Source organism: Pipra filicauda, unplaced genomic scaffold (genome assembly GCF_003945595.2).
Source record: "Pipra filicauda isolate LSUMZ 115617 unplaced genomic scaffold, ASM394559v2 scaffold22_size4397567_pilon, whole genome shotgun sequence".
Lineage (NCBI taxonomy): Eukaryota > Metazoa > Chordata > Aves > Passeriformes > Pipridae > Pipra > Pipra filicauda.
Window position 1 is genome coordinate 2,001,600 of NW_024104343.1, and position 288,358 is coordinate 2,289,957.

At 36.5% G+C, this 288,358-nt stretch overlaps 1 protein-coding gene and 2 long non-coding RNA genes across 15 annotated transcripts; 2 read left to right on the top strand and 1 right to left on the bottom strand.

Annotated features, from left to right (window-relative positions):
* Nucleotides 1-35,927: 35,927 nt before the first annotated feature.
* Nucleotides 35,928-128,442, bottom strand: PCDH17 (protocadherin 17). Of its 10 annotated transcripts, XM_027740494.2 has the most exons (9): nt 127,896-128,442; nt 127,625-127,778; nt 123,150-126,675; nt 99,704-99,762; nt 99,373-99,545; nt 62,889-62,972; nt 49,070-49,144; nt 45,480-45,527; nt 40,702-40,789 (listed from the first exon to the last, which is right to left on the bottom strand). In XM_027740494.2, coding segments are annotated over exons 3-9 (3,057 nt in total). In that variant the 5' UTR covers nt 125,766-126,675; nt 127,625-127,778; nt 127,896-128,442; the 3' UTR covers nt 40,702-40,787. The 10 variants fall into 10 exon arrangements, with proteins under 10 accessions (XP_027596292.1, XP_027596288.1, XP_027596291.1 ...); XM_027740491.2 differs by lacking the exon at nt 45,480-45,527 and having other exon boundaries at nt 35,928-40,789; nt 99,373-99,542; nt 127,896-128,441; XM_027740487.2 differs by lacking the exon at nt 45,480-45,527 and having other exon boundaries at nt 35,928-40,789; nt 127,896-128,440.
* A 311-nt stretch (nt 128,443-128,753) lies between these two features.
* LOC113989185 lies at nt 128,754-197,853 on the top strand. Of its 4 annotated transcripts, XR_005563605.1 has the most exons (6): nt 128,754-128,838; nt 128,928-129,396; nt 156,283-156,385; nt 159,270-159,529; nt 178,815-178,916; nt 196,863-197,853. It is a non-coding gene; the product is annotated as an uncharacterized LOC113989185 (long non-coding RNA). The 4 variants fall into 4 exon arrangements; XR_003541164.2 differs by lacking the exon at nt 128,754-128,838 and having other exon boundaries at nt 128,860-129,396; XR_005563606.1 differs by lacking the exon at nt 128,754-128,838 and having other exon boundaries at nt 128,860-129,396; nt 197,665-197,853.
* A 4,287-nt stretch (nt 197,854-202,140) lies between these two features.
* On the top strand, nt 202,141-209,587 carry LOC120323301. Its single transcript, XR_005563628.1, has 3 exons — nt 202,141-203,270; nt 203,962-208,266; nt 208,344-209,587. It is a non-coding gene; the product is annotated as an uncharacterized LOC120323301 (long non-coding RNA).
* The last annotated feature ends 78,771 nt before the right edge of the window (nt 209,588-288,358 follow it).

Genomic DNA, 288,358 nt, shown 5'->3' on the forward strand with positions numbered 1-288,358 from the left:
GAACTGACTGTGCCTGGGTAATTTATAGATGTAGTTTGGTGTGACCTTAATACCAACAGAGAACTAGAATATGCAATCTAATTTAATTTTGAATCTTGTACAGACTTCACTGTAGACAAAGAAGTGTAGTATTTAGCTGGCAAATGAAGCCTAAACCTGTGGAAAATCAAGTCGGTGAATTTCTTAATGACATTTTCCACTTCCCCAGTGACCTTTATCTGATGGTCTAAAAGCACTTTACAAAAACATAACATTTCTTACAACCAAAATTAGTTGGAAGATTATGTTATTTTGTTTCTTTCCCTGTGGAAAATGTTGACTTCTCCCTGAAAAATGAAAAACTTAAAAAACTCCTGAATAAAAACTTTTGACTTGAAATAAAAACTCCAGGTTCAAAGATGATGGAGATTTTTGGTGAAGTCATATCTGCAATCCCTCATTCTCCTGTTCTCTTGTATGAACTGTGTTTGGTATTAAAACTGTATCTTTTGTTGGGCTCCAGGTTCTCCACTTCCTCAGAATAAAGCTCTAGGAGGCTCTCAGACACCTCTGACTATGCTGCATAAGGACAAAAGTGATAAATAATGTGTGGAGCCACTATTTCATACTTAGAACCACTTTTCACTTTCTCATAAGCACAACTTCCAAATAGTTATTTAAGTTATCAAAAAAATTCCTCATAGTTTTATAATTTGATACCAATGGTGGTGGTCAACAGGATTATAGTGACTCACTCTAAATACCTACAGAGAATGCTTGAGAAAAGTGAGACAGTTTCATAAAATGTGCTATGTATGTTTTTTGGCCGATGATTATAGCACTTCATCCTGCGTCTCTGAGAGAATGAGGTGCACTGAATACCACAAACTATCATTTTATGTGACAGAGGTCTGCCAGCCCAATCTCTCACTTTTACCACTATGCCACTTACTTATAGTCTGGCTTATGTCTAGCCCACAGTACTTTTTTTCAAGATCATTGCAACTCAGCAGTGAAGATAGACATTGCCTCCTGTACACTTATCAGATCTTGCTGTTTCCACCACGCACATTTTAAGATTGCTGGTGTGTCTTGTGTAATCATATTAAATAAAAAAAACCAGGAAAAATAACACTGGAGGTGGAAAACACTGATGAATAAATTATAGACTAGAAAAGAATGGGACTGTTTCAGTTGGAAGGGACCTACAACAATCATCAAGTCCAACTGATTGACCAGTTCAGGGCTGATCAAAAGTTAAAGCATGTTATTAAGGGCATTATCCAAATGCCTCTTAAACACTGACTGGCTTGGGACACTGGCCACCTCTCTAGGAAGTTTGTTCCAGTGTTTGACCACCTTTTTGGTAAAGAAATGCTTGCTGATGTCCAGTCTAAACCTCTCCTGATGCAGCTTTGAACCATTTCCATGTATCCTATCATTGGATCCCAAGGAGAAATGATCAGCACCTCTATATCCACTGTCCCTCCTCAGGAAACTGTAGAGAGCAATGAGGTCTATCCTCAGCCTTCTTTTCTCCAAACTAGACAAGCCCAAAATCTTCAGCTCCTCCTCACAGGACATTCTTTCCAGTCTTTCCACCAGTTTTGTTACCCTGCTCTGAGTGCATTCATTCATATCCTTCTTAGACTGTGAGGCCCGGAACTGCATCCAGTACTCAAACTGTGGGCTCTGACATTACTGGAATTATCTAGCTTCTGAAAGGGAAATTTGAAGGATTCAGCACAAAAGTTATTCAAAGACCACAAAGAGGCTCATGCAAGGTATTAAAAGAATGAGCGTAACTGAAGAAATGACATAACACAGTAGAAAACACTGAGATCTGCTAGGAATAGCAAAGATGTGAAATGAAAGGAAAATTGCAGCAGAGGTTAAGATAAATAACAAAGTTTTCTTTTTTTTCAAGAACATATTGAACAAGAGGTCGTTGGAAGAATTCTAAGAGCCAGCCCAGGTAATTCACTGACTGAAGAGACAGACATAACTAAAGTACAATCAAATGAATTCTTTGCCTCTGTTCACACAGAAGGTTTGGGGATGGATGTCAGAAACGACACAAATTTCCCAGGAGAGCAAGAAAAAATGTCGAAGGAGGTAAGATTCAGCCAGAACAAGTGATCAATGAATTAGAACATCTGAAGCATAACAGATCTCCAAGACCTGGAAATATACCCTAGATATTTCTAAAGAGAGTTGCAAAATAATGGGAGAAACACTTCCAGATGGAGCTGAAACCTTTTTGAAAACAAGGACAGCATGACTAGACTATATGAACAAATACAATTTGTACTAAATAAGGACAAAACCTGCTTCATTCTGCTCCAGCGAGTGTGGAAAGTGCAATCACAGCTAAATCAGCATGGTATTCCCACAGCATAAACCCTGTGAAATCACTGTGGAAAGGAAGTTACTCAGAATACAAAAAACATTTGATTTTTTTTTAGGGTTTTTTGTTTCTTTGTTGTTAGGAGGAGTTATACATTCCAAGTCAGTAAGATTTACTGTGCATAGGATTCATCTGAACAAAGATAGATTTCTTTACCTGCGCTGGTTTCTTACTGCTCAGTAAACCTGTGCTAATCAGACTGTGCTTTAGCTGTAACTATCTCTTCAATCAGTAAATTACATCTTAGCTTGCTGCTATGCCTGAAATATTCTACCTTACAGTTAGTGGAAAAAAAAGCAGGCACTTTTAGAGATTGAGTCCAGTCAGCCTGAAGCAGAAAGCTAAAATTGGCCAGTTAAAGCACACCTGAAGTGCGTGTCTAGTTCTCTTATTCATCACTGAACAAATTTGTGGATAGTAGCTCACATGTCCATATTCATGTTGTAGATGTCTGCAAGTGGGTAAGGTGATTCCTACTGCAAAAGTGGGTAAGGTGGTTCCTACTGCCAAAGTTTTGAACCTATGAAGTGTTTCAAGGGCAAAAGTTATTTCAGCCGAAAGCTTTTCCCTTATTCTTAGATCTTGTTGATGTGGTTCCTCACCCAATTCTATCTAGACTGTGAAAAATCAAAAATTTCATACTTAAAGTGATAGTAGTATGCAAGAAAATATTTTTCTAGGGAAGTAAGTTTTCATCATAGATCAGAACTCTTAGAAAGGGAATGAATGACTATGTTTATTCTAGCCATTTTGTGCCTATCTGGTAGTATATCTGGGTGCTGGCCGTTATCATCTATGGTACTACATTTTAGAACATTCTTCAGCATTAGTTTGGTCTTCTTAATCTAGCACTTCTTCTGAACAATTCACAATTTATTTACTTTTAATGTTTATGAATGCCCCTGAACTCATTTTATGACTACAGATAGTCAGAAAAATCAGACTACAGGCTACATTATGAAAAATTACACTTAAGCAAACAATGACAATATAATTTCATTTTGATAGAGACATGGTGAAGACTGTGTTTGGTTCTTATTTTATTTGAACCAGCTCGAGCAGTGTTTTTGGAATGCAACAATGAGAACATACCTTTTTATTTATGCAGCACAAGCTGGTGTCTGCTGTGCTTGCAAACTCCAAAAGGGTCACTGTTATTGGGTCACTCCAAAGGGCATATTCAATGACAAGAAGAAAGGCAAAATCCAGATTGTAGTGGACAAAGTTGGGAGAGTGAAGACAAAGCAGTGGGAGCTGGCAGACAATGTCTCTTTTTTTGTCCCCTCCTGCAGTTTTCTTTCTTACATTTTCTGAGCTGTGTATTCACCTTGGTGGCTCTTCACTTCAGCCACTCTATAAAAAGGTTCTCCATTGTTCATGTTCTTTATGGAAGTGAGTGGAAAAGGATTTCCATGCTTCATAGCTCACCCTGCATCACTTCTGTGTGTGCCCCAAACAAAGATCAACGTACCACAGAATCTGCATAATGATGTCTTCTTTGACAGTAGGTTAAGGAGAAAAGGCAAGCTTTCCATGTCTCAGAGGAGCAGCCTGAGTGCAGCACACCAGAAGTATGGAAACAACTGCAAGTCGATTATGTATTTTTTATGTACACACAAAAAAATATACTAATTAGATTTTACCTGATGTGCCACCAAAAGAAAGAGAAAAAACCTCTGAGACAAACAAACAAACAAAAAATTGCAATCATGTTTTTCATAAATCATATACTCCCATTCTCTATTATTTCAAAAGTTTAAGAAAACAAAACTCTAGTTTTTACTTTTGTGAAAGCTGCTCTCTTCCTTTTCCATATTTTAACCTTTTTCTCTGGCAGATTCACAATTAGAAGGGAAAGGAAACAGATATATCGAGAAAATTAGTGGTTTTGTTCAATATCTTTTTTCAAAAATACAGATAAAGGATAAGATTTCACTCTATACTGTCACAATAAAATGCTACAAAAAGCTTAGAAACATATTTGATATCCATATTGATAAGAAGGGTACTACAGCCAAGAATTGTATCTCCATAGAATCCTGAAAGTACTATTTCCCCGTAGTTGCTAGAATTTACCTAAGGGAAAAAAAAAAGGTTTTTTGAGTTGCCTTCAAATAGAAGCTGAAAGGTTAATACTTACCCTAAATATAGTCAGCCTTGTAAGGCAGAAAAATAATGCAATAAACAAGAGTTTAAAATACTCATATTCCTTCAAGATCATTGTTAAAGTACTTGCAACACCAATCATCCATCATCTCTCTCAAGTATATCTGAGTTTCATGCAGCATGGGGCTACAGAACTGTGTCATGAAACCCAAACAGCTCCTGGCTTCTCTACATGAACACTGGGGACACAAAGGGACTTATCATAAACAGAAATTTTTCATTTTGCTAAAATTTGGCATCTTACCCGTCTTCTCTGATAGACTGGATGTCGTTTCCTGCTGAGTTAGGAACCAGTCATCATCCTTTGCATGTGTAGGCAAGTTTTATGGATTCTACTACTGCTGAGAGTTCAAATAAATGCAATTGAAAGCCTTACTCGTCATCCTTTTCCCTCCACCTCTCTTTATGAAGCAAAATTATTCTGAGTGAAATCAGATCTTCACCTAAGTCAATAACAAAAATCCTCGTTGACATCACAGAGGTGTGATTTTGCCCTTTGACAATATGAAACTGCGTGAAAATCTCTTGACATTTCTACCATTCATCTCTTCTTATTTAAAAATAGATAATAATAAACATTTCTTAGCATCGACTTAGAGAATTATTTCATGTCACCTATTGCAGGATTTAGTTGACAGCACTAGAGTGTCGATCTTTTTCTAGCTGTTGCAGCTATTCGCAATTTTGAGTACTGGAAATCAAAGAGGAAATGTTTTTCGTAAATGTAATAAATAAAGGTAATGGTGCAAAGCTGTGAAGGTGTGCTAACATTAGTCTTGAGGAATGCACACCAGCAAAAAACCACTTGAAAAATCAATAGAAAGGTCTGACCTGTCTTCAGACATCTAAGTGAGCAACACTTTTGAGGGAAAGAACATAATTTGGAAAAGTCACTGTGATGATCCTGTGGCTCTTTCAAGTAGGGATATAAAATAATATACTTTATTTTGATCAGATTTTTCAAAATCCAAAGGCCTTTTCCTGTGTTCTACTGCTTGCAGAGTCATGTTTAAGCACTTACAGCAAATGCCTGATGGATTTTGCAGTCAGAGTCTGCCATCAGTTCATATATTTTTAGCAAAGTACACTGGTGATAGCAAGCTGTGCATAAACTATTACAAATTAATTTGTTGTTCTCTGCTAGTGACTCTGCTGGCTGTTGCCTCACAATATTAATTTTGGGGTTTTGTTCTGGCTTTAACTGTAACAATAATGCGAGAAGTTTAGACAGCAATTTAGCCTAATATAATAACCAATTTTATTTGGTTTTTTTATCATTTTGCTTCTAATTGATTTTCCATTGTCCCCCAAATTTACACATTTGTTATAGCATTAAAACATGAATGCTTATGATACTGGGACTGATGCTACACCACTGAGCAATCAGGTGAAGTGAAACAACGCACAGTGAGTATTGGCTTGAGTGCAAAAATGTTATGCAATGTTAAGCAAGTTCAGAACCTCTTAATTATGCATCTCTAGCCGTTTATGGAAGAAAAAAATATTTTAAAAGTGGTTTAGATATCTAATTTCCTAAGAAATCAAGTGGAATGAAAAGATGGTTAGTGTTGAAATTCCTTTAACTCTTTGTGCAGACACTTTTAAGAAAAATCAGTGAACAAGAGGACCATAAAAGGTCAGTAAAAATATTTTCATTATGCCTTATCTCCCGGTTCATTTATCTTGGTTTTTTCCATCTCCTGTTTTTCTTCCCATTTCTCTCATAACGTGTCTTAAAATCTTAAACATCTTCTCTCTAAGTATTTATTAGGGATCCTACCAAATAGCTTCCTGTAGGATTTGAGGGTACAGAATCTTTAAATTATTTTCTTCCACAGCATTCTGTTAAGGAAGAAAGACATATTTACACTTCACATGTGGAAAACTAAAGCATTGAGAAGCTAATGAATAGACCAAAAATACATTTCAGGCATCTAAATTCAAATAGACATGTAATTTAGAAATCATAATCCCCAAATTGTTATCCCTAAGACTCCCATCAGGCATATCTTAGAAATTCCCATATTTCAATGATTCTTTGTTTTGTGACCTTAAAAAAAAAATCTTCATAGGTAACACACGTACTTTAGACATTTAAACTCAACATTTTTGAGCAACACATCACCTAGACATTAAATAAAGCTATTTAGAGACACCAGCCATTCTTTTCCTTTGATTCCATGGGGAATTTGATCTTACAGGCACTCTCAGATCAAGACAAATGTGCATATTAAAATTCTAGCATAGAGGACAGAACTTGAAAACAAACATAGTTGAAAGACCAAAAGATTAATTTTAACAGTGGGAATTTGGATCCTTTAAATTTTTGATGCCTAATTCAAGAAGAGTTATCCAAACCCTACCAAAGTGACTGCAGTCAGATAGAGTGCAATCTTTCTAGTCTCTTCTTTGTCTAATATGGTGCTACAGGAAAATAACCAACAGATAAGCCATCCCACCTTTTAAAAGGACCTGATCACTTGGCACGGCTCTGACAAGGTGGTCTGTCTGTACTGGAGGTGCTCAGTCCAGGTTGCCCTTCTGCACACAGATGCCTACTGCTGTCTTTCAAAAAAGGTCCTTAATCTTGAACCCCAGTCACACACACATCTCTCAGATGAAAAAAGATGTAGGATTTCAGTCATTCCATTCTTTCAGTGTCTCCCAGGTGTACCTCATTCATACCACTCCTTGGCATGTTAGGTATTATGCCTTTCGTTCTTATAAATGTAACCATCTAAACACTACAGCAATTATGTGGGTGAAAATGAGTTCATGCTGTACTTAGCATTTGAAGCTCTGTAGATGAGGAACAAAGATATGGTCAGTTTTTTATGGGGTTTGTTAGTTGTTTGGGTTTTTTTCAGAGCTGACTTTTAGATTTTATTTTTTGACCTTATTAGTTCATCTAGTTAATGAATAAATAAAAACAAATTATGAAGTGTTCAGTTAGGCTCATGAGGTTTAAACACTTGTATTTGCCAGGATTTTTGTCAGTTAGAACAAAGTGCATCTCAATATATTTCTCGTTAAATTTTTTAACTGTAGTTTTAATTAGCTCATGTTAACTTTCATTACTTTAAGAGAATATGCCATAAGGTAGGGGTAAGGGCAGGTGGAGGGGGCAACATAATAGTGGAAGATCGATGATATAAATGGAATTTCAGAGAACTTTTTCCTCACTGAGGTAGCATCAATGTATTATTTTTCCTCTTTTTTTTTTTTCTCTCTCTAAGGTGATCATAAAATCTCATATGCTATAATACAGAAATTCTCACTTTGGAAATTATCCCTTCAGAATATGAACACGCTGTTCTGAAAAGTTTGGGGTTTTTTTCCCTGGTACTATTAATTTACAATTACATGGGTAATAATAATGTTTCCTTAATTTTTTCTTCCATGCTTTATATATTTCAACAGCCTTTTTGAGTTAATAAGGCTGCACACTTACACCTCATAAAATCTGAATCAGTGCTAGAGTATGTGCTTTTTGCTTTGCTGAATTTTTTCCTGCTGGTTTGGCAAAAAACCAGTTTGAGGCCTAGCTGCAGATAAAAGAAATAATTTTTTAGCCACTACATCTCAACCAGTTCATAATAACTGGTTGGGGTGAGAAAAGTTCAAGCCAAAAGCTGTTGATTTCCCTAGAGTCCATCAAAATGATAGATGCAGTGGTAGAAGATCACAGCTGACTGGGTTTAGTCCTCTCATCACTAGCTGCAGATGGCATGTAATTTAGGGATGCCCATTTGGTAAAATTTACCAGTTTCTCTTGAGATCACACATACGGGTTTGCATTTAAAAACCAATTGTATCAGGAATAGCATTTCAAACAACAGATGTAAGTATTGACAGTGAAAGGATGCCCAAAAATAAAGACTATATTCACACCAGAGAATGGAAGGAACTTGTGTTATGCTTTACAGAACTCCCTTTGACATTTTAACTTTAAAAAAAAAGAACAGAAAATGACCATGAAAATCAATGAATGCAACACTTGGCAAACTTCCTAAATTAGATATGAGATGCTGTCTTTATAGTTTATGACCTTCAAGCATTTGATGTAATATTTTTTCCCCAACTTCATATTTCAAAGCCACACTCTCAAATCCTCACACAACAAAGAACTGGCTTCGAAAGAATTATGAGTTGGGCTGATCTCTTTGCTTGATTTGAGCTCTAGATTTAGCTAAAAGGAATCACGTAACCAGATTGTTTGCTATAATATTTCCTTCATTCAGAGCAGATATTTTTTGCAGTGTTTAGACTTCAACCAAATGACTGGTGCAGAATTTCAGAGAGTTGCATGACTAAAATAAAATAAATTAATAATTAATCCTGCAAAGTTATCTTATCAATAAAACAGCTGTCAGGGTAAATCATAATACTGGCCTGAGGCAGTTAAAGAAACAATTCTGTCCACAGTAAAAGTCAACAAAAAAAATCTCAATTTATATAACACAGCATCAAAATCACTTTCACAAGTAACTCGATTTCCATTTTTCTGTTTAAGTGTAGTTATAGACACTTCTGGATAAGAAGCTGTGCCTTCAACAATGTAGGCTGTTAAGTCTCTCAACTCTAACACTACATATGAGAAGATAACATAAGTAAGAGGTTAGATGTGAACTAATACCTTTCACAGTGATTAGTTCTTCACTGGACACACTGTATATATTCTTTTTTTTAGAGTCTCCTGAATTAAATAACCTGGGCTACAACGAGATATCAGTAAGCAGCAGTTTGGATTTTTTCTGTTTACAAGTCACACAGCAAAAAAAAAAAAAAAAAAAAGATTTGGTCTAGTTTTATTTGTGATGTAGAAAGATGGGAAATGAATGTTCTGCTACAGATTCAGTGAATGTGAAATTTGGTTTTACAAAGGAGAAGAGAAAATTATCCCAGTGATGACATATTTATAACAACATTATGAAAAGAACCATGAAGAACCAAGAAAAGACAGCAATACAACCTTCAATATTCTATGATATGTAGGCAAATCAGTCGCTGTCATCCACTTCTGGTATGTTGTTATGTATATTTCTATCTAAAGAATTTTCATGTTAGCCTATTGCATGGACAAACTCTGAAAAGTTTTGAGTATGCTAAGTCCAGTAAGTAGTCTCCATGTGCCTGGGAAGAGAGAGTAGCACTCATTTGGCAAAAAAAGTAATGTGTAAAAATCTAAGGACATAAAAAAATATTATTCATTACTTTTATTGCTTTTTTTCAAACCAAAGCAAAGATAATTGTTTAGAAGAGATTATGGCTCAAGTGTCAAAAGCATATGGTCTTCTTAATCTAATGTAAAAGAGATTCTGAGGACCATTGCAGATACTACAATATAATCTGTACAATCAAGTTAAAAAAGATAATGATCTGAGAGAACAATAAAATTAATTTAATCTTTGGTTGTAGTTAGCTTTTTCTGTTGACATTAAATAAATAAGATTAGATCATATTATCTTTGGTTTTTGTTGGTTTTTTGGCCAGATCTGCAGATGGCAAGTGCTGGAGGAGAGAACACAACCAATCTTCAGAGCCTGAGGCTGGATTGCTTAAGTGACTCTCACATTGAAATAAAGCCAAGTGTTTAAGGCTATGCATAAGTCAGGGATGAGAAAGACAAATAGTGATAGTGACATACATTGCAGTCATTCAAAACTGTTAATAAATAAAGACTGCAGGTTTGAATTTACACATAAAATAGCATTTAATGAATTCTAGAACTTTGTAATATAGACACCCTCATAATAGTTAATCCATACTATTATTGTTTTTTAATAAGTTGCTTGGGATCTTTTGCAAAATATCAAAGGAATTGATGTGCTGGTGAACTTCTGAGCCTTTGCTCATGAGGAATGATATAAACAGAGAAAACAAATTCATGGTCTTGAAGGCACCAAGCAGTCTGGGAGTACCTCATAGGTCACAACAAATGGGGCATACCACAGACAGAGAAGGAGGATTCCTAGACTTTAGAATCTTGCTGAAAATGCCTTTTAAGACTTGTAAGAAATGTATTCAGTTATGTCTTGAAATACATAATTTCCATGTTGGAAAGGGAGGTAATGCAAACCAATATTGGAGGGAGACCTTGCAGGGTAATTGGAGAAGTTGAAGGGAAAGGAAGACAAAGAACAGTGAAAGCCTCTGTCAGTGTCCCTCACTACATTGAGGTCAACATGAAAACTAGATTTGCCTATCTATATCCAGGATGTTTTGGGTGTACTGCTGTTTGTGAAGAGAATAGCTTGAGCTTTTATTTTTTAAAAGAACTAGGACTCCTTTCCTTGTCTACTACAGTTGTACCCGTGACTTCACCTTCGGTTTTGTCCTATGCTCTCAACTGACCATATACAAATGGGAACCTAAGTACTTAAAGTGGAATGTCAGAAAAGTTTAGATACTAAAAATGCAATCACAGTTCAGCTTATATCTGATTTCAGAGTTGACCCAATATCTGTAGATTCTCCGCTGTTAGATGATAAACTCTCCTATTTGTCTAGGGACAGGTTCAACCTGCCTATCTCAACATGAATATTAGGCACCTAATCACCTTAGGTACCCTCTTTATAAGTTGGTGATACATAGATACCCACAGAAAACAAAAGAGACTCCTAAGTTTTAGATTCTCTATGTTAAAGCAGATCAGTTTTATTGAGGCTGGAAAATTCATCACGCCTCATAGCTGGTGTTCAGATGTTAGATATCTTTCCTATTATGTTCCAAAAGTGGTTCGATTCAGAAGATTGCTACAGAGCATGTGTAGCACATCCCATTAGAACTGGGTTCATCTCAAAAGGTAAAGTCAGAGTTTCACTCAGTTTATAATGGGCTAGATAGTAGTATACGTCCTTTCCCTAAAAAACAAGTCAAGTGAGCTAAAATTCTTTCTGGGCTGGTAGCTTTCTATCACAACTCTGTTTTGGTCCACCCCAAGTCCTTAACTAATGGGATATAGTCTATCTGAAATATTGGTACAGACATTCTTACTGTTGGTACTGATCAGGAAGAAATTGAAGATTCATTGGCACCGACAGTATTTATTATATGTCACTTACACTTACACCACCTCTTTTCATATAATTTTTTTTCAGTGTGAGTCACCAGTAATATGAGGCTGCTTAGCATCTTTTCATTGATTAGATCAATATCAACATCTAGACTGTTGTAGCTGTCTCTGTTAAACTAGGTGAAAGATGTTTTAAAGAGAAAAAAAAGAACAACTTGGAAAATTATAGATAGTAGGTGTAGCACAAATTATTTTTAATATTTAAGATAGACTAAGGGAGATAAAACTGACAGAACTGCTTAAGAAATAGAAACTGTGAGGATTAAAAAAATGCCAGCACATTAACAGAGAGGTGCTCCAAGGTTTTACATTAAACTCCATGTTTTTTAATACATTTTATTAATGATCTGAAAGAGAAGATTGTGCAGTGAGGGAGGAAGATGACACAAAGTTGTCAATCAAGATCAGAAGGTACTGAGAAAAACATTAACAAAGGAAAACCACTTGCTTTTTTATGCTTTCTGGAGTCCAGTTTTATGCTTTCTGGAGTCCAGTTTTATGCTTTCTGGAGTCACAGAAGATAATTGTTTCAAAATTATCTAAATCAATAGTCTTTTGAAGTTGATTCACTCCTAAAGCATAAGAAAACATCATGGAAAGGGTTGGGGAGGCAGTGGCTATACTGGTGGAAATAGGAAGAATGTGCTGCAGCACATTCTCTATGGCTTGGGATCTATTTGTGTGTCCCAGCTGGAACTCAGGAACTCTTGAGACCTGGGCACTGCTGTAAATAAGTCAATGAAATACTTGGATCAGTACTTGGAGGAATAATGTGATAATCATAAATATGGTAAAAGCTACGAAGTATTTCCATAAATCAGTAGTGTGGTCTTAACTCAAGAGTGCTGTGCAAATTGGCACCTATCAAAAAGATTATTTTGGAATTAAAGCATGTAGAAGAAAGGCAGAAATAACTAGAAATCAGAAAAAAAAACCTAAAAAAAAAAGTAAGTTTGGCAGAGGGAGGACAAAACCCAAAACCAGCAGAGAATTATCTTCCATACTAAATTTGTGTCATGGGTGCACTGATAGCTTTTAATGGCCTGGAGCAATCTCATCTGGCTGCTCCAATGGTACTTTACCCACAGGCCCAGGTGCCAAATTCCGGCACAGACTTGGGCCTCCAGACACTGCCTGGGCTGCATGACAGGTGTTCCCTTCTCCAGCCCTGCCACCTGGATGGACCTCACCCTATACTGTAGGTAGCTTGTCTCATGGATGGATCCCTTGGACATGCTCTGCAGTTTGTCACAGACCCTGCCTCTGTTGTTGTGTCTTGCTGCCCCTGATGGGACCCTGTGGATGTATTCTGGACCTGATGTATTGTTTGCCACATTGGGAGCTGATGATGGATTTTGTTATCAGCCTCCAGCTCTGCCCACTGTGCTCAGGTAGTGAGAGCACTACCACCTCTTGGGTCACCTCTAGCTCACTGCTGTAGTGACTTCAGGAAGCAGCCTGCTGCTGCCATTCCTTGTTCAGCTGGAAAGTGCATTTTTAGATGCTTATCTTTAAAACTGAAAAATTAGCCTGAGCCCTTGCTTTTTTTTTTTTCTACAAAATACCCTTATTCACCTTAGTCCTGCTATGGAAAATGTCCGGAACTGCCACTGTCTTGGTTGACTGAAGAATCTAGGTTCACCTAAACCCATTTGTTCTGCTGTGCTTCACCTGCAAAATAACACCCTAGTAACACAGGCTGGCAGAGGTGAAGACTTGGTTGGTTAGTATTTGAGACTCTAGAGAAGAAAGAGTCCCTGGTAAAATGAATAACAGTGTTCAGAGCAGTCTGAAAAGTGTGCACTAAACAAGGCTTTTCATCATGCATTTTGAATAATGAGAATAGTAAATGAACATCCTCCCCAGCTTTGTATTAAGTGAATGACACATTTGATTATGCCAGTGAAGACAGTGTCACAGGATGAGTTGCAGTTTCTGTAAGTGGTAGATACAGCTTATGCCTTAGCTTTGGGTGTTTAGTGATTCAGTTCTCCTGAAATGAGTGTTTTATAAAAGAATAAATTGAGTGACCCTGAGAACATCCAGGGAAAGATTCTTTCCATTTATGTTTAGACATCTAAATATAAAATTGAATTAAAGCAACCTCATTACTAACATTTTTAACTTTGTATGGTTTGATTTTTTCATCCTTTATGATTATCTTTCAGGTACAATTTTTTTCTAAAACATATGAAGACAAACCATTATCTGCTAACATGCTAAATTCTATTCGATAAAGTAAAACAGATTTCTTCTTACTATTATTGCACAGTAAGGAAGAATCCCAGCCATTGCTAATATCCATCACGTAACTCATTATATACTCTTTCCTTTTCTGGCTTCATGTACTTATCTCTTGATAAAATGTAACACTTTTGTAAATATGATCCTCAATGGTTGTTTTTTTCTGAATTGCTTACATTTATAGCAAAACATTAAGGTCCTGTGAGGAGTTACAGTGCAAAAAACAATTCAAATCTTGTTTCCTCCTGGCTTTTTCTTTTACTTTCAGGCTAGTTTATGTGTCTGACACTCTACAACTTGCTTATTTTGCAACCTCATTGCATCTTTCCCAGCTGTCTCTGTGGAAATCTTAATTGCATATTTTAAGGTTAAGTTCCATCTTTTAAAAGCTGCATCTTTGAATGCCCATTAACGTGCAGAGTGGGCAATGAATCTATTTGGGTATCACTCTAGTCATCATCAGACTGTCAGGATTCAAATACTCACCTTAGTTTTGCTATGCTGACTACAGTACATTCACTTTTTGACTGAAATTCGTTGGGAAAAACAGCAACAAGGCATTATGAACAACAAGATATTTGTTTTAATTCATAGAAAAAGCCAAAGCATTTTCTTTTTTATTCCTTCAAAAATATCTCGGTTATATTCAATTCTTTCTGAGTGTGTGAATTAGTTTAGCTTAGGCAAAAACTCAGATGTGGTTTGGGCAAAAACCTGTCTCAAAATGGGGTGTAAATAATACTGAATAAGTCATATTTTCTGTCACAGTCACCTAAAATCGCACCAAACCCAACACCTCAAAACTAACCTACTCACCAGAGGGATATCTTCAGATTCAGACTGCAGGATCACCAGTCTAGTAGGCTAAAACACATCCTTCGTATTATTTCAGACACTTTCAAGTTAAAAAAAATTATATATATATATATATATAATATATATTTATATTTATATATATGCAAAAGTGAATCGATGCTTGTATTTTAACATGACAGTGAGCCAAATGCTATGTTGTAAGGATATGGCAAATCATATGTAGAAGGCACTAGTCCTTAACAGTTCGGACACAAGTCACTGTACTTGATGCTGAAAGCCAGGGATCATTCCCTTGAAGAGTGTAGATGTGTAGCTACTGCTGACTTAAAATCATCTGCACCAAGCTGATAGAAATCACCCTAAGTAAGATTTAATGCATTATGCTAAATTAAAAAAAGACAGAAACATTCATTGTGCTTGACTTAAGACAGAACAATGCTTGAGTTTTATATATATTGAAGTATGCATTATAAAAATAAATCTCTATATATTTATTAAATGAAGTCAGTATCTCACACAAACCATCACAAAAGTTTAGATAATTTTCATTCAAGCAATTTACATGGACACTGTGTGAGAGTACATGGTTTATTAGATTATTTTTCTTTAAAGAAATTCAAATGTTCAGAATAAATCCACCTCAAGTGGGAGATGATTAAATACAGTACTGAATTCAGTCTATAAGGTGGCATTTGTGAAAATCCTTCAGGTCTCCCAAGAGCATTAGAGTGTCCAGAGCAGAAAACAACAGTGGACTCATTAAGAGACTCAATAATGCAGCTTGCAGCTCCTAGAGATTTTGCTGTTTCAGAGTTTTTCCCAGGGTCTTGTGGGTAACCTGAAATATAGTTTACCTCTTCAAGACTTGTGGCTGTTCAGGAAAAAATAAATGTCCCACAGAGATGAAAATTTTAAAATGAAATAGTCACCTATATTTCCTCTAAAAGAAATGATGGTCAGATTTCTTGTGAACCCATGTCCATCATCACTAATGAACAGACACTCATTACACATGCACTAATGAGCAATAATTTTAGCAGATAGATCAAAGATTTCCATGAGTTAGAGGTGGAGAATACATTCCCTCAAATCTCCCGAATAGAACCCCTTTAATGAGTTTTGTCATGGCTGATCAAGGCAAGGAGAAACATATGCTTTCAATATGCAGTCTACAACTTCCTCCTGAGGAGAAGAAGAAGGGCTAACACTAATCTCTTTTCTGTGGTGACCAGTGACAGGACCTGAAGTTGTGTCAGGGAAGGTTTAGGTTGGATATTAGAAAAACATTCTTCACCCAGAGGGTGGTTGGGCAATGGAACAGCCTCCCCAGGGAAGTGGTCATAGCACCAAGCCTGACAGAGTTCAAGAGTCTGGATGATACTCTCGGGCACATGGTGTGACTCTTGGGGGCAGTCCTGTGAAGGGCCAGGGTTTGGACTTCAGTGATCTTTGTGGGTCCCTTCCAACTCAGCATATTCTGTAATTATATGATTCTGTAAAGTTGCTTAAGAAGAATTACCTGACTGACAGCATGATTACTGCAAGTGGCATTAGACATAAGACTACTGACAAGTTGAAATAGAGAATAGTATCTTGAAAGAATATAGTACAATCCATAACAAACATGTTTTTTAAACTCTAAAGCTGTTTATTCTATAAATCGTGTGCTTTCAGGTTTCTGCGAAGCATCTTGTCCTCATGATCCCCTTACTTCTAATCAGCCTGGATTCGAAAATGCTGTGTTCTTGGAATTCCAGCATAGGGTATCCTCTAACATATTACTTCAAACATTTTGAATTAATACCTGCCCCCATTCATAGACACAGACTGATTAGCAATGCTGTGGGATCCAAAGGACATCACACAGGTTCTAGAGGAGACCTGAGGCTGAGTGATTTACGTACCATGTGACAAGTCTACTCTGGAAAGAGATAGCTAGCTATGAAAACTATGAATGTGAGCCAATCTGTGCTCAAGGTGCAGGACTGGCCTTAATCCTATTTAACAGTATAGGCATAGGCTGTACCATCTGGGTTTGGAAAATACACACAAGTGCATTTAGAGAGAAACAAGTTTTCTGTAATATTGTAAGATGGCAATAGCTTCAAATGGAATCCTCTAGCTGCTGTGTGATGCTATGCCCCACCATATCATGAAAGATTATTACTTTTTAAGGTTAATTTTTAAGGCCACAGAATGTAAAAAAAAAAAAAAAACAAAACAAAAAAAACAAAACCAAAAAAAACACAAAACCAAACCAACCAACCAAACAAACAAAAACAAACCACAAAATTCCTAAACATTCTCTTTGGTAGCTCTGTGTTTATATACTCTTTGAACAGCTTTAAACTCTTGGTGATAAGAGGTGTTCAAAACCAAAATTATACTAACAGCACAGTACTGTAAAAAGCATAGCAACTGCAAAAAAAAAAAAAAAAAAAGGATCCCTAAGGATTGGTTTAAATAATGAAGTATTTTTGTTGCATAAGCAAACATAGTAGCCAAATATTTATGAACTGAGTAAATGAGTCCATCCAGAATCTTTGCTTAAAACCAAACAAAGTTTTTGTTCAAGAAGCCTTCCATGTAGCACTCTGGTTATATGATATAATCTCTGAACCTCCTGACATTCTGAATCAGAGCATGGCATTCTATTCTGATATGTCCAGTGCCAAATTTTCACTAGAAGCTGCAATAGTTCCGTGGAGTTATGGACTAAGCTGCTTATTAAATCGGTTTCCTCTTGCCTGTCGTAATTTGGAAATAGCAGCATGTTCCAAGGTATGAGGATATCATAGATTCATCAATGCTGAGGCTGGAAAACATTATTTTAAAGCATTTGTGTGACCTTCTGCCTGTTGCAGAAAATTTTTCTCTAATTTCTCTCATCATCATGGCTAGGCTTCATGAACGAAGATTTGGGAAAGGCTCTATCCACATTTGTTACAAGCACGCTGGTGGTTAATGAGGCCAATACGAGATAGACATGTCCGATTGCAAAAGGCACAGTAGAAAGACTCCTTAGGTGGTATATTCTGCAAGGCACGATTCTTTCTGCGTTGTCTTTTCTCCTTGAGTGATCCTGCGTGTGTTCTCAAAGGAAGCAGCAGTGATATAGATGGTGTGTCTCCAGGTCTCCCAATTGGAGGCCAGAGTAGACCAGTTATGTTGATCAATATGGCCAAGGCTGAGATGTTGTTTCAGGGAGTCCTTGTATCTCCTCTTTGGGGCTCCTCTCTTGTGGCAGCCAGTGGCAAGTTCACCATAAAGCAGGATCTTAGGGAGGCGGTGGTCCTTCTAATTTCTCTATCAAGTCAATAAATAGCATAACCAAATGGCCAGGTTTTTGTATTTCTAGTCCTATTTAGTAGAAAGGAAACATTTCTTTATCTACATAAATGAGTTGAATTGTTGGATTTGACTATAGTTTCTTTCTACTATTTTTATTTTTAATGAACACTGATTGCTATGGTTGAATAATCCTGTCACTATTATTTTAAATTGTAAATTTAATATTTTAATATTGTCTGCTTAATGTTCATGGAATGTTCCCACTGACTGAACATTAAGAACAAAAATTTTCAAAAGTGACTGATTGTTTTGCAAGCCTAGAAGGTATTTATTTATGGAAATCCATGTTATTTACATTTCTGCACAGAAAATTTCCAGAAGCTAATCCATCTTCCCAAAATTATATTTCAAAGGCCATAATTCTGCAATCTGTAATACCATCTGTCAGAAATTAAGATTCCTTCCTGAAAGAAGGTGAAAACATCCTATATGGATCTAAGACTTGTGTCAGAAGTCTGAAAAGAAAGGCCCAAAGCCACTCTGTTTCTGACAAAACGAACGTTGAAAAATTGCTCTTCATTTGCTGACAGGATATGTTCTGAAAGTGTTACACAAAACGAAAGAGCACCTTGTGTTGTTGGGTAATAAATTTATTTTGTTCACAGTCCATTTCTTTCTGTAGTAAAATGCTAAAAAAATAAGTGTTCAGTTCATCCCATGTGGCATGTTGGGCTCCATATAGTTCCTTACAAAGGATGGATTTGCAACAGGACCAAATATCCTGTACAAACTTCTGATATGCATATTTAGTGACATTCTAGATCTAGTAATAGCCTGTAAATTATTTAATACGCAAGAAAGGGACTAAAGAAAGGAAGGAGTGGACACTTTATTTCATAGCAGCTTCTTCCTTTTATGGCCAAAGAGAAATACACGAGAGGATGAAAGAAAAGGAAGAAAAAATAGATAAAGCATCTGAAAGTTTGATAAAAAGTTCCTGAAGGTTTTTCATAGCTTTTGTCAGAAGAAGAGAGAAATTTGATGCTAGTGAATGAGGCAGACAGCAGTTGTCAAATTCCTAAGCATCTGAACCCCTTCTTCGGGTTCTAGATGGGAATGTAATTGCAAGACTAAAGAGGACCTTCTACATAATTAATAGAAATAACACATTTGCAAAATATGTTACTCTCTCCTTCTTTTTTCTTTAAAAAAAAAGAAAGAACTTATTCCCTGGGAAAAAAAAAAAAAAGTCTGTCATTTTGGAGCATCTTTTTCTCATAATGTTAGCACATCATTTTGACAGTTTATTAAAGTTTCAAGAAGTAGTCATGCAGATTAGCTTAAATGTCTTATTTTTCCTTACCACCATATTCCTGTTAAAATTGACCAAATCATTACATTCATTCATCATCATTTGGCTTTAAGGTTCCAGGATGCCAAAAATAGTAAACACTTGTGGAATCTACAATAATTGAGAGTAACAATAAATTACATTTTAAGTGCTCATCAAGGTGAGAACAAGGCACTTCATGACTCTTCGTGCATCCTTGTTAGGAATATTGCCAAGCTAGAAAAATGCACAGGTTCATATAGAAGTTGCTTGCTCTAACCTTCCTATGAATGCATTTTTGCTATACAAACCCAGTGATTTTTTCAGAAATACCTCACTGATTTTTTTTTTTTTTTAAAAAAAAGGAAAGCAAAAGTAGTTTACCTTGTATGGAGATTTGTGCTAAAACCTCTAATATATACTGCTTTTGTATTTCAATTTGATAATTTAAATGGTAGTGTGGATACTTGCTACATTTTCTTTAGGGATTAGACAGCATGAAATGTTACATTTACTTGCGGTTTCCTACAAGAAAAGTTCCCTCTGTAAGGCACAGCATCAATTTCTTAACATTGAATATTGCAAATAAAGCAACTGTTGTTTAATTTGTCAACATACGCCTATGCTATAGAGCTAGTAGAAACAACATCGTGGAACAACTGTCCGCTTTAGAAGTTTTACTTTCTTTCCAGTTCTGCCCTTATGCCATACATTTCAAGGAGCTGAAAAAGTTTGCCTTTGGCTCTAACAGGACACATTAGCAAGATGTAGTTTTCGGAGTATCCTTTAGCTGGAATGGCATCCCCTGGTCTTAAAAACTTTAGTTACCATTCCATTTATAAAATCTACTTGATCTCCTCTTGTCATAATAAAGATATCAATTTCGTCATACAGTAAATTAATTGCCTGTTGCTCCTTTGTGTGTTAGCTTTGCTAGTATTCCACTATGCCTGGAACCAGATAATTTTGGCTAGTAAAGTCTCAAGAGATCAAAGGTGCATCTTACCTGTCTATTTCTATAACAACCAAGATGGGAAGGATTTGATCACTCATACTTGATCACTCACTCCAGGAAATGACAGGAGACCTAAGGCAGGATGGGGCCTCAGCTTTGCTTTCCCACGTTCACCCCTTCATCCACTTCCCATGGGTCTGGCCAGAATCCAGTACCTCAGGCAGCACTGCCCACAGCAGCTTGTCTTCCCCACAGGCCCCCTGGGCATCTGGGGGTTCAGATCAGTCTCCTGAGAGTGAGAGGATCCAACTGCCACTGCCCTTCATCTTTTTTGAAGCCCCTAGAGGCCATGAACGGCCTCCAGTTCCTTCTTTAGTGTCCACTGAACATTAAGAGTGAAAGGGAGACGATATACTGTTTCTAGAACCTCTTGTTCTTATAGAAAGTATCTGTTTTTTTTGTCTTCTGATGGTTCATCTCTCTATGTATTCTGCTGTAGGTGGCTCCAAAGCAGTACAGCTAAGTGGGCTAAGAAGCAGATGGTAATGATTACTGAAAGACATTATATAGGAAGCATCCAGAGAAAGCACGTGCATTAGAATACAATGATTTGTAAAAAATGTTTATGGAACTCTGTGTTACACTGAATGCAAATTGCACTTCTAAGATTCACAGGTCCTTGTTGAGTGTGGTCATATATTATCGAGTGCCTTAGATAAACCTTGGGAAAGCATAATAGACACTGAGATCCACTTTGAGATATTCTGAGTGGAAATTGCTTCCCTTTTTATTCTCTCAGCAAAGAAGATAAATGGCTTTAGAAAAATTTTTGAAAGGTTTTGTCCTATAAAGATAAAAATCCAAGGCCTCCCACATATCTTGTTTCTTGTCTTTGCAGTTGACATGGTTTGGTAAATTTTTAAGTTGGCTGAATTCTGAAACTATTGAAACTAGTCAGGCAGAAATGTTACCACAATATGTTTCTGGGAAAGGAAATTTGGTATTAGCTCTTCCTGAACCCTCCCATCATTCTTCCTATTGTCTAAAAAAACTGATGGATTTCATACTGTGAGAAAAAACTGACAGAGAAAAAGGTAACCATGAGACAATGCTACAAGACAACTGAGATAGTTTTGGATGCTCACGCATATTTAACTAAATCTACAGGTTTCTAGATATTAACTGCATTCAGCAAGACCTCTTAGTAGAAACCAGAGTGTATGCTCAGAGTTCTGATTTAGCAAAGACACTTTTGGTGTCCTGAAAAATTCAATTGAGAAAAAAAAATAAATTCAGACATGCTAAGCATGTACTTGGTCTACTGAATAAATCTTTGAAAGCGATGACAATGTAGAACAGAACTAGGTTTGTTTAGTCATTTCATGTTTAGAATAAATCTTTGTCTAATTTTTGTCTGAGTTTGATTTTGGTGAGGAATTGCAAAGATCAGGAAGTTTCTTCTGTCAGTTATTCTCTCTCTTTCTTTGTTGACAATGAGACTTAAATGCTGTTGTGCCCACTTGTGGTGGTTTGACCATGGCTGGATGCCGGATACTCAACAAAGCCACTCTATCACTTCTCTCCTTAACTGGACAGGGGAGAGAAAACAACGAAAAGTTCTTGGATCAAGATAAGGACAGGGAGAGATCAATCACTGATTACCATCATGGGCAAAACAGATCCGACTTCAAGAAATTAATCGAATTTTTTACCAGTCAGAATCAGAGTAAGATAATGAGAAGTAAAAGAGGGCTTAAAAACACCCTCCCAGGCTTAACCGTATTCCTGATTCTCTACCTTCTTCTCCCAGGTGTCACAGGGAGATGGGGAATGGAGATTACAGTCAGTTCCATTACGTGCTCTTTCTGCCCCTGGTTCGTCCTAAGGCAGAGAATTCCTTCCCCTGTTCCTATGTGAGGTCCCTCCCATGGGACACAGTCCTCCACAAACTTCTTCAGTGTGAATTCTTCCCATAGACTACAGTTCTTCACAAACTTTCCACTGTGTGCACTTCTTCAGGAACAGGCTACTCCATCACGTTGTCCCCATGGAGTCATAGCCTTCTTTCGGGGATCCACATGCTCCAGCATGGGTCCTCCACGAGCTGCAGGTGGATCTCTGCTCTCCCATAGATCTCCATGGGCTGCAGTGAAATCGCAGCTCCGGCACCTGGAACATCTCCTCCCCCTCCTTCTTCACTGACCTTGTCTCACTCACATATTCTCACTCCTCTCTTCTGTGGCTGCAATTACTTCTGCACAGTAACTTTTCTTCTCCTTTTTTTTTTCCTTCTTAAATATGTTGTCACAGAGGCATTACTACCATTTCTGATAGGTTCAGCCTTGGCCAGCTGTGGGTCCATCCTTGAGCTGGGTGGCATTGGCTCTCTTGGACATGGGGGAAGCCTCTGGCAGCTTCTCACAGAAGCCATCTCTGTTGCCCCCTCACTACCAAAACCTTGCCACACACCCCCAATACACCAGTTTACATCTCTAGGTTTTTGAAAATTAAATCTGTGACAAAGATTATTATAAAGATGCAGAACAGCAGAAATAAATCCAGTAACTGTTTATTTGTTGTGATGGGAGACAAACTGCTATAAATTTGTACCAACATTTCCCATAGATTAATAGAAGAGGGAAGACAGAACCAAAGGTTGTTAACAATTCTGTCAAATAGGATGTTTCCAGATAGTGATTTTGCTGACAGCTAAGTAGAAACTATATTACCCCTTTGAGGCTTTGGATGCACCTGAAATAGATCCTAAGAGTAATCTCTCCCAGCGAAGCACCAGGTTCCATGGGGCTGACAGGGCAACACATGACCAAACATCTCACTGCCTGCACTGAATGTAAAACTTATGGTGATCCCCAAGCCATAACTATAACCTACTCTTATAACACATCTCTAGCCTCAAGTCCTAGCTCTTACTCAGAAGTTTTACTCGACTCACTTTAACAACACACACGTTTCAACCAGCTCATCTTTTTTATGCACAGGGAATGTCACAGAACCACAGAAATATTGGTTGAAGGGGACCTCAGGTGACCATCTAGTCTAACCCACTCCTTCCTGCGGGGTTATCACCAATATAGATTTTTTTATGCACACTTTACTGTTGAAAAGTCCACGTTGAGTATTCCTGATTACTCTTCTTGTCTTTCACTTACTTGGATGTTGATTCCAAAAGCATATATTTCTTGATCTTCACAGAAACTGAGACCAGCCAACAGTTTCTTTGAGTCTATGATTAACTCCCGAGCTATCTTTAAGCTTTCTTAAAAAATCACCTTGCTCTCCTTGACATCCTTCTTCATGGCAGCTACCCAGAGAGTTCCCAAGCAACATACCGAATTAGAAGAAATATGCAGCTGTAGAGTCCAGAATCCAAAATTTGCTGCTTCTCTTTCCATTTCAGACCCAGGCCCTTAACTTAATCATCTTGGAAACACTGCAACTCAAGCTACACTCGAAGACTGCCAGCAGGTCTTCCCTGTTTATGAGTAGAGCACTACCCCTGGTTGTTCCCGCCAACACTTGCATTAGGAGATATGGTAGTACAGTTACACCATTCTTGGAGACCTTTAACTTTTCTCCAAGGATATGACATCTTTCCCTGGCTAATATAATTACATTGCATGTAATAAAAATGCATGGTTAATGGAAGACAAAATTTTGCATGGTTATAAACTACTGTTATTCTCTATCTATTACCAGAGTTCGAAGAGATACATTTCATGTCCAAATACAAGGAAACTTTTTACCTACCAATTACATCTCACACAGGGTAGTATGTGCATTACAGCTTTTTTTTTTCTTCTGTGTGTGTGTGTGCTTTGTAATATTGTGTAAATAATTTTCATTCATGTAGTACCAGCACAAATATTAATTATAATGAAACTACCTGCATGAGCAGAATCAGTAATTTTCCTGAAAATCTTCAACTTTTTCCTGAAGATATGAAATCTTTCTTTGGCTAATATAATAATTCAAATTAAAATCTGGTCCAAAACCCCACATAAATAAATACAGTTATCTCTGAGAACTGCCATTGAGCCATTAATAATCAATGTCATGTTTCTTTTTACTTTCAATCCAAAAAGAAGCAGCTCAAGGCAAGACAAGTTCTCCATTCTTCCCCAAACCAGTATGAAAGTAGAAATGTAGCTTTGAACAACCCCACTTGAAGCAGCAGTTACAGTTTCTTCTACCTCTGGCAGACAGGTAATAGATGTTCAGAGTATGGAATACCACAGCTGAAAGAACATTTGGAATGAGTCCACATAAACTTAGAACAAAATTTTCAATTTATCTTAGTATAAGAAGGGAGAGAATGAGGGCTCCTGCCATAAGCTATGAAAAGGCAGAGACCTTATCAGGTCAAATAATTTTGACTAATATTGACTAGTTTAAAGTTGACATAGAAGAAAAGGACAGTAACATCTGGTAAACAGTCTAGTTTACTTAGTAGATCTCTCTGTTTTCCTTGGAGATGTCCCAAGAACTGGATAGGGTGAGCTCCACTTAGTTGATCGGATCTGGCACAACTACATAGTGCAGTAAATTAGTTCTTATGTACACTGAAAATTCAAGCTGTAGCTAGTCTGTAAATCTCTCATGTTCATATAAAGTTTAAAAATTCTCAGTGTTTTTCATGAAAGAAGTTATAGCGCCTTAAAGTAAGCAATCTTCTATTTTATTTGCCTTAGGAATGGTAGGAAAGTTATAAGAATGTAACTTGTGAGAAAAATTCATTTGGATTAGTAATGTGGACAAAACCAAATTGTTTTGTTATGTGGAAGTGCTGATTATAATCCAGCCTTTCTATTTGCTTAAGATAAGGGCATTTTAAATACTTATCTAGATTTTACAAGTATTTCTTCAATACTCAAACATAAGCAGAAAGCATTTACAGGGAAATAAATAATATCTAGATACTGTTTCCATATTTGTAATTTAATGAACTGTCCAAAATGTGATTACAGATGCACATGAGAATGAAAAGCTTTTAATTAGCTAACCTTATAGTAGTATAGAATATGTCCTTTGTTATAAGGGAATGCATCTATGAAAAAGATTTGGGTCAGAATGTAGTTTAGCTGAATCTGTGCAGCTCAATTTTAAATCTTTTACTTTCAAAGGCTTCTTCTCCTTGTGCGTATGTGTGTGTGTGTTCCTAGATTCTAAATTTTAATTTCCACATTCCATTAAAAGATAGGCACCTTTTTCATAATTTTCTTATTTGCCAGTTTCCTTACTTAGAAAGCCAGAAGAGAGCATATTCCCTAATATTATTTAAAACAACTCAAAAACCTTGGTTCCTATAGGGACTCTACTATCACACTCATTCGTGTTCTTCTGTGAGTGTCAGGTGCTAGTTTTGGTATGCAACGTGAAGTAGAAATCAGGCATAATCAAATGGCTTTTATACAGCTTTTTGGGTGCAACACAATTATAAATGATCCTGAATATTATACACAGAGAGGTCAATTAATTATCTTAAATCAAGAGTAGTAGTTACAGTGATACACTAAATATTTATCTAAAATTTTATTAAAACAATATTCTTCCTTCTAGAAAATTTGACTCAAAAAAATCCATAGTTTAAGCAACTATCTGAATCATATAACAAGACTCAATTATACCAGGTGGTATTGACTGATATATTTGGTAATGTAATAAAGATGCCAACCCTGACAAAATTTGTTAGTTTAAAAATAGAGCAAAATGCCATACTAATTGCAAAGCTAATGAAAAATATTGCTTACAGAATGATGAGACCCATCAAGTAGATTTATAGTATACGACATTTTTAAGATCCCAAATATTTCAATGAGATTCGAAGGCTTATGCAAGGGGCAATATGACTATTGTCTATGCAGTATAATAAACCTAAGAAAAAGAACAGGGGTGAGCTCTGGCATTCAGACACACATGGTAGATGGCTAGAAACTTTTTGAATAGTAAAACTCTTAAACAAAGCAGTCTGTTTGTTCAGCTTATGCAGTCACTGTCATGGCTGGACCACCACCTGGATGTTTTGCAAGCTCCACAATTCAGAGATACTGCTTGGGGGGATTAAAGATTGTGAATCGGATTCACTGAACCCAAATCCCAGCAGAAGTTTGGCAGAGGATTGAGTCAGTTCCTGGGATGCCAGCATTAATGGCTGAGGGCCAGCCACTAATCTCAGATGCATGGCACGTGTCGCCTCCTATCTCGATTAAGCCATGTCTGTGGCTTCCACACAAAACACATAACAGCAGATTTTCTAAGGCATATGCTGCTTCCAGTGCCATACGTTTTAGTTTAAAAATCTGGTCCATAAGGTATGAGTATTTCTTTTCTTTCCCTTCAGTTTTTTGATGAAGAAATAAAAACAAATGAAAAAGAAAACAAAAATTTGTTAATAGGACTCACCCTGTTTTACCCCTCTGGCTTTTTCTTCATCTTCTATTCCTCTCCTTCAAAGGGATTAAATTAGCACCACACTAAGGATGCAAAAAAATTAAAGTAATAATAGAAGCAGCACAGGAAGATTATTTTACTTCATTTTTTCTTCGGTATATGTGAGACATGACAGGATTTGATAAACTCACAAGTATTTACTCTTTAAGTTAATTCTGCAGTGTTGTAAAACATGCAAACTGCAGGCTAGAGAGAAATAAGAGACTCAGCATAGCAAAACTCGATTAGAAAGTTTGATTTGATTATCTGTTCCTTATTTGCATCACACTGCTCTTTTACTCTGAGCTACCTGACTGGAATATTTTCACTTCAATCTGAATGTGGAAACCAAAGCTATCGGCAGAATAACAAGCTGCAGGAAGCACAGCATTTTATGCTGGAACATTCCAGCACTCTAATTGCTGCTTTGAAAATCATACTCCAAACATTTTCTCGCTTCATTTCATTTCTTGGTTTCAATGGAAAATGTCCAGAAACAATGCAGTTGAGCTTGAAGATGAGAAATAGGAGTGGCTGAAAGGTACCGTATGAGTGGATTGATGCAGTGCCTTAACGTACTGGCCTTGAACTGTACGAACCTGATAGTGAGTTCAGCCAGATTAAGGAGAGTGAGAATCAATCAGTTTCAGATGGCTCTGAAAGGTACAATAAAAGGGAAGATGGTTGTCTATTAATTGTTTAAGACCTACACAGAAGACTCTCTTTTGTACTAATAATTAAAAAGACTCAACTAGAATGATTAGCTTGAAAAACAAGGAAGAAAACCACCTGACCCTTCTGTTCTTAGAAGAAAACCCATTAGCAAAATGGTTGATTTTGTGCTTTTTTTGTTTTTGTTTTTGTTTTTTTTCCCTCAGCATGTATTTTTCCTTTTGATCTCATTCTCTATATTACATGAAATATCCCAAAGTATTTTCATCAATTGGATACTTAGCCCAAACTGGGGAGGGTTAAGTGTAAGGCTCATTAAAAAAAGTCCTGTCATATTAAATTTTACTTTTGAATAAGCTATTTTTAACCTTTCACATAATGGTGTGACAGACACCAGAAAACAAGCTTCTCTTGGTTATTTTTTAAATAAAAGAAAGAATCTATGTAGGTTACATGTCATTTTTTAAAACCATGTCCCTGTTTCACTGGTGTATAGCCACCAAAAAAAGGAAGCAAAAATTGAAAGACAAACAACACCACTCTGCTTCTGAGGTGATGTAACAAAGAATGCTCTTTACTGTCACTGTCCTGACTTTACAGAAGCCTCTCTCTTACATACTGGAATAATATATAATGTAGATGAGATTGGTAGGGCCAGAAACCTTAATTTATTTATTGTATGAGTGTAGTGCCAGCCACCTCCTGTTTTCATTATACCAATCTAATGCCAGCCATTTCCTGTTTTCATTAGACCATTGTAATGCTAGACTCCTACTGTTCTCATTAGTGCAGGACTGTGTAATGGCAACCACCTCATGTTTTCATTATAACAAAACTGTATGGTGCCAGCTGCCACTTATTTTACTTTACAGAATAGCATTTGAATGTAGTCCATATTTTTTTTAAGAGAATATATACAGAGGTGTCAAGGACCCTAGAAGTGTAAGGCCCCTAATAAAATGGTGGGAAACACCCTTCCTGATTATTTTGTTGCTGAAAGAATGGCAAAGTTTATACAGCATTTACAGAGAAGAGGTTAAACTGTTTTGGAACATGGTTAAATTCTAGGAACTGCATCTAGTCTTCCTGAAGAAGATGAAAAGGTGGTTGTAATAGTTCAAGGTCTGTATTAGACTTAAAGGGAAATTCAAGTTCAATTCCTGGCTCCAGTACACATTACCTGTGCAGACCATAACCTATAAATTCTCAGTCATATAACTCTTATTGTGTTTGTTTGGAGATAATAAAATTTTCTCTGTCCAAAATATTGTTTTTGTTTTGTTATGTTTTGCTTTGCTTTGCTTCTGTAATACCTTTCCAATATGAAATATTTCACTGCTTATCAGTGGTGCTTAAAAAGAAGCTGTGACTCCTTCTCTAGGGTCTTCAAATAAAGTTGTAATGATATTAAATAGTGTGAAGAACTACCTGATAACACAAAAGTCTTCCATTGAGAGATCTTAAAAATAAAGTTTGAAAGCTGAAAGGATTCTGGTACAGTTAAGGTGTAACATTGCAAAAGATTATGGCTATTTTTACTTTTGTAGTAGGTATCAGAATAAAAAATCCTCAGATTTTAAAAGAAATAGAGGTATAGGATGTTGTAAAAATATTTTTCCTAAAAAGTTTACTAGTTTTGACTAAAAAGTAAAATTTCATTTAGATGCTCAGGTTTCTACTCATATTGAACATTATAGATCTGAAAAAAAATCCCAAAACAAAACCCAAAACATCCCATTGTCATTACTCTGGAAAGGCTATAGATCTTCTATGTGGATGTCCTGTAATATCGCTGCAAAAACATACCTGGTTTACACAGGGGTACTACAGCCTCGGTTCTATAATGAATGAATGAGCTGCGTATTAGTCATGAGGCAGAGCTACCACATCTACTAGTACACATACATCTGGTGCCTCTATTTTGAAGCCTTGGGAGCTTGAAGTGCTTGCAATCCGAACCAGAAAAAGCACCACAGTGAAGGCCCTTATTCTGTACCTGACCAAAATTATCAGTTCTGCACAGTGACTTTGGTTTTAATTATTTGTGTGATGCCAGCTTGTCATGTTTTATCAGTTGTATGTTTTAATGATTTATAGTTTCACTGTAGCTTGGAAGAAGAAAAAAGCTCTGTAGACAGGTACCATGAAAATAAAATTTTACTGTTATAATAAATGCTGGTTGTGGTGGGTTGACCTTGGCTGGACTCCAGGTGGCCACCGAGCTGTTCTGTCCATCCCCTCCTCAGCAGGACAAGAGAGGGAGAAAATTAGATAAAAAAAATCCCCATGGGTCAAGATAAGGGCAGTTTAATTAAGCAAAAGCAAAGACCATGTGCAGAAGCAAAGGAAAACAAAAGATTTATTTTCTACTTTCCATCAGCAGGTGACGTCCAGTAGTCCCTTCCTGGGAAGCAGGACTTCAGTGCATGTAGCAGTTGATCCAGAAGGCAAACGTCATAAATAATGAATACTTCCCCTCCTGCCTCCTTTTTCTCAGCTTTTATATCTGAGCTGTCATATGGTATGGACTATTCCTTTGATCAGCTGTCCTGGCTATGTCCCCTCCCAAGGTCTTGTCTACCCCCAGCCTACAGTGGGAGTTGGGAGAGAGGGCAGAATGTTGGAGAGTACTGGCACTATGCCAGCACTCCTCAGCAGGATCAAAACACTAGTGTGTTACCAACACCTTTCCAGCTCCCAATGCAAACCATATCACTGTGAGGGCTGCTGTGGGGAAAACTAACTCCATCTCAGCCAGATCAAGTACACCGCTACTTACACTGGAAAAAACAGCTCTTCAAAAGTGCTTTTGTTCTATGCTTCCAGTCTTGATGGAAAAGTTGTGGTTTCAAGAAAAGGAAAGCGTACTTTGTCATTCTCAGATTGCTGTATTATTAACATCACTGAATAGAGTAATTGACAGATGTGTATAAGTTTTGTTAAAATGATTAAAAGCTCTGGAAATCATAACCTGTCAGTGTTCCCTGGGAAACAAAGACCTTTCCATCTGTTAAGGGACTCTGTAAATGAATGTAATGAGTCACCTTTATAATGACAGCTGTCACCCATAGGATTTGAGCCTCGAAGGAAGGGCAAAAATATAATGAAATATATATAAAATGTCAATAAAAAAATATCCTAAATTTGTTATTATTTTGATCATCTCATGCTGGACAGGGTGTGACACCTTGTAATTTGTCTGTGATCTCTAGTGTCTGGATTAGGTACAAGTCAATAGGAAGATAGTTATGTTTAGTGATGTTACAGCTTGATAAAGGACTATATGCCTGCATATGTCTTTGCACATTCTTTGGCAGAGTCTTTGCAATGAGTAAAATTTTACACAGATAGTGGCATGTGATAGCAGCATATTTGAGAATTACTTCTGAGTTGTGGAAACCCAGTAAAACAGAAATCAAGTGATGAAACTGAGGAAGATGAGGGGAGTTGATGCACTTTTAGTTCACCTGCAAAGATGTTACACTGTACAGGTACCCTTCCCTTCAATATTTAAATTGTTTTAGTAAAGGTGATTTGTCACTTTTTTCTTGTACCACTGTTTCCCCTTTCTGATACATTTTCTGAACTAAGGCAGGTGGAGTCATAACATTTTCTCTGACATAAAATGCAAATTCCACTATGCAAATGGACCACTAAGAACTGAATTAGATTAAGCAGTGGTGGTAAATCAGCAATTATACTGCCTTTTTTTTTAATAGCAAGATTCTAGCAGAAATAAAATCCAATGTTAGACACTACCAGAAGAGAAAGCCTAGGGTTGCTGATGTGCTTTACTGAATTTAGTATATATCTTACCACCACTCAGATGCAGTCTTTAAAACTAAGGATGCTGAGCAAAGTGCTTTGAGTCAGCTGGTAGCACAGTATATTAATTACAGTTCATAATAACTTCCATTTTTACATAATTTCCACGTAGTTGTACATGTTATGCCAAATAAATTCCTCAGTCTGGACTGGTGATTGTGATTAATATTTATGCTGCTGTTAAAAATGAGCATGTGTTTAGCTTTACCGATGCTGAAGATTTTCTGGATTATTTATACAATGAAACAAAATAATAATTAAAGAAATTCCCAAACTGAGCAAACAGGTGGTTCTTCAAATACAGTTCTGATTTTTATCTGGCTTCAAAAAAGCATTCTGTGCTAACAAACTCATGCATTGAACAAGGACTGGTCTTCCTCCAGACCACCCTTCAAGGCTTGGAAATGTCAACTAGCATTTAGTAGTATGCCTTATAAACACTCAGGATGAAGGAAATAAAGCGGATGAGGAGAGTTGGCATCCACTTACAAGAAGCTGCGGAATTCAAGATTTGGCAGCTGCACCTGGTGGCTCCTTGCAGTTGATGTTGTCATTACCCATAGAAGCTTGAAATTGTTCCAGGCAGTAGGTGATGTGAACATCACCCTTAGACTACAGTTATCGGCAGAGCTGTCTCAGGTTTACAGGCTTGATCCCAGAATAAGCTTGGCAAATCTCCATGAAAGCTTTTTGAACAAGAGTGCTTGATTCAGACGTCCTTCAATTGTTTCTACTTCTCCTACTGTTGCAGTAATATGATGGGTCCCTGACATTTCACCTCAGATAAAGGGATAAGAATTAATAGGAACTGGAAGTCTGCCTGAAGCATAGTCTTCCTTTTCCTTCTCTATCTTGATATCTACCTCCACCACATTAACTTTTGCAATTGCAGTGGTTTTATGATTTAGCAGTCCCTAGAAGGTTATTAATAAGAGCAGAAGTATGAATCTTTTAAAAAAGGTGATCAATTTGGAAGTAAAGGACTGAATGTGCTTGCTATCAGTATACAGGCTTTACCTGGGTTTCTAAACTTCCATTCCTCTCTCCTATTTTAGTCCACTGGAAAAGGTGTATTTAGAAAAGTATAGTGGTGGATTTATAGTCATCAACAGTGTTACTCAACTGAGTTTTGAAGGGAAAAATATCCGCAAGCAAGACTATATTTGCTATTTTTCCTGTTTATTTTTCTGGGGGGATTCTGGAGACCTCTTTTCAAAAACTGTTGCTTTTTCAAAAGGTAGATGTTCTTTTCCTTTGAAAGGTGTTCTTACTTCGACACGTACAAAAAGATGTACTAAAAAAATCCACTTGCTATCCATACTGGATCCATAAAAAGTCACCTAAACAGACTCTGCTAAGGTAGTCTTGGAGTACTGAGTGGCAGTGAGCTGGTACATACCAGGGAGCTTGGTTCACTTACTTACACTGGCTCACGGAAGTGCATAAGTTACTATGGACACATAATTACCAACCTCTGGAGTCTCTTCTAGAAAATACCATGAAAGAAACACAGAGTCTGAACAGTACCCTTATTCTGAAGCTTTCCACTACTGCTACAGACCTTAAACTGAGGCAAACCTCTAATGCTTTTAAGACGTTTATCTTGTGGTAAAAGATAAAGGCTTATTAACAGTTGCTAATCTCTGTTCTAAATCTCTTATAATACAATGATACTGTAATGTTAAAATAGTTTCACATGTATTCTTTTCTGCTGTATTTACTATATTCACTTGGTGTTATACAATTCCTTATTAAATGATATAGCAGTGCTTATATTAATCTTGTTCTCAATTTAGAATGAAGCACAAGGGAATAGAAAATCATTCCCATAGGCAATATGGCTTGAAGCATGAAAACTCAAAGGGTATTCAGAGTAAGTACAATTTCTCATCTGGTCTAAGACAGTCCCTAAACATATACTCATAATAAAATATCATTACTATGAACCATATTATAGTTAGAGGATATTAAATGTATTAGTTATCCAGAATACACGTATCAGATTATTTTTTCTCATAATTTCAGTACAAAAAATCCAAAAAGAAATAATATTCACTAAAGACGAAATAGCTATATGTTTAGTTACCAAGAAAACATTCTTATTTAGAGTTGTCCAGCTTATTAAGTATGGCACTCCTCTTAACAGGATCTTCCACTGAACTCACAATAGTGAATGAAAAATTTGTTCGTAAAAAGATAAAGATTTTAATTGGAAAATAAAAATATTGCTAAAATAAAATATTATTTTAGCAGCACTAATCAAATTTTAAACCAAAGAGTTGTAAGAAATAAATGGAGGTCTCACCTACAAATATTATGATTAATATTTTTTATTATATGGTATGAAATGTGAAATATCTTTGAAGACAGAGAGGTAATCTGGTCTAAATTTAATGAGAAAAATTTTCAATGTAAACAATTTTAAATGGATATATGAAAAGGAAGGAGTGATGACTAATAAAAGAGACACTTGCAGAAATCATTATAGTAAACATCATAATAATCAATGCCTGATGTAAAAGGCTTAAAAAATATATGCATGGAACGTTTTCCTATAGAAAGTAATAACAGAAATAGATAAATGTCATTTTCTGATGGTCAGACAGATATGGTGTTCCCATTTCAATGTTCATGCCAGCCTAGTGATCCATTTTTTATCACTCTCAAATCAAACCACTCAAAAGTGTTCTGTATGTGATTGCAGTTAAAAAGATGGAAAATGTGCAGTTATTACAAAATGTAATTTCAAATTTGTTAAGGAGTATTTCTTCTTCAAACATAATGAAAATATGTTTTCTATACTACACTAGCAATCAATCGATTTCCAGAGGCAACTTCAAGGTTGCTTTTAACTTGGAAAATTTGAGGATTACTGGCTGACTGTTCCCCTAGTTCTCTGGCAGTAGTTCAGTAGGTGCACTATAATAAAATTTCCATAGAGTTAGTGTTCAAAGTATTAAATAAAATATATTTTCAGAAATGGAATTTTAATTATTCCATTCCTCAGTAGGTAAAAATCTGAATCTGTTGTCCAGTAGTATCTGTTTCAAGCTGCGCCTACACCATTAACTCTCACCAAGATAAATGTCATAATGTTTACAGACATTTTGGAGTCTCGTCCAAGTAAAAGGTATTATCTCCAGCCTAAAGAACCTAAAGGGGGCAACCATACCAGAACAATATTTTTATTTTAAAAATAACAAAGGGCCCCAAATAGTATATATTTAGGAAACCAACAAACCAACCAACCAACCTACCAAAATCTTTAAAAAAGAGAGAAAAATGTTTCCCCAAAATTCGAACTTAATGTTTTTTGAGCCAGGCATTACCAGGAACCATCGACAATAAATAAATCAAGATACTGTACTATTTTCCCTGAATCATAACATATCCATTATTGAATATACATCTCAGAAAATTCTTAGATGACTCATTAATTCCCTGATCCATTTCTTCATGCACTACTGAAACTAAGGTGACCTTTCACAAATCAAGCTATGCATACAGCAGACAGTTGTCCTTTCTACTGGAGAAATTTCATTTTTAGGGAAACATTACTAACTGAAGAAATAAGCTTTCAGCTGCTTTCATGTCTTAGACTCAATAAAGGATAAAGATAGGGTATTTATCCCATGAGTGAACACCCTGAAGCAGTTATACGTGGTTGGCTTAAAGGAGATCTAAGAATCTCTGTTTGACAGACTGGCTACTTTCCAAATGGGAAATCAATGACACTGTATTCTGGGTAAAGAAAAGCCAGGATGGTTTATGACTTGTTCTACATATACTGTAGATCCAGCCAAGCTTTGAATTACACAAAGCTGAAGACATTAAGAGTAACATCCCATGTCCAGTGAGCCCATCGGCAGCATAAGGTACCTTCAGGAGTCTGCACAGAGAGTGGCTTCCTAGATTTTGGAATTCAGTCTGTAGAAAGATAAATATATGAAACCAGAAAAAGGGAAGAAAACCATGGTGGGTTTCTGTGCCTTAGGATGGCCAGCTAATGAGATGCAGGCTGGTTTTGTTTCTTACTTGTAGAAAAAATGCAATGTAGAAAAAAGGTAATTCTGTCCACAGGACAAGAACATATCTTTATAATATCTGTAGTATTCTGAACAAGCTAAAATTCTATTTAGCTGTCAAAAGTAATGCCTGTATACTTAATTATTGATAACAAACAAACAAACAAACAAACCAAAATAAAAAACAAAAACCAAAAACAAGAAAAAATGAAACAAAAATAAACAAACAAAAGACAAACCAACTCTTCCTAAAAAAAAACCCTAAAAAATCTGGTGTACAGGTTTTACACAATTTGGTATGTCATTGCTATAATCACATAGGAACAGAGACAGAGAAGGCCATACACTCTAAGGATTAATCATAATGTTCAAACATAAAAAAACCCAATCAAACAAAAGAGGTTAATGAAAGTGTTAAATTATAACAAAAAAACTGGGAAAAAAAATAGGACTTAGTAATATTTTTCCCAGCAATTTGTCATGTTATTTACAGCAACATGAATAAAATTGCTCAGAGTCTTAAAAAAGACATTTGAAAAAAAAAAAACCACAATCAAACTCCAACCCTTTGCATTCTTCAGGGTTTTTTTCTCCATTTGTATACTTAAGCAGTGTTTTGATCTCCTCTGCTGGTCTGACAGTCTTTGAGAACTTATACCTTGATTTATAATGTTCTTGGTGAACTCACACCAGTGTACTAAAACAAAATATCCTTTATTCAGCTCCATGTTTCTATGAGCAAATAACAGCCTGTAGGGATTCAGTGCATCAGCTGCTTAAAAGATAAACCTACCCAGCTTGATGAAAACTCTTCACCCCTTTCCTGTTGAGAGAAAACAGTTACACATTTCTAATAAATGAAGCAGGAACTGTCATTTTTTTGGCAAACTGATAACTAGCTGTAACAGCCGCATTGCCACAAGTTGCTTTTCCAAAGTAATTACCATCAGGCTCCCTGTGGTATGCAGTGTTTAACACATTTCTTCTGTGTTAATGAATGCAAAAGCAGGCAACACCACTATTAGTAATTGCTTTTTATTCGTAGTCCTCATTTTCCAGATAGGTCACATTAAACACAGCCATTAAACAATAGCGGTTGAGAAAATCCATACAATGTATGCTGCTTTTGTTTGGGGGTTTTTGTGTCATTCACCAGTCATTGGTGCAACTTTGAGCCATATGGGGAGACAGGGGCTGATAAATGAGAATGCCAACCTGTATCACAATTGGGCCAGAGAAGTCAAAACCTTAATCGGATTTCATTCAATTACACTTCAAATCAACAAATCTTGATAGCCAAAACTCCCATTTAAATTAATGCAATAATAATCACTACTTGATGTAAAAAGAAAGTAATTAAACAATAATGAGCATGTGCATGTTATGCTAGGCTTCAGACTCCTACTTGACCTCAGCAATTGCCCTTTCATTTGTCAGCAAGCAGCATGAAAACTTGTTTGAATGATGCATCTTGCTCCACTATGAGCAACGTTTGACTTCTAGGGTAACTTGGACTGGCAAATGTCTATTTTTAAGTGGCAAATCACAGTTCAGGAGAATCTCCTGATAAATATGCCAATTAAAAAAAAAAAAAGAAAAAAAGCTCTGATTTTGAGTTCTGATTTGATTGGCCAATTGTATAAGGAACTCCCAGTTTCTGGCTTTTGTTAATTAGAAAAAGATATAGAATGCCTTATTCGTTATTCACAGTGTACAGTACAAATTTATTAGTTGCTTAACTTGCCTCCCTTAACTCCAACATTCTCTTTATAATGATGTGGCGGATATTTTCTCCTAATCTTATAAAGCATATATGTAAGAAATGAGCGAAATAACTCCAAAATTTTATCTTTCATTGCTGCCTCTTTCTCCAGTGGTGATACTAGAGATACCATGGAGAAAAAACACTTTTTAAATTCTTTTGTGTGCAGTATGTCCTTCACACACAATCATGTTAATTTTGACTGAACCAGCAAAACTCACATTGTATAAGCTTTACTGGTTTATTGGTTCATTATGCATCCATTCTAAATTGTGAAATAGAGTTTTTAACCTGGGATATCCTTACTGGAAGCAGTATGCCAGAGTTCTACAACATGAGGCAGTCATAAGCCAAATTAAATAAAAGCAAGGTTTCCTAAACTCTTCTATAAAGCTGTGAGTCATGAATTCTGAATTACCTCAGACTGGTAAATAAATAATCACTACTAAATACAGATAATGTGTTAAACAGCTAAAGCTAGTAAATCACTAGTGACAGAGAGCCTTAAGGTAAATTCCTCTTACATTGGCACAGCCCTTTCTCAGAATGTTGTGGGTTTATGTCTTCAGAAACATACATGAATTGTACAATTGGTTATTCAGTGTTAAAATCATTTATAAAATACACAAATCTCCATCACTTGACTGCATTTACATATTGGCTTAGATTTTGCTGAATAATGGATCTCACCGGCAGAGCTAAAGATTTGGTGCACAGACACTGAAGTGATGGGCACCACGAAAATACGTATAAAAGATCAATCAAACAATAAGAAATCCTCTCCACAATGGAATTTCAAGCTATCAAGCTATCAAGCAAAACCAATCTCAGGTCTCCTGGCCAAAAAAATAAAATTATATAACACAGACAACACCACATTTTAGATACATAAATTGTCCAAAACATGGAGAGTAGCTTGATAAGACATGTACAAGATCCTTTTCTTACATGTAATAGTGGATTTTTTTTTAATAGGAGGAGCTAAAAGCAAACGGTCAGAACGGTTGTCTCCCAAAGACAATTCGTTGTAGGACTAACTAGCTAAGAATCACCATTTAAATGCAATCCCAAAACCAAAATAGGCTGTTGGGTCAACTTTCTTTCTTGAACGGATACAGACTATGGCTTATGGTATTTTAGAGTGACAATCTGTTTTATAAGTGTTTTTATAGTACAGATTAAACTTAATAAACCCAATACCTAACTTTTTAACAATGTGCCATAGTGGTATTTTCAACGGACTATCTGAAGTATATATCCTGAGCTAGTAATTTTATTCTTCTGCTTCTTCTTGTTCTGTGCAAGTTCATTTTGAATGTGTGTTGTTTTTTAAGTTATACCTGAAAGTAATTTTGAATTTTTCAAATGCAATAAAAACACTCTTAGAAAAAAAATAATAAAAAGTAGAAACTATATACCAAGTTATCTGAAAATACTATTCAAGTGAAAATCAAACTAAAACCACCCCCCAAAATAACCAGTGTTTATCTAGAACTGCAGTAAGCAATTGCATATTCTGAAGAATCAGATGAAATACTCCTTATGCCATATTGGTACTGAAACATTTTTCAGTTCTATGAATATTATACCAAAACTTTGGAAATGGTGTCATCTCTGAAGAAGTCAATCAAATATCCTACATTAAACAGGCTGGCTGTATGTGTTTGAAAAAAAAAAAAAACTCAAGGAGGTTCCAGCTGTTGGCTCGAGTGTAATTTTTGTTATTACACGAGTTTGCAATAGAAGCTTCTACAAGGACTTGCACATAACCATGACTGATGGATGTATTTGTAGGCTGTTCAGTTAGCTCCATCAGCTCACTCAAACACATTTTGAACAGATTATGTACTGCAGTACTTCGTAGACCATACATTAAACAAGAGACTTTGCTCTGAGGCGCTGCTTCCCATATTCCATGGGGAAAAGGAAGCAGGAAAAAACAAAACTCATAGAGTTCGACAGCTACCGAGGCAACACTTGCCATTTACAATATAAGCCCAAATATTTTTGCAACACAACTATATATTAATTTAATAAAATACACAATATAGCTCTTATACACTCAACAATTTGGCTCATATGCACTGAATCTGCAATAAATCAATAAAAATATGTCATTTGATGTAAACACACTGAATTTTCTTACATTTGCACATTTAAATGACCATGTGATTTTTGTGGATGTCTAAGACATTTTCACCCTCCTGAGCTATTTTAGTGTCCACAAATGAATAAAAAAGTGTTAATAATGTTAATTTCTTTTCTGTATTACCCTTAAGGTAACTCTATTTTTTCTCAAACTTTATTTTACTTCCTTTTTTTTTTAAACTTATCACTAACTATTTATAGCTTTGTTGGACACTAAAAAGCTAAATAGATATTAATTTTTTTTCTTTTTTATCAAGTGAGTTAGCTTATGTGTGTGCAGGACAAGATGGACTATATCATTTTACACTTAACCTTAATATGATATGAAGTGTTTCATTAATGATTAGGATATGTTTCCTTGAATAATGTTCTGGAATGGTTCTTTCTGGTTTATTGTTCTTTTTTTTCTTTCCCATATTTGTGGCAGATAACTTTGTACATAAATATTTACCACAAATGAATGTTAATGTTTGATGTCACTTGGACTACTACAATAACTCTTTATAGGACTTTTAATAGAAGCCTGTGGTGACTGCTGGAAATCCACCACAGATCAGCATTATTCAACCCTTTTTTTCTTGGGGTTTATACGTAAACAGTAAAGTCAGCATCAGCTATTTGAGGACAGTCTTAAAGTATCACACATATTTCCACTCCATCTTTCTCACACCTTCCTATCAGATTGTCAAAATGGCACTGTCTTTCCTTCTTTCATTTTATTCTTGGTGTACTTGACTCTGTCCTAATGAAAGTTTGGTCAAAATGAAACCAGTGTTATCTGTCAAAAAGAAAGAGCAGTGAAAAGAACATACTTGTGGGCACTTCAGATGTTCACTCAAAGCCTTAAAGCAGCATCGGTCTTCCTTCATTCCTGTTAATTCTGTTACAAGCAGGGGATTTATTTATTTATTTACTTTTAATCAGCAGAAGAAGAACCAAACTGTCAGCCTGTCCATTTTCCCCCTCACTTTCTGATGGCCACAGGGTCACTTCCCCGACAGTCCTGCAAGAGCTTGTCTATTTCTCTCACAACTTCCTCGGCATCCACCGACTCCCTGCCTAGATCCCGGGCTGAACGGTCTAACTGCTCCAGAACAGAGTCCATCTCACTCGAGTCTCGGCTCACTCGGGAATGTACATCTGCAAAGGCCCTAGCCATCTGATCTGATGCAATGAAGGAAGTGTCTTTTGACTGTTTACTGGGCGATAGATACTGACTGTCAGTTGACAAGTACTGGCTGCTGGGTTCAGCCAAGGCTCCTGATTTCACTTCACAACCATCCAGTGGTCCTTTTGTTGAGGTGCAAGGCTCAATGCATGTCTTGGTTGGGCTGCTCGATGCTGAGGGAACCTCCTGAAGCAGAGGACTCAGGGCACGTTTGGCTTTTAAGTAAGGTTTAACATTGGCAATGAGAATAGTGTGCTCTCTCTTGTCTTTCCCAAATGTACAAAAAGTCTTTTTCCCAGTGGGATTCACAGTTTCGTATGTCTCAGTCTCAACATTAGCTTCAACTGTGGGTACAAAGAGATTTGTGCGATAATCTGCATTCTCAGCCTGACTGGCTGCAGGAAATTGTGGCATCCAACACCTGTCAGAATGACCAAGCACTCTGCATTCATCTGTGCAGTTAACACATTCTTCTTGCTCTGCAAAACAAAGGAGAAAGAGAAAAAACCCTAATTATAAGTGAATTTATTTAGTCTAATGGATAGGCTATAATAAACACATGATGGTCTTCATATCTGGTTTCTTAATTGTGGAGAAAAAGAAGAAGATATAATTAAATATTTCAGAAGGTTTGCATAAACGTGTTAGTTGAGACAATAGATTTATTTAACTCTGTTCTCTACATATTAAAGCATTCACACAGCCCAATGGAAATATAAAGGGGTCATTACAGAATCATTCTCAGTGGAATTGAGATTCATGTGTAAACTAATCTGCTGTAGAAATCTGTTAGGCTTTGTTCTGTAAAACTCATCCTGGAAAAGAGTGAACAGTACTTAAGGAACTCAAAAGGAATTATAAGGATTAATTTTTCAAATCAAATAACTGCAATGAGTGCCTTTCTGGAAATACAAACACTTCATAAAAATCAGCAAGCTGGTTTTTCATTCTTGTCACCTCCATTTCATTTATAATTGTTATGTTGTGTGACAGTCACAAAATAAAAAGGTTTTCTTAAAACCCTACTTTTCCTGCTGAGAACAGAGAACTAGAATTTCCCATCAGTATGCATTAAATATAAGCCTGTCAAAAAGTGCATATTGCAATTTTATTAGACATGAGTATGGATCATGTAATCAGTTTTTCCCTTTTTTGTTTTGGTGCAAGTAAGTGAAAACGGATTTGCTCAATACATACAATTTGGAAGAATGACAAATTGTGACACACTATTTGAACTGATAATGTTTTCAGATGGGATTTCTACATTCTATTTCTTTCAATGTATATAGCTAAATGAGATTTCTTTGCTTCAGTTTTAGAACATAAATTTTGATACTGACTGCTCTACAATTCAAAGAAAACTTTCTGCTTTAAAAACCTTAGCTCATCTGTCGTTTACATTAATAGATTATGTTTGGGCCAACATTTACTATTTTACAATTGTACTCATGACTCCAACCAAATATCGGGGATAAGAAAAACAATAAATAGAATAAATCCTTTTATCATCTCTACGTTTCAGTTTACTACACATTGATCTTTAGCTATGAAGTATTTTTCTTTCACATAATGGGCCGAGGGGTTCAATATTGATTTTATTTGAGGAATTTCGTATTTAAAAAATGCCTGGAATTCCAATTAGACAAAAACCTGTTAGTACACCTTTAAATGTAAAGATGAAGCAAACATACAGAGACATGCACAACAAGTCTTCAGAAAAGCAGAACAAACATGTTGATGCAAACATAGGAAAAATTTAAGCAATCATCATCTTTCTAAATTAGAAAATGAATTCCTACTAATCTTATATCACCACTAGATTAATGGATGATTGCACTGTCGAAACATGACACAAAAGAAACACCAAAGCTTATCTACAAGAATCCAATAGTGTAAACAGTTTTGACTCTTCACCTTTCTAAAAATATATGAGTAAATATGATTTAAACTTAAATAAAATTGTGTTATGTCACAATGATCAGTTAAATTAGAATGAGGTAATTTACTCAGAAATGATACTTGTTAATGATACAGTTCTGTGAAAAAGTGTCATACTATATACATGCTCCCTTCCTAGAAGACTTTAAAAGCTAAGTATGGTGCAAGCCCTAAAAGATATTAAAAGCAAGAGAGAATGAGGTACAGGGACAGCAGAACGGAGTGACTGTTGAGGAAAAGAATGTGACATAAAGGCTTTAAATGTAAAATTCACAGAGGTGAGTTAGCCTCACCTGTGTACCTGGTAAGATCATGGAACAGATCTTCCTAGAAGATATATCAAAACATATGGGAGACAGGGAGTGTCATTAGAGATGGACAACATGGCTTCACCATTTTGCCTGACTAATACAGGGGTCTTCTATGATGGAGTGATTCCATCAGTGGACAAGGCCTTTGATGTGGTCCTGCATAATATTCTTGCTGTTAAATTGCAGATAGATTGATTTGATGATGGACTATCAGATCGATAAGGAACTGTCTGGATTGTCACATGCAAAGAGTTTCAGTCAATGGCTGAAATGTTCTAGTGGAAACCAGAAATGAATGGTGTCCCTCCAGGGTCTACATTGGGACCAACATTATTTAGTATCTGCATCATTGAGACAGTGGGATTGAGTACGCCCACAGATCACAACAATCTGTGTAGTGCATCTGATTCGCTAGAGGGAAGGGATGTCCTCCAAAGGGACCTTGACAGGCTTGAAAGGTGAGGGCCATGTGAACCTCATGAAATTCAACAAGGCTAAGTGCAAGGTCCAACACCTAGGTTGGAGAGTTTACCAGTATCAATACAGACTGGGAGTTGGACAGATTGAGAACAGCTGTGGAGAAGAACTTGGGGGTACTGGTGGATGAAAAATTAAACATGAGTCAGCAGTGTGTGCTCAAAGCCCAGAAAGCCAGTCGTGTCCTGGGCTCCATAAACTGAAAGAAAGCAGATTTAGACTGTACATATATGAGGTAGAAACTCTTTGATATAAGGGTAGTGAGAAACTGAAACAGATTTCCCAGAGAAATTGTGGATGCCCCATTACTGGAAGATTTCAAAGTTGTGTTGGATGGGACTGTGAGCAACCTGATCTTGTGACAGATATTCCTGTCATGGTAGGTCTTTCAAGATCCCTTCAGACCCCAAACCATTCTATGGCTCTTTAAAAGTAATCTGCACACTGATTTTAGTAAACATTAAAAAATAGAACTATCATGATGAAAAACAAGAGTAAAAGACACCCCCAACGTTGGGACAGTAACACAGTGACAGAACTAAAAAGAATTTAAGGAAGAAATTTAAGTTTGTTGTGCTTCATTTTACTTCACTTGACTGTGATGGTATGCATAATCATGGACATATGCCACACAACATGTGTGGCAATTGCTTAATGAAATGGTAGCCATACAAATAAAGGACATAGCTATATACCTCATTCTACCCATTAGTTCACCTCCATTAAAATTCTCTGTATCTAGTTTTCTGGAACTTCTATAGCATCAAAAAGCTGCAGCTTAAAACAGGTGAGTAAAACTGCTATTCTCTCTGAAAAAAAACCCCAAACAATAAAACCAAAACACAACCAAAAATCAAACCAAACAGAAAAAATCCAAAACAAACAAACAAATCCCTCAAAAAAAAAAGGGCAGCAAACCTATAAAACTTCACAGAACAAACCAAATCAATATATTTTAAAAAACACATGGGGCAAGAGCATTGGAGGGGAAAGTTCTTAGCTGTAGCATGGCAATAGTTAATATTAGCCAAGTTTGATAACACTTTATCACAGAAATCCAGCAGAAATAAACAAACAGTGCTCCAAGTCAAACTGTTCCAATGTTAATTGAGAACTTTAGATTTTTCAGATGTTTGCTATTAAATAGTTTTTTTATTTTTCTCATCCTCCTAATCCTTCAGAGAAGATTTGTGGCAAGCTCAGCCTCTAGTTTTAAAAGTGGACTTATATAGTAAGGAGAAATAATAGATATTTTCTTTAGGATTTTCTCTAGATATATCTCAAAATATTTTTCTCATATATGGAATTCATGACAATGCTGAGTAAAAGTTTTCTGGCACTTTCAAACCTAAACAACTAATCAGCTTTCCAACTATTATTTTGTAAATTTAACTCTCCTCTGTATAGATATCTGTAAACAATTTTGTTGCTTTTTAACAAGAGGTGAAAATAAACCTTACTGCATGTAAGCTACCATAAAATGTTCACAACTGTACAATCAATGGACCAGCACTTCTCTCTGCTCTTCTCTTTTCAATTATTCCAGCAAAGCAAGCTCCTTCTTTGCTCCTTTCTTTTTCTCAGGAAAAAACAAAAACAAAACCAAAACAAAAAAAAAAAAACAAAAACAAAACAAACAAACAAACAAACAAACAAAACCAATGGTATAAAGTTCCTATAAAATTTTCTAACCATGATGAATGTGTCACGATCTCACACTGTACTGGGAGACCCCCACTGAACACTGCTGGGAAGATTCAATACATCGCAGTCTATTTTATTTCACCAAAAAAGTCCACTGTAAAAGGGAAATACTTACTGTCTTTCGGGTAGTAGTTCTATGTCATATTATCTTACAATACATCAAAGAAATGTTCATATATATTTATATACAATTCTCTTCTATCTACATTTACAACATATATATGCATATGAAATACAGAACTGGGAAATTCGATTTTGAAAATGACTTTTTTCTAAAACTCAACTGAACTGTATTTCTTCAAAAAAATTAAAATTTTTTCCCTAAACTTAGATTGAAATGAGCAAACTTCAGATAAAAGGTAAAGATCAGAGAAGTTCTCAGTCACTGGAAATAAGTTTATTATACTAGGTATTCAGTACTGTGCCAAAAACTATACTTTGAGATTTTCAAGACTCATTAGGTTAACTTGTTGCAATCAAGTTATGTTTGAAGATTTATATTTTTAGCTCTTTCACATATACATACACTGGTATGAGGAGAAGCCTTACCCAGTGTTTACATTATTCATTACTGCCAAGAAAAATGCAAAGTTTGCTGGCTATCTCTAAGTAAAAGAGATGTATATGTATATCATGTAGCATATATATGTTGTATATATATATTGCATGCCATATCTTCTTTCCTCTTCTCATTTCCTGCATTTGTTAAAGCAGTTTTTATACTTGCATTTCTACTCACAGTATCGACTAACTTTCCATTTCTGCTCCCTGGGCATCATAGAAGTGACTGAATTAAATATGAAGCCAAAAAAGAAGAAAAAAGAAATACTGAATGACCTTGAATTGAAAACCACCTGCATTGCATGAGCATTGGAGCTCTAGTCCTGAAAATCTGTGTCTTTTCACTTCATGCTTTTATGTCACATCATAGGAAATGGATTTTGAGTATTGATTATCATACATTATAAGTTGCTTGTCTAACCATTAGCCTGTAATTTTGACTGCTACAGCTAGCAGACAGTGAAGAAAATCAAACAGGGACTTTTTTACGAGTAGCAGAAACTACAACACAAAAACTATCACCACCAAGGGCCAAATTAGTGCATATGAGAAAATAGAATCAATTTAAAGGTAAATATATAAATATATGTATGTAAAATAGGTCATATGCTGTGCTGTACAGCAGGATGTGCCAGTAGAGTGATATGTGTCATTGGTCTTTATCTCTGTACTTGTCTCTCTCCTGTTGAAAATAAACCCTTAACAGTGCATGTGTGTACAATAAACAGAAGCAGTCTAGAGGTTTTCCTAACTCTCTAGAGTTTTAAGGGTAAACAGTCAGAAGTGCTTTATGCACTTAGGGGAGAGCATACACTAAAATAGAATTGCTAAATTATCAGCCACAGAAAGAAAAGGAAACAAGCTATCTGTAAACAACAGTCGCTTAGATGGGAAATGTATTCCGGATAGAAATTTAGAGATGGTATAGGATGAAAGTTATATTAGCAACATACAAAATGCAATGCAAGATATGTATTTTTGGTGCAAGATAAAACATATCTTACATATTTTATTCTATAGGAGATGTATTTAACATCTGCCTTCCATAGCAAGCTAAAAGAAATAGATACTTTTAGTGTGATATCTATAATTTCCTATGATTTCCTTATAAATATTGTGAACAGAATTAATTATGGCTACTGATTTCATTTGTACTATAAAATTCATTGATTAATACTTTAGATAGCTGGTTCCTTTCAATTACTAAAATGGAGATATCTTATTTTGATTCATTAATTTTATGAAATTTGCATAATGATAACAGAGAAGAAACTCAAGAATTATTATTTTTTTAAACAGTGACTCAGTGTGGCCAAATCAAGTCAATAAACAAAATATTTGCTCTAATTTAACCGGACCCCAATTATTTAAATTACACATACGCACAAAGCAGAAAAACAAATGAAAAGTAAACATCACCATGCAAACATTTTCAAGTAATATTTAATGTCTTATGCTTATAAGATGAAGAACACTATACTCTGTATCAAAGTACTCCACATAGCTTAATAGTAAATGTCCAGACTTCTTTATATGGAAAATCATATATATGCATATAAATATATGTATATGCACATATAAGTATATATTTTTATATATATTTATGTAAATAAATGTATCTACCTATATTTAAAATCTGATTTCCCTTATACACAAGTCTGGATATATACCCAGATGTAGACCTAGATCCACACCTAGTCCTATACCATCATATTACTCACAAAAACTGTAAATTATTTTATCAAATTGTATTTGAAGTTACACAAGACAGAATTAGGACCATTACTTTTTATAAGATCTGATCAGGTCATTCAAGTCCATTCTTTTCTAAATGTTTTACTCACAAAATGTAGTTTTTTATTACCATATGTTCATTGGTAAAGGCTAAATAAGAATACGGTTAGATAACTACGTGAATAACACTGACTATTTAAAAATGTCAGTAACTTTTGTTACTTTTTATTGTGCTGGGAAAGCTTGTCTTTCAGATATCTTACGTACTCCTTTTTGTTCTTTCAACAGGTGACATCTAGCTTTTACCATTGCATAAACACCTTTTTCTAACTGATTTTTTTTTCTTTCTTTCTATATAAATATGGAAGCTAAAAAATAAACATTAATTGTCAGGGATGGTTTGTTGGCTGACCCAGTTGACTGGAACAACTATTAACTAAAAAGTCCAAACAAAAATCCACCGCAGGAGCCATTTCAAAATGTATGCTGCCCTTTTTTTTGAAGGCATGTTGTTTCACACTCTTGAAATGCTCTATTCTTCAGTGCATTACAGAGTTAATAGCAATGCACGTCTTTGATGACCCTTGTTTCACGTTACAAGGAAAAGGATCTCCCTATGAATGTATGCATAGAGTTCACACTGACTTGTCTAAGAGATAAATTCCTTTCACCCTTGATGTTGAGAATTTGTGTTCACTACTGAAAATATTTCCATTTAGAATTCATTCTGTACTGAAACAAGGTGAAAAATTCTCTGTAGCTTTTATTTCTCTAGTCTAACCAACACAGTATTCTTGACTGTAAGGGTGGTGAGGCGCTGGAACAAGCTGCCCAGAGAAGCTGTGGATGCCCCATCCCTGGAAGTGTTCAAGACCAGGTCAGATGGGGCTTTGAATAACCTAGTCTAGTGGAAGGTGTCCCTGTCCACAGCAGAGAGGATGGAACTAGATGATCTTTAAGGTCCCATCTGACCCAAATCATTCTATGACAAAAAATAAATAAGGACAACCAGTACTTGCTTTAGACTAATAAAATAATATTATATTTTATATTTTTAATATCTTGAATAGATATGAAAGATCTGTATCTTTGGTACATATGTGTAAGCAGATGGACAATAAATGCCAAATAATATCTAACAGAGAATGCAATTAACTCTGCTTTTCAGAACTTCAGTAATTCCTGAAATATGACCAAAAAACCTCCCAGAATTTATATGAAATGATGGCTTACTTTTTTGTTTGTTTGTTTGTTTGTTTGTTTTTATTTGAAATGGGCAATTGTCTTTACTAAAGAACTGAAATTACTATAAGGAGATATTTATTACAGGAGAAAAATAATAGGTACTTTGACATGTCCCTAACACTGGGTCTATATGACACTTCTACTGAGAAGAATCAGCTAAAGTACTGCTTCTGTGATTGGATTTCTGTTTAATTACAATTGATTTTGACAGAAATGAGTAGAGGTAAACAAATAGTTCTATACACATTCTTGCTGTTATTAAACAGAATTGTCTCCAATCTGAGTATTTATATTGGCTTGTCTGTTTAAAGGATTCTTTCAGACAGGCAATGCAATTATGTAGCTCAGGTTAGCGAAATGACTGGCAGTAAAATAAGAGTGGACTGCCGCATTTTTAAACCTCTTGGATCTCATGGGCTCTTCCTAATAATATAAATACAAGTTTCTGAGGTCTATAATCCTTACTCAGTTTCCCTGGTTTTGGTTGTTGGGGGTTTGTTTGCTTGGTTTTGTTTGCTTGCTTTCTGAATGCAGGATAAAGGCAATATATTTTTTATATTGACATGGTATAAAACACTTCAAAAACCATAAAAATATGATGGCCTATGGATTTAATTCTTGTTCTCATTTGTCCAAAATGACAAATATTGGAGGAATATTTCAGGATTACATGGAGCACATAGAATATTTAATATAGTTCTTACAGAAGTATGCTTTAATTTCACGTTTATAATTCAACGGCAATCACATATTTTTATTTAAAGACAATGTAAGAGAAAGATGTGTTACCTGAAAATTTTCCATCCTCACAGCGGGCTGGTCCACAGATCCCAACAATGGGTCTTTGGCCTCTGCCTTGCTGTTCTGGAGGCAAATCAAACCTGTGAGTCACAGACATGGATAGGCTCTGCTTCCAAAATTCACAACAATGACGAAACTTCCACAGCAAAAAAACAGCTTTCATCTGTGGCCCAGACACAGTTCACAGCCCTTGAAATTTCTCACTGTGCTTCTCAAAGGTACAAACACTTAAGTTTATAGTTGGCAGTGAACTGGAAATATCTGATCAGTAAAAAGGATGCTTCATTTACTCCTATCAGATGAGAAAGAGGAGAATGGATACCCAGAAGTTGGTTTCCAATGTTTGCCTATAAGTTGACTGGCCCTGACTCTAATTTGCTGTAAAAAGACCATTTGACATCATGAAAAGATATTTTCGTCTCTTCCCCATTCCACTATAAAAAACTCTTCCTGGCCTAGGGCTGCAGTGAGCAAATACAGAAAGGCTAGCTGTGCCAGCCCTGCCCTTAGCTGAGAAGCTAGGGGGAAACTTCAGTAATATGACAAATTCATAGTTTTAAACTGTAAATCTTTGTTGTAGATCCCCAAAGCTTTTTCCTGAGAATTAAGGAAAACAAAACTGCAGTAATTAACAGATGAGAAAAGGTTTTATACATTTTTAGTGTAACACTTTCATACTCTTGATCAAGGTAGTGCCACAGATTTTTCAATGGGATTGTTTCAGCACTAGAATCTAAAAATGCAATGACTCTTAAATCTGAAATCTAACCAAATTTGTGTAACCATTTGCATAATTTGCATGATATTCACATTTTTTTAATAACTATTGTGAGCTACTCATAATTATAGTATCAATAATTTCCATATCTAATTTGCAATATTTAGTAAATACTACATATTTTACTGCATCAATGTTTAGGAATATAGTCATTAACCAGGACCACTGTGAGGCATCCTATACAAATATTAACAGATTGTATAGTTAGAGACAAAAGTTATCAAGTGATTATGACAAACAAAAGCAATGAATGGGAAGAAAAGACAACATTACTGAAAATATAATCACACTGTTGACATTTCCTGAAAATACCAATATAAAAACTCCATAATTTAAAGAAGCTATCCCCATCTGTCACACCATCAAGTCACCAATGATTATCTATATATTACACCACTGAACCTTCCTCACCGGTTGCCAATTATCTCAGTATATATACAAATCTTTAATTAGAAGGCACTAAGCTTTTTGCTTTGTAAGCCTGCCTCAAATTTGGATATGACAACTTTTTTATAGACATTGACTGAGGAGGGTGCCACTGAGGAGAGAGTCATGGCAAGCTTCTGAAGAAGTCTATTTCTATGTCCTTTTGATGGCTGTGTTTACATCCTGACTATAGGTGGGCTCTGTTGAGTGGACAGAATCTGTCGGTTTCTGTGTAGGAGCCTAATTTTGACCAAAGCAGAATCAATGCAGTAAAGCTTTTCAAATGCTATCTGTTTTCCTTTGCAAAGTCTCATAAAAATAATTACAAAGGCTATATAGATATTGAACCATTCAAAATCTGGCCACTTTGGTAAAAGACAGTCTTTTCCTCCACTTTCCTCTTAGTATGCCTGGATTTACATTCAAAATATCCTCTAACAGCCATAATGAGACCAGGCCTGTTTTATACAGAGAGATGGAAAAGCCTACTGGGTATCATTCTCTGCTTCAAAAGGTTGATGTCATCAGTGGGTCATATGTTTTAGACTTCATGAGAGGTACAATGCATCTGACAGAACAGAGAGAAGAACACTTTTCATGATGCTGCTGCTCAGAAAATCCCTGAAGTTGCTCAGACATCTCAAGGAACTCTCACTTGGACATATGGATGCAGAAAAATATTCTTAGAAAAAAAGAAATTATTTAAGAGTTTAATCTAGAATCTAAGTAACATATTCATTATTGTATGATTAGATGGTTCCCTGGACTATTGTTTAACAGATTGCTGGTGTTGTGTTTTATTGTCACCTTTGAAAGAGATTTGCAGAATGGGATTACCCTTATGCCAATTTATGAAGAATCCCCATTCGCTTAGCAATTTGAATTTGATAATGCTATCCTACTTAAATTTCTGCCTGGATAGTGCTCCAATTAGATCAATCAGAAAGGTTAATTAAGGACACCTTTTTCAAATCTGACTTTCTAAATACAACTAGTTTGGCAAAGGGAATTATACATGTAAACAGATTCAACACCATATTTTCAGATTCTCCATGAACAGTAAACTAATTTTTGAAAGACACTTACTGAAAACGTCTTCAGAATATTCATATCTTCCTTTCCTTAGATCCTTCATTAAGAACTATAAGTTCCAGACCACTTTCTTATATTTCAAGGATTGAGGAGATTATAGATATTAACAATCCTAATACAGAACAATCTTTCCTGCTAGTTACATTTATGTGCAGCAGTTGAGCTGCTCAGCTGAGACTCCCTCTTTTACTTGTCATCTTTTCATTTGTTATAGCGTCAACTTTTGAATGGATGTCAGAGTACTTTGATGTGACAAAAGATATCTTTAAGAAAAATTATCAATTTCCAAAGATGTCGTCATTACGTGTTCTTTGTTTTCACTAATATCTTCACTTTTTAAGCCTGCTAACTGTTAAGAAGTTATTTTTCTGGTGTGTAGCAACCACTAATCTGAGTCATGTTCTTATAAAAAGTGTATTTTTGTCTTGGAGATAGACTTAAAGGCTAATTACCAACAGCACCAAGTAAGATGTAGTCAGGGTAATTTCTGTTAGCTGTGCCCTCATCTTATTTATCTGAACACCCTCCAGAGGAAATCAGCATTGAGGCATTAGATAAGTTAAACACTGTTTGGGTGAAACAAGTAAGAGATGCAGATGCTTCCTTTAAAGCTGCTGAAGGATTCAGAATACGTCAGTCAGTATCAATCTATTGACATTCTTTAAGAAAATCTTAAATCTGTAGAGGTGATGAAAATACTACACCCCTAGAAATGGTGAAGACCTGTTATAAAATGCAGTGAAACCTATTCTAGATACGCATCATTATTAGCTTTCTCAGGGTATTTAAAACAACCTTTTCATTTACTGGAATTTATCACTATAATATTTACTTGATTTAGAGTTCCATGTATGCTTTCCACCATGACTTGATTTTAATGTGTCACCCTCCTCCCAGGCTTTTTGTTCTGTTGGATAAAAAATGGTAAGAAACCTGTACAGTTATTATTGGCTTGAATTCTGAGTATCACAGATAATGGAAAGCAGAGAAATTTGAGCCCCAATATCTACTGCATGGTTCTTCAAAAACAGCCTCTGGGTTTCCAAATAAAAATGTAGCTTTGCTTTGTTTTTCTTTAAGAAAAACAATGGCTTTAATTCCTAAAGAGACAAAAATAAAGCACCCTATCTGAAAGCAGGGCTCAGCCTGACCTTGAATTATATTAGGAATTATATTATAAAAGGAATTATATTATATAAGGAAATAAGGCAAGCAAAAATTGTCTTACAGGAAAAAAAAATAAACTTTTTTTTTTTGTGTCCACCTGTTACACAGGTGCCTGTGCACAGGCGCAGTATCTCACCTCAGTACCGCATCTCAGGGATCTAAGAAACAGTCTAGCAGAGCTCTAAACTTATTTATAAGCTCTCAAGTGACTCTCTGCAGTTCCAGCTGAAGATGGATACAAGGCAGCTAATTTGCTACCACCAAGGGAAAATGTTATAACATAAAAACATTCCCTCCCTTAGCTTCAAAACTGTTGAGCGCCTAGGGAGCCTGAGTATTTGTAGAGCTGATACTATGCATATGCTTCCTCTGTAACTGTTACATGCTTACATCTGGCATCTGTCTCTGTGTTAAACAGACTTAATCGTCCCTAGTATTACCTAGGCAAAATCCCTCTAACCTAGATCGTTAATGCAAATGAAATAAATGAAAGGATATATATGATTTTTTTGGTAGCATTATTTTTGCATTATTGGCAAGTATGCAATGAGCTCTGTACTGTGGTTATGATCAAAATATTTTATCTCTGCCTTCTGAGTAACTTTAGATAGAGATTATGCTTTTCTCCTAGCATGACATTTGACAGTTTGTACAGCTTTGTAATAAAATTGAGTTGTTTTAGCTGGAATTCTTTTTTCCATTTATTCTCCTTTTATTTTGTCTTTCTTGATTGTTGGTTCCCCCTCTTTTATCCACATCACACTTCAGAGTATTTAATCATTTGCTAGACATAGCTGATCTGACTCTGAAGAGTTGTAATTTCTTTTTTTTGTTATTGTTATTAGGGGGACTCTGCATGTTAGTACATTACTCAGCTCACTGCTGCCAGCAAAGTTAAGACTCAGGAAAAGCACTTGATTTCAGATTTTAGTATATTTTTAAAACATCAAAGAGCATGGAAAATCTTATTCTTTGGTTAGATAGAACATGCAGAACAGTAATACTCTAAAAGATAGAGATAGCTGTATAGAACTAATACTAAATTGAAGGCCTTTAAAAGTTGTTTTAACATTTAGGGTAATGTTCATCTCAAAGTCCCCCCAAAAAGTATAAAATCAATGATTTTAATTGGGAAAACACGTAGAAATGAGTTCTTTCTCTAAAATCAGACAAAAAAAAGTTGCTGGTTTGACATCTGACATTATTCATGATAGCAAAGATAAAATATCCTCGAGGTGCTTCTTTTACTAAGAGTTGTTTCTCTGAGCAAGACTATAGCAAGCACAATCTTTCCTAAGGCATCTGTCCCTGCCTAAGTCTACTTAGGATTCAGAGTAAAGCTATTCCTACAGCTGAGATCTTCTCAAGAGCCTGACTTCCTCCTACTATGCACATTAAATCCGAGTGAGCAGGAAGTCAGGCCACAGGATTTTCACCCCTCCTATTAAAGATTTATTATTATCATGCAACAGGGAAGCAAACCAGAGAGAACTTCCATATAATCTCCTGTTTAAGGGAGAGTTCTTGTCAATCAAGGGACTAAATAAAAGCCCACAGGATGTAGATTCATATGCTGAATACTAGTTTCATGAGATACCTAGTAGCAGCTATGAGACAAAGAATAATTTCATTCAACAATGAATGTAGATGGGGTTGAGGTATGTAACTTGGCATCATGATTCCCCTTTTCCACAATGTGCTCTTAATGCACATTGTCCTTTCAGTGGTAGGAAAATTTTGCCTTTCCAAACTAATAATTAAGTGATTACATGCACATATAACTTCTGGGATATCCACAGAATATTCATTCAGTATCTGGTCAGATCAAATTTCATGGTATTTTTCCACTGAGCTATTTTCTGGTGAAAGCAAACAACTTTCCTTTTCCCATAAGCCTATACTATCATGTTTATACTAAGTTACTACTTTCTTTTACAGAATTAAAACTTGTGACAAAGTGCTGCATTTTGAATACCCGAAGGATTGGGATCTAATATTCTTCAGTGAGGAAAATTGTAACTGATCCACACCCTTCTTGCAGCTGCAGCTTTGATCTCATCTAAGTTCATGTCAGAACCATAGCAGGGAGTGGCTTTGCTAACGTATGCATGCTTCCACCATTACAAAAGCAGGATGTGTGACATCATGTGCAGTAGCATTCTATTTTATTTTTATTCCAGAAATTTAGGAAGAGAAGTCCAGAACAGCTGATGAACTCCATTTTGTCTAGAAAGTGAGTTGGCACGTTGCCAACTTGACCAGCCATCCTGTCTTCTGCAGGAATTTGGGGGCAGAGACAGATGACAGCCAACAGTCTTTTTGCCAACTCTTCTGTCCAGCCATACCTTGCTTTTGCAGCCCAGGCTCTATTGGCTCACAGATCTAGTGAACCCTAAACAGAACAGAGTATTGGACACATTGCAAATTTATTGATATAGAGTGGCATACTTGGAGTTCCCACCAGTCACTGATTCCATTCTCAGAGACAATTCTGATCTCAAAATTCTTATTTAAAAGGTGAGTAGGACTGAGCTCTTCCATTCATTAAATCTGTTGCTTTCAAAATCAACAGAAATATTCCTTTTTTAAATAAATTCTCATTTAAAATTTGGCATCTGATTTTTGATTCAACAATGTTTAATTGGTATTTCTCAGAGAGTCAGACTATGATGGTAAACAACTGTTAACAACTGTCAACAACTTTGTTCATAAAACATCAGTCACAGTCCTCTGAGAAGCTGACACACTTATTTATCAGGTTTTTTTTTTCTTTAAACATAATCAAGCAGAAAACCAAAGTAAATCCTGTAGAGTGCATATGCATTATCAAATGATCTTGTGATATTTTACCACAGCTACATTTAGCCACTGCAGCCTACTGGTCTACGTGATATACAAATAAATTCAGTTCCAGCTTGATGTTACAAACTGTCTCCAACATTTTCATCTGCAGTTCATTGTACCTGTCTAACTTCAAGAGGTATTTCAGAGCCATTACTGGACAGAGTAGTAAGGCTAATATTCACAACATATAGTGGGATACAACACATATCAGGGCAGATATTTTCAGGTTTAGACCACAGTTTTTTTGATAGCTAAGGGCTATTAAAAGGAAAATAATCATATTAAAAAGAATAAAATACAAAACTAGTAATTCTTTATTGGGACAGTTCTTTATTAGGTTAACCACTCTATATAAAAAGAAGTTCTTATGTAAGTATGATTTTCAAGACAAAAAAAACCAAAAGAAATCACATATTAAATCTAAATGTTTATGTAAACAATCTTCCCTAAAGTTTCCTATGACTAATTCATTAGAAATTAATTTGTCTGCAATCTTTCTTTGAAAAAATCATATTTAAAGTAATATATTTATTTTGCTTACTGTGAGAATCTGCCTTATAAAACAATCAGCAAATGTTGTTCTGGAATATAATTGCCTATTAAATTTCAAAGAGGAAATCAAAGCGGGATAAAAATGCAGAATAAAATATTTCATACAGAGAAAGATATGTGTATTTCAGTCACATTTTGTATTTTCTAGCTTTGGAGAGTAAAATGCAGCATTTTTATAAGCTTTCAGTGTCCCACTTAGCCCGCTCTAACTATGATGACAGCATGCATCTTTGATGACATGGACGAATACATCTAGAATTCAAGGCTTTCTTCTAGCAAAACTGTAATCTAGTACAGAAGGTCAATGACAATCTGCCTTTTAAAGTCACCTCTTTTTGAGTAGTAAGCAGCTTTTTCTTGTTAGGCTTTTTCTCTCTGCTTTGCTATCTGATTTCTACAGGGACATGCATCTATTTACCGCACTGAATCCCGTTGTTCATCTTTCACATCTAATGTATTTTTTGTTCATTTCCTAGAAGTAGAAAAACAAAACTGGCTTTATTGTTAGCATTCTCCAAAGACACACTCAATGAAGATCTAGCTAATCCTCTCCTACTTATTATTCAACAGTGTCTGCCAATAGGATTTGGGAATCCCAAAAGACAATGTTTAAAGGGAAGGGTTAAAGACAGCTTGTGTAATGACATTCTCTATCCTGGGATAATTCATCATATTCAAGAAGTATGTTCCATGGAGGGACCTAAGACTGCCAATTAAAATAAATTAAGCTGGATGGACAGGCATCTGAGTGAATGAGATTGCTGTCACTATCTGAAGTAACTTTATTACGGTGAGAAGCTATGTTGGTATAGACAGTTCTTTTAATCTGTTCCAAAGGCCTACATATTTCTTGCAGAAAGCTGTGTTGGGGAGGTATCACCTCTAGAGCTAAGCTCCTTGGGAAGAAATGATATTAGGGAAACCTGCTGGGGTACTTGATTTAACATTAAAGTGAATTTATCAGCTACTCCCAAATTTTTGAGAGACTAATTGAATTATCAAAGGCTGCAATGGGGAATATAAAGCCTTCTGAGAACAGATTTTTAATATAGATAAAATCCTTAAATCATTCCATGTGATTATCTTAAAATGTAGAAATAGTCCTGTGGTTAAAATGCACCTGAATTTAAGATTTTTTTTCCTATCTAAACACTCTCTCTACCCACTAAAATGATAGGAAATTTTATGTGTTTTGGACAGGAAAAAAGAAAAAAATATTTTAAAACATCTATTATGTGTCCTCTTTCAATGTCTTCAGGTCTGCTGGGTGCTCACTAGGGTAAATTTTATCACATTTGTTGCTCAACTAAATTCTAATCTTTCACTTTTTAAAGACTTTCAGAAAGCATATGACTTTCCTCATTTTCAGTGAGACCACACAAGATTAAAATCAAAGATGAATGCATCATCTGCATGAACTTGGACATACAATAGTGACAGAAAAGCTAGTATTAACCTAGACAGAAATTTCATCCGTGAAAATTCAACCTTTCCCAAAATTTTGCAAGATAATTATTTGACAATTTACTTTTATTTTTTAATTATGTCTCTTTGTTGTACCTGTTGGTGTGGAATTGTAGAACAGATCTTGGCAAAAGAGACTATTGGATTGGGAGTATGTGAGTCAGGCAAAATCACAGGACAAAGGCAATTTATTGTATTTCACTGACATTTTGTAAGAGAACACTTTAATATACGTACATAAACATTAATGTTCATGAGGATATTGTTGAATCTATATTATATAGACAAAGGCGTGTTTAAAATACATTGTCATATGCTTGTCGACAAATGTATGACAAGTAATTATCCTATTAACAATTATAAAAAAATTATAAAAATAATTATAAAAATAGAAAAAAAAGTTAAAATGGAAAGTATGAAAGTAAAGCTTGCAAGACTTGCACAGCAGAACAAAAGATACAAGACTAGCTTTGCCCCTGTAAACCTCCTATGCTGCAATCAAGTGCAGTGACAACAAGCTGGAGGTGTTCACTGCATGAAGAGGTGAAAAGAGGTGATTGTGTGAATACAATTCTATATCCATAATGCATTCATCCCAGAGTGCAAGGACATATGTTAAAATGCTTTCCTCTTACCAAGCAGCTTTAGAGGTATTTGACTAAAAGCAGGTAAAGAATCACAAATAGAAAATAATTTAACAAGATACTGTAAGGCATCAGAAAGGACATAATATGTTATAATCTTGTTCTATGATAGAAGTATGTCCTGTCCCATGAATACAACTGGTGATAATTGTGAGTAATTAATAATTATACCAAGAACCAACAGCTTATCTGTTATACAAAAAGCAAAAATCTGTAGCATTCTCAACACATGCTGTGTTGTTTGGATTGTCCCTTGTCTTATGGAGACCTCCTAGAGGCATGCAGAATTGCTTAGTAAAGTGGATCTGGGAGCAGATCAGGAGAAGCTGAGGTACTATTAGTTGTTTCTAATTTATTCCTCTAAATACAATTTTTCCCTTTTTATGAGAAGGGAAAAAAAAAAAAAAGACAACTACCCCCTTAATAAATTCGTGTATATTCTTTTGGTATTTTCAAATCAGATGTCTTGCCAGCCTTCCAAGGTCCTCAGAACTCAGTTTTCTTGTACCTGATTTTTGGAGTGTCATTTCACTGACAATTACACTTTTTGACTTTCCACTTATCACCAAAGGAAAACTAAACTTTTTCAAAACTTTGAATATTTTTGCTCATTCACTGGCCTTCCATTAAGGCCAGGTTGGATGGGCCTCTAAACAACCTGATATAGTGAAAGGTGTACCTTGCCATGTCAGGGGAGAGGGAAATACATGATCTTTAAGGTCCCTTTCAACTCAAGCTATGCTATGATTCCCTGATTCTATGATCTTTGTTTCCACTAATATTGCTATTCATGACAGTTTTATCCTCCTTTAGCTACTCAAAGGATCTGTTAGTTTTCCTGTGCTTAGTTCTGTTCACTAGACTTGTTTCTGTTGCATTGTCTAAAAAGATAACATGGTTACAATAACACATAGTGGCATGAGCAACAGAAGTAATCAGAGCTTCTTTTCTGAAATATTTTGTGTTATTATTGACTAAAATGTCTTGGAAGGCACAGTCTACTTGAAGCTTTCTAAGTAACTGAGGCACTGTTAATGACTCTCTTCAGTCAAGAGTCTTCAGTGTCTAATAATCTGTGACATCAGTTTTTAACTTGTATTGAACACATATAGCCTATTAGAGCTGTCTATATCCATAAGATTTGTGGAAACTTACTTTTGAGTCCTGCATCCTTGGATAAATTCTGGTTTAGAAGTTATGGGTAATCAGGGAAACAGGCAGACACTTCATGGAATTATTTCTAAAAAAACCTGAAAATTTACCTGGAAAATCAAGTTCTTCTTTCCATAACTGTTGTTGAAAGACTGATCTTCTTACATCGTATTCTTTTTTTGTTGAATATATGGGAGGCACTTAGGAGATCAATAATGCTACCATAAACTAGTTGTTGGCTAAGTTTTTCAAATATCTCTTTCTGACCAAAGCAATGTAAAATATGTTTAAATGACTACTTATTGAGAAGCAGCTTATCCTCATCAAAAAATTTGCGAATATGACCAGGTTGATTCTGACACTGAAATAGCTCAAGACACTTCCACTCAACGTACAGTACTGCTCTGTGTTGTTTACACAGACAGGTACATACATTTACACCTCACCAAGGAATGTAAGAGGGACACAGCCCCAAACTCTGATACTTGCATGCCTCCAAGGAAGGTGTCCATATGCGAGATAGGTGTCTAACTTCCCATTATAGCATATGGAGTCCTACTGAAGAGAGTCAACATCATGTGCATGCTTATGGAGACATTTATAGTTGATCTGAATGTCTTTGCTAATTAGGTGTATGAATATGGATCAAAATTGCATTCCAAATGTCTAAATATAAATGTAGGTTACCATCTTTTGGCAGAAATAGTTGAAAATAATGGTTCCCTCCCCTAAACATAGTCTTCTATAATAAGACATTTCACAAAGAATTCTGTTAGTGATTATGAACAGAGCTGCAGAAATGGCATCTAATTGATTTCTTTTTGTTACTGTGTTAGGGAAAGTCCTATTTTGATTAATCACTCTTGCTACAAAAATATGCTATTTCTTTCACAGCAGCTTTCAAGAAAGTAGTTTTGAAATTTCTTGGAAGACACGCTCCAGCTTGTTGTGCCCAGCTGTGTTACATCACACAACAACACATTCACACATGATTAATGAAAACCACATCATCCTACACCAGTCAAGAAGAAACTAATTTAACTTGCTTAAAAAATTCCTACCCCTTCCATAAGAAAAAAAGATCTCCTAGTGCTACTTTAAAAAATTGAGCAGAGTAGTTTCTGTACTCCTGTACTTGAAGCAAAGGACAAGAAGGAAGTTTCAAGAGATTACAGGACAAAAATTAACCACAAGAGGCCAATGTATTTCTATCAGATCAAAACATAAATATTAGGGCAGGAGAAAAAGCCAAAAACTGAGGAAATACTACTTCTGAGAACTGTTTATCTAAAGAACAATTGCAAGTTTAGTCTTTCTATCCTCCAGCATGAACTCTATTATAAACCTCCAGCCAACAATAAATATCACTTATTTGGATACAGTTTTAATTAAGTAGCATCCAAGATAACTTCACACAAGGAAAGGAAGTTTTTTAATGCAACTTTTCAGGTCAACAATCTTTACACCTAGCAAGCCTAAGCATGTCATTTTCTACATCAGTAGAAAAAAAGTCCCCTTTTAAAATGGAACATTTATCAATAGGTTATTCTGAAGAATTCAAAGCACAAGCAAAAATTTAAAAGTACTTATATAACATGTGTTGGCAAGCATGCAGTAAAGGGAATGTCTCATAAATACCTGCTCTGCCTAAAGCGAATCCTATTAAAACCAAAATAAAATCAAAAAACAATATGTGATCATAAAAATCTTACAGTCCACTCTATAAAACATTTTCTTTCCCTCACTAAGTCACACATCCCTTCATGCTTACCTTGTTCCAGTGACATTGTTTAAGCTCACCATGTTTTTGTTTTTGTTTTATTGCCCTGCTTTTAAAAAAACAATATTAAGCAAAACTGAGTGAAAAAATGTTACTTGCCCAGTGAACTTTGGATAGAGTGCATTTCAGCAGATTTTTAACTTGAAGAGTGTTTTACCAGTATTGGTTTTGTCACAAATAGATAGCAAAATTACACAGCTGTAATCAGTTCCATAATTTGAAATAAAGAATTAATTCTTTTTTGTGGGAAAAAAAGAAACGTGGTGAATTCTAAAAGATGTGCAAAACTGACTCTAGCTAAGGCCTAACTGAAGCTGTTCCACACGTCCAGAGTTTTAGTCAAAAGGACGTGAGTTCAAATGAACACAGCAGGACTTTTTATCCTATGCACATCTAGAGGAACTCATTTTAGAAATATATATGTATGTCTATGGTGTCAAACGAGAAATGCCTTCTGAAAATATATTTGCTTTAATGATATATAAACTGTTGATAAATATGTTAAAAGAAATATATAATTTAATAGTTACTTTTATTTTTTTTTTATTCTTTCATTTTTTGTTTCTCATCTTGATTTTCTCTTTGTTCATGTTTCTCTTCCTCTGTTCTTTCTGCAAAATATATAATGCTCTATCAATACTCTTTTGACAGGTGGTGTGTGGTTTCCAGAAGCTGACACAATTTTACTTTTTCATTGAAAAAAATAATATCCAGAACTAAAAATAAGGCACAGAATTAATATCCAAATCTGAACGAAACCTGAATGGTTATCACCTTTCATTATTTTGAGTATCCTAATGAGTTTTGCATTTTTCCCTCATGAAGTACAGATTTAGTAAACTCATAATTGTATACTGACTGCATTTACATGACACCAGGTGAGACATGGACTCAGGCACATGCACTCACACAAGCAAAAAGCAAGGATACTCTTTCAAGCTTTAAAGTTTTGGTCAGGTATAGAATTTCTCCCAACACGAACAGGAAGGTTATAAATTAAAAACGTTTTCATTCTCAGCTGAAGTTTGTGCCTTGCAGTAAAGTAGGTAATAAAAAGACAAAGTATTTCATGCTTTAGCAAAAACGGTCTTTTCAATAAATTTACACGAGGTAGTAATGAGCTATATTGTGCAGTGTTTAATCTGCTCTAAAAAAAGTGGGAAGTCATTCTTCTACACAGCTCTCAAGTATTAAGTCCGTACATCTCTTATGTTGACAGCTGAGCTTCAGGCTATAAAATAGAAGAACCTGTTCTACATCTACTATTTAAAACAAGAGCAGAAAACCTAAACCTCCATCAATCTGCTGCCTTCATTTTATGGCTTATCTGTGGCAAAAATGAATAATAAGAAAGATATTTTCTGATTCTACAGACAGATCCATCAACCCACTGGTACCTGTAAACCATGCTTTCCTGTAGAGATTGGAGGTAATCGTGTAACTGGAGTTTTAAACATACTATAGCAGTGAGCTACTGCTACTCACCTGCAATTACACTAGGGATGTGTAATAAGAATGTATTTAGAAAATGTGCATGCACACAGCACATACCCAAAGTAAAACAGGTTCACACAGTCTTTTTTATACATCTATACCTCTTCCAAATGGCATGCTTTCTTTTAAAAACTATCAGGACAAAAGCATAGAATAAGCCAGTGATATAATTTTGAACAGTATTTTTCGTAGGAAATTTATGTCCAAATCTCTTGAATACAAGATTAATACAAATATGCAGTTTCTTTGTCAAATTACTTTCAAGGTCTTCAACATATAGCGTTCTATCAAGTTCGGCTACGTGAGTTTTTAAGCTGTGACTTTTCAAAAAAGAAACTCGACACATTTTTATAATCTCACATGTAAATTTTGGATCAAAATAGAAGACAGCTAACAGATGAAGTATTTGCTCACCTGAAAGAAGCAGATCAACAGACTGAAGTCTACTTGTGATGGTATGTAGGGTGAGGATAGCAAAGGAAAGCAAAGTCGGGAATGCTTGAAAAATAAAATATTTTTAGTTAACAAGAAGAAAATTAAAACTTTGGAGAAAGGATTCATTTCACATCTGAATCCCTCTTCCAAAATGGCCTCTGATTTTGTCTTAATCCTGTGAATAGCCATGTCTCAAAAAGGATGGTAGTTGCATTAAAGCATACAATACTTTTAACTAAGGGCCACTGCAGAGTGTATTCAGGAATAACTCTCTCTCAGGTAAATAATCTACTCAGGGTAAAATGGACTGTACAGTGTAGCAGTGTGCGAATGATTTAGCGTAGTGACTACATGTAGTTTCAGCTCCCTTTTTCTGATAGCTCTATCCAGACAGCAATTTCATAATGCATTCAAACTCAGTGCCAGAAAATATCAACTCAGTGGAGGAAAAAAAGCAAGAGATATTCTCTAAAAATTATAGTTCAATTTGCTTTAAAGCATGACACAAGTGTGAGAAACACAGAAAAACATACAAGTATAGTTTGGTCGCATTTATTCCAGAAAGATTGAGAAAAATGTATCTTATATGGATTATTTGGATATTTGCAACAGATGAAAATAACAGCTAATTACATAAGCTATCAACAACTTCCCAGGAAAAGAGCTTATAGGGTTTCTGACCTGATATCATATTCATTTAATCTAATTTATGAAACTGCTTGAGGAAATATTCAGCTGCTTTCTTGAAAGATCGACTTGGGGATTATTGGAGCTGTATAATTGTTCAACTGATCAGACTTAAAAAGAAGCATTTTGTTTTACATTAATCTTCCAGAAATGGGCAAAGAATTTGAGAAATATATTGTTGTCTAAAAGTCTTGCCAAAAATGTCTAGCTGAGAGCAACCACAATTACTTTTTTTTTAAAAAGTGTCTCATTTTCTTATTTTCAATCTTTATTCAACATCTGTTTCCCCCCTCCTCTGCAACATAATTGTGCAGAAATCCAGCATAAGACAGGTTGAGCGGTTAATAACAGGCAGCTTAAACATCTTTTTCCCATTGATGTACTGCAGATGTTTCTTCCTTTTTCTTTTTTTTTTTTCCTTTAGCTTCTCATTTAATTTGTATACATTTCTATCCTGATCTTAAAGTGTGGTCTCATAACATATGGAAGCACCTAAAAATAAATCTAGAAAAAGCACGTGTTCATAAGGCTCTTATTGGATGTGTAGCACATTTAACAGGAGAGTACAGTTTGTCCAGATAATGTTGAAGGAATTTGACTGAGATAGGTAGTGTCTCCCAACTCTCACTCAAGAAAGACTTCCAGACCTTTTAAAGATATTCTATATAAAGGTTGATAGTCTTTCATTATATGCCTATCTTTTCTTTTTCCAGAAGAAAATTTGCTTTTTATTTGACATAAACTTATCTCAAAAGTAGTTGTGGCTTCATGATAAATACTCCTCATTTTACAAACATTTTATTTCAGTAATAGCACTTGACATTTAGCCTAAAAAAGATGGAAAAATGTTGTACTGACAGATGTTCAAAAGGTCCACTAAAATATAAGAGTTTCTCCATGCAGAAACAGGTACAAGATGCTGTTGTCCCCTGAATTTCCAAAGGATACTCTAATTAAGATAAATAGAGGATTCTACTTCATCTGGGGAAAAAAATCTTTAAAGAAGTTGGGATTAACTGTGGAAAAAGTACTAAAAGTCTAGCAAATCTTCAGTTCAGGCAAACACACACACCAAGAAGATACAAATTACAAAAGACAATACTATGCAAAAATAGAATGGTTTTCATTTTATGTGATGCATGTAAACGTACAAAGCACAGTCAGTGTAACTGAATGTACAACCTATTGTAATTAGAGGATTCTATCTTCAAGTTCACATAAATACCTTAAATGGAATTATTCGTTGAATGTTGAATGAGTTTATATAAGACTTCACAGAATCACAGAATATTCTCAGTTGGAAGGGACCCACAAGGATCACTGAGTCCAACTCTTAAGTGAATGGTCCATGCAGGGGGTTGAACCTATGTTAGTGGGTTAGTGTTATTAGCTCAAAGTTTTAACCTATTGAACCAGTTTAAGGGTCATGAATCCTAGCAAGACCAATAAGAATGAATGTTTTCTCCACAGGTTTAATAATGTTTAACTCTTGCTTGCAAAGTGAGGACTGGATAACAGGTTTTTATTTTTTTTCATAGTGTCACTGATTTAGTTCTACATTCTTGGTATTTCAGAAAACTATCGTATATTTTCCATTTTTTTCTGGCATTTTTGTGTATAAAATGTTGATTTTAACATTTTTTCAGCCTACCTGGTGCACGAATTTTTAACTTTATTTGCACTTACATATTTTTTATACTATATATAATATGGATGAGATACTACCCTTTATTAATGAGATGCTTTACAATCTGATGGCTCCTGCTGGAACGAAAGTATCTGCTTTCATTTATCTCACAATAGGTGATAAATAGTTAAAAAGTAGCACAGAAGACACATGTAAATTCCTAGTTTATCTATAAAACATATTCTTTAAGGGGGTCACAAAACTGCAACTTCTAAGCTGCCAGGTTTAAATAAAAGAGAAATTCTGCCATTGCTTGATGTCATAGCTAGTAAAGTAAGCTTGACAAAGATGAATAAAAGAATATTTTTAACTAAATATGAATTTTAAAGAAATCTGAAACATTAGTATCTTTTCTTTGGGCAAAATTACATGTAGGATAGTTACAGATTATGAGATTATTTGATTTTCCTTTATTTCTCTGAAAGATGACTAGTTTCCCTCCCAGGCAGAAGTTTAAAAATCATTTTCAAATTAAAAAAAAAAACAAACAAACCAAACCCAGAAAAAATACGCAACCGAAACCAAACTCTAATTTCAAATCCCCTTTTGGCATAAGGTAAGAAAAAACACTTGATATTTTTAAATAGCTATCAAATGCTAGAAGCTGCTTTAATAATGAAAGATTGCACAGATAGCTTTTGTAATGTCCCCAGACAAGTTAGCCATAAATATGTGCATACAAACCAGAAAAATCCTTTTGTAATGGAAAATATTACTTTGCAAAAAAATATTATTTCCATAAGGGAGTTCTTCGGCATATGCTTTGTCTATCTTTATAGTTGCACTTCTAAATTATCAAAGTTGCAGAAAACTCTTGTTGTTACACATCATCCTCACCTGCTGCCAGCAAAGGAATGAAAGCAGAATAGGCAGTTTGGAAGTAGGCAAGAAAAGCTAAAGAATGTGAGAAGAAACTGAGACACCTTGCATCTGATATATCCCTAAATTACCCTGGAAATCTGTTTAGAACTACCTGCCAGGTCATGTGTTGACACTTACGGTGCACCCATGTGTGCCTAGAAAACTGGGATTCTTGGAATTAATCCATCCAGACTGAAATTTAGTGAAGTTTATTAGATTATAGGGGTGGGGGGAAAGAAAAGAAAAAAGTAAAACATATAACAGCATCTTCAATACAAACACAAAAACATCTTTAATATAGGATTGTGCTATGGTTTATAGTAGAGTTTTTCTGTACACCATCATCATACCTGAATGGAGCCTACAAGAAAGATGGAGTCAGATTATTTACAAGAGCATGTAGTGACAGGACGAGGGGGAATGGTTTTAAACTGAGAGTAGGTTTATATTAGATATTAGGAAGAAAATCTTACTGCGAGGGTGGTGAGGCACTGAAACAGGTTACTCAGGGAATTTGTGAATGCCCCATCCCTGGAAGTGCTCTCAGAAGAAAGTAATGTCCTCCTATCTTTATGGAGGGAATTTTTCCTCATGTAAAAATATATTATTTACAAAGCTGACAAGCTCCAATTCTGGGTTCCTGATATTTCATTTATATTCTTTTCTATTTTCAATATAGTTGCTATTCTACTATGATAATTGTCTTCTGCCTCATGAGCCCTGATTTTTCTTACCTCCAGATTTCATCAGTTTAGAGTTCTCTGACATTCTTGTCAAAGTTCTCAGGAAAAAAGTTTTGTCTGGTATCTGCTGCTTGAACTTGTAGTTTTGTAAATGTCAGTTCTGTGCAACTCTACATCAATGATCTTAATATTATGAAGCATGCATTTATCTACAGAACAAACTCTTCAGGTATGATGATTTAAAATAATAGTGCCTCTTTACAAATCTTTTAATAAAGAATAGAAAAAGGAGTTAATTGATACCTTGTTTAGAATGGAATTGCACAAGCTATATGTGCACCAAAAGTCTCAAACTTCAGTATAGCTATTCACAAAAAAAAGAGGTTCAGACTTAAGAAAATGGTGATCAAAAAATCTGAATTATGTCCTTTGCAGTTCAGGAGGGCAAGCAATGTTCACTGGAAGGTGGCTAGTACCAATCTTAACTCTAGTAGACAGTCAAATAAGTCATCTTTACTTTCTTTGCAAAACCAATATTTTCATAAATGCTAAGAGATTCACCAGCTATACCAAACTGACATTAACTACCCAATCATGTAGATCCTGAATAAGCCCAGGAAATTGTAAATTAATAAAAAAAACAAAAAAAACCAACTAAACCCTAAGTAAGTTTAATGTTCTTGAAAACTCAGTCTGGACTTGGGTGATGGCATCAAGTTGGCAGTACACTGACAGTTGATCTAAAGAGAAAGATACGACATTAATTATTCTTACACTCCTCTATTTCTCTATTGTTAAATACTGTCTACCATGAGATCTGCCTAGCTTGCTTGATCTAGGGAGAACGTCCTATACCTCTATGTCAGAAATAAGCAATAATAGAACCTATCCTCCACAACTAAGAGCCACACTCGTGGTGAACAAGATAATGATCAGTGTACCTTCAAGTCCTATCTAAATATCATGATTAGATCATATATCATATGTATTAGATGATATAATTCACATGATATGGACTAAAAAGCTAACAGTTTGCATGTAGCCAACAGTTTCCTTCTCTTTAACTCAGGAAAATTATGCTACCTTCAACAGGGAGATACTTGGAAAACATCAGCTTATGAAGGAATGTTTCCTAGTTCAGCAGAGCAAATGGTCCTAAAAGACTCACAAAGGTATTGTGATGCACTCACTATACCCTAGCCTCCTGGGCTGAAATTCTAAAGAATAAAATAATCTGTGTTCTGGGAGGGCTATGTTGCTTAGACATGTAAATTAAGAAGTTGGTCTTTTTATGCTCTCTACTTACTCTGTGGAAAAAAAAAAAAAGAGAGACTCCTACAGAGGGAATTTCAGTTTAAATTCTTAACATAGAGATTCAAATACTTTTGGAGTAAGTTCTCTCTCTTTTTTGACTGCCAAAAATCAGGAAGAAGAATCGTTAACCTTGTGAACTTCAACATGGTCAAGTGCAAAGTCCTGAACGTGGGTTGGGCAATACCCAATATCAATACAGATTGGGAGATACATGGATTGAGAGCATCCCTGCTGAGAAGGACCTTGGGTTTCTGGTAAATGAAAAGGTGGACATGATCCATCAATGTGTGCTTGCAGCCCGGAAAGCCAGCTGCATCCTGGGCTATACCAAAGGCAGCATGGCCAGCAGGTCAAAGGAGGTAATTCTGCCCCACTACCATACTCTCATATGACTCCACCTGATGTGCTACATCCAGTTCTGGAATACTTAGCACAAGAAAGACTTGGACCTGTTAGAGACAGTTTAGAGCCAAGCCACAAAAAACATCAGAGGGCTGGAGCACCTCTCCTGTGAGGACAGGCTGAGAGAGTTAGAGAATCACAGAATATGCTGAGTTGGAAGGAACCCATAAGGATCATTGAGTCCAACTCTTACCCCTGCACAGGACCATCCCCAAGATTCACACCATGTGCCTGAGAGCATTGTCCAAATGCTTCTTGAAGTCTGTCAGGATTGGTGCTGTGATCACTTCCCTGGGGAGCCTGTTCCAGTGCCCAACCACACTCTGGATGAAGAAACTTTTTCTAATATCCAACCTAAACCTCCCCTGATACAATTTCAGGCCATTACCTCAGGTCCTGTCACTGGTCACTGGAGAGAAGATACCAGTGTCTGCCCCCTCTTTTCCTCTTACAAGGAAGTTGTAGACTGTGATGGGGTCTCCCCTCACTCTCCTCTTCTCTTCTCCAGGATGAACACACCAAGTGACCTCAGCTGCTCCTCATATGACTTCCCCTCAAGTCCCTTCACCATGTTCATTGCCCTCCTTTGAACACTCTCTAGCAGCTTAATATCTTTCCTATGTTTTGGTGCCCAAAACCGCACACAATATTCAACGTGAGGCCGCACCAGTGCAGAGCAGTGGGACAATCCCCTCCCTCAACTGGCTGGTGATGCTTTGCCTGATGCCCCCCAGGACACAGTTGGCCCTCCTGGTTGCCAGGGCACTGCTGACTTGCATTCAACTTGCCATTGACCAGGACCCCCAGGTCCCTTTTCCATGGCACTGCTTTACAGTATCTCATTACCCAGTCTGTATGTACATCCAGGGTTGTCTCATTCCAGGTGTAGAATCCATCACTTTCCATTCTTGAACTTCACATGGTTGGTGATTGCCCAGTCCTCTAATTTGTTGAGGTTTCTCAACAAATTCCCTCTTCAAGGGAGTCAACAGCTCCTCTGAGTCTGGCATCATCTGCAAACTTGCTTAGTATCCCTTCCAGTCCTTTGCCCAAGTCATTTATGAAGATGTTGAAGAGCACAGGACCTAAGATAGAACCCTACAGAACCCCACTAGTGACAGGTCACCAGTTTGATGTTTCCCCATTCACTATTAATCTCTGTGCTCAGCATGTGAGCCAATTGCTCACCTACTTGATGATGTGTTTATCCAGCTGCGGGCTGGACATTTTGTCCAGAAGGATCCTGGGAGAGACAGTATTGAAAGCTTTAATGAAATCCAAAAGGATTACATCAACTGATTTCCCTTGATCAGCTAGGTGGGTTACTTTGTCATAAAAGGAAATCAGGTTTGATAAGCAGGACTTCCCTCTTATGCAGCCATGCTGGCTGTGACCAATGGCAGAGTTGTGTTTCAGGTGTTTTTCAATACTTCCCAGAATAATCTTCTCCATAACTTTACCAGACACATTTGCCAGCTTCCAATGAGCTGTGACCTCTCCAGATTCCCAAGACCACTCAACAATCATCAAGAGAGTTGTTGCAATGACATAAGGCAGCTCTTTAAGGATTCTAGGATGAATTCCATCAGGTCCCACAGATTTGTAGGGATCTACCTGGAGCAACAGATCCCACACAATTTCAGGGTTGACTGAAAGCTGATCATTCTTGCAGTCATGGTCCTCTCAGTTCAGGGCACTGAGACTCCCTTGGTCCATCATCCGTGTGGAAGACAGAGGTAAAGAAAGTGTTAAACACCTCTGTCTTGTCTCTGTCCCTGTTTGTGAGGTGACCATCCTCATCCTGTAATGGACCAATGATATTTCTATACTACCTCTTGCCATTAGTATATTTGAAAAAACATTTTAATTGTCCCCCACATTTCTGGCCAGCTTCAATTCCGGCTGAACGTTGGCCACTCAAATTTTCTCCCTACAGTGGCAAGCAGTATCTCTGTATTTTTCCCACGTCACTTGACCTTGCTTCCATGAGGCATACACCTTTCTTTTTTGCCTTATTTCCAAGAGAAGATCCCTGCTTAGCCAAGCCAGCCTTCTGTCTTGTCTGCTTGACTTCTGACATTTGGGAATTGCCTGCTCCTGTACCCTTAGGAGGTGATGTTTGAAAAGTGACCCTCACTCATGGACCCTAGTGCATGTAAAAACATTTTCCCAGCAGACCTTATTCACTAAATCTTTGAGCAGCCCTAAGTCTTCTCATGTCCACAGGTGAGGTTTTGCTGGCACTTTTCCTCCTTTCAACTCTTGATTTTAAACTCGATCACTTCACGGTTGTTGTGGCTGAAATGGCTACCAATCTCCGCTTTGCTCATGAGATCCACTCTATTGACAAGCAGCAGATCAAGGAGAGTGTCTTTCCAAGTTGTGTCCCTTAGGACCTGTTCCATAAAGTTGTCATTCAGGATTTTTAGGAATCTTCTGGCCAGGTTGAACCAACTGTGTGATGCTCCCAGTTAATTTCTGGCAAGTTGAAGTCCCCCATAAGGACAAGGGTAGTTGACTTGGAAGCGTCCCCTAGTTCGTCAAAGAATAACTTGTTGGCATCATTGTCCTGGTTGGGAGGTTTACAAGACTCCTACAATGATATCCACATTATTTGCTTGTCTTTTGATTCTTATCCAGAGGCTGGGATCGTTCAGCCTGAAGAAGAGAATGTTCCAAGGAGACTATATAGAAGCATATCAGTATATTTACAGGTGTTTATAAGATTTAGGAAGACTTTTTATTAGGGCCTTTAGTGGCAGAACAAGGGGCAATGGTTTTAAACTGAAAGAAGGTATGTTTAGATTAGACATAAAGAAGAATTTTTTTACAATGAGGATGTTGAATTCTGCTTTTGTTAGAGAGGTTGGACTAGATGATCTATAAATGTCCCTTCCTATTCAAAACATTCTATGACTCAATGGCTACATAATTCATGTGTTCTAACTTTTGTGTTCTTTATTAGTATGAAGTTGTCACAAACAGCTACCTATAAGCAATATTTTTTGTTTCTGCTGGTTGACTACAAGAGTGTCTCAACTAAGGAGAAAGTGATATGCCCTTGTTCCAGTCTTCACTTCTGTACATGATATTCCACAGTTCAACCAGAACTAGAGATTTTAACTAGAATGGGAGTCCTTTGGGACATAGACTGCCAAAAATGCGTTAATTTAAAGCTGATGCACTCAGCTATTTTCTCCTTCTAGAGAGAAAATGAGATATCTTAAGCCAAGAGCTTAATACACCACTGGGAGGTACTCAGATACTACTGTGATGAGTATCAACAGAATGAACAAAAATATCTAATACATAATAAAAGCAATGTCGGAAAGGGCTGACTTCCAGAGAACTAACTGCTTTTTTCAAGATAGCTTGGCCGTATATATGCAAGGTGTGCAAATATACATATAATCCTTTTTTTCCTACTACGCAGTCATTATAGCAATCCTTTTTGCTCTATGTCCATTTGACAAGCGTGATTTTTTTCAGAAACAGATACATACCTTTCACTTCCAAATTGAAAATATGGCTGAAAGGCCTGGATGATTTTAAGTTACTACCTTTTGCCAGAACAAACAAGAATATTAATCATGAGCATGAAATAACTAACATGAACAAAACTAGCAAAAAACCATTCTGCTGGATGGCAGCACATTAGAATGAACACAGCATAAAGATTATTATATAAAAGATAACAAGTGAGGTGGATCACAGAGTACAGTTACTATTACACTTTTTTCCTGTTTGACTCTTTTTTTGAAGAGCAAATTTAAGAAGTAATCTGGAAAAAAAACCCTGAAACATTAAAAGATGGTTAGGGCAGGAAGGATTTGAGGCCATTAACCTTGACAGAGCTTTCTTTGCCCTAAGCAATCTTTGTGCTTTCATAACATGAGCCACCGATGTTCATTTAGAGACTGAGATGAAAATACAACTGCATTTCACTCATGGACTAGTACTCATGTTTTGCTAAATGTACCCACTTAGTCACTGACATAGACTCGCTTTCCTGGTGAACCTTAAGAGAAAGTGCAATTACTTAAATGTAAAAACTCTATATAATTTTTTTTTTTTTGCTCATGTATTCCAGCAATTTAGGCTGTGTCCAGGAAGATCATATAGCGCCTCCAAAAGTATTGCCCTAATCTATACAGAACTGCCAAGAATTTGCAAGCTTAGGCTTCTCTAAAAAGAAAATGCTTTGCTGTAAACAAGGACAATACAGTATAAAAATACTTACTAAAATAAAAAATAAGATTAGAAGCAATATTCCTGATCAGAGGGGAGTGTTGTGGTTTAACCCCAGATGGCAACTAAGCATCATCCAGCTCCACTCAGTCACTCCCCACCACCAGAGGGATGAGGGAGAGAATTGGAAAAAAACGTGATGCATAACACAATTGCTCACCACACGATGATCACTGCCCAGCCAGTTCCCAGGTAGTGACCTCTGGTCAGCTTTCCCCACAGTTTATGCTGAGCATGATGCCACATGGTATGGAATATCCCTTTGGCAAGTCTGAGTCACCTATCCTGGCTGTGTCTCCTTCCAGCTTCTTGCACCCCTCCAGCATTCTTGCTGACAGGGCAAGAGAAGATGAAAAGTCCTTGATTTAGTGTAAGCACTACTTAGCAACAACTAAAAACATCAGTGTGTTATTGACATTATTCTCATACTAAATTCAAAACACAGTACTGTACCAGCTACTAGGAAGATAATGAACTCTGTCCAAGATGAAACCAGGACAGGGAGTCAAACTAATGGAATTAGTTTAGCTGAAAAAAAGAATAAGAAAGGGAAAACTGTGCAAGGAAAAGTGATGAAAAGATTAAAAAGACATGCCTTATGCAAAATAAGAAAAAAGGTGATCAAAACATAAAATGCTAATTATAAGATCAGAGATAAAGAAACATACCGTAATTAAAAGGTAATAAGAGGAAATATCAAGTAGCAAGGTAAAAAATAGTATGTGACTACCAGGGATGATTTAAAATACTAAATAAGAAAGATTGAAAAGGTGATATTTTAAGAAAAATTATGCAACACCAATACATACGAAAAAGAGGGAAAGATAAAATATAATGATTGAATCAAAGGAGTGTATTAGAAGTCACATGAGTGCTATTAATAATTATAATAATGATGATGAAGATGATTGTACAGATTTAAAAAAAGAAGTTGGGAACTAAGAACTGTTATGATCAAAATTAAGTAAAAATCACAAAAAGAACAATTTGATCCACTTGAAAATACCACTAATATCTTGCAATCTGACTAAATACATACTTCCTAATGCATATTTTAGTGCCCATCGACAGCAGATAAAGTATTACACAGAAATGCATGCATAATAATAACACAAGCCTAAACCATTCAGCTGTATCACAAATAATAATTATCTGGGACACTAAAAGATCATGGTAAGAGCTAATCTAATAAGTCTTCCATTATCCTTTAATACTTTAAAACTGTGCCGTGAGCTAAACAGTTGTCAAAATTGAGTTCTGTTTACACCGAGCCGAGTATCAGCGAAACAGAAATCACTGCTGAGCTCTAATTACAAAAACAAATTGTTCTCTCTGTAATCGAGCTGAAAAGGTTAGTCTGCTTCTCCTCCTGCCCCCCAACAGACTTTATGCTTATTGGAGGCAAAAAGGCAGATGAAAGCTCATATGTCATTTGTCGAGCAGATAGGAATTGTATGAGAGGGGCACAATACAAAGACCCCACCAGATAACGCTGATTAGCTACTGCCTTGCAGGGATGAGGTCACAGAGAGCCCAGCGACTACTATATACCAGATATTGTATTTCATTTTAACTCAGCTAATGGCATACTCCCTTCTTTCCAAAGTGCAGCAGCTAAAGTGTGGTCTACCAGATAAGTGCAGTCCATGACTATCCTCCTTCTGAAGAGAGGTACAGATGGCAGAGGTTATCCAGAGAGGCACAGGGAATCTGTTTGCTGCTCAAAATCACTTGAACTTCCATCTTCCATAGTGTACATGTAAGAACTGCAGTTCACCTTGTTCATCTTGTGCAAATATGAGCTAGAGTAAGTATTTGTGGAAACTTGACTGCATATGAATTCAGGGACTATACTATGAGCAAGCCTGCATCAGAAGACTGAGTTCATATTTCATATTGTGAAGTACTGCCCATATGAATGTCCAACACCAATGGAAATAGAAGAGCTCACTATTTACCATGTCCTCTAAGCTTTTATTAATTCCTACTGGGGAAAGATAGGGTTGTATTTGTCTTGCTGCAGTAAAGTCTTACATTGATAGTCACTTTGATGTCCAGCTCCCCACTTTCCAGCCCTCTTGACAATAATTTCCTCTATGACAATCACAGATTAGCTAGTGTCTGACACCAAGAGAGATGTTCATGTCTGAATATAAAATGCTGTTTGCATACTAAAAGCCATGGTTGCCTGTATCATCACTTCTTTACAGATAAGTAATTTATTTCTTGAAAGAAACTCTATTACAATGCAACTAAATATAACACTGCTCCTCAGCAGGTATCGCTGTGGTGAAAATAGCCCTTCACAGTTAGATGGTAAAAATTTGTTTTACACAGGACAGTCTCTGCTTATTCACTCTCAGAGAAAATATATTTTGCATCATCACTTACGTTGTTTTCCTTATCTGGCACAATAGCTACAATCTATATTTCTCAGCTCTGTGCCTCAGGGACCGAAACTAGCAAAGTAGAAGGAAAGCACATATGCTAATAAAAATGCAGTACCAACCCATCTCATGAACAGAAACAGAGTCATCTTTGATTTCCAACATGCTCAGAGCCCTTTCCAAGACAGCTGCTAAATTATTACTTTAAAACACTGAAAGCCAGCATAAGAAAAGCTCTTATTTTATGAATAACTGCTCTGCTACCTAATACACACAGCTTTGTTCAGGTAAGACTACTGATTCATTATAGCTAGTACAGAGTTTTGCATCTAGAACTCAAAGAAAAGGTTACTGAGAAACTTTATTACAATGGCAAAGCATACTGTTCCTTTGAATGATGAATTACTAAAAAGAAAACAAAAACTGAAAAAAGGCAATTAAACCTACTTAATTCCAACATTCTGCAAAACTCACCAGATCTAAAAATCTAAGGCTCATTTAAAGCAAATGGAGTGGGTCATTAACAGCTTATTGAAGATGTCAATCAAATGGAGATGTGGGAAGAATTTAAACACTTGTAAGTACTGGCAGTCCTCATGCTGATTTTTTTCTTTTTGTTCTATTAAGGGGAAAATTTCAGTCTTCCATCCCTATTGGAACCAGAAATTCCTCCCAGTGTAGATTTCTATTTATAAATCTTTCATAAAATATCCCTTCTAATACTAGAGATTTTAAGGAACTTCATGCCTTTGGAATGGAATATCTAACTTCTTTATCTAGGTTACTTAAATAAAAATAATTTTGAAGTTTGCTACAGAAATCTGTACTATTTTCTAAGCCCAGAATGACTAAACTATACATTTGCTTGGGTATTTACTCACAAAACAGAACTTGTAATCTGATTAGGTCTGTAATACAAAAACAAAACAGCATATAATGAATAAGAGTGGAATTTTTAAGCTCTTATCTGTAAATAAGTTTTATAATTAGGATATGGTCTTTTAAAACAAATTAATATGAATGCATTCAGCTTAAAGGTTTTATATCTCATCCTTTTCCCCATGATAGTTTACATCTTGCTGTAATTCTGGCTTGGTAACTTGAAAATCTAACCTACTGCTTAAACTTGAAGGCCTACATTTTTTTTCATACTCAGAACGAGTATTCATTCATGCTCATTCATTCATTCATTTCAAGTAGCTTACATGAAAAACCTAAAGGCAAAATTGCAGGTATTGAAAATAGTTGGAGGCTATCTTTCAACATCTTGCCTATATGTATGTAGTAGAAACTCTTATTCAAACTATGGAATTATTTAAAAACATATATGAAAACCTTTTATCTTTTTTTTCCTGCTGCAGCATCTGTGAAAACACATATAAAAAACTCTGTGTCAAGATGTGCCTAGTTTCAGAAAACTGTATAAACTGCAACAGACTGAAGTGACTGCCCATTTCTTAATTTGTTCAAAAACATTTTTATTCAAATGTGTAAAAAAACATGGCATTTTCCATCTTTTCATTTTGCCTTAAGCAGCTTTGCAGTGTGGATTTGCTAGCCCTTTTGGGCTAGCAAACATCCCTAGAGAAGACCTAGTTCTGACAGAAGCAAGGTTCTTCTTTCTTTAGGCTGTGATTCCACAATACGTAAAACTAAGCCAGATCATTCCTGCCTGGTATCCACTCTGTGTTTCTACCCTGTTTCAATGTTATGGTGAGTAGTACCTAAAAGAACATAAAAAACAACCCACATAATTTTCTGTGAGTTCACCTTCGTGAACTGGCTTGCTGAAGGATCAGAAGTCCTCTCTGTTTTAAAATTCCCATCTGGAGAAACACAAGCGTACCATATTAATAGAACTGGGACTATTTAACTGATTTAAACCAGTTAAAATTGTGAAAGTAACTTTCTAATGTTGGAGAGACTGTGATAGACCCCATGCTTGCTCATCTGAAGCTAATACTTATGGACAGTCACTCGTATTTTTCTCTCTTCTTTTAATGCTAAAAGTTTCCTTCTTGTTTTGAACACATTAATGCCTTCCTACGAATTGTCCTTCCAGGCAACAGCTGCTTCTATCACCAAAGAAAACCAGTCACAGAAGAGATTTCTAGGTTGTGAACTTACAGTGGGGACAAGAGCCTGCCCATGCAACCTGGGACCATAAGTTACATGCTTGCCACAAGCATTACAAAGACTGTGTAAGTGGAGCTGCAATGAGCCACAAACTGATGGAGCCCAGCCTTACATGTCCTTCTGAAGAATGTTGTCAAAAAAGTGTCACAAAATCTAAAAGGTAAAGAATAGGAATAGCTGATTCAACGTCAGCCAGAAGAAGGAGGATGTGATGATAGATGAAAAAAGAACATTCTGAATATCCGTATGTTAGGAATGTCTTCTGTTACATTTAATTATATACTGTATGTTTACTTAAGTAGTACAAAGTCTCAAGACCTCATTAAACATACAGAGAAAGGAACTGGAATTCCTTGGTTTTACCTCAACAAGTATTGTCCTTTTTTTTTAACATCAGATTGGATAGCAACCATCAATGTGATAATCTTGTCTTGCTCAGACTGTTGTACTTAGCATCACGTAGAAATCAGTCAGGGATACAATCATAATGGGCATAGAACAAGAAAATTAATTGTTTGAAAGGACAAGCTACCTCAACCTGTCATATAAAAAAATCATATTTTCCATTTGTTCTCAATTTATTTTCAATGCCAGTTCAAGAACCTGGCCACAATATTTAAGGTTCTGATGAGCAGGATGTATCCGAGAATGATTCTCTGTTCACTGCACAATGAGACAGCTGTGTTCCTCTAGGTCACTCTTATGAGTGTGAAGTTTCAAAGATTAGAAATAAAATGTTCTCAGCTGATGGCTGCCATTTGATGGAAAAGACATGCCACAAGAAAGAAACAGGGGCTCCAGTCAGATTCTCCTACACTGAGCAAGTAATCAAAGAATAATAATGAAAGTAAATAAAGTCAGAAGTTTAAATAAAGTAAATAAAAGCTGTCACATCTGTAAGCTGAGGTTTGGAAAGTCAAGCCTCCCATTAACACCTCCATCGTTACATCAAACTTGCATGGTATGGATCTACTGGAATCCACATTGCCTCTTTCTCCCCAGCCTACATATCTAATTCCCAGTCTTCTAATGGACATCAGGGTGCAATGAGATAAAAATGAATCCAACAGAGTTGTGGGGTCCCATGCAGAATATTGTCCCACTAAACAGTTCAGCACAAGCAAGTCTTACAGTTTGTCACATAGATATCTAATTGATTGAGGTTTTTGATTCCCACAGGTTGTGATGAGAGAGCTGGAAATGTGATTAATATGTAGTTAAGATCTGAATCCTATGGACTTCAGCATACTGTACTTAATAAAATGTATGTCCTGTATCTTTCTTTGTCTTTTCATAAGAAATATGACTTCAGGATTTTTTACATCCTCACACTTTTTACAAGGAAACAGGATTCTTTTTGTTTCCCTTCGTACAACACTACTGTCAATTTTTATTTATTATTTGCCCAAACTCACCCTCCTTGTACACTATCCCTACAAAGTAGCTGGAAGAGTTACTTTGGAATCAAACCCGTTTTTGCTGAATAGAACACATGGCAAGATATGCTTGAAGAGTTACACAGCTGGCAGTCACCGCTGAGAATAAAGCATATAATTCTGGCTCTCAGCATGCATCAGGGTGAAATTCAAGCTCAGTTGAACAGTTGCAGGTATCCTTGTCTACCTTTGAGCTGTTCAACCTGACAGAGCAGTGTACCACAGCTTTTCGTTCAGACCTGTTTTGTTCTTTACAATGAGGAAATCCTGAATACAGCACTGATGGCATCACTCGTTTGAATCAGCAAGCAAGCTATTAACGAGACATAGCTAGGCCAAATATTCCACAAGTTCAGGTGTTACTGTAACCTCTTTTTAAAACTGAAATGGAAAGAAGTTATCTTTTCCTAAGGTTCCAGATGAAGGAATTTTAAATAAATACATATTGTAATTGGATGAGATTCTGAGAAAAAAAATGTTAAACCTCTTAGATAAACTGAAAGACTCCTATTCTTGTCTGAGAACATGTGAGTGACACTCTGTGGAGCTCAAAAGGTTGATTCTTTTTCTATGGATTCTTTGGCTGGATCTGGGTTAATAACTGTAAAAGTGCCACAGCAGAAAAGTGTCTACTTCATATAACTGCTCTACCTATAATGTTCATGCAGCTGGAATGATGCAGAGCACACCTTTGGCCTGGGCCAGCTCGCATTCTGCCCATCTGTTTCAGACATGATTCAGAAGTCAGCATAGTCAGGATTCATGGCTGTGTGATCCTTCTGCTTAGCATAATGCTCTTCTTGGATTTTACCTAGAACTTTTGCAAAAATTCTGTGTGAAAAGGAACCCTGGTGTTTACAAAAGCGGGTGACTTTTCTGTGCTGCAGGGTAAAGGAGACTTCAAGTGTGTCTGTGGCCAGACCATGGAGCTCAATTTCAGGGTCAGAGAGCCCTTGACATCAGAGTGCCTGTGGTTTATTTGCACAAAGTAAGGCTAAGAGGGTATTGGTATTACCTGATAGGATCTGAGCAATGGTGAATAAAGGATCCATTACCAACATGTTTCTTTCTGTGTTAACCAGACCCAGCCATGAAGCTGCAGCAAACCCCAAGAAGCTACAGTAGCCTAGTCAGCAGGCACTACAACCCAAACAGATCCCACCACAGTCCATAAAGGAACATTGGACTCAGGGTGGAAAAGCAACTTAAGGTCTTGCTTTGATGAAAGACCTCCAAAGCACAATGGTGAACACCGGAGCCTGTAAAAGCACATGTGCTTCTGTCTAAGGTTACACTGAAACACTTTGAAAAATTAATCCTTATCAATTAAACAGGCAAACTTGAAGACTTGCTCAATTGCATTAAACCACTAAGTGGATATTCTTATATTCTTCTTGTTGTACTCTTATTCTTTTCATTAATTTTTTCTTATTCTTAGTCAGGTCTAAAATGCCCCTGATTCTCCTTACCCTTATTCAATTTGGCACTGATTTAAGTTCAGCCAAAGTGACTGTACTTTAAGCCCAAATAAATATATAAATAATTAGATTAAAAGCTATATGACTAATTCACCTGTAATGTTAATTTGGACAAATTTTTACAGCTGCCTCAGAGTAGAAAAAACATTCAGATTTTTTCTGGATTGAGATAAAATGGTAATAATAATGGATGTTTGCATTCCTGAGTGGAATTCTGCAACAATAAGTTGTGAAAGACCTCTAGAAGCATTTTTCCAAGGGTGAGGAAAGTCAAAATGACAAAAAAAATAAGGAACAAGCCTAAAATAGGCATTGACAAATTGCATAAAAAATGAACAATACAAATATTATTAAAATATTGTTTTTTATATGTGATATTACTAATATACCAAGCAAAAATGGACATGGCCAGTACATGTTCTTAAACATGTTATTCTTGTTTGCCAAAACTCCCAGGAAGTGTGAGAATAAAAATCAGAAGGAGCTGAAAATAGGAAATTGCTGGCAGTCATTGGAGACTACCAATATAATGTACAGGGATTTTCCAGTAAAAAGGAAGCACAACATTGAATTTTTACTTGAACATTAGTTACAGGTATAATTGTCAAGTCTCTGTCATAAAAATTCAATATGAATAGGCAGACTTGAGTCAATTGAATCACAAGCAAAAGATAAAATTCAAGATGAAAATGAGACAGCTAAGGATCTCTCTATAATTGATTTGGAATAAATGTGTCTTCTTCTTTTTTTCTTGTCTTTCTGTCATGGTCTAAGAAAGAACAGAAAATGACGTCACATTTCTGCAGTATTTTCGCATTTCTGCAGAGTTTCTGTTTCTGCTTTCTGAATTTTAGACACTTTTTGAGGTTGAAAATTGACTTAGATAAGGAGGGTATTTTTTAATTAGTAACCAAGAAAAAGTTTGTAACGAATGGAATACATCCAAGAAGAGTAAGCATCATGCAAGTCAGCACAAAAAAAAAGGCTGATGACATTTGAATTGGCTATGAGAATGTTTTTTAAATGAAAGACAAGTCACAGGTAAGAAAAGCACATAATCTCAGACAACTTGTCCGCTAGACTGAAGTCACAAACTGTAAACTGGAAAAGGAAAAAAAAAAAGGCTAGAGTAAAACTTAAACCATATTTGGAGAGGGAATAGCAAAGAAAAACTTTAACAAATAAAATCCAAATTGAACAGGACACATAAAAATTGGTAGCCAGACCAAACCCAAGTATTTCCTTGATTCTATACTTTTTTTTAATTCAAAAAAACAAGAACGCCAGCAGCTGTTTCTAAGTGAGGAATGTGATATAACAGATACCTCACAAGGGCAATACAAAGAAAATACCCAGCAGAAACCAATGTAATTATAATTCCAAGAAACAAATTATATAGGAATGATGAAGTACACTGCACTTACAACAACTAGCCAAACAGTTCACAAGAGGATAAATAGCATTTACTTGATTTAATTTTTAGCATTCAACAGGCCAGGTGGAAAAAGTAATTATCTATAAGCTCCACCGTAATGCTGGCCATGAAGCTCTCAAATTTGATATATCTATAGAAAAGAGAAAGAGAAAAAGGGGGTAAAAAAGGCTACAGTAACATTTAACTTAAAAAATCAGAACTACCTGAACATGGCAAAGCTTTTTGAAAGGAAATTGAAAAGGACAACTAAAAGACTAAATGCTTGCAGATAGCATGACAGGCTGCCTAAAGGTGCTATATTAGGAGTTCAGAGAAACTGTATACCACTTATCAAAAACGCTTTTAAAGGACAGAAAAATAACCATCATGGTGAAACAGCAGACTAAAAGAGGCCATTAGAAGTAAAAAGATACTCCTAAAAAAAAAAAGGTGGAAATTGTGAGCAAATTAGGATGAGAAAAATGCATAAATTCAAACAAATAAAATGTTACCATACTGTAGGGAAGTATGAAAAATGTTTGGAAGACTATTTGTTCATGACATAGAAAATAATGAGAATTTCTACCAAGAAAATCAGAAAAAATTAAAGCCTGCCAGAGGATCAGTGGATCAGTGAGGCTAATAGAGACTCAGCATATAATACAGTGCTGAAAGAAGATAAGGTCACAAGTACCCCCCACTCCCCATCAAAAAAAAAAAGTTTGAAAAGAAGGAGCCTGGGGAGATTCCTGCAGTGCAGATATTTTGGGGATAGAAATGAGTCATGAAAATTGCCGGCAACTAAAAGATTAATTGACAAAATTCTAGAGAAAATGGGTAAAATGACTCCTAATGAATCAGCACATCATATAGAACCCAATATAAAATTGGAGCATTGTAACACTATCACTTAAATTATCTTTGGTATCAAACGAATGTGAGCAGTAAAATCTGAGAGTATGAAGAGTTGCAGATAGATGTCATGCTATGGAATGACTACAATAAAACAGTACATGAGATTCAGACTCAACAAACGCAGGTAATGTACATGATGGAAAACAGTAACAACTCTCAATACACAATCAAGTGACTCTAAAACAGATCTCTATATTAGTCTGGATAGTCAGATGAAGACATCAGCTCATAGTTCATAAAGACAGCAGTCAGAATAAGAAGATATCTTGGAAAAAAATAGAGATTAAACCACAAAACATTGCTCTTTTAATCCATAGCTGCTGTGTTTAGACTTCTGTATGAAGTTCTGCTCATGCCTTGTTCAAAAGAATATAATAGAACTGAAAAGACAAAAAAGAGTAGCAAAGATGATCAAAGTTATGAAAGGGTTTTCATAAGAGAAGAGATTAAATAGACTAAGATTTTTCAGCTTGGAGAAAACAGAACAAAGGGAAAATATGAAAAGATTTTTGAATCATGATTGTCACTGAGAAGACTAATAAGAAACAATTATTTACTCTTTCTCCTAAAGCAAGAACTAGGCACTGCTAATGAAATTATCACGTGGCAGGTTTCAGTCAAAAGCAGTATGTTTGTACACACATCTAAGTTGTGGAGATCATTATGCAGGATGTTATGGAAGCCAAGGGTCCATAACACCATTACACAAATTTATGGAACAAAAATCAACACAGGTTTGGTGAAAAAAGTTTTTTTTTTTATTTTCTTGCATTCTTTTCTTTAGATCTGTAATTGCACAGGGGTGTAATTGTCCTAGTCTTTGTGCAAATGCTGGAGTAACGGGAACTTCCACAAGGTGACTCAGATGTTACATCTAGGTGGAGGATTGAATTACCTTCCGCAGCTATAAGTGAAGGGCATGCATATAGTGCAGTTGCCCTAGACTGCATGTTGAATAGTAGTTTGTTACCTCACGTGTAACTTGCATGTCTCAACCCCTACTAGAAAGGGCTGTTTTCATGTTTTTAAACTCCCACAGATTAATACTGTACATACTAGAGAAAATGTTCAAATCAGTGTAGTAGTTGCTGAATCAGTGCTTGCACTGCACCTTCCTAGCAAATTTTATTACTCTTGCTTTCATATCCATTATTCTGAATGTCAGGGAGCTATTTTTAAGTACTAGCTTTGTTCAGTTTAATGAAAGATATTACATTGTCTGCACCAAAAAAAAAAAAAAAATTAAAAGAATTCCTTATAAAGAATTTGGTTTCATAAAATCGAACGTATATGTAGCTACCAGCATGACTCCAGATGAGATACATTTTACAAGAGTAGCATTTTAAGATCTATGTTGGAATATTGAGGTAGAGACCAGAATTATGAAAAGTCACACAAAGTATACAACTAAAAATTTCAAATGTCCAATAGAAAATTTACCTGCCCTTTCAATATTTTTATATGATTTACTATCATTACTAAGTTATTGCTTTAAGCTCAACTTCCTTTCTTTTCAAAATCTGTTCTATTGTTTTCAGCAATAGAATTATCATAATATTGAATTCTTACATTTGTTAGAATGAAGTCTTTTAATGATTTTCTGTGAAAGGAAATAAAAAACTTAGTTAACTTTCAAAAAGCGTGGGATCTAAAGCCCAAATCAGAACCAATATCAAAGAACTAAATTGGCCATTATTAACTCTATTGATGCATAGTGATACCAGACAACATATAGACTTATTTAAAAGTGTGTAAAGGTGTAAATTGAAAAAGTTTTGACACTGCTTTCAGTAATGCACACTTTTGCTTTCCCCTTCTGCAGACTAGATAAACTCATAATATTTTATGAACTATAAATTTAACTGTGAATGGCAAAGCATAAGTTATTATAATTGGAGCTTAATCTAAATTACATTTCTCATAATTTCTGAAATAGAAATTTGTAGTCATTAAAAATTATCTACTTAAGATTTTCACAAAAAAAACCTTGTTTTTTTTATTTTAAAATGGATGGGTTTGGTTTGTTTTATAAAGGTCTTCTCCATTTTCTCTTCCTCTGTAAAACTAGTTAAATATTAAAAAAAAACAAACTGAAAACTAACAAAACCTAAACCAAATATTTTGTTGTGGGTAAGAAAAAAGTAAACTAATCCATCAGAAGAAAGTACTCAAATTTCCCAAAGTAAACTGACTATTTTGAGGGGGGAGGGGGGGAAATCCATATGAGATGTTTACTCCACTACTTGTTATCAGTTAACAAAGCTGAAAGAACAAACACAAAAATAGAATACAGTCGAAGGTATTTGAGTGATGTACAATACACAAAATGTAATCTCTGAGATAGTTCTGAGGGACACTTATAGAGCTAAATAGTTGTTATTAAGGTTACTCTGTATATGAGAAGGTACATAATGTATTCTTGACAATACTGTTCAATTTGCCAAAAATGCGGTTCAATCTTAATCTGGGTGAGCCTTGCAAGAAAGCAGACTATGTTCACTATCAATAACACTGATGCTGAATAGCAGCTTGTGAGACCAGATCTATATTGTGAAGCACTGCTGGCAAAGCTATGTCATCTAGAAGCATGAAAAAATATGACAACCCCAGCTCACACAGCTATTTGGCAGAAAACTGACGTTCACATAGCTATATGAATATATATTTAGATTACTTTATCTCTTTCAGGGACATAGAGTAGAAAGGTTAGAAGAAGACCTCTTTGTGTCAGCATGTGCAGCATCTCCAGCTGCTGGCTCTCGTGTTGCAGAGAGTAGAGTGGCAGGTGTACTCATGAAGATAAACCTCACCTTACCATCAATAATGGCACATACTACTGTGGGTATGACAAAACAAGATAGACTTGAAGTATTTTAAACAAATATTTACTTGGATTAAATGGAATTGTTACTGTGTGTTTATGAAATGCCAGTTGATTCTTAAATGTATTTGCCAGGGATTAACAGCTATTCCAGAACCTATTGCTATTTAATGAACATACAAGAACTGCCTTAGATGTAATAAGGAGTTAGGTTTAACTAGGTCATGAATTACTTCCACTAGCTAAATGATAAAAATTTACTGAAGATTAACACTATGTAAGGTACAGATATCTCATATAGAGATTAATTCTTAAATTAATAATTTTATTCATCCCTTGGTATTTAATTAACTTAAATTACAATAGTTTCAGCAGTCAGATAAACATGTTAATTTCTTTTGATTTTACGAAGTCCATGTAATCCAGGGCCATGCCTTTCCTTTCTTGTGAGTCATTTCGGTAAAGTATTTCAGCACACAGGGCTTTTTAGAAGGTTGATCTCAGATTCTAATTTTGAACCTCCAACACACTATTGTCCATTGCTTCTGGCACCAGCAATTTGGTCATAAGAATTCAAAACAAAAGCCAAATAGGTAAATATTTAAGCAAAGCATAAAAAATTATGCACCTTATGCAGGCACCCAATTTTGTGAGGGAAGAAACAGTTCCTAACTGCAAATACATGGTAGACAGAGCAATAGCCATGCATATTTCTGCCATGGAAGAGATATTCACCACCTCCATACCATTACTGATGAAATGGGAAAGACTTACTGAATAAATTCATGATGATGTCTCCAGAATAAACTTGGGCTGAAAGCATTAACACCCATAACACAAATAAGGAACAGAGAAGCCAAAAACTTGTAATAAACAATGGTCAGTATGCAAAAAGCTAGTTCCCTCAAAACCTGACTTGCAATTAATATTTCATAGGTTTAAGTATCTATAATTATTTAACTATATCTCAGTCATCTTTTACTGACAGTAGAAAGAATGTGACTCGTCTTAATCACGTCAAAGGAATCATGCTCCAGAAGTACCTCTTGCTCTCCTCGGAAATTCTAGAGACCTAATCAACTAACTAACTATAAAGAATTAGGGAAACTAGCTGAGAGGTAGGTGAGATGATAGTTGAAAAGGTAGGTACAAGGTTTCTGAGAACTCATGGCTGTTCTTTTCTATAACAGGGTTGAAAATGTAGAGGTTTGTCATGTCAAGCTTTCTTTTTTTTTTAACTAACAAAACTTTGTAGTCTAAGTTTTCCAGTTTCCTTGTACTTATAGAGATCTAAATATGGAGGAGAAAACTTGAGCTTGAGCCTTAGTTTTGAATCCATTTTGGAAACGTACAATTCAGTCTAAATAAAAATGCCATTAACTTGAATTTCCTGGATTTCATTAAGATTTTGAAGAGCATTTTTAGCTGTCTTGCATTTTTAGCTGTCTTACACTTATCAATTTTTTTACTGTTCTTATATTTTCCAAAGTATTGTGCTCACATATTTAGATTAAAAATATCATCCATATTCTAAGGAAACATTTTATTTTTGTTTACTAGGAAAGCTTATGCAAAAGAATAATATTACCTGACATTGGATTAAAAATAGAAAGTTATATTTTGTTGATTTATAACAACAACAAAAAAATAGCATCCTGTGCTCATTTTAAATGGGCACAGTGTTTTAACTCTGCTGACCCTGATGAACTTCTACTGCAAAACAAAAAGCACCTGTCTATATAGAATATAGTCCAGTTTAGGATTATTTAAATGCACCTAGTCTCTAGGAAAATTACAAATTTTGATCACTTTTGCTAGAAAATCAAATCCTACAAGAGCATATCACCTCTAACAATAGGGTAGTTTCTTGTTTCTTAGGAAATCTGAGTGTGTTTTGATTAGTTGGGTTTTTTCCTCTCCTCTGTGTTATATGTTATCTTCCCACACCTTTAACTTTTACGTTAAAATTTTTCTTTTTCCTGTAAAACACTGTGTCTTTTCATACTTCTACATAGCAGAAAAAGAATCAACTTTACAATAAGGAAAGCAGCTCTGTGGTACTTATCTTTCAAACGTGCTTGTAAAACTTTAAATATAGGAGTCTTCTTTTTAATAAACAACAAACCAGTAACTGTTGTCATGTACACCTGTGACAATCTGTAGACATTTAATAAATTTATGATAATCAGAAATTCTACTGACATCTGAATCTATGTCATTAAAGAATTTAAAGAAATCTTTAGTTTTTAAATAAAGATGTTTTCAGGCTTTTCAGACTTTTTTGTCATACTTAAGGAGACAAAACATCTCCTGAAATCACTGTAATTAGTGATTGGGGCAAAATTTTTCAATAACAAATGGAAGGTGGGTTCATATTTCTCATTAATTGTCTAACCTGTCTTTGAGAGACTCTTTTCTTGTGACAAAATTTCAGCAACATAAATATTTCTGCTATTCCTCACATACTAAGAATAAAAAATGAATGCACACAAAATAAAATGTATAAAATTAAAAATAAAGGAATGAAAATAAGCATTAATAATAAAGAATGAATAAACAGACTCTGAATGTAACAAAAATATAGATATTATCAATGCTTCTGCAGAAGGAAAAGATATCCATAGGAAAAATTTACAATTTTATAAGTGTATGTCATAGGCTTAAACATCTCATGGGATTTCATTTTACAATACAATTTTACATTATAATATATGTAATGAAGAAAGAAAAATTTTGAGAGAAGATTTTTTTTGGAAGTCTAAACTATTTCAATTCTCTTCTTATTGTGAAATAACCACACAATGATAACTGAGATACTTTTTACTACATGTTTCAAAGTATTTGATGTTTCTGTTCAAAATTTACTTTTTTCTTATTATCATTGTTTGGAAATTGTAATAAATGTTAAATATAAGTATTCTGAGTTAATATAATACTGCTTGTTTTGGGGACATTTGCAAGTTGTAATATATTTTACTATACATTATTATATGAACTTTCCAGTATAATTCCATCCAAATATAATTTTTGAGAATATCCTTATTTGTTTATTATAAACATGGATGTCAAAGAAATTCAGCAGTTGGCCCTGGTTACTCTGGTACTCTTGAAAAGCAAAAAACAACCACAACACACTAGCAATTTAAGCTGAGTTTAAAGCTTTCCTTACAGCAGTAGTTTCAGTGTTCAATATAACTTTCTTCATCTTGCTTTACTTCATGCACTTCCCATCAAAAAGAAGCAATTTATGTGAACTTTGCTTACAACAATAAAATACCACAAGGATAAGGGACAGAATCCGCACTTCAAATCAAACTCACAATGTTGAAAAGAAGTATCACTTGTTAAAACTAATCACATGCATGAAATGTAGGAATATTCATATTCAGCAGTGCACACAGACCCAATATAAGCTTCCCTAGGCCATGAAGATTACTGATGTGCTGCAAAAGTCACAGGGTCAGAAGAGACACAGTTCCACTTCTGTATTTCTGTTGTTCTTTGTATGTTTCATTCAGACCTTGGAAAGTTGTTTGGGCTGTGTAGCTGCCTGGAGATCTTTAAATGTGCAACCTAAACTGCACTTTTTATGTTAAGAACTGGGTTTTTTTTCAAACAAAAATTGGGTCAGATAGTAAAATCCGCTATGAAGAATTTCACTCAAAACTCTGAGAAACAGTTATGCTGATAAGCTACCCTCTAAAGATCCAGTGTGCATATCCCTATAATATTTAACCAGACACTGCAATTATATTACATATAAAAAGCTATATATATATACATTATATGTGAAGTACTATACATTATTAAATACATATATTTTAAAAACTTTATTTTTAAGTACTGTTTTTCAGTTATATGCTCTTTTCTAAATTGACAGTTTTTGACTCAGAATTACTTTGCCTGAACAAGTTTTATAATGAAAATAGAATGTTTTGTGAAACAAATTTGTGAATTGGTCTCATAGTTGCAGTTTTAAAACAAGCATAAAAATGTTTTAAACCATTACATTTTCTATACTGTTGAGATACAGATTTATATAGATTTAAAAAATCAAATTTTCAGGGACATCAGTTAATGATTTCTTATGTTTGTATTTATGCATATGCATGTGGACATATATAGACACACATACTACATATACATTATTAATCATATTGCATTACTAACAGTAAAAGAAATAATAAAAGATTATGCATTTTTTGACATATGGTCACATAAATATCCCCATTGATTTATGAGATAATTTATGTATAAAAAGCCAGAAGAATAGGGTCCTTAATTTTAAAAATACGTATACTTGTCTTAAATGAGGGGGTTTTATGCCACAGTATGGCTTGGTTATACTGGGCATATGCTCTTCTCCATTTCATGCTGCAGAGGGGAGCAGATGGAATTAAATATAGCTTGGCATGCAGGATGGGGGCAGTCATGGAGCAATATTTTTTAGTATCATGCAGGCACTACCAGCTCCATATACATTAGAGATGAAACACGAAAAAGGGCATGTCACCTTCAGGAAAGGGTAGCAGTCAGGGAACATCTGTTATACATGCAGTGTTCCCTGTAGAAAGAACTGAAACACGATGAAATATGCATCAAAAGTTCCCTATGCACTGAGGTACATTAAGTCCCTTTCAAACCATATGAAGCCCACTTGGGGAAGGGAGGTTATTTAAGTGCAGCAGCTGGAATAGGAGAAAAAAGCAGCAGGGAATGGAAACCAGATGTTCTGACATTCTGGAAATCAGGATGGGCAGTAGATGCACAGAGGCTGTCACATGGTATGTGTGCATCACTGATGTACAGAGATTAGATAAAGTTTCACTAACTAGTAATTAGTTAATCATGCAGCTCTACCTCTGAGCAAACTCCATGTTAAATTCTAGGTACTATTACATTGTATCAGGGATTCTTGTTGTGAAGAACTACATAATCCACATTCCCTGAAATTCTCTAATATGGTGAGCTCTTTGAGATAAAGATGTTCATGGCGAAAAGACTGTAGAACGGGTCAGTGCAAATGTTCCCTTTCAGTATGTTTTACTGAGGATTAGACAGTATAACGCATCCCCACATTTAATTATGGTATTATAAAAAGGAGGGTTGAGTGGATCCTCTGGTCTTGGGTAGGTCAAAATAAATCTAGATTATAACTGATATATATATATTTATCCTGTTTTAAGAATCTCCAGGATAGGAGATTTTAACCTTTTTAATCCTTTAATTTACGTGGGTAGCCTGCTTCAGTACCTAGAGATCTTTATAGCAAAGTTGTTCATCATATACAGCCTAAATACCCCTCCCAACCAATTAAACAACAACAAAAAAAGCAATCATCATCCTATTTATAACAATTTAATATATGCAAAGACTTCTATTATATTTCACCCCGTCTTTGTTCGTTTAAACACACACATATTCTAAACAAATACTACTTTCACCTTCAGGAGATGTTTTGCAAACCTCTATTTTCTGCTGTTATTCACCACTTTTTTGATTTTGAATTTTTCCAGATCTTTCTTTAAAATATGCCTACAAACTGCGTACAGTGGATGTATCACTAATTAGAGTGTTCTGCAACTCTGGTCAAAATTCAGTTAAACCACTTTTCTCCCTCTGGAAACCACAGCATAGGAGAAAAGTAGCATGTAAACAGAAAAAAGACCATGAAAAGGACAGTCTGTATTAGTTGCATAGACATTAGGAAATACTCTTTGTTCCAGAAGAACAAAATACAATTAGTAATATTCCAGCTGAAACATTGCTGAATGGAATAATTAACTCTTGTCTCTTATTTAAGACACTTCTCTTTTGTCTTCCCTAGCCGGACATAAAACTATTGATAAATACAGTCCAAGTTCAGATTTCCAACGAATATATATCAGCTTTACAGTTACTCCATCTGCAGAACATTCCTTCTTTTTGGGAACAAGAATGTGGCTGGAACATGCAATGGGATTTTTTTAAAACTTGTCTACTAATGCTGTTTATCTATCTGTATTTTCTCCTGACTCAATAAGAGGGGATACAATCATACAATGATGATTTAAAATGAGAAAGAGAGAAGACGTATTTATTTTAATTGTCTCCTCTATATAACTGAATAAACACACATACTCATAAATGTTTTTTTAAACTCTAGTTCTGTGAAACTTAATTAAAAGAAACCTGTAAGTACACCATACAAGGACATTTTCAGGCATAAAATAAGAGGCAGGAATAGATTCTCTAGTCCTGTTAAACCAGACTCCTTGATATTAAGTAACCATCCAATATATGTATATGTGCCCTAAATATTACAAAAGCAAGCGCAAGTAGAGAACATCCATTTACCACCTAGGGAAATACATAAAGCCTGAAACAATGAAAACTCTCTATTTTCTGATTTCCTTGTTTCAAAAGTTGTTGATCTTTCTATGCCCCCACTTTTCTTCCAATTTATAAAAAGAATCAGAAAAGAAGAAATGTTAGCTGAAGATAATGATTTTGACATAGAAGGACCTCATCTTACTGAGAACTGCAAATCCTTCTCTTGCTCTTCTAGTGGGAATAAAGTGAAAAGATAACTTATGGATTCTAAGCCTTCCAAGAACAAACTGCAGTACAATAACCATGCTCAGCCCAAGGAAAGACAGTATCAAAACAGAGAGTACAGAAAGGATGTAATGAGATTTCCACTAGTGACAGGGGAGGGATATTCTGCTTTGTTGCCTCTGAAGTAAAGCATAAAGAGATGAGCACCAACAGCTACAGCACTCAAATATTAGAATATCAGATACAAGACTTATGGTAATAGACTGGTGATCTTGAAGTGCATGGTATGCATTAATTTGCAAATAAGCTCATCAAAGAAAACTCCTCTGAAATTTATGAATACTTTCACTGGTGCAGTCTCAAATTTTTAAGACGGTAGTAATGATGTATCTAAATTGATTCAACAGTGAAACTTCCAATGAAAAAAAAATACAGGTCAAAAATACATATAATTTTCAACCACTGAATTAATCCGTAATCATAAAATAAGTAGAAATAATGTGGGGGAGAAATGAAATTACCTGAAAAATGTAGCATAACACACCAAATGATACATAGATGAAGTTGTGCTGAATGGTTGCAATCCCTTCTTTGAGTCACAGTGACATGTTTTGCATGTGTATAGATGGAGAAAGCGCTTTCTGTATGTTTTGAAAGTCAGTTATAGAAATTTCACCCCTAATTCATGGCTAAATATATTAATTACATGTGGGATATGCTATTCACAAAATTTCACTGCTACCAGATACATGATGGCAATAATCTGCCAGATGCTGAAATGCACACCTGATTAAAAACCTGTTTGGCAGAACACAACTCCAGTTGAAATGCGGGATAATGGGCAATAATATGCAGCAATATTAGACTAAGGTAATCTGATGCAAACTATATTCACTGTCACTTGAGCAGCCCGAATCTTTGCAACACTTTTCCAGCTTGTATCAATGAAGGCAGGTAAGTAGTGAAGCATTAGGTTAATCTATCCCTTCTCCATTAGGCTGCCATTTCACTTCCTTTTCTGACTTCTTTTAGGACAAACATCTGCTTCCTCAAACTTCTTCTTCCTCATCTGGATAGCCTTGCTTGAAAACAAAAGCTGCTCGTATACTTAAGAGAGCACTACAGAGTGAAGCTGTGATTGCGAACATTCTAACAAGGAAGCACCAAACTGGACTCTGCCTCGAAGCAGTCACACAGAATCGATCACAAATCTAGACTTGGTATTAAAATAACTGAGATCTAAAGGATGAACTTAAATTGACTGGTAGACTAGTAGACAATCTAAAAAGAGAACTTAAAACCTGAAAGATATTCAACATAACTGCAGCAGAGAGAAAAGAAAATCATTAATACTCTGAGTAAATAAAAGTTGGCAGATATGAGTTTTTATTTTGCCTAAATCCATCATATAATTTGCTCAATACATTATACAGCAAAAGATATGTCATAGATTACTGGGTATTAACATGAGAAAGGTTATGATAATCATCTGCACAGCAAAAGCAACTGATCTGTATTCCTCTCTCTGGTTCATTAACTTAGGTTAAAAGGGATAATATTATTCTGATCTCTCAAAAAAGGGCATCACAGAACATTTGCATAGCCTAGCTCAGCCCAGATAAGAAAGTCTTGCAAAAGTGTTACCTAGATCATCTTTAAAGGAGTGTTTGAGATCAAGGCACTTAGAACATCTGAAACTTTTATGAGTACTTCTCTGACTAAAAGTGAAATATACCAATTTAAAAGTTTAATACCAATAGAAGTTTCAGTATCACCATTCACGAGGACTTCATAAAAAGGATGAGACCAAAAATAATTCTGCTAATTCTCTTACATTTAGAAGTAGTTTCACTGAACAAATTATTCACAGCAGAAAAGCAGCAAAGAAGCACTGTCGGTGGCTTAAATGTCATATTGAACTTGTTATACGCGCTAGAGTGGACATCAAGCAAAGTTAAATACAGTCTTATTCTTCATAAAAGTCTGCAGTTCTACATACATTTTTAATCTTAAATTAAAAATCCCATTATTAGAAGAAGGCCAAAATCAAATATTTTCAGCCTGTTGATAACAAATTTGGTAGACCAGAAACAGTTACGGAATAGGTAAGTTAGTTTTTGATCTACGCTAGTCTTCATCTAGGATCACATATGTGCTTGCATAAAGCACAGAAACAAACAAAAAAAAAAAAGGACAGAAAAATTTATAGAAATGAACAAACAAAAGCAGAAAACACAAACCCTCATTTCGTGTGGGATTTGCCTAAACATTTTGAAAATTTAGAGTTCTAGAAACAGGTAGAGACAGACTAAGAAAAGGAAAGAGACTCTCAATACAATTAAGTTGCTCTTGTAGCTTTCCTGGCTAACAATTAATCAGACGAAAGTGAAGAGTGGGTACTGTGTGCAAGTCAACAGCAAGTTAGCATCTTACCTGACCAATGTTAGGGGTAAGCGAGTTGATAATGCTGGACATAAACACTCTTAGGTGGCATCAGAACAAGAAGTGCAGTCTGACAGCCATTCACATTCTGGGCAGAGAGAATGTGATAGAAGGTATTCTATCCAGGGGAAAAAAACCTACGGGAGGAAGGAATGTTGAACAAACCATTTCACAGGTTGTGTCAGCTCTTGGGGACTCCCAGCTTCCACCAGTTTCTCAGTAAAGGCCATCACCAGTTCAGAAAATTTTGAAAAGAAATATTTCTCCACAATCTTCTCTTTCTGTTATCTCATTAAGCTGATGTATTCCTAAAGAACCCATCATCCCCAACGGCATGGTGATGATGTCAGACAGAAGAAATTTGCTTGATGAACTTTGTGCCCTTACCAGTCTAGACTGATTCTAACTCGGTTAAACAGAATGGATTTTAATTATCTTACGGACTCAAGCAAGATTATGGCAAGAAAATCAATGCATAGTTCAGAGAAAATCTTGCTAAAAATTTTTGAAAATTTCTACTCTGCTGCAGGTGGATAATGGAGGATATGCTATTTCTAGGATCATTCTTGTTTAGAAATGGACATATAAATGTTCAAGTCACTACAGACTTATGTGAATGCATTCAGTGGGCAAACACAAGAGTTAACAGTATTTGTAGAGATTCTGTAACACTGTAATATTTATTCCTAGGACTTGCATGCAGGACTGCATCAGTTGTGATGCAAATGTATTTTTGTTGTGATGATGAAGAAAGAACTATTTTATTTTTAAGTTAAATTTAAGTATCATTTTTTTTCATGAAGATACATTAGAGTCCTTTTATACCATTAATCTATATCCCAGATTAAAACAGTGCTGTTCTAGAGAGAAGACTGGTGGGCAATATTGGTCCTGGAGGAAACTCTCACAATTGTGCTGAAGAGTTTCCTTTTACCTTCCTCCAAGGACATGCCTTTTTGTTTGTTAGTTGTTTGGGGTTTTTTGTTTGTTATTTGGGGTTTTTTATTATTTTTTGTTTATTCTATTTTATCCATGTTATTGTTAATGAGGCAACCGTATATGCAGAAATGGCTCTTCTATGCGATGTAGGTGTGAACAGCAAGCAAACGTGCTGAAAGAAAGATGCAACGTACAATGATAGAGCAAAAACTCAACAAAGCTATTGAATTTGGAGATACTCAATCCCTTGAAGTTTTTTGATAAAGACTTGAAAGTGTAGATTTATGCTAAAACAAGAAAACACAGACAAGAAAAAAAAGAACAAAAGGAAAAGAAATTAAAAATTCCTAGGAAAATCTAACAAAGACAATAGTTTATGAGTAACTACAAAAAAGTCTGTATTTTTTACTGATTGTAATGTAAACATATGCAGGATTCACTAAGAAAAGTATAAAATGTACATCTCGCTGTTTTACTGCTCCCTTAGAGATATTATTGTTTATGGTTTATGGTATAATTTTCAGCTTTGGATACCTCTTAAAGAAATACAGAATATTGCTGTTATTCTTAAACCATACCAAACAAAACAATTATTCTGTTGTTTAAATTTAAAAAAGCGAATAATACATGCTACTACTTCAGGTGAAATAAACACCTAACTTGACAGATGTATTCCAAACTATAATTCTTGTAAGACTTTTAAGTAGGGTGATCTCAAACTGTGCAAACTAGCGATAGGGTTTAAAGTATCAGCAACAGAAGTGAAAAAAGAGAGAGGTAAACAAAACAAATCTATCTAAAACCATTCTATCAAAAGAGTAGCAGGCATATGGAACAAGCTGCTTAGTAAGACAGCTGATTCAGACAGCATAAGTAAGCTTAAGAGACAGCTAGATATTTTTATGCAGAAAGTGGCTTGGAAATCACAGCAAGAGAATATAATATTGAGATAACCAAAATGGGACATGCTTATTTTAACACAAGACTTACTTTATAGTTTGGGGGTTTCTTCTGCTTTCTTTCCATTAGGGCCATTCCATAAGCAATTCATTAATTAAGACATTAATTATATCTAATTTGCATTATCTTTCTCATTTGTGTAAATGTTTTAAATCACTAGAAGACAAAAATTTCTATTTGGATATATTTTCATTGAAATCATATCTAAGGCTCTATAAATTCATAAATTTAATAAATTTAATGAAAATCGTAAACTAAGCTTGATTGCTTCCCATCCCATGCTGAAATCAGAAGACATCTTGTCTACAAAAATTATTTTTTAAAAATTCCTACTTCTCTGTTACTGAGAGAAGCACAATTGCTGTAGTGCTAGCAACACATTTTTTTATCTTAATGTGACCTTTTAATTTTTGAGCTATCTAGGTTAGAGTTGCTCAAAACTGTAGTTAAAATACTGGTAAACTAGCATTCTTATTACTGCCATGGGTAGAATTGGACCCGTGACAATAGTGTTTGGAATTACATGAAGAGCATGTCAAATTTAAAATAATTTTTGAATTTGGATTGTCAAATTAAGATCCTGAATTCACAGTTAACACCGATAATTTTTAAAAAATGTCCAGAGATTTAATAATTATTATTGTTCTAATATCAGAAGCTAAAGTATTTTAAATATCTTTAAGCAACAATAATCAAGCCTGGAACTTGGCTACAAAACAGTGAATTCCTACCCTGCACACAACATCAAATGATGACAGAACCATAACTTCTGATACTGCTTTAGGTGTTGTTGAAGACAAGTGTTTCTAGCAAGCTTTCCATCTCCTTTTCCCAGAAAAGAATTTTTTGCTAAAGAAAAATTAAGTTCTTTTTCTATCTTAATCACACATATCATTTTTCTTACCCTCCTTCAACCTGGCTTATGACTAGAGAAGCAATTTTATTTATCCTCTTTCAAAAGAGAAAAGTTGCATTGGGCTAAGAGCCCTAATCATCCTAAACATGACAAGTAATCATGAGCACCACATAGCTCCACATTTGTCACTGCAATGACCTGAAATCCCGTAAGGTACTCAGTGCAGCTTCAGTTTTCATAATATGTCCAAGATTTTATTACAGTATACTTGAGACGGAAGAGTTCAGTCAAGTAAACAAATTGATATCGTTACTATTTGTAATTATATTAAGGGAGAACCAAAAAAAAAAAAAAAAAAAAAAAAAAAAAAAAAAAAAAAAAAAAAAAAAAAAAAAAAGAGAGAGAAGAAAAAATGTAGTTTATCTCTCTATTCCCATTCTTTTTTTTTCTCAGTAAAAAAATTCACATAAACATCCACTGCTGCAGTTCAGTGGCTGACAGTACTTAACATCCACAGTTCAATATATGTTTAATAAGAACATGTGAATTCATATAAGCCACAAATACACTGTTTCTTGATGAATAGGGTTCCTCATCTAGATATAATGATGAAGGCAAACCTGCGTTATAGGTAAATTCTTTGCATTATAATGAAAATAAGCAACAGGACTGGTTGGCTTAATATGCTGACTAGATTGCATATATTTTGACCAGATTTGGGTTTACTGCTGCTGGACAAACTGCTGTTTGATCACTGGTCATACAGTCCTTTTCTAAAAAAAACACATATTTTTAATTTGAGTAGTAAGTAGTTTCCTAGTGAAACTTTAAAGATTTTAGAGCTCTTTCATGGCTATACTTGATAGATAGAAATTCAGAGGTTTTGTCTTTGTTTCACACAAAACTGAGAGAGTAAGACACACACTCAAATAGCTTCTTTAAAAAAAATATCCTGTACGGCATCTTTATACAGATCAATGTCCAATTATAAGCAGAGAGTTGCTGTGGCAAAAGGTCAGGAAAAAATAATCTTTCCGGCATTTATTACTTGGAAAATAAGGTCACATATGAGGTCAACCTTCAAATACATACAGAATAAATTATACTGCTGCATTCTAAATATCCTACACAGCAAAAATTATACTGCAATCTCAACATAATCAGAAAAATTAAGTTGAACATGTATTTTCTGGTGACTGTACTACAGACCAGACTCAGCTAAGAGGCAAAAAACCTAGGTCCAATTAATCAACAACTAATAAAAAGCTTATCATATATTTTTGCGTAATTATAAATATAATTTCTTATTAAGGCTGACTGATTTAATAATCTCTTAACTGTCTCTAACACTGAATCACCTTCCCCACAACAAAGTAAAATAATGGCAAATGTACAAAACATTTAAAAATAATTCAATGGTGCACTTCTTTACTGCTTACAGCCTAGAAGCAAAACACAAATGCACACAGTGCTGGAGTGCTCAGTCTGTCTGATGCTTTAAAAAAAAGAAGTGCCTCTTTTGGAATAAAAGGCCTTCTAATTAGATAAAACACATCTGGAAAAAAATGAATTGGACACAGTTTGAGGAAATAAACATGCTTGTTTGTCAGAATGAATGCTGGCAGAATGTCCAGATGTAAGTCATTGTCCTGATATAAGTAATTTTAGCTCTTTCACAGACACTCATTTCTGGTACCTTCACAGAACATGAATAAAAGGATATTGAAAATCAGATTATACTATTATTTGACACTTCTCACACTATCATTAATTGTGAAATCAATATTACAAATAGGAAAATGCATCCATGAAATGAAAACATCTTCAGATTAATTTTTACTCTTTTGATATCCCCAGCCTCTTTTCTTTTCCTCTTCTCCAAACTACATGCAGAATGTAAATGACTGGCATTCTTTTATCTGCTGTAGTCATGTCTAGTTTGAATTTCCAAATCACGCTTTGGCAGAAGGACTGTATATAATATATCACAGGCAATGCCAGTGGAGATAAAGTATATTCTAATTATTTTTAAAAACTCTTATTTTTTTTAATCTACTTTGGACGCTTGTGGTTTTATTTCATGTTCATTCTGAAAGATACTAAGTGTTCTTTGCTCTGGGCTAGTGACAAGATTTACTGTTTTCTCTGATAGCATTATCGGTGGGCTATTCCACACTGATAACCCGCAACTGCAATACTAATAGGTTTATAATGACGGTTTAAACTTTATGGTTTTGTAAGCATTGGAGGCTTCACTCACCTTGTTCAAGTGGTTGGCTTTTAGTTGAAGTAGTTTTCATCTTGAGTGCCTCCCTAACAGACATGTCACAGCAGGAGCCTTTGTTAGTGTCTTGGTCACTGTCAGCCTGATCACTGTCCCCATGCCCGCTGTCCCTCAAGCTGGCTCTTTCTGGATCCTTGAACGTGGAGCTACTGAAATACATATTAAAAAAAAAAAAAAAAAAAGAAAGAAAGAAAAAAGAGAGAGAGAGTTGTATTTACTTGTTCTAAGTTGAATTGTACTCTCTGGCAAAGCAATTTTGACAAGAATGCAAATGGGGAAGCCGAGAAAGTTATTTAATAGGCCTTACCTTTGAACAAACTGCTGCCTGCTGCCCATGTAATTGGGCTCTGCGGGAAAATTGTCTGTCTGTGAAAGAGAAGGAAAAAAATACGTATAGTTGTACACTGGACAAATCTCCTGCAGAGCAACAAGATTTCCTAGAGGAGAAATGATTAATAATTCAAAAATTCCCTTAATCTTCAGATTTGTACATTTTAATTAAATTGGAAAATGCTGGCATGTAATTATGTGCTCAGAACAATTAAATGATTCCGGTCCACAAATTACCTGCTAAAGTAAACAATGAGGCTCCAATAAGTGGCATTCTCTGTTAGTACCCAGACAGATGACACTGTTTATGTTTTTTCATTAGTTAGATATTAAGACTGATGGTTATTGAAAATGAGAGAAAAAATTACTTTTGCATATTACAAAAGTGAATTATTCAATAATACTAATTTTTAATCATAATTACATTATCTGCTGGGATTCTGAAGCTCTTACTGCTGTAATGAAATTTCATATACTGCTATCTTACTCTTGAATTGAAAAAATAAACAAAAAATCGAGAAAGTTTATGGTTGAATAGCTATGGTGTTTCTTAGATGCTACTGGAAAAATGAAAGTATGAAAATATTTGGATTTTCTCTCCTTAATTTTCATCAGTATTAATAGCTATGTCAGAATAATGAGAGTCACACATGCAAACAAGAACATTAAATGATCATTGTTGACAAGTAGTTTTTAAAAGAATATACTTTCATTAAGTCTGTCACGAGTATATTTTTAGCAGCATGAGCCAAGTAACTGTAGAAGCAGAAGTATTAAAAGCACCCAGACCAACATGGAGTCCTGCCAAAGCGAACTGAATTCCCCTTGTATCATTAGCTGAAGTTCCTTGGGAGAAAGAGAGACTGCATCATTCAGAAAACTCCGTATACTGTACATTCACATACGTCACTTCTTGCAGCTGACCTAGCAACAGAGCTTCTACTGTTTTCTGCATCACTTCATATCACCCCTCTATGGTCTGCAGAAGATCTGAGTTTTGCAACAGCATCCAGCATATCAGTATCAGTAACATGCTCAGCACTCAATTAATGGAGCAGAAGGCCCAAGGTAAGGTTTAATGTCACACAAAAATTGTTTACACAAGCAACTGGTCTCATAGATATCTGGTTTTCCCTGCCACTCCCCCTCCCCACCCTGCCATTGTTTTACCTTTGTTTTGGTTTTATCAGTGGGAGGTAATCAGAAATATTTGCTACTTCTTGTGTGGTTGGAATATTGGAGCTTGGAAAAGAGACATGAAGTTTCATCCAAAATTTAAGTAATGTTGTTTGCAACAGAACATAGGCAGACACCTTCCACTCTCAAGGGACTTGTGAAACAGATGTGCTTATAGAAAACTATCTTCCATATAGCATGTATGTCAATGTACATCATACTTTCTTCTTGTTTCTAAAACCCTTTAGTTCAAGAATTAAAATTATAACACATTATGTTCACATCCTGATGAGAAGATCCTGGCTTTAATATACACAACTAGAATAAAAGTTTATCTTTACATTTATTATGTATCAAGTTCAAAAAACAAACATTGAAAATAGAAAAAAAAAGAATGTGTAAAGATAAATATTTCAGCATTCGTATGTGTAGTTTCTCAAATGCAGCACATCATATTTTGGAAGCATCTTTAATTCTGCCGTTTATTCTTTTCTTCTCACAAATTTTAAGCTAGTATATCTCTTCTGTGTAGCATATATATACACAAATAATCATTATGACACTCACAGAGCCAATACTTATCAACCCAAATAAACCTTTACAACTGCAGAATTCATGTCTATTTTCTACGTCTAATATCTCAAATAGAGGCATCCAGGAAAACTGACCTTATGCTTTTACTTACATAAGACATCTGTCTCCTCCTAAACACAGCTGCTACTAGAATCAACATTTCCATTTTTCGTGACATTGGCAGTCAAAATATCTGCTATAAACTGCCTTTTCATCAATTCTCTGCCATTAGGAAAGTCACAATTTTGCCCTGGAAATAATGATAGCTTCTCCTTTCTGATGGTGCTAGGAGCTTAGTTATAACCTGGACCATAGTTAGAACTGGTTATGCTTTTTGTCTCTGCTTTTTTCATAGCAAAGAAGCATTTCACACATCCTGGACTAGCCAATAGAGAGATTTTAAAATAGAAACTATGACCACATCTTAGCTGCTGTCCTAGAAATGGACCTCTTTCTGAGAAATTCTGTATTTACGGTAATTATTAATGATCTTTAACTAGATAATAATTGACCAATTTACTTCATATTGCATTTTGCAACAATACAATGAGTTGAGTGCCATGTTACAGCAAGTTCATTACTGCAAAAGAACAAATGTAAATACTTGATAACCATATAGAGACACAGAACTCAGAGCTGAATGCTTTTCTTTCTGCTCTAAAAGCATTATGCCTTCTCCTATGAATTATGAAAATACAATGCTTGTGTTGAATTGTAACAGAGCGCTCTGAGACACAGGCAGCAAAGGGAGAATTGTTTTGTGTATGTTAATATCTATCAAAAATCGTGATAATAAGTAAAATTTAATTTTAAGGATAGGTAGTTTGGAGGAATCTTAGAAATGTAAGCATCTGCTTCACAATGGACTAGAGAGAGAGATGAATGTTTAACTCCCTTAAATTTTTTTTTCTTTTGTAATCCCAGTTGAAGTCAGAGGTCATATACTTAAAATTTTTACACTTTAATCTATGGAAGTGATATTATACATTTCAACTCATGCATTAATCATAGCTCTTTACATTGCATAGCTGTAACTGTAAGAAAGGAGTTCTACTTTAAAAATCTATTGACAGCAAAAAACTTCTTGTTCTTCTGGATATACAGCCCTTTCTAGGATAACAGAATGTCCAAGCCTCTGTACCTCCAGTTCTAAGGTAGGTTTCAGTTCACTTGCAGAAAACCATCTAAAAGCTAGTCAACTACTCTGAGCTAATCAGCCAAGATCCCTCAATGTGCGTCAGAGACATACAAGATAATTCATCGCATTGTGGTCATCTAGCTTTGGTACATACTGCTCCTGGAAATTACTTTCACCAATAACTGTAGGGCAATCTAGATGACCAGTAAGATATTCAGTGTAATAGCTAAAGTTAAGTAAGATGCATCATATCAGAAATGAATTGTATGGAATTACAATCTCCTGAGAAATAAACAAAAATTATCCAAATGCCAGCACCATTAACCTCCTGAAGAACAAAATAAAACAAACTTCATCCTCTCCTTTCCCCTCCCCCCAAAAAATCTCCAGAACAATCCATCTCTGAAAGTCACTGGAGTTAAAGAGTAAAGAAATATTTTCTATCTCTGTGGTTCAAGACTGAGGGCTGGAGTATTAACTAGATCATCAGCTTCTAAAACACAAGTTCTCCAACAGTAGGCAATCATATTACAACAAATGTTCTCTAAAATTAAAACAAAAGAAGAAATGTCCACTGCCAAGTAGATACCAGAGAATTAACTTCTGTGATGTCAACCTAACTGTCCAAAGCTACCCTAGAGGAGTGGCCCTGTTTTTATGGCTCATTTTCACAGATTAGTGGAACCAGCTCATTTCTGCTGAGAGTATGCTGTTAAACCATTCAACAGATAATCTTTTTTGACAGTTCCTACAACAGATCTTTAAAAATACTTTCTTTCATCTATCTGTTCTAATATGTGACTTTAGAGTAAACATGAAATTTTAGGAACACTGTTGTTAGTGTGATGTTGCAGAAAAATGTCTGAGGATTTCTGTACACATATTTAATCCAGCTTTCTCAGAAAGATGAAGCTCTTTAAAAAAAGTAATTTTAAAAGAGGTCAGAATGCATATGGACATTTCAAAACCTGCCAAAATTTAAAAGAGGATTACTACCTTTCAGAAAATATCGATTTTGTTACCTTTTTCATCAGTGAGTTGAGGAGAAGAAAAATAAAAGATCAGGCAAATTAAATCTATGTAAAATACACTTTTCATAGAATCATCAAATGGGTTGGGTTGAAAGGGACCTTAAATATTATCTAGTTCTACCCCCTCTATCATGGTCTGGGACACTTTCCACTACTCAGGTTGCTTGGAGACCGATCCAGCTTTGCCTTGGAAATGTCCAGGTATGGGACATCCACAACTTCTCTGGGCAACATGAATTGGTTGGAGTTACTAGTATGGAGTTTCAAATGTGACAACATAATTGCTAAAGTCTAATAATGTGACTTTAAAAATTGTTAACTGGTCAAAAAATATCTTAATATGAATAACACAAACAATATCCTTCAAGTGCTATCATTAACTGTCTACAAAACCATTCATTCTATTGCTCATGTTAGAGCTTGCCTATTATCTAGGTCCCACACAGGGACCTAGATAAACTAAAATTGGTGAATTTGGAATACTGAATTTTATAGAGCCAAAAACATTCAGAAGTTTGAAAGTAAACAGTTAAGTTTCTACTAATTAATTCTGGAATGGCTATGGTTTCCAAAATTTAATTTAGAGAAAGGAAAATGAAAAATTATGGCCAAGAACACAGTATGAGAAACAAATTCTTTATAGGATCCATTAACCTTAAATAAACTCACAAGGAAAAAAAAAAGTAAAAACCTCAATTGGAAACAGTTTGAACAAGCCTGGGTCAAGCATTATACTATGAATTATAGGAATTTTTTTAGAAATGGGTTGCATTTATCTTTTGTTCCTTCTTTTATCTCTTCAGAAATTCATGTTCAAAAAGTGTATGTGTTTACTACTCTTGAAGTATGATGACATTTTTATAAATAAAAAGGAGTTCTATTGTGGTTCTACACGCACTTTTTTTTTTCTTCAAAAAAAGTCAGGTTTAAAGTTACTGTGCCATATTAATCAATCAGATTTCAAGAATCCCACTATTACTCAGTAAGACAACAGTAGAGAACTTCATAAGGCTTCTGTTTTCAAGAATTACTGGAAAAAAAGCACTGTCTATTAAAAATTAGAAGTTCCTAGCTATTTTTCTGCTTTTTTTGCCTTTTCAATAAAAGTCTTTGTTGCATCACAATTCTGAAGATTTCTAGCAATCTTTGGTATATTCACTACTGTTTGAATAAAACTATAGAAAAATAAGAGAAAGTTTGTTCAATTCAACAGGTCTCTCTAATAAAATAAAAATATCTTAAAATCTTAAAAAAAATGCTTACAATGAAAAGGACAGAGGAAGTGAGAGAGAGAAAGAAAGGGGTAGAGAGAGAAATGCAATTTTTAATTATTCTTTACAAATTATGTTCAGAAATAATTGCCATATAAGAGAAAGATGTACTCTAAAATATAAAAAAACCCCCTACTTAGACATTAATCAGATTTATGAATATTAGACTACTGGAATATTCATATTTTTTCTCATAATTACAAGAAGAAGTATCACATTTTCAGAAATCATTCAATGCAACTCCATTTTATGTAAGTGTTCATACCTGGAACTATAGTAAAACAAAAAGTCTTTACCGACTCTAACTTCTTTTTAATTAAACATTAAATGCAAAAATGAAATGAAACATTCCTCCCCCTTATCAGACTGCCACTTAATATCTAACTCAAGCATCTTCTGTCTTTTCTTGGAAAGCTTAATTCCAAGTATTCATCCCCCTCCTCACCCCCAAGAAACAAAGATCTTATATAATGGCAATGTCTTCTGAAGACAAAAGAATTGTATTCTGCCAAATTGAGTTTTGAATCAGTAGACAATTGTCTTCATTTTGTTAGGAACAGTGTGGGTTCAACATAGTACAATTTTTCACAAAGACTGATCAGTATAAGAGTGCCAGTTGGTATGTATACTTAGTCTGAAGTAGTAGGTTTTGGTTCAACAAGACTTACTTCATTAAGAAAATTCATTAGCCCATTAACAAAATGAACAAACAAACAAACAAAAAAATCTGGGCATAAACCTTTCATAAGTTATTCTACCTTTCTCAAGGACAAAATTAAATAGGCTTTTTAAACAAATATTGTCCTACTATGTGCTCTCCACTCTCATTCTTTTGAAAATGCTTTTGAGATATAATTTATACAACATGTACGTATTTGGGAAGTTTCACACTCGATGCAAAATGTGTATTTTGGTGTTAACAGGCCTACAGTGTGTTTATGCAAATTTCTGACATATGCAGCATTCTTCAAAAGCACATTAAAAACACAGGGCAATAAAAACGGTAAAATGCACAAGGCAATATCATTCACCAGGCTGCTGTACTCTTTATTGAAGAGTGTTGGTTGGCAGCTTGTGTTTTCTCTTTTTCTTGAATGGGAAAAACAAAACTGTCAGAGAAAGAGGTCCTGAGCTCTTTGGTCAATTGCAGAGTGACTTCTGAAAAGTGAAGCTCTGGGGACAGACACTACTGTCCTTTCCTGTAAGAAAAGGAATGCAGATTCTCCCAGTATAAATGCCTAATCCACGCACTATTTTCTCTTAGCAAGTAACATATTTTTTACTAAAAGGAATTATTGTTGATTTATTGTTTAAGCTGTCACACTAGGGTATTACAGATATTTCAGTTTTTTGTACTACTGGCTTAATGAAAACACTTATTTGTTAAATTTTTACAAGAGTTTATTCCACAATGTACTAAACACAAAAGAAGATAGAAGCCTGGACTGCGGGCACTTAACACAGTGCAAGGATTAGAAATCTGAAGGCCCAGTCAAGATTCTTCTCATCTGATTGATGATTGCACTGAGTCTGAAGACCAAAGAAGCTGAAAAGGTCACTACAGAGAGACATATCTTTAAGTGATCCTGATAAAAAAAGCAAACTTGAGAACCACTCAAAAGATGAGGTGAGACCAGACCCTGATCAGATTTTTTGATATGAAATAAAAGTTTGAAGCATTTCAGGAACAAGTTTGCCTCTTTGTTCTCAGGAAAGTCAGCTCAACAGATGCTTTCAGCTCCTCTACCAGAGCAGACACAGGATATGCATTTGTCAGACTTCTCTCTCTAAGAAAGATGGGATTAGGAAAAAATGTGGAAGCTGAGCCCCAAAATTCCTCCTACTAAAAAGGGAATAAAGATTTTCTGAACAAAACGCAGTTTGCTCTTTGTTTCACAGTGGTTTCAGGTTTCCAAGCTTCATTTTATTTTACACTGGAGAAACATGAAATCTAATGAAATTAGCATGGTCTCAGAAGAGAATGTGGAAAGTTGTCAAATGGGAGTAGGAAAAAAGAACTGTAATATGAGCTTTTAAGTTGAACTGCTTTTTGGAGAAGATGCAAGATAAGAACATACGAAGAGGTGCCAAACATCACACCGCATAAAGAGCTCAAGCTAAAAGTACAATAGCGCTATCACAGTATCAATAAATAAACATAATGAAATTCATGACACATTATTGCATTGCTCTGCACTGCTGCTATTCATTTAAAAATTATAAACACATTTAAAAGAATTCGTAACTTGTCAAATGCCTGTGAGCAATGCAGTTAGACTGGGGTCTTAAGAGGTATTTGTAAAGGTCTTACAAGAGAGCTTTTTTCAACTTATACCAAAGTAAAGATGGCAGTGTGGGAAAACAGAACAATAACTACTTCCCCTGAATCTGCCAGTACAATGGCATCCAATATATTTACACTGCTCACCAATGATAGGTACTTACTGAAGCTCCTCTGTCAATAAAAACCACATTAAGAATCTTTTGAAAGAGCTTCCCTGTCAATTAGGCTGTAGATGCATTCTATCGCTTCAGTTTTCCTGTCAATTTAATATACTGGATCATATTAACAGTACTGGCTTGTCAATAAGGCAAATCCGAATCCTATTAATAGAGTTACAGTGCCAATATAATCGGCTTCCCATTTATCGAGCTCCCCAGTATTTGGGAAAGCTGTAAAATGGGATTATAAGGTTAGGTTACATACATCTGTCTCTATATTACAAAAATATTTCAGGAATTGTATCCTGTTATGTAAAGAAGTACATGTAATCACTTTTTTCCGTTACAAAAACTTCCGATGACAGAGGAGTATAATTGTTTGCTATTGCTGAGAAACCATTAAATCATCCTCATTTATCACATTGTTTCCTGCTTTCTCTAAGTAACACTGCCATTTTATAAGGCAGTCTACTTGTGTGCCACACATACAGAACTTCTAAGAGATGTATACACTTCACCCTACCCGCACAAGATAATACGTCCTCCAGAAAAGGAAAGAGATAAAACACACTTTAGGAACAAAATATAAAGCACTCCACAGTTTCAACGTGTATTTTGCCCTTGCATTGTGCTGTATAATCTTGGTGGAATTGAAACATGTAAGTATAATTCTAGTGTAACAGAAACACCTCGAAATAATTAATAAGAGGTAGTAGTTCATGCATTAAAAAAATAGTAGAAGTTCAGCAAACCTTCTACTTAATAGAAGCCTTAATGAAGTTGAACATTAGTTGCTTTTAACCACATTCAATATTAAATAACTACTGTGACTGGATTAGCAGAATATACAACAGACCATTAAACCTGATTATATTAAAAAAAAAAAAGAAAAAAGTAATTGCATTAAAATATACTGGGTATTCTCTTATCAAATTAACTCTCTAGGTCTAACTTGGAAATATGGATTTAAAAAACATGGTTCAAAATGACAGTTAAAGGTCAATGAATCAAGCTGCCCATTATATTTTCTGGTAGCAGATGGGTGCAATGAAACCTAATGATTGAATTTGAAACGCTTTAATGCACCTATTATCTATGACTCCCACCATGTTGAGCCTACCTTAGTATTCCTAACAGACACTATGTTTACTGCATAACAGATTCAACTACAATCAGCTAACTAGAATGAAATCTGCACTTGTCACAATATCCAGCTTATTCTAAGAATAATCATACCATAAACTCAAAATTGACAATACATTTTGGAGTGTGTCTTTCAAAGTACATGTGGTTGTTTTAGATTTTTCTTTTTCTTTTATATTTCATGTTAAATATGAAGTCTTGAAATTAAGATATCAAAATTTAAGGGAAACTTTAAAAAACACTGCCTTGAAATTTAAAGAGATGACCAAAGTATTTGTTATAATTTCAAAAATGTTTTCCTCTTCTTGTGTTTAGAACCCCTTTTCTGCATGAAAACCACCTTATCTTTTCTGACTTTCCTTCTCTCCTTTTTTCTTTCACACAGATTCTATAGTGCAATTCAATCTCCTGGCATTTTATTTTTAATTTTGAGACATATATGAAAGCTCTTACTCAGCAGGAATTCCCAGTGAAGCCAGTAAGTGTTGTAAAATTTGTCCTATTCTTACCACAGCTATTTTCCTGTTTCTAAGAGCAACATAACACAAATGTTTTCTGAACAGATAAAAGCATATAAACACTGCAGTACTAGATGGTGGAGAAGGAGAACAAATTACGGCCTTTTAACACTGTCAGACTGTTTTGTACTTATCATATTTACTAAGGAGAAAACAGAGACACTGGATATTTTAAATCTGTTAACTTTGTGTTAACATCTATCCACTATGTTAACCTTTTTCTGTCCAACCCATACTGTCACTAAAGGCAACAATAAAACTCCCACGAGCCATGACCTGAGGTCCAGTGAAATCAATGGATGTTTTCAATTTGGTTTCAATAGCTCTTGGATCAGTCTGTTTACTTCAATTTCAGGCTAAGCGAGTCTTTACATAGCACGCTACATTCCCACAGATACATGTGTTTATGCTGAAGAAAGTTGCATTTAAACTGCCATTATAATGGCAGTGAGAGGGAAAAGTGATTAGCTGGGCAGCAAACACTTTATGAGGCACAAAATTCTAGGTCTGTGTTTCTTCCCCACAGAGTGAAAGAAATTAGCAACAATGATAGAGCAGGACTTGGTTTTGAAACCACGCTGCCTGCACAGAAAACACACACAAGGAGGAACACTGAAGCTTTCTTCCTAGGTGACGATCAGAACAGGGGTAAATCTAGATCATCTCCTTTCCTTTAAAACTGCCACCTTATCTCCTTTCTCTTTCTAAAATCCTTCTCCAAAAAAGCAATGATTCCTTTAAATTCCCTAGGAATTAGGAAGAAAATCAGAGATGTTAAAACTTAAATTATAATTTTCTGTCTAATTTCTTATTTAGGTCATTCAATTCTTTATTTCAACTTTTTGTTAAAAATACAGAAGGTATGCTATAAACATTTTGTGACAGGCTACAAAGCCCTACTTTTACACAAATACCTTCACAGAATTATTTCCTCTAAGCACTAGAAGAAAACCCACACCACTAAATATGCCGCAAAAATAATGGCTGAATTTGTGACAGAATAGTAGATCATCAAACTTTACAGACTCACATGGGCATGCAAGGAGATTTTCAACCGTAAAATGGTGATGAGTTGATTTATTATTTGTGACATAAGATAAATAATTTAAGCTTGCACAAATTTAGCAAGAGGTTCTGTCCCTAAATATATTTTAAAGCCATAACAGTCATGTGTCTACGATGAGGTGCCTCATAAAATGGAAAGTTTGATTGAATACACCATTACAGCTTGAGCAGAGTAGCAGTGATCAAGTAGACTTGGACAGAAAAAAATAAAGCCTTTCTGCTGCAGGGCTTTGCATATCCATCCACAACTCTGTCACTTCAATGTTAACCTACTGCAATGTGTTACCATAGGACTCTTAAGTTGATTCAGAACAAGCAAAACAAAAAATAGCAACCCTTCTCAATAGGATCACCTCAACTAGGACACAACACCCACTTGTCTAGGGATTTCTAGAGGTAACCTCTAATTTAATAGGTATTTAAAGGCTGACTTGGACCTGCAAATTCTTAAAAGAGTGGTAAAAAATGTTCCGGATTGCCCTTCTCATTACAGCTTGTCATATCAAGATTCTGAAATCAGATTTTGCTGTAAAATGAAGAAGATCCACGTCAGATATGGTCTCTGTAAAGATTCCAGGACTAGGTGAAGTCATCTTTCTGTTCCAAACCAGTGTCAGTTTGTCAACATCTAGGACACTGACGCAGGTTTCACCAGGAATAGAGTTGCAGAATATGAATGATAATATTTGGCTGAGGGGTTATTTAGAACACAGAGATTAAAATATGGATTTCCTCTCTATCTAATTAGCAGGATGCTTTCCCAGCATGTGAGCACTTTTTTTTCAAAGTGGAATGCATTGAACAACAACTGAAGGAAGTTTTGTTGTTTTGGTTTGGTTTTTTTTCAAATTTTATTTATGATCTTTCAAAGAAAATAGTTAATGTAACCTTCTCTAAATAACGTCCACATCACAAAAGTCTCCAAGTTGGCATTCAGAAGTGTGTGTATGTGAAAGCCTCTTTCAGAACGGGAAAAGTAATGAAAACATGACAGGTACAGTGCAAGAAATTCCAAACAAAAACTCAGAAGCACAGAAGCACAGAATTTGCTGAGTTGGAAGGGACTCACAAGGATCATCAACTCCAACTCCTGGCCCTCCAGAGGACCATTTCCAAGAGCCACATCATGTGCCCAAGTCCAAATGCTTCTTGAACTCTGTCAGGCTTGGCGCTGTGACCACTTCCCTGGGGAGCCTGTTCCAGCATCCAACCAACCTCTAGGTGAAGAACCTTTTTCTAATATCCAAACTAAACCTCTCCTGACACAACTTCAGGCCATTTCCTGGGGTTCCTGTCACTGTTCACTGCAGAGAAGAGATCAGTGTCTGCCCCTCCTCTTCCTCTCACGAGGAAGTTGCAGACTCCAATGAGGTCTCCCCTCAGTCTCCTCTTCTCCAGCAAAACTCATGCAAAAGGGAAAAGAAATAACTTGTTAAGATTGTTCACACTGCTTTTCCTGAATAATCAAACCAGATCATGTGTAACACAGACTAATGCTGCTCCCTGCAGGTGGATCAAGAGCCCACATGAAGCCACACCAACTTCCAACTTCACCGGAATTCAACATGGAGTTAGGTGCTTACCTTCAGAGAGTTACCCCCGGGAGCACAGCCTTTGCATGTAATTCTTTTACACATGTGCCCTCAAAACTTTTTTTCAGATAGAAAAACCCATTAGAAGAATAAAATTATTTCCATGGGAAGTTGTTAATTTGTATCATTTCAGGGCCATCTGTTTCACGCCATTGTGATATTGGTGATAAAACAAAAGCTATAAAATACTAAGGGCCTACCATAGTCTTGAGTTCATATTCAACTTTTTTAATGTCCTGATAAATTCCTAAGAATTATTAAACTTGGGTTTGTTTGGTGTTTTTGTTTAAATCTTTTGAGGTACAAAGTGATAGAATACAGAATACCCTTATAAGATATGCTAAGATCAACAGCAAATTCATCCACTTTCCATGAAAATAGAACTAGTTCCTTACTCATAGAATGCTGTGTATCACACTTCAGCACAGAGACTTTACAAGGCAGTGGTATAGCATTCTATTCCTAGAGGTATATAGCAGCATTGCTGCTTTAACCTTAACCATAGGATAATAAGCAGCAGAAATATAATGATAATCCAAGCTACCAGTAACCTTACAAATATGCAAGGAATAGACTGGCAGGAATTAATCTGCCATTTTCACACATCTGCCCAAGGGAAGTATTGTAATTGCAAAAATTTACTCTTAGACTGCTGAGACTCATAGTAATTATGTTTCTTTTTTAATAGAAATAGCCACAGGTAGTAACAAATTGGGTTTTGAGATGGGGAACTGGGCACGCATTCTAACCCAAATTACTATGTAATTGTCTTTATTATAAAACACTATAGAAAAACCAGAACTTAAATCGGAACAAAACCTTTCCCTTAAATTAAGTCTTCTCCCATGGCTATTCAACATGTATACCTATTTCTTCATTCACTGGTATGAAGTAGGACCACTATGACTGCAAGTAATTTATCTTCGTCTAAATATCTTTTCCAATGCTTACCAAAATTCCTGAAGCTTACATTTGCTTAATAGAAACAGCTTCCTCTTGCTTTACTTTCATTTGTGTAAAGTACGCTAACAAGTAGGTTGAAATCTGGAAATCCAGATACTCGTTCGTAAGGTTCCTTTGCCAGTATCAGGGGATGAAGTAAAGATTATGTGTGGTCTACACAGACTTTAAATGAACTGAAACTAAATTTTTCTTCAAACTTCTGGAAGCCTGTTGCAAACAAATGAGCCCAGGAAAGTACTTAAAATGGGTTATTTCAGGCTTGAAGAATTATTATTTTGTTACCACCACATTGTTGCAATGATGAGAGGCATACTTTTGGGAAAGATCATGTATATGGTGGCCAATGGATATATAATAAACTAAATAATCAGTTACTTTTGCCCCTTGCAATACTATTGCCTGTTAGACCAGAAAAGAAACTACACATGGTTTAAACAGACAAAATACTTTTGCAGATGTAGATAAAATGAAGACTATATATTTTAAGAAATAATAACCTCTTTTTCACCCAGTGGCTACGACGCTGACTGATACATTTCTTGCCTTGGAGCTACAAGATGCAAATTATCACGTGCTTTTTAATACCTAATTGAATCAGTTAAGTGCTGTTTATTTTCACAGGTTGCGTGACTTATATCTCCTTTTAATCATCACTCTCAATCCTGAAGTCTCATAACAGGATTCCATCACAAAGCAGAAAATAAGGTTCTTCCTTACCTATACTCTTGCCTCAGAAAAAAAAAAATGACAACATCATTTTCTCTAAACTTGATGCATTCTAGACAATATATACAAAATAATTAGATGCACATTGCCCATTAATAATGCTTTTTATCCATCTAGGTAGTTATTTTGATTCCATTTTGCTCTCTTTTCTTTGTATCTCCACTTATGCATTCATACAGACAGTTATATCATCTGGCCTACAGCCTAGAAATCTAAACTCTAAATTCCACTATATTCTTATTCTTATTTGATCCACTGAAATGACGAAGAGATCAGAAAAGAACACACTTGGTACTTTACAGCTGTGGCTGGATAATCTTGCACATGATCATCAAAGCAGGATTGTTTTTATGATCTTCAAATCTGCATATCAAATTGCACAAGCCTATGCGAAAAAGCAAGACATCAGGACTATCTCAATAGAGTACTAGAAAATATAGTTGGAGGCTAAGTGAAATGAACAGCTCTTGCAGCTCTGCAGTGTTCTTAAGGTGAAGGAGAGAAGCAACAGGGAGCAGTTCAGGTAACACACACTAACAGATTCTGCAGAATTTTGCACATGCTTATGCACATCAGCAACCCTCCCTCCTGTAAGCGAGCTATTTATTTCGGTGGTTCTACACTGACTTAAATTTAAATGCTCATTGATTAAGTGGTTAAGGATCAAGCCCTGAAAGAAATTATATTAATTTGATTTTACATATATATGTATATTTCCATGGGTCTTGAAATTCCTTATGCACTGATTAAGGATATGATCCAGTTTTTTTCTAGATCTGTGCAAAAAGAGTATTTTTGACTCTGCTGGTAGTAGTTTAAGTGCTGAATATGAAGTACGGTGTTAAAACAGTGTTCTTTTCTTTGTCATCTTTAAAGTTTTATAGAATTTAAATATTTTCATTAAGAATTAATGAACATTTGTTTAGCCCATTTCAGCTCACCTTTTTTTTTTGAACTGAGTTGTAGCTAAACAATCATAAGTGGTTGCTTAGCAATCAGCAAAGAGCAAGACAGAAATATAGGAAATGTCAGTAAAGAAACTGACATGTTCTGTGTTTGAATCATGGCATTCATTAAAAACAACAGAATAACACCAAGAGAAGTTTAAAACAAAATTCTCTTAATAAAAGAATACATATAGCTGTCTTTAGGAACAACTTATGCACTTAGAAGCTACAAATTGTGATTCACATGTCTGCCTCTACAGAAAAATCCTGTAGCTCTTATTAAAAATACATTAAAATCCTTCAAATTTTCATGAAACCATTATTTACCTTTTGTTTTAATTCAATTGTCAAGTATGCGTCCAATGATTTTAAAAACAGTATATATCTACAAAGCAAGCAAGAGTTTACAGCTTTGAAGACTTGCAATTGATTTTTAATGCACCAGCTTTCAAACACTACAAAGGCTGCTCTCTGCTGATAAAGACAGTAAACAAGAAATTGTCCTTTAAATGTTCCCTTTAATGTTTTTCTTTAATTAAAAATCAATCAAAAACATTGCCACATAAAAAAAATTCAAAATTAAGACATTAAAAAATGTTTTAGGTTTTTGACACACGATGCATTCAAACTAGAATGGAAACTTATGATGTTACTTTTGTTTACTTGTATTAGTTTAGACTTTCTTTGCACTTAAACATTGTTAATCAAAAAATAAAAACACGTAAAAGTAGTTTATCACTAAACTCAGCTATTTTTACTGAATGAAAATGTTAAAAATATGATGAAATAGAACTAAAAATGATAAAAATACTAAAGTAAAATGCTTTTTTAATACCTTTAGATTGTTTTAATATATTACTTTCCTCTAATCAGACCAAAGTTTATTTATGTAGATTAGTTACATCTACAGTCTCCTTTATCTAACCTATATTTATTCTTTGATCACAAAGCCTGTTAACTTAAATGGTCTTTTATTGTTATGATTTGTTTTCCCATAATTGTGCGGTTTAACTGCCTGAGTTTTTTGAATAAATATGTGCAAACGCACCAATCACATTCAACAGTGTTATCTGGGTGCTCAATGAACTGTAAGAGTCATTTTAATACAATAAAATTTCTTGGAAGTGTTCCAGGGCAAGGACTGCAAAATAGGAGTAATCATAGTGTCACTAGAACTAGTACAGGCAAATACACCCATGTCGTACATATATCAATAGATGGTCTGAAGCTAATTTTGCATGTCTATACTGAAAGAACTTACAATGCATCTATCAGAGGTCCTACCCACACAGCTGAAATTATGCGTTTGTATCTCATAACAAGACTTTTCCCTTACCCTTCTGAGTCCTCCTTTGGCGTGCCATGGAGACTGCAGCACAAAGCCACCCAGCAGGGAACAGGATGAGATTAAAAACTTTTCTATTATGGATTAAAGTATTTTATGAACCTGAGAAACTCTGATCTGATATATATACCACAAAGCCAGCAGAAAGGTCCATGGTTAAAATAAAATACTGTTAATTTCAAGGATTTCACTTGTCTAGATACCCCCTCACTGCACCAAAGCGAGATACAAATTGATCTTTATGCTTTCCCTCTGTATAAATAACACTAATAATTGGCTGAAACTATGCAATTCTATCTTATATGCAGAGGGACTCCTCAATTTTGAGGACAGATCACACAGCAAAAAAAAGGAAATATCTTCTCATCTCAAGCACATGAGATGAACTGATCTGCTATCCATTCTATACAGGTAATACCACTACCCAGTGAAAGTAAATCAGTAGGAGATGGTTCTTGTGAGACCTTAATAATCAGGAGTTGTATCAGCAGCCTTTGGGATTTAGCTAGAAAATATATGACTGCTCAAGGAAGTTATTTAAAGCACTGTCTAATATCCTAATTAACAGGGACATTTATAAGAATTCGCTTGTTCTTGAATGTAGTACTTAATACTGAGTATTTTATCTAAAATGCTTAATAATTCACTTTTTTCTTTCTCATAGGATTTACAGTAATTAATCCAGAATCTTCTTCTGTTAAAAAAAAAATTGTCTACAGCAGACAGAAAAACAAAGGTTGCACGAAAAAAGACTATCAAAAATATACTAATAAGGCTTAGAACATACCCTGGCTAAGACTCATGCCAGGCTGTATGCTACTACATTTCATCTCATATCAACAAAAGGAGTAACTAGTTAATCTCCTTGATGGCCCCTTAAAAACATAACAAATAAAACACTTAAACGTTTTCCCTAAATCATTTTGTCACTCTCTTCTTAGTACCTTTTCCTATTTCTTTTCTTTTTTCTTTTTTTTCCTACTAGGTAAGAGCCTGTAGTCCCCTGAGAGTTTTACTTGTTTCTTGTACTTTTGAACCCTTTAGCATTAATTTCACCACTTCTCTTACAGACGAAGGAGAGATACAATTGAAAGCATAAAGCTCTCAGGCTATCTGCTACAAAAATTTGTCCCAACTGCTCTACACTGACCTTTTGACATCAAAGGATTGCTTCTATACTTTTAAAGACAAAAACAGAGCTATGTTTCTGCTCCAGTCAACAAATCATTTTTTACGTTCTCATCACAGAATTTTTTTACCTATTGGAAAATATCAGTACGAGTGTCAAAATGTCTTTTCTTTATACGTGCAGGCACTCCTCAGTCTTGAAGTAGTATCTCAAGATCACTGCCATGCAACTTATATGTTTTCTTCAGAAAACAAACAAACAAAAAAAAACAAAATAAAACCAAACCCAAACCATATACATCTACTTTTGGTATGTAGAATAGATGCCTTGCATAGCAAAACCTAAAACTAGTTCGATAAGACATTTTTAACTTTTGTAGAAACAATGAAAAAAAGAGAAATCAAGCATGATACTTAGAACATACATGTAAATATTAGCTGGTATGTTACTATTCCCTGGGGAGGAAGTTAGTGAAGAGAAAGAAAAAGTGTTGAGGAAAAAAGAACAAAAAAAACCCTAATTTTTTTTTGCTCTTTAAACAAAATACCAGTTGGTTTACAACCAAATGTTGTGACCTTGGATGAATTTTTTTTAATGATATTTTTTGTCTCATCAGAGAAACCAGGTTGTATCTATTGTTTTTTAATACCAGGTGATATTTGTGAATATTTCACACATACCTAATAATAATTTTCCATGTAACAATATTTGCTGAATTTTAACAATAATGCTATATTGCACAGTTTCAAAAACATTTGAAAACATGGAAACATATGTTCAGCAATATGTTCAATGGAGTCTTTGATTTCTTCTTTCAGTGGCACATAGGATTATGCTGGGTTAACCACTGGACTTGATAATGTTAAAGGTTTTTTCCAACCTAAACAATTCTATGATTCCATGTTACAATTAACATTGTAGTTACAAAAACATCTACATCCCAGTTTCCTTAATTCTTTGTAAAGATGCTATAAGAAAAAAAAAAAAAATCACAAAAAGCTCATATCTCAAAATAAAGGGCCCAAACATACTATTCCTGGCTGTACTCCATAGCGCTCTTAGTCACAATTCACTCTTGAACCACTGAAATAGTTTATGAAGTCAAAATTATTCTATTGACTGAAATATGAGTTAAGAACAGGTCTTTTCATCAGTGTGGGTAAGCATAATAGAAACCTGACAAAATCTGTTGTTAAAAGGTAACTCTTTGAAGGATCAATCAGTCATTGAAATTGCAGTGGTAGCCACAAAGCTCTATGGATCTCCTCATCTAAGGTAAGGTAGTGACACTGAGCACCAAGTTGTGGAAAGCTCAGACAACTTTAAGAGCAGTTGAGAGCTGTGATACAGTAAATCTTGCATAACTTGCTTCATGTCTTTTATATTATAAAACAGCAAGTTCTACAGGGATATTATTCTTAATTTATTGGTTAATAAGAATTTGTGTTCTGGGAATATTATTTTTTTTCATAATATCTGTATTCAACTTCAGACTCAAATTGTTTTTTCTCTATTATTTTTATTGTTCTATATTACACCATTTCATCTTGGAAAGTTCTTTAGATTTCATATGGGCCTATATATAAAAAATGATCCTTTTGAAATAATAGCGGTATAAATAATACCATCAAGGAGACCAGACCAGAACAGATGTAACATGAAACAGGAGCTCAGTTCTGCTTTCTCTTTCTATTTCAGCATCCACAGCAGATGCCACAGTGAGTGGCATGTTGCCAGATGTGCTTTGTGTCACTATATTATGCAGTGCTTCTTGACAAAAAATTAAATAAAGCTTCATGGAAACATAGAAAAGATCCTGTCCTGAAATTATTACACAGCCAACTCTGGAATTGACTTCATAGAATGGATAAAAGTAAAGGTATAGAACAATGTAACACCAAACCACACTAACTGTAGACTATATTTACATAATGCAAACATTAAAAGAGCTATTTTGCAAGATATCTAGCCCTGTAAAACACTGCAAAAATTAGAAAAAATGCAACTTAGGTAGTTCCAAAGTTTCATCTGATGATAATTTAGTGTCCTTCGATACAACCCTAGAATATGCAACTGTGAAACTTTGGAACATACAGAGCATGAACCTGCAAACTTGCAAATGTTTAGAACTGCTCCAGTATCCCCTTGTTGCAAAATGTTACCTTGTACTAGTTCTAGTGAAAGAGAATAATATTCCTCATTTGCAGTAGATGATATAAAAAGTTAATACTTCTGTTTTCAAATAGGAATTTAAATTGCTGAGAATGAATACAACTTCTGCAAGGAAAGCTGCTTCTTATATGCAGCAGCTGCAGACTTCTTTTCGCAATCTTGAAATTTCTGAGCAAAAGTTTCTCAAAGTAAAGCATGAAATAGCGTATTTAAAGACAAAGCAGCACTAATATGGCTCATGTGTTTTATTTCCCCTGAAGACACTATCTTCTTAGGTACTACTAGACACCTGGTGATGAAGCTGCACTGGGACTTGACATTAATATGTTGCCACATCATAAACAGGTGCCTGAAGTATTAAGAATGATCTGCACTTTATCTTAAAATGCTAAATGACTGCCTGGTACAGCAGCTATGGTGATTCCCAGCTTGAGAGCTTCTTTTAGCACAGTCATTCATTTTCAATTGTTGTTTAGGAAAAACTGTGACCACCACTTTCTTTACTCACACCCACCTTATTCCTGATATATTTACAAAATTCTCCAAGTTGCGCAACTCATATAGCAATAAATAATATTTAGGAAGATCAACACTTGCATATGTAGATACCTTTCTACACTACTGTTATATCACTTTGAGGAACCTATTTACACCCACTTGTGTAAAGAAACAATTTGCTTTCCTTTATGTATCCACGCTTTTTTCTATTGGAAACCTGTATAAAGAAATTGTGACTAATTCATCCAGATGGATGCTACAAAGTAGTGAACAAACACACGAGTTGTTAAACTGTGTGACTAGTGCATAACAGAAGTCACTTAAAGAGAGGCAAGATTATACCGCTCATACGTATCAGGAAGTATTTTATTCAACTGCTGGTCATTTTGGGTCAGTCTAAAGGCCATAGTCTCTAAGCAACACTTTACTCCACAGGCATTTGTTGATATAAACTGGGCTATCTGTAGAGTAAAATACTATTAATGAGAAATAAGGGAACTGTAAAGCCCATTGACTAGGTCTTACTAGTAACCGAAGCAAAAAAAAATAAATTATTACGCACTCCTAATAAGAGTGAGAAAACTTGAATCTTACTGAGAAAGAAATTATTTATTTACTTTTAAATATTTATAGAAACCACTGGATGTACTAAGTAATAATATAATATTTAGCATGTATATATATATCTCCATATATATATAAGTATGTACATATATATATATATAAAGTTTTAATAACAGGTTCCTGTTAGAGAATTCTGTCATTAAACAGTTGCCGAGAAAATGAGCGAAGAAATGCAGTTCCATTGTATGAATTACATAATGTGAGATTATTGTGGTTCAGTAATATATCTGTAAAAGCTAAAGGGAATATTTGTTAGAGAGCTCCTATGCAATTGTTTACCTTTCCCTTACCGAAATAACAAAGACAACTGCTTATTTGTATTGACCACCAAACAGAGATTATAAAGCAGCTGTTTGGATTCTGTTTCTTTTTTTTTCCATTGGTTACACCTTTGATTCCTAACTGTGCAATCTACATATGCAGACACAGGTTTCCTGGAGTGATTAAGGATACAGCAGACCCAGAGAGAGGGCTGATCCTTTACTATTTCTCCTTAAGTCTGCAGTTTAAATTATACATGAGGCAGAAGTACAGGACCAGACATAAAATAGTATCTACATTCTAAATGCAAATTTTATATCAAATTTACTCCAGAGATGTGGCGATGGAGAATACAAAATGTATTTTAGTAATGCAAAACTATAGAGAAGATGATCAATTTTCCTATCTAGCTACTTTAAATCTGAGCCATTTCTAAATAGAAACCAAGAACACTGTTTCATACTGTGTATGTTTTGCCAATATGACTACAAAGTATAGTATCAATAAGTATGTTTGAACACATTGTTCACTAGGTAAAACTGAATGCTTCCTAATCTACTGACTGAAACATCTAAACATCTAAAACACTCTGTGTAGATATTGAGGGAAAGCAAAACCAATATTAGATGTACCAGTATGTGCTATGAGGAGTTACAGTTAACATTTTCCACAGTTCTTATAATGAAAACTCTTTTAGAGACCACAACACACTTTTTAAGGGAGGAAATTCCTCTTTTAGCTTTATATAGATCTCAGGGGAAAAATAATCATGATTGATATTATACAGTGAACACTGTAAAAAAAAGGAATCATATTTTCCATAGGGATTTTACACTACAATTGAAACTTTACTATTCAGTAGCATCAATACATTAATTAATTGCTTTATATAGACATTAAATGGTTCTAGGAAATTATAATTTTCTGTCTTTTATTAACTATTATGCTTGTCAGTAGGGAAAAAAATGTGGAGTTTTTTTTAGCATTCTGACAACTCCATTTTACAGTAAAAAAAAGTTGACATTACTTAAACAAGTGTCATTGAAAGTTATTTGTTTTTTAAAGCATGAATAATAAATCAAATTATCTCTGGTTGTGCCCTAACCTAAACTCTTTTCTAAAGTGTCACTTTTTGTTAAAATCAATTTCAGATTTTAAGTATTGCTCCACTCACCTAATTGATAGCAACACAAATTCGTGATAGGCGTAAAATGGAATTGTTTCTGTGACACAACTCGGTAGTGAGTTGAGGATTAGTTTGCAGTGACCTTGTACAGGCAGCCTTTTTTTTTTTTTCTTTTTTTCCCCCCCACTTATAAATGTTCCATTTACAGGCCATCAGTTACTTGAATTTTGGTTCTTTAACGTGCCAATTACTGATGGCCATTTCTATTCAGTTCAAAGTATTAGATACAGATGGCATCTAGAACACTTGGTGTCAACAGATCACAAGGTATGATAACTCCAAGGTATTATGAATCTTCTTTAGGTACACTGAGTGACTACAGTGTGACTTCTTTTTCACTAGCTGCATACACAAAATGAGTCTGTGTCGCTTCTGATACACTCAGCTCATTCCCCTATGACTCAGAACAGCATATTAGGAGAACCACAGGATAAAAGAGATATGACATTTCAAATATATTTAATAGCCATTATCCAGAGCCTGCTTTCAATCCAAACGTTAAAAATCACTTTGGAACATACCTGTAGTGTTTGAACATTAAGCTGCATTAATCATGAAGTAATACTTTAAATTAAATCAACTGGAGCCAAATTCTGCCCTCATCTTCACTCTGCAAGTTCACTGCTCTGAAATAAATCTTCTGAACTTGGACTTTAAAGTACCTGCTAAAAATTAAGTCATTCTTTAATTAGCACCCTATGTCCAATGGTCCAAGTTCTGCCATTTCTCACATTCGCAAAAGTCAGTAGAGGACAGTATGGATGTAACTGGCAGCAGAATGCAGCCAGCTATAATTTCTAAATGAACTTTGGTAAAAGACAGAGCTCTGTCTTTTGCTATAAAGCAATCATCAGTATTGACTCAGGCTACTGGAAATCTGACTAGTTGTTTTTCTGGTTTATGACAGGATGTGAGTTTTGTTAACATTTGGGGGTAGGAGGGAATTACCACATACATCTTCTTTCTATTTGACTATGCAGAATTTTCAGCACTGAAGGTTGTTTTGGGGGAGAGGAGGAGGCAATGAGGCCCCTATGATACCATCAAAAATATATTTATGGATATATATTCTGAAGAAGGAAATTAAAAAAATTAAACCATACATCTTGGAAATATAGCTCACATTTGTACATAAGATTGGAGGGCTATGATACACTGTTGCAATAGATGTCCTCAGTGTGTAAAGTTTCTCCCCTGTCCTGTTATTTACCTCAGATAATATGACCACTTCAGAAATGCCCTCCCTATTCTCCACAGCAAACCAAAGAGAAGTGAAATCTGTGGAAGTGCCCACCTGTGTCTGACAATCTTCTGGGAGAATACACCAGCGTGCCCCAAATGTACTAAAAGTCTGTCCGCACTCTCACATGCACCTCTTTGGCACTGCTGCAACTATGTATGTTTCAGTGGGTATTTGCTTTTGAATCACATGGAAAACATCGGTGTGACAGTAGAGCCAGACCCACCAGATGTGATCTGGTTCCACTTTCATTAGGTCCACCTCTCTTTAGTGACTTGTGTTGGTCCCTTCAGTGGTGCATTACAGCAGATTTCACTGCAGACAGAAGGGAAAGTTAAACCAGTGTCTAAAGTGAGATCCAGGGTATTCTAAAAGTCTCCTACCTGAATTATGGACATCCGGCTCGGGGGAGCCTCGCTGGCGTTAGTCCCTTGCCCTGTGAAGCTGGTGTGGCAGCCCACATGTCCCTGGGGTACAGTCAGGTTGTTGGAGGCGGGCTTCAGGTACATCACCTCGGACCTGGGAGAGCTGAGGGGCAGGCGGGTCTGGTAGTCAAAGTACATGGGTGAGGTGGCCAGGGATGGGCTGCTCACCACATTCATAACATTGAGGGGACCCCGGCTGTCCTCGCCCTCACTGGGCACCAGCATAATGTCATTCTTGCTGATCTTCTTCTTCTTGCCCTTGCCCCCTCCACTGCCACTGCCTCCTCCTCCCCCGCCACTGCCTCCCCCTCCTCCCAGCTGAGGGTGGCTATACTCAGCAATGCGACAATTATAGGTGCGGATCTCCTTGTTCTCTCGCTTGCACTTCACAGCAATAGTGATCATGGCAGCCAGCAAGATGATGGAGACAGTGCTCAGCGTCACGATAAGGGGCAGCGACAAGTCCCAGTGTGGTCGCCGGTGCTGCTCACCGTTCACCTGCGGCTCACCGGCCTCGGGCAGGGGCCCTGCCAAGGCCCTGACTATGAGCTTGGCCACTGCAGAGAGGCTGGGCTTGCCATGGTCACTGACTTTTACCACCAGTTCAGCCACAGGGCTGAGCTCCTCCCAGTAGGGATGCAAGGTGCGTATCTCACCACTAGTGGGGTCCATCTCAAAGAAATGTTCCTCATTGCCTTCCACAATCTCATATGTGAGGCGCCCACTCTCCCCAAAGTCACTGTCCAGGGCGCGGACGGTCCCCACAGGGTAGCCCACCCCGGCATTGCGTGGTACCTGCAGCTCGGCAGTGTCATTGATGAGGGCAGGAAGGACAATGAGGGGTGCGTTATCGTTGACATCGAGCACAGTAACACGCACTGTGGCGTTGCTTTCGCGGTGGGGTGAACCAGAGTCTTTGGCCAGCACACGGAACTCAAAGTGCTTTGTCTGCTCGTAGTTGAAGCTCCTCAGGGCATAGATAGCACCATTTGTAGGGTTGACAGAGACATAGGTGTAGATAGAGACATCTCCCACATGCCCAGGCAAAATGGAGTAAGACACTGTCCCATTTTGGCCCAGGTCAGGGTCCTGGGCCAAGACTGAGCCCAAATACTCTCCAGGGATGTTGTTCTCAGGCACCTGTAAGACATAAAGGTTCTTGCTGAAGTGGGGTGGGTTGTCATTCTCATCAAGGATACGAACAGAAAATGACTTGGTGGAGTTAAGTGGGGGATTGCCCCCATCACGTGCCACAATGGTTACATTGTATTCGTCTTGTGCCTCACGGTCTAGAGGTCGATCAGTGACCACAGTGTAGAAGTTGTCATAGTTCTCCTCCAGGGTGAAAGGAACGGCACCGGGCCCGCCGCCACCGCCCAGCACCCGACACTGGAGCTGCCCGTTCTTTCCCGAGTCACGGTCAGTGACCCGCACCAGGGCAATGACGGTGCCTGGTGGGGCAGCCTCACTCAGTGCTCCCTGGCGAACAGAGACAAAGCCAATGGTGGGAGCATTGTCATTGCGGTCAATGAGGCGGACAGTGACCTTGCAGTGAGCGGGGATGGGATTGGGCCCCAGGTCCCGAGCCTGGACATCAATCTCAATGAGGCCACTCTCCTCATAGTCCAGGTTGCCCTTGACACGGATGAGGCCGCTCTGTGGGTCGATGCTAAACAGGTCACGGACGCGTTCAGGCGCGTAGCCACTGAAGGAGTAGAGCACCTCTCCATTGGTACCCTCATCAGCATCAGTGGCATTGAGGTCGATGACAGCAGTGCCTAGGGGTGCATTCTCCGGCAGCTCTACCACGTAGGAGGCCGCCTCAAAGATGGGGCTGTTGTCATTGGAGTCAATGAGGCGCACATTGATCTGCACCGTGCCTGAACGCGGTGGGTCGCCACCATCCAGTGCTGTCAATACCAGGGTGTGATGACTCTGCTCCTCACGGTCTAATGGCTTCTGGATGACCAGCTCTGGAAACTTTGTGCCATCACCACGGGACTTCACATCAAGGGAAAAGAGGCCATAGTCATCACGGGTGAGCAAGTAGGTGCGCAGACCATTGTCCCCAGCATCTGGGTCGTGGGCGCTGGTGAGGGGAAAGCGGGTGCCTGGTGCAGCATTTTCCGAGATGTCCATATCTACTTGGTCAGAGGGAAAGGATGGTGCGTTGTCATTCAGGTCCTGAATCTCCACTTTGATCATGCAGATCTCCTGGTCGTTGGCAAACACCTCGAGGGACAACTGGCACTTGGCGCTGCGCCTGCACAGCGCCTCACGGTCGATGCGTTGCTTGGTGTAGAGCAGCCCGCTCTCCCCGTCCACGTCCAGGAGGTGCGGGGCTGAGTTCTCCAGCACCCGGAAGGTGGACTTGGGGCCGCGGCCGCCACCGGGAGCGCCACGCTCCGCAGGCAGCATCCCGCCTCCCCCCGTGCCTGCCGCCAGCCGCGCATCGCGTCCGATGTTCCCGATGACCGTGCCCGCTCCCTGCTCCTCTGGCACCGAGTAATTCAGGTTCTTTAGCGACAGGGCAGGAGCCCAGAAAAAGAAGAAGCAACAAATGGAAAGGTACATCCCCGAGCAGGGGGTGGAGGTGGCCGGGGTTGCAGCGACGACCAGGGTTGTCCCCGTGTTCTTTGCCTCCTGCGCTGGGGTTGTTCCTCCTCCGACGGTTCTTTTTTTTTTTTTTCTTCTTTTTCTTTTTTTTTTTTTCCCTTCTCTCTCCCCACCCCTATATTTCAAGTTCCTGAACCTGTTGCTCTAAAACGTCTGCAGAGACACAGGATGGGAGGCAGCAAATAGACCATGTAGCTCAGAGGGAGGAATCAATCGTGTGCGGGGGGGGCTAAGGGGAGGGAGGGAACAGCTTCGGCAGCGTTTCAGCAAGAGCTTGCCGTGATTGCAGTCCCCTCGCAGTTACTTCGGCTGTCCAACTTTGGCAGTGGGAGGGTTTCAAAAATCAGAAAATTTGTAAAAGATCTTCTCCTCCGAGCAGGCGATGTGTTCCTGATCCTTGAATCCCCGCAGATGTACAAAGGATAATAAAAATAATAACAATAATAAAAAAAGGTGGCAGTAGTTGTTTGTGGTTTTTTTTTAAATCAAAAATATTTTTCTTAAATATGTGTATTTATATATACATAGGAAAGGAGGGTGGTCACAGGTCTGTAGCAAGAGATAGAAAAGCTTATTTGCTACTCATCGCTTGTGATGCGATTGATGGAGTGGAGGGGTAGGAGAGACAGAAGGGAAAAAAAAAGTCTCAGCTTGTTGAAGCCCTCTTCGTGTGCAGTGAGAGGTAGTGAAATGTCTGATTGCACCGCGGGGTTGTTGGTTTTCAGGGAGTGTTTTGCTGCATTTAGAGATCTAATCTTGCATTGCTTGCGGCGGAGGGCTGCATCTCGCTGCCATCGGTATTTCCCCCCTCTCTGTCTCGTACACCCTCACTGTTTCCTTCCCGAATCAAAGGGAGTGGGAGCGAGGACTGCAGGGCAAGAGGGGAAAACAAAACACATGAAAAAACAAACAAACAAAAAAACCCAAACACCACCCCCCCCCGCAAAAACTAGTGTTCGGATTTGTAGTTTCCTTTCTCTCCTTCTACTACCAGCCTCCCACTCGTCCTTTTGGGGCGAAAAAATTAAGAAACCCACCAGTTGACCTTCATCATTAACAGTAAAATTGTATTTTGAGAGAAAGCTCAGGCCGTGCTCTATCAGCAGCACATTTGGGTTTCTTTAAGACAGGCCAGTAGCCGCCGCCACTACCACATCCTTTCTCTCTGTGTATCTATGCGTGTGTGCGTATGCGTGTCTGAGGAGCTGCACTTTCTCGATGCAGTTTAATGCCAGTTTGCTATTCTCTGCAGCCGAGAGGAAAGCAACAGGCAAACCATGGCTGGACGCATAGATTAAAAAAAAAAAAAAAAAGAAAAAAAAAAGAGCAAGAGAGAGGAGGGGGGGCTGCGGGGGAGAGAAAGAAAAGCCACCACCACACACGCACACACACACACTCTCTTTCTTAGTCTCTCGTTAAAAGGAAAACAGTCTATGTATTCACAGGGCTGCGCTATCAAGTGCCTCTCTTTTCTTTCTATTCAACGTCTCCTTCCAATGACACTGCCACCTAGTCCTCTTCATTTAGGGGAAGGGAGAAGAGGAAAAACAATCCTGGCTATGAATAAAGTGGGAGATCTTTTAATCGACTAATTCGCTTACATTAAAACCTATGCAATTCCGCGATCTGTGTGACGCATTTTTTGCAGTCCTTTCAAAGCTTTAACAGTCTCTCTGGGCATCTTGGTACAGGGGAGAAGAGCGGCGGCAACGCCAGATGCGTTCCCCCTCTCCGATAAACACCTTTCCCAGCGATACAGTGTATAGGTAAATAGTGGGGAAGGGTAGCAAAATTTTATTTCAAGTTCTTTTAACAACCTGAAATAAATGAATGTCAAATCCAGAAATGCAGGTGTTTCAATCTGCTTGGATGAGTCAGATCCAGCGGAACAAATCACATTGACTATCGCCTCATGTTCCTCCCTTCACAGGCATTAGTTGCAGCTTCTTCCTAACGCTTCTGTGACTCACTCTACAGACAGGAAAAAAATTAATAAGATTTATATTTTGGAGAGGGTGGAGGGAAGAAGAGAGGAAAAAAAAAAAAAAAGAAGGGGGGGTGTTGGATCCAGCTACACTTTTACTATACCTCTTTCTCCGGGAGACTGAGGATCAGGAAAACAAGGCTGTTATCCACTCACTGGCACAGAAGCGCGTCTGATTCCTGCTTTGCTGAGTGTTTTTAACCACCTTTCCTCAGTGTTATGTGTGAAATAAATCAGAAATCTTTCAAATTAAAAGAAAAAAACCCAATAAAAATATAGGTTCCCAATACATTGCTCACAGATCTAGTTCCGAGTCTCAGTTCTGCACCGTTTTTTTCTCCTTTATTTGAGTCCGGACCCAAAGTACACAGTTAATTCTGCAACGTGTGGTAGGGAGGCTTTCAAACGAAAAAGAAGAAAAAACAAATATTCTTCTCTGCCTCATTGATGGGTGGCCCCTTGCAAACAGACGGTCGCCAGTCTTAGCCAGGCAGCACGCGGAGCGAACGCCGATCCCAGATAAACCAGATCCATTTCACCAGCCGCCCGCAGGTAAGTGGAGAATTCAGAGAAAATTCAACAGTTGGAGCCGCGCTTTGCTTTGCCTCGCGCGCTCGCTCGCTCGCTCTCGCTCTCTCTCTCTTTCTCCCTCTCTCTCCTCCCCCCCCCCCCCCCCCCTCTCCGCCTCGCCTCCCTCACTGCAGCACTCGCGGGGCCGCCGCGCCGCGCCGCACTCGCCCAGCTCCACTCTCCGACTGCCGCTATTCACCTCACGCCGCGGCTTAAACATTGATACGGATTCAGCGCCAGCCAATCGGCGGCGGCGGCGGCGCCCGGCCCCAGCCTCCACCGGCCAATGGCGGGCGGCGGGCGGGTGGGGGGCGTGGCTGCGGCGGGCGCTGGGTGTCATTGATTAGATCGGCTCGGAGGGGGACGCGCAGCGCGCGAGCGGCCCGGCCGGGCGGGAGGGATGCGGGATCTCGCCGCCGCGCCTCGCAGCGCCACCAGCCCCCCCCTCCCCACCCCCCCGGCCGCTCCCGACTCCGCGTTAGTTATTTATTTATATCTACATCTCCCCCCCGCCCGCTTATTTATTTATTTTTTGAGACGTATTAACAAGTCTTCCGTGTTGACAGGTGGGAAAGGAAGGGGGGCGCGACACCCCCGAACTCGCCCAAAGCGCTGCGAGGGTGAGGACTTGGCTCCGCTGCGCGGTCCCCGAGCGCCTTGGGGACTCGCCGACCCGAGGATGCATGTCGGGAGGGGTGTGTGTGGCTGAGGACAACCCCCCGCCGTCACCTCCGCCCCGGCCCTGCCGAGCCGCCCCGCGAGGGTCTCCCCTCCCCGAGGGGCAGGTCCCGAGTGCGGGAGTATCTCCCGCCTGCCCGCGGGGCCGCGGCGCGGGGCAGCCCCGGGTGAGGGGCCGGGGGCCGCAGCAGCATTCTCCGCTCCTCTCCCCGCCCGAAGCGGCGCGGCAGGAGGCTCCCGGCCGGGGGCGGTGGTTGCGGGGGGAGGACCGAGGCTGGAAAGGTGCGTGCTCGGATTGCCGGAGCGCCGGTCTCGACCCGTGCGTACCGACATGAAGCTGCCATTTGTGACCAGCGTGTAAGTAGCAAGAATCATTTAGGGGGAAAGGGGAAAAAAAAAGAGAAAAATAAATTTAAAAAGGGAAAATATACTCTGTAGCACTTATAAGACGCTCCTGAATTATTTTAGGAGCATCTCTTAAAAGATTCAATTAAGGCAGCTGCTCCTTCGCCTTGCTCAGTAAGATAACCTTCAGCCCTGAGTTATTATGTCCATAAATATCATTTGACTTGGAAAAAGTCTGGCAAATTTATAAATTCAAATCAGTGTTCTTTCCAGACCCATCTTCCCGTCCTAAGGATCTCTTTGTAGCTGTGAAATGGATAGTTTGCTACACAGAGCAAGTCTGCTGTTAACCGTTATAGAACTAATGCTGTGTTAAAATGCAGTGTATAAATAAACTATACATATATTAGTGGCAGGGGAAAAACACTACTCTCAGACGTGCCAACTTTCTATGTGAGAGCGACAGACAGACGAAATAAAGGATATGTTTACAAAATGGGCTTTGCTTTCTGCATGAGGGCTTCAGATTGGCTGATGAAAATTGGCGTATTTGGCTAAGTCACATTTGGAGAAGTTCCCTATAAAAGCAGCACAATATTTAAAGTTTAACAAACAGCAGCATAAGCCCCTGAGCTATCAGGAGACCTCGTTTGACTGTAACTCGAGTTCTCTGCTTTCCTCTCCTTATTCTATAGCTTTCTGCCAAACCTTTAAGACGCCTCAGAATGTCCAGCGATTTTTTCACGCCAGTTCAGCTAATTGGAGGGGGGGGGGGAGGGTCATCGCAATTATGTAATGGCTCCCTCTAGCGTGCTAGAGATACTGCTGCATCTGGGGTATATACTTTGTGTATGCATCCCATGGTATATAAATATACACACAAACTGTGGGGTAGACACTCTGCCTAAATGTGTACACAGATAGTAACTCTAGTTTCCTTTCAGAGCAGGAATAAAAAAAAATGTTTTGTCTTAAGGTGGCATATACAATGTAATATATTTCTGACAATATTTCTCATGGTTTACTTCGTTAAAAAAAAAAAACAACCAACTCATAACCCAGGATGAATTTGACCTTTTTCTTTGAGGAGGCTAGTGTCTCCATCACTTTTTTTCTCCACCCTAGTGATTACCTTTTTTTTTTTTTTAATATATGACTCAGCATTACACAATAAATACTCTGACTCCACAATAAAGTCAATACATTTGAGGGCACTCTGCAGTTTGTAAAACAAGTACTCAGGACTCTGAATTAAGAGAAAAACTGTATAACCCTTTATACAAGTAACTGGAGTCTTTGCTTGTAAAATCTGCCTTTTTTATCAAACATCTTGCAGCTTACAACATCCCATTGACACCAACAACATGCATGGAATACTTAGAGGAAAAATAAAATCTGAAGCACTAGCAATGGATCTTCAAACCTATGACTGACTGCCAGGTGATGATGATAAATGAAACTCCTATGCTTTGCTCTACAAGTCACTGTGGGTTTTGCTGTTAACTTCAGCAGAGCAGCATTTTAGTACTCATTTTTACATATGGCTGATTATTAGCTATTTCTAATGATTTCTTGGAAATCATATCATCTTGGCATCTTTAAAAATTGTAGCTCTTAAACCCAGTAGAGACTTAGGTGCCTTACTGGAAAGAGCCACGTAAAAAATCTGCCTGCATATGAATATATGCCTCTGTCAGGCCGATGGTTGTTACATCAGACAGTTTGTAACAACAAAATGGCATTTATTGATTTTAATCCACCTGTGCAAATAATGAATATTTTATTTATACCATGATTTTACAGTATATCTGAAATACTTTTTCTGTCAAATTTGTAGCACTACATATTTGGTAGCTTAGACTGACATCATAATTTTATATATATTCATAGTCAAAAATGAAATGTATGAAGGTAATGCAAATGCATTCCAACAATATGCTGTGCCATGTCACTATATATTGAATATATAGTGTATATTTATTGCTGAAAAAGTGAAACAAAATAAAAACAAAATTAAAAGTGCTTATTAACAGCTTGGTGTGAAAGCTGGACTGTGGAGAGACTAATACATAGATGAAATGCAAATCTTTAATAACAGAAATACACAGAAGGCTTACACTATCTGACAGTCAAGAAAAACACATATAGGAGAAGTTCAACAGTGAAGCAAAGTCCAATATAACAGCCCTAGCAATTCATTATATATGAAGCAGTTAAGTTATGCTTTGGAATACTACTTTTCAATACTTAAATGTTTGTTTATTGGAGGCTATATTTGACCTCAACCAAAATAACAGATAGTAACAGAACACATCTCCAAATTAAATTTTTTAAAAAAATGCTGATTTATTGCAAACAGAACAGTATTGAGTCTTTTTTGGGCAAGTGTTCATGGTAAAATCCAGTTCTTTATTATTTTATTCTCAGCAAGGACAGACAGGTAAACCTTTCTACATTAAAAAAAAAAAAAAAACAAAAAAACACCCAAAAAATGGAAATAAATAAGAAACACTCTCAGTCAGAAGTGTTGAAATGAAAATCTTTAGTCTCGGTGTGGAGGATGCTTAAGCATAGCACAGAAGTCTCAGAACAAATATCCCTAAACAACTAAAAGAAAATAGGGAGGCAAGGAACAGATCAATATAGTTAAATGTCAAGGTTCAGTATTTAGGTTATTTGAGCCTAAAATGTATCATTGGGAAAGCCCAAATCCAATCACCTTGAAAACAATAGAAAGAAGTAAAATTAGAAAGTCCAAGGAGCAAATATGAGGAACAAGGAATCCATATATAAGAGAATGAATTATCTGCTAATAAATAAACATATGCTTTACCAATATGAACAAGCCTTACAAAACTGCTGGGCCTATTGGTTAACCAGTTATAAAAGAAAAAAACACAGAGAAATTATATTTCTATACTCTAGGTACTCATAATAAATGAAACAAACTCATTTCCTCAGGTCAACTTTTTCTTAGTAACAAAGATGAGATGTGGGTGTGTACTGGGGTGTCAGTGGTGAGGTTCTTAAAGAGCAAAAAGCATCTAACTAAGTGGTAGTCATCAAGCATTCTTATAGAATCTGAAAACGAGGTAAATGAACTGTTAAAAATATGCAGTCATTAAGATCAGTTACTATGTCTGAGGATTAAAACATACAAAATTGTTTCTCTTTTAAAAAGACTAAAAAGGTTTTCAAGGAATTATGATGTAGCAAGCTTTACTTTTAGTACCAGTAGTATAAAATTTGTTAAAATGACAATTAAAAATAGAAATTATATGACATCTAGAGAAATGTGAGAGAAGTACTGTCCAGAAGCTCAATGAAATCAATAGAAACCTTTCCACTGATTTGATTCATAAATTTCGTTTCATAATAGCAAAGTAGTACAACTTACATAGGTTAAAAGGACATTTCTTCTCTTTATAATATTGTTTCAAAATAGTAATAGAACAACAGGTAAAATTACTTTTGTCACTCTGTATGTGAGCAGTTTTATGTCAATTTAATTGTGAGTTCACACCAGCAAGACACAGAAGAGACAGTTGCTGAGAAAGGGAATATAAAATAATAGTGCAGTAGGTAAAGGCAAGAGAGGGTAAGTGTCTGCAAATGATCTTAGTGTACTAATGGGAGGACAGGGGCCAAGAAGAGAGAGGAGTAGGAAAAGGACACCAAAGCAGGGCACAGGGCAGTTTAAAAGGCTTCAGGCAAAGAGAATTAGTAAGTGGGAGCTAAGCCTGAGATTGTCACTAAAAGAGTTGATACCTACAGTTTATCTCTAGCTGGGGATATTATGTTTACAGTTGTACCTATGTCATTTTGGAAATGCAAACAAACAAACGCACACAATGATTCATAAGGATTACAGGAAGGGTGACTTTAGGGCCACAGGTAAGGTCTTAGGACTTGTATTCTCATTCCTCTTTTCAGCCACGTTATTTGATGATTTTATCATAAAATCCAGAAACATTTTTTGCTTGTTTTATTACAATGAAAACAGGACACACTGAGATCAAGCCCAGCGTGATGCAAAAAGACTAAGTAGAGGTCTTCTTAATGAGTTTTTTTTTTAAAAAGCAATTTCTTTAAGAGCAATTGAAACATTGAAAACCAGTTTCCTACAGGTGTGTCTTTTAATTTTCCTCTGCCACTACTACCAGATTCCTCCTGTGTCTGATGGTTACCCTGCAGATACGAGTGGCTGGCTGAGAGGGACATGCTGCTGGGCCAGGCAGCAGCTGCCTGGAAAGGTAGAACAGCTACTTCTCCTTCTCTCAGGGTATCATTTTATCTCCCATACACACCCACCCACTGAAATGAAATTTAAACTACAACCACCTTTGAAATGTTTATTTCACTCACAAATCTGATTGAAATTGTCCATTAGGTCACAGAGTTGCTGGGCAAAATAATGGAGAGACAGACAGATTCAGATAATGGTCAAGGGGGCTGTTTTTTACCTGCATAGCCTGATTTAAAAAACTAAAACATTAAAAACTAAACTATTTAAGCCATTTTATTATAACATGGTGCCAATTCTGGGGTTATGATTTGGCACAGTGAAATGATCATATGATATGACTTGGCATGATAACATAATGTGCGCGCTGCTTGTACCAATGAGATAGGAATATATTGTGTAAATGTAGACATTAGATTTTTGTAACATAGAATAGGAAATATTTGCATTTTCAACTAAAGGATATTCTCTGAAGCATTTGGAAACTTTTCTGAAGCAAATATTGTATGGATTTTTCTTAAACCTGGCAAGTTTTGTTTTCATGGTAAATTGCATTAAACCCTATAGAGATCAACACTGTGTTTTGCTTCACTGAATAATGAAGTACTTTACTGATGAAAATCTGTTTTGTGAGTTATTTGGGACAAGTTTGTTAGAGATGAGAACACATACACCCATCATTAATATAATGACTGAAGTATTTTTTTTAGAAATTTATAAACATAATTAAATTTTATTAAATACTCGACTTAGTAGATGGGATTTAGTTTGTCTACAGTTATCGTAGGTTAATATCTTCTATGTCCTTTAAAGATTATGTGGCAGGATAGGACAGATGTTTGTTGTCTCATTCCCCTTTGGTTTAGGCTGCACTCTGGAAAGGAGGAGATTGTGCCTTCTCTGAGAATGCTCAAGTGAAGAAACTTATGGAAATGCAGGATAAAAAAAGGATAAGGGGGAAGGGGAAAAAAACCCAATCAAAACAAAATCAAGAGTGAGAAAAAACTCCAATAAGTGCTAATAAAGGAAGGGAACAGAACTACTATTTGAGTCTTAGAGGGGAAGGAAAGAAAATGTTCTCTTGGGCTTGGGGAGGGTACTGTATATAGTTTGGAAACCTTCAGAGCTGCTGGACAGGGACCATACATGGAAAAGCAGACCTGCTGTCTCATATCAGCATGAGCCAGTGGATGTTCATCTACACCTTTTCTATTCTCTCTCACTTTGGACACTTTATCAAGTTTTTTTGGGGTAAAATTTTATCTTCAGGGTTTAAAACTTCCCTGGGAGTGCTAACAGTGCTTGCTTTAAGGATAAAGTAGAAGCAGATCCAGCTCAAAGATCTGGCTAAGTGACTGACATTGTGCAGATAGAAGTACTGATAGAGTACTGATAAAGGACAGAATTGGAGAAACCAAAATCACAGAATCACAGAGTTATTTGGGCTAGAAGGGACCCTAAAGGTCATTTGCTTCTAACCCTTTGCCATGGGCAGCAACACCTTCCACTAGACCAGCTTGCTCAAAAACCCGTCCAGCAATTTTATTGTGAAGGAAGACCAGTGTCTTCAGAGCTGATGCTGCCACCTTCAAGTATTGGTAGAAAAAGAAGGGTTTCAGAAAAACTCCAAAATAATTTACATTTGAAGTACTACATAGTCCTGAGCCACAGAAATTCACCTCTGCCATCATTCTTACAATTTCTCCCCAGATGGGATGAAGATATTTTCTTGAAAGTTTTGATTTCAGAGTGCAGTTGGAAATCAAAGTTCAGTTTCCTGAAGAGAATAAGCCTGAACTATAAGTGCCAAGTAATCTGTGTGTATAAATTTGCAGAAGATAAAATTCATACTGTCAACAAAACCAATAATAACAACAACAACAACAACAAAGGAATTAAGCCAGATTTCTGGTAGTTAGTTATTTCCATATTTTTCTCATTTTAGTTTTTCGAAGCTAGCATTTTGCACCCACTGACAAAACTGCAAACTCTCCCAAGGGTGTATGAAATTTCTTATACATTGCATACTAAAGATTCTACAAGCTAAATTTACCTGTTATGCAACCCTTTTGTTTCCAAAGTATTCCCTTATTTAGTTATGCAGTTAGTAGCTCTACTTTAAACATGACTGATTGCAACACTGTAAACAATTCTGTTGCTAAACCTTTCAGAGAAATGGAATCCCATTTACTCTCTCCTAGCTGCAATTTCAGAAGATTAGAAAGAAAAAAAACCAAAATGAAACAAAAAAACCCAACCACCAAACCCAAAACAGGTAATGAAACTGTCTCTGCTCCCCATCCCAAAAGTTCGGGACACAACTAGGAATAAATGATGATAATAAAAAAATCTGTCAAGTGTTACATTTGCATGGTTGCCTTTTAAAAGGGAGCAACGTCTTTAGAGTTTCTGTAGGTGAAAACCTTTCTTTGCTAGCTTACCCATCTATTTGAAACCAACCATCTAGTTTTGTTCCTGCTAACCCTTTTCATTTGTATACTCGTATGTGAGCTCTAACATAAACAAGATTCGTAAACAGCAGACTATAGATAAGCTTTCAAAATATTATGTGGCATTTTGCCCACATATCTGTCAAGTAAAAGGTTAGAATCTTCACTTTTTAAAGAAAAACATAGCAATTAGCAGCAAGGCAAGGCTGTCTAGAGCATGAAGTTTTCAAAGTTTGACATGTCTGTCGGTGCAACACAAGCCATTTATTTGTACCAAGCTCCCTTTCATCTCCTTATGGCAACTGAGAATTCAGGGAGAGCCCCACCTCTGGTGAATTTGCTCACAGGAATTACAAAAGAGGTTCTTTGGCCCATGTGTCCAGTATAGCTACAGCTCAGTAACGGAGTAGTGGTTTGATTGTTTTGCACTGTTTGGCTACCAGATTGAGGGCTCAATACTGGTTTCAGTGGCATAATCACCCAACAGGATTGTCAAATGCTCTTATCCCCACCAAGCAGGAAAATAAGGGAGACTTGAGGGCTTGCTTCCTGGCATGGGCTAGTGTTACTGCAGGTCACAGCAAAAGATGAAGAGTGATGACAGCAGCCCGTGAGGGGCCACTGGTCCCTGTCCTGATGGGGCATTGGCAGCCGATGCTCAGGGCCATGCAGGGCTTTGGCTTCATCCCCTCAACACATTGGCCATCTGAGATAAGCTAACCTGACAGTTGGCTGTCAGCACAGAGCAGTAGGGGTTTGTGCTCCCCTTAGAGCCAGGGGCAAGCAAGAGAGGAAATAATGTTTCTAAAAGTCATAATTCCCTTCTCTGTTTGCTGCTATACATCCCCCTTTCTGCAGGCAAATTGTTGTCTTACAGTCTTGTCATAAGTGATTAGTCAGTATCCAGTGCTATAATAAAACCAGAACAAAATGTAATAACTAAGGTGCAAAATTAACATTTAAAAGAATCCTATAACCTGCTGCAAAAACAAAAACAAATCCTAAAATTAAAATATGAAATACTGTATCCCTGAGATCACTAAAAATACTTAGTGAAGTTATCTGTTTTTATGAAATATTTTGAAAAGGCTTGACTTTTTAAAATTGCGAAGCATCCATTTCCCGGAAATTAGGTCCTTTAAGGCATCTTAATGATGAATACATAAAATCACTTTTTATACTGAAAAATTTTTTTGAAGGGCACATATTGTTCCATAATGTATTTCAAAATAGAAAAAGTAGGAGAAAAAAAACAACCAAACAAAAATCCATCGAAATATAAATCCTAGTTAGTGTTTCTGTCATTAACTTTGATCTGTTAGGTACCAAAATAGGTTCTAGTTTTATGCAAGAAAGTGTATTTATGGCTACTGCCCTGAAGAATTTATAGTGTCAGTAAATTAACATAAATGAATTGCTACAATTTTCTGTTTTATTATAATTTCTAAAATTGTTATCAGACAACAGTTTTATATACATCTAGAGATAACATCTGAATTGCAAATAAATCACTACAAAATATATGTTGCAGACAGTTTTATTTAATGTGCAGAGGCATTAAATATTTAAATGGCTAACTTCTGCTATTTGCCTATTCCACTAAATGTGTCCACTGTAGTGTGTAAATGAGAGTGTACTATATTAAAATGGGCAATATTTTAAGTTTTGTTTTATACTACAGGTATTTAATTTAGATCTAATGAATCAGTTACGTTGCTAAAGTAGCATAGTTATTTTAAATACATTTATTTAGGTGTAGGGAATATATAATGGTCTTCTAATTCTTTTTCTGCTTCTGTATCTCTTAATAGCTAGTTCCTATTTAACATGTACTAACTCCTATCAAACCTAAATGAAATGCTTTTTGGAGGATTGCCTTTTAAGGTCTTACTGAAGAAGTAAAATTTGTTTTTTTAATTAAAAACTTACTTTAAATGACAAATTAAGAGTATGTAAACATCTCTGAGGCACAAGTACGTGTCCTTTGGTTATGGTGAATGATGATCCACCATCAGTTATATCCTCATTTCTGTATGGGCAAGGCCATACACACTCACTGCACGGGAAAGTCGTTGACAAGGTGCTGCAGTGCAACTCCTCCATAATGCTGGCTGCTCCTGATGTAGGAGAGCAAGAAGCCTGTCTCGAGGTGCATCAGTCAAGTTCAACATCTCACCCTTATCTGAAGGTGCTTAATGATTCAGGGTATTAAAAACACCAAGTTCTTCATGAAGGCGGGTTGATAATTCTGCTTCTTTGTCCCTATAGTGAAGTCTACCATAAATATAGTTTGTCTGGAGAGGGACCTGACAGCTTCAGTGGACAGACCCAATACAGTGGAATGAAATCCCACAAGAAACAATGACCATTTTACACTGCAGCAAGTTTCTGCTTCAGGTGCAAGGCTTTTCTCTTTACTTCGCTTGCTTTAATGGAAATACATAGCAAAATTTATATGTAGGTATCTTTAATTTATCAAGAGGAAACAGGTCATACACACTTTGAAGCAAGGGTGGCAGAACAAAATTAAAATAGATTAATTTGTATCACTTGGTACACTAATATTAGATGTTCTTATCCTACAGTAATGACTGTCAAACACCTGTGTATTGAAGAAGACCACATATAACCAAAAGAAAGATAAAATCACTGCTAATATGTGGTGTCAGGGACCCAAGCTGTATGAAATATATTAGGTCACAAAAAAGTCTGAATTCAAACACTATTGAGCTCTTATTACGAGACATAATCATACAGAAAACTGCTGAAGAAGTGCATTTTAAATTGCTTTGCTATTTTCTTCTCTAAGAAAATGTGGCGTTCCTGATCATTGTCTCTGATCTTTAAAGGCTGTAGTCATGTCAGTATAGCATTCATTTCTTCAGCAGAAGTAAATTTTCTCTATAGTATTATGACTGTAATCCCGATTCTCTTGCAGAACTTTAGCTGCTTGTTGCATTTGCCTACTAAAGGCTCATCAAAGCATAGCCAGATTTAAGCCTTCCCCTCTGTGATCATTCTGTTATCCTTTGGCCCGTGTGATACAAAAATCACAGAAGTCGCCAAGAAATTGAATTTATAAACACATTTAATGAATTAATGAACTTTGAATCACAGCTTCTTTCAGGGTTCTTTTTGTTTGTTTTGTTTTTATTTTTTTGTTTGGTTTGGTTTGGTTTTTGGTTTTTGGTTTGTTTTAATTTTGGTTTGGTTTTTTTTTTTTTTGGTTGGTTGGGGTTTTTTAACCAATGTGTGTGAGGAGAATTCTAAATTTTTCTTGTGACTATTCTTCAGTTTCATCTTTGGTTTACAGACTTTATGGGAAAGCATTCACAAACAGGGACCACTGTTTATTATCTTGTTGTAAACAGCAACTCTCTCTACGAACTGGCTACGGTACCCTGGGAATTGGGCCCAAACCTCTGAAAAACAACTTATCATACAGTAAGTTCATGAAAGAAAAATGGTTAAAAATCACAGGAGGATTTTGAAAGACCTCAAATAGATCAAATTGTTGTCTAAGCTGTCTAGCTCAGAGAGTTTGAAATAAGGTATAATACAAAATTACGGCTGGCAGACCTAGGCAATACATCACCAAATGCCCACATTCACAAAGTGTATGGCCTCTACTAAGAAACTAAGTTAATTTTCAGATTAATATTTAATCTCTTTATTCTGTTTGGAGACATTATTCTTTTTCAGTATGCTCATTTAGAATTTAAGCTGTAGATGCTCTCTGTTAGATTCTAATACATGTCTTCCTTCCAATCAGTGGACCAAAAAAAAAATGACAATAATTAATGTTCACACCTGATCACATAAAGGGAACAAATATGGTTAACAAATGGAGTTAGGCAAATGCTAATACTTTGGGGGACTTCCTGTTGTGTATAACTGGCATGAATTTTAAAATATTAAATAAATCCATAGTTGGCTGTAGTATAACCAAGGCCTAGCACTTACTTTTCTGAATAGAAGAAAAAATTCTTATTGGGTTTAACAGGCCTTTTCTGGTATTAGGCATAGTGATGCAATTAATTAGGAAGAAAATAAAGATATGATGAAGATGTTCTTTTTTCCTTCTGTGGGTTAAATAGCTGGTGTCAATATGAACAGTAATGTAAGTAACATTTCTAATGTATCAGGACAATTATTTGGAATATTGACCTGCAGAATAAACAAGTATTGAGGTTTTGTCATCCCTTCTAAATGTCGCAGCACTGAAAATCTCACAGGGAGAAAATTGTAATGTTAAAAGAAAAGATGCTGTGTTCCAGAACAAGGAAACTGAGACCCATGAGCTAAACACCAGTGACGACTATTGTCATATCTTAAAGACATCTTCCTTCCTTTCTTCCTTCCTTCCATCTTTCAAGTGAAAATATTGGAATCTCTTTACATAATTTCTTCTGTCCATACAAAACATTTTGCAAAAGCAAAATGAGTATTTAATTCCAATTATATGTTGTTTATCTGCAGTCAAATAAACAACTTTGCATAATTTGCATTGAATTAATGTGTTCAATTCATTACAAATGAAAGGCTAGGAGACAACCCATTTTGAACATGGAGAATCATCTTCATCCCTCTGAAATCAGAGAGAATTTTGCCATTCATTATCATGGCAGAAAAAGTACACACTGTGATAGTGAAAATAGGGTATTTTTTAATCTTAGAATAGGTGAGCAAAATAATAATTTAGTTTGGAGTTAATCATTTGGAAGATTGCTACCATACCAGCCATAGTAAAACTATCCCACTAAAAGATAATGTAAACTATTTAAAATTAAATATGTAAATATACTTCGCTCCCACACTGAAATTCTGCTCTAATTTGATTCAAAGATATGCTGAAAAAGAAAAGGTAGTCTGTTCCAGTAAAATTTGAATTTTTAATTTTTTTTTTTCAAATGCAATACTTACAATCAAAACATTTAGATTAAGTCATTATCAACACTGACTCACTAGCACCACAAAGTGGGAGTAGAGTCTCTAGTACATTTTTACTACGACCAGTGCAATTACACCTGACATTAACAGGTATGGTTGAATTTAACAAGATGATTTAATTTTAGGTGTCAGTATTTCTAGCATTGTTGGTGTATGTCAGAGAAAGAGTAATAAGTAAACTTCTATCAGCATTGTTAGAGCAGATAGGTGAACAGCTGGCATGACTTTCCCGATGTGTGGAGTATATGTCACAAATAATGTGAAAGCATGTTTGAGTTTAAGCAGCTAGTGATCAGTGTAGCATGTTGAGCTCTCAGGCAGATTAATTTCTATATCACTTTATGATGACACATTTTTATCTCTTTTGCTGTTTCAATTACTTTGATAAATTGGGGAAGGGGATTGTTTTCTCATAGTAGCATCAGACAGAAATTTTAGTGGATTTTTTTTTCTCGTTTATCTACATGATACAGTTTAAAAAGTGTACTGCTAATTAATCAAATTAATTACATATCAAGATGCAAAGCTTGTGTGGTCAGGCTTTTTTGTTATATTATCTGTTTTGTTAGTTCATTTCATAGCTAAGCTAAAAAAATGTATCACACCACATTTGCTTCAGAATGAGTTACTGATTTGCTACTGCAAGTTTTTGCTTCCATTTCCCACTGCTTCTAACAATAAAACTGATAGCAGCTGACCTTAGATGCTTCTGGTAGTATAATATCATCAGCAGTAAAGATTTACAAACATTAATTTAACTGGTAATAGATTATAGAATCTTGTTGCTTAATAGCTGAATTATGGGAAGGATTTGTGTGATAAACAAGCTGAAATGCCCCTTGCCTGAGGAAACTCTTATGAATAAAAGGTTCTTTTGTTTCTGTGTGTCTGTGGCTTTTTTTCATTTCCCAATTATTTTTTTTTTATTTTTTTTTGGGGGGGGAGTAAAGAGGTCAAACTGCTGCCATAAAATTTTGCCCACCATTTTTCAGTAGGAGCTGTTTTATGGACACGCAACATATTTATTTCAAAATTAACTATGGCTCAAGACTCTTTTGAGAAAGTCACAGAGCTAGTATCATCCTCTCATGGGTCATGTCTTAATGAGAATCTGAAGTATACTTTACTCCATGATAAAGTCCAGGCTGTGGTTTAAATATGTATCAGCCTTCAAAGGAAAGGGAATCTGGTGAAGGAACCAAATTTTTCAAGTATATCTGAGTCACACTTAGTAAACACTATTCCTTTCCTTTGCTTGACTATAAATCTGGAGTAGAAGAGAACTGGAAACATTTCTGTTGTTACGTAGTATGACTATATTTAAACGCTAATTTGTTTGTTTATTTACAGTGTGATGCAAGATGATGAAGTAAATTTCATAATTATTATTTCTTCAATGTCACTGTTATACCTGCAACTTCACAAATACCTTGTATTTTCAGAAACAAGACTCTTGCTCCAAAGCACTCATAAAAAAATTTACAAAGAATGCTCAGAGACATGAAAGAGGAAAGTGAAGTTGGTTGGCAGGTTAGAATAAAGAGGATATTTTAGGCACTGTAAACAGTTTTGGGAATAGAAATAGGAAGTCATGCATGAGATATGGATACACACGGTAGGCAGGACAGCATCAGAGCCAGAAAAGAGTAAGGACTCAGTCCAGGGATAGACTAAGACAAACGCTTGCAAAGCCTTGAAATTGCAGAGGAGAAATTTGACCTTGTAGTGTAGTGAGACAGAAAACCACCTGAGGGATTGAGAGAGGACTTGACATGATTGGAGTGGGGAACAAGATAACCTTGGCTGCAGTGTTTGGAGTGGACTGGAGAAGGGAGATTAGAGAGAAGGTTACAGTGGCTAAGAGGTCACAGCAGATGAGAGATAATGAAGGCATGAAGCAGGGAGGAAAAGAAGATGAATAGCTGAAGATACTCTAGATAGAGAAAAGATATGATTTGGCCAAGGAGCCCAAATTCAGGTGTTTGAAATTTGCTATTATGTAAAAAAAAACATATTCAAGGCTCCTTCTGTGTTTATTTACTATTCTATTGACATGCTGCAGGCAACTTACTGTAGTAAAAGTCACAAAGCTTTCTATATCATCTATATCATTGTATGTTCACATGTATTGATAGAAAGCTATTTTTATATTTTGACTGTAGAGCAGCTTAATGGAAATCAGGTGACAGAAGTTTATTTTGCTGACTGTATCATTATATAGCCCCATGATCATGGACAGGTTATTTCTATTTGCTGGGCAACAGTTTCTCTGTCTGTAAAGCAGTGAAAGCAGTTCTTTCGCTTCTTTGCAAATTTTTAGATGAAAAAGGATAGATACTGTTCAGTGGACTTAGAATTCTCTGTAGAGCTCAGTTAGAAGATGCCATCAGGCCACTCCACATGGACACCTTCACAACCACCACTTGGTCCTTTTATAGTGGAAGCATACCAGTTCCTGATACTGGAGTGGGTCCAGATGTGTTTGGGTTTGCAAGAGAGTTGAAAATAAGTGTGCCCAAGTAGGTAGTTTTGACTGGAGGTATGAGAACTCAGCTGTATCTGAAGCCATCAGAACCAAAAATTTGCTGACACACTTCACCTAATAGTTGGCTTGGCATTGAAACGTGCTGTCAAAAGCATGTATTCTTCCCTGAGAATGCTTCATTCAACATGCCAAAGGACTTTTTAAAATATTAGTAAACTAAGACATAAAGCAGACAAAATACTTGTTGGGAATTTCATTTGGGAGTACCAATATGTTTGGAGTGTCACAATTCTAGTTCAGAAAAACTGCAGACAACAAATAATCATGCCGTAGAAGACAGAAAAAAAAAATAGCAAGCAGATTAACCATAACCCTAGAAAGAAAGAGCAACTCTGCAGTAAACACAGACATAATAGTAACCATAACTTTTGCTAAATCACAGTTAGATTCTGCACTGATGAGTTAAAAAAAAAAAAAAAAAGGTAAAAGGATAGAAGATGGTAAAGAATATTCTTTCCTCTGAGGCACTACTGTCTTAACAGTGTTCTTTGTACTGCTGGTGCTGAAGCTAAGATCCAAGGTGTATGAGGAAGAGGGGGAAGGTCCTTCACTATAGCACTGAAGGTGGCTATAGATGCCAGTTTTTCACCAGCTGAAATTCTGAATTAATCAGAATTCTTGTGGAGGTAATTTCTGTGGCTTATTCCTCCTGGTTTTCTCCCTGTAAGCTATGAGTATAAAAACCTGTTTGCAACGTCTGCTGTGCAGATAAGGCAATATTTAAAAAGAAAATTAAATTATAGATTAATAACATTTAAAACATTAGCTGCACATTAAAAGAATGGTCCAGTAAATCATGTAGTTTGTGTTTACTATAGGAGAGCATGTTGTTAGAGAGCAGAAAATTCTCAGAGGGATAAACTCAGGAAAAGGTCTTCCTAAGGTAGTAAAGGAATATAACACAAGAAAAAAATCTGTTGAATATGTAAGATACACTTTTTGACTTTCTAAATTAAATTGTTGCCATTTGCTGCTGAGACAATTAGCAGGTGTCAGTTAGAAGACACAATAGATTATGTACCCAATTACTTACTCTTTTTAGACAACAGTTTGCAGTCACAAGAACGTGTGAGGAGTTTTAATCAAAGATTAGAACTTTTTAATTAAATAGGGCCGTATGTGACTAGTCATTTGACATTAATTACTGTTTTAGTTGGATTCCTTTTGATTTGTAAAAGGCCTTGAGCACTGCAAAAATTATGTCACATCATAGAAACTGCTGATTATTAAAATAAAAAGTTTTCCTCATCAGCCCATCACTCTCCTGAAAAAGAAACGTAATTTCAAAAGTGAAATGGCTGGCTTAAAGAAGGAGACCAGTGAGTTTTAAAAGCAAAATAGCAGATGGTACTTCAGCTGACTCCCTTTAGAAGGGACAGTCTGAAAGCACTTAATTGTAATGATTGATAAGGTCTTATGTCAATGCTCAGCAAAACTTTCAAGGGGCTAAACAGCTGGCCTGAGGTTCATTTGGAGTTTTAACTAGCTGACTACCCTTTGGGGTGTCTTAAAGCTAACTAGCATCACTGATACTAATAGTGGACATCAATCAAGATGAAATGCTGTAGCAGAAACTGATCTGAGACTTAGAGTAATATTTTAATTTTTTGGCCTACAGAGAGGAGGATAAATGTTAACAGTGTCCTTGTGAGATAACTTTAAATTCAAGTCCAATGGTGGCATCAGTATTTGCGAGTTATTCTTTTGTGATTTTGCCTTTTTCATACACTCCACTTATTCAGAGTAGAGTGGGAACAATGACAATGAAAATCCTTATCTGAACAGCTTGCAGAAAGAGAAGGGAAAAAAAGAGAAAGTTATAAAGGGAGCAGGAATAATTCTTAGCTCATGTAAAGATTAGGGGTGAACTTCATACAAAAACACACAGAGTCACTGTGCCTTTTGTGATGAACTTTTAGAGATTTGCCTGTCTGAAGGTGAATTAAGAAAGCCAAATCCATCCCTAACCTGCAGTGTCACAGTGCAGTTTCTGCATATGAGACTCGAGTACACGTATCTGTATTTGTCACAGTCTAATCATACTAGTAAATTTTAAATTGGCAAAGCAATTAAAAGCCTGTTTTGCACCCCAAATTAACAAAACACGTTTCACTGAGAGTCTTTTGTGGGCAAAAGTACAGACATGATAGAAAGAATTAATATTACTTGGAATTAGCTAATCTCCACAAATTGATACCTGATTTACATGCAAGTGAGCTGCTTCCAGCCATCAGCACAGGAGGTTAATCTGCAGTTTGAATATTAGTTAAATGGAGGAAATTTACTTGATGGAAAACTGAAGTCTGGTTTATAACCTGGACTAAAACTCAACAGACCTGGGTTCATTTCTGTGACAGTCTTCCTATATGACTGTAAAAGAAATGTCTTTCAATTTCTCTGTAACTCAATTTCCTAAGTATAGAAATATGGCAGTACACTTCTGCTTTCACTTAGTAGACAGCAAGACTTTGTAGATAGCAAGACTTCGAAAAGAAAAGTTATCTGTGTATGGCATTGGTGCAGAGCCTGGGACAAACGGGTGCTACTTATTTCTAGTATAAATTGTATTTATGTCTATTTTTCTAGTTTAGCCTCCAGCCTGCTACAGTCTGAAAATCACTATGGAAACTGTGGTAGTAAATGTGGTATTTAGCAACCAGTCTTCATACCACGTCTAGGTTAAATCTTTTCCTAAAATGATGTGAATCACAGTGTATTTCCTATAGGATTGCAGCCTCTCCTCTCCTGAAATGGACAGAAGAATTCACTCCATTCAGACAAAAAGTTTCTGTTTAAAGTGACAATAACTATCAATTTTGAATGAAGACAAGCACTGTAGTAAACTTCAGAATGAATGGAAAAATGTATGCTTTATTATTGAAGAGGTATTGTTTTTCAAGGGAAAAAAAAGACTGAGGAGAAACACAAAATTATCATAGCATTTTGTATTCACTGCATCAGTTATTTCCCAAAGAAAGCCTATCAGTTAAAATGATGAATTTTAACCTTTACCGATTCTTCTGGAGAATGTTCAATTTATATTCTTCAGGCACTTTGCTACTTGTTCACCATACTGATGCAAAATTATTGTTTTTGTAATATTTATAAAGTTCTAGTTACAAGTTTTCAAGGACATATTTCACATTTTTTTTCCAAATCTAAACCCTGTAGTATACGTTAAGATAGAAATGGAACAAAAAGTTAACATATGGTACACTTATATGCTTCAATACATTAATATTTAAATAAAGTATCATATTGCTTACAAGTCTGGTGGTCAATAGAAAATACAAAGGTCATGTTATCACAGAGTACAGAAAGCTTTAAGAGATGAATACCAATGGATAAACATATCTGCATAGAATGGGGTTTTTTTCCATTGCTCCTATTGGATCAAATAATGCCCATATGAAATCAATGGTTTCAAACCCCCTTTAGGAAAGCAATCCTGTAGCTGCTCATGGCAAAACTAAACTTGGGAAAAAAAAACAAACAAGAAAACAAATAAACAAACAACCCCCCCTGGTTTGAATATAGGCTGAAATATTGAGTTTTGTTTAATTTCTGTCTCAAAAAATTTCTGTAGCCATGGTGTCAATTTTTCTTTAGCTACTCTAGGGCTCTGGGCATCCTTCTTAAAAGAGCAGCACTGTTACCAATAAATATTTTAATCCTCGACTACTGCTGCAGTGTTGCAGTATTAGATCCTATCCTTGCTCTACAGTCTAAGGGTGTTTTGGGTGATAGGCCTAGGATGCAAAACTGCCAACACACTGAACAAGAAGATGGTGTGTAAGAGTGCCATGAAGAAATGGGATGACCTAGATGTTTACTTTCATAGAGTAAGGTTAACAACTGTAAATTCTTCAGAGAATTTTCTTTTACTTTTTGTTTTTCTCCTTACTTTCTCTTAATTGACTTTTCAAAATTATGTTTATGTTCCTTAAAAATGAGTGGACCATGTGGATTCTCCTTGTAGGGGAATTTGAACCTTTTCTGGACAGCATTCTGAGCAAGCACAGAGACAGGAAGCGCAGGGGATTGCCAAGGGTAAGAGAGGAGTAGGAGGCAGTGAGAGGTATAGCAATGGATTGGTATCCTGCAGGTCAGGAAAACTGAAAACATTGCTAGAGGCTCCGGGGATGACAGAAGCAACGTCCTTACTAACTACAGAGGACTGTGCCATTTGCTTCAGCTGGGAAGCTGCCAGGTTGACTGAAATAAAGTGTAAAGCAAGGACATACCTTTAAGATCATGGAGGAACTGAGGTGGGGGAAAATGGTTTAGTTTATAATTTAATTTTTAACTGAATATTTTTGTATTATCCTGGTCACTTGGAGTTTTTCTGTCCAAAAAATTAGCTATCCTATTTGAAAGACTGATAAATCCTGGATTTTCAGTCTCCTTCAGAGAGGTCACTCTAGGGAAAAGATCTAGACTCATCTACCTCAAAGATTTGGCTGCTTTAGGGTCCTGCCAAAGTTCTTCTAGATATTCCAGTATAGCTAAAATACTCATAATGTGTTTCAGGCTTTGCTATGGAGTACACTGAGTAATGTCTATTTTATGAAATTTTAATCTAATGATCTAGACACCTACCAGTTTAATGCTGTGGGAACTTTGGTGTTAATATGCATGGCCTCTGGCAATAGCTTAGTTATAAGGGGGATATTATCAGTGGAAATGTTAGTCACCTCCTAAGTGATAGCAGAGATTTGCAAATGTCACTGGTACAAAACCTTCACACGTAGATACCTAAAGCAATAGCTGTAGTCTAAGAATAAGCTCCAAAGGAAAGTTTGTATGCTAGTTTATGTTTTTTGTCATATCCCAGGAAGTGAATTTTGCCGAATTAGGCACCTAAGAACAGAATATATAGATGTTGCAGTACTGAGCGGAGAGATTTCAAGATCAGACAGCTTGAAATTATAAAAATAGATGTCTAAACACCTTTGCCTTTCAATTGGAGAAGCTAACTCTGAGCCATGCTTAGCTGCCTGAATGAGGCTGGACCTCACTTAGGAGTCTGCCTTTCACACACCTAGATTGGTGTTCAGAGCAATTGCTACAATAGCTTGAGATACGGAATAAAATCTGTTTCTCCTATTTCATAATTCACTGAATGGTGAAGAGCCAGATTTGCATTCTGGTCCACACTCTTGCTGTCACCATAACTTTTTTATCTAGTGGCAGTTAGATGTAAATTGGTTAGGGAAGCCAGTGCCCAGTTCCCCCTGCTATTAAGTTCTAGAAGCACTGTGCTGTATTCTTCCACAGCTGTTGTCCGTAAATGTAGAATTCTTGCCTGGCACCCGCCTTTTGAATTCACTCCAAGCTCTTTTGAAGAAAATGTTTAAGTATGTGCTCAGTTATCTCCTAAAGTTAGTCTGTATTAAGTTTGAAAACCTGACTTAGAATGAACAGCAGTTGATTTGACTATCAATCATTTAAATAAATTTTTGAAAAAAGTTAATGTGTATTTTTTTCTACATTTCATTATTGTGCAGTGGGAAAAAAAAAAAACCACCTTTCTGTGACAATGACAAAAATGCACAGATCCATTTTAAGCTTGGCTAACTCACACAGGAAATATTCTATATCTGTAAGTAGATAGCCAGCAATTTATTCATCCACATTAAGAATTAACAAGAAAATGAAATAAAAATTCCACTGCAGAATTAAAAAAAGTTCACAGTTTGACAGAGGGAATGAAACTGTAAGACAATAATATTTATTGAACATAGTGATTTTCTACTGCATTTACCTCAGGCAATAGCACAGTGATATTTAAACAGACACTAACTATATGAAAGATGTCAAATAAAAAAAATTCAAAATTCAAATTTATATAAGACTCTGTGAGATATGTTAGTTCTTCTAACTTATATAATCAGGTAACACAAATCTAAAGACAATTATTTTTCAGGATGTCATAAGAGTTGCGAGTGTAACTGGTATATCTCTGGTAAAAACAAAGAGTTCTTAGACGTAGATTTACTTTGATATTGTTTGTTGCATGTCAAAGTCAGTACACAGTAAGTCACTTTAGGGAGATTTTTTACCCTGTATTTTTGTCAGTCTTTGTAATTATTGAAGGGATGAAGGATACCTTTTAATCCCTTATATGCTCCACATGGAAGATAGGTGAAGAATTGTGCCATAGTAGCACACCCCCTGCACTTCAGTGTAAGAAAAGTCTGCAGCTTTTCTAAAGTACCCTATCTAAAATGTTTGTTCTGCAGAGGACTGAATGCTTGAATTAATGGTTTCACTCCACAGGTTCACCCCTATTGAACTGTGCTGCTTCCTAAGGTAGAAGTACCTTCTAATCCCTAAGTCTTCCACCAAACTATTCTAAAATCATTAAATTTTCAAGTATTGTTCATGGGCTGCTACTGGTTTTGTATCTTTTATTTAAAAATAAAAAAAAATTATATTTTCTTCCTTTCTTGGGCGGCTAAATTTGTGTCAGATATAACTGGATAAACAGGATATCTCAATGACATCCAGGCAGTGGTATATCAAAGGTGTCACCTGTTTACACAGCTGAAGAGAGTTTTTCCTCAAGACAATCTCTACTGCGATTTGGATTACATGTGAATCAATATGCCATCTGATGACATGTGAAAATACTTCTGTGAATCAAAACAACAAGGGTTCATTCCTTAGAGAAAAGTTTTTATGTTAGAAGAAAAAATATTAAGATCCAGGAGCATTATTGGTGGGAAATTTATTGGTGACGTTGATATAAACGTCATAAACAGCATTGTGAGGGATCACCAGTTCAATGGAAGATCGTGATCTGAGAAAAAAAGGATAACATGGATAACTGCAGTGTTGAAGAAGAATGAAAAACAGTTGTATATAGTGCAGTGTTGTTATTTTAGGAGGCAATAAACTGGGAGTTAAATCATATGGGAATGAAAAAAAAGAAGAACTAGCTGTAATAGTCTGTCAGGGAACAATACTCCTTCATGAAGCAGCTCCCTCAAAAGGCAAGTACAACCTTAGGTATGTAAAATTACATTAAAATTACTTTAACAGAAACAGTAGAAACAGAGAAATAATTATGTCTCTACACAAGGACCTCTAAGTTTGAAATTTTCGTTTGTATCTTCGAAACTGCTGAAAATATTCCTATTCTAAGACATTTTGTAGGACTCCTTTTTCTGAGAAGCTGATGCCTTGGAGCCTTGGGACACTTGACAGACAAAATGTTTTGGGTGTGGTTCATTTCTATCCCTTTACTTCTAAGTTTGGGGTCTTTTTTCCAGTATTAGATAGAGTCTCCTCCAAATCTCCTGCCAATATGAAAAAGACAGGAATTCTTGCTAAGCGAGACTATGTAAGAAGGAGTTGATAATTTACAATAGATTAAATCAACTGGTAAACTTAAAGAAACACATATTGAAATAGTGTTGAAATAGAAACATCGACATTCAAATTTAAATTAGTTTTAAGACAACAACACTGAGTTTAATTTGGTGACATCATTAATTTACACTGTATGAGAGAAAAGTTATTTGGACAGATTGTGATTAGAAGTGTTAACAAATGGGAAGTTTTAAGATCATACATCCGGTCAATGAGAGAGTGAAAACTTTTTTTTTTGTCTTCTTTTTTTTTTTTTTTTAAGAAATAGAATTCCCCATGGAAATACCAATGGAATTCCCCTGTTAGGGTAAGAGAACTAAGAGTATAAATATTTGATCAGTAGAACTTTGAAGTCAAATGAAAACCACAGACCTTGTGCTGGAGTTAAATGGATAACAAGAGAACCACCAATAGAAACTATCAGTATCCTCCTTTGCTTTCCAGCTGCTGGCTCAAATAATTTAAAATTGTAATAAAAAATAAACACGTATATGCTGGTTACATGTAGGAGACAACCACCAAAAATGAACAAAAAGAGTGGTTAGGTCTTATTAATTAATTATCAAATTAGAGCTCTCATTTTTCATTTGTAAACAAAAGTCAAAAAGAGCTAGTGTTTGAATTTCAGTAATAAGGATACATCTAGTTAAAGTGACACCTTTCACCTACACAGCCTTGTCAGCCTTGGTGCATCTGGGATATGTATAATTCAGAGTTCTGTAATAACATTTCTCTCCAATAGGTCTCTAGTCTGTCTAGCATCTAACCTGTATCAAGAAGTTAGGAGCTACTGTGATGCATGAGATGAGTCATTTGCTGCTGACATATTGGCTAGTCATTAACGCACATATTTTTGGCAGTCTAAACTGTTCCTGTATCACAACCTGGAACTCTAGGAGATGGGAACCCTCAGCTTGCCCAGCAGAAACTTCACTGCTCCCTGCATACTGAGGCATTCTTCACAAGACAGAATGAATTATATTTGTTCAATACAGCAAAGCCTTCAGGCCAGCACAGATTTTTGATGTCTCAGAGAAACCTTTAGAGTCATCTTGCAAAGAACATTCATCTTTTTTAGAGATAGGGGACTTTCCCTCTTGTGAACAGGTCTTATTTGTTCTCTGGTTTTGACCAACAAGGTTCACAAAGGGAACGTGTTTCAAAGACCTACAGCCTGTAGGCAAGTGGACAAGCAATAAAACTTTGTTCATTCCCACCTCAACAGATGTTAACACTAGTTGAAGTCAGGCAGATACTTACCGTAAGTGATTTTTCAGACTGAGTATTATGTTTCATGCAAATGATACAGCATTAGAGCATTGCTAAAAAGCCTGGAAATAATTTTCACTGCTAAAGTTGTGAATAGATGACCAGAGAATCATAGAATAGTTTGGGTTGGAAAAGACCTTAATCTGGTTCCAACTCCCCTGCTATGGGCAGGGACACCTTTCACTAGACCAGTTGCTCAAAGCTACATCCAACCCGGTGTGTTGCTCCTATTCAATTTGTAAAATGCATTTGTCCTTTTATGTCTCTTTCTGTTTGCATTTCTTTCTCTTTCTTCCCAGAATTAAAACTTCACAAAATAGTCTAGAGGAGGCCAGGTTAAGTGAGCATTAGAAGTACTATAAGGAAATATTTTTAATCTGAGCAAGTAAATATTTTCCAGCTACATATCTACGTATATATATCTACTAACACTACATTGTCAAATATGGGATCGAATAGAAAAAATTAAAGAAACATTTTGTTTGGGTTCAAATGTTGTGATCTTTAAGACATTCAAGATTTTATTTTATTTTGTTCTACAATTGTCTAATACATTATTTCATAAGCATTAACATAAAACTGTTATTGGAAACTACTAATTATTCTGATAACCACATGGGGCCTTAATTAAAAACTGTAATCCATTTCAAAATGTACATGCATATAATGAAAACACAATTCAAATATGTTGACAGATAGCTGGATTTTATTACTTAAGCTTGAGGAAATAGATACATTTTCTAAAAAAAATGCTCAGAAAGCATGCTATTTCTTGATGTTGCAGTTGTTCTCTGCTATCCAGCAGTGAAAACAATAATTATTATCTGTTCTTCATGTTCTTAGGATTGGCATTGGTATTTGTTTGCATGAAGAATGCAACCATGCAAAAGCACAGTAGCACTTTAGAGAAAGAGAGGCTGCCAAAGTCTCTGGTGAGGCTTGCCAAAAAACCACTCACAGTAGGGTGTCTCTACTAGCTCTCTAAAACTGTATATAGGTCCTGCTCTTAAGGATAATCACCTGCTGCTGAATAGAACTATTCATTGAGGCTGAGGGGGTGTCTGAAAGTCTCAAACCTTTCAAAATTGTAGAATTGCCAATACTCTTGTTTTCTCAGGAGTCTCCTGAGGTTAACTTAGTCTTAGTGCCATGTTAAGTACCACCCAGCCTTGGAACTGGAGTCAGCTTATAGCCAGACAGCTAAAATTTGGGATAGGTTGCCATATGCATCTTTACATCTATCTATGGAGCCATGTCCTCAGTCTTTCAATGTATCTTAAAAAGAAGAAAAACAAATCTTCACAGAAAATTCCATTCTGCTCATGCTATCATCCTTTTTTTTAATTTTATTTTACATGAGACAAGGTTAATTGAGCCCAGAATGAAAATAGTATGATGAACTCAGATATATGTCACTCAGCTAAGAGAAAGTAGCTAGTTCCCTTGACTAAATTCTTGTACAGATGTGAAAGAATTCAGGCTAAAAGAGTGAGATGCTGATTTTGAGAGCCTACTCACCTTGAGGGAATAGACACCAAAGGGAACGATTTTGAAAAGTGGTGATAAATTGCGCTTCCTGTCTTTTGAGCTGTAGACTGGCAGGTAAACCAAGGTCTAGTAAGCAGATTTTGAAATCTTGAAGCAATTGATGCCTCCTCCATACTGTGGTGGCCTAAATCACCAAGCTCTTTGACCACTTGAGACACAGTTAGCAATTTGGTGAGGACAGCTGCTGATAAACGTTTGCTTTTGCTCTTGAAACTAAGGTATTGTAACCAGAAAAGTCAAGTGACCATAGAAAGGGTTATCTGACTGTCCTTCAAGTAGGAGAGAAATTATATTATTTCTCTGTGTCAGAATAGATATGTACTTTCTATGCTATTTGGTTATGAGGACAATAGTCTTGGGAGTAAAGACCTGGAAAAATATCATATTTAACTCTTTCCTGCTAAATACCAAAAAAACTGGGAGAGAGCCTCTCATAAACTTTCTGTCTATTCTAATATCATGCCTTTTTCATCATGGAGGTCCCACCTCTGCAGGTGGGTGGAACATGCCCTTTGTGGCTGCTGTAATATTTATGGCCAATGCTGGCTCAGAGCTGGTAACAGGCCACCAGCTTTTGTGGAGAACAGTTCTGAGCATTAAGCAGATGTGGAAAAAAGACATAGCAATATTTTCAGGCTTTTCTGGAGAATTAGATAACTCACTGACTGAGTATCCTATGATTAAACCTGGAATTTATCTGGGCAATGGGCATATATCTTCAGTAGCCAGGGCTGAACAAGTGTGGCCACTTTTAGCAATAGCAAACTTTAAGCCACACAGGAAAGCATTTTATAGATTTAGGTATTGTAAGGATTAACTAGTGCTGAAAAGAGATGACCTAGATAATGATCTGGGCTGTAGTCAAGTTTGGGCTTCTAAATCCTAATTTAGACTAAGCTTAAGTGATCCCTAAATTCTCTTAGTTTCATTTTAGATCTAAATCTTACATTGAATCTGGCCCATAAGGTCTTTCTTGGATGTGATTTGTGATGTTAGGCACTTAAAAGACTTTTTTCCTTAGAGTTTTGAATTATTTTTTTTTTTCAAATAAAATGTTTCTGCATGGAAAACATCTGTGATGATTTATATATTTTTCGTAGTAATCCTCTAATTCATTAGGAGCTGTATCTCCATTCAGAGGATTATTATGTAAATATATGTGCATAAATATAGGAAAGTTAACTTTTAAAAGGGATAGACACTTGGATTTTAGAAGCATTTTCATTTGTAGTGTTGTTTCCAGCTATGATAAATAAAGGTCTGAATTGCAGCAGAAAATGTAGAAATTGAGAACCTGATCCTGCACTGAATTCCAAGTGAGCAGGAGGTTTGCCAACACATAGTTCAGTGCAGGATCAGGGCCCTAAAATCTGAACTTACAAGGGCTAACTTTTTTTTCTGCAGTGTTCAAATGGACTGCTTAAAAACCCTATAAATGCTTCATCTAGACAGCAGGGCACCATTTCAGGAACTGATTGCCCATTATAGTACTGACAATAAAATAGGAAAATACCTCAAGGGAGAAGGAACAGGGCCTTATGACTTTCTCATTGAACTCAATGTGAAACTTATAATTTCCCAGCCCCACTTTACAGAATGTGTCAGTTTTCAGTGGCCATTGCATTATGCTCCTAAGTCTTGCTCAAGGAAATCTGAAATGAGGGGACTTAATACAGTGGAAAACCAGAGAAATCATGGCAGAAATCTGAGTTCACATATACAAAAGAATATATATTTTTTTCTTTATATTGTCTTCACTTTCCCCCGGAATGAATCAGCTAGAAGCAATACTCCTTTGATATACGTTTTCTGTGCTAGATTGTTAAAATGTGCTTGTCATACATAGAAGTGAGCATGCCTGTTTGAGAGATCTTTTAAGATTATTTTTTTCACAGATATTTTTAAAGACTCTCTGAAACAATATTCAGGGAGAACAAACCAGACTCAATACAAACCCATACATTCTCCTTTCCTGCATCACAGCCAAGAAACCAATATACATCCCTCTCCTCCCTACACTGAATCTCCTTCGTGGAACTTCCGACAGTCTTTGGTAGCAGAGAGCACCTGTCTGGATAATGCGAAGGGATAAGGGAGTATGTTAAACAAGGGCAGAGGGAATTGGGAAGGGATGCAGGAGACACAGAGCTAATTGAAGCAAAGCATTTTATTAATCTAGAGTGCTGTCTCCAGGCATGCCTAAAATCTAAATAATGATACTGAACTTCAAAGCCCTATTCTCCATTCCTTGTGCACTCACTACTCCTGCTTAAGTCAATGGAACTTCTAAGTGTATAAAAATGCAGAATCATACTGTGAATAAGCTGTTAAGAATCAATTAGCAGTAAAATCTTATGCTGCTTACAAGAAAAAAAAAGACAAAACCCCAACCTCTATTTGGTCAATTCTTTCCTGTCTATTAGTAGCATGAGTAGCTTGAACATCAAGGTATGTGATTTTGACCCTCTGGAGAACCATCTAAAAGCTTGGATCTCCTTTGAGACTTTATTGTTTTCCAGATGATTTATTCCGCTGATCTGTTCTGCTGCCATTGGACACTGTGAATACAGAGCACATCAAGAATTGTGTGAAACCTGACTACAAAGTTATGCAGCTTCTCAGGTGGGCTCAGGGATTTAGCTTGTGTGTTTTAAAACTCTTCTGTTGTTTCAACATCTTTGCATATTGAATTATGTTAATTTCACTAAGTAAACATTAATTACTTGATGGCTTCATAGTGCTTTGAAGCTGTAAGGTATTCTGAAAGCGATCATTATTAATTATAATATGTACTATTGTTATTTTGTCTTTATTTTTTAAAAGGCAAAGGACCACTTATCCTCTTCCTTAAAAGAGTCCACTTACAGAGGCACAGGAAACACAGTTCTCTATGTGTTTCTTCGAAGTGTGTGCAAGGATGCCATCTACCTAGACAGGGAAAACGGTGGGAAATACTATTGCACCAAAAGCCCAGTTATTATTACAGAACCCCAAATCCAGGGCATTTCTCATTCAGAAATGTTCAGCTCTCTCTGAACAGTGGAGAAAAAGTTCTTGTCTACTTTCACATGTAATTTCATGTATTAAGCAGGATATATCACTGAATATACTATGGGCCACCATACTGAGCATGATGTCATATGGTCTGGAATATCCCTTTGGTCAGTTTGGGTCACCTGCCCCCGCTGTGTCTCCTCCCACCCCTCCATGCTAACTTCCTTGCTAGCATGGCAGTATGAAAATCAGAAAAGGCCTCGGCTTTGGGTAAGCCCTGCTCAGCAATAACAAAACCATCTCTATATTATCAACCCTGTGTTCAGCACGAATCCAAAACATAGCCCCATACTGCCCACTGTGAAGAAAATTAACTCTACCCCAGCCAAAACCAGCACAGTGTCTTTCTCATTTGCATTTAAATATTAAAATTCATATGAAAATTTTGGGATTGATTTCAGTTTTAAAATTTCTGTGGCAGATTGTTTTATAAACCTTTTTTGTTATTAAAGAAGCTTAGTTAGCCTGTGGAGGTTGGCTTAATGCATTATTAATAACTGTGTGGTTGATACTTTTTAATAAGAATAGTATTTCATGGAGAAATGAGAGTTCATCCAAATCAACAGAATTTGTGAGAAAATGTCTATTTTAATTAAATTTATTAGATTTAGTGATCACAACGTACAGCAGGATACATTAAGATTTATTTGCTTTGTTTTATAACTAAACCAAATTAAATCAAATTTGTTTTCTATATGAATTAATGTATTCGGTATCCATGGTGGGGTGCTGGCAGCAGGGGCTGCAGGAGGGGGCTCTGCGAGGAGTGTCCAGGGCTGCCCTATGCCGGACACAGAGAGCTCCAGCTGGGTCCATCCCACCCACAGCAGGGCAGGGCCGGGCCCTACAGCCAGGAGGGTGGGTAGTGCCTTGGAGAAGACAAGTTTAAGAAAGGGTGAAACAGTGTTGTGCAGCAGCTGTGCGAGAGAGGAGTGAGAATATGTGGGAGAAACACTCCTGCAGACACCAAGGTCAGTGAAGGAGGGGGAAGAGGTGTTCCAGGCACCAGAGCAGAGATTCCCCTGCAGCCCCTAATGAAGACCACAGTGAGGCAGACTGTCTCCCTTCTGCCCATGGAGGTCCACAGTGAAGCAGATATCCATGCTACAGTCAATGGAGGACCCCACACCAGGTGTATGTGCCCTGGAGGAAGCTGCAACTTGGTGGAGAGCCACAGGGGAGCAGGGAAAAGTAGTAGGAGGAGGGAGTGACAGACAGGAGCTGTTACGGACTGACCCCACCCTTCCATTCCCCATGGTTGTGCACTGCTCAGCATGAGAAGGAAGTTGAGTAGTCAGGAACGAAGCAGGAAAGTTTACCCTGGGAAAAAAAGGTGAGTGGAGAGAAGGAGGATTGGTTTTTGTTTTGTTTCTGAATATCATATTTTTAATTGGCAATAAATTAAATTAGTCTTCCTCAAGTAAGGTCTGTATTGGCTATGATGGCAGTTGGTGAATGATTTTGTCTTCATCTCAACCCACGAAATTTTTCATCTCACTATCTCACCCATCCTGCTGAGGAGAGGAAGTGGAAAAGTGGATGTGTGGGCACCTGGCAGCCAGCCAAGGTGAACTCACCCCAATAAAGCTCAATATTTTGGTTTAAAAAAAAATATTGCAGATTTGACTGATCTGGTTCTATCATTCTATGCAAATCTTTTCTTTAAGTGTTGTCATAGAAGATAAAAGCTAAATCACCCTCTTTTTTTTTTTTTCCCCTGAGTGTCTCTTCTTCAGTATTCTGTAAACAGCTTGGTTTTCAATTACCCATGTGCTTGCACTTGGGGAGCTTCTCTGTTTTCAGACCTCTGTTGACTCCTTCAGGTTATAGGGCAGAGAATCACATCTCCAGTCTTCTAATATCGGTGGGTTTTCTATATGCCACTTCAAAGGCTGAAAATTAAAAAAAAAAAAAATACTCTCCACTTTACTCTCTGTCTTCCTTGATAAAAGAGCAGCTGTTATTTCACCAACCTGACTCTCCTGAGTGTAAAACATACTGGAAAGATATTGGAAAGTGCTTCTTTAAGGAATGCTCTTCTCTGCAAACTTTTTCTCAAGGGGTACAAGAGAAGTAAAGAAGCTGTTAATGCTAAGCTTCTGAAATATTTCTATAAGCAAAACATCTAAGAATAGTACAGCAATATTTGTAAGCCAAAAAGGCAATGTGTAATGGAGTGACTAGAACAGCCTCCCACAATTGAATATGTTATTTTACTAGCACAGTTGACATTTGTATGGTTGATGTCTTTTGGGTACAACCTGACCAAAAATTTTTAAATGGTAATTAATATAATTTGCACGTGTAAACAATCCCATTAAGATAAGTCCATTTCAGTGGATGAACACATACTTAGGTCTGTGCTGCAGCTGAACCTTTTTTAATAAAAAAGACACCTTTTCTTTATCTAAAGGTCATTTCGGCACCACTAATGGACACTTATTGTTATCAGGTGTTAAAAAAATGGGAAGGAGAAAGCAAGGAAATGATCATTACAGTTTAAACTACAAAGAAGATAGAAGGCACGTCAGCAGGGTCGGGATGAAGCTAGTGCCATATGTGAAACCAACCAGTGCATCCAAAACATTTTTGCAACACTGATGAATACCCTGGCTATGTGGAGATTACAGTACAGAGAGAAGTTCCCATGAGGGTAAATTGGACAAGACTGTATGCTGGGAAAGAAGCTCCATCAGAGAAAAGTTGCCTGGGGTAGGTGAAATGCTTAAGCAGAAAGTGGTGTACTGAAAAGCTGTAGTTAAAGTCAGCAGTGGAATATTTTTGAAATGGTGTTTAAAGTTTTTCTCATGCAGCAATAGGTCACCCAAATTGAAAGAAAGGCTTCTGAGGTCTGGTGCTGGGGATAAAGTGGTGAGAGAAATTCACCAAGCCGGAAAATTCTTGTGACAGCTTTCAGGGCCATTAAGAATTTGAGAATTTGAAATATACTCAATGTTGTTGTTTGGCTGAAAAATTCACTGCAGAAAAAAAAAATCAGCCTATAACACTGTTCCATTCCACTGAAATGTCTCTGGTTTTGCTAATGTTTGCTTAATGTGTAGATGTGTTGTAGAGTAACCATGACTTCAATTATAAGACATAATAGAATGTCACTAATAGAGTTTTTAATGACATTTTTATGTTAGTATTTAGAATACTAGAATAAAGAAGAATACTTTTACAGTTACTTTCTGGACATCAGACTAAATTACAATAAGAAAATAACTAATTAAAGCTGTTGGTCTGTTGATTTTGCTGTGCATTTTTCTATTAGTTTTCCTCGTTGAATTCTAGCCCAGATCTTCTCTTTCACAGATTACCAGTCTGAAACAAGCATCTGCTTGGGGAGGGTGAGAAGAAGAAGCCAGATAGCAAAAAGGGGGAAGAAATTTTAATGCACCCAGTGATATAAGGCACTGAATTGCCTTAGTCCATATTCACAATTCTTTAAATATATGAAAACTTGTTTTACAGGTTCTTTGAGTAGTTGGAGGTGTGTTTCTCTGACTGTCCAGAACTGAGCACATTGACACTGAGCTCAGGGCTGAACTTGCTTGTGATTGTGGTTTTGATCCAGAAGTAAGAAGGTTTTCATGCAAAATCCCTTTAAATATTCAGTCAAGAGGAGAGAAAATGATAGTATACCCTAGTAACAGCCTGGGTAAATTGACACATTATATAGATATTCTCCAATTAGTGCTGAATATTAGATGCAGACATTGTCTGGAATTGTCTGGGACTTCTCACCCCACAGCAGAACATCCTAGACACTTGGATACAAAAACATCTGGTCCAAAATACTTTTAACTCTACATTATTTGGAAAAATAAATAATACATCTTTTCAGAAATTGTATTACAGAATCCTATTAGAGAATTTTGTTCTATTTTCCTCTATTCCATCTTTTGAAGGCGTAAAATATTTAATCTAATATTTAGCTTTTGTGGCACATCTTTTTTGAATTACTTACTGTTGGATCCCAGAATGTAATATCTGCAGAGAGAGATTTGAGTGGTCTTTGCAGAAAGCTGTGGACTACAGAAGCTGGGAAAAACCCTCTTCATTGACCTCATCCCTGTGGATTTTTCCTGCCTTCTCCAGCAGGATGTGAAGAGACTCTTTGCATGATGGTATCACATACCCTGCCCAAGCCAGAGTCTGAACCCTGATCTCATCAAACCTATGCAGAAGACATTTTGTGCTTTATCTCTCCCTTTGTGTTCCCTGAATCCTTGCATTCTGTAAACTCGAATACCTTTTTTCCTTTGTAATTCCCCCAAGATAAAATGGGTTTTCCCCTATGATGTGTGTGTAAGACCCCAAATTTGTTAATCTGGGTTTTCCCCTTCTGTTATCCCCTGACACCCCTATTTGTAATAATTGTAATAGTTACAACCCCTTGTTGAATATTGTCTCAGTTTAAAGAGATTGGAGTGTTTTGCTAAGGAGGATGAGTTATGAGGTAGACCAAACTCTTCTCTCTCAGCAATTGTAAATCTGAAATTAAGAGGCTCCAATCAAGGATGTACGGAAAAAGGAAGAAATAACAACCCTTTATTAAAAGATATATGTATATTGTCAAAAACAGTAACAGAACACAAAAACAATTGAGCAATAATCCTGTACCCAAAAGTCCCCTTCAAAAAGGAAACAGTCTGATACTTCTCTGTCCTCTAGTGCAGTTTTAATCGCGGTTGGCAGGAGCGCTGTTGGATCACTGGAGGAGCAGAGCCTGCAGTGCTCAGTGTTGGTCAGCAGGGGGCGCTGTTGGGCTCTGGCGGCCACCGCGTGGGGGCCCCGGATCACGGGAGAAGCCAAAACGGAGATCTCCCCCCCACCAAGGAGGGGAAGGGGAGAAGGGGAAAGAAAGGCAGTTTCTTTACCACGAAACTCACGTTGTCTGTGGCTGGCTGCGGTCGGGACTCCCCCCTTTCCTTGACGAGCACAAACTCTCTGATGAATTCTGAGCAGATTCGGGCTGGAGACAGGGCACTGTGAAAGCAAGCCGAGGCCAGAGAGGAGCCAGATGACCAGGTCAAGAGCAAAACGGACTCAAAGCTTTTCCAACACACATACACCCCTTGCCTCCGTTACGGCAAAAAGTGAAGTGTCCCCCATTTGTAAGGAGAGGAGGAGAAAAACTCTTCCCCCCTCCCTGCAGTTTTTTTAGAAGGGCTATTAGCTGGGAATGCAGGTCTGCCAGCTAGTTCTTTTGTATAGTTAATTACCCCTTCCCCCTCCTTGTTCAACATCCTTCTCTTACAGTGGGACGGGGGAAAGGAAAATTTCTGCTTGGATTTTTAGAACAAGTAAACCTGTGACAAATATGTAGACCCTAAACCCTTTGAATATGAACTTGTAAGTCCAATAAACCATTTCAGTTTCTTGCCTCCCTGGGATTGTCTTGGCTTTATTGACTTCCACACTTACGAGTTGCACAAAATTCCTGAGATGAAGAGTGATACAAAGAGCATTTATATGCTCATTATCCAAACTCGGACCCTAAGATGGAGGCGCTCTGCATTTTTCTATAGCATGTTGAGACAATGTATAACCAAAGGAGAATTTCAAACCCTGGAGTTTCTGTGTCATTTCAATAGTTCGCTCAGTCATCTGTTTGAGCAAACAGTTTGTCTAGATTTGTTAGATTTCTTTGCTATAGAATCTATATACTGTTATAGATAGAGTAACAGGTTCCTTAATTTTTTTATGGCAAAGAAGTAGTTCTTTTTAGAAAGACAGAATAGTAATAGCTTGATTTTTTCAAAGGCAAACTAACAGCAAACTCTTGAATTTAAACTACTGGCATTTCTACAACTGGATGTTGTAATATGTTTGAAGTTCTACAAATAGGCATTGTGCACTGACAAATACTATTACTAAACAGAAACTACACACATGCCATAAAATACTCTTTAAAGAGTATTTTATTATTTATTTATTCAATTATTCAATTATTTTCTTTTGTGATACAAAATATAAAAAATTGGCATTAATTTATTAATATTTCAGTCTGCTTAAATATCTTTCCCATTTATTATTAGAGCTGCTATGAAGAAGAATTCTAGACGATAAAAAGATTCGTTCTGTTTTTATAAGGAATTCTCAATTTAGAACAACTTTTATTCTAATTAGTGTTGAACAAGTCTACAAAGATGCAATATGATGCCTTCTTTGTTTTGTCACATTGGTGGTAAATACTTGACTTTTTTTCTTGTACCTTTTATTATTTTTTTTTCCTTTACAAGCCCAAAAATTTATTGTAGATCACCTGTAGTTGAAAAACATGGGCAGATGCTTTTCCTTTCCTTTGTCCATGCACATCAACTCACTGCATAGGAACGTTTGCCTTAGAAAATCAACTGGGGATACTTTCTGATTCCATGGATGATTCCATATGACTGTCACATATTGCTGTTAAGTGTTAATCTACTTAGTTTTATCAATAATTAGGAGTATTTTTTTATATAATGAAGTCTTTCCCACATCCATCATAGTATTGTTTGAATTAATGTATTTGTCTTCTGTTTTCAGCTCTTCATATTTACTGATTTATTTTCTTCTTTACTCTTTCCTTCCCCTACTCTTCCCACTCATCAGAAAACACTACATGTTCAGTAATAGCAGTGTTTATGTCAGCATTTAAGTGTTACTATTAATTAATTGTGTTGACATAATTGCTGTTGGAAGATAATCTTCATTAAACTTTTCATTCCAAACTCGCTAAACTTTTCATTGAGGAGTGTAATTTTCCATAAATAATTGTTGTTAAATGACCATATTGGGATCTATGACATGCATGTGTCTCATTCTGTGTACTGTCTAACACAATCAAGCTTTTATTGCAAGTGTAGAAACAAGTAACTTCTGAAAAGCTCGGCATTATTGGCAAGTCATAATAATCTAGATGTAGATATAGATATATAGATATAATCTATATTTAGATATAATCTAGATGTTATTTTGTGAATTTTGCCATAAAGCATATGTTCAAACTGACATTGAAAATGACTGTATATTGTCACAATACTGTTGTGATTTTGCATTTCTTAGTAATAAGGTGTTGCATGACATAGATTTTCTCTGTAGCCAAAGTTCATATATGACAGTTTGACTTCTATTGCCACATAAATATGGAATATGTGCTTTCAACTATAATCCCTGTAAATAATCCACCATCTGAGTTTATTGTAGTGGAAAACTAGTCATCTTAACCATACAGGGGAAAGAAAACAGTTAACAGGGATGAGTCTTTTAATTTACCTTTACAGCTATGTTAAGCAGACACCTGCAACTGAGCTATTTATGTAGGCATCTTTTGTTATTAGTGGAGAGAAACAGGCTCTCAGTCTATGATTCACAGAATCCTAAAGTAGACGTCTGTAGTTGGTCTCATAAATTCCATCCTCTACTGCCTATTGATCTCCATTGGATAGAAAAAAATCGAAAGTTTCTAGTAAATATGCAGTGGTCTTACAGACTTCCAAAGTTAGATGAGATGTCTTCTGAATACCACTTACTTTATGCCACTTACTTAAGTGCTGTGGTATAAATATATTATGTCACTTTACTTTTTTAGTGCTAATGATTTTCAGCTATTACAATACTTTTATTCTGTGCAAAATGTTTCTCTGTTATACTCTGTACAAGGCTACATAACTGAACTATTTGATCTTACGCTAAAATGGTTATTTTTACAGCTCAGTCATATCAGTTCATAAAATATATTAATTTAAACAATTTATAGTTTGCATTATTTTGTGTAACCAAACGAACTAGAAAAATGAATTATTTTTTTAACATCAAAATATTTCAACAATTCAGTGAATACTAATAAAAAATATTAATTTCATATGAAAATACTCAAAAGCTGGATGAAAAGCAAATATAATTTGGAGAAACTTCTCATTGGTACAAAATTACTAGAAAAATTATCTTTTGGATATAATTTATTTTCAATAGAAATTGTAACATTTTGAAATCTTTTTATGAATGGTCATCTAGAAAAAGGAAGAATTTAACTTCAAAAGCATTGAAACAAAATGAAAAACAGTAATTTTTCTGGGATATAAGTTTTCTGTGATATCACAGTATATTTGCTTTTTCAGTAACCTGTCATCACTTTCTTTTTAAGACTTTTTCTTTAAAATCACATTTCCTTTTTTTTTGTTTTACAGCTCTCTTTTTCCTTTTTTGCCAACTTATCTAAATTTCTCTGAATCACAGGATCAGAGTGTACAAAAGAATTACCTGTTCTGTTTCAGCTAGGACACTGTCATCAGCGAGCATTACAAATGTGATAGTAAAGCTTGTAAGGAGAAATTATTTCTATTTCCTTTATAAAAAATAAGTAAGCTCACCAGTGGAATTAAAATCTTTAAGAGGAAAGTACAGTTTTTAGCCAACCTCATTCAATTGCAATAGACTTTTCAATACTTTCCTATTATATTTATGCCAATATCTTAAGCCATAAATCTTGGCAGCTGTTGTTATTTAAAGGCAAATCCTTCAATAGGAAATTAATATAAAATCATGTTAAAGAAGGAAGTGGTAAGGACTGTACAAAATTGACAGAATTCTAACTAAAAACTTTTTTCTCTAGAAATGTTTTCCTTTAACAGACTTTCAGATTTTCAAGTGGAAAAAAAATAAGCCTTGGGTGTTTGTTTGACATGAGTGGAATTTACTGTGGGTAATTAATTATAAAAACCTCTCTATTGTCAAGAAAGATTCTAATATTCATATTTGTTTTTTGCAAAGAAGAGTAAAGATATGTATTTTAAGCACATATTTCAGTGTTCCTTTCTAGTTATTAACCAAGAACAGTCAGAAAATATCTGGTAAATGCATACTTAAAGTAGAATAATTAAGACATTAAATACACATATTAATGACGGAGTGATTTTTAACTTTCCTTGTGTCAGCACTTTTTGTTACTAATCTACTCGGTCTCCCAGTCCTAATAAAAGCAAGCTAGATGAAGCAAGTAGCAAAGGCCTTGATATGAAACAATAACTTCAATCCCAGTTATAAACCTATATCAATACTTTCTATTATTTTTGCTATAAATACATGTTTTCTTGTTACAATTTCAAAATGAGCGATCAGAGAAGAATTTACCAAAATTATCAGGTCATATTTACTCTCAATTAATTTAAGAATAAGCAAGGCATTAATTTTATTGTAACCCAGTACTGGCACCAAAAGAAATACGAAATGAGAATGTATGATTATATGTATTGAACAATATTGACATGTACTCTAAAATTATGACAAATTTTGTTGATTTATTTAATTAGAAGTGAATTTTTATTTTGATCTTGCCCTTTCCATTACTTTTTAGTTGAACTATTGTTATCTTCACATTTACCCAGCCTTTAATTTTCAAAATGTCGAAACAAAGATGTCTTATTTGAGCACAGAAGTAACACTGGTTGTAATTCAATATTGTTGCACACTAAAAATACTTCTATTAACAATACTGTTCTCATTCAGAAAAGTGTTTTTTAAATACTTTTGTTATTGAAGGATTTGTTAGTTGTTGTCTTGTACAGATTTCCTGATTGGTGCATAAATAAAACTAGTTTTCTAATGGAGATCTGAAAGTCAAACTTATATTTGATTTTTTTTTTTTTGACCAATGGCAGTTCCCACTAAAAAAAGATATTTCCTTGATTATTTTTTCGTTGTCTTCCTTCCAGTATATCTATGTATCTTAGCAGCCTAAGTGAGTTAAATGGATTGTTCATGTACACATACATCACAGTTTGACCTTGAAATTGAATGTTAGATCTCAACATCACTGATGACCTACAGATAGAAAAAAGGCATGGCATGTTGGGGAGGAAAGAGGAAAGGTGAGGCAAAGTCTAGTGAAATGAAGAGATAAGAGATGTTCTTCATAGTTGTATGAACTTTGCAGAAACAAACATAGAACCTTGCTTTTTACTTGAACTTGTGGTTATCCTTGACTGTCATCTTATAATTTAACTTTTTTCTTTTGTTTTCTTTTTGCCTATACTTTCTAACTTGCTTATTTTCTGACACTGTTCAAGTATGAAGCAATGGCACTATATTTAAATAAGCTGTAATTCCACTTAAGACAGAAAATAACCTCCAGATGAATTCAGTTTTACAAAATTTTCATGGATGACAATTGAGCAGAAGCACAGAAAAAACCAAAAATTTCTCCCCTATTAATGAACACCCCTCTAAAACACCTCATTTATATTTCTTACTTCTACGCTGGAGAGGGCCTTTACTTTTCAGAACCTGGCCCTTACACTATAATTTGCGCATCATGTTTTACTGGGAGTGCAAATATTATCACCCTCTAAGGTTACTTGCATTTGCGTGCCCAAGTTGTATTGTAAAGTGACATGTAGCAGCATGTACGTTTTTGGCTGCCATTTCTTCATCTTGCATAATACATTTTTCTTACGTTAGAAGATGAGGCCCAGGAAAATTTTAAAGTTGGAATGCACCTGCGGGATGACAGTGTGATAGACATCTGTGAAATAAATACAGACTTATGGTGAGCAGGTTCTGCTGCAACCCCTTAAAATGACATTTTATAGTATGGAAGGCTTAAATGGTAGACTGTTGAACAATCACAGAAAAACATTACGTCATGTAAGACTGTGATACAAGAGGAAAAATGACAACAGTGTGCAAAGCTGCAGCTGATCCTGCTTGCCATATGGTATGTAACTCACTGTAATAACACATTGCCTCAGTAAGTGCCCTTAAATATCAGGGAGTGAACAAGGCATTACACAGACTGCAAAAGGAATTTATAATGATATACGTTAAGATCTTTTTACTTTCAGGAATTATTCTACTCTTACATTAACAGAATACTCTTTAAAAATGCATATATCTTAGAATATTCCCACAACTAAATAATTTAAAATCTGGTTGTTCAAATGATTAAAAGCAAGGCTTCCTTAGTCAATATAAACCAAAAAAGCCCCAAACCATGAACAAATAGTTGCTATAATTTCTCTCTCCTTTCCCTTTCAGAATATTGTGATTTTCACAAAAATGTAATTTTCATATGTTTATATACTTTTTTGAGAGTTTTCTGTTCCTAGTGATCCTGATGAGAAACTAGATAGCTCAAGTTGTTTGAAAGATGATAATTTGGTCTTTATTGCAGATGTAGGGTAAACTGTTTGACTGTTCATTAATTCTCACAAGGCAATATCTAGAGAGCCCTCAATGCAAGTTTCAAGGAGCAGTTTTGGAATAAACAGAGGAAGTACTTTGTCATATCACGCCTGTAATTAAATTGTGGAACTCATTGCCACAAGATGTTTCTGGAGCCAACAGTGTAATTAGATTCTTAAAAGGACTGAGGTCAGCCCCATTTTCTCTATTGAACACAGAAGTCTGGAGCCTTCATCTCAGGTAGTCCCTCAGGCTCTTATTACTGCAAGAGCATGCCAGGAGAAAGGACCACTCCAGGCATGCCTGTTCCCCATACTCATGACTGTTAGAGGAATGCTGGGCCTAGTGAATCCTTGTCCTGATTTAATCTGCTGTTTTATGGTAGTATTTACATTGGAAGAAATTCAGGTCCAGCATTGTGTTAGGTATTTCCTGTGTCTTTTACTGGATACCAACACAGGGAAAAAAATGAAAAAACAAAACCCTGATTTTTTGTTTGTTTTCTCTTATTTTTTTTTCTTTCTTGGAAAAATAAAAAGTAAGCTGAGTTTGAGGCAAACATGAATCATGATATCATTTATTCTTTTGAGAATGGGTGAGTTTTTAGAGATAAGCAAGTCGCTTTCTATTCGGACAGGCTATAAGGGATAAATTTGGTCCTTTTTTGATTATGTGAATAAAGGATTGTTTTGACATTGTTTTCTGATTTTAATATCTTCTTCATATACTCTGCACTTCATTTGTGTGCTGGAACCATCTCTGTCCTATGGAATCGTGAACAGATGATAGGAAGTTAAATATATGTTTTTACCATTTGCAGTTTCTAAGATCTTCCCTGACAGGAAAGTGTATTTCTATCATAACTTTGTGAGAAATCAACACTTCTCCTAATTTTATAGCCAGTGTTTCTGGCAGTATGTTGTACTTGAGCAAAAATCTTACTGGTTTATCTGTAGGATTCTTTAGTACCTTTGTGACATAGCAAGTGTGGCAAATCAGTTAATATGTACCACTAAGAAAAATCCTGCAGTGACAGAGAAAAAAGCAACTTGACTACACAAGTTTTTCTTTATAAATTATACAAAGTAATCATTCCTTATGTGTCACTTAAGGAAGCAAAAGTGGGTTGAGATTAGGATCTGAGATCTTATGAGAACGTACTCAGTGAGACGTGTTCAGCACACATCATCACTTCTGAGGTGGTTCCTATAGCATGATTTCTTTTTAGCTCTTTGGTAGATTTTTCATTTTTGTTTTTAGCTTCACAAGCTAGTAGAGTATACACCAACAAAAGATAGATCTCAGTGTGGGGAAATTTGTGGGAAAAAAGACTTCCTTGCTATTTTTCCAACAACTTTGACCTTATGCACACGAGTCAGGACATTGTTTTTATTCTACTGACTGACAGATCCAACTTTTTTATGAGACTTCTTGTAGTCAATAAACGTCCTAATTCGTCTCTTCACACTTTTCATGTCTCTCTTCACTGTGTGGCTTATGGGAACTTCACTCATTTCAGCTTTTTCCCACAGCTTTTGTGACCCTGAAAATTTTCTCTGATCAGTTTGTAGGATTATATTTTTCTACAAGCTATTTCCTCTGAAATGACAGGTCTCCTCTGCCAACATTTCCGTCATCACTAATAAAGCATAACATTGGAGAATGCCCTTCTGATTTTTCCTGTTGCCCTTTTCCACAGTTTACTATAGTATCATTTGTTGCCTCTCTGTGTTCTTCCTCAGTAATGCACTGACTGAGCCAGAACAACTGACCTGATGGTTTCATCATCTGGGATTGCAGACCTGTCTTTTCAGTCACAGTACTTGTCGTATCCGGAGATCAGGGTCAATATCAGTCCTTGGCAGAGTTTTTACATTTCAGGGTACTATCTTGTCTGCCTGATTTACTGATAGTTTCTCAGGAGCTGACAAGAGTGAGCTTCAAGTACATTTTTTTCAGCTGTAACATTGGAATAAAATGTTAGTCAGAGCAAGCAGATTATCTAAACAGAGCCTGATGAGTCTGTGTCCCTGCTCATTGATCTTTCTTAATCCACGTTTGCTTAATTCATTCTAATCCATGACCTTCGCCCCCACTTTAGCTTTGCAGTGCCCTACATTGAGCAGCGCATTCTGCCTCAGCAAAGTATCAGTGCATTCTCCAGGATATTATCATTCTTGGCCATTGTCAAAGAGAGGGGACCTGGACAGCAATCAGGTTAACTGGCATTTCTTTACAGAAGACTAAAATAATAAGAGCTGTAAAAGGATTATATCTCATTGAGATTAGCATTCTGTTCCTATCTGGGGTGTCAATGCTTGCTTGTGTTTTAAACATCTTTAAAATGATAAAATCAATGGCAGCCGAGTGGTAGAACATAGCTAATGTGTCAGCAGTTATATTTTAGTATTATACGGCGGCTTTGTCATAGCAATATCATCACAAGTGAGACATTCAACTCATAGGTTGTAATGGAGAAGTTTGTGAAACATATAGTGAAAGCTGGATGCTTTGATGACATGAAAGTGCTATTTTCCTGAAAAAGTAAAAGACAGATATATATAACTTTGTATTTTTTTCTAGATTCCACCAATGAACATAGAGTAGCTTTTCCATTACTAAGTGTCTCCCATATTAGGACATAACAGTAAAATATTGAGCGATATTATATAAATGTTTTTCAGCTGACCTTCCCCTCTGGAATTGCAGATAATTTTCAGTCCAGAGTATAACTGTGAGTCAATACATACAGAAGACTTAAAGCCAGAAAAATTTCTCTTGTTTATTTTTGTCTTACCTTTTTTTTTTTTTTTTTTTTTTTTTTTTTTTTTTTTTTTACTTGATAGACATTCTTTGTATGTTTTAACATCCATTTGGGATATGCTCCTAGGAATCTCATTTATAAATTATATACTTTCCTGCCTGTCTTCATTTGCAGCAGTGTATCATATACAAAATGACTGTGCAGCTTTGAGCCTCTCTAGTGTACTTTAAACATGTATTAACTTCTGCATCTTTAAGTCCATTGAACTTATTTAGAATGAGACTGGGCCAACGTAAATTGAAATGGAGGATTAGAAGAAACAGAAGTAGAACCAGAACAAAGGAGCATCAAAAGTAGATAAAAATGTTAGACAAAATGGTTCTGAAAAGTTACATGCAAGGACTATAAGCCCTTGGGTAGTTGCACAGTAACTTGAACACACAGTAGTTCATGTAGCAAATAGAAAATGACACTTGCCAGAATCTGACCTTGATAGAAATATTTAAGTAATATTTCTAGTATGATCAAATAACTTCCTCATTATTTTAGGCAGTAAGAGGTTTTCCAGAAAGCTCTGTCTGCTAGTTGTTATTATGCTCTCTGTTTTCATAAATGGAAGGACAGGAGTATTGGAAATGTATTGCATTTAATTTTTAACCTTTTTATCTAAGTTCTTGTTTGGTCTACACTACATGAGTGTCTGAGCAGCTTACAAATATGAATTACTTTACTTTTCCAGGGAAACATACTTATTGTTGTAAGAGAGAAAATGTAGAAAACTGAGGCATAAAGAAACTGAAAGTAAGATCTTTAGAGGTATTTAGGAATCTAGAAAACAAACTTGGTGGAACTGAGATGTTTCAGTCTCAGAAAATGGCAGGATAGCAGACTCTAAGTTTTCTGCATTTAAGATAAATTATTTTTTTAATTTAATATCCTGCTACTATACATGCCACGGAGATTCACCAGATTGCTTGTGATGGGCAGAAAGCATATGCAAGATTTACAACTAATATTTAGTCTGGCACAGATCACAGTAGTCACACGTGTAGATGCTTGTGTCCTGTATCCTAAAGGTTAAATCACTCCTCCAAGAAGCAAGTCCTCTGCCATGTTAGCCTAGAGAACCCCTAACCCTGCTGCCTGGAAAAGGAGGAGCTAGGTGATCAATGTGGGCATCCCTTACCACTAAGCCTCTTGTGTATTTTATACTCAAGAATAGAAGCATCATAGGACCAGAAGAAAAGTAAGAGAGAAGAAACATGGGCATGCATTCTTATTTTTATAATCCTAGGCACTGTGAGAATAAGCCTGGCTTTTAGCTTCTTTCCCCTGGACTGCTTCAGCATTCAATTCATTGAGATCTAATGTAAAATTTATAAAAACAGCAAAATCAGGTTATATAATTACTGTCTCTCACTCTATGCTCTGGCCTTTAAACTGCAATATAAGATTTCCCCTTGACTCATTTCTTTTCCTCATGATTTTTGTAACCTTGGCTAAATATTGGCTGTATCTCAGCAGTTGGTATGATGGAGTCCGTTTCTTGTTTTGCACCTCCACATGTTCTGTAATCTGAAAGGTACAATCTGTATTGCTTGGATAAAAGTAATATGACCCCTTTCCTCCATTACCTTCTGTGGCTGCTGCATCACCTTCTGACTCTGGTTTGGGTTTTTCTTGTTTAGTTGGGGGTTTTTTGTTCATTTTTTTTTTCACCTGAAACACCTGTCATTACTATGAACTGCAATTGCCATGCAATGAGAGATGTAAAGAGAAGCAAGAGTGAGAGTTGTAGCACCTACTCACCTCACTTAGGTACCCAACCATATATAGATATTTAAAATGAAGGACTTATTTATTAAGACTGGAGTTTCTTTAGGTTTTTCTGTAGTTAGTACAGCAAAAAAGGCTTCCCCCAGAGACAATTTCTCTCTCTGGAGAGAGTGAAAGAGTCCTGAGAGACTCTATCTTCAACTCCTTAAAACAAGTTTTAAAATTTTAAAAATAAAAACATAATTTTGAAGTTTATTAGACATTTCAGTCTAGGTGAGGTGAATTCTACGCATATTAAAAAAAGGTTCTTGACTTTGTTTCATATTTATAGTCTAATAATTATCCTACTAATGATCCTTATAGAAATGTGAGATTTCAGTGGGTTTCTTGGAGTTCACTACGGTTATATATGTATCAAGAAATTTCTTTCTCTTGCTCAGTTTTGGTCTTAGTGTACTGACTGCCCATGGTTTATAACTGTTTATTCCCAAGTTCTCTTCTGACCCAAGCTTCCCTCCTAAATTAAATCCAAGAATGCTTCAGTGGATTGCACATACTAACAACTGTTTTTAGTAGACTTTACAAATTAGAGGGGGTTTTGTCCCCCTGACCTGAGCAGTCCATTATTGTCTACCATGCTGGGGAACTTCCTGCGCTCCTGTGTCCTTTGTCACTGCCTCAAAATATGTGACATATGGCCACATTTTCATGCTATAAAAAAAATTTCAAGTGAGCTAAAACACAGCTCTCTCATTATTTTAGACAAAATTATTTAAAGTCCTTTCCTTGACCCTCCCATCAGTAATTGTATATATGCACATACATACACACACACAGAGTCAGATCAACAAAAATATAAATATGTATTTATGTACACACTATATATATATATATATATATTTAAAAACGGACCTTTGTATAAACCATACAAGGACCAGAAAGGATCTATACCCAAGAATTGTTCATGCAAATACAACTGATCTACCCTAGAGGAGACTATTTCTGAGGCTGACTGCCAAGCTTCCCTCCCTGGGGTGGGAGGGAAATCAGATGTAGTCTGATTTACTACAAATTGTACCAACAACTTTTCTATACGAGAATATATTGCATGTCACTAGGCTGTTCTTTTTATTTCATGTATCTTTCTCATTATTTTGCTGTAAACTTTTAGGTTAGGACTTATTTTTACAATAGGCTTGTAGAGCCTCTTTCCATTAAGTAAGACTATAAAAGTAATGCATTTCAGTGTCCCAATTAAATAATCTGTTTTAATTAGCCAAAAGAAATATATGTGTACTGTGTTATGCATAATGTATTTGAGGGGAAAAGTTTTTTAAAAGATTCAAAGGCTAGAAAGTACCTTTTTTTTTTATATAATCCCAGGAGAAAATGTATGTAATAATTCATTGTACACAATCTAATTCACAATTATTTCTTTTAAAAGATCTTTATGGATATATACATACATTGGACTTTAATCCCCTTAGGGCTGAGGAAATCCAACTTTTTAATGGATTTCTTTTGAGCATACTGGAGCCATAACTTAAAATTTTGCATTCTGAGCAAGAACAAGAGCAAGAACAAATGAAGGCAAACAATTAAATTTGCAATACAGTTAAAAACATGAGATACCTCTTCTCTCTGCATATCCTTTGGAAAATATTAGCTAATTATGTTTAACGCAAAATGAGAACATAATTCCCACTGTTTTGACAAGTAACAAATTGCATATTATCACCTTGTAAATAATATTATTAAAAACAGTTGTCCTTGTCTGTAGTTTCTTCTTTGTAAGAACAAAATTAATTTGAGGCCTGTCATTCAAAAGATGTGTCTTAGAATATCAAAGCAGCAGTTTGAAGATACTGAAAACTGAAAATCCGCTACACCCTCTGCACAGAGGGAGAAATACGGTACTGTAATAAGAAGATAAAAGGAAATGTATGAGAAGTCTATGATAGCAGCATGATCCCTTGTGATAATCAGATTTTCAGTCATGATTAATTTGACTCAGTCATTCTATTAATAATATTATTCTGACTATAATCTAAGCATAATATTGGTTTCCATTGGGAAATATAAATTGTACATTATTAGGCATTTTTAATTTTTTCTATTAGTTGACTAATTAAACTGAATTGCTTAGCTTTTTTTCTTAAAAAATTCCATGCAGAGATTAATTTTAATACTTTGTATTTAAACACATCATCTTTCATCCAAAGATCCAAAGGTGCTTCACCATACAAATATTAGTTTGTACTCTATGAATGATCTCACAGCAGTCCAATGAGCTGTATTACTAGCTGTTATTTTTTAATGCTCTTTTTTTTAAAGTAAAATGTTCACATCCTTCAGCAGGATATAATAACATGAACATCTACATGTTTGCAGAGTCATTTTCAAGTCAAGGGACAGCACTTGCTGGTAGCACAAAGATTAGATCCATGAAGTGACCTTATTGAAAGATAATAACTCACATTAAAAGTAGGAAAGCTTTTTTCCATTAACTTCAAAGGGGTCAGGTTTTCACCTAACAGTGCATAATGGTAGAAGCGTCAGAGGCAGATGTAAAAAGGGAACAGTCAAAAATCATCAGGTATTCTCTACACCAGTGAGATGCAGAACGTACTCGCACGGAAGTTTGATATGTATGTTTAGTTCTTAACTTTTGTTTTCTGTTAAAAATTATGTGTGTAAGAGCATTGCTTCCTTCAAATGTGAGGCCAGACCAAATGCTGGATCAGTTTTGTTCCTTGAAGCTAAGATGCAACACAGCGGTAAGAACTACTTTCACTGGGATGATGCAGTGGAGATTTCTGTTTATTACATGTCATTTTAACCACACTTCAGAATTGATGTGCAGTCAAATGAGTCATGATAGCAAGTGTGACTACAGGAGGTAAATATACTGCTCCCATACATGGCAATTGCCTTATTATGTCCAGGCTCTTTAAAAAAAGACAGGGCTAAATTTTACTTTTCTTTAAACAAAGATGAATTCCAGAGTAATTTATTTTTCACTTTTTAATTCAGATTTAAGCTCAGATAACTGAAACCAGAATGTGGACTTTGTAGTTATGGGTAAAACTATTTAAAAATGTGCTATAATTGTTAAGGATACAGTAAAACCAAACACGATGATCTGTACTTGGACTTTGTATTAATCAGATCTATGTACAGAGACAGAGCACGCCTGCAGGGCTATGGTCTTATTGGCATCATGGAGACATGGTGGGATGGCTTCTATGACTGGAGTGTTGGAATGGAAGGATACAGGCTTTTTAGGAAGGATAGGCAGGTGAGATGAAGAGGGGGTCTTGCTGTCTACGTCAATGACCAGCCGGAGTGCATAGAGTTCTTTCTGGGAGTGGATGAGAAGCTAAGAGCTTATGGGTCAGGATTAAAGGGAGAGAAGGGAGTCTGCTACAAGCCATCTGACCAGGAAGACTGAGCAGATGTGCCCCTCTGTACATAGATAGGAGCAGCCTCACGTTGACAATTCCTAGTCCACGTGGGGAACTTCTACCACCTCAATGTCTGCTGAAAGGGCAACACAGCAGGGCGTAAGCAATCCAGGAGGTTCTTAAAATGCCTTGATACCTTCCTTCTCCAAGTAATAGAGGAGCCACTGAGGAAAGGTGCTATACAGGACCTTATTCTCACCATCAAGGAGGGGCTGGTGGGGAATGTAAAGCTCAAGGGAAGCCTTGGCTGGAGTGACCATAAAATGGTGGAGTTCAAGATCCTTACAGCAGTGAGGAGGATGTGCCTGTCAGCCTCACCTCCATCCCTGGTAAGGTGATGGAATAACTCATCCTGGATGTCATCTCTAAGCATGTGGAGGAAAAGAAGGTTAGATGAGTAGACAATGAGGTGGACTGAGAACTGGCTGAATGGCAGAGATCAGAGGGTTGTGATCAGTGACACAGAGTCTAGTTGGAGGCCTGTAAGTAGTGGTGTTCCCCAGGGTTCAGTACTGCATCCAGTATAGTTCAACTTATTCATTAAAGACCTGGATGAAGGGACAGAGTGCACCCTCAGCAAGTTTGCAGATGATACAGAACTGGGAGGAGTGGCTGACACACCAGAAGGTTGTGCTGGCCATTCAGTGAGACTTGGACAGGCTGGAGAGTTGGGCAGAGAGGAACCTAATGAAGCTCAACAAAGGCAAAAGCAGGGTCCTGTATCTGGTGAGGAATAACCCCATGCACGAATATAGTCTGGGGGCTGACCTGCTGGAAAGCAGTTTTGGGGAGAAGGATCTGGGCATCCTGGTGGACAAAAAGCTGTCCATGAGCCCGCAGTGTGCCCTTATGACCAAGAAGGCCAATGCTGTCTAGGGTGCCTTAGGAAGAGCATTTCCAGCAGGTTGTGGGAGGTGATCCTACCCCTCTAGTCATCCATGGTGAGGCCACATCTGGAGTACTATAACCAGTTCTGGGCTCCCCAGTTCAAGGACAAGGAGTTACTGAGGAGAGTCCACCAGAGGGCTCTGAAGATGATTAGGGGACTGGAGCTTCTCCCTCAGGCTGAAGGAGCTGGGCGTGTTTAGCCTGGAGAAGAGACAACTGAGAGGGAATCCTATCAATGCATATAAATATCCTAAGGGTGGATGTCAAAAGGATGGGACTAAACTCTCTTCAATGATGCCCAGGGGTAGGAGAAGGGGAAACAGGCAGAATCTTAAACAAAGGAAGTGCCATCTGAATATAAGGAAAAAATTCTTTACCATGAGGGTGGCAGAACACTGGAACAGGCTGCTCAGAGTGGTTGTGGATTCTTCTTCTCTGAAGATATTCAAAACCGGTGTGGACATGGTCCTGTGCAACCTGCTGTAGGACAACCCTGCTTTATCAGGGAAGGTGGACTAGATGATCTCCAGAGGCCCTTTCCAATCCCAGCCATTCTGCGTGAATCTGTGTGAAATACATGACTGCGAAAAGAAGCGTGTATACCTGAAACAAGGTCCTTGGATACAGTGCTTACCTTACCATAGGGTATTGCTTAAGGTTCTCTGAAATCAGGGATAAGGTGCTTGGCAACTCAAAAGACTGAGTCAATTATGTTAAAAAAAAAGGCAGTGAAACACTCATAAAGTGCATGTAACAGCTGCATGAAATGGCAATATGCTATTATTACAAGGAAAATAAAATGGATCATTATAAATGAAACATGCAGAGGCTTGTTATCAGCAGAACAATTGTTATGTATTCAGCAATCAGAAACACCCACTTGGAAATCCTTAACAAAATGCCTAACATTTTATAAATAGAATTTCCAGGGAATTTAGAGATCAATACAACTGTCTAGCCACCTTCCACCTGTCTGGAACTGCCTTCCAATAAGAGTAACAGAGGAAAACAATTTAAGTAGCTTTGAAGGGGAGCTTAATACATTTTTGAATGGGATTATAGGATGCAGGAAATGCCTGTTAGAGCAGGGGATATGAATCAATGGCTTGGGAGGCCTTTCAGTATCACATCTTGTGTTCCAAAAACTAACTTTGTTTTCTTGTCTCCTGTAAGCACAGATTCATCACAGAAGACAGGTTTCAACAAAACATCATATTATTAAGAAGTTGTTCTAGCTAATAGTGTTGTTTGATGAACATTTAACCTTCAAGTAATTCTAATATTAACCCTGTATTAGTGGAGTAGGAATCCATGCTTCATGAGTCAGTATTTGTAGTCAGCAGCAGAAGTGTCTAAAATCAATAACTAACATGCACCAGGGCCTTACATGGAATTAGGAACAGTGTGAAAACAGCAGTTGCTCTTCAATATGCCTGTGCCAACTGAGATCAGATGAAATTTGAACATTTTTTTTCCTTTGGTCACTAGAATTTATATATACATGCAGTAGAAAGGCCTATTAGAAAATTAATAATTTTTGGATTTAAATCCCTGTTTATTCATCTGCCTTGCGTGCACCTCTAAGGAATATCTACACACAGAAAGAGGAGAAGAAGCACTCAAGGTAAAGTGGGGATCCATGGGAATTCTTCCTATTCTAGGTGAAGAATGGGATAAAAACAATCAGTGCAAATTCTCCTTGGCTGATGTGCCGCAAGTTTCTCATTATGGTAATTAGTAACGCATGAACACTGTTAGACTTTGCTGCATGTTATATCCCTCAATGCTCACTATTTACTGTAGTACCCAGAGGCCCTAATAGGAACACTGAGCCAATGCAGCACAGATTGGAGGCTGACAGGGCAGTAGGAGGAAATGTCACTGCTGATCTTATAAAGGGACTCAAGGATTTCTTGCTCCTCTCTGTCTCCCATAGGCGCTGCAACTACTGAGATGGAGCAAAGCTATCACCCTTGCTGGACTCAACGGCTGTGTGCGTATGGTGCTGCACTTGGGAACTTTGAACTGTCTGTGGCATGTGAGTCCTTTCCTTGCACTGTCCATAATAAATAAGCACTCATTCTTGAAATGAACCTCATAAAGGATGATACTATATTGTTTCACAGAACTGGAGTACTGTCAAAACCACTTTTTCTTTCCTCGTCTAATTCTAAATGTTTCAATTGTCATTCAGAAGCAGGTCACCTATATGTAAATGTGACCCTTATTATACTGCCAAGAACAGAGAGACTTAGGACAATCTGTGTTGAAGAGGTTGATTGCACAAGTTTAGGCTGCCTGAGGGCTGTTACTTACCAATTTTTCTAAAACTTAGGGGAAGAGAAGACTGTATACTAAAACTGATTCATTCTACTTACCTTATTTTTCTCTTTATATCTTCTGAACAGTCCCCAGATTCTCTGTCCACTGTTGTTTGGTAACTGTTAGAAGTATTCACCAAAATATTATTCTGAAATAATTGATGTATACATCACATAAGTCAGAGAAACTATCAATCAAATGCCTGGCTGAAGATTAGAAAACTGTTTATCTCTCAATCTTAGTTGAGACTTCACATCTAAGCTTTTGCTTTGTACTCCAATACAACTGTTAGAAGTTAATCTTTTAAGTCTAACTATTCACATAGCCTCTCCTTATGTCAAGGAGACAGAAAGCATCATCAAAGATTTATCTCATTCCATACCAGACATTTAAGATGTTTCAGATAAACTATGCTCATGAGGTTCCTTTTTCTTCTCATAGGTCTGGGCTCAGTAGGCCACTATGTCTAATGTTAAAATATGTAGGTTAGATGAAATGAATTGCACAGTATAAAGAGGTGGAATATGATTCAAATGCCTCACCCAATAAGGGATTACAAATAAAATTCTGGGATTTAAAGGCAAGAGTTTCCCAGATTCTATCATCCACAAGCAGATGGTTGGCATTTTAATGTAAATGTAATATAAAGAAATAGTAGTCAAAAATACTGGTGTGTAGCGTGTGCAAATTGTGATTCAGCAGATAGACCTAAAGAGTCAGTAATAAGAAATTATGTATCTGATAAAATTGTCAGCTTAATAGATGAAATAATGTAGATTGAGAATTTCTGTGTGCATAAAATTTTCTGTTTCTAGAATTATATGCTCTCGAAATGACAGAATAAATGTTATTAGGATGTTGGTTGCACAGCTACTATTGCTGCAATTGTAAACTACAAAAAAACAAAGCAAACAAAAAACCCACCACCAAATGCACAAATATCTGGTAGTAGGTAGTTTTAATTACCACTTTGTGTATTTATGCTTTTATTTAAAATGTACTCATTTTATCATCACACACCTTTATGCTGTCAATTCAGAACTGATCATTCAAACTCAGAAAATCCTCCTTGAAATGTGTATGCCACATGGTAATCTTATCTGAATATATTTAATGAAGAAAAATGTTCAATTTTGAACGTATGCTATGAAGTTAGCTGCTTTTTCTATGCTGTGTAATACCTTAAAAATGCACCTTAACACTTCTATCTGATTAGCATGAATGATTCAATAAAAACACCTCAACTGCATAGAAACTGGAGACGATATAGCCTAACCCAGCTGTCATGCAATTTATAAATACAGAAGCAACTACCCACATCTGTTCTCCTATTTTCTTTTTTTCAATTTAAGAGGGAAATTGACCTTACAATCTTCAACGTGACTTCAGGTCATTGTTATTAGTGATGAGAAAATGCTGTGTTCTTCTTTTGACTGAGTTTGGCAAAGCTCCCAGATATTTTACAATCATAGTGTAAAAGCTCTGAAATGCTGTACAGTATTTTATTTTTTTCAAGTTTAGACATTTGTTGTAATAGTCTGTACAGCTGGCAAATAAAAATCTTTTTGCAGGAAGTCTGGGGGCTTTTTTTCTGTTAAAATGATATTTCTCCTTTGAAACCCTGAATTCTAAAATAACTTGGCTGAAATAAATATGTTACTAGGTGTTTCTTTTAGGCAAAGCAGTTAGTAATTTCCATTTAGGGAGCATGGGTAAGGGAACAGTATTGTTATTATTTTTCAAGTTTCAGGAAGAACAAATATTTGTGTGTAAAATTAGAGTTGGCTTGAGGCTTATTCTCAAGAAAGCATGGATGCATAAACACAGAGTTATGGAACTTCTAATTCTCCCTACATGAAGGAAAGTGAAAACCCAGATTTTTGCAGCATAATTCCCATTAACTACAGTATTATTCATGCATAATCCTGTTTAAATTTTTTGATGTCTAAGTTAAAAAAATCAACACTTAAGTACCCCAATAAAATAATTATAATTTAGCAGCATCCAGTGGATCTCTACAGGAACTTGTTTGACTTCTTATCTTCTATGTGCAGGAGTTCAGGACCCATGCAATAAGTCCTGATGTTTAATATAATAAGCAGCCTGTAATAACTGAAGTAAAAATTGATGAATGTGTTTTTATTCAGACGGGATAAAAAGATGCCAGGTTTGGGGGCTATGTTTTTGTCTCCACTTTTTGAAACAGTTCTGTCTCACAGAACTGTATTAAGAGACAAAGATATGTCTCCTGTAACAGCTGGTTAATATAGCACACACACATGATTTTTGAACTGGAACTGCGGTTGAGATTTCTACTTTTTCTCAACACTTAGACGAGAGAATCATGCTTAGAATCTTTCTTGGGTAAAACGAATATTTAGTGATGCTGAAAGAAGACAAACAACCCTTGCAAGAAGAAAAGTACTCTTTATCTTTCCATTAAAACGGATTGTTGTTTAGTGAGCAATTGTGATAATTTTGAGCAGAAATGCAATACAAAACCAAGTATGTAATCTAAACTGATTATTTTGCAAAATCTCACCAATTTCTTTAGAAAACTAATTCAGATGTGTTAAGCTACTTCAGATGTCACAGCATTCCTGCATTTGTCCCTCTAGGAAGAGGGGAGGAGAGTAAGACACGCTGCATATATTGAAGAAAGCAGATTCATTTGCCACAGTCAAATTTTTATGGCTTTTTTTTAAACCAACCTCCTTTAAGAAAGGCTGGAAAAACAGGTAGGCTTCATGGCATGATTTTAAGACTTAGCAAATTCAGTGCTGTTGAACTGTAGAGGTAGCAAGATCAAGGACTCTTTGTTGAAAAAAATCTGCAAAGAGTCATCACAACTAGTCATCTCCAATTATAAAATAGAATTACCACCTATCTAAAATGTGGACTTATTCCAAGGAAGCAGAAGTTTTCTTGGTGTCATCTAGGAACTTATCATATGTGTTTAGTGGGGGAGTGGGAGAAAGAATATTTATTACCCAGTTATTTACCAGGAAATGTTTATTATAGTCATGAAATGTAGTAGTATAGATAATTCCTTAAAATTGAAAAGATCTTAAAACTCTAGAATGAGGCTTTATTTTGCAAAATGAATAGATGACTGAATATGCAGTGCACAGTACCACCATTAGCTGTTATTTAATAAGCAAATATAGGCTCTAACTTAAGATTTACTTTGGTTTAGGTGCCATAGCAATTTTTCTAATTAACTAAGTGCCTGCAGCTAATTTGTTTTATTTTTGTTGTCTGTTTATAGTGAAATCATTGTTTTCCACAGATAGCAAAAATAAGCAGTTCTGTGCAAAATGAAATATTTGTAGTACTAAGGTAGTGACATAATGTAGAGAAATAGAGGCCTAGTACAAGAGCAGAGGGCTTGAGAAGTAGAGGCACAGCATTTGGCATAGGGATGGGCATGAGGTGATAGGGGATGGGTCACAGGATGCCACTTCAGGCCACATGGTAGTAAACTCACTTGTGGTCAGTTACAGAAATGCAGATCTAGGCAGAACTGGTTTTAGGGATAAAAAAAAAAAGAAATAGTATCTAGCTATGCGAAAAGAGTATCACATAAGTAAATTTACATGTAAGGTGGAGATGCAGTCCAACAAAAAACCCATGGAGTTGTAAAAGCAAGTTAGCAAATACAAAAGTGACGCTAAGTAAACCATAAAGTGAAAAAGAAGAAACCATCAACACAAACATCATATATTTGTGTCCTTCCCACTGAAGGACTCCAGATGCTGATAATCACAATAAAAATGCCCCCACACATCCTCCAAGAAATTAAGCACTAATCCTAAGATCCAAGGAGCAGGGAAAGAGTGAGCGTAACACCAGAAAAGGGGATAGAAACAAAGTGCAAGTTCAGCAATTTTAATTGCATTGTTATTCTGGCTTTTTCTATTTCAATTAAATAATGACTAGACTGTTAAGATTTCAATTATATTAAGTTCTTGGGTTTATATTTATGTAAGGTTTGCCTGCTCTTTACACATAAGGATTTTGAATATAACAGACACTGACTGTAGTGAAGTAGAAGGAGGTAAAGCAACAGTTTAGAAAAGTCAGAACCAGACCTGTTCCGTATGGTCTTCATTGTGCTACTACTGTTTTGGACAGCCAGCTTAAATTTTGGGAGTCAGAAATAATGTTTCTAAAATGCTTTACTTGCGTACTAATCTTTCCTTTTACCGTTCTTGTACTGGAAAGCAATGGGAAAAAAAACCACACCATAACATAAAAAATGCGATTATATTACTTAGCATTTTTCACAGAGTCATAGATATATAGATTTCAATTGTTTAGCCATAAAGAGCTGGTTGCTTGGGCAACCTAATGGGTTTTAAATTCAGATTCCTTCGTTTTGCAACAAATATTCTATGTAATCCAGAAATAGTCACAAGTATTTCATTGTCCATCTGTTAACTTTATTTCGTACCAAACCTGACAGAGTTCAAGAAGTGTTTGGATGATACTCTCAGATACATGGTGTGACTCTTGGGGGTGGTCTGTGCAGGGCTAATGGTTGGCTTGATGGTCCTTGTGAGTCCCTTCCAATTCAGCAGATTCTGTGATTCTGTGATCCCACCTTTGTCCCTGTTATTTTTTTTCCTTCATATCTATGGAAGTGGGGGGTTTTTTGTTTGTTTGTTGTGTTTGTTTGGGGGTTTTTGTTTTGGGTTTTTTGTTGGTTTGTTTTTTTTGTTTGGTTGGCTATGGTGGTTTTTCTGTTTGTTTTGTTTTCTGTGGTTTTTTGACCTTTTTTGGGGGGGGTGGGGAGAGAGACTGATCAACAGAAAGATCTGGTATTGATTGGCTGTGGAAAATGCACAGAAGAAGAGTAAATAATCTGCTTGACTGTCATCAGGTGTTCCAGCACTACTGCTCAATATCCTATTCAGCAACCACTCTCAAATATTTTTGCTAGTAAACAAAGTTTTTGATAGTCAGTATTTAAAGTCAACACTTTTATTTTTCTTACATTGACCCTGACAAGGATCTATTTCACCTTGAATCCAGGACATGAGGTTGCTATTTCATTAATGATGACAACAGTGAACTGAAATATGATAAAATTTGCAACTAAAGTATTTAATACTGAAGTATCTCAGGAAAAAAATAGATTCTTCAAAAAAAATTAGGAAAAATAATGCTTATTGTTTTAACTAAATCTTCTAAAACAGTCAAAACAAAATAAAAAGAATATTTTTATAACGAAGGTTTTCAATAAGATTTTTATAGTACTTGAGACATAATTAATGTCCACTTTTTATTACAAAAAGAAAAGCAAATGGGATAGGTTCAAATGAACTAGAATGAAGGATCCATCATTAAGTGAAAGAGACACTTTGATTATCCATGGGTCATTAGTTCAATATGCTTTAATGGCTCCTAAAGAGTTGTTCAGATTCTGAGCTTACTGAGTGACTTAGCTTATAAATGCATCAATACAGAGGAAAAAAATATCAGTTTCAGAAAATCATCTTGGTAGGTCTATAGGTGATTCAGAACATTTATGTCCACTTTTCAGTTATTATGGTCATGAAATACCTATATTTTATTCATGGCATCAGCTATTGCTCATGGTGACATGACACAATCATTGTTGGGAATTGTTACTCTTTCATTTTACTCTTCATGTTACTCTTACATTTTTTTGAAATTTATACCACATAAAATCCAAGTTGTCAACTTGCGGAAATCATATTGTCTCTTTTAATGTGCAGGTTAGGTGGATTGTAGATAGCCATGTGTAGGAAAATAGTCCAGAAAATTCCTGCTCACTAACCTAAGATCCCTTAGGGGTCTTTGCTTTTCAGTGTCTTAGAGGCTTCCATTTTTGGTGAGAGATTACTTAGACATTAACATTGCTACTACTGCAATACATGCCAATTTCCTTCTGCAATCTTGTGTTGCTTCACATGAATGTGGAACATATTTAAATCGGAAACTTCACTCTAATAACTTTTTATTTTTCATCCGTTCTGACTGACTTCTACAGTTATTATATGCAAGTACATACAAGCTCGCTGAAAAAAATATATTTTTTTGCTTTCTTGTTTCTGTTATATCCATTCATGCCCTAAATATTATTAAATAGTATATGTCATGAAAAAATGTATCTTAGTTGGGGCAAACACACATAGCCACATACCTTCATGATATAGAAAAGGTAGTATTAGCATTTTTCCTTGGTAAAAGAAGGCAGCAGTTGCACACTGAAGGGGTGAAAATCTTTTCATGGGATCAAAGGATCATATGATTGAATCTGGAAGGAGCCTCAGGAAGCCATTTATTCCAATCTCCTGCTCAAAGCACAATCAGCTCTAAGATTAGACCAGGTTACTCAAAACTTTGCCTAGTTGAACCTTGAAGATCTCCAAGGACAGATGCATGACTTCACTGGACAACCTGTTTCTCCACTTGACTATGTCCATCATGGAAAAAGCTTTTCCTAGCATGCAGCCTGAACTCTCTCTTGTCCCCCTCCCTCGCACAGCTGTGAAAAGCCTGGCTCCATCCTCTTCATTAACTTCCTCATAGGAAAGGGAGGGCTTCTGTAGCTGTCCCCAAAGCCGTTGATTCTCCAGGAGGAACAAACATTGTTCCCTCGCCTATATAATTTTGATACTCTTAACTAAATTTTGAAAATTTGTAAATCTGTTCTGTAAACCTTACTTTTTAAATCATTGGATTAACATGCAACAGCCTTAGGCTTAGATTCAACAAATGATTTATGAGCTTACCTGCTGCGAAAGCTATTACCATCTAATGTTAGCAGTTAGAAGTTGAAAGCATAAATATTTTGTTGGATCTGGGCCATGGCATTTTCCTACCTTGTTCTCACTTTGCCCTTAGTCATTCATCTACCCCAATTACAGTTAATTTTACATTATACCCTATTCATACAATCTTTTTCCCATATGTCTTTTTTATTCAAACCAAGTAATGCATTGGCTCCTTAAAATGTGTCTAGCCTCAATCAGCAATAGATGATTTTGCCTCTGGCATCATAGGCACCCAAAGGATATCTGTAAATCCCTTATTTTGTCTTTCTCTCCAAGGTCTGTCAACTTCTTCCTGTTCTTCTTCAGCAATTCATCAGTTCCCTGTTCCTGTCTCAGGAAATTTCTGTATTTTTTTTTATCATTAACAATTCTTCAATTCTATTGTCTCTTACCCCTAGGACTATTTTACTCAAATCTATCAATCAGAGAGTTGTTATTCCTTCTACTTTCTACCTGTCCAGCCGTCACAGCAAGATCTAGTTGGTTTCTCAACCCTGGATCTTCTTTTACAGCTTTCTCTAGGACAGCTTATCAGAAATCAACCAGAATAAATGGCCTACATCAAGTCATCTGCTATGGCTGTCTGGCATCAGGGCCTTTCAAGAAGTACACTTTACCTCTTTCTGGTTTTCTGCTGGAGAAAGGGAACTTAATACCTCCACTTATTAGTCAGCCAAGAAAAAGGGATTGTCTGCAACAGCAGTGTGGAATTGTTGGCAGTAGGACCCTACCTTCTCTTTCCCCACAAATGAAAAGAAGGAGGTACTAGTTAGAAGAGGCAGGACAGAAATCTGATTGATACAGGCAGACAGTATAAAGAATCCTGGATTATTAAGGTAGAGAAGGTAGATGTGTGTATGGAGATTGTGGCTTTATTTGTTTGTTTGTTTGTTTGTTTGTTTGTTTTAAGCATGGAGGTTTTTGTAATTGGATAATTTCGTTGCATGTCTGAACGTGAAAACACATTATACTATCAGCAGCACATCCTCCCTTTTTGATATTAAAGCTGTCTTCCAATTTTCCCTGCATGCTTGCACAGTCTAAAATCCAAATGTTCTCTTTCAGTTTTTACTTGGTTGCACCTTCTCTGTTCTGACATAGAACAAGAAATTGCCCGCGTGATTTTAGGTATCAGCTGAATTGATGTAGCACCTGCTATTCTCTACTGGTTGCTGGTTACCAGACTAAAATTAGACGGGTGTGCCTTAGGATAGCTAACCTTTTTCTCTCTCCAAACAAAATATGTAACAGTTACCTTCTGTGGAGTGAAGCATTGTGCTCTTCTCATTTCTCTAAGCTTCTGACATGGTTTCTCTGACACAAAAAGTGACCAGATCCATGAAGTAATGTCATACCCTCTTGCCTAGGTATTCAGGAGCAACTGAGAAAGGGTCAGAGATGGCAAGAATCCCCACTATCCCTAACTGGAAGACATACTTTGAACTAGTAAAGATACAATGTAATTTAAATTCTCTTCAGAAAAATGTGGAAACAAGTCAGAGTAATAAGATGTTGTCCATAATAAAGAACACAGTTTCAATTCACAAGCTAGCTTTCCAGCTTTTCATTCATTTTTTCCCAGTACATTTTTAATTTAATTTCAAACCGTTTAATTAAAAGTTCACGCTTTTGTCACTCTGACCTGTGTTTTCATCCAGGCTTTGTATGGTACAATTGATACCAGCCCAGTGTGAACTACTGTTGGGTCTACTAAAGAGAGACAGCGTAGTGTGATGATGTTTGTTGCTGCTGAGATTTAATGGCTATTTGACTTGGCAGCTGCTTTCTAAGACATAGTTCTCACAGGGGATCTCTCCATTTCAACAGCCACAGTATAGGCTTCCTCTCTGGTACAGAGTGTCAAACATCTGCTCTCCTCTTATCTTTCTCTTGCAGTTTTTCCTGTGTCTGGCATAGTTTACTGTGGGCCAGAACTCCCCTATTTACCCCTTCAGGATTGTGACAACAGTTTTTCTTGCTCAGGCCCGCTATGACTAGAAATTTGTGGATATGTCAGGAAACATGAGAAACTACTGTGACGTGCACTTTTCATCTTTGCCACTATCGCATTTTTACTATTGCGTTCCCCTCCACAATGATCCTTCAAGTGCCAGGAGTGATCCTAACAGTGCCACAGGCACTATCACCTGCTGAAGGGATGAGTCAGCTCCAGCATTCGAATAGAACTTATTTTTGCACACGTTTGGCTGCATTTTTAATCCAGTCCACTTCCCCATTTCCTAACGCATTATATTGCTCTGCTATAATTCTGTCTTCCTCTGCTACACAACATTAAAATGGAGCCCAGGACAAATAATTGTGTGTTTAGTTTTTAATTTTTTCTAGTTCAACACAGAATTTAATAGAAAGTGATTGCCAACTGAAACTTCTATTTCTTTTCTCTAAGTGTCTGTCTGCAGGTTCAAAGTAAAATTTTGTATTACTTTGTCCTTACATTGTTATTGATAATTTTCTCTCAACTGGTCTATCCTATTTTTGAGAAGGAATTTTTTTTCTTAACTTTTGGAGCAAGCCTCTTAATGGAAATGTGTCCGTATATCTTATGAGGAGAAAAATGGGTTCAGCAGCATGTAGGGATTTTAGTTTCATATTTCTTCAGGAATTATTACAATTGCTTTCATAGCCGATACTTAATCTTCTTTTCATCCCATTAAGTCATCAAAAGAACCCGTAAGGAAATAAAATACAATATTTTCTTGCAATTATGACATTATTAGAGGGCTTGTATGAGACTCCATTACATCCTGTTAGCAAGAATGAACTCTGCCCTCTACTAGTTATGTTTAGGAGTGGAATTTGAATGGATGGCTGTTGTCCAGTAAACCAGTATCTGTGAAGGCTCCCATCTTTGATAGACTCAGGCAAGTAAGCTTTCAGTAGAGGATTAGAGACAGACTTTCAGATCTTGAGTTTTTGCAAATAAATAACTGTACTCAGAAAAAAAAAAATCTGAGTAGGAGGTTTAAGATACTTAAGTGCTGCTATGCATGGAAAATCCAATCATGCGGTTAGACGCAGACATTGGAGGTAATGGTGAAATGCTGAGCAGATGGGAGAAGAGGACATATGTGCCTAAGTGGGTTGTGCAGAAGGGGTTTTAGAAATGTGTCATGGGCCAAGAGTTGATTTGAGAATAGTGGGGCATCATGCTGGCTTATTGTTTCTTAATGTCAAGTTATAGTCTTGACTGATGGATATAGCAACATCTTCCAGTATTTGGCATTTATTTTGCTGACATTTTAGTGTGTAGGTATAGATCTAATATGTTGCGTAAACTTTTGATGAGAATTGTCATAAATCTTCAGAAGAGTTCCAGAAAGGACTCCAGATATTCTAAAGTAATCCACTTCAGCTGAATTATTCTGAGACGCAAAGGGCCCACACGCTTTTCTTTTTTCTAGCTTTCTTCCTTTTTTGTATTGGGTTTTCCTCTCAGAAAAAGAAATAGATGCTGGGCCTCTCTAGTGACTGCTCAGTGTTGCTCTTTCCCTTTCACAGGAAAGAGTTGATGTCACCTCCTTAATAAAATTCACGTTTCAAGTAGAGAAATTATAGTCTAGAAAAATAATGCTATGAAGCTATCCCCCTGCTAACTAACCAGAATTGGGGTAGAAACAATAGTTAGGTAATCACTGCTTTAATTTTATGTCAGGAATTCTATTCAATATTTTAAATATGTATGTTAAATTCATATGCTTTTTTCTTGGATCAACTGAAAGAGAAATTTACAGAGATTACCGCATGTTGGAAGAGTATTTAAATAAAGACATAGAGAATGGTCACCATGATTACAAAAGGAAAGCATTTCCCACATATTTTGGCTTATGGAAAGTTAAGCCTTGATTGTGGAGGAAGGTCAATATTAGAATAAATGCCTATTCAATATTAATCATAAGAAAAGTGATACACTCAGTGGCTGAACTCATCCATAGACATTGCATGTACTTTTAAAACTCATTTTTTCTATCTATTCTGTGCTGAAGGCAGAATAGCAAAAGACTGGGTTCATTAACACTGTAAACTTGCAGGAAATGCTTTACAGCACCTTGCACTATGCTTATCCGGAGACAAGGACTACCTTTGGACTTAACTGGAGTGCTCTATAGTGTCTTTAGAGGCCAGCACATGGAAATTTTCTTTTACCTGAAGAAGAAGACACAGAGATGGTACTTACAACAAAGTCTGTGGGAAGATCCACCAAGATCTGCTGGAGAAAGAATCTCAGCAAAAAAACAGACAGTAGGGAAATGCCTCTCTCTGCTTTTGCTGGCCAGTTTGCATGTAAAATTCACATAGAGAGACACTGCATGTAAATAAGGCAAGGGACATGCATTTACTGCAGAAGTTAGTTTGTCTCTTGATGTTGCCTCTGTAGCATCTCATCGTGACTGTGTGCCAAATAGCTCCTGGCAGATGCTCAGCTCAGTGAGCCTACATTCCTTACCAGCTACAGTTTAGCAAATACTTGGAAGAGACAAAGTCAGACTGTGAAGCTATTGATTCAGAAGGGATCTTGCTTCAGAGGTAGATGATGATTCCATTAAGAAAGCAGATGACAGCTACAGGTTCAAACAAGCAAAGGCAGTGTTGAGCAAACCATGCTGATCTTTGGCATAAGACAACTAATTAATCCAAAACAACGGTTGGCTCTCAAAAATATTCTCCCAAAGGGAATTCTAAAGGTTGTCTTTCAGAAGGAGGAGCAAGTTCTCTAAAAATGCACAGATACTCCTAAATCCTAGCTAAACAGTAGGAATATTGCATGTTACAAACAAGATTTGAAAAGTGATACAAAGTCATATAAGGTGGTGCTTTGGTTCCAGTTGTTGTCTGTGTAATACAAAAGATATAATAAATTATTAATAATAATTGTCCTGATTTTGGCCAGGACAGGGTTAATGTTTGCAGTAACCAGGAGGGGGCATGGCTAAGACCGAGAGGTTATTCTATACCACCTTAAGTCATTTTCTCTCTCTTCTGAGTCTTTGGGGTCCTGCAAGCTGGGGGAGATCAAGTATTGGGCTCTGGGGTGAGGATTTGCATGTGAATTGCTCACCTTTCTTGTACACTTTTGTTATTAATATTGTTGCTGTTACAGTGTGTTTTCTTACTTAATTGCTATTTCCAGTAAATTGTTCTTATCTCAATCTGTGACCTTTACCTTATGTGCATCCAATTCTCTTCTCCAAGCCCACTGCAAGAGGAAGGGAAGAAGGAGGGGAGAATGATTGAGTGGCACTTGGTTTGGAGTGGTGTCTGTCCCAACACTAAATTGAAGAATACAATTCCTAAACCATGACTATATTTTTACACACAGTCCAGGATTTTTCAAGTAAGCTGATTCTTGCCAATGATGCCAGGCTGTTCTGCAGGATGTCAGCTACTGTTTCTGCTATTTTGTTTTTTTACAGAACAGACAAATTTTCATACTCAGTCTAGAAAAGGAAGTTGAAAATTTTATTTGAGGAAGAAAAAATATTAACTTGAGCCACTCAGAAATTATTTGTGATCCTCTTGAGGACCCTGTCTGAGGCAGCCCAGAGGGAGAAGTGATAATAGTTGATAAAGAAAAAAACTGGAAAAGAATAACTGATCACAGGAAAAACAGTGATAGAGTCTGACAACCAAGGTTTAACATGGAAACCAGCAAGAACCATCAGAATCACAGAATTTTTCGAGTGTGGAGTGATGGAATAGAGTGCCTAGTGCCCTAAATATGCTCCCCGGGATATAAGACTAGGCATATATGTGCCCCAAATCAGACATCTTCAGACACGCTGATATTTGCTTCGCCGTACAGCAAAGCCTTCACCATAGAGTCGGCCTTTTGGCGGACAGGGGACTGCATCCCTTTAATGAGCCAATGTTGGCATCCCAGAGCTGAACTGTAATGTCCCATCAGTTTTCCATGTGCAGACGTGTACCCTCAATGTACTGTACGTGACATTGGTGTTACAGACTTCCAAAATCCTTTTGAACCCAAGGGACAAAGGGAAAAAATACAGTTGACAATAAAACCATTATATGGGAAGTGAGGCAGTAAAAGTTAATAATTATCCCAACCTGGGCATGGTTTAATACAAAATGGAAAAAAAAATACAGTGGAAAATTGTTTCCTGTATTTTCTTTTATTTTTCTATCCATGCTTCCTATTGAGGTCTCTTATCTTTAATGTTTTCAGAATAACATTGTAGTCACACATTTCCAGTTGTCTTTCTCTGAATTTATCCAATTAAGTAATTCTAAAGGTATTTTTGCAGTTATTCACCCTCGCACATTAATCTTCAAGAAAGTCTAAGTTAGGTCCCCTGAAAATGTCTATTTTTTTTTATGATTCATTTTGGTTATTTCCTCTTTTGCATGGTTGGAAAATATCTGTGCAGCTGTAATTACTCCCATAAAATGTGAAAGACCTGCCCCTTGCACCATCCCGTGCTCTCACCACTGATGCTTAGAATCTTCCTCTGTCAAACTGATAAAAGTAGGAAGTTGTGAAATGCTGTTTGTTTGGCTATGACCATCCCATAAGTACAGCTGTCATTTTTTAGTTAGAATGGTAATGCAAAACCTAAATGATGATAATTTAAATGTCAACAATATCAAGACCAAAACATGAAAGAAGAAAGATAAATGATACTAATTATACTTTAAGATTATAGACTCACAGATTGGAGAGCATTTTGAGAGGTATAGTAATTTGTCCTTTATAAAGGATAAATTAGACTTAAATCATTCATCTTTGCTATTTTTCTAACTTTTTTTGAAAACTTCCACTGATATAAATTCCACAACCTTCCCAGATGAATTTCACCTTCTGTACAGATCAAAAGTTGTGCCTAAACTAAATCTAACTTTCTACAATTTAGGAGCAATACTTCTTGTCCTTGCTACATGGAGACAAGGAAATCAGCCTTCGTTTGCGATGTATCCTATATTTCAGGTCTGAATTTTTTTTGTATAAAACAAATTTCTCTAGATTCTTCTTTTCTTATACATTTGCTCATTTCTGATGAGGTAGAAATATTTCTTCCTGTCAAAACGGGATTCTTCTCCAACTGTGTAAACCTGAATATCTAAATATGTCTGTCACACACACTGCTGAAATGCTGTATTTATAGACAAAGTCATGTGAATCCTTAAGTGCCACTGGAAATGTAAGGCCTAATTTATCTGCCCACACATAGGTGCCTAACATCATGTGAAGTACCCAGTGTGTCTCAAAGATCCAGATGGGACTGTCAGGTGTGACACAACAGTAATGAAACACCTGTGCTTTCCTGAAATGGCATCTGGAGGTCACTGAATCAAGCCCAGGGTAGCCTGGAGAGCTATTCATTTGATGGTGTGTATATACCTACTTTTAGGTGAACTGAATAGCCCTCTGGGCTCCATTGGCTGCATATATTTAAGACTCGGTTCTGTTACCCAAACACGCAGATGCCAAGGGCCATTTGAGATGCCCCAGCATACCTGAGATGTGCAGATGTGACCTCAGGGTATGACCCAAGGCCAACAGTGACATATTTTTCTGGAGGCGCTGCTGGAGGACAGGCATGATACCATAGGGTATATCAAACTGTGCTAGACACACATTATGAGTAGCTAAGCCAAACAGTACTTTGGCATTTTTTCAGCGGCATTTCTGTCTAACTCATTGATTTCAATGTTCTGCATGTGGTTATTTATATCTACTTTAAAGTGATATTTTGCTCTTGTCCCATTTTGAATTGCAGTCTATTTACTTTTTACTATATCCTACTCTTGCAAATCATTTTGAATTTTAACCCTGTGCTTCACTGTGCTTCCATCTGTTCCGAGTTTCGTATCATTTGTAAATTTAATAAACATTGCTTCTATTTCACTGTCCATATAATTAATGAAAATATTAAATAATGGCCAGTTTCAGAACAGACTTCTGTGGAACACCACTTGACACACCTTTCTATTTTGACAATGCACCACAGTACCTACTTTTTCAGTACGAATCTCCAGCTAATTGTACATGCAACTCACAATGTTTTGATCTAGATGAATTTTCACTCATTTTATAGTGAGAACAGGATGTGTGGCAGTGTTACATACATTACTTACATTATGGTATATGACAACAAATCCTTTTTCTCCCTTACTACAAATTGAAGTTTCTTTGAAATTACGTAATTTGTTCTTGACAAATCTGTGTTGGCTGTTACTTAGCCTCTTGCTCTTTCTGAATCCTTACCAACAGACAATTTGTCCCAGAAGTTTTCTGAGTTTGAAAGTATAATAATAGTCCTATAATATTCTGATAACCTTTGTGTTTGTCCCATTCATAATCTGAAAATTAACTGTCCTGCACTAATATTTTTGTTGCTTCGCCAGATTGAAATCTAAGTATCTCAGGGTAAATTTCACTAGGTCTAGATGAATAATTTATAGACTAGTACCACAGAATCACAGAATATACTTGGAAGGGACCTGCAAGGATCATCGAGTCCAACCCTTACCCCTGCATAGGACCATCCCTAAGAGTCACACCATATGTCTGAGAGTATCATCCAAATGCCTCTTGAACTCTGGCAGGATTGGTGCTGTGACCACTTCCCTGGGGAGCCTGTTCCAGTGCCCAACCATCCTCTGGGTGAAGAATCTTTTTCTAATATCCAACCTAAACCTCCCCTGACACACCTGGAGGCCATTCCCTTGAGTCCTGTCACTGGTCACTAGAGAGAAGATATCAGTGTCTTTTCCTCTCATGAGGAAGTTATAGACTGTGATGGGGTCTCCCCTCACTCTCCTCTTCTCCAGACTGAACCTCAGCTTCTCCAAGTGACCTCAGCTGCTCCTCATACAGCTTCCCCTCAAGGCCCTTCACCGCCTTCGTTACCCTCCTTTGGACCCTCTCTAAGAGCTTAATATCTTTCTTATATTGTGGTGCCCAAAACTGCACACAGTATTCAACGTGAGGCCACACCAGTGCAGAGCAGAGCAGGACAATTCCCTCCCTCGACCGGCTGGAGATGCTTTGCCTGATGCCCCCCAGGACACAGTTGGCCCTCCTGGCTGCCAGGGCACTGCTGACTCACATTCAACTTGCCATTGACCAGGACTCCCAGGTCCCTTTTCCATGGCACTGCTTTACAGCATCTCATTACCCAGTCTGTATGTACATCCAGGGTTGTCTCATCCAGGTGCAGAATCCATCACTTTCCATTCTTGAACTTTACATGGTTGGTGATTGCCTAGTCCTCTAATTTGTCTCTCTGCAGGGCCTCTCTGCCTTCAAGGGAGTCAACAGCTCCTCTGAGTTTTGTATCATCTGCAAACTTGCTTAGGATCCCTTCCAGTCCTTTGTCCAAGTCATTTATGAAGTTTTTGAATAGCACATGGCCCAAGATGGGGCCCTATGGAACCCCACTAGTGACAGGTCACCAGTTTGATGTTGCCCCATTCACTATTACCCTCTGTGCTCAACCTGTGAGCCAATTGCTCACCCACCACATGATGTGTTTCTCCAACTGTGTGCTGGACATTTTGACCAGAAGGATCCTGGGAGAGACAGTATTGAAAGCTTTAATGAAATCCAAAAGGAATACATCAACTGACTTCCTTTGGTCAACTAGGTGGATTACTTTGTCATAAAAGGAAATCAGATTTGATAGGATATTACTTTAATTTCTCAAATATTTGAACTTCATTGGAGTGTTGGGGTTTTTTTTTAGATAAAGTGCTTTTTAAAGACTTTTTTTTTTTTATTAGTTTTTGCCAATGTAAATATTGTCATTGCCCAAACAAAAAGGATTGACTCTAGAATAAATCTGAAAGGATGGTTTATGATTTTATCCCTAATTATTTTTGACAAATGTTAATAAACTTGATTAACAGTATTAATATTGCTCACTATTGAACGATGTTTGTCTTTAAACATGAAACATGGTTCTTTATATACTACAAGTGAGGTATTGGAGGAAATATCTCACCTGCTAAAGTATTCTCTGTAGCAACATTCTAAAATAACAAGCTTGTAAATAGTAAGAAGCACTGCATACATAACACCAAAGTAATGTTAAGGCTGGGCCAGGTTTCCTTTAGTTTTTGTGAAGTAAAGAAAATAAAAGCACAAGAAGAAACTAAGATAGGAATGCCAGACTGTAATAAAATGGTTTTATCAGAACAGAGCTGTCTGGTGCATACCAGATTCTCCTAAAGATGAAATAGAAATAAATAAACAACTGTAGATAACACTACCTCATTTAAACAGACTGGAAAACAAACTGTTGTATGGCCTGGAAAGTCTGTTATACAAACTTGAGACAGATCATAAACAAAAACAAGCTTCTACAATTTCAAAGGAAAAGCTGAGCCATGATTATATATGCTTTAGAATTTCAATATGCAGAAAAAAAGAAATAGCTTATTAACTCTTGCTGCATAAATACCTCAGGAAGCATCTTTCTAAAAAGAAATCTTTCTGTCGCATTTGGATATGAATGAAGAGAAAGGAAATTGAGACCTTACAGATAAATATTGGGTGATTTGAAAATGCTGCCTTTCAAAGTGAACCTTGGGAAACAGATGTCATTGAGATATTTCATCCTTAAGGAAGGAATCACCCATAGGTGAATTTAGTTCATAAGTGAATTAAGGTATTTGCATGTTATGTTGTCAAAAACAAGCTGTTGAAGTTAGTCCAAAACTTCTGGGTAAACAGCAACAGATGGACTGTACATAACTTACCATAAAGTGTTGGAATAAACTGGAAGAGCTTGTTTCCCATGTTGTGTCACTTCTACCTGTTCTAATATTTAAGAATTTATGCAGATAAACTATTCAGTATGTCTCAAGTTTTTAATCTCTAGGGGAAAAGAGAAGAATGAGATGTGTAATATTGTCCTGAATGGAATCTGAAATACATATCTGCATGACAAGGTACAGTGAACTTTTAAAGGAATTGGAAAACTCACTGGAAAAATTCGCCAAATAAATTGTTTCAGTGAAAAAGTATCAAAGAATTTCTCTTCTTATAACTATGTGATCATTTGATTGCTTTACACTAAGGACGTCTGAGAAAACATTTTTTGGAACTTGAAACTCTAAAAATTACTTAAAAGTTTCATTAAAAGACTTTCTACTGTTTGTATTTTTAATACCATCATTTGGTATTAAAAAGTAGAGACTGTAACCACTAATCAGAATATTTTCATCTCAGTGTATTTCTTTATAACAATTCTTTCATTTGAAATATAATGGGGGAAAAAGATAGTATGGGAATGCTTTTCTAATGAGAGCTTCAGTTCCGAAACTTTCCAGTCATTTGTTGCAAAATGATGAGGAAAAGGTAAGAACCAGCTCATGGAAGTGAGGGAGAGAAACAGAAGGAGGTAAAGCTAAACTGATCCCTTGTTCTTTAAAAACATGTAGTTGGGCACATTTTTGTTTAAAACCAAACAATCAATCTAGTTTTTAGTCCAGTGTTATATATTAGAAATTTTTGTAACGGAGAATTGTCATTCTTCAGCTTGCCCTGTTACTGAGATTAGAAAATTTATGCAACTACCATAACACAGCTCTTGTCCTATTATGAACTGTGCTCTAAGAATGAATGCTGGTATGCCAAGAATAAAGGTTTTCTGATAATGCATTATTTTTTTTTTTTTGCAGCCCACAAGATTTTGCAGAGAAAGAAGCTTAAAATAACAGAATTATTTGTATGGTACAATGATTATTATTGTTTTATCATTTTGCTAGGATAACATAAACATTGATTGTAAATTAAAAAGCAGATTACTCATTATCTGCGTTTATACCATCAGGGGATTTCAATACAAATTAAAAGAAGTTTAATTTTAAGCACATGCTTTTTCTTTGTTTTGTTTTGTTTTCTTTTCTTTTTGTTTTTCTTTGTCCTTTTTTTTTTAATTGTTTTCCTGTGATATTTTATGTCTACATATGGAACAAATGAAAGAATTTAACAATATAATGTCAATGTATAGGAAAACAACTTTTAATATAATTGGCATTTAGGTAATTCAGTAGTTAGTTATATGGCTTTCTTATTGATAATTGAACCCTGCTGGACTTCTGATTGATGTTCTTTGATTATTTTGATCAGCATAAATGTGGACTTAATGATTAATGAAGACATACAAAGGAAGCACAATTTCCTGTTGGGATTCAAGATTAACTGCACTAGAAATTTAGAATAAATATAGCACCTTATAATATGAATTGTATTCATTATTATTTGATTTATTATTTCTTGGTACATTTTAGCATCATGTGCTAAATCCATCAATTAACCTTAGCTAGGCCTAATAGGCTTCATTTAAATTCTGTAATTTCTTATTTTATCTTGAAATTGCATGCTCATAAATATGTTGAAATTTATGACTTATCTAAACAACCTGACATTAGTGATTGCATAAGATGCATGCAACAGTTAACCGATGAATTACCTTTATTTACAAATGTATTTCATACTTTACTCAGTCTAGTGTTCACAGATCTTGCAGTGTTTTCACACTCCCTAGGTTTATCTGCTTTATTTGACTGCTGACAAAGTATGGAATTTTAATCTTTTATTGTAACAGTTTGAAATGAAGAGAAATTTGTGTTATACTTTTATTGCTGCCTAAATTGCTGCCAGAAAATCTGATTGAAAGTACTGAAGAAGCAGCCATGAAAGGAAAGAGCAAGCAATCTTCCATTCTCTGTATTATAGCTTGACACATATTGGATCAGTGTCTTTTTGTGCAACAGATAGTCTGGGATAATGAATAGCAATTTCATGCATGTTACACACAGGCAAGTCTTATTGCTCACCTTTTTCCTACAGTTTTCTTAAAAATCGAACTGGATTATGAAGTCTACTTCAGTTGCCACATTCTTAGCATGAAGTAAAAAGACATTTTGCCCAAACCTTGCCTGGAAAAAGCTTAAATTTAGAAATATATTCCTTTGAAAAAATGAACAATTTCTTTTATGGAAAGGAAACTCAGGTGTGCAGGCTGGAAAGCTGCCACTCTGCACTGCTAACAGGTCTCTGACTTGAATGATAAGGGGACCAGGACTTGCCAGCCTGCCACAGAGACACTTACCAAGCAATTTAGATGCAGCTTTACTTACTGAACTCCACATTAAATGTAGATAGATGTTTTTGCTCCGTATATTTTGACTGCATGCTCTCCAGGGCTCTGCACAGATATCTGCCTAATGTGGGTGACTGGTGTCTTTTTAGATGCCATACCATGCATAAAATTTTCACCCAGGAGTGGCAGGTATGGTACAGGACCTAACTGTGACTCCCATCTTTTGGAGAGGCATCAGGAGGACAGGTGAAATTTTTAGGGTGGCTGAAAGAGCATCAAGCACCTCTATTCAATCTCCTGTGTCTCCTCATCCATTCAAAGTTTTAGATGACATTTTTCATGAGCAGATTTGACTACTTCTGTTTTTCCTGGTTCTGACTACATATGTTTGTGCTGTTTGTTTGCTGTAGAGGTGATCATGTTGTCACATTAGGTCACACTGTGATCCTACTGTGATCAGTAGTCACACAATGTGTAAATGGAGTTGTATTAACTCCAATCCACATATTTTCATGTAAATTTGTTGCCAAATAATTTGAGTAGGTGAATGGAAGAAACAGAACTCCCGTCCTACCACTCCCGAGAAGAAAACAGAAGATACTTTGTAGCTAAGACCTTATTGGAGAAGTAGAGCAGCTTTTTCCACAGAAACATTTTCATCCCAAGATGCTGAGTACATGGCACGTAAATTTGAGTTGAAGCTGATCTGGGCTAAGCTTTCTCCCTGTGGTTTTAAATAGATCCATATTTATGGAGCTGTTCAGAAAAAGCAATATGTGTTGAACATATATTCTGAGTCTCATGTTTCTCCTTGCAAAGGAGAAGTCCCAGTTTGACTTACTATGTTTTCCACACATTTTGCCTAAGTAACACAGAATATATACAAGCATAGTAACTTGTATATATAAGCATAGTAACTGCTGACTTACTTTGCAAATGAAAGAATTTTAAATAGCTACCTTAACACTTGTTCCACCATCACCTTCTTCACAAACTGTGAAACTGCCTTTAGGAACCTAATTTTAACTTGTCTGGTAATTATACCCATTCCTGTCTAACTTTGTTATTACTGAAGTGCAATGAAATAAATATTTCTTTACGAATATCTATTTTTCAACATAGGATAGAAATTTCATGTTTGATAGCACAACTTTATCTGCTGATCAAAGAAGACTCTTTAATTGCATATCCCAGAGGAGCAGGACTCAGGAGGTCTAACCTCTAGGAACATTCTTCACGTGTGTCTGTCTTGTTACCTTGTCAAGTCATTTCTCCACCCTGTGCTTCAGTTTCTCCATTTGTAAAAAAAGGGACACACTTTTTTTTTTTCTGAAAGCTTTGACAAAGAGCTAGCTTTTGTTATTCTGCAGACCAATAGCATATCAAGACCAGTCTTACATGTACCAGTGAAAGGTACTAAGCATTTTCTGGATGATTATATCTGTACAGCCTATTATATTGAATTTTACAAAATTGCAAGAAATGGGGATTACTGTTTTTTTGTCCTTTACCCTGAAGGTGGTAAAAATAACTTATTTCTCATCAGTGAGAGAAAAAACAAAACTAATTAACTGGAATGGTTATAAGTTTGACAACTTGAAAGAGTACCTTAATTAAAAGGATAAATTAACTGGATTTGTAGAATCTGACTTGCAACATAACTTATTCAAAGAAAAAGTGTGTGGAAATCCTACCTTTCAGCTTCAGTTTGGGACTGAGATTTTTGCACGTTATCAACATAGCATTTTTATTCTGCTATTGTTTTTTCCATATTTATAAGAAATTCCAGGAAGTCATGGGTTTGTAATAAGTTAAAAATGTGCATAGGCCTGAAATCCTTTCTTTTTTTATGTGACTTCTCCATAGCTACTTTGCATTTTACTGTTTTTCTACAAGTTTTATGCAAAAGTCTAAATTTAAGACATAAAAGTCAAGCAAACTAAAATTAAAACAATCTCTCTTTTAACAATTTTTTTAAGTAAAATAGTGCATTTTTCAAGGAATAGTACTCTACACTATTATTCTCACTAATGTGTTTAACTGTCTCACCCATAGCTAAATTTAGATGTCACTGCTAAGACTGGTTATTCTAGATCACAATTGCTATGCAAAGGAATGATTTTAGTGCTGCCTTCACCTAATGTTTTAGCAGAGGCTTCCTCCACAGGACATGTAACCAGCTGCATTAAATTATAGTTTACACAGGATACAAATTCCTTCCTGACTGTAGCATGGTATCAGAGTATACCCTACAACAAGAGATCTGATTAGCCTTATCATTATCTTAGCTACTATAGTTGTGAATGTTATTAATGGGTATAAAATTATCTGTCTTTTCTCTTAAGACCTAGTTGAAATATATTCTCTCATGATTTTCTGCAGTATTAACTGTCTTTGCTGAGACTATTTGGTGCAGAAGCATATTTTATAAAACATTGCATATTTATCTTCTATTTATATTATGATGATGTGGTATTTAAATATACTGTGGGACAAAGATTACAGTAACTGTGTTTTCTTCTTTTTTTTCTTATGTTTTATGATAACCTAATTCAATTTCCTTTCAATATTTCTCTTTTTTTGACTAAATAATTTAACCATTTTCATGTGTTTATTACATACAAATTCTTCCATACATCTCAGACACCTTTGCTTACCCTAGCTGGACCTATTCTACTCCCAAATGTGTCTTAATGTCTTCATGTGTAAACTAGCTGAGCATAAAGAGCATTATAATTTCTGAGTGGCTGTTGCAGGCCATGCAGTCAATGGTCTGTGAACTCAACTTTCTCTAAGTAAATCAGAAACAGGTTATGGTAGCTGTGAAATAAAATATTGGAACAACTGAATTGTTCAAGCCTTCAAGCCTGCACAATGGATTTTTTAGGTGAGATGCAGTATGCGCGGAACTGAACCCACCCTTTAACCCTAAGGTTCATCTGCCAGGGCTGAGCAAGCATGTACAGTGGCAGTGAGGTCCTCAGGACATAGGTTTAATTAGAGTGTCCTTCTCTTAGATGGATGGCCTTACAGGGCTAAGCGAGCTCCATCTGCCCAGGTTTGGGATTAGAGTTGTCCTTCTCCTAGGATGACTGCCAGAAAGCTAACGAGCTCATCCTGCCCAAGGATGTATTGTATCTGACCCTACGGTTTTGACCTGTCTGGCATGGGCAACCCTACCAAAGGCATGTGCCATCACCAGCATAGCTTGCAACCACATAGGGGTACACAGGCTACATTCCTACTATTAAAATGATTAGGGCAAGTCTTACACTTCCTACTTTTCTGTCACCTATCTATATTCAATCCCAGGGAAACACCCAGGATGTAACGAATATATCCAGAACGTACCGAACCTGGGCAGTAGCCGCAGATGAACCAAAACCAAACAAACGAACAAAACCATTCCGGCCCCCGTACCCACCTAGGGCTCGAGTACCTCTCCAGGCCCCAGCTCGGCCGAGACCCCCAACTCCCAGAGGAAACCATTATCCACCCTGACCTTATCCTCCCCGCACCGTGTTACCTCGTATCTTCCCACGCACCGCTTACCTGCCCACCCTCCAGTCCGAGGACCCCCACGGCCCACCCGGTACCCTTCCCCTCCCCCCCCCCCTCACCCAAACCAGGCCAGCAAACCTCTGTGTGCTCCGAGGCTTCCAATCCCTTTCTCACAAGGGCCATCTGAATTGTAATAACATTCTAATTATATATTATTTCCTTTCAGTAAAACACTGAAGTTTCAAAATTTTTCATTATTTCCTGTAAGGTCTCTTACAAATTGTCAACATCTGCTGGTTCCATGATCTGCAGATAATAAACTTAAAATTGAGTACTGACATGGTAGCTCCTAAAGCCTCCTCTCTTCAGTGCTCTTTGGAGACAAGGGTTATTCAGAATATCTCAGAAATGAAAAGCAGTAAGCCTTTAATCAAAGATGCAAGAGAGCCTCCACAAAAATATATTTTGTTGGGATAGATGAAATCAGTTGTACCTTGTCTAGCACTTAAAAAAGAGCTTTATGGATTCTGTGACTGGGTTTCTTGGAACCATGTAAAGGGTATGCAGAGTGAAAGACTTTTGTATCTAAAATGAGAGTAAGGTAATCTGAGGGCCTCTAACTCAGAAACCATGGACTGTCAGAAACTATCTGGGTCAGCTGCTTCCTGAATTGTATAGGTTTGTGCTGGTTTAAGAGTTAACCAGCAGGGGAAATGAACTCAACTCAAAGGAGAGATTATAAGTCAGAATAACAATTTACTAAAATAATACAGTAAGTACAATCATACAAACAAACAATTGGTCTTAACCCACAAAACCCAAATGTATAACCCAGTACCCTGGGGCCTGAACAACGTGGTGTTCCTTGGGCCCCGCTTGAGTCCAAAGTAAAGGGAGAGGGGAAGAACCTGCTGGTGGGAGAGCTGTTGCAGTCTAGTCAAAAGTGGTGATTGCAGTGAGATGCTGGGGGGAGAGCTGTTGCAGTCTGGTCAAAGTGGTGATTGGAGTCCAGTATAGGGTGATCCAAGTCTGTTTGAGAGCGATGAGCCGCAGTCCTTCTCTGGATCCCACAGAGTGGTTAAAAATGTTCCCAGACTCCAAGATTATATATCCTGCAGTTCAGGCAGGAATGCTCAGCACTTCCCTCAGGGCGGGGAGTTCCACAAAGGGTGTGAGGACAGGAGCATCCTCCTATCTCACAGGCCTCTTAACACCTAGTTTATAGCCTGAGGAGGCTCTATGGGCAGATGGTGTAAATGGTTCATTGATAACAGTTTCTGGGAAATGGCATGGAAGGCTATAGAATACACAGTTTTGGGTTACACCCATACCCTGATGAACTGGTCTCAGTTGTCCTAACTAGGACAAGGTTCTAGGCTTGATTCTGCACACAACAAAGCCTGGGCACTTGGGGTACTCCTGCTGAAGAATGAGTTCCAGAAGCCAGGGCAGAAGTTTGTCCTATTTACAGATGAATACATAGTGAGAGATGCACAGAGAAGCCTGTGATATGTGGCTTCTTTAAAATAAATTGAGGGAGAAGAAATGGCAACAAACCAAAACCACTCTCACAATGTGCTTCAGCTGAGTTACCAAGCTCATTTATGTGTCTACCTTAGAATGTCGTGAATTAGGCTTTAAAAGTGCCCATTCCTTCCAAAAGGATAAATAGTGGAGTTTTTGAAGGTCAGTTAAGATGTAAATGTCTTCCTTTGACCTATGTGCTTGAGACAGTTGTGGCTCACCAGAACTCTTTGGCATGCACACTGGCACTGTATGTCTCAGGTAGCGTAAGGAGCCTGTATTTAGTTGCATTAACTTCACCCAGTGTGATCATGTGACTGGGGGATCAAACCTGGAAAGAACTCCCAGATATATCTACCATGCACCAACAGACAGGGACTTCCCTCTGAAAGTTAGCAGAGGCCATTTCTTTAAAAGGAAGGAAAACATAGTTGTGGTGGTTGCTCCCATCTCTCATGTAACAGATTAATATTTTCTTCAGCCCAAATGGCTACAAAAATGTATTCTCCAGTCACTTGTTTAAGTTTCCTTAGTATCAGACATAGGACAGTATGCAACAGAAAGAGCTGGAAAAAGGAATAGGTAAAAGTGATAAAGTAATGCCGCTTTGTAAAATGGAAAGACATTTTGAAAGATTCATTGTACTACATAGGAAAAGTAAAAAAAAAAAAATGAGAATAATGAGCAAACACAACATTAAAGCCTTAAAATCTGCTCCTATAGTCCTGGGTTTATTTTTGAATATAAAAGTAATACAAAAATCCCTGAGGCAGGATATAAAAGTTAAAAAGAGTACCATTTCCTAAACAGGCACTTGTAATAGTCCTTCAGGTTATTCTTTTGCTCTTTTGCCACTGTGTGGCAACTTCTGAAGAGGCTTCTAGGCCTTAAACCCTGAAAATCATTTCCAGAAAGAAGTAGGATGACAGATCCTACCCTTGTCCTGGCCTTCATTATTTTCTTTTGGTCAGTGGGTAGCTCACAAGGTGGATTTTTGGATTGCCCCTCTAATGTTCCTCATGCTGATATTCAACAATATAGGCAGGGCAGATGGATTAGAATTACCTTGAAAATACATATTGCAATTGAAAAATGTGGCCCTAAAATGACATCTCAGCATGACAAAAATTATATTCTTGCCTTCCAAAAATAGTTGCATAATTGGTATCTCTTGATACTTTTCTGGGCAGGATTAAAAAAGAAATGGGTTTGTTTTCTTGTTGAATATTGAAGCTGAAAAAGTCTCATATCGATCAGCAATTCCAACTAATTTACTTGGATTTTTTTGAAAAAAGAAAGAGTAGAAAAGAAAAAGTATCAGTCTTGGGGAAACACCTTAGAAAAATTCTTTGGCATGATTTAATTCTGCCTTCCCTAGATTGTATGTTTGTGTATCAATTTGTGCAAAATAAGAAATATTAAGGTAATAAAGTTCCTCATTCAAGTTATATCACTATAATGACAGTTATGAGAATGAGAGAGAGAGTCACCTAATGCTGTAATTAATATTACTAGTTAGACTGCCTTACATTCTGAGAGAGTATAAGGAAGCAAATAAATTATGTCTATAGAAAAAATTGCTACTAATTCATAAGACACTACTCCCAAGGTGAAGACAGTTATGAGACTGATCTTCTTCCACCTTTTTCTTAAAGACAACATATGAAGATAACACTGTTTTCCGTTTCCAAGACTTCGCCGAATACTTTTTTCTGCTCTTCTTTGGAATCATATTCTCATTGATGGGCCATGTTTGGCTGTCATAGTGTATTTTTGGTTCTATGTGTACTCCAGAATAATTTCCAAACTAATTGTGCCACACTGCTCATTGGGAAGATTCACACTCTCTTTTCAGATAATTTTATCTGGCCCAGAGTGTCACAACCCGCTAGTGAATTAAATCTGTGTTTCAGTGCTCTCTGGAAAAAAGGGATAACTGCCTTGGAAATGCTCAAGTCTGAACTGCTAACCTCTTATTCTCCAAACGGAATGAAAATGGCCACTGCTTATTAAAAATGACCTCAGGTCTCTTCTAACTTCCAAATATGAGCCTCACATAAATGTCCCAAGCTACACTCTTCAAGGGACTACATTCTCAATTTCAATAGAAGAGATGATTTAATTCCAGACCAAGGCAAGTTCTGTGGATTCTTTTAATTCACTAGTATAGACAGAATTGCTCCTGATTCTCCCTACTGCTCAGCTCAATACTTTGTGAAAAACCAGCAGACACAGTTCCAAAGAATTGTATAAAAGGATTAGTGATCTTTCTTAAGGCCCCAAAATTTTTCATGGTGCCATGGAGGCTGGGAGACTGAAAAAGGGGAACCTCCTTAGGGAGTTATACATTAAAGACTGTTGTCCAGTTTGAAATGTGAGTGAACTACATTATTTGTGCCAATTTCTTTTGAAGTAAGAGTTCTGGAATCCTTTGTTGAACTCAGGGACATGAGGACTGTAGCTACTACTTTTAAACTAAATTCTAATTCAAGCTTTCTTCTTCTCATTGTAAAGATGAGAGCAGAAAGGAGGACTTAGATGTACTTTTCTTCTTTTTGGAGTAGATAGTGTCACTGAAGTTAACTTCTCATTCAAATTCCTGGTATATGAAGGCAAAAAAATTAATATGCTACACAATGCACTACTTTGCTTCATCTTGAACATCCTCTCCACACAGGCTAGAAAAGTACTGTGTTTTCATACATACATATGAAATCATCAGGAAAGGTTTTGTTTGTACTCTTTTTTCCTTGTGTGTTTTTTTTGGTTTTTGTTTGTTTGTTTGTTTGTTTGCTTGTTTTCCCTGTAAGAATGGAGTCAAATAAGTCTTTCTGGATTATGATCCTTGATTTCAGCAGCATTTGAGTTGATGAATGGAAAGAGAGCAGCTAGATTTAAATAAATTAGACTGACACAAAAGACATGGAAAAAATAAAACCCTGAAGGTCTTAAAAACTCTTAAAATATGCTTAAAAACTCAGTGCAATTGAAATCCAAAGAAACAAGAAAATATGAACACAAATATGCTGCTGACTTACAGGTGATTTATTCTTTGGTTTTTTTTCTGTAGATGGCTTTGAGAATGCTGGAATTTTCAAATCATAAAACTAATACTGGTAGATATTTTGGGAGTAGGATAGAAGTATTCTTAAATATGATATAGTGACCAAAAAAACTATTTTGACAATTTCAGTGACCTTCACATGTTCTAAATGAACCTCCAGCATTCATAAGAGCAAGCTCTCAATAATTATCACCCTGTTAACCATTCAGGTTCTTATGCCTTCGGAGATCTGAACTTTGGAAATTATATCGAAATTATTGTCTCACAATCATTAAGTACTGTTTACTGAATTTCCTGTTGAAAAAGTAGACAGTACCACCTTGAATTACTCTCCATTCCTGAATATTTAATTAATATGGAACTTGAGTGTGATTTAGATGTCCTGGCATTATGTGTGTCATTCTACTGTAAATAAATAGATGCTTTAACTTCACCAGTGCACAAAGTTAAATGTCAGAAAACTGTATTTGCATATTTACACAGAATAATTACATGCTGATCAGAACAGTGTAATTAGGGATACTAACATAAAATGTTAACTAAGAGCCCATGTATTTGCAGAAATAAAAAAGAAATCAATGGGAGCAAACAATAAAAAAGATGCTGAATGTTTACTGTCTGCTGTGTAAAGTGAAGAACTGCAAAAACTTACAGAATAACTGTAATGCTCTTCAACCAGGTATTTAAATTAATTCTTACCTGGTAAAATTGTCATATATTCTCTTTATTTCTAATTTTTTTTATTTTTGAGAGCTCTTAACACCACAATGGAGAGCTGGAGATCTTGACTGATCTAATGTATTTAAATTTCCCTTATGGAGAACAGGATTTGAAGTGCTTGGGATTATAATCAAAATGAATTTGATGGTTCATCTCAGCCTCTAATGGATTACAGTATGAATGTCATCAACTTTACATTACAGTAAAAAGTGTGATTGCCTTCTGTATTTAGAAATGGCTGAAGTCCATCTTTTGATCCCAGAAGGAATGCAGAGAGGGAATGAATATCAGTCTTCATTCAGAAGAGTCTATTTGCTGAGCACCCACTTTCTGAAGAAACATTGCAAATATCAAATTAACCCCAAGGTGTGAATCATAGTTTTGCAATGCTGGAATGAAATGTTGATATGCAAGATGTTAGTAAAAAATGTTTCTGTTGATAGTTGTCCATTTTTCTCTTTTTATTTTCAGATGCTTTTTGAATCTTGCATCTGTAACTAGAACTGTGTGAAGTATGGGTGAAATTGCAGCTGAAAAACTAAAAATTTGAGACAATAACACATACCAGCTTTAAGAAGCAGATTGGCTTCAGCAGTGTCTTCCCTTTGTAATATGTCAGTGTTTTCCCTCTGTAATATGCATTCACTATCTGTACGACATTTTTAGGCAGGACTTTTTGTGGAAATAGATAATATTAGGATAATAGAATAGGATAGTCACGTGAAGTGAGTTCACTAACATAATTCACATTTTCAGTCAGGCAAAAACAACTGTGTCAACATAACTTCAATTCGATTTGATTCCTGTTTTGAATTTCAAGTACTTAACAAATGGCTCACAAGTAACTATTCTTAGAAACTATATGTCAAATCACTATCTAAAGATATATGTGGAAAAATAGTCATAGCTCGTAATTAACTCATAAACAGGAAAGAGAAGCAAAACTCATCTAATAGAACTATTTGTTAGGAACTGTGACTTCAGCTTTAATTTTTATAAACTGGACTTTTCTGTTTTGCTGTGATACCTATAAAATTTAAGTTTCTATGTTTTGAATGGTACCAGGCTGACCAAACTGTGAATTTAGCCTATATATCCATCTGTGTGCTAGACATTTTGTCCAGAAGGATCCTGGGTTAGCCAGTATTGAAAGCTTTAATGAAATCCAAAAAGTTTACATCAACTGGCTTCTTTTGGTCAGCTACGTGGGTTATCTTGTCATAAAAAGCAGTCAGGTTTCATAAGCAGGACTTCTGTCTTATGAAGCTGTGCTGGCTGTGACCAATGACAGCATTGTGTTTCAAGTGTTTTTCAATACTTCCCTAAATAATCTTCTCCGTAGCTTTACCAGGCACTGAAGTGAGACTGACAGGTCTGTACTTTCTGCGGTCCTCCTTCTTGCCCTTCTTAAAAATTGGGTCAACCTTTTCCAGCTTCCAATGAGCTGGGACCTCTCCAGATTCCCAAGACCACTCAAAAATCATAGACAGAGGTGTTGCAATGACATCAGGCAACTCTTTGAGGATTCTAGGATGAATCCCATCAGGCCCCATAGATTTGTAGGGATCCAGCTGGAGCAGTAGATCCCACACAACTTCAGGTCAACTGGAAGCTGATCTTTCTCACAGCCATGGTCCTCCAGCTCAGGTCCGTCATCCGTGTTGAAGACAGAGGCTAAGAAAGCATTAAACACCTTGTGAGGTGACCATCCTCATCCTCTAATGGACCAATGATATTTCTATACTGCCTGTTGCCATTAATATATTTGAAAAAACTCTTGTTCCCCACATTTCTGGCCAGCTTCAACTCCAGTTGAGCTTTGGCTGCACAAACTTTCTCCTTACAATGGCAAGCAGCATCTCTGTATTCTTTCTATGTCACTTGACCTTGCTTCCACAGGGCATACACCTTCCCTTTTTTTGCCTTATTTCCAAGAGAAGATCCTTGCTTAGCCAAGCCAGCCTTCTGCCTTGTCTGCAGGGAATTGCCTGCTGCTGTGCCCTTAGGAGGTGATGTTTGAAAAGTGACCAGCACTGGTGGACCCCAGCACCTGCAAAAACATTTTCCCAGAGGACCTTAATTCCCTGAACAGACTGAATTCTGCTCTCCTTATGCCCAGGGTTGAGGGCTTTCTGACTCTTTTCCTCCTTTCAACAAAGATTTTAAACTCGATCACTTCGTGGCTGCTCTAACTGAGATGGTCACCAATCTCCACTTCGCTCATGAGATCCACTCTGTTGGCAAGCAGCAGATCAAGGAGAGCACTTTTCTTAGTTGGCTCCCTTGGGACCTGTTCCATCAAGTTGTCTTCCAGGTCTTTTGGGAATCTTCTGGCCTGAGTTGTAGCACCTGTGTGATATTCCCAGTTAATTTCTAGCAAGTTGAAGTCCCCCATAAGGACAAGGACATTGACTTGGAAGTGTCTCTTAGTTCCTCAGAGAATAGTTCTTTGGCATCATTGTCCTGGCTGGGAGGTCTATAGCAGACTCCTACCATGACAACCACGTTATTTGTTTTCCCCTTCATTCTCACCCAGAGGCTCTCAACTGTGTCGTTGCCAATGTGACCTCCATACATTCTAACCCTTCTATTACACTGCGACCCCTCCACCTCTTCTGCCCTGCCTATCCCTCCTAAAGAGTCTGTAACTCTCCAACACAGGACTCATCCCACCAGGTTTCACTTATGCCAATATCATATCTCTTGGACTGGGCCAAAGCTTCGAGCTTCTCTTGTTTGTTCCTCATGCTGCATGCATGTGTAGAAACATTTCAGGTGTGGTGCATTGTAGCTAATACCTCGTGAAGCAGATTAAAGGATCCCATGAGTGCTTGTTTTCTCAAGTTTTGGCACACCATCTGTGTATTTTTGTTTTAAACATTTGTTTTGGTTTTAACCTGGGACTCAAAGTGTAGATGAATATTTCTGTGTCCTGCAGGTGAAGAAAATGTTTGCAATGGCCCTCTCTCTGGGAAACTGCAGGATGATGTGTAGGTCAAGATGATAGACTTAAGCTTCCTTAGGCAAATCCACCATGAAAATCAAAATCACTTATAGGGGTTAAACACAAATGAAATGTCACTTTGCTCACTTTCTAATCCTCAAAAGTTTCATAAGATGCTATATATTTTCTCTGAAGGCATTTTCTTATTGCACTACCACAGCAAATATCTGATTTGAATATGTAAGAGTAGAAACTGCAGATTTAGAGTGGAGGGTATTCTTAGTATCTGCTGATGAACTAGGGACTAGTCATGCCCATGATCAGCCTCATTGGACATTTATAAACCCAGATGAGGACAAAAAATCACAGAATGGTTAAAGTTGGAAGGGATGGCAGTGGGTCATCTGGTCAAACCTCCCTGCTCGTCTTAGAGCACATAGCAGAGGAGTGCAGCCAGACTGTTCTTGAATATCTCCAGTGAGGGAGACTTCAAAACCTCTCTGGGAAATCTGTTCTAGTGTTTGCTCACTCATATTCAGAGGGAGCTTCCTGTGCATTTGTTTATGCCCATTGCCTCTTTTCCCATTTCTTGGCACCACCAAGAAGAGCCTGGTTCCATCCTCTTGACACCCTCCTTTCGGATACTTAGAGACATTGATGAGGACCCGTCTCAGTCATCTCTTCTTGAGACTGAGCAGGCCCAACTCTGTCAGTATATCATTGTAAGGAGATGTTCCAGTCCCTTAAGTATCTTTGCTGATGGACCCACTCCAGGAGCTCCGTGTCTCTCTTGTACTGAGAAGCCCAGAACTGCACACAACACGCCAGATGCAGCCTCACCAGGACTAAGTAGAGGGGCAGGATCACCTCCCTCTACCCGCTGACACAATGCTTTTCCTAATGAACCCTAGGATATCACTGACCTTCTTGGCCACAAGGGCACACTGCTGGTGCATGGACAGCTTGTTGTCCACCAGGATTCCCACATCCTTCTTCACAAAGCTTCTTTTTAGCAGATTATACAGCAGCCTGTGCATGGGGTGCAGGACCCTGCACTTTTTTTGTTGAATTTCAGATTCTTCTTTGCCCATCTCTCCAACCTGTCGAGGTCCTTCTGAAGGGCTGCACAGCTCTCTGAGATATTGACCATTCCTTCCAACTTTGTGTCATCAGTGAACTTGCTGGAGAGGCATCTAGCCCCTCATCCCAGTCATTGATGGATAAGTTAAACAATACTGGGCCCAGTATTGAACCTTGTGGGACATTTGTTAAATAACTACATATATATTGAAAAGAAGAAGAAATTAATAAAATGTTCTTATCCCTGCTCTCAGAAAAAAAGCAGTGAACTCGTTCGGGGCCTTGAAAATTTGTTGATGAAAATTGAATGACTGCATGGGTGACTCTGTAGCAGAAGAAAAGAGGAAATGCTTCCCTACCTTGCAAGGGCACTGTTCATACCTGGCATTGAGGTAAAGGATCTTAAATTTTGCTTCTTAAATGCAGAGCAAATTGGACTCTGGGAAATTATTGGAATAAGTTCTATAGCTGACTTTGAACCTTGAACATCTGAAGCTACCATTTGTCAAGAGTTAATACCTTATAGGACTGGTGGTAGAAATAGAGATATGTCTTCCACATGGAGTAGCACAGAAGTGATGGTCCAGGTTTCTATAGACTGAACATAAAGTTTTTTCCAAAAACTAGAACTTCACAGTCATAGACTAATGACAAATTGTGTTCCAGAAGAGAGAGCAGAGCTGTGCTGGGCCACCGGTACATTTTTTCTTTATACACCTGTCCTGGCAGATATAGCAAATGACATGAAAAACTACAGCCACAAAAAAATGGCCAGGGAAATAATTGTTATATTACTTGAATGCATAACCTGCTCTCTTTTACTCCTAGGAAAGTTTTCTGTTCCTCACATGAACTCAGTATGTTCAGGAGAAGAATAGACTGGAAAAGGCATGTGAAAGGAAGTATTTAATTTCCCCAGGTTTCTGAATAAATATTTCTGGTTGGTAAATTTGCCTCTGATTAAAGACCTTGTATTTCAAGTCAGTTCCAGGTGTCACCAGCTACAACACCATCAGATTTATGGATAGCCAGGTACTGTTGGTCTTAATGACAGAATACTTTTCAAAATGAACTTTCATGGCTTTTGCTTCTGATTTTAGGACAAGCATAGGACCGATTTCTATTTGACAGCAGCCACAAATAAGCCTGTTTTCGTAGGCTGCATGTTAGTGTTCAGTGTTCCTCAGAACATGCAAAACTCCCCAGCAAGAAAATATGAGCTACATTAATTACTAAATGAACCTAGAGCACATCTTCAGTAAAAACACAGAGACAAGTAAAACATGGATTTTATGGGACAGAGAGAGATTATCGGTCTAGGCCCTCTGAGGATGGCATTCTTTTGAATACCTTAGGTTTGGATGATGGACTTGTGATTGCCCATAGACTTTTATAGCCACTGCAGCCTTTCAGACAAGACACAAGAACACAATGACATGAATTCCAGGAACATGTCTGAATGACATGAAACCCTTTCAGTGTTTTTGCAACCCCCAAGAACTAGATTTAGATTTCTCCTTCCTTACTCCTTCGTAATGCAGATTCCAAAACCATAGACCATTTTCCTGTTGTCTAACATATCCAGGTTTGTATCTACTCTCATAACATATTAACACTCTTGTTCTGAAACCGTTTTCATGAAAATATATTTTGAGAAGCAGGCTATTTTTAAATTGATGCTTCCTTTTCCTTCATGTATCTCCACTACCATGGACCATATTATACATTTTTGCTTTCAGCCTGTGCTTCTACATGCCGTCTCCACATCATTCACAGACTTTTGGTGAAAGCAGCCAGATCTTTCTGATATCTATAATTCAGATCTTCCATAGAGTAACAAACACACCTTTACATACATATCAATGCAAAATTCAAGCAAAAGACAATGGAAGAAGACAATCTAACAAATGCAGTGTTGTACAGTGATAGTACCTAGGGCCACATTTGTCATGCATTTAAATTATACTTATTTATAACAGTGATGACCATATGAGTTTCATATTGGGTCTGTCTGAGATGGAGTTAATGTTCCTCATAGCAGTCCTCATAGTGCTATGCTTTGAATTGGTATCTGCGAAGTCTTGGTAACACACCAGTGTTTTGGCTACTGCTGAGCAGCAATGGCTCAGCATCAGCACTGTCTCCAACATTCTGCCCTCACCAGTAGGCTGGTGGTGGGCAAGATCTTGGGAGGGGACATAGCCAGAATAGCTGATCCACATTGACCAAAGGGATATTCCATACCGTATGGTACCTTTTCAGCAACAAAACCTAAGCGAAAGAGAAGGAAGGGCTCGGGGAGAGGAGGGAAGCTTTTGTTATTTTAATGTCTGTCTTTCAGACCAACCTCGGTGTCTGCTGAAGCCCTGCTTCCTGGAAAATAGCTGGACATGGCCTTCTGGGTAGTAGAAAATAAATCTTTTATTTTCTTCTGCTTTTGCTTTATTAAACTGCCTTTATCTTGACCCACAAGGGTATTTTTTCATCTTATTTTCTCCCTCTCCTGTCCTGCTCAGAAGGGGAGTGATAGAGCAGCTTGGAGGGCACCTGGCATCCAGCCAAAGTCAACCAACCACAAGTATGGACAACGTTAATTCAAGATTTCATCTCATTTGTTACTATAATATGACATTATGTGGTAATTCTGTGCATGAAGGTGTGCCAAACAGTCAGTCTCTCTTAGTGGCATTGGACACTGGCTTTGCAGTAATGAACTGTTGACTTCTTAAAAAAAATTATTTTTGCCTAACATTGCTAGTAAAATGAATAAAATTAATTGTCTATTGAAACTGGAGATTTTGTAAAAGACTTTCGTATAGTAGTTGGATTCAGAGCATTTTCAGAGGTAAAATTCTAAACTATGAAGAAGATATATTTAATGAAAAAAAAGTATTACTTTTGATAAGCCTTCAAGGGAATTCATTTTAGAATAAATCCATGCACACTATACCTGTTACCTGCCTAAAGTTCTCCTGCCTCTCAAAAACCTGATGCGTGGTAATTTTTCTGTATTGTATACTACGTAGTGAAATGTGCATTCTTCTTAACACATAATTAGTTCTCTTGGGTCTTACAAAAATTGCAGTTCTTATACACCTGTGGCTAGCACAAAGTAAATTTGAGAATTGAAAGCCTTAAGATCATGTCAATCTCTACAAGCTGCCCTCTTGTGATAAGCATAGACTTGCACATTGAATGTTTTATTGAGTTACTAAATAAATAAATTAATAAATCATCCTGCACTGGAACTCAAGATCCAAAGATGTATTATAAGTTAAAACATGCAATCCCTTGCAAAACGTTTTATACAAATATGTCCATGTTTAAGAAATTAGGGCTGAGTTTGGAGCTGGAAACTTGTCTTGGTTTGAGATTGTTCCCCCGGGAGCCAGGGCACCTAGAGGTGATCGGGTCCCAGGGCAGTCTCCCCTGAAGGACCAATCACCGCTCGTTTTGTTCGCTCCTGTGAAAAATCAGATATACACAACCGCTGGAAGTTGTTGGCAGAGTCTGTCTGCTGCTGTGTCTGAGTGAGTGTGTGTGAGAGAGTAGCCGAGGGGTGGACGGAGGCTGCTCTCCCCCCACTTGGGGGGGCCCCCGTGCCCCCACAGCTCTGGCCAAGCTAGGGCTGAAGGCAAGATGTAAGAATGAGTGTCTGTTGTGAGGGAAGGGATTCACAGCACCTGAAGGCAAGCGAGAGAGAGAGAGGTGAGCTCCTTGTGAGGAGGCCAGGCCCTCTTTTTGCCCCCCCTTTCCAGCCAGACTGCAGAGCAGGGACTTTTGTTCCCCTCTCACAGTAAGAGTGGAGGGAAGGCTCAGCATTGGAGCCGAGTCAGGAGATGGGCCGGTGGAGGCTCAATGCCAGACAAGAAAAACACCAGGTGAAATTGGAGACGGACCGAGGCTGGTTCGGCAGTGCCTACGTTGGATTTAGACGTGGCTACCAAAATGGAAACTACAGCAGCTACGGAACCGACGGGGAGAGAGAGAGAGAAAGAGAGTCACACAGCAGAGATGGGCATGGAACCAAGAGAGCACGGACTCAAACTATTTTTCTTGGACTTTGTAAGGAAGATGAGACTTCAGTAAACAGCTGGAGGTTGGTGGGAGGTGGATCAGAGAAAAACCCTTTTCCCTGAACACTCCCATGAGAGAAAGACTGCTTACCTATCAGCCTGAGGGCTTCTCCTGGACTGAATTAAGGGAGGGGCTTAGAAGGATGATAGAAGTGTGTAATATTGTATGTATATAGTTACTTTTAGCGTGTACAATATTTATTTGTGTAGAATAAATGTATGTATCTTCCCTTCCCTTTCCCCCTACAGAGGTGTGCTTGCCTGAAAGTTTCTCTTCGGTGTTGAGGTAAAATTGTGGGAAGGAGGGGGAAGCTTGGAGATTGGATTTTTATTTTTGTGGTGGTCAAACCACCACAAAACTGGAGAACTGAGAACTCTGATCTCTTGTGAGTTTCACATGAAGATAAATGAGGAGAAAGCTCTTAGTTATGCTCACCTGTTTACCATTGAATAGGAAGGCTTCTATATGTTTTCCCAGTTTGATAGATATAAGACACTAAAGTAATTACAGAATGCATACCAGAGGGTTGGCCAAGGTTATTTATCTGAATAGTAGCAAAAAATTAAGAATAGTAATGTTTCACTGAGTGAATTAACCTACTGAATATATGACATTTAATTACTTCATAAGGACCTTGTAGTTACTACTCAAGCCAGAAAAGATGAAACAGTGTCAAGATCATCAGAACAGGGTATGAGTTATTAATGAAAAGGTGCTATCAGTTTTGAGGTTTACTCCCCAGGTTGGATGATTTTGTTCTGTCTCAGTGGTTAACTGTTTTTGGCAAGATCTAAAAATTACATGAAAAATTTATTCTGTGGGTTCAGCAGCATCACAGTGGGCTATGGGATCCTTCTCTTCTAGATGACTGTTTCAAATCAAACCTCAGAGAGGACTGAATTGCTTTGATCTATGTGAAACAAACTTCGTGATACATGGCTGTTGTCTCATGAAAGGAAACACTGGAGCTATAAAGATATTGCTGTTTGCAATATCATTTTGAAATCTTAGCTAAGTAATCTAACACAGCTATGCTCAAATGTTGAATGGTTATCTTTATGGTAAGCTTAATTTTCTCTGATTTTTAAATGTTGTGGTTTTATATTAATAAAGAGAGGATATCATGAGCAGTAAATTGTCACTTTATTAAGTACTGCATTTGCTTTTAAAAATCTACAATTCTTATATACATTCCTGGAGTCTACCATTTCCTCCGTCATGTATTAGAGTATTGGGATCAATCCAGTAGATAAAAAAAAGACCAACGTGTGTGTAGGGCATTTTTAATTGTTCACACTGTTATAACAATATTAAATCAGTCTTTTGAAAAATAAGAGCAAATGCCTATGATCTATTTGCTAGCTGTTAGCACCTTTTTGTTTTCAGATATGTGCAGAAAAAGGGGAGGGGGAGAAGGTGGAAAGTGAAATTTTATTGGAATTTGACAGTTTTGTATTTTCTGGAATTCCTATAGAAGCATATAAAACAGTAGCAGGTATTTGAAAAGTTCCCTTGCTGTACTGCAATGAGCAGATGATTTGTTGCAGTGCAGCTAGTAGACTTATGTTTGCCCATCTTTAGACTATCATCTAAAAATAAATTACATTCCATGATTTCTTTACCCACTTGGTCCCATTACACTGAAGGCTTGTTTTATGGAGGGAGGAAAAGGAGTGTGTCTGTGTTTATGCATGCAGATAGTCATCCTAAAATTTAGCTCAAAATGGTCAATGGAGTTAGCTTTGGAGTACTCTAGTAAGTCTTGAATGTAGCTTGCTCTTAAATACATGTCTGAAATTTCTGTTGTTTTCTTATCTAAAGTGAAAAACCTACTGACTGCGTAAGTGATGGAATTAAAAAACTATCTGTGCTTGGTGTATTGTGTGTGCATCTATGGGAAGATAGATAAAAGAGTGAGATAAAGACCTCCATGGAATTATGTGATTAAAAGATGATGAAACTGTTGGAGTAAATCCAACCTAAAATTATTTGACTTTCCCTAAATTGATTTGGAAATTACTAAATGAAAAAAAAAGAAAATTATAATTTAGGAATAGAAGGAAATTAGTATCTTTAAATTTCAATTAAAGAAGAAAGGAAGGAGCAAGAAAACAGGATATGATGTGGTTGAGTGGAAACAGCCAAAATGTATAAAGCTGAGGAATGAGAGTGAACATAAGACAATCTGTCTGTGAATGGGGAGGAGATGGGAAGAAAAGAGTAGAAATGCAAGTCCTTAGACAAGGACTAAGTCTAGTAGTACTCAGCACTAATTTCTACTGGGAGTTGAAAGGATATTTCTAAATGTCTTTTGAAGTAGATAAGAGTTTTACTTCTCATTTATCTGAAGCCAGGGCTATTTCCGATCTTTTCCCTGATAACAGTCCATTTTGAATCAGATTATGAGACTCAGGGTGTTTTAGTCTAGATACCTGCTCAATATACTCTGTGATTCTCTAAAGCATATTCTGAAAATGTCTTCTACTAAATTTTCTACTTCATTTTGTCATTAACATATATTTGAATGACTTGTACATGATTGATCTGTCCTAATGTAGTCACTTTGAAATTAGACACCCAATCTGAGCTACCCCTCCATATTTTCTTTATATTAAATAAACCTGCACACAAAAATGTCAGTTCAATTAATCTTGAAATATGCTTTTAAAATATGTTATATGTATTGCCCTCCAAATTTGCCTCTTTAAGAGATTAGAATTACTAGTTGAAACTTTTGTATGAAGCTCAATCAGAAAAACCTTTCCCCTTTTGTTTTATTTTAAGAAGTTCCTTTCTTTAACTAAAAATATGTTTGCTTTTCAGGAATAAGATTGATTGTGAGTCTCATATATTTTACATTTAATTTACCTATTTCCTCCCCATCTTTTATCTTTTAGATGTATTCTGCTTAATGTTTTTCATTTTGTGTTTCTACTTATTTCTTACCCTTTTGCCATAAAATCGCTTATACTGGGAGAGAAGCTTCAAATAACAGTTGTAGCATTTGAGCCTCAGAGGTTCAGTGAAGGCAAAGTAAACCAGAAGTCTAATAAAAATTATGAAACACAGAGTATGTAGGATGTTAAATTAAAAATCCCTGAGGAATAAGGTTAATTTCCAATAGAAATTTCATAAGAAAGAAGTATTCTTTTCTAAACCCTGCTTCAAGGCAAGTATAACTTTAAAATTGAGAGCTATTACCTGTAGGTCCCTTGTGGGTACATTGAGTATCTCAAGTTAAGTGTCCTGCTTTATGGACTATCTGGAGGAGGCTAAGATTCCATGTGTGAGCTGAAGCAACCACTATCTAATACAAGTTTCTAAGTTCTTACACTTATAAGAAAGTCCAAAACTCTGCATTTTCACTAGAGACCATTTATTTAATTTTCAATACATTCCCATTCCCATCACCTCTCATTCCTTTTAATAAAATATGTTCAACGAGTCCTTCCATTTAGCTGAAAACATTGTTTTATGAGCAGTAACGAATGTATCAGGTTTCTTCACTTCAAAGGTTTTCTACTCTACCTATTTCTCAAGAAGATCTCACCAATATCCACCTCGGTTTTAGTTCAGCTGGGAGGAATAAAGAAAGCAGGAAACAATCATTCAACTATGTTATTCTATCTATGATTATGTTCTACTTTCTTATTTTCAAAAATCTCAGTGAGGAAGTGAAAAAATATAAGGCAATGACTGCATACCACTGACTTATCTCCTTACTTTTTTTTGCAGTAGATTGCTCATTTTAAGTTTCGCTTTAATGAGATGGTGAGTACCCAGTAGAAGAATATGTTATATGTCATTGCTGTGCTTGTTGAATAGAGATTCTTCTGAATGCCCAGCTGTGAAGGCCAGCTCTCTAATTTAAGTTTGAGACACTCATGTTTTTTCATTCTATTAGTCTCTAAACTTTCAGCCATAAATTTGAGTGGAAGCACAACTGGAGTTTATAGCTCTTGAAATAAAAATCTCATGCTGTTAAATTTTTTAGGTAAAGAACCATTTTCTGCTGCTGAGGGTGTGAAACTTAGACAAGACTGTTGCAAAGTGTTTGTCATTCTACAGAGATGAGAAATTATTGATCTGTCCTTCATAGGACAGTGGAAATGGTACACACTAGTTTTTATTCCTTTCAATCTGCAGTCCCTCAACCTGTGTTGCTGGTACTAGTCTTCCGCTTCATACTGGAGGGATTGCAGAAATCACCAGCTGTGCGGTAACTCACGCTCTTCATATATAGAGAGAGATGCATCATGTGAAACTTCTTTGTGCAAGACAAATCAGCAGAAGAGGTAGTCAGACCACCAGAGTGTAGTCCCATAACATCTGAAAGGTACATGCTGTTTTCATTCCCCAAAAGAGAATCTCAAAAATCAACTATAAAAGGGACTAAGATGGATAGTGTGACCATCCTTTCTGTTTGCCCTGGTTGAATTCAACCTGGAAAACATTTCTGGATTTTTCTGTTTACTCTCAGAAGCTACTTCTTTCTTATGCTTAGGCAGACTTCGAGAAACTGTATGTTGCACTCTGCAATCATTATACTGTCCATAACTGCATGAACTGCAGCTAATTAATCTGTTATGCAGTGTACACGAAAACATAGCTAACAATACAGCATTTCCTAACAAGCAACAGAGAGCATAGGTCTGTGTATGGGTTAACATCAGTCAAACAGTTCATTTTTTCCCAAAACATCTACTTCCTACTTGATAACACAATCCTCTACCACGTGTTCTTCTAAGTTCAGGCATGAAGGTGAAACTAACTGTAAGGGCAAAGAGGCAAGGAATTGATTTAACTTTCAGCCTGTCTTCCTGTTTAAAAAAAAAAAATACCCTGAATTCATTTGACTTATGCTAGTTAAAGGTGTCTTTGGCACATACATAAATATCTCTTGCACAGAAGAAAAATGTGACAAAAGGGCAAATAGTAAAAGGCAATGCTGAGCATGTTTATGCTGAGTCCTAGTTTGGGCTATAGGGACAAGGGCTGTGTTCGTGGTTTTAAAGGGAGAAGTGTACACCTGCTTTAGAGAAATACTAACTTGCAGCTGCATTGTACTTTATTTCAATAGATTCCCACTGCTCTGATTAAAAGGTGCTATTCCACAGCCACATTATCTCATTCGCTTTGAAGGGGAAAGCAGCAGACTTGATCAAAACAAGCTTCCCCATGGCTGCATTCTCAGAGCCACTCTCGCTGAAGAAGCAGAGGACGTGAATGAGAATTGCTCTTTGCTAGAATTGTTAAATAAGCATCTGATAGTGAAAATGCTTCTTACCTCTTATTTGTTCTCCATTGTCATGGAAGAATCAGTAGTCCTGACAACTATCAATGTTCTTAAACTCTCCCTTCTCTCCATTGGGTTTCTATGAAAGTTCTGTCTGTGGGGACCATAAAATTTTGTTAGACTTTCTTGCTGCCTTCCAGAAATTAATAGTGGGGGTGAATATGAGTTTGTTGAATAGACTAGAAAGCAGTTTGCAGTTTTTCTTCATATTCTTGAAGAGAAATGACAAATTAATTCTGTTGCTATTAAGAGATCATATTTTTCTTTGACTAATTTAAACCCCGGCTGTTGAGAAGTGCTTGTGAATTATGCCAAAATTCCTAACCTAAGGATGAACAATGATTTCATTGAAATTAAACTATTGTTGATTAGAAATTTTCAACCACCCAAGAAGAGAAGCCTATCATCTTGCTGCACTGAAGTTCAGCTTTAGAATACCTAATTGTCACACATACTGTAAGTGCAAAATACTCCAAGAATGAAAATCACTGTCTTTAAGACTCTTACAGCAAACGGGGTATTCAAATACAAGTGTATGGCAGAAGTCTTAGTCCAAAGATCTGATAACAACTATACTCTATGCTATAAGTAGGCATTTTTGAAAAATTCACACCACTTTTCATAGCCATTAGGATTTTTTCTGTTGTATCCCTAAACACTTTATCTCTTTAGGAGGTTATAGAATCCTGTATATCAGCTGTCTACCTATGCAGGATCTTCTGATTTTGTTGTTGTTGTTATTGTTTTTGTTGTGGTGGTGTTTTTTTTTTCCTTTTGCTTTGAGATCCTTCAGGCTGAGTTACAACCTAAATATTAATTCATATTATTTATTGAAAAATATGTCAAAAATATTATTAGGTATTATCAGCTCCTCAAAACCTGTGGTAACATCGTTAATGCCAATATGCTTCATGACTTATTTCTTAAAATGAAAATTAATTTTGTAATTTCACAACTTCACTGTTAGACTTCCAGTACTTTATGTAACCTTTTACACTTAAATTAGGAAGAACACTGACTCAGAGAAGAAAGAATACTTCAGTGGAAATCTGAACCTGACACCTTTTTGTCTTTAATGAAAGCATTTCAGTGTCAGATTTGGCTTACAGACTATATCAGCTGAGTGGAAGTGGCCAATGCAGAGCTATGATATGAGTGTTTGTCCTGGAAATCATAAAATCATAGAATAATTTAGGCTGGAAAAGATCTTTAAGATTATTGAGTTCAACCATTAACCCAATACAATGAAGCCCACCACTAAACCATGTTACTAAGGGCAATATCTTCATGTACTTTAAATACCTCCGGAGATGATGATTCAATCACCTCCCTGGGCAGCCTGTTTCAATGCTTGACAACTCTTTCTGTGAAGCAATTTCTCACAATATCCAATCTAAAGCTCCCCTGGAACAACTTGAGGTGCTTTCCTCTTGTCCTATCACATATTACTTGGAAGAAAAGACCAACACCCAGCTCACTACAGGATCTTTTCAAATAGTTGTAGAGAGCAATAAGGTCTCCCAGGAGCCTCCTTTTATCCAGGCTAAACAACCCCAATTCACTCATCCACTCATAAGACTTGCACTTCAGACCCTTCACCAGCTTCATTGCCCTTCTCTGGACATGCTCCAGAATCTCAACATCTTTCTTGTAATGAGTGGCTCCAAATTGGACACAGTATTTGAGGCATGGCCTCACCAGTGCCAAGTACAGAAGGATGATCACTGCTCTAGGCCTGCTGGACACCCTCTTTCTGATACAAACCAGAATGCCCTTGTCCAGTACTGGTGTAAGAGCAGGGCACACCCTGAAGCCAAAGACCTGGGTGGCAGCAGAGCTCTGTCTGGGAAACTGCATCAGTTGTGGTGCAGAGCTTAGATAAGCCATGGATTTCTGCTTGGGGGGATACCATTTCTCTCTAGTTGAACTGGCAGAGTGTCATGTGAAAAGGGGATATTTACTCAGATCCTTAGTGTTTGATTAGTCTGTCAACTCCCCAGGAAAACCAAGACCCTCGTGCCCGACCAGGCTGTCAGCATTCCATTTTACGGGCACCCTTCACTGAGCAGTTCACTGGATCAGATGACAGTTCAGCTGACTTTGTCAGAGTCACACACCAAACAGAGACCCCTTCCTGGATCTCCACACCTTTACCCCCTGCCAGTGACTCACATTAACAGTTTACAGAGTAACACTCTTTACTAATAAAATTTTAACAGGTTAAAATTTGAGAATTGCCAGTGATAGTATCTGACTGCAAAAATGTATTCAAAGCAATATACTAACAATCTCTAATCCCCAACCCAGGTTAACTCAAGATAATAATTCAGTGTGTATAGAGCATGGTTCTTACCCAATAGGTGTCCCTATGGGGGATAAGACAGTTCAGCCCAACAACTGATCCCAGGGGTTTCAATGGAGTCTTCCCAAACTTTAGTCATACATCATGTTCAGTCAGGGGTGGGTGTACCTTTGGGGAGGATATCTCAGAGTGGTACCTGAGACAACCTTGGGGTGGGGACATGTATCAGTCCAAGGAGAGGGATTTACCCAGGTGCTGATTCAACAGCAGAACATCTTCCTTTCTCTCCATTGGTTTTCAGCTGCTGTGAACATTCAAGTTCAGGTGAGAATGGCCAGGTACCTAACTTGGGCAAGGACTTTTACACTGATGCAACACTGTGGATCATGCACAGTCCTCTAGTGGAAGGCTCCAGAAATGATTTGGGAGTCTTTGATGGTTTATGACCACTTCTAAGACATGGCAGCTGCCTCTCAGACCTGCATGGTTGAGCCAATTATACCTTATCAGAATGGATGATACCTTCAGGCTTACATGTGAATGATCTGATACCTCTGATACCTGGCAGGGAGTTTTACACCTGAGCCTTATGGGGAGGGAGGACATTGTCAGGATTAAAAGCATTATCCCACCTCACAGGATCTGCTTCTTACTGGCCTTTTCTCTTATTTGACTCAAAACCCAGCTTGTTGATGTCAGTCCCAGCTTATCAGGGACAGAATCAAATGCAGGGCTATATGGTTTAAACAAAGGTTGGTTTGTCATGATCATCCTCCTGTGGTGGGTGCACACCCCTTCTGCACCTGGCCATTATGCATGAGAACATTATGCAAATCAGAGGTTTCATCACCACACCCCCAAAAAACTCTCCTTCTCCCCTTAGGTTGAGGGGTGCAAACCTGACCTCAGCAAGGCACCCTGCTACTTTTGCAAATGGCTGATTGTTTGAGTCATCAACCATTGACATTTCAGTCTGTCACACCACCCTGTTCACCTGCCATGCAGCTCTTCTAGGTGCTCACACTCCTTGAGGGCTTCTTTTATACTTTCATGGTAGTTTGGCTGCCGCTAATTCTGTGTGAGCTGCAGGCTCCTGTCTGCTCTTTTGTCTCCCCCTTAGATTTCCCTGGTTCAAGAAATCTCTTTGTGCACTGTGCTTCTGACTGAGCCAGCACTGGAGCTGCCTGCCTTGTTGACTGACTGTAAGACAGTGGAATAATGGTGAGCAAAAACATGTGAATAAGATGGAGATTTGTTGGCTTTCATGCTGAAAATCAAAAAAAAAATTCTTGATTTGGAGCTTCCAGGTTCAGTCACCTGTTGTGAAAGCGAAAAATAGTGGTCTGTTCACATGAATACAGCTGAGCTATGGTGGAAGATGTGTTGAATCCCTTGGCAGTCAAGAGGAGAGAGCCGGACACCAACTGTGAACGCTCTAACAAAATCCATGGACATTTGTTTCATGGGACTTGAAACTCATCGGTGTAGAAAATGTCATCACAGATCTAATTAACACCAGCCAATATCCTGCTCAAAAGCAGTACTAACCTGTACCATCATTTTCATATTCATTAGTGATCCTAATTTATCACTCTTTGAAATCAAAAAAGTTTAGGTCAAAAGCCAGAATCAAATATTTCTAGGGTCACAATGGATAATGTAACCTTTTCTGTATTTTCCAAAGTCAGAGAAAAATCTCTGTCAAATGTAATTTACTCCAGTCAACCTCATTATGTGATCAAAGGGTGGGAATATAAGGCAGGGACAAGGAGGAAAATTTCTGACAGTGAGCAGAGGCTGCAACATTAATGTTTACACTGTTCTGTCCAAATGTTGGTAGGTCAGAAGCTTGTCTTCCACTGCAGTCTGCTTTGTTATACTTTTCTTTACTCTTTTTTTTTTTTTTTTGAAATTTATGTTCTTATACTGCCAAGAAAGCAGATTGCTTATGAACTGACTGCCCGAGTACACAGCTCATAGATTTGCACTACTGTTGGGATTTTCATTGTGTGCATATTTGGAAAAAACTGCTGGCCAATTTTCACAGGCATGTCTCTCCAGTTATTGCATCTGATGCATGACTCACAGTTTGCCATTTACACTCAAGTTTATTTTGATACGTTGCTGTACTTCTCATCTTTTGAGAGACAAATAAAAGGGTTTCTTTCCACAAGGATTCTTTCCACAAAAGATCAACAGCCTCAGCACTGTACTTGAATTTAAATAAGTTCACAATAGTTCTTAAGCAAGTTTCAAGATTATGTTAGTGTTTTAAGCTAAAGTAAATTTGTGTTAGGTTTTTAGGGGCTTCTAGCTATTTCTCTGCAATGAGCAGAGAACCCATATTGACTTCTGAGGTCTTGATTTATAACTTATATTAATATTTGTTTTAATTTTAAGAGATACTGAATAAAAGGTGTAAATGGCATATAAGTTTGCGGGTATATTTTTATACAATCAATCTCTATTGAAATTGATTACATAATCAGTGAGGGAGTTTTCAGTAATGACTAGCTTGCAGCCATAGTTTGTACTCAGACTTCCTAGGCGAAACAAGTACATTGTAGGTAATCCATTTTTCCTCTGTTTACTCTGTTTTCTGAAATATCCTATGTGCTAAAAATATTCTATTGTCTTGAGAAAGCAAAAAAAAAAAGTAATGTTCAGTACTCCTAGAGCTGATAATGAAAGTAATATCCTTAGAAATCCCGATAATCTTCATGATTAATTTCATATAACATAAGTTTTTTGTGATATTTTCTATTTTAGTCTTATTGCTCTGGTTCTTAATGATTTGAACTAACATAAAACTAAATTTGATCAAATACAGCTAAATTCATTTACTTTTTCCTCCAAACTCCTAAGTGGGTGTAACATTGTGTTTAGATTGGCATACTGACAGCTGTGCTGCTTCCCAAAAAGTGAGGTGGTGAGAGAGAGAAAAAAAGAGAGAGAGAAACAATGTTGACTTAACTTTTTTCAGAAGCAATGGAAAATCTTTTAGAAGACAATGATGAACTATAATGATAGGTAAGAGAGCAAGACACAAATTATCAAGTCAACTTTCAATTCAGGCTGCTTTGTAGACTTCGACACAACCGTCATGAATAGGGCAGATAAAAGGTGAACACGGGTTCTGAGTACTATCCTTTATCTTACAAAAATCTATTGCCACCACCTCAGAAAGATTATTTTTGTATATGAGGAGCACTGAGTTATTTGAAGAGCTGATACACAGAGGGAATGACAGACTTTGCATACACAGTGAGACATTTGGGGTGATTTCATTCTCCCCCCATAATCCTGGGGGAGAGCTGAGTTTGTTCTGTGAGGAACTGAGAATGCTCACATGCCAAAGGTACTCAGCAGTTTATAGAGCCTCTGACTCCTTGGACTGAATCTTTAATATTATGCCCAGCTACAGAAGAACAGGCAGGCTGGATTTGGGCTGGAACATGTAAGCGAGGAGGCAGCAAAGCTGCTCTGCAGAGTGACCTTAATAAGACTGCTACAGGTAGATGTTGTAAGAGGAGAAGATTCTTTAAGTAGAAGCAGACATTTTTGACCCCAGTCACAAAAATCAGCTTCCAGCTGTTGTGCAGTTACACATCCACAGCATACTGATGCATATAAAGCACCTCTGATAAAAAAGACAGGTGATTTGCCACAAAAAAAGAACCTGTAACCTCCCCTTCAATCCTCCCCAGTGATAACTCTGTGTTCGACCCTTTCTCAGACCCTGGAAGGGCTGTTCTGTTCTTGCTGCAGGATAAAGGTGTATTCCTTCCTGCCTTCCTCAGACCCAGACACGTAAGATTTTTCTAGCTGTTCACATGAACTCTGAACTAGATGGTATTTCTATTAATAAGAAAAAAAAAAAAGTATTGTTGGCTTTCCTGAGGCTTTGTCTGACCTCTGTCTTCAGCAGTAGGAGGTTATATCACAGATTTTGGAAAGAAGAAGAATCATAACAGGGCATTCATCCTTTTACCAACTGCCTCCCACAACTCACAGATATTTTTTCTGCATGTGTATTACTTTCTAAGTGCTGCCTTTTATTTGGCTTTTGCTGAACTACTGTCTGACTAATTCAATGATCTTTGGAGTTAACCTATCAAAGCAGTTAAATCAAAGTTAAATCAAAATTTACCAGCCTACTCAAATTTACTTGGTACATTACCTACCTAATGATTTTGTATTGCATACACTTTCTTACCTTCTGATCCAGGAAGGTCATTTGAACACCAAAGAAATGTGAAATTGTTTATTGATTTCTTAATTATTCAGTGCTTGTGGTTACTTCTTCATGTTCCACTATGTTGTATTTTGGGTTTTTTTTCCACTTGAAAGTTTAATAAACCAAAATATTAAAACCTAAACAAAACAAACTGTAGTGAAACAAAGGACAAGACTGTGATTTTGAAACCTTGCTATTCAAATATGTAATCTGTTAAATCTTCCTTGAGGGAATATTTCCTTATTTAAGTACTTAGCTTTAGTTTTACGTGTTTGTATAATGTGAGTGTAAATACATACGTGTGTGTGTGTGTATATATATATATATATATATATATATATATGCGGGGGCCCCCTGGTGGTCTAGTGGTTAGGATGCAGCACTCTCACCACCGCAGCCCGGGTTCGATTCCTAGTCAGGGAACCTCTCCAGGCAGATGGAGCTCATCAGCCCTGTAAGGCCATCTATCTAAGAGAAGGTCACTCTAAACAAACCTATGTCCTGAGGACCTCACTGCCACTGTCCAAGCTTCATTCGGCCCCGGCAGATGAACCTCAGGATTAAAGGGTGGGCTCAGTTCAGCGCACACTGTGTCTCACCTAAAAAATCCACTGCGCAGGCTCGAAGGGTAAAGACCTTTCCCAAATCTTTGTATGCGAAGACTGGCCATACCTATATATATGCATATGTACCAGGATTCATGTCTGTGATTCTGTATTGGGTCTGACTGAGACAGAGTTAATGTTACTCACAGCAGCCCTTGTAGCACCGTGCTTTACACTGATAGTTAGAAAGGTGTTGATAACACTTCAGTGTTTGACTACTGCTGAGCAGTACTGGGACAGCATCAGCAGTTTCTCCAACATTCCACCCTCAACACTGGGCTGGGGTGCGCAAAATCTCGGGAGGGGACATAGCCAGGGCAGCTGATCCACAATGACAAAAGGGATATTTCATACCATATGTCTGCTCAGATATAAAAGCAAAGAGAAAGGAAGAGGAAGGGGCATTCATTACTTGTGATGTTTGCCTTGCAGAGCAGCTGCTATGCATGCTGAAGCCCTGCTTTCTGGGAAGTGGCTGGACATCACTTGCTGATAAGAAATAGAGAATAAAATGGTTTGCATTTTTCTTTTGCTTTATTAAATTGCCTTTATCTTGACACATGAATTTTTTCCATCTTATTTTTTGCTCCTGCTCCTGCTCAGGAGGGAAGTGACAGAATCTCTTGGTGGGTAACCGATGTCCAGCCAGTGTCAGCCCACCATGGGTACAGAAGCAGAGCATAGGGAGGAAAATATTGAAGCTGAGGGCTACAGAGGCAGACTACCATAGAAAACATAGTGCTGAGGCAATGATGTTTCTTGTTACTCTGTGCAGTTGTGAAACAAACCTTACAGTTTCACTCATGTGTGAATCTGAAGGGGCTGATCTTGATCAATACTTTTTATGGAGCAGCATGCATAAGTAGTGATAGTTATTAAAATAGGATGCCTTTTCCAAAGAGGTTTCCAGCCCAAGTATGGCTTTATCTTCTATTTTTTACACTTCTAATGAACTAATTTTATTGAAGCATCTTTTGTGGAACTGCTGAACAACTGGACTATTATCCTAAAAATGCTCAGTTCAATTAAGTGTCCATTTCCTTATGTAAGCAGAAATACCACTTTTTTTCTTTTTTTCTTTTTTTTCCCTCTTGATTACATTTAGGTTAGTGAAATTTCAGTGACTCATAATCTCTAAAATATAATAAAAGCAATGTTGGACATTTACCACATTCTTTGCTTTATTAGCACAACTAATGGAATAATTTACACCAACTAATTTATTTGACAACTTTTCTTCTTTTCTCTTTTTCCTTTTTTCATTATTATACTAAATAAAACTGGTCACATAAAAGTCAGCAACTTGTTTAATTGAATTTAACTGTGTAAAGTTGAATGATGATGATGATGTTGTTTTTATTTGAACCCCTAATTATGGCTTGCCTGGTTGTTTCATGTTCTAATTATCATCATACTTCAAAAGAAACAAAGAAACAAAAAAGTGTTGGTTTCCCATGCAATCAGTACTTACAGCAATTTTTCTCTAGTGCAAGATGAATCAAAGGACATCTTGGACTGTGTCCTAGTTAGAACAACTGGGCCCAGTTCGTCAGTGTATGGGTGTAACCCAAAACTGTGTATTCTGCCTTCCATGCCATTTCCCAGAAACTGTTGTCAATAGACTATTTGCACCCTCTGCCCAGAGCAGCCTGACTCCTCAGGCTACAAACTAGGTGTTAAGAGGCCTGCGAGATAGAAGGGTGTTTTTGTCCTCATGCCCATTGAGGAATCCCCCGCCCTGAGGGAAGTACTGAGCATTCCTGCCTGAACTGGAGGATGTATGATCTCGGAGTCTTGGGATTTTTTAACCACTCGTGGGATCCAGAGGGAGACTGTAGATCACCGCTCTCAACCAGACTGCAACCACCACTCTCGACTGGACTGCAACCACCACTTTTCAACCACACTGCAACCATCACTCTCGACCCGACTGCAACCACCACTCTTGACCAGACTGCAACAGCACTCTCACCAACAGGTTTTTTTCCCTTTCCTTTTCCTTTGGACTCAGGGGGGCCAAAGAACACCACTCTGTTCATGCCCCAGGGTGCTGGGTTACATATTTGGGCTTTGTGGGTTAAAACCAATTGTTTGTCTGTATAATCGTACTTACTGTATTATTTTATTAAATTGTTATTCTGATTTATAATCTCTCTTTTGAGTTGAGTTCATTTCCCCTGCTGGTTTACCTTTAAACCAGCACAGAGTGTCAGTGTCCAAAATTATATGAAACTGCAAAACAATATTTTCCTGTCATTTGATCTATTGAAAGGTGACAGAACCTTTATTCAGACATCTACATCATGTTAACTTATTTGCTGAATAATGGTTCTCATGAAAGTAAGAAATCATTTACATTGGCTTGATCCACATACCATTGCCAAAAGCAAACCTGGTCTCCAATATCCCTTCTATTCCATTTCTTGCTTCCTTGGAGAATAGTACTCTACAATTGCACTCTACTGCCAAATTATGTACAATATTAGTTTTGTGAAATGAACAAATGTTACTAAGGAATAATTTGAGACCATTAAGCTAATTTCAATTGTGACCCAAGCCAGATTTAAGCCCAGGCCCTCTGGAGGTGACAAGCAAATATATCAACGTATGGTATTATGAAACTTGCTCCAGGGCAGGAAGATTTCAATAACATTTGAAAAAAAATCTCTTGAAATTGAAATATGAATAATTTACAAAACAAGAAACCTCAACTAACAGTCTCTGTTCATTTTCAATACCACTGTGACCTCTAGGCTATATTATACAAATGTGTTTTATCTGATACAACTTTTACAGCAATGTGTGTGGTAGGATAGTGCTTTTCAAGAAGGCATCAGTATAATTTTGCCAAGGTCTCTAGCTGATTGTGTTTGACTATCAGTCATCAGAGATCTGGTCCTGTAAAGCTTCCTGACTGAAAGTCAGTGGGATACTAGTCTACAGAGGTCTGGCCTTATGTGTCATTCATACACATAAAGTGTTATGTTAAAGCAGATATTTAACTAAGTCTTTAAGATGTGCAACTGTTCAAAGCCCCAAAATTGGATATCCAGTTCAAGACCCACAATTCAAGGCTAACTAAGCACCTATGTTCCACAAGTCCTGTACATCATAGTTGTGCAGTGCTTTTACATTTTACATTTAGTAACATGTTAAATAGTAGAGCATATTGGTCTACATGTGTGCATGTGTCTCTTTCAGGGGTGCAGATGAATATCTTAGTGAAATAGTTTTGTGGTCTGAAGCAGCTTTCTGTATTAAGTGTTGGAAAAGCATCATGGTATTTTTTCCTTGCATTGTTTATCTTTTTATTTATTGATTGTATATTATGGAAATATAAATAATCTAGTGTTTTAATTCATAACAGGAATGTTTCTTGATTTTTCCCATTTACCACACACAGGGGTATATTGTGCAGTGTTTTAAAGTTCAAGAATTAGATTAATTTTGGAGTTAAAGTGGACTGAAAGATGGGCTGCTGAAGAGTAGCTGATTAATATATGGTCCATGTCACTATGTCCTGCCTGATTTAAAATCCACTAAACTGTTTATTGTTTGTGTGACTGTTTTGCTCTAAGAGCCCACTTCTATTGGACCATGCTGCTGAAAAACAGAGTCATGGCTAAATACAGGAGAAACCTGAGGTTCCTGCTGTCAGTTAAATGTACAAAAATTGGGCTACAGACCCAGGATCCATTTTGATGGCTTGTGATTCAATGATCCTATTTTCTTGATAGAATAGTGTTTTAGTCTCAGGAAGGAATTGGGAATTCAAAAAATATTGAAAAGTCTTTTACTCAGTGTGTTTTTAAGCTGTCATTTAGATGCTATGTTGTAAAATCGTAAATTCAAATCTGCTGTGTCAGCATTGGACCTAATGGGTTGGGTTTTGGCCTCCTAAACAAGGACTCTAACCATATATCACACAGTGAAAAAAACCATTACTATGATATTTTCATTTTATAACAGTTAAAGAACTTCTGCCTTAGCCATGTAATCTAGACAAGATTTTTCTGATCTTTTCTGGTCAAAATATCTGCTTATAATTAAGTAGCAAGAGCTTCTGAGTCATATAATATAGATTGTATGTAACTCAATCCATATTAAATTATTATTGTTTAATAGAACTCTGAGTCTTAGCTAATAGTGTTCACTTCTTAATATATTTTCATAAGAGAAAAGTTGTGGGTTTATCATTAATAAAAGCAATCCTAGGAAAAGAATGGAAATGATTATTTATATATATAGCAACAAAATCACTGACTACTTTTTTATAACAAGATTTACATAATGATTCTGTTCAGCCAACAGAAAACTCTGTAGTAATAAAAACCTCCTGGAAGCATTGATAAAATATTAAAGTTTGGTTGACTAGAACCCATAAAGAGTTTTTATTAATTTCTTTATTCTTGGTGTCACCAAAATAACTGTAACATATGTTTCTAATATTTTTTTCTTCAGATGTGAACTATGCATTCAGTTTGGACATGTAACCAGTAAGACTTCTCAGCAGATAGGAAAAAGATGAGCTTTTAATAAAAATTACTAAAAAAAATAGAATGAGTGAGATGTATGGCCTAAGGACTTTTTGATGGGAGTGGTTCTTTGTACCATGCCCATTATTTTATTCCCTGCATGAAGGCACCATGGCTAACATTAAGCACCTAAAATAATTGCTTGAGAAATGAATGTTCTTTTTCTATGCTCATTATGGTTAATGGAGAAAAAAACTATATCCCTTGCAGAGGTTACTCAGCCCACCATGATCTCCTTGCTGTCTCCACGGAGTATAGAAGGAATGTACACTGCTAAATTAATTGCCTTAATTAGCTGCCTAAACCTAAAGTAGGCTATTGAGTTTTAGGGATTGTTCTAGGAAGAATTCACCAGGATAATCCTTGGAGGCTGCAATATTTCACTGATATAACAGTTTAGTTAAGGAACAGTATTTAAATGTAAAAGATGCCAGAAAACATTTCCTTTCAGTAGGAACCAAGTTTTCTTGGCAATAGAAGTACTTTTCTTTCAGTGTACATGAATATGTATACATGCATGTGTACATTTAAAAAAAATTATACCTACTTGTAATGATTTTGCATGTATTTAATCTTTCTTTGATGTCATTACTCAGAATTTTATTTTTCCCTTTTTTTTGTTTTTTTGTCATTTATAACTAGTTTTAATCTCCAAGACATTCACAAATAAAAAACTACGGACAGTGTACTACAGTCAGTGCAAAATACTTTAGCAAAACTGTGGGATCAATATGACAGACTGCCCCTGAATTACCTGTAGTAATTATTAGAGTTTAGTTTGGAGGAAACAAAAGATGTTGAATTTATCTTCTTGACTTAAAGACCAGTTCTCCAGTTACTTTTGAATGACAAAGAGTAGCAAGAGCTGGTAATGACAGTTATTAGCTTAATTTAGGATTGTAATGGTCAAAGTACATGTCCAGTCACTAAATGCAGTTCCTGAATTGCTAAAATGTGAGTCAGTTGTATTCCAATCTTTATTCAGTTTGTAATTTGGAGAGGTAACGGAGATTGAGAGAAATAATGGCTATATGCTACATGGATAGTCCTCATTCTCTGGAGCTAATGAGGGATGAGTTTGGCAACTGGGAACAGCCAGTGCTTGTGTTCAGTTATGTTACATGTCCACCCAAAATAATGAATATAGGAGTTTCAGCTAGTATAAAACAACACTGGTGTCTTTAGGGTACTGTTAAAAAAGTAATTTGTAAGAGCTACTGTCATGGCTTAAGCCCAGCCAGCAACTAAGTGCCGCACCACCACTCACTCACTCCAGAGCAGGATGGAGGAGAGACTAGGAAGGGTAAAAGTGAGAAAACTTGTGCGTTAAGATAAAGACATTTTAGTAGGTAAAGCAAAAGCTGCACATGCAAGCAAAGCAAAACAAGGAATTCATTCACCACTTCCCATAGGCAGGCAGGTGTTCAGCTGTTTCCAGAAAAGCAGAGCTCCATCACATGACTTAGGAAGACAAATACCATCCCTCTGAACATCTTCCACTTCCTTCTTCCTCCAGTTTTATGTGCTGAATATGATGCCATATGGTCTGGGATATCACTTTGGACATTTGGAGTCAGATGACTCAGCCTCCTCACTTTGAGAAGCAGAGCTGCTAGAAATAAAACCAGAATCCAGGACCTTGTTTCCAGTAGGTAAACTTAAGATGAAAGTAGCACACACCATTTTGCTTATCATAATGAAAGGTTATGTGGAGCAAATGGACATCTTTGAGACAAGTGGTGTCTGTCTTTGTGGCTTTGTAGTTTCTCCATGTTGCTGAAGATCTTGTGCTTATGTGGCATGGGAAACAACAGAAGGTTCATTATATATTTCAAATAAGTGTTGGAAAATACCATGCAGCCGAATAAAATTGCACTGATATTTCCAAGGTTAGAAGTCTAGACCAAGAGCAAGAACGGATCCATTTTACTTATCACTTGAATAATGACCTTTAAGGAATTCTGCAAAAGCCTTTGTGTGCTTTTCATGTTTGTCATTTATTACCTTTTTGATTTTTTATGAGGGTAATATAGGTAACTTCTTTACCTAGTGAAAATATTTGGCTTCTAACTCTTCTATGAAAAAGATATTCTTTCTAAAAAGGGAAAATAATTAAAATGTTGGAAAAAATAAACTTTGCTATGTTTGAAGACATACCAGCCTCATAGAGGAAGAGGGATAACCCTATTATGGAGAATGAAGGAAAAAAAGAGACTAAATAAAAGATGTTTGCATAATGTTTTAATAGGCAGATTCCTCAGTGAGAGCATTTTCTTTAACCTCCTGTATTGTATAAAGAAAAGAGGAATTCAACGCTAGACAGATTGAAAACTGATTAACATTTGAGTATTTATTTCTAGTTAAGTACAGTTAAGTATGTTTGCATTAAGCAGACAATGTACCTAATCACTTCTAGCAAGAAGTATGAATAATTTGACTCCTCCTTTGGTCTTTGTACTGTGTGAATTAAGAAAAATTCTTTCATATGAATCAGTGCGAATTCTACTACTTTCATTTCAATAAGTGCACACATAACTAAGAAAAGAATATCTTAGTTAAAGAATTATTCCAAAATTTAAAAAAAAATAAGATGAAGAATACGTGTCCAAATTTATATCAGGTGCCTTTCCGGGAGCTCTTTGAAGATATAAACACCTTTTCAGTTCTTATTCATCAAGAGGTTTGAGGATGTATTAATGATTTTCTAAACTGGACAGGTTCTGCAACTTTGTGATCCAAGAATAAAACTGAAATCACACCAATTTACTGTAACTTTCAATTATTGCTGTGGCAATAATATCAAGAAGTATGACATTTTAAGGGGAGAAAGGGGGAAAAAAGTCACTATTCACATTTCTCCTCATAGCATAGAAGATAATATACAGGACTAGATAAAAGTGGATCCAGCTGTGACTCTGACACACTCTGTCACCTTAGACACATTACATAAACATCTCTAAGCTAAATTCAGAATAGGTCTTTGGAATGGACGCAGAAGCAATGGGTACTAAAAGACATTAAAAACTTAACCTGGAACACTGAAATCTTTATTACTCTACCAGTTTGTCCATTGGTGTCTTGAAACTGCATTAGTCTGCCTAAATCTGCTTTTGAATCTGATCTGCCAGACTTTCTGAGAATATATCTAAAATTAATTAAGATGTTTGAAATTCCCTTCAAATGCTGTTGTTTCTGGTTGGGTTTTTTTGAGGGGGGGCTTTTTTTTTTATTATTTTTTACTACAAATAGTAAAAAAATGGGTGAAGGTAAAATATCCTTTTTTAATTTATTTTGTTTTAAACTATGTAAAGACATGCACTCAATTAACTCCTCTGCCAAAGAAAATTGCATCCCATGTATCCTTATATTTATCTGATAAAACAGCAGTAAGATTATTTACTGCTTCATCTAAGGGAGTTCTTTGTCTCTTTATTGGAAAAAGCTGTGTTAAAAAAAAAAGATTAATTTTCTAAATATTGATCAGATAATCAATTACACACAAAATGCCTACTATGATAGTCAAAGATAGCTTTCCAAATGAAATAAATAACATGACTATCTCAGGTTATTTTTCTAGACAAATTGAACACTCAAATTCTTTACCTTAGTTCATGTATTGAAAGGGATATTCTGGCTAAGGAGAACTACATTCTGAAGCAGAATTTTGTATAGGAGATGGATAGTGAAAGAGATTCCACATAAAAACAATTCTAAAGAATTTCAGGTTATAGTAAACTACTTTATTTCTAAATGATGACACCAAATCTATTTTTTTTAATCAATCACCTCTTTATCATCAGACTTTGGCCAGCAATCAGTCCCCAGATAGCATCCTCCTACTGTTCTCTTTATTACTTTGCATTCTCAGGTTCATATTTTAGGAAGTACCTTGGCTTCAGTATCGAAAATGAAGACTTTTTCAGAAAATAAGTCTTGTAACTAATCTACATTTTCAAACCTATCCTTTTCATTAGAAAATATTTTCCTCCAAAACGCAGCTTTCTTTATAAATTTAATGTAATGAAATATATTTTAGATTCAGAAGGAAAGGAAAAAAAATATCTAAATGAATAACCAAAAACTCAGGATACAAGAAACCCATGTTTAAATTATGACCAGGAACTCAGTTTCCACATCTTGGATGAGAGCTGATTACTAGTATCCTTAAAAGAATATTTATTTACATAAAGAAACAGTTACAGAACATCATGTTGTTAAACTATCCCCTTTCAACACTTCCTATATGTTTAGTCACGTAAAATTTGTTGTGTCTTGTTTTTATTTAAATGTGAAATTAAACTAAACTCTGAAACCTTGCAATCATTATGCAAACGGAAGGCTTGTTTTCCAGTTAATGTTATCAAGAATGAGGAAGGAATGATCCCAAAGTTCATGTTAATTAATGAGGAAAATTCTAGTGATTTTTCTTTTTTAAGATGTGCTTGTGTGTTTGGGGTTTTTCTTCCATTTGAGAGTTTAATTTTGTGGGATTTTTTATGAACAAAATTACTTCAAAGAGTATTTTTTGCCATGTTTCAATTCTATGACTGAGTCACAAGTCCAGTGACATGTCAGCTACCGACTGTGTCTGAAGATTCTCCATTTGTAACTGATGCTTTCTGATGTGGGAAGAGTAAAATTGTCAGATTCCTGAATCTGGGTAACCCATCACAGAACATCCATATTCAAACTCAAGCCCTTCTAAAGTAAGCTTTTCTGCACAGTGGTCAATGATATGCTGCTGACAAGAAAAGCTATAGCCCATAGTCAGTTTATTATAGATTCTAAAGGTAGACTACACCTACTGTGTAGTCACCAAGGTAAAATATTTAGATATCCCATTTTAATTTATTGCCTAACTCATCCTCGCTGTAGTTTTCCCCTCATTTTCATTATGCTTCATAAGACAATAGAGTTAGTTGATTTGATATTATTAAAATGTCTCAGTGACTATGGGACAAAATAAAGTTAATAAAAACCCATGATTTTAGAAAAATTAACAAAATTTTAATTACTTTTTTTTTTTTTCAGTGTTCTAATACATGTTTTAAACTACAAGGTCTTAAAAAAATGAGTAGACATTCAATAAAAGTTTCAAATACATTAATTCTCCAGAAAAGTAATCATCTCTTCTATGGACAAAAAGCTGTATTGAAGAACTATTTTGCATATAATCACACTATTAAAGAGTTAGATCCTGAAATATTCTAAATGCACTACTGATTACAGACAGATGCATTCTCATTCACAATATTTAAGTCAACTGAAATACTGACATGGTGTTTAGGATGACAATTTCAACTTCCCTTCTTACTCTTGCATTCCTACCAGTTGGCCACAGCAACATGTAATACTGCATTAAAATATATCGGGATTCCCAAAGCTACAATTTTCATTGTATAAAAAGCAAAGAAAAAGAAATGGCAGTATTTTGCAAGACCTATACTGTTTTGTGTTTATTGACTGTAAATCTTTCTATTTTATACCCACTTTTATTTAGTCATAGTGATTGACCTTTGATTATACTACTGTCCATTAAAATGGAGTACCATGTTCATCTTTCACTAATTAATGCTGAAATAAAACATTCAAAATATATGAAGCATTTATATTAAAAATATTAAACAAAAAACCACAACAAAACCCCAAACTGGAAACCCCACACAAAGAATTCTGACTAGACTTTATTTCAAGACACATTTTAAAAGAATTATAATAACTATATCCTGTAGATCCTGCACAGCTGCTAACAAATAATAAAAAAGTTAAATGACAAAAATAACAATATTCTTCAGAATTTCTGTGATTCTAAAAAATCTTGTCTTTATCTTGCTTTAACATGACTTTGTTTTCAAACGTTCAATAGTCAGAGCTTTAAGAGTTCATTGGATTCTTGATTTTCTTAGAGATGCACATGCATGATAAATAATCAAAAATCCCCAAGAAATTCACTAGGTATGAATACAAATTTATAAATTCTACAACTGTGAGCAAAAATATGTTTTATTAAACATTTCTAATTACACAGTGATACTCTTCTTGAAATCAAAGGTGTTTTAAGTTATAGTAGTATAAAACACCTCAGAAATTTAGGTACCAATACTGAAGGATTTGTAACACTGAAGAAAGTATAGAAAGTAATACAAAACATCAGCAGAAAGAAAACGTACAAAGTTATTTTAGAGCTAAGTAGTTCATTTTTTCATCTTGTCCCCTGGTTTTCACTCCACTTTTTACACAAATATTTAATGGTGATGATGAAAATGATAACAATGATAAATGAGAAGACACTATCTTTAAGAAGTCAGAAAACTATTAAAAGGTTTAAAACTTTCTAAAATTTTCTTGTTATTCCAAGTTCAGTTTGTGGACTGGAAATTATTCCTGAGAGAAACCTACTTGCAATCTTGGTAGTTGCCTTTCACTGCCCCTCAGCTGTCAGAAGGTGCATTTTAAACCTTAAAATGCCCACTGCAAAATATGTATTTATAAATTCAGTTTCCTCCCAAGCAAAAGGTACCTGCAATTCAGGTGGGTAGAAATGGTGATTCAGTAAGCCTACTTTTCTGGAATGAATATATAAATTTTAATCTGAGTTGTAATTCATAAATATTAATCTCTTTGCACAGCAAGAATACTGAATATCAGTTTTTCTTAATTGCTTGAAACCAGATGTGATAAAGCTTCTAAAACTCTTGATTTAAACTGTTGATTTAAACCATCCTCTGCTGGTTTTTACGAAGTTCTTCTTTCATGACCACCATTATTATGAAATAACTTATCAACACTTTGAAAAAAATTAAATTGCCTTTAGTGAATTCTTAATTTTTTTTTTTATGAACTAACTCCAGATCTAACAGATCAATTGTTTAGTGGTTTCCTATGTTCCTCTAGATGTATTGTAAATTTATTTTTAAAATAATGTTATAATTATCAAGTAGTCTACTTCTGCTATAAAAATAAACTTTGTTCATTTAGAAATAATATCTTATTTAATCTGTGCATCATTCATGATCTATAGTTTATATTTTTACTGTAGCACTTTGAGCAGAATACTTTTAAAAGCCTAAAAACAAAAGTAAGGAAACAGACAAACTTTCTCAGGTGTAACTAAATTTCTCATTTCTTGAGTAAAAAGCTTTTAACATTCCAATTGTTACCGACCAATTCCCACCTACTTATTCCACAGAAATCTTAACTACTACTTAATAAAAATAAAAATAAAAATAAAAGAATCCCTGTCTCTTTCCTAGTGATGCCAAAGGAAAGCTGCAAACTTATTACTTCTTGGGTTTTTTTTTTCAGTACTAGGAAAACTGAATACAAAGAGTGGGAAGTGTTTCATAATAATTTTATACTTCTTCCTAAATTTCAGTTGTTGCTGTCTTTATCTCTAGTTCCAGAACAGTGGGTTGGAAGATAATCCAGATGAAGACATTTGCTTCATCTGTCCAGTCCATTATCTTGAGTCTTTGAGGAATAATGGGTTTGAAAATGTACCAGGCTACATGTACTTGGCAGCTTTTGATAACCAGCAAGGTATTAGTCCTACAAGGTGTTTTAATTTGGACATTTTAGGTAAAAAAAATTAGAAAGAGTGGGGATAATTAGAAGAAATTAGGTTTATGACAAGTGTTGTTGATGGATTTCCCTGAATGAATGTTAAATATTGTCCAGCTTACTTGGAATCAAGAAAAAGTACACCAACTGCCTTAACTGGCTTATCAATGGATATACAAATTAATGGCCTATATTAATCCACAGCCTATTGCACGATTGGTTTTGTTTGGTTGGTTGTTTTGTTTTGTTTTTTTCTACACACAGGTCTTATTAAAATTTCTTGTGAGCTATAATACCCTCTTCACAACCAAGTTTAAATAATCACTATTAAAAAAGAGATACAGTTCTACGAAGCACTGTGCTTCATGAGTAGTCTTCAGATCACAGAAAGGGAACTGTTAATATGAACTATAAATCCTTAAGGCTGTGAAGTATGTGGAGATGCAAAAATTGCTTTAAGACTAAATAGCAGACAGTACAGGGTACTTTTACAGCAGGACCAAAACTGTTTGCTGTAATAGCTGTAATTCAGCAAATTACAGCATAATACAGTCAGATGAAAAGAGGACATCAGTCCACCAAGATTTCAGGCTAATTATTTCCCTCAGTCAAAGATAATAATACAATCCTAAAACAAAAAGACTTATTCATATACAAGAATAGTTTTAGAATAGTCTTTACATTACTCATATCCACACTTGGACTAATCAAGAGGCTGGAAATCCACCAGAACTCAGTTTTACAAAACTTAATTTAATCACTTCAGTGAATAAATGAGTTAACACTGCATGGAAAAGAAGAAAAAGGAAAGTAAGAAAACTTGCTTTGGTTTGGGAAGTCTAGTCTTTAGCTTGGTGATACAAAAATAATCAATGACTTAAATATTACAGTGCTCAGTGCTGTGACCAATGAAGTTTGCCTGTTCAACTTCAACAGTGAAAAGTACAATGTGGTTAGAATGGAAGGAATCTCTATTCCTGCAATGGGGTTTAAAATAGCCAGCTTACAGGATACTTAATCAAGACGAGGAAATACCAAATAGTGCACTATATCTGATACTCTTTCATGCATGAATGTAAACAATTGCTTCAGAGATGCAGCAAAGCGCCTCTGTGAAGCTAGAATTCAGAGCCTGAAGCCTTTTCCTGTGCCATGATACCTTTTGTATGACTACTTACCGGTAGAGCAATTATCCAGGAGAACTTTTTAGGACATCATCAGACTGGGGAGGTTTAAAATGTACAGGTTTTGCACCTCAGTGTTATGCCTTAGCCATCATAACTGTTGCACAAGCAGAGCTCCTGCATTTTACTTTAAACAGTCACTGGACAGCAAAGTTAGAAATGGCTATGGAAAAATGAACTGCCTACTCTCCTCTCAGTTGACTATTTGAGCCATCTTTTGCAAACTGGGCTACTGCTTCCTTGAAAAACATCTAGATCACAACTATATCTCCTCTCTATTTTGCACAAAGATGAGTGCTGCAATATTCCAGCTCTGATTTGAGCATACTTATTTATTGTGCTAAAGTTTTGTGTCCCAAACTGATAATTGTTACTTTAAAAGAAACACTTAGTCTATTGCATACACAGTTACCAATTAGGAATGTTTGGCCAGAAACCTTTAGACTCCTACAGAAAATCAAGTGCTTCAGTGTGTTGGCAAGATTCTCCTGTGTCGCTCTTTTCAGTTTGAGGTTCCTAATTTCACTTCAAAGGTACTTTATTCTCCTTCAAACCTTTAGGAAAATGGGGCCTTGAAAACTTTTGTCTGTTGGTTTGCCTTTTTTTTTTTTTTTTGAGAAATCCTACAGCCATATGTATAAGAAACAGCTTTGCAAGGCTATAGTTGTCCCTTTTTTTGACATTTGAATTTGTGCATCTATGAATCCTCTTATTTGTCCCATATCTTCATAAGGCTTAGAGATAACACGATTTCTTGCATTGCCCTTAAAATGCTCATTAAACTAGAGCTTTGCATTCAGAAATCTATAGTCTCCTCTAATAAGTATACTGCTGTTGCATAAGCAGTAGGTCACTTGTGGCCTCTTTCCAGTTCCTTTCAAGTAGCTCACAACAGTCTCCTCAGCACTGACATGCTTCTGCCGATTAAAACCTGGGAGTCCAAATATATAGGTGTCAGGCTGAAAGGCAACAGTGAGACTAAATGATGGTCTTCCCATAGTTAAACCCAGCATAACACTACTAGCTGTGCTTTTTCCCATCTGTTTGACAAGAAAGAATTAAAAAGGAAAGTATTCCTTGTAGCTCCAGGTGCTTGCAATGCACCCACTTAACACAGATGGCAGAAGGCCTGCCTGTTAATGGGTGAAACTTCCTTTGCCAAGCAAATTAGAATTGCAGCTAAAATTGTACTGGTCTTGTTTTGGCTTTTTTTTTTTATTATTTTTCTCACACTCTGCCCACAAAAAGATAGCTCGTTTGCTTTACTGCATATGAATTATGAAGTGCAGACTTTTCCTGATGCATGATATAAATGAAAGACAGTCTTGAAGGAGATATGCTTCCCTTCCACCTTAAAAATTCTCAGGGTTAGAATACCTAAGAATTGGCACCAAATTCTTACAGGAATTTCACCTGTGTCATTAATTTCCCAAGAATTTACTAATAATCTAGATGAACACGGAATTCTAGATCTGGAAATGAGCACCCAAATAATTAAATCCAGTTTTTACCACAACAAAAAACACCCAAAAAGTCATATAATCACAAATTCCTACACCAAGCAACCAAGCTGGATTACTCCAGCATTTTTTTGTTATGACGTCTCTGAAGTAGCTTTGCTCACTTAGCTACCAAGTTGTTAATATCTTTGAAACTTTAATTTAGTATCACATAAAATCTCAGAGGATTATTCTCATTCCTTCCTATGAATTCTGTTTAATTGCTCTTCATTTGTGTTGCCCAGTGGTTAAAAAGACTTGTCTGTTTGCTCCAACATTCTGTCAAGAAGAATGTAAAGCTAAAGGCTGTTTTATCTTCTTGCTGATAAAGGTATTCTCTTTCTTGTGAACAGGATTACTGTGTCCTTAGCTTCTCTCTTAACAAAGACCCGACTGACAAAATAAATTAGAGCAGATGTTACATGTACTCAAAATCCATACAATGTTTTGAGGTGCACACTTGATTTGGTAGACTACAGATGCTTTTAATATCTTGCCTTATTGACTATATCTAAGACATTTTTAATAGGTCTGACCTGTTGTCCTGCTGATATAGCCTAAGCTAAAGACATATTTGTTTCACAGACAAATATTCAGCACATAAATATGTTACAGGTCTCAGTCAATGTGACTGCAGACTAGCAGAAGGCAGCTTTCCTGTCAGCTCTCAGGCTCTTTCTTGTCCAGTGTTCCTTTGATATATTGCTTAGAGAACACTAATCAGAAACATACAGTTTGCACAGTGGCAGCCAGATTACAAGAAGCCAATGCATCTGTTTGGGTAATTTTTACCCTGTGATTGGCTACACAAATGCACAGACATTTGGGGGCAGAGTAGAAAGTAAACTTGGAACTTCATAGAGTAGAATAAATTATTCTACTAGGTTAAAATATGCCTATGGGCAGACTCTTTCCTTGGAAGCTAAAGAACGTATCAACTAATGTGATGAAGAAGAACTACCACTGAGCAACTATAGATTGACAGAATATTTGGAGAAGAGAGGAGATTTCTGTCATCTGCATAAATACAAAAGACAGAAAGATAAATAGCCTATTTCAGAACAGATCATTGAAAGGAATTAGAAATAAAAATTAAGGGAGAGACTAAATATTGGATTAAAAACTTGCTTCTATTATGCCATTTTAGAAAGTGCATAATTTAGTTATTGTGATGTTTTTTTCCCCAGCTAAGTCTCCAAAGAGCCCTCTATTGCAGGGTGCCATGTGGAAATCTTTTTCACACAGACTTTCCAGTGCATAAAAAACATTTATTATATCATAAAACTTAGCTTTGTAAATCCATTTCCTGTGCCGTGTATCCTCTTCAAGGATAACATTTAGACTATAAGTTAAAAATGATCAGAGATCAGTAACTTTGTACACTGCCCCAGTATTTGCAACATACTTCTTACTTGGCAGTACATCTGCTACTGAAGGGAGACAGTTTTAATTCTGCTTGAGGTCGTGTTTGCAGGAGTTACTAAAAACTATTATCCTACCTGTCTTTAAATTTGTCTACATTATCAGTAGTTTTGTTGCATTCAGCATACCCCTAGCTGAGGTCAGATGTCCTCATTTCAACTAGGACTGGTGAAATCATGCTAATACACTCTGGACAGGAGAGTCCAGCTGTTATGGTCGGTAAGGTCTAGATGCCCAGTGTTTTTTTCTGATATTTGTTCAAAACTGAAAAAAGGATACATCCTGTAATTAATCTGCACATAGGTTCAGTTTTCATCTCTGACAAAGCTATTTACAGTCATGATCACAGTTATTATGGACAGTGTAGGACCAATGGCTCTAAATGTAACAGGAGAATAGATGCAATTTATGTTATAAAAAGAGATAAATGCTCAGTTTTGAGAGTTTGAGAGTTTATTAACAGAGCTGTAATTATCCAATTAAATATTAGAAACATTGAAAGCTTTTCTTTTTTTTTTTTTTTTTTTTTTTGAAAGCCACAATCTATAGGTGAATTTGCTTAGAGATTTTTTTCAGATTTAGGAAGCTTGAGTAATTAAAAATTATTTCCCCTCACCCTTCCCTGATTAAATGGAAACTTTTAAATGGAATGAAAGAGAAGACATATTACAAATTTTATTCCAAGCTAAAATATACACAGGATTAGTATTCTGAAAGCAAATTGATTCATAACTGTCTGAGTGCCTTACCATGGAAAGGCGTCTTTCCTTGTCGCAGAAATGTGATGTTCTTTATTCATTTTACACGGACATTCTGTATAACCTCTGCTTAAATTAAAACCCCATGTTGTCTTTTTCTTTGGCACCATTTTCATCCTTTGCTCTGTATTCATCCTTGATCTCTTGAAGCTAAGATATTGAAAAGGATAAATTTGGCTTGATAGCACTATGTATAACGATGCTACTGTAGGTTGCTAGGATACCATTTGGTGGTCAACTGTCTCTAGTGCAGCTGCTATTACTCGCCAGACTGACAGACATATTTGCTTTTATCGTCCTTAATGCTTGGGCTACAGAAAGTTTCCTTTCATTTTATTGAGTTTTGGCTTTTGTGGGGAGGTAATCTTGGAGAGAAAGATGTGGCAGAGGGAAAGAGAAGTTATTATTTTATTTTATTTTATTTTATTTTCAGTCTGTCTAAATAACAAATATGTTATCCCAAAAACAAAACACGTATCAGTGTCTGCAAGTTTTATAATTTTTGGTACCTGAGCTAATACAAGCTCTGATCATATGTTCTTCACAGCAAATGAGAATCTTTCACTGATTTATTATGACTCTGCTAACATCCCTTGGCTTTTCCCTGAGGATTTTGAGGGATAAAAGCAAGAGATTCTTAAAGTTGAGCTACATAGCCATGTAGTTTAGGTGATGGAGTCTAAAAGTTCACATCCTTTGCAGGATATATGCAAAGAGGACATGTAAGAAATTCACACTTACTCAAGAAAAAAAATGTTTTTTCCACAAGAACAAATAATGGTTGCTTTTCTTTTGAAGAATTGCTTTTGAAAAATTGACTTTTGGTGCCAATTCCTGAGTGCTGACCACTTCTAGAAATTAGTCAGCTTGACTGAGTAACAAAATATGAGTTCACTACCTTAAAGTTAGATGTCATTTCTTGAAAAAAAACCATAACAAAACAACAAACAAGCAAAAAAGTACCCTTCCCTACTTGTAGCTTCCTTTCCCCTCCTGATCTGATTCCTGTTCGTGCTTTGATTCACAGGCTTAATTGTGCACTGTTATGGAAACACAAACTACACTCTACTGAGAGACTTAAAACTTGGTATTCATATATTTAAGATGTGAAGAACCCCCATTACCATATGTATTTCTTCTTTTAGAAAAGAAAGAAAAAACTATTCAAAAGATGCTCTGTATTAATATAAATTGCTTTCCTAACTTGAATCAATGGAAATTGTCAGTGAATTTCAAACTGAGTGGAATCTGAAAGTCCAGTCTTAAATGCAATAACAAGAATTCAGGAAGTATTTACACGTTAAGAGTATTTCTTAAAGTAATATCTGAGCAACATAAGGAAAAGTAATTTTATTCACAGAACAAAAGTCTAACTAAGTGGTCTTTATACAAAGTTGTCATTATTAAACATTCTGTAAAAGTGGGAAACATCTCAACAGCATGTGGTAGTGACTTTATGTACCTGACAACAGTCAATGCAGAAGAAGGAATACCTCTAGTATGTGATTATCTCACTTGTTTTAGACATTATCTGTAAAATGAGATTCATTGCACATATTTCTCCTGAAAGATTATAAAAAGAGCCTGAGGTTATAGACAACTATATTTTGTTAGATTAATATTAATTTTTCTTGTAACTTAGTATCATCTAACTTCAGCTTCTAAACCAGTGATATTTGGTCTTCTCTGTATTCAGAGGAAAATTGCCTTCAGAGAACAGTTCACTATCACTAATCTGTCTCAGAAAATGAAACTCCTTTTAGAGATACCTCACTTTCATTTAACTACATTGGGAACCAGTTTTGCACTCTAGACTAAGTACCAGACTTTCAGAAGCATAGGGTGAGTTGATATGAATACCAGCTATAATGAGTGTCTATGATTTTACAAAACAGCATATCCTGCATGGAATAAAAGTAATGAGGCACGAGCAAATATTGGTAAATGTTAGAGAGGACACATGTTATTTGGGATAGCAGATGGGCATCAGGTAACAGCTGATTAGGAAGTTACTCCCTAGTGTGTTCAAATATATTTGGACAGAAGGTGCACAAACAGTATCACAGCACACATGTGAACTCAGTGAAAATTCTGGCTACATGCATTGTTGCTGGACAGTCTCTGGCATTCCTCTCTCCACATTCCTTTATGCCCAACACTGAATTCATGATTACTAACATCTGCAAATATACTAGCAGTGTATCATCATTTTCTGGCAGCTCTGATTGCCAGTGAAAGACTGTACATTTTGCTTAAGCCATGGGCAGTTTGGTGTAGTGAGGTCCATGTGTTTTATTCTGAGAATTTGCTGGGTTCTTGGCTACTACAAATACAAATAACTCTAAACCCACCTCCAACAAAAACAAAAAATCAAGCTCTTGCCAGGTACCTTAAAATTTTATTGTGTTTCACAAATTTTTCTTATAACCATTCAGATACTAGTAAACAGCATGAAAGAGTTTAAAAGCGAAACCTAATATTACCAGTAATAAAGAGACCAAATGGTAAAATTAGTGCAAACTGTAATACCTAGATGTTCTGTGCATCTGCTTTTTCTGTAGCATTTTCTATCTAGTTTCCAGGGAAGAGATCAAAAATAAGTTTTGGTGTTACAATCCAGCTGCTTTCAACATCCCCAGCATGAAGGCAACTATAAATCTACCTTATTTGGCTACAAACTCCAGGTAATACTTTATCATTAGGAGGACATATAGAAGGCATTGGGCATCAGTAGACATATACCTTGGTCTTCAATCATTTAAGGTGCAATGAACCCCAACACTAACAGGTGAAACAAGGAAGTCACTGTTTTAAGAACACTCAGATAAGCCTTTGAACCAAAAGTTAGTGCAATGAACACAGCCTCCTGTCTTTTTGGGGAGTCCGAGTGCTCTGAGTTATAAGGATACTCTGAAATTCTTCTTGGTATTTTTCTCTCTAAACTCTAAAATTGTGTTTAGATTGATGAATACTTCCATTAACAATAATAGCAAAAAGAGTGTTTCTTATCAAATTGAACTCACCAGTGCTTTTCAGGTTTTGTATATTTTTAATTAAAACTGATAAGTTGGGTTTTTTTTTCATGAAAATAAAAATTTAGCCCCAAAAATTTTACAAAGAGAAGAAATATACTTTCCATGAAAAACAAGGGGAAAAAAATCTGGGTGTCTGTTTTTGACTCTTGTGATAAAGTAGAACATTTTCTCTCAACAGCACTGAGGAGGAGGAGACATTGCTGTAGTGTGAGGTTCTGTGGCTGTTAACTGCTGAGGTCATCTTCACTTCTTAGCTGAGACCACAGGGAGGGGACAAAGAAATGAGGAAGTTCTTACCAAATTCTTTGACCTGAATTTTCTGTGGAAGTGATTTATGTGTCTGTTATTACATTTATTTGGTGAAAAAAAGATTTGTACTATTGGCACTACTACATTTATATCACTGATTTCTGCTTTCAGTTGGACACTGATTATTGCAGCACAAAGAAAGATGTTATATTTTTTAAATGGTCAGCAGTGTATGTTATGTATTTCAGGCATGGCTACAAGGATCTCAATACTGAAAAATGTTCCCCTAGCCCAAAGTCACACATATTCTATCGCAGAGGAATCAAGAGCAGACCACATACTGCACTGATACAGAAGATATCTGTGTTCCTTAGACAGTTTTTTATGCACTACTTTATTGTGGACTGAAAGTGGGATGAGAAGACAGCTGAGTCCTGAGAGACCTGCTGATGTTGCCTTAAACAGCCAGTGCTGGCTCATTTCCTCACTTCTGGTGTGAATCCAGAAGGCTTTCCACCAGGAGAGCTTGCCCGCAGCCATTCACATCACAGTTTCTGCAACAGATCCATACTTGAACTGTTCAGATGCCACAGGTTTGCCCATCTGGTACTGTTAAACCTATGGCTGTCACTCCCACACTAAAACACAGCAATGACTTTCTCCACCCTTGACATCTTGCTGAGCTGGCTGTATCCGTAATGTAATGTCTGTTCATAGCAAGGGAATATGGATTCTGGCGAAAACACTGGAACTCTTAATGAATCTATCTCTGGTTGTGTCTCATTATTCAGCTTTATATCACTACTGATCTCTGGATTGCATTGCTACTGATGTTTATGTCATAACCTGTCAAAACTACTGTCAGTTGTCCACTTCTGGTGGACTGGTGTTGCATACTTGCCACTGATACCTCTATCTCGTGGCTAAACAACCTCTTTGTGATTCAGCTGTATCAACAGAAAAGGTTACCATTGCAAGTTTAGCCCTGCTACTCCTTTTCCTTCAACCTGAGATTATTCTCTCCAGTATATCTCCTTACACAAGTGCTGTTGCAAGTACTCTGTAATTTGCATTAGTCAAAGTAGACTAGAATAAAGATGACTTGGTATTTGCACCTTTTAAAGGAACACAAATTGTTTTGATTAAAGTGTCTTCAGAATCAAGAACTGAGAGGCAAGTCTCCAACAGATGATGATGGTCAGCTACAAGTGAGCTATACATGGTAGGCTAGACACAAATTTTATGCAGAATGCCTGTCCGTTGTTAATTTTGAAACAAGCCCTATGTGTGATTTCATGTCACCCATCAGTTTTCCTTGCATATTCACCACAGATATGTCTCCACGGATACATTTATTTCAGGACATATTTAATGAAAAAGTCCTGATTCAGACAGTGGCTTTTTAAGGAAGAGTAATGCTGTAGCTCCTCAAAACTGCTTTGTCCACCTTGGAATCCACTTCTGTTTGGCATTTGACATATTTTTTGTTTGTGCTGGATAAAGCCTGGAATATGTTAATACATGGTTTGCAGCAATGACTAGATAGAATTGAATACAGCCACATTGAACACAAGTACAATTCTACAGGAGCATTATCTAATGATCTGTTTTGCTCACAGGAAAAAAATACCTATGTTACTTCTGCAGCATGTTTACATGACATGAGAGGTTAGTTATTCACAATACTTTTTTAATTTCCACTTAAAATACTTTTGGCTGCAGAACTCACTTGCCAATACTAAGGGTTCTCTGTCTTCTTTCTGTCAGGAATAACAGGAATGGCACAGTTGACTCAGATGAAAGAAACATAATTTACTGTCTATATAACACAAGAAAAAGAACCCAATTTCACATTTTGGAAAGTTCTTTGTATAATACTAAGCCATAAAATGTTTCCAGAACACATGAATTTGTGGTACAGTTTGTATATTATTATTTTTGGCTTCTCTCGTCTTCACCAATCTAAAAATTTAGCTGTTAATCTCACACTGCTATTGTCATTGTCGTTATGTCAATTCTTCCTGTATTTAACCAGATTAAGAATACTCTATTAGGCAAACAATAAAATACACTTGTGGTTATTGCATAAAATTCCATATAACACTATGAGATTGCTGAGATTTCTACAATATTGTGTTATGGACACATATATATTGAATGAATACAATTACTTTTAAGAAAGATGTTGCATTCCTTGGAGTACCAGTCGGTTTTAGAAAGCATCAATAGAAACATTCCTTGATAACTTATTAAGAATTGTTCAAGACTAATTTAGAGGTGCAAACAGCGATGCAAAGACCACTGACAGTGAGTAGCTATTTGCACAGTAAAATGACTTCTTGCTTAGTCTAAAAATAATTGGTTCATTAACTTTAAATGTATCATTAACCTGATCATACTGTTAAAGTCAAATGTAAAAATAGTTAAGGTTTTTTTGGTTTATATTAGCTGATGCATAGGTACCTGCATGTTCTCATTTAGCACTCTTGAAAATGCAATGTGATTATACATTCTGCAGAAAACAAAAGTTTTTAGAGGGTGAACAATGACAGCAAAGCCTAGGGACAGGAGAGCAGAAATAATTTTGTTTTCTCTTTATTGGTGAATCTTAATATTCATTAAAAGCCAAATACCAATATGATGCTTAATAAATCCTGTGGGAAGGACTTTGCCAGTTTGTGATTTGTATAATTTAATTCTACGTGAACTAAAGGTAAAACTATTGAGTTAAAATGCTAGAGAAAATAATACATGTGTTAATAGATATTTAAACAGTATTTTTCTACCCTCCATAAGTCTCAAATTTACTCTTGCTGAGGAGATACCAAGATGATACTTGGAAAAAGCTTGCTGTAAGAATTCGAGTTGCTCTGTCGTGGAGTAGACCTAAAGGAAATCCTTGTCTTCAAAGAAGGGACTGAGGTCAGTTGGTTACTTTCACTAACTTGTTCCCCAGGGCTTGGGGGAGTGAAAGGTCATTTACTTTTGGAAAGAAGTTCTTGCCCTTCCTTGTGTACATGTGACATATTTTGAAAATAACCTTCATATGAATGAAAAAGAGCTGACTTTGCTAAGGCCAGGCTGAATTACGATTCATAGATCCAGGAAACTTCTCCTCTCAGACAGTCTGCTTGCTGCTTTTGTCATTTCCAGGTCCAGACAGTACTTGAAGTCCCATGAATGTCCCAAAAATAAGCACAGCTGATGTGACTGGCCACATGTCAACACACATACAGCATGGCCCTTTCCAACACCCACACAAACATTAGCATTGTGCAGACCTGAACACAGACAATTCAGGCTTCTTTCCCTTCTGTGTCACATCAGGTTTGAAGCTAATCAGTGAAACACGAACATACACCCATTTTCTTGATTCTCAAAACCGCCTCAAGTACTGTCATGGGCCCTGCAACGCTTACCAGTCATCACCTCAGATCTTGGGTTCTGGTCAGATGGGAGTGACCTCCTACTCATTGGCTTGTCCAACTTGACATTCACTAGTAAATCACTAGTAAATCATCCTCCAATACATATCACATGGAGAGAAGATAGCAAGACCACACAGAAAATAGTAAGGAACGGGATTTAAAAATAAGATCAGAGATCAGATGCAGAGTTTGGACAGAGGAGTGTCAATCACTTCTTACTCTCCATCTATGTCCAGTTCTGGGTCCCTCAGTTCAGGAAAGACATTGAGGTGCTGGAGCAGGTCCACAGAAGAGCAACAAGGCTGGTGAAGGGACTCGAGCACAAGTCCTATGAGGAGAGGCTGAGGGAGCTGGGGTAGTTCAGCCTGGAGAAGAGGAGGCTCAGGGGAGACCTCATCACTCTCTACAACTCCCTGAAAGGAGGTTGTAGCCAGGTGGGGGTTGGTCTCTTCTCACAGGCAGCTATCAGTGAGACAAGAGAGCATGGTCTTAAACTGTGCCAGGGGAAGTTTAGGTTAGATTTTAGGAAGAAATTCTTTACAGTGAGAGTAATCAGGCATTGGAATGGCCTGCCCAGGGAAGTGGTGGATTCTCTGTCCCTGGAGGTTTTAAAGATGAGACTGGATGTGGCACTTAGTGCCATGGTCTAGTAACCGCAGCGGTAGTGGATCAAGGGTTGGACTTGATGATCTCAGAGGTCCCTTCCAACCCAGCTGATTCTGTGATTCTATGATCTTTCATGCTAATAGGTATCACACTTTGATCCCTCTCTTTCTCTACCCTTAGCCGTTTTCCTAAACATCCTGGAATAAATTGTGCATGTTCCCATATAGCTTTAAAACAGTCCATAAATTGTACACATTCCCATAAATTACTCCATTCAGTGGTTTAACCACAGCCAGCAGCTAAGCACTACATCATCGCTCACTCACTCCCACACGGGATAGAGAATCACATGAGTAAAATTGAGAAAACTGAGCTAATCTCATTAAAACTTTCTGCTAATTTGTTAGAAATCTGAGTGGGAAACAATTCTGCCTGACATTTACAGTTCTAGGCAACATGCAGGGTAGATGAGTTGAAAGCTGAAAGCTGCAACCAAACAGTTCTTCTCATGACAACTGGTTTGAAAATTACTGCACAAACTTTTTCATTTAATTCAGAACTTCATGACTGGCCTTTCTTTGAAGTTAATTCATGATAGGACAAGGTGTTATTGGCTTCTCTGATACAAACCTTATATCAGATTATGAGAGCACCGGGTCACAGAAATCCTGAAATTCTGCTCTGTGTCACAAATGTATGAAGTTGGATGATGATTGGTTAGTCTCCTCCAAACAGTGGCTGCTAGAATAGCTGATCACACATAACATAATGCAAATAAATAACAAATTAATTTTATCAAAAATAATACAAATAATGCAATAATATAAAGCAGATGGGTCACAACATTTAAAACTTATGTTTCTAGTTTTACAATCCCTTCTGAGTAAAATTTCTTTGGAAAAGTAAGCTTTATTCCACGTTAGTTATTCAAAATAGCCCAGGAAAACTCTAGAGTTAGGTTGATGAATATACAACCTCCAGTTATAGATCATGAAACTGTGAAATTAGCTTTCATTGAGTTCCAGTATTGAATATTCTGAAACTTCAAGTCCACATGATGTAGAACAGAAGGCAAATTTATGTCAATTAATTGTTTTATGGAAACCAGATAAAGAAGCACTGTCCTTGAACCACTTAGATTAATGAACCTAAATAAAACACACGCATGTATCTGTGTATATAATTCCATGTTAGAGGCTATTAATGGCTGCCATCAATCACAAATCTGGTTACAGTTGATATGTGAAATTATCTTCACTGAGTCTAAATGAAAGAACAGTCTAATGTTTCTCTTGTGCAGATAGAACTAAAACAATAGAAGTCAGGGATAAAGAAATAAATTAAGGATTGCCTCATTGCGACAGATATCAGCTGAGCATCTTGTCTAACCATCTTTTTCTACAAATAAGAACATAAAATAGATCACTCACCCTGGTTATCTCAGATAAGATAGCTAAGAAGAGCTTCATTCTGGAAGTATGTTTATTGCGTCAAAGCTGGGATTCCTAGCCACAAATGGGATTCAACTGCTCTAACTTAGATAAATGTGTTAGAGTCAAAGTTTAAGACATTTTTATGAATAGTTAGATTGGCTAAGTCACTGTGACAAAGGAGATTTCAGCAGAGATAACAATTATATAATAAATTATCCTTTTAATGAAAAAAATCCGACAATGACATACTACTACTACTTTGACACCTTTTACTAGGACAACCCAGGAACTCTTAGTTTTTCTCTATTGTATGAGTCAATATATGTAATTTTTTTTAAAACCTGGCTTTCCTCCTTCTGTCTTCCCACTTGCCAATGAGAAAGGGTCCATCAGAAGTACATATGTTGAAGCAGCGGCTACCTAGTCACTTTGCAGCACATTCTACCTCCTCCTCTTTGCTTCAGTCCTGTAGTACAAAGGCTCATGGCTTAAATTTAGATGGTATCAGGAAATGTTTGTCCAGATTCCAGTTTTTGATTACCTGCTGCAGCAACAACTGTTACAGAGAGGAGGCCACTTTTAAAAATATTTATGTATATATTGCATGTATGTATGTCTCTGTGTGTACATGTCTGTCTTATTATTATACACATGCATATGCATGTGTGTATATATATATATTTGTGCTAAAAAAGTCTTTTATTTTCCTTACAGTAAAGCACAATCAATGTGGTGCATTAAGTGATCAGGGCACTAAAGCAGGACACTAAATTCCTGACTTCAGAGACTTCTGTCAAACTCTTGACTGCAAGATTAAGTTGTTTACACTGTTTCTCCCCTCATAGTGCTGTTTATTCTGTTTATTCATAACATAACTCTTTGAATGCCAAGGAGTGAATCTTACTCTTACTCTAATTTAAGTTTAGAAGTCCAAGTGCCTACACCTGTGCCTGAGTTAATCATTCTGACAGGGAGAAACAGGCAGCTCAGAGGTAGATGTTCACTTAGCAAACGGCTACACCTGGTCATATGACTTTGTTTTCAGTTAACAGTTCCTGAGCTTTAAATATTTAACAAAATAGGCAAATATGAGCTAACTGCCATGATAGGGAACTGCCCTTCACAGATGGGCACTATACAGCAGCCAGTCCCGTGATGTTTAGACATATTTCTATACTTTTCTTCTCTCTTCCATTCAATGAAAGGAACGGTTGGACAGAAAAATGAACTATGATTTAATGCCAGTTTACAGCGGGAGTTATTTGTCTTATTTTTCCCTGTGCCAGGTAAGTTAGAATGCTACTACAAAATCTTATACAATCACCTCCTGGTGACATACTAGTTTCCAAATTTCTTTTTCTATAGATATTTAAGAATTAAATTCTCATAGAAGTGATAGCGCTCCTCTATGACTGTCAACATTTACTCTTTATTCTGGGTAAATTAATGTTTTCTTGGAGTTTCCTGTGTGTTTACATATGTCTTCTTTTTAAGAAGGCAATAATCCCATGTAAAAATGCATGAGAAGTATCACAAATTGTGACCTCTCTGTCATTGGACCTTGCTGATAAATTTCTTGAAGAATTCCGTCAACAGGTTTGGACTGAGGGAGACTAAACTTTGTGGAAGGAAATCTATCACACAGTGAACTGTGCTTAGAGCTTACTTACTACAAGACATGAAAAATAAATGGGTTTAGTATGAAAAATATTTTTTTTACCTAGAAAATGACTGCTGGCATAATGGACCACATTTAGGAATCTTCTGTTATTTTAGTCAATGTTTTATGTCTTTGTTTTCTTTTTTTTTTCTGCCAAAATACAGTCCTAATTTTTCAGACATTTGTTTTTGCCTTTAGTCAGAAAATAATATTTAGAAATGCACATTATTTCATACCTTCTAGGTTAAGCCCTGGAACTTAACTTGTGTGTTTGTCCACAACAGAAAGCAAGTTTTAAACTACCAAGAAACCTTCATGATGTATTGGTAAAGCATTCCACTGTAGCTCAGGATAATACTCATAAGGCTCAGCCTTAGAGGATTCAGTGACTGAAACAGTAACAGAACAGGATTATTACTTACAAAGAATAAAAGTAATGGATAAGTACAGAAAGCACTGGAATTGAGCTACTTTGTCTATGTAGTCCAAAATGTATTGCAGAGGAGAATAAAGGGGACACCGTGGTCATTTTAGCACCCAAAAATCCCATCAAATAAATTGTAGCCCCGGGAAAGCAAAGTAGAGTGGTATATTGCCTCTGTTTAATAAGAAAACTAACATGGGTTCATATTGGCACTGAAGACACCAAATTAAAATTAAAATGTAAAATAGCTTTTCCATATGGCAATTAAGAAAACCAGCAATTAGGTATTGGGAAACTTAAAGATCAACCACTTCAAATGAGAATCCTTGTCAGAGGGAAAAAAAAGTAGTGAAATATTTTATTTATTTATTTATTTATTCATTCAGAACAATAATTTTAATCATTTAGCCTCAAACAGCTTTTTCAATTTATTATAAACTAATAAGTTATTCAATACAATAGGTCTATAGTAATAAGACAAGAGGGAATGGCTTTAAATTAAAAGATAATAGTTTTAGATTAGATGTTAGGAAGAAATTCTATACTAAGAGGGTGGTGAGGCATGAACAGATTGTCCAGAGCAGCTGTGGATGCCCAAACTTGGAAGTGACCAGGTTGGATGGGGCTTTGAGCGAACTGGTCTGGTAGAAGGTGTCCCTGCTTATGGCAGGGAGAGTTGGAACAATATGATCTTTCATGTCCCTTCCACTGAAATCATTCTATGATTCTATCATTTTACATACCTGATTGCAATAAAATTTTATATAAAACCTAGTGCATTTCATTCGTGAATACATATGGGCATGCCTATGTGTTTATACACTCACAGAATCCCTCAAAACATGTGACAAGATTTTAAGTTAAACAGCATCTGATTCCTTAAGGAGTCTTATCATTTAACAGTACTTTTCAAGTGAAAGCTTACTTCTTTCAATTGTAAAGATGCTGCCAAAATTATAATTTTCTTTTTAAATTGTTCTAATTGACTACTAGGGGTAAATATATGTGATTTTTTTTTTTTTTAAATTTACAAATATTTTAGCTATCTCATTGACCACTACAGCAAAAAAATCAACAATATTTGACACTGAAATGCATAAATATTTCTTGGAACCAAATTTTAATCTGCATCTGATAACTGGTCCAAAGGGCAGAGCATAAAAAATACAGAAATATTCTGTAAGTACTACTAAGTAAAAAAAAATTGTGCTATGTGATACTAATGAACAGTATTTACAAGTTAAAAGATAAATGTTTAATAAATTTTCTGTAAGCTGATCTTGTTAGAAAATGGTTTTGAAGGTCATTGATCGGGAAGACTAGCTTGGTAAATTGTTGATAATTAATTATTTGCTCACCTTTAATATTTAGGAATGTGCAGGAAAGCTTGGGGGTAATGGGATCCATCCCCATCAGAACTTGATAAAACTCAGTAAAATCTTCAGGAGTCATATTTACCTCTTGTGCTAATGAATGATGGTGTGTATCAAGCCTGTGACTACAATGCGCAGTAACAGTCAGTTTGCTTCTCAACAGCATGTATACTGTGCCTGCACAGTAGTCCTCAGTAGGGATTTCCCTGGCTGCGAGCCAGAAGTGGGCATCATGCATTCATGATAAACAAACCCAGAGGAGCTGGAACCTTGAGCAGTGTCAGTGTGAAATGTGTGTGTGTGTGCATGCATGTCTCAGAATACAAATCTTAGAACACAAGATTGCTATTCAGTCGCTATACCCATCCTGCTGAGCAAATAAGGTTTAGATTACATGTCACTAAATGGTGCAGTTTTGTTCTTGCCACAACCCCGCTGAAATTTCCTTGCGGCAAGCAACATGCAAGACTAACGGAACTTTTTTTCTGTCTACCAACATCGAGCACCTAAATATTCTTGTCTTGTTAGTGCTATATTAACAACGAATAATCAACAAATTTCTTGCTCTGATTAATATTGTTCTCCTAGACCTTCTCTGTGTTATATGCATACCTATTCACATGTGCATACACACACACACACACACACACAGAAAAACCCATTGCAAAATTTTCTGTTGAAATCCCCACTAACGAAACAAAATTAGAATTGCCACAGGTAATAGGATTCAGTATATCACTGGCTCTGTTAATTCCTTTATGCTTAATAACATGAAATTGAAAACATATCTCTTCTACCCCTTTCTCTCACCTCCATAGTTCCTTTGCTTGGTGCTTCTGGCAATACATTTAAAACTTTTGCTTTTATTATTGTTCTACACATCAGGTAAGATACATCATGTAATGCAGAAACTCAACAATGGCTTGTCTCTACTGAAAATATTATATAAAGTTATAAATATGAGGAGCAGTTACCTAAGTTTTTTTTGTGTCATTTTTACTGGAAGTACCAAATGGCATTCTAATGTTAATGATTCAGGTAATTTCCGGGTTTCATCAGGTTGGGTTTTTTTGAGGAAGTTATTAATCTGAGTACACTTAAGTATTTATTTTTATTCCAAAAGATTCAATTCCACTTTTTTATTTCCACAAATACTTGATCAAATATTTGTACAAAAGTATGGTTTCTTTTAATTTTATTTTTTTTCTACTAGTGTGTATAATCATTTGATTTTGTATAAAATTCTCCACTGAAATTTTGAGCACTGCTTGGCCTTTACTGTAGCTTTGAATATTCACCACCACCTCCTTGGTAACCACTAGAGATCAGTTATGAATTATCACTGTGCCTGACATGCTGAAGAGGGTGGCTGTCACCATAAAATGCATGGCTACTGCAAGAACATTTAAAGAGGAGTATGTCATTGGATTAAAGGTCCATCTGTGTATGATGAATGTCAGTATCCTGATTTTTGGTGTTGGCCAAGAATACATTTGTAGGTAAGATTATAATTACAGTGGAAACAGCCATATATCTGAAGTGATGTGAATAAGCAACTTGGTTTTGTTTTGTAATTTTTCTAATTCCTTCACAGATGCACACAAAACCCCACAAACCAAACCCAAAACCAACTAACCAACCAAAAAACAAAACCAAATCAAAGCAACTACCAACAAACAAACAAAAAAACAACCACAAAAAAACCCCACCCCAAAGAGATTGAGGTCAGAAAAAATAAGGTCCTATTTTTTTCTTTCTGAATATGGATTTACAAAGTCACATAACCATCATATATATGTGGAGATTGTATTATTTTCTAAAAGTTTTGTGCAAAAATTGCCTCTAGCTAGGCCTCAGGCCTTCATTTTTTTAAAATAAGCTACTTCCTTAATGCAAAGACACCAATTTTGCAAGACTAGAAATATTTTTGTTTTTATTTTTCCCATAATTTATCTCTTTTTAAGAAAGGAACACTAAAATTCTGTTTTCAGATAGGTGGAGAATTCCTTTAGTTTTGTCTGCTCTTAACTCTAGCTCTTTGAAGAAGCTATGTTAAGTGTAAAGTATTTGGGAATAGCCTAATATTCTATGAAAATAGTAACACTAAATCAAAATGAAATCTTGATGAAACTTTCTTTTTCTTTCATGTTGAATATCTAGAATGAACATATGCAGTTTGACATTGAAATACCACAGCCCTCCCTTGTTTAGCAAGGCTGACAACAGAGAAAATATTATGCCAGCTCTTTAAAGCCAGAAGTGCTTCCCTCCACTTACACATGCAGTTCAAGTTGCAGTCACATAATTGGGTCTCAGAAATTGCCTCTCTTTCTTGAATTCCCATGCTCGAGTTAAGAACTACTATTAAAGGTCTCACTTTCATTCCCGAGTTTCTTTTCACCCTGAAAGATTCACTGTGGAACCCTAGCAATTTACTCCCTTTTATCTGTTGATTTTCAAGTGTGTTAAGTCAAAGCTAGAGAGTACAGAACTAACCTCTTTCTCAGGTTTTTCTTACGTATGAGTTTTGGGTATCTTATGGTATTTTAAAAATGCAATTCAGAATATTATATTTAGTACAATGCTGCATAATCACTAATTATACAGTCTGATGCAATTGCTATTTTTTCGTTGTATGTGCATACAATAGGATTCTCTCACTTGATATATTTATTGCTCACAGCACTGAAAACACAGAGAAGCTGAAGATATTTGGGGTCATACTCTTGTTGGGTTCTTTGGATTCATCTCAGCTGCAGCTCTGTTCTTTTTAGCAGGGTAAACATGACCGACAACTGAGTTGCAAAACTCATGGGCAGACAGGTTAACTTTTTGTCTCATAAGGACTGAGCCTACAGTAGTTTTGAACAAAATCTTTTTCATCTATAGTTGTTGGCATCAATAACTGTATTCATTACACATGTCTACATGTGTGTGTTTGTATGTGCTCTGTGGTGGAAAGACTTCGCTATTTTTCAATATCAGTTCACATTTCATATATGAATGTGGTAGACTCTTTTTTTCCCAGAAATAAGCAAACCTTTATATCACTCGTCCTAAATAAGTAGATTTTAGGGAAGCTGGGCATTCAGCATTCTGAAAATCAGACACTAGAGAAAAATAAAAAAGTGTCTAAAAGCAACAATGGGTTTCATATGTAAAAACAGTCATCTAAAAGTTAGACATGGCTTTCTGAGCTGCCTCTGTAGTCAGTGGAGAAAAATGAATGCCCCTAAATCTGAGTTGTTTCTTCAGCTGCCCACCATGTCTCAGTTATCTCAATGATGCTGTAGCTTTGTGAACACATAGAATCATAGAATGTTAAGGGTCTGGAATGGACCTAAAAGTCATCTAGTCCCATTCCTCCTGCTATGGGCATGGACAGCTCCCATTAGACCAGGTTGCTTAAGTCCTTATCTAAGCTGGCTTTGAAAACTGCCAAGGTTGGGACATTCACAACCTCCCTGAGCAACCTGTTCCAGTGTCTCACCACCCTCACGGTAAAAAAAATTCTTTCTAATATCTAACCTAAATTTCACCTCTTTCAATTTTTACCCATTACTCCTTGTCCTATTGCTGCAGTTCCTGACAAGGCCTCCCTCACCAGCTTCCCTATAGGCCCTCTCCAGATAGTGTAAAGTTGCTATGAGGTCTCAAAGCAACCTTCCCTTCTCCAGGCTGAACGGCCCCAACTTTCTCAGCCCGTCTTTGTAGGAGAGGTGCTCCAGTCCTCTTGTCAACTTCATGGACCTCCTCTGGATTTGCTCCAACAGTTCCATTCCATCTTATGTTGGGAACACCAGAACTGTACACAGTACTCTGGATGGGATCTCACAAGAGCAGAACTTCAGCCTGCTGGCCATGCTCCTTTTGAAGCAGTCCAGAAGTTGGTTGGCTTTCTGGGCTGCAAGTGCATACTGACAACTCATGTCAAGTTTTTCATGAGCATGCACATGCACACTTCCACTTCCTAATACTTGTTTCCTAGGCTTTATATGCCTGAGGCGAATTTCCTTTTGTCCTGTTTTATAATTTCTGACATCTCTCTTGTTCTCATCATTCTGAACCTTTGCTTTCCAGCGCTGTTGATCTCTACTGCACTTTACCATGAGTTGTGTTGTTCCTAGTTTAAAACTCTCCTCATCAGTTTCACCAGATTTTGCAAAGATTATCTTGGCTCTACTTTGTAAGGAGTATCTCCTCTTCTGATTCCAGTCCTCCGTCCTTAGTGGGTCCCATGGTCGTAAAAGCCAAACTTCTGTCAACATCAGCAGCTGTACAACCAGATTGTCGACCTGCAGGTGCTGAAATTAATAAAATCGTATGACTTTGGTGTGACAGGACTCAAAATCAGCCAGGGTTTTGAGGGTAGATCCATTTAGATTTTCTTAAGTCCAAAGACAGAATGATATTCAAACATAGCTTTAATTTTGTTTTTGGTAGACTAAAATCCAGAATATATAAGTCTCTGAATAAAGAAAACCTAAAGTTTTCTTGAAGTAGTAAAATAAACTCTGCCAGAGAGATCTCCTGGGTATTGAAACTTCATTGCCTGTGATATTAAATTGTCAGAGAGGTCTCTAAAGTACTTTTGGTCTAGGAGAATAAGCAGATGCCCTGCCAGGGCCCTAGCAAATTTTGGATTTAGCACAACTCAGACAGACACCTTTTTCAATAGGCAACATGCATTCAGTCACCCTATTTTGCAAGCTGAAGGGTATAATAGTATGTTCATGGGCCACTCCATGCCCTAGAAGAGGTTAGTGAGCATTTTTTTTGCCAGTTAAATGTAGTAAACATGATTAGGAAAAGCAGAATAAAATGGGCGGGGGGAGGGCAGTGGCAGGAAGAAGTGTTAGAAACTACTTTACTTTTACTGGGTGTGCCCTTGCAGGCAGGTTCTGGCGCTCAGCCTAGCCACTGAAACTCAGTTTTTTAACTAAGAGGAACCATATTCACTTCTTTCAATTTTTTAGGAAATTATCTCCCTCCTTTGGCTGAACACCTCTTCAGTTTCACAGCTCATGCACAAAATGTAAACTTCCAAATCTTTCTATGTGTCTTTCAAGTGTTTTATGCTTGGACATGTACATTTATTCTCACTAGTAACTCCTAGTTTGTTTATTTGTTTGGTTTGGTTTGGGTTTTTGGTGCTATTTAGTGTTTTGTGGGTTTTTTTTGTTGTTTTGGTTTTGATTTTCATATTTCCTGGAAGGTTCCATGTGTCCCAATGACTTCTCACAGGGTGATAATCCAAGAACATGCAAACATATAATACTTCTCCTTAAATAGGGCGTTATGCCCAAGCTCATTAGCTGAATTCTCAGCAGGGCTAATTAGCTTGGGCAGAGCTCCATGGTGAGAGATATGTTACCTTTGGTTCCAGAGCAACAGTGTTTGGGTCAACAAGTGCTTTGCACAGTACTGTCCTCAGCAGAGTAAAACCGTCCAGGCTATCATCAGATATATGAGTTGCAGCAACCATCTTGAAAACCTTGGCTGGTTTGTATCTTCTAACCTGGTTAAAATAAGTGACTTCTGCTGCATTTACCTTTACACACAACCTTCCCGAGTCTAATTGCATTAATCACTTTATAAACCTGTTTGTGTGAAAGCTGAAGCATGAAATGTGCTGGCAGGGCATTGCAGCAGGTGCGCAGTCACCATGCTCTATCATGTATAACTTTGCAGAGATGAGAAACATTAAAGACTTTGTTAAAGTGATTATCTGTAATCCTAGACAGGGGGTAGTAGGCCAAAATTTTTCTCTCCGTTGAAGAAGAATCTGGTTAGAAACTAATCCAAATTATTGATGGGTCATTTGAGGCTCATTCTCATAACTCTGAATCTGTATTTTCGGGACAGATGGATGAGTTGACATTCTTGGTAGGACTTATGCTCCCTGCAAATACATAGTATACATACATACCCTCTGAAGTCTCGAATGTCTGTTTGGATGGCATTTTGCCTTCTCACAAGTCAGCACAAGCAACGGTAAGTTTATGTGGACAGTTGGCATTACCCTGCAAATGTCACTTTTTTCCAGGAATTCCTCATTCTGTGCCAGTATTACATATTGGCACCGCACGACTCTTTACACCTAATTACATTATTTGACACTTACATGACAGAACAGAAATGGTTGATTTGAGGAGGGAAAGAGAGGTTGAAATTTATGGTTGCTTTTACAAATATAGGTCATATGTTTTCAGACTTCTTGGAATATCAGTATACAGCAGCAGTCATGACCCTTACTCTCTCTCATGTTCAAGTAATTTTCCTAAAAAGTTATAATTGCCATTGTCTCTTGTTTTTTCACAGATTAATGTCTGATAAGGCTAGGTCCTTCTACTAAGAAGTTTGTGTTATGCGTGTACTGAACTTTTAAGGGGAAAAAAAACCTGAAAGAGAGAATTGTTCTCTTTCTTGTAAAATCAGGATAAGGAATAGTTTTCTATTCTAAAATCCATTAGAAATAAAAAGTTAAGATAATATACCTAAATGTAGCACACAGATATCTGATATGAGACTTCGCAGAGTTATATTCTTTCTTTTCTAACACTATTTTCTATCTCATCTATGTACAGACCAATAGATAAAAAGAGAGGGCATTGTGAGATACTGAATTTGACCCTCACTGAATTATATATTGATATGGGTTGGAGCCAACTCACTGTGAGAGTGTGTGTGAGTGTGTGTGTGTATGAGTGTGTGTGTGTGTAAGGGCTGGGCCTAGGCCTGCAAGTATGTTATAAGGCCTACCTTACTTAGATATTTTGCCTGGGAGGCAAAACCAAACTATATGAATGCATGAGGCTCCATGTGAGCTCTCTCCTCTCTTCCAGCCTGCACCATGTGAACCATCAAATCTTTGCAATAACTATTTTTCTCTCCTCTCTCTCCCTCTCTCTTTCTTCCTTCTTTCTTTACTCTTTTTCTCTTTTTTCTTCTTTTACTTTTTTTCTTCTCCTGTGGGTAACTTAAAACCAATGAACTGTGTTTTACTAAAGCTGGTATATTGATTGTCTGTAGTGTGTGTTGTTGTGTCTCTGTACTGGGTGTTTTATTAGATGCTTTTCTTCAGTTATATTACCTGCTATATGTAAAACCTTTTACCAAAATACCTTATTTCTCTCATCTAATTAAAAGAAATTCTCTTAGAGATAGCATAGTAGCGTTTTCTCTGTATGTGAACATGAGGTAATAACGAACCAAAAGAATTTTTAAAAGTCTTAAATAAATGTAGCTGCTCTGAGCAGCTTGTAACTTAAAATCTAAGGTGTAACAAGTGTAAAAGAAATTCTGCACACAGTTACCACTACACACTCATTGGTATGGTAGCAGGTCAGCAGCAATAGTATATCCCTTTCTTCCTCTTTTTCTTACCCCTGTCCTCTCCCTCTCCTCTCCCTCTCTTCTCCTCCCCTCTCCATTCCAATATTGGCAATGTCCACTGTTTTCATTGAAAGACAATGTCTACTGAAAAACAATGTCCACTGTTTTCATGGCTGAAAGACCATGATCCAGTTAAAATGGCCAGTTTTGAAGAAAACTAACCAAAAACCCCAACCAACCAAAAAAAATAGTTTTCTTTTGGATTAGTGAACAGTGGATCCAACAAGCACCCAGACTGCAACAAGGAAAGGCGGAGGACCAAGGCTCTCCGTTTTGTCGTCAATGAGATATTAGATTAGCTCAGCAGCTCATAGAAGAACATGATTAGGTGCTTTCCTCCAGACCAGTGAAATCTTTGGCTTTTCATTTTGACAGGTAGCTTACTTTGTGGAACTAATTAAGCCTGACTGGGATTCTTACTCCAATTAGCAAGATGATCCCTTTTTACTGAGGATATCTGCTAAACGGCTTCACAGCCTTCTCACAATAAAGTCACTTTCTTCCATCAGATCTATAAAGACAAGTAAGCTCTTCCACATTCACTAGAAGAAGCCTAGAGAATGTCAGGTATTGTAACAGAAAACTTTTATAACATAATTTTCTTGCGACGTAGAGAGTGAAGACTTAAATGGCTTGAATGTTTCTGTTTAAATACAGTTAAAGTAGCTTGGATGCTCATACCCACATCACTTCAGCTAATTATCCAATGAAGACATAGCCATACCTAATCTATTTTAAATAATACTAGCATTAATATAGCAGTAAGTATAAATAAAAGTAATTAGCTTCATGATCCAGTTGCTTAAACCTGTTTTCTTTCAACTTTTCTGAACTATTTAACCCTTCCACTCCTCCTAAAGTAATCAAAGGAAAGTAAGCAGGGATGAGGAACGTGTGTCTTACCTTTTCCCTTTTACTAGTTTGTGGGATGGATTTACCATACAGAGAAAAAGTAGAGCATCCCACAAAGTGGTACACATTAAATAAATAATTTTTGTTCATACAACCCTTCCCAGAAACTTACGGTTACATGTGGATATTTTTTCCAAAAGGGATGTAAAGGTACAATTGTGTTTTAAAAGCAAGCATTTAATATGGGTTGCAAGCAGTCACGATATGACTTTGTCTTAGAGACCTATGGAAAAGTTAATATATCAGTTATAAAGAGCTTGCCTGCTACAGCTGCAATTGTTTAAGAAGGAATTACTCCTCATCCACTAAACACCTCACATATTATCCTCATATGTGAAGCAGTCTCTGAGAGTTTAATTTATTCTAACTAACTACAGGAATCAACTTGTATGCCTTTATGGTTGTTGAATCTAAACTAATAGCTCAGACTTTTCTGATAGTTGATGAAGAGATTGAAGCATTTACATGTAGTGATTCAGATGGAAAAAATCACCTTCTAGAGGTGCCTCTCCTTCTCTTCAGTGTCTGTATAGGAGTCCTGGGCTTTTTGGTTTTGCACTGCAGTAGAATTAGATGGAATAAATGTGAGTATGTTTCTGGGTTCATTCTTAGTTCAGTTCAGTATAAGTAAATTGAGTTTGCCTAAATGACTTGCATTGCTTCCTTAAAACAATCTGGTTTATTTGGCCTGAAATGGGCCGGCAGTAGTCATGAATCCAGTTATCACATCTCAAGTGAGGAATGATAACTAGCAGCAATGGAACTGTCATCTGCTGAACAGCTCCAGCTGTTCTGTAAACCAGCATCTGGCTATATCCCAAAAAGTTAAAAAACAATCAAGGCACATTCTAAGTTCTTCTTTTAATTAGTTATTTTTGAGCATTATTTTTATTAGATGTAATAACATATAACGTAAAAACGTGTTACTTTTCTAAGATGTTTAATATTTAGTGTATAAGCTTAAAAGTCTAAGAAATCAAAATAAAAAGGCACAGTTTTGTGTAACTGGCTTGTACAGCCCTATGTATTTCTGTAAAAATAGACTACATCTTATGCTTAGAAATATTTTATTTGCAATATATTTCTTTGCAACAATTTATTTTAAAATAACTCCTTAGTAATTTCTCCAGTAATATTTTTTGCCTAAATCTTCTGTAACAGTAACAAAAAAGAGGGGAACCCCCACCCCCAACAACTCATGTTAATATTTGCTCAGACAGGCACGCGTAAAGTTTCTGGAGATTGTCCACTTTTGTGAGAAACATAATTGGTAGAAAGTTGACTCTCTAAATTGAAGATGTAAAGAAATCTAAAGATCAGAGGGAAAAATGCTGTTTGGTGGGAGAAATTTGGGTATTATATCTTTTAAACTGCACAGGAGGCCAGATCAGAGAACTGATATGCTGGGAAAGGTCGGGAAAGAGTGGTGTAAAATACACACCGATGAAATATAAACTGCGTATCTCAGTGGGTCCTATGGCTCCTCTGTGGTTCCTATGAATGTCTAGGGAGCTCACTGGTGTTTCTGTATGAGGCAATAAGGATGAGAAAGGAGTAGTGTGTTCAACTCCAGGTCCCTCAGCATTCATCATTCAGCTCTGAGGTCCCCAACATAAGAATATAGACCATAGAGCAGAGTTCTAGTACCTAAAGGGGACCTAGAAGAGAGTAGAAGGGATTTGGACAAGGGTATGGAGAGATAGGACAAGGGAAGTGGCTTTACACTTAAAAAGAACAGATTTAGATTAGTTATGAAGAAGAAATTCTTCACTGTGAGGGTGGTGAGGCAGTGGAATAGGTTGCCCAGAGAAGTTGTGAATACCTAATCCCTGGCAGTGTTCAAGGCCAGGTTGGATGGGGCTTTGAACAGTCTGGTCTAGTGAAAGTTGTCCCTGCACATGGCAAGGTGGTTGGACTAGATAATCTTTAAGGGCCCTTCCAATTCAAACTATTCTATGACGCTATGATTCCATGGAAGTTAAATAATTCCCAATTCAAACCCAGAATATCCTAGCTTCTATGTAGTGTTATCCTTCTGAAATACAATAGTGTTTTCAGTGGATGTCCTGCTCTGCCCTTAGACCATCAACCTGGCATTTTTTTTACAAATGTCACTTGGAAATATGTTCCTCTTGTGACCTCACACTTAACATTACAAGTGCCCCAGATATCTTCTAACGTGAAGCAAGTGAGCTACTGCAAAGTCTAGAGAGGAGTGAGAGGAATGACATTTTAAGGAGCAACCAATTTTTTGCAACAAAGTCTAAAGGTGACAAAAGCATCTGGGCCAGAATTAAAGAACTTGCTTTGAGAAGTCCAGATGTATTTTTCTAGGATTTACAATTGATCAACGGTGGGTCAAGAGAAGAGAAAAAAGCCACTGAAATATCATCACCTAAATATTCATTGGAACACTTGCTGTTTTTTGGTATGATAATATATTGAAACAATTCATATGTAACCTTTCCCCAAAAAAGGCCATGCTCTTTAAAATCTAAAGCTGAATATGCACTAAAAAAAGTTGTACTGCTTCACTATTTTCCTCTGAGAGATATGCCAAATCTGTAGGGGAAAAGAATCTGTTTCACCTAGATAATTATCTCCAGTTCTGGTGACACTGCATAAATGTACTGCAAGACATCAGTCCTTTGAAGATACTCAATACTTATACAAAACTAATACAAAGGCATGCTTTCCTCATTTGAAGAAGAAGAGAATATTAGAGCATATTCCAGATTTTTTTTTTCAGAAGAACTATCAACACACTATCAAGAACTACTAAAAACTGATTTTTAACTAGCATTTTTGCCTTTGGAGTTCATGATGTCAGTTTTTTTGAGAACTACCAGGGCTTGGAAGGCTGACGAGACTGGAAAGTTCACTCATCAATTCCTTAACGTACGAGTAAGCTTTAGAAAAGCATAGGTAGGTTTACAAATAGGCTTTAGAAATAACTGCGCTCTGAAATTCATTCAAATGTAAGCTGGTCTCTGTCCAGGTAGGTCTCAGGACTGCCTAAAGGTCATTGATGTTGTGACTGAGCATACTGTCCCCACCAGCAAGGTAGTAGGTATTAGCCCCAGAGCAGTATAATAGCTGGTGCAATGGCCACTCGTTTATGGACTTTATGTTCTATTTCAGAATCAAACTTCTTCAGAATTGTTTTTCAATACTACAAGTAGCTGAGCCCATGTAATATTCTAGTTTCCTGTTTCACAAGCCTCATTTGAATGTCATCACTCTCCCAAATGAGAACAGCAATAACCTTGTTTCGCTTACCAGCCTGCCAAGCTAATGACGAATGGAATATTCAGCAAAGTAAAAAATCCATAGCAGTATTACCCCAGATAATATGACTTCATAAGGACCTATTATATCTCACTATGGCCTCAATATGTTGTGAAATCCATACCTAATATATATGTACAATAAGAAATACAAGTGTGAGATTAATCTCATCTAAGTTTAACCATCAAAAACTTAATTACTAAGCTTAGTAAGTTGATGCCTCTCCTTAGAGAATACAGAGAGAGAAGCACCACTATTGAAAACAACATGACCAAAGCTATTTCCTACAAAATGTGCATTTAGATGTTCAAGAGAACCTGTAGATATTTGTAATTAGGAGAGATAAAAATCTTTCCTTTCATGTGGTCATATATCGTTCTAAAGAGGAGACAAGAAGCTGTCAGTCTACAGCACTCATAACACTTGTTTAACAATATAAACAGCCTAAGGTGACTAGCTTAGACTCAATGACATGCCTGACACAGTATGGCCTAAAAGTTCTTTCTTCAATGATTCCAGAATCATGGAATAATAGAATAGTTTGAATTTGAAGGTACCTTTAAAAGTCATCTCATCCTGGCAATGAGCTGGGAGACATCTTCTACTAAAAAGGTTGTTCGAAGCCCCATCCAGTCTGACCTTGAATGTTTCCAGGGTTGAAGCATCTACCACTTCTCAGGGCAACCTGTCCCAGTGTTTCACTACCTTCACTGTAAAAAATTTCTTCCTTCTACTGGTCTGAATCTACCTTCTTTTAGTTTAAAACCATTACTCCTTATTCTATTATAACAGACCCTGCTAAAAAGTCTGTTCCCATCTTTCTTATAAGCCTCCTTCAAGTACTGGAGGGTTGCAATAAGGCCTTCCCAGAGCCTTCTCTTCTCCAGGCTGAACAGCTTTTCATCACAGAAGAAATGTTCCAGTCTTCTGACCGTCTTTATCACCTTCCTCTGGACCTGCTGTAATAGTTCGGTGTCTTTCCTCTACTGAAGACCCCAGATCTGGATGCAGTACTCCAGCTTGGGTCTCACCAGAGCAGAGGGAAAGAATGAATTCCCTCTACGTGCTGACCATGCTTCTTTTGTTACAGCCTAGGATATAGTTGGCTTTCAGGGCTATGAGCGCATTTTGCCAGTTCATGTTCTGTTTTTCATCCACCAACACCCCCAAGTCCTTCTCAGAAGGACTGATCTCAACCCATTCATCCTACAGACTTTAATGATAGTAGGGATTTCCCTGACCCAGGCAGGACCTTGAACTTGGCCTTGTTGAACCTCATGAAGTTCCCATGGGCCTACTTCTCAACCTTATCCAGGTCCCTCTGGATGGCATCCTGTCCCTCAGGCATGTCAACCACACCCCTCATAGAACACTTAAGATTGGAAAAGACCTCTAAGATCATCTAGTCCAACAGTTAACCTAGCCCCACTGTGTTCATCACTAAACCATGTCCGCAGGTGCCACATCCACGCACCTTTTGAACACTTACAGGGATGTCAATTCTATCACTTCCCTGGTCAGCCTTTTCCAATGTCTGACTGTAGCAGTGATATAAACAAGACCCTCCTGGGATGATGGAAAATGGACAATCCTTTATTAATGGCTGAACAAGTTCTTATATTCGAAAAAGATGCCGTAACACAACGTGAGGGGGGCAGCACAGTCCTATCCAATCACTTTAAAGCTTCTTCCCAGGACACTTCTAATTGGTCATCTTTTCGCAGCTTCCATCAGAACTTCAACTCCCAGTGTACACCATGACCATTACGCAACAAGCATCCTGTATTTACTTGCTTGTAACCCCACCCTGACCACCCTTTCAGTAAAGAATTTTTTCCCTAAGATCTAATCTCCCTCAGCTTGGAGTCACCTGCAAATTTTCTGAGGGTGCACTCAGTCCCACTGTCTGTGTCACTGATTAGGATGTTAAACAATAGTGGTTCTAGTATGGACCTCTGAAGGACATCACTCATCACTGATTTTCATCTGGACGTTGAGCTGTTGACCGTCTAAATACAAACATCCAACCAATTCCTTGCCCACTAAACAGGCCATCAAATCCATACGTCAACAATCTAGAGAGAGGATGCTACTGGGGATTGTGACAAAGACCCTACAGAAGTCCAGATAAATGACATCCATAGCCCTTCTCTTGTCCACTGATGTAGTCACTCCATTGTAGAAGACCATTAGGCTGGTCAGGCAGGACTTACCTTTGATGAAGCCGTGCTGGCTGTCTTGAATCATCTGCCTGTCCTCCATGTGCTTTAGCATGGTTTCTAGGAGGATCTGTTCCATGATCTTCCCAGGCATAGGGGTGAAGCCAACATGTCAGTAGTTCCCAGGGCCCTCCTTTCTACCCTTTATAAAAATGGGTATGTTTCCCTCTTTCCACTCAAAAGGGACTTCACCTGACTGACATGACTTTTCAAATACAGCAGAGAGTTGCTTGCCAATTGCATCAGCCAATTCCCTTGGGGGTCTGAGATACAGCTCATCGGATCCCATAGACTTATGTAGGTTCAGATTTGTCAGGTGTTGTCAAACTTTCTCATATTTTTTGCCTTATGTTTTCAACCAGACCCGGATCTGGATGAGAAAGGGTGTCAACCCTGATCTTCTTTTACAGAGGGGGGGGACTCTGCTCCCCCAGTCCCTATCCTGCTGTCCATCCACTTGAGAGGTGTGGATAGAGAGGTTGCCAATGAAGGCTGAGGCAAAGAACAAAGAGTAATAGTGAATGGGGTAATTGTGAAAGGGGCTTGAGGGGAAGCTGTATGAGGAGCAGCTGAGGTCACTTGGTCTGTTCATCCTAGAGAAGAAGAGACTGAGGGGAGACCTCATTGCAGTTACAACTTCCTCGTAAGGTGAAGAGAAGGGTCAGGCATTGACCTCTTCTCTGTGGTGACCAGTGACAGGACCCAAGGAAATGGCCTGAAGTTGTGTCAGGGGAGGTTTAGGTTGAATGTTAGGAAAAGGTTCTTCACCCAGGTGGCTGGATGCTGGAACAGGCTAGGGAAGTGGTCACAGCACCAAGCCTGACAGAGTTCAAGAAACGTTTGGACAATACTCTCAGACACAGTGTTACTCCTGGGGATAGTCCTGTGCAGATCTAGAAGCTGGACTCAATGATCTTTGTGGGTCCCTTCCAACTCAGCATATTCTGTGATTCTGTGAAAGAAGGTGTTTGGAACCTAAGCCTTCTCCTTGCCTGAGCAGCTGGAATTTTGCTTTCCCAAAATTCAGTGTCCTGACTTAACTCTTATACTGACCCATATCCCTCAGGACTGCAAACTATACTAGTGTACAATCACCACAGTCCAGACTGCCTCCAATCTATGTTACCAATTAGCTCACTTGCACTGGTGATGAACAGGTTCACTATGGCATCCCCTTTGGTTAGAGTTGTCTATTACCTGTCTTCAGAAGTTACCCTCAATGCACTCCATGGGTCTCCTGATTTCCAACAACTCTCTTCACTACAGAAGTTTTAAATGTTCCTCAGTCTGGACAAAATCATTCTGGAAATCTCATAGTTTTGCCTGCAATGTAAACTTTCAGACAGATCTTCTGTGGAATTTACAAATCACTTTGCCTTTTGCATTCTTTCATAATACTGGTTTTCTGATGCTTGAGAAACTCATCTTTGTCAACTCTGTATTTGAAAAAGATTAATTAATTTTTAACAAAACAACACTCATTTTCCTCACTCTAAAATTCTTTTTAACTCTTACCAGATTTCTATGTTTCATGAGAAAAAAAATTGAGTCATCTAAGTTGTGAAGTTATCTTTACATCTCAAAATTTGTAATAGATCATTTATTACCTCCTGAAACATTTCCAGGGCATTCATGACTCACGAAGGTATTCATTGGGCCTGAAACCTCTGTGGGTGTCTCAAAAGTAGTTCTTGCTTTATCTGCAAGTGTTAGTTTCATGTGGTGACATCCCAATGCTGAAACCAAACTACTGAAAGATTTTTCTCCTGACACTTTAATGAGTTAATCAGCTAAGTATGGAAATGGGTAGCTACCTTCAATTGACTGAAGTTTTTCGTAGTCAACAGAATCATTTACTTACCATTAGATTTATTTTTTTTTCAAATTGTGATTAAGATGTTGAAATAATATGCATATGGTTTATCTACACTGGCTTTCAGAATGTGATTAATTACCTTTTTACCACTGTCTTATGTAGTAAGAAGTTGTTCAATGGAAACACTCTGGGACCACATTCCAGCCTTACATCCAGCAATAATTTTCTTAGTCTTATTTTTGGGGAACAGCATAGTAATCAAGGGCTAAATCAATGGCTCTGATGTCTGCTTTTTGCTACACATAGGTGTTTTTTTCTAATACTGCTTTCAAATACCTAACAGATGAGAATCTTAAAGACATTTATAATGTTGGACATTATTCTATGATCTTATTTCTAATTACTCATTTGCCCTATGCATTCATAATGATGGCTCTTACCCAGAATTCTAGATTTAGTCTAGGTTGAAATAGAAGTCCAAAATAGAATTTCTGTCTTCAAACAATTTGGAAAGTTCATTTTGACTGTGCCTTTCCTAGATATTATGCTTAGCTGAAAGAAGAGTAATTCGTTACATTCACATAGTAGCTACAGGAGGTATCTTTATCGCTGCAAGAATCTAAATTTCCTCATACCCATTCACTAGCAGTATCTGAATATTTTTCAAGATTGTCTATTTCCTTATCGTAACACAGGTTTTAAAACTATTTTTCAATTAAATTCTCTCTCAACATAACATAAAAAATATAATTTAGCATAAGAAATAGCCATTAATATGCAAAAGTCCCTTATTCTGCATGAGATGGATTTTTTCTGTTGTCTATACTACCTGGGTGATGATGAACAGTAGCCTATATATTTTCTCCAGTATATACTGGAGAAAATGCTTTCTTTCTGTCAGCACAGCTTATTATTTATAGGGCAAAGTTTGTTCCCAAATGAGTTCAGTGTCACTAGGCTTTTCCAGTGTCAGTATCCTCAAGCATGTAAATGATACTAAGAATTTCTCTTAATTATCAATTGTATTAGTAACTTCTAATTTCTTTCTGACTTCTGGTTTTCATATGGCTTAGAAATTGGCTCTTCAGCAGCCTTTGCCTCCACTGCATTTGCAAATGCCATCTGACTTAGGCTAGTTTAGGCACTGAAAGTGGTCTAGCCACAGCAGTGTAGGACTCCACAGGCTAATTTCTTTTTTTTATCTTCTCACCGAGAAGCTTGTTTACAGCTAGTCAGTGTATGTCTTTACTGTGTCTCAACATAGAAATACTATTTGGCCTATTCCTTTAAAAATCTATTACGACAAAAGGCAATGACACTAAGGACTGTGGAATTAGTGCTACCATGAAATAGAGAATAAAACTGAAAATATAACTTTGAGGATACTACTGTTTATCTTATTCCAGTAAATTTAGACAGGTAAGTTTCTTGTTAGAAGAAAGCAATTCTTAGTGTGTCTCTGGTGTTTTCATATCATGTGTGGCTTGCCTGGAAGGGACAGAATGAAATGCAAGTGCTTCTTTTATTTACTTTGTCTTAGGGAAAATCAGAGACCTGATTAAAGAGGAGTAAGAGAAGGAAAGTCTCTCTGGGCTCTGTTCTGCAACATAACATCTCAGTGGTTGCTGGAATCACAAGCTCTTTGGGTCTTTCACACTGGTAGTTATAAATCTTCTTCTTTAGACCCAGGAGCCTAGTGTAAAATCCAAGGAGCTTAGAAATGTTACCTTGATGCTATTCCCTCAACCGTGCTGAGAGGAAAATGAACTTGCTTTCCCTGTTTATTGCAAGCCATATTCTGAAGCCTTCATTTACCTCTGGCAGTCATGTAATTGAGCCAATTTCTGTGATTGTTCATTATTTAGCCCTACATTCAGAGCTGGTGAGAGACAGAATTTAAAATATATCAGATGCTCAACAGCCATAAAATACTCCATTAAAAAAAAATCCTAGTCCATGCTAAAAGTTTTGATGTTGAGTCTAGCACTTGCAGTTCAGACTGACTGAAGCACATAGAAAGGAAAATAAAGTGTAAGTTATCCCTATTTCACATAGAAAACATTTGCTTTTTATAACGAAAATAATAGTGTGGAGGAACATGCTAATTTTATCCTGTTGTAATCACATTACATATGTAGTAGGAAGGATGTTTATGCAATGGAATAGCTGTGTATTCATCCTTAAATATATTGCAGCTCAAAGCATCCATACATGGCATAGATCCTTCCCCAGGAACTGGAGTCTCATCTGTGGCTGCGCAAAACCTTAGCTTTATACACCAGAATTTTCTAACTGCCTAACAAGGGGGATTAAAAAAAAAAGAAGTGGTTTGCCTACTGAGAGATTCATCCCTTCTCGATATGTTGGATAATAGGTGGTGTTAATTTAATTGAATGTTGTAAAATACTTAATCTCAAATAGATTTTTACTAGAACAATAGTACAAAAATCTGTCTTTCTAAGAAATTACCTTCATAGATACCCTTGATTCTTTTTGGAAAAATATTTTGTTCTGCTGTGGTGGTTCCAAACCAGTGGGGAATTTAACTCCAAACAAACTGCTCCCCTTCCTTTCACTCCCTCCAGTGAGAGAGGGACAAAGCTAGACACTATGGGTTGAGATAACTATTTATTGAAAACAAACAGCAATGGAATAAGAAAGGCACAGTAACAGGAGCAATATTTATAACAAAAGTTTACGAAAAAGAGGGTGATTTACACCACCTTGACTCAGTTCTGTGTGGCTGCCTAGTCAAAGCAAGATGACGGACATTCCACAGCTAGCAGTGACATGCAGTTGTTCCCGAGATAAAGAAAAGATGGTGGACGCTCTCCACAGCTAGTGCCACGTGGTGTTCCGAAACAAAGACAAGATGGAAGACACTCTACAGCTGGCGTTCCCCATCCCCTAGCTGAAGATAACAAAAAACAGTGACAAACAAACCCCCCAAGAGCTGGATCATCTGCATTGAGCTGTACTGCCCTGCTCTGCTTGGGTTCGATTCCATGCTGCACCACCCAGCTTTGCTCAGGTTTGACTTTGTTCCACACTACCGGCTCCCCTCAGCTGTGTTCTCTGCTTTGGAGTCACCTCCACAACTCTGCCTACTCCATTCCTGGACCACACAGCTCAGCTTGCTCTCCGCTCAGCTCGACAGCATTTGATGGCATCAGCTAGATCTTTGAGGATTCTTAGATGAATCTCATCAGGTTACTTACATAGGTTTGTAAGTATCCAGCTGAAGTAGCAGATCCTGCACAGTTTCAACGTTGACAGGGAGTTGATCGTTCTTGCAGTCACAGTCCTCCAGCTCAGGGCACTGAGACTTGACAGTAATTGACTGGGCTTGGCTGGGCTCAGCTCACTGCCGCTTCACTTCCCACAGCAGCTTCAAGCACCAGTGCTGTGGCATGCACACTCTGATGGGCTCAGCTGTGTTCACTGCTTAGAGTTGTGTTCTTCCCTAGGGATGGGAAGGGACAGACAGCAGCGGGAGAGGGACAGAGGCCTCAGCCCTGGTCTCCAGCTACTTTCGCAAGGAAGAAATGGAACAAAATGGTGCACTTCCAGTGTACATTCACCTCTTTCTTTCCTCCAAAACCATGCCCCCCGTGATGATGTGGGTGTATAGAACAGAAGCTAGCCATGCCCACATGGCTCTAGGCTCCTCCTCCCTGCAACTAGGACATCTGTTTAGTCTGCTAAAGAAGCTAATATGTTTCTAATATCCTAAAATTTAACTTTCAATAAAAGAATATGCAGAACTTTTTTTAGTGTGATCTTTTTAACTTGGAAATCACCAGGGTAAAAATGGTTGCAAACCTACTAAGACATAAAATTTTGTTTCTCATTTTGTCCTTCAAATATTTTTAATCCAGTTTGTCTACAGTACAGATGGCAGGAAACATTCTATTTCCTCAAATCTCTCCCTAATCTAAGGGGAAAAATTGGTAGGAAATTCCGAGTAGTCATACTAAAAGGCAGAAAGATACTAACATTACAATCTCTGTTGTTAAGCTCCATGTTCATACAGATTCTATTGCTAGGATAAGAAAATGATAACATTGGTCTTCTGATAATGATCAGGTAACAAGATCTATTCTGATGTTCATAAGTACTGATAACTAGCAGTATGCTTTTTTCCTTTTTATCCTTTAATAATTTTTTTTTGGCGCATAATAAGAATGTACATGTTTCAGAAAAGTTTAATTTTAGTTTAAGGAACTGAGGTAGAACAGCTGACTCATCAGTGACTGTAATCATTTGTTTCCGCAATAATAGGGTCAAAATAAAAGATGTTACTGAAGCAGCTTTCTTGTTCATTCATGGTAGTCGTCAGCTTAATAATGATAATGATAATAGTAAAGGCAGATTGATGGTAGTTCATTAAGTAGCTATGGCTTCAGAGTCAGCATCAGAATGTGAATCCTGTACTCATGAAAGCTCCTACATAAAGGTGCTATAAACTAGTGGCTGTATGCACAACATATTACCATGGAGAACCACGTAACCATAAAGCGGAATTATTCTCTCATGCTTCTATACCAAATGAAGAGAACTTTCTGCAATGTGTGAAATAACATTTGTGAGTAGGCACCAGTCCTGTTCATGAGTACAATACTTAAATCCCACTGAAATGATTTTTGTTCAGAGGATAAAATTTAGCAACAGTAAATGACTGGAAACTAAATTTTCTAGTATCTTGCTCTTTTATGCAGCATTTTCAATGTGTATAGGCATTCATGAGTCAGAATGATTTAGCCATTCAGATTGGCAGCAGTTTATGTGCTATTTGCAAGAAAGTAGATGATTGTAACAAGGTGCAAAGCTTCAAAATACCTTGCCCAGATGTATTACCTCTATCTCTTTTTCACTATATCCACTCTTACGTCAGGTATTTCAGTCGTTAGAAAGTTCCATTTCAATAAGGTATCTGAAAATCCCATGTTATATTCTATGAAATTTTCATGAGTTAGAGCTCTGTGCCTAGCAAGAAATTTATATAATTGTAATCTATGTCACCAATAAGATGTTATTATAATAAGATCAAAAATATTAATTAATCTTATTTTCATCCTATTTTTATTTTGCTATATTGTCTCAGTAATAGAACACAAAGGTAGAACCATTACTTATTTTCAAGAAAGACTTATGAAATACAATGTCATTTGCAGAAGGAAAATGTGTCAGTTCTACAATTGGACAAGGTCATACCTTATTATCATGGATCTGTGAACAACTGTTTTAGACTCAAGAAGCCATTCTTTTTTAGGACTGCAGAAGTCAGACTCAAGTTTTGCCAAAAACTTGGTAGGTGAGTACTTACACAATTAAGTAAAGATAAATTTAGAAAAAAAACTTGATAATTTTACAACCCCACAAATGTGTTATTTGTGAGTTTCCTATATATATAAAAATTCCTATAAAGACGGACTTCACTACGTATTAGATGCTTTCAAGTAGATTTTATTTTTTTTCTGCTGCATGAATGTTCTATCTTTTGTATCCTATAGCAAGTGAATAATTGCTCATTAATAACAGGCTAGAAGAACAAAATGTAATTGAGAAGTCCTCTTGTTATGCAGTGTTGAAAAATTATATTTAACATAGAAATTGTTCTGCTGGCAGCTAAAAAGAGACATTAGCTGCCTGAAAGCTCTAATCATGAGAGGAGACCAGCTGAGTACTGTATAAGCAGGAAAAAAAGATGGACCCTGACAATAAAACTTCAAATATAAATTTAAGATGAGAAGCAGAAAAAAAAAAAAAACCTGAAAGATAGGAAGTCTTAAGAAAAAAAAAAAAAGAAAAAAGGGAGAGACAATAAGTGTTATTGTGAAGAAATCTTGAAGAGGTCTTGATACAGCAGGAATATGTCTTGCCTACATTTAGTCACAAGAGTGTACCCTTTCTATCAAAGGTGTGAACTAAACACAGCAGGTGGTCCATGTTAAGGAAAACTTCATATATAAGTAGACCTAAACCTTCCTTGAACATACTAGTTAGAAGCATAAGTAAAAGATATGATTCAAAAGACTGATACATAAGCAGTTATAACACATATGTGGGCTAAAGAAGTTGTAATTAACATCAACTTTTGTTTAAGCTTTCATTACTTTAGCATACCATAAGCTAAAGCTAATAGAAAACTTATTCATATGAATGAAATATCATAGTAACACCATTGCAATTTACTGATGTTAAGTTTTAATAGTAATAATATAAACCTAGTGAATTCCCAACAGAAATAATTGAAAATAGGCTTAAAAACAAGACAGGTACAAGGCTAAATAATTTGAAATTATTCTGCTTTTAGTAAGAATGAGACCAAGAGAACATTCAAATAAAAAAGCAGAAATTAAGACTTTCCTTATAACAAGAATGTAAACTCTCATTATTTTCATTTTGAGATTCTCGTCACCTTCACTGTGAAAAGAAAGCCTAGGAAAGCATCTTTAAATGACCCATGTTGTGTTTTTTTGCGTGTCCTCCACAAAAGTACAAGTAAAGAATGCCCATAATGTTTATTTGCACTTGTTTTTCTTTTTGTCTTTTTTTTTTTTCCAGCCTATCAATATTTTATTTTTGTTTGGAACAAACAATGATATTGTTATCTTCTAAAAAGGATGTTCTGGGACTGTCATGACGATTTTTCAATCTAATTTCAGAATTTAATATATGTTAGATCTACTTTCTCATACTGAAATCTAAATTGGAAGCTAAACTAATATAGATACATCAAAAAAAATATTCAATTAACAATATAGATTGACAACAGAAAATGAACAATTAACTTGAAGGAAGATAATCCAGTAATTAAAGAGTTATGGAAAGTTCATGTCTGAAACAACATTCATCAGCAAATTAAACACAACAGCAAAAACTTTGCTAGCAAGTGATGAAGGCTACAATTTTCAGTTTGTAACTGCTGTAAGTATTTAAGCCACATATGGTTCATTTATTTGATTTTGGGGCAGAAATTGTATTAAGTTCTGATCTGGGAATCCTGTTATTCTAATGCTGTTTTTAAAATGCAGATATTCTTCCCAAGAATGCCAAGGCAGGGGAAGATTTAAAAATAAGGTTTATTTCAGATGCACGGACCACTTTTTTTATGTCTTCTTTCTCTCCTCCCTCACTATCTCTGGCCCAAGGAGACCTTGTACATGTTTGCAAACATGTTATCTCTGTGCATAACAGAGACCAAGGCTGAAAACTTCTCTTGCTATGCAGAGTGAGGGGCAAAGCATTGAAACTGCTTTTGAGAAAGAACCACCACCTTGGGCAGAAAGCCTTCCTAGCGAATTGCGTTCTAACTTCCCATTACAAATTCTTCCAGAAATGTATCTATTCCTACATGTTGAATGCTAGGTACTGCAGTTGTCAACGAGATGCTAATTGGGTTCTTTTTTCGGCTCATATAAATCTTAACCATATGTGAACATAATAGGGAAAGTGGATAGGCTTCACATAGGAAAAGATTGGCATTTCTTATACCTCCCATATACTTATGCAATGAACTTGGCCATATGAAAAGTCAACACAGAAGACACCATGGGGTTTGCATTTTACAACACAAGATCTGTTTCTGCTAAGATATTTCCAATTAAAAATATAATCCTTAAGACTCATGCATTTATGACACATAGAACTAATTGGAACTAAGAAGAGATTCGGGCAGGTAAGTTCTCAAAAGAAAGATAAACTAAAAAATAGAAATAAGCACATCTGTTCTCTTTCACTAGTATAATAATCTTAATTTATAGGGCATTTTTTTAACTGAGATAATTCCTTCTTGAATTCCAGACACTTGTCCTAGACAGAGTTGCTATCAACAGAAGGGAAAGAGAGAGAGGAGGAAAGTGGGTTTAATTAGCATTGTCTAGTCTTTGTGTAGTCTCCATTGAGAAGGTTGGTCTCTGCCACAACTAGTTTAGGCCAGACCTTCTAATGATATAACTACGTTCAGTTTTACTTTACTCATTCCTTATTACATGATGCACAAAAATAAAATTACAAAATAATGTACATCACGTTGGAACATACTGACTGTTTTTTCTAGGCTCGTTCCAGACCCATTTTTAAATATCATGATTGCCAAGATTCATTAGCAATAATGATATCAAAGCTGGATTACCATATTTCTACTTCATATTTTCATAATTGTAGAAATGTTAAATTTTATATAATGAAGACTTTTTGTAGAAGTTCACATTTTTACTATGGATGTAAATTTCTCTCTTATCTCCCAGTAGGATTTACTTCATCTAACACTTGTCAGGTAGTGTATAGATATCCACACTGGATGTAGTTATTGAAGTTATTTTTGTAATCGTCACAGAGAAACAGATTCCTCTAATGCAATTCATTCCATAGTGAGAGAAAATAAGTACCTGTTTCTCTTCATTAAAGGTCTTCATGTGGCTAACAGAGATGCAGAATATGTAAAAATGGTATGAATTCTATATATACCTTTTCATCTGGACATGCCCAGGCTAGAGTGGAAGATTAGACTTATTGTATTTCTTACAGCATGTGCAGAGCAGCTGAGATCCTGGGTATGTTGCTGACAGGTTGGAAACAAAACAGCTGTACTGAAAATTTTATTTTTCTCTGACAGAAAAGTGAAATTAAATTTGCTTCATATATTTGATATTAGGGAAATAATTTAGTGTTCAGATAATATTTTAAAACATTTCAAAAATACCAGTTTTGCATCCTCAAAATAAGAATATTTGCTTGGTGCTAGCAACCCTAATAATTTTTATTTGGGTAAGAATAAGGGACCTGGTTCCATGAAGAGAAATACATATATTGCTATATATCAACTTTTAGCAGCCTTATTTTCTGGACACTATTTATAGCACCTGATAAACAGCATAAATATACAGTAAATATTTCCAACCAGGAAAGAAAGATGAGGAAAAATAAAATGTTTATAAAGTGTTTTAAGTCAGATGAAGTAACATTCTTGCAGGCTTGAGTGTATTTCCATCATGGTATTCATTTATTTGAATGTTAATGCATAAATATATAAAGCTAAAAAGCTTTAGGCATCCTGAGTACGCTTAAACAAACCAAATCAAAACAAACAGTATAGCTTACACTAAGTTTAATATATGAGTTGAAAGTGTTGTGAAATATAGAAATCAAATCTCCTTGCTTGGGGTAATGCAGATTTCTTTTCCATTGGCTTATATGGGCAGCAGTTGGAATCTAACTTAGACTGAGGAATATACCTTAGAAAGTCATCTTTAAAGTTACTTTATAAAATACTGTCAGTTTTCTCCTTTAAAGGTTACTGATGAAGTATTATTTTCCATTATGATGAAACACAATATTCGTCTGTATTTTGACTTTTTCAAGTTTATTGCATAGATCCAGAATGATCCATTTACTGTATATTTATATATAATTTAGTCATATTCTGAAAAAAAAAAGAACAAAGGCTGAGAAAATGTGCAACTGCTCACTGTAATTTTTTCAGTTTATATATTTTTTTTTCCCTTTTATGGTGACAAGTCAATATGCATATATAGGACTGATATAGCATATATATTTTTTACTACTCCTGCTGCATACAGTAGTCTACAAAAATATTTATTCCAAACTTTGGCCCTGGAAGTGCAAATACCTATGAAAAAATAAGAAAACCTAAAATATGGTTATATCACTTGGTATTTTTGATTCAAAAATGTGCTTCTTCTAATAGACCAACATTTTCTCTGAGCTACTTTTCCTTTCTCTGCTTCCTCTTGCTGTGATGAATGTGTTCAGCTAGCCTGTCACCTGTTTACTTATGCACCGCCTCTTGGTAAGAATGCCCTGATGCTGTTTCAGTGAGCAGGCTTGAAAATAATTAATTGCAAACATCAGAACAGATGAAGTAAAACATCTAATTAAGTCTCTGAAATATCAAAGAATAAGTGTCTGGCTGTCGTAGGAGATTGTTTCAGAGGTTAATAATCAACCAAACAGTGCCAGGGATAGTTTTTCAACACTAAAGCCAACTGACTTTGGATGGACATGCCAAACTTTTGAAATCTCTTATTGCTTCCAAAACAGCCAAGACAGAGAGGTGGAACAGTCGCATCCCTTTCTGTGCAGACAATGCAGCCATTCGGTGAATAATATGGGAGAGGATGAGGTGGCCTAAGCCAAAACAATACCTAACACATAAATGGTAGAGAGATGATCAACTATCTCTACATAACAAGTGTTTGTGACTTAATTTGCTAAGACCTATCTAGTTACTCAGAGAAGCCCAGATGACAGTGCCTCTGGAGCAATCAAAAAAAAAAAAAAAGAAAAAGAAAAAGAAAAATCGTATTACATTTACTATTGATTACGTAAGAAGCTCTGGTGATTCAGTGCTTCCATATGTCAAACTAAAGAGCTACTGATAAGAAAAATATAAGGAGATGTTGTATCTAGCAGGTTGCTTGGTTTTGTGTTTACAGAATCCAGAACTCTTATGCTGGAGCAAAGTAGTCCTGTTGTCCACCTTGCTGCAGTGCAGCACAGCGTAAATAAAATAGAATGTTTTATTTTATAATATAAATATATGTATATAATTTATATATATATTTATAATATGAATATAAATATAAAAGTAAAATGAATTATTTATGAGCTCAGTGACAGCATAATCAAGAGAAAAGAAAATTTGATAGCTGTCAGAAAATATTAGAGACAGATTTTCCTGGAGTATTTTTTCTTTTGGTTTTTGGTTTTTAGTTTTGGGGTTTCCTTTTACTTATCAGCTTTCTATTAAAAAAAGCGTGATTTAGATGAAATTTCAGAATCTGCAAAAATATACCAGTTTTATCAAAATTTTCTGACAGAACTTCAGTGTGGAAAGAGTGTAAATATGCAGGTTTCATCGGGAAAATGAAACATTTTGATAGCAATGTTTTGGTTTTCTCTTTACAGTGAAAGGAAAGTAGTAAGAGAAAAAATATTTATGCATTTGACATAAAAGACAAGAATGACTGAGCAAATATGCAAATTTTTTTGCATTTGAGGAAAAATGAGGAAATTATGGGAGAAACTAAAAAAGAAGTGAATAAGTTATAAAAAAAAGATGTGATAAGAGTGCAAAAATAGAGGACACAAACAGTCATGCTCACAGACTGTTTTAGGTCTTATCTGTAAGGGAACGTCAATCAGATTTTCCCATGTGTGAGAAAATACGCATGTAAAAACTCATTGTAGATTTTTTTTTTATGTTTCTGTATTGAGTTTTTAATGCAGTCATATGTCAAAATGTTTGGGTATCATTAGTGCCTATCTGAATGTATTTTAATACTGAACTACAAATACCTAAGTGAAAATTTAGTTTTACTTAGATCTACTTGACAAGAACTGAGCATATGTGCTCCTAAAGGTCTGTTAACAGCTGTTCGTATTTACTAAACTTGAAAATTTGTCCTATGTCAATTTTTTATGTGATTCACAGTTTGTAACTGTAAATTATAACAATTTAAATGATTTTACCTTTTGGTGGCACTTTGCTGATTTTCAAACAAATAGGTGTATTCTGGTTTCTCTTCTCTACAGGTGTGTTTTGCATCTCACCATTCAAATCAAACATCACAGCAAATAGAAGCCATTCTACGCAGAGGCAGCCAAAGACTGGCTGTATAAATCCTACTTTTGGGGAATATCATTAGAAGGCAGCACGCTTCCATGCTACCCTTTTGTAGAGAACACACAGAATGTTGAAACCATTCTTTTAATTCCATTGGTCATCTGTTGAAGTCCTCACACTTCTTTCAAGATGAAAAATGTCTCATCTTTATGATGTTCTTTCCCTTTAGAATGTGGCTACACAAATATCACACTTACTAAGAAGTTAGAGAAGCAAAAGGAATGGGTAAGAAATAACTGAGTACATTCATCAACAAAAACTTTGACAAGCACAGTACTTGTGGTAATAAGTCTAAATAAATAGGCATATATTGTGATATAATGATGATATAAAATATTTTTATATGGGTATATACATATATTTTACTAAAGACACAGAATATGAATTTTTTTGTTATATAAGACATTAAACTACTTGATCATCGGACTGACAGATACTGAAATCCATTTGCACAGAGCTATTCCTCTTGAGATACTTTGTATGTTGAATTAGGAATTTGTGTCTGAATTCCAGGTGAATTACAAACAGGTGTTATTTTGATGTTTTGAAACAAGATTCCACCATTTACTCTAATATTTGCATTTAAGTCTTCAGTCTTTAAATAGACGCTTCAGTGTATTTACTTGTACTTGATATCCAAACCAATTAAATATATCTTTCATCCCATTGCCTTTTGTGTGTTTAGAGTTAAGTTCGGATCTGGTCTTCATTCACTTCCTTTTTTATTGTGTAATTTTAATTTAGCTATGATTAAAATATCTGATTGCCTGCTTTTCAAAATATGTGATGTCTGTGAAATCTAGAAACAAAAGTTCAGTTAAGTTAAATGTTGAAGTTCATATCCTGGAAGTAAAGAAAGGACATCACTGAAGAATTACTAGCCTTTTTTTCTCTTTCATTTGGAAAATCTAATGAAAAGTAAATATGCTAGCAAGAGCTGATAAACATCGGCACAAGGAGGCTAAAAGACTGGTGGATGAAGGCACATAACTCTTTCTGTACGTTCATGCCTTTCTGGAAGTCCAATGTAGGTATGTGAACAGATACCTTAACTCTGCCACTCTTCCTTGCAGCAGGAGTCTGAATGATGAATTTTATTCTGTTTCTGACTGAGAACACAGCTTTCCAGTTGCTCAGAGAACTCCTGTCAAGTACATGGCAATGTGATCACCTTAGGTTGAAACTGTTTCAAATGTCACAAGCTTAGTAGAGCTGAGTAAGTAACTTCTGTTTGTGGTTTTGTTTTAGAGATCTCTTCTCTCACTGTTGCAGGAGGGGATTAATTTGTAAGGCAGCATTTTTTTTCTCTCTTTGACTGAGGATTAAGTCACTTATAAAACCCTTTTTTTAAGGCAGTGTGTGCCCTGGAAATATCACTATTCTATTATGGGAAAATACAATCCAAACAAGATACAGAGGCTAAGCCTGTAAACCGATTGTTTGCTGCATAATAAATACACAGAGTAAAACCAGGTGGTGTTTTTATAAATACGACAGGATAATGAGCTCATTACAAGGTTCTTCAGTTTTGATGTCAGCACTCTAAAGATACTGATCAATAATAAAGGCTTATTTTGTAGGAGTTCAAATATGATCTGAATAGCAGTACAGATGTTTCAGAAACATCTCAGGTTTTTCACCAGTCTGTTTTTAATTGTCTCACTAATCTTTACTCTTTTTAAAAGTTAAGTGTCTGGTATAGAGGCTATTTAGTGAAAATGTCACTTCCCTTGACACTGATCTTAGAATGGGACAAAAACCCTTATATACTTCATTGCTGTGATCATAGAGAAAACCTAGATACATGTTTTGTCAGAAGTCGAGTTTAATGAAATCTATTGTCTTTCTAGACAATTTATCAAAGAAAAAGTCACTAATTGTTTGCATGATGAATCTTCAGAAAGTAGCAGTTTTAAATCTCATTTATGTGCATACAGTGAAGTCAGGTGGTTGGAAGTTGAAGTTAGATGTATTCAAACTGGAATGTTGAACATGACTTGAAAATTTCAGTTGAACTAGGGATAAGTTTGTTCCATTGTCATTTATTATTACTATATTAAGCTCAGCTGCCTGAAATCTCTGGTAGTTTACCTAAATAGGGTAAATAGGGACTTGATGGAAAGACCACATATAAAAATCTATTACTTTCTTTTATGTGGAAGGTTGTATAGTTACTTCTGGCCTTAAGAATCTATAAACTGATTTGTAAAACAGGTTTTTCTTTTAGACAACAAGAATTGCAGACTAATTTTTACAGCGACATAGTCTATATCCAAAATTTTCTGGCACTTCACAGTGCTTGCATTTCTTACTAAACTTTTCTGCAAGATTATTATCTACAAAAAGTGTCTCTATTTTGTTCTATATATATATTTTATTACTGAAAATTGATCTATTTAATTTTTTTTTTTACAAAAAAGAGTAGTCCATGAGTTTGAATAGTGAATTCAATTAATATTGAAGGTCCTTTAATATGAGACATATAGAAAGACAATACAAAGTGTTATATACAGCATTATAATGACCCAGGCAGCGAGGAAAAGATTGGCTACACTTTGTCTCAGTTTTGTGGCTTTTTATATTTATTATATGATCATGCAGTTCGAATGTTTCTTCTACAGCATTAGCTGTAGAAGGGATTTGGCCACAATCTCCTTTAATCTACAGGTATAGATATAGCCTTTGAAAATCTGGCCAGCTCCACAAATTTGCTGGTGATCTTCTTTCCAGGTAAATCAAGTGCACAGAGACAAACTGAAAAGTGATTATTGTAGGCCACTTTAAAAACACTTTTCAATAAAATGATGGGTGAATATGAAATGGTGCTAATGATATCATCTGTGACATGAAAGACAAAATAGTCTAGAGAAGGGTTAAGCTGTTGATTTCACTGCCTGTAATTACGAAGAGTTATTTCCTAAGTGTTTCCCTAAGTGTCTTAGAACTTCTAACTGTGTTGAGGAGGGGAGGGGCTAAGATATTTCTCCTTTAACACAGAAATATTTCCGTTCTTCTCAACTCTGCTGAAAAGATTCCAATTTATTGAATTTCAAATTACAGTTTAATTCATTACTCTCATTGAGACCATCTAAATGAAAATCATAAATCAAAACCATGATGATCTTTCTGATAGAAATATTCTGGTTCTGTAGCATCAGTCATAACTGTTAAATGACTTTTGAATAACTGTTAAATGAATTTTGTTTCTCTTTCTCATAGCAGTACTAATCAGAAGATTTTAATAAATAAATTTTTTTAAAATAAAACTCAACTTAGTTGGAATATTAGTGATTTTTATTTTTTTTTTCATTAACAGAACTTGGGAATGCCTTCAAAGTCAGAATTTCTTATGTAATTTGTAATGAATACGAATGAAACTAAAAGAGCCTTTTCACACATAAAATTTTGCTTCAGTTCGATTAGGGAAAGGAATATCCATTGTATGTTTATGTAAACACAATATGTGATATT

Bases quoted from the DNA above. Each gene is read 5' to 3' on its own strand.
- PCDH17 (XM_027740490.2), bottom strand. From the start codon at position 125,765: ATGTACCTTTCCATTTGTTGCTTCTTCTTTTTCTGGGCTCCTGCCCTG. The intron at 49,145-62,888 runs GTGAGCAAATAC...ATTTGCCTCCAG, and splicing joins TGTTGATCTGCTTCTTTCAG to AACAGCAAGGCAGAGGCCAA. The intron at 40,790-49,069 runs GTAACACATCTT...TTTGTTTTGCAG, and splicing joins TGAGGATGGAAAATTTTCAG to AGCAAGAAGAATGTGTTAAC.